Raw genomic sequence first — 281,945 nt, 5'->3', positions numbered from 1 at the left:
GTCGTTGCATTACAAAAAACTAACTGAAAAAAAAACTACATTACAAAAACTGAAAATTTTTAGTTGGATAATGTATTTTTTAGATTCGGGTTTAGTTTGGTCCTATCTGGATAAGTTCGTTGGACCGTTTAGCTCGCCCTTGAAAAAAATCCTCGCTCTGCCCCTGTTCGAGTCACCGGTATAAGTTTGATGTGGGCGCCTACATAATTTTGAACTCATAGAAATGCAATTTTGAATTTCTCCTATAAAACTTCTCTTGCGCCAGTTCTCATGTATCTCCGCCACTCGGAGCCGAGGGGGGCCCGCATGGGCTCTAGCTCCACCTCAAAAAAGTTTTTTTTTAATTTACATGTAAACTTTAGAAAAGCTTACTTGTCCTATATAAAAAAAATTTGAAAAACGATATTCCACTCATGCCAAAATTTAGAAACTTTAATTTGATCCCATCATGAAAAATTTCTAGCTCTGCCTCTGCCGCCACTGTTTGAAAGCTACACATAGAGCTTATTCGATTGGCTTAATTTGTTGAACAAACAAACGAATTCCTCCTTCCGAAAGGGAAAACTTTTTGCCTCAACAAACTAAGAAAAAGGAAACTACAAAAAAAAGAAAGTTTTGCCCTGTTTGATAGAATATGGTAAAAATGGATGAGACCCTTTTTTTTTTTTGGTAAAACTTTTACCAGGAACAAATGTTTTGTCTAGTTCTCAATAGGGCCTAAAAAGAAAATGAAACCCAAAACATCTTGTACGTAGGATTGGACATACATAGTCGCCTAGATAGATTTGTCTTATCCTCCTCAAGGAGTATTCATATATTGAGAAAACGAATATCCTGATGCGTTTGTCATCTTAATTAATTGACTGAAAGGAAAAATGCCTCACACAATGTGAAATTTTTAACGTGCTTATAAATAGTAATTCAATGTAAATCATTTTTCAGTTCAACTTACTTTTGTAAAAAAAAAAATGATTTTTCAACTATTAAAATTTTAATATTATAAAATCGGTTCATTTTATTATTATTAAAAAAGTATGGACGAAGTCGAAACTAGTTTAATACATAATCCTCATCAAGGTTAAGATCATAACCATAAGAAGACATAAAAACACTTTAATATTATTTTTGAATAGGTTTGATTTTTTTTTTTTACTTAAATGGTCTCATATTTACTAATAAATATATACAACTATATCAACTACTATAACGATTCAACCCACTCTCACGTTCAAACCCTTTAACCGGTGGATTCCGCTTGCAGTTTCAGTTATAACCCCAAAGAAGACTAAAAACTCGAACAACCAACCACTTTAACAACTTCCTTATAAGTTTTTCAAAATTCTTTGTAATTTTAAATACGGCACTAAATTTTTAGAGTGTTACAATTATAGTGAAAAGACACCTATTTTTATTTCACTTTTCTCATATCCTATGAGAGAGAGAGTGCTGAGAGAGAGAGAACACTTTTTCATTTGTTTTTTTTTAAGAGAGAAAGGCGTATTGTTTAAGAGCTACAAGCCTATAGCAAAAACAGTAGTTTTAGAGAGAGAGAGAGCGAACACTTTTTCATTTTTTTGAAAGAGAGAGGTTTATTTGCTTAGGAGCTATAAACCTATAGCAAAGCAGTAGTTTTATAACAACAACAAACAAACAAAAAAGGGAGGGGGAAACACGCGGCTGAGAGATCAAGTTGCATCATCATGGAGAGTCTTTGATTGTATCCTGCTTAAAGAAATAAACATGAGCTGTCCTAGGAAGAGTAGAAAAGAAAAGAAAAGAAGAGGGACCATCCTTAACTCGTAAACTCAACAGTATCTTTGGTCTGCAATTTCTAAAGACTTGGCGAATTTTTAAATGCCCGATCGATGTTGACGAAGAAAGTAGGAATAATAACATTAGTAGCAGCAATACTCCAAAGAACAGCTGAAGCAGACAGAAGTAGCAGCTTTAATTTTTCCATTTGACATTTTAAAAGTGACACCATAGCTCCTTTCTTCAATGAACTGATGTTATTTAGCAACTGCTCTTTCATGGCAGTTCTTTATTTTCTTTCCTGTTTTCTTTGGAGGTGCTGGGTTAAGCACACTTTTATCACATTGTGCCAAGAGACATCTTCAACTTGAAGTTTTTATTCATATTGAATCTTTCTTCTAGGTGGATAGAGCAGTTGTTGGCCATCCAAACAGTTTTCGAAGATAAACAAATACGACTATTTAATCGTAAACTGAAGTCTAAAAGTGAACTATAAACACTAGTTTTTGCTGCAAACGAAGGAGCCTAGGGATCTATCTGGGTAGGCAAAGCTATATAAAGGCTTTAATGAATATTTAATGTCTGTCATCCGCTATATTTATGTTGTTCTGCTTTTTGGAGATCATAAACTAGAGAATGAAGATGTGCCAATGTCATAAAAAGAAGTGTGAATATGGCCAAGTTGACGTCTCTAGATCAAAATCTCAGCCCTACTATTGCTATAGTCCAAGCTTTTTCTCATTTCCTGTTTATGTTCCCATAAAGAGCTGAATGGAGTTTAATTTCCTTCGTGAAGGGTTCTTCCTGGTGAAAACAAAAACCAAAGACAAACTTCACATGGAGTTTTAACTTCAAATTTTACTGTACTCTCCTTTTTATTCTCATCCTCCTCTGAACTCCGGCCCTCGAACACAGTGTCTAAACATAAGAGACAAAAGCTTTTCCTGTAATTAGGTAGCTGGTTCAGATCAGAACATTCAAAAGCAAGCAACTCAAACATGGCATGTCATTGATCCACAACAGTTTGTCTCATGGCCCGCCATGTTTGGTTCTTGGGCGTGGCCCAACTTTAGCCATGGACCTGGGTAACCCACCACCACACCCTTCCATCTCCGTGTGGACCTTCCCCTGTGGCGATCATGCACAGTGGGCCATTAACAATCAGAAACACAACAATCTTCCCCACTATTCAAAAGCAATATATATCACAGTTGACTCTTCAGGAAGAAAGAAACCTGCCCAAGTAGTCTAAAACCAAGATCATGCAGGGCCCTTTTCCTCACGTTAAAGAAAGAAACCAATACCATTTTGAGAATTGATTCAGGATGATCTGATCATCAGAGTCTTGGCAGGTGATGTGTGAATCCCTTTTCTTTCTAACCGCAGTGCTGTCTTTTTAACTGTTGTCTGCAATCGTTTGCAAGAAAAGAGCATCTGTCAAATCGCATTTCTTTGATATTGGTCAAGGGACAGCCATCTGCTCTTGAGTTAAACTAGGACAAGAAGTAATGCAGAGTTGGTGTGGTGTCAAGAGCTTAGAAAAAGTTGAAAAAAGATGCTTTACATGTGTCAGTTTATCAGCATTCTCATTGTTCATCAGCATGTAGCTCCATTATTGTATGTTTCCATGATATGAAAGGAGAATACTTTATGTGGTTGGAGCTTTCATAAAGATCTTATGTCATCATCTGCTCTAATTGGGTGCATATGTATATAGTGCATGCGTTTATAGGTGTATATTTGTTACAAACTGATTGCAGATGCAACCTGATTGGGCTCTCTTAATCCAAAGTCAATTTGACTCGACTTAACAGTGTAGATGTGCTTAGCATGATCAAAATCCTATAAACCAGCATTCTATTTTCGTTTTCTGAAAGAAAAAGAAATTGATCCACTCAAATTTGATGAACTTTTATCCATCTTGATCTTAATTACAAAAAAATTTGTTCATACACATTGAATTGTAGCAGTTCAATGGTTTCTCTCTTCCGAGATCGCTTGTAAACCACAACCATGGAATGTAAAATGTATATTCATTTACCCTTATAAAACTAAAAGTAATTGTTCTACTCGGATCCAGATCAACTAATTCGACGAATGGACGGTTGCAGCAGTTCATCTTTGTTTGCAAAGTTTCAAGGAAGTAAAGGTTTGCATCTGGAATTCATAAATATATGACACCAAGAGGGAAATATTTGACCTGTTATGAAAGTTTTTCCTTGCAACAAAAGAATAAACTTAAAGCTGTACATGAGTATAGAATTTTTCCAAACTCATACCAGAGTTTAGGCCAATTGACACATCAGTCCTGCGATTACTGAATCATTCTAAGATTTAGACACCTCAATTAACAAATGTAACATGAAAAAGTACTTTGATAAACTTAAGGCAGACATACGTTTGTTAACAGTAAATAACGTATAAGAAAGAACATGCTATATGTTTGAAATGAACAAGTTAACCTATATTTTTCAAGAGGTAAATGCTTAATTAAATATCTAAAAGTGAATAAACTAAAACATATGTAAGAAGAAAACTAAAAGGGATCATTTTGCAAAAACCTTCAACTTGCGAAGGCGTAACCAAAACATGCTTAGGCTTGAATTTCTTTCAAGAACACATAGAGCGGTAGTAGGGAAAAAAAAAAAAAAACAAAAACAAAAAAATTTAGGCATGTATTTATTATACCAGCAAAAGTTGAGCATCTTTTTATAAGAACTTTGAAAATATATTAAGATGAGTCTACGGGTTCCACGTGTTGCCCACATTGAGATGTCATCTTGGTTAATGGTGGAACCAAGTAAATCGTCCTAGTGGACCATAACTGGTACTGCTCTCTTTCTTAAGAGTTGGATCTTCGTTTGTCTCCAACGTTATTTTCTTGGCATCAACTCTCTCTATAAACTAAACCAGTATCGACTTTAGGAATCGAGATACTGGAATTATGATTTTAGAATTCTGGAATCTTTTCATCTTTTTTTGGGACATAAAGCACGAAGGCTTTAAATTCATTAATTTTGGATTTTTGTTTTTCTTGTCATCAAACAAGCCATTTTGCCTTCTACAAGCAAAACTTCATGCTATCAAATTCAAAGAAAAACGGCACCCGCAATTTTCATTCCAATTTCATGTTGAGGTGGAATTTTGATTCTAGAATCAAAACTCTTAAGACATCAGGTGGGTGGCCGAGGGGAGTAAACTATATGAACCAAGAAAACTGATTATGAAGTTGTCTTTTAATCGCCAAAAATCTCGATGATTGACCAACAGTAGAACCTAAAAACCAAGCCGAGTGTAGCACAAAGCAGGGCACTAGGGAAGAAACTTCTTGTTTCTAACAGTAAAAAAAAAAAAAAAAGATCTGGAGAACAATCAAGAAAGTCACGAAGAATCCAATGCTGATTCATTTACAATGCTCGAGTGGTTAGACAATATAAAATTTGAGGAAAAATTGGTTTTAGTCGCTTTCCGGATCCAAGGACAATAATGTTGGATGAATCTGAATGATGATTTTCATCTAAAATATTGAACCCACTTGAATTATGTTGCCACATTCACATGGTTTAGACAAAAAAAGCCAAATCATACATGTGGATAATGAAATCAATGCCATTCCTTTATTAAAAAAGTTAAAGATCGATCTGCAGTCTAGTTTATTTGCCGGTTCGTCTTTTCTAGGTTGGCCTTAATCCTACGCGTCCGCGCAAAGCTTATGAACAATCATGAAAAGAGCTTTTCTCGTAATAACCTTCAATTAATTACCATTTTTCAGCTCCTTCCTCCCCTCTTCAAGAGTTTTCTGAATTCTTCTTCTTTCTCTCTCTTCTTTTTGAAAACCTTGAGGAATTCTTTATCCCTAAAAACTAAAAATTCTGACATAAAAGTAGTCTCTTTGCTACTGTTAGTATAATTTTATCAGCCCAATATGTTTCATCAGTTGAGTGGTAAAATCAAACCATGTTTTTCAGAATTAATTCTTAGTGGAATGGCAATTGCGACATACATGCAGTCAGTCATGTGAAAAAACAATTTTCAAAAGTCATCATCTGCTCAAGGAGTAAGAATGTCTTCTTTCTTTTTCCCAAGCTTCTTCTGTTTTCTCCTGGTCATTTCGAATGTCAGTAACCTCACCTCAAGGATGAATCATGAAACCATCCACTTAATAAAAAGAGAGGATGGATTTTAAAATCTTGAAAAGGAAGCACTGGTTTGGAAAAATAGCTATTAAAATGGGGACTGAAGGAAACTCTAAGCAAAACGGCAACAGCTTTTGGTTGGAGACGTGACCAATTGCTGGCCTCTCCTCAAAGTGGGACCCGAGTAATACCTTCCTTTTTGCTAGTGAGCAATGAAAGGAAGAACTAGAAGATTTTGCTCTAAGATTATAGAATATCTAACTTATTAGCTAATCCACTAGTGGATGAAAGTGACCCATGATACTTACCTGAGCACTTAAAGCTTTTTCTAGATCCAGAAATGTCAGCATATCAACCTAAGTCTAATGGGAAGTGGGCACTATCAGAACAGCTGGCTGATAAGATAAAAATTTGTAACTTTAGCTACAGCATAAAGATTGTTGCAGGAAGTGGTGAGAAGCAGGACATAGCAACAAGAAGTTACTCAGTTCATTCGTCAGTACCTCTCTGGGGTTGATGATCTTTCCAAGTGCACTAACAAATTATGATTAAAGGTTAATTCTTCTATGTACTGAAAGAAATAAAAATATAAGATAACCTGCACGGCACAGGCATCCTTCAATCTTATATCAAAGTGTTTCTGTTTCTGTACATTCTATCCAAAAATGATGGGCATAGAAGCAGGATGCAACAGTCAAGTGTGATTATGAGTTTATTCCTTGCTATCACCTTCAGGTTGAAACTTTGAGTTACTTTTTCATTTATAAAAATTTGAGTTTAATTTTCCCTTAGCAAGCACACCCATTTACTGAAGAGCACTAGATGGAGCCATGTACAACACCTGCCTGCCTTCATTCAAAGGTCATTAACAATGCAACAGGATGAAACATTACTAGCCACAGCAAGTATGTTGCAGACAACATACTAAACTGAAAACGTTCCGATGATTCAGTAATCTATGGTTTTTCTAATATCAGCAAATTTCTGCTTATGCTTGCTTGCGTGCTTTCAGATTTTACACCATTAACAATTGCCTGCCAGAATGGGGCCTGGAATTCTGATGTAGCAAGTTAGCAACATAAGTAAAATGTGCACATGCACATATGCACACAACAAGCATGCTGATCAGCAGTGGAACCCATGTTAAGAGGACAACACCGTAGAACTACTGAACCATGTTTCTTTACAGACTACTACGGCTGGTGCAGGAAGCCCACCCCCAGTAGAGGCACTACTTTTTGCAAGCAGTATTAGTTTTAGCGCAAGTGGGATATTACTGAACTGGAGAGGAAAATTGAACTTGCTCTCTTAAATAGAGAGGAACACAGGATGGTTTCACGTTAGTAAACTACAGAAGGTTAAATGCAAAACCTGAATGTGAAAGAAGAGAGCTGGAAGCTGCTGCTAAGCTGACTGTTAGCCTTTAGTGTCCATGTCAGCCAAAACTATAACATTTCTCTGCTTCACATAGTCATTGTGCAAAGAAATCTAAACAGGGAATAGATTTGCCATGTAAACATGCTACTGCACCGAGAAGTAAGAAATACATTAGAATGAGCCACCTTCTATTGGAGATACAGAGATTTAATCAACTTGGATAAAATTGCTATCTTGAGATAAAAAGAGGGCAATGATGGGTACCCTTACTTTTATGAACAAGACAAAACTCAAAAGGGAAGAAGAAACTGTGAAAGTAGCTAGTGCAGAAAAGCACTATGTCACAACGTACAGAAAATTGAACACCTATCCAACAAAGTCCACTCATTACCTCATTTCTTGACAAACTGCAAGCCATTAGCGTTTGCATATCGTTCCATAAATCTCATAAACCTGTCCCACTCTCTTGGATTTCTCATGATATACTTGGCTTCTATTCTTGAAGGCTTCCCATTAACAAATTTGGCACTCACATCCACTGATTGCAGAATTCCTTCCTCATCAATCATGTAGAAACCTGTTATGTCACCGAGTTCGCTTGATGAATCAAACACAGATGGTTGATCAAATATGAATGTTGCCACACCGTTTGTTCCATCTCTAGACTTTGTCAGTCTAACATCTGGAACAGTCTGCTCATCAGTTCCTTGAATGAACTGAATGGCTGGCTTCACTGCCATTATGAGTGGCCTGGAATAAACGGATCCTGATTTCCTGAGGTTTGTTTTTGAGATAGAAAGCTGCAATGTTTGTCCATTGAAGGATGAACGTGCACTTCGACAAACACAAGCCGATGGGGAAGCAATTAAGCCTGAGCACAACAATAATCTCCTGTTACATCCAAAAATGGCTTACAGCACAAAATGAAGACAAATCTACAATTGGGTTCAGATGACGACATTGAGAGAACAAATATGACCTTCAGCGAAAAGACCCATTTTCATTATATAAATAATAAATGGCATACTGCAACAGACATCCAACAGTAATTTTTTTTTTAATTATTGAAAAGGTCTGTTAAATGACAATAATCTCTTCTTACATCAAAAAATGGCTTACAAAACTAAAGCAAATGTACGATTGGGTTTAGATGAGGACATTGAGAGAACAAATATCGCCTTCAGCGAAAAGACCCAGTTTCAGTATATAAATAACAAATGGCATAAACTGCATAGATATTGATATTTGCTCATCAATATCATCTCCGTAAGCCACGTAAGTACACAAAGCAGCAAGCTCATACGGTATTGTGATTTCAGAGAAGAACCTAACCTGAGGCAACGAATTTGGCATTTCACAATAAGAAGACATAAGTGGGGAATTATCTAAAATGACAAAAAAACTATGTATTCTGGTTAGTGTCATCAACAAATCTTCACTGGAACTTTCCCTCGAAGGTGTGGCAATGAACTGCAAGTGCATTCTTTCTTAAACTCCAAATTTAGACGAAGAAGAGAATTGCCAATGTTACTTCATAGCAGGTCTATCCTACCTATTCTTTAAGGCATTATAGCAGTAGCTGCTGCCAAGACTTCCATACATCACAATATGCACTATAAAGTCCCAGAAACTTGGGAGAAGAACAAATAACTCAATAACAACGGAGATATTAAGACATTTTAACAACAAACTCGTCCCTGCAGTGGCAATTGTACCACACCTCGCGAGTAAACAGATTCTACAATGACTAGGCCGATATCACTACCGGAAAAGAGAGGAAAGAGGTTGCCATTACCAGATAGTGCCCGTTGATGTTTTGAACAGTGTGAAATTGGAGAAGAGAGAGTGTACGAGTGCATTGTCGCCATTTTCCTATTCCACAGAGAGAGAGAGACAGAGAGAGAGAGAGAATTAGACTTGTTGAGAGTTCAAACCAGTAGAACCAAACAACAGTTGTGTACTTGGGGGAAAGACAGGAGGTGGGTGGTGGTGTGAGAGCAGGCCACCGCAGCTAAGCAAGCCAGCCGCTCGTTTCATTTGATTTCTATGGGGACACCGCCAGCCAAAGAGGGATGGGGCGAGCCCCTGATACCTTATCCTCTTCTCCTATTCATCCCTCCCGGATAGATTTCATGCCAGAAAGAAAATCTGACGAATGCTGCTAAAATGCTCTCACATCTCCGCCGCTGATCTCCACCATCTAAAGAATTACAGACCAAGCAGCGGCTCAACAGCAAAGGAGATGGGGACACGCTCATAATGCCGACCGCCGATCTGTATTATTAGTGATAATGATGTTGACGCTCTGCTTGGAACCTGCCTTTCCTCGAGGGGAGTTTAATCCTTTCATAATTGTAAAAAATTATGCGATTTTAACAAGCCATCTTGATCTGATTTCATATGGGATGCCATATGAATTTTGGATCTTAGATACCAAGATCTCTAATTCACATATTTCAAGTGAACCTTAGATCATGCAGTTGTGAGGGCATCCATTGCAACAGGAGTTTGTAATTTATGCATTTCTAGTTTATAGATCCAAAGTCAGACCCCTTCCTCCATCTACAAATTTGGTAAATATAATTCTAAGACTACAATTTGGGCGAACCTTGAATTTGAGGTAGACCCTAGATTAGATATGATCCTCAAATCTGATATCTAAGATCAAACTTAAAATTTCTATGCCCCTTAGAAGGAGCGTTCGATTCCTTAAATTTTAAATATGGAAGGTAATTTATGAATTTAACAAATGAAAGATTCAAAAACTAGTAATTTAAAATGTTTATCATCGTTATGATCTTGCATTTTAAGGTAGTGAGACGTGACATCTAAGTTGAAGGATGCACCACTGTCATTGTTGATGCCAATGCAACTCAAGGTCTTGAAGACAAGATAATTGAAAGAGCGGGCAGGCTTTAGGCCTCAGTGCAGGATAAACCTCTTCCTCACCCCGAAGATGCAACCAAGCCTGGACATCGGGCCGGCCTGGCTTAGCCTGATAATGAGTTGGGCTCAGGTCGGCCTAACAACCTAAACTTGGGCTTGGCCCAACAATTAAAACCCGAGCCCGAGCATGGACCGATTAAAACATATTTTTAATATAAAATAATATATAAATATAATTAATCATAATAAATTTTATAATTATATATAAAAATTAATAAAATAAACATGAAAAAAATTTATTAGGCCCACCTGGGCCGGCCGGATAAATTATCAGGCCGGCCTGGTGCCTTTTTTTTTCAGGTCCAAGCCCCAATCAAGCCGGGTATTGGGTATCTTAGATGCACCTGCTAGAAATCCATATTGCAATTTATATGCATATAAAAGGTTTATGACAAAGTTGAGTAGTGACTGTCTTGTGGGATGGACAAAAACAAATGTTTTGACTATTCAGCAGTAAACAAATCTTTCAAATTAAGATTTTGAAGTTCACTATGTTTGGAAAACCTCAGTTGAGTTTCAAGATTTTGAATTCTGGGATAAGAGAACCAGAGCAGTACATAGGAATGTGAATGGATTCAACTAGAATCAGTTGTTCCTTTTACCATATCTAATTTATCCGATGTTACATAGTTTGTCTCAAATATAAGAGAAAAGTCTACATCATGTATGAATCCAATTAAAATTGAGTTTCATGAAAAGTGAGTTTTGGGCAAAGCTGGTTTTGTAAAAGGGAGTGAAAAGCATGAACCACTCAAGCTATTCATAGAAAACTAGATTTTGAGTATGTCACTCAAATAAATAAAAACCAAGTTTTGAAAACTCCTTAAAAATTTGAGTTTTCATAAAAGCAAGTTCTCACAAAATTTGGTTAAATGAAGGTGCCATCCAAACGTCCACATAAGTTATTTATTTGAAACTGGATCTGACTTCCATTTGATAGTTACTTAAATATGAAACTGGTCTGATATTATTTCTTAAACCCAAATCCAATATGTTTCTTAATTGGATCCTAAATTGTTTTCATATCCAAATTTTTAGCATTTTGATCAGATGTACGATCTATAAATCCAATCCACTGACATCTACCAGATGATGTCATTGCTAGTGCTAATTGGTGCACTCGATAGAACCAAACAATCCCCAAATTTATATTTTTTATTTTTATTTTGCCTCTCTTTACTCTGTAAACCCTAGTTGGGATTTCTTGAAGAAATTAATTGCTTGCCACCTTATAAAATATGTGTTTGTTGTTGTTCAATCGCTACCGTTGATGAAAGCTAAGCTTTTCAGATTCCCCTGGTCTAGTCATTGATGCTGTTGGTGAGCTTAAAATTTATAATATTGAATCAAATGAGGGTGCTGATAAAATTATCTCTATCAACCAAAAGAATATGGGCAGGAGCAAAGCAAGAAAGTGAACTTTTTATAATTATTATATTAACATAAGTAATTAAAAAGTAAATGGAAAGAAGATGTTTGATTTGTTTTATGTCGTTGTCTCTGTCAGGCTTAATGGTGCAAGAAAAGGAATCTTAGAAAATAAAAGGGTTGGTAACCAGTCCCGTTTATTAATGCAAGTTATATGTTGGGGAGAAGACGAGTTCAGCGTATTTCTATCTACTTCACCATAGAATGTTAGTCTAATGAAAATTTATTTTAAATGTGAAATTAATGGATAATTGGTCTTTATGATTTAACAACTAAAGTAAGAATTTGATTTGGCGAAAACCATGCTGAAAGTTTAACTAGAAACTAGGCCGGCATATTATCTAAATGTGTGTATAAATTTTTACAAGGTGTAAAAAACCTTCAAAATGTTGATAGAACTTATTCCTTTGTCCCTGTATATGTGACAAAGATCTGACAATGTTTCAGAAAAAGGAAGAAGAAGAAAGGTTCTTATTCTTATTTCCAACGTAATCGGAGTCGCCATCCGGTTCGTTTCTCTGTAGATTGAGGAATTTGAGGTGAAACGGTTCTACTTCTACCGTAGAGAATATTCGTCAAAGAGGAAAGAATCCGCATTCTCTGCTCCTGAGATTGCAATATTTTTCCCGATCTCTGAAACATCCAAACGAGAAAAAGGCTAGGATCCTTCGCGTCATGGCCACTCTTCCCTTTCGATTGCTTCTCCGAATTCGAAAGCGAAAGCAGGAGAAAGCAAAGGAAGAGAGGCCCTCGATCATTTTCGTCGCCGTCAACCCCGACCTTTGAACAAGCGCTTTGGACGACGTCCCACCACCACCCTATGTCCTATTTGATCGAATGGAGGCAGTCTCTGGACCTTCCCCGGTTGAGGTAGCGACTGCCAACTTCCTCGGCTACCTGACGGAGCGTGGTTTTTCGGCACATTGATCTGAGGAGGAGGCCTGCAGCGGAAGATGCTCGGGTGCGACTGGTTTTGTTGGTCAAGATCCTCTGTGTCCGACGGGGCATGGGCGGAGTCGTGCTATGAACCAAAGCTCTTCTCTTTGCCGTCTCCAGTTCCGTCGTGGCCTGCCGGTAAGTGGTAGAGAATGCCGTCGTTTTCGTTCAGGCTTTTCTTGCAAATGCTCTCGTTTGGTAGGTTGAATGTTGTCGGATTTCACCTCCTGTGTTCATTATCTTGTGAGGAGAAGGATTGTTGGTTCAGGGAAAGTCCGTTCTCCGATTTCTTTTTCTTTCCCTTTGTTAGTCCTCTTTCCCTCTGCCCGTAAAAACCCGGGCAGTCGTACTTTATCGGCCTTGCTTGTCGGGATGTATAGCTTCCTGTCGAAAGTTTTGATTTGTCTTGTTTATGAATTTGATTTAATATATTCCCCCACCCCTTCCCCTCTCTCTCCACAACTAATGATTCCGATGTTCAGAAGTTATCTGTTATTTTGATATGCTGATTTTAGAATCTCTCTGTCTCTCTTCTAAGTTGTAGACTCGATGTTCAGAAAAAGCTTGTGTATTGCTCTGCTGTCAACATTTAAAAATTCTCCCTCTCCATCCCTTTCCTCCCCTACAGCCCGGCCTCCTTCTCTGTCTCATGGTGTCTGTGTCTCTGTGATATTATATTCTTTTGTCCATTTTTTTTTCTCTTTCTGGCCTTGAGTTAGTCCACATTGCGGCAGGCAGGTGATACTAGATTCTATGATGTTATACCTATGGATATGATGCATGACACATTATTCGTATTTAACATGGGGCGACGTTGCATGCGTATATTAATATGCCAAGTATTCTGGTGCTAAAAGGTTGTGAATCAATAGATTTGGCAGACGGTCAAGAATTTATTGATGTCTGTACTTGGATAAACGCCATTCAGATCATGACAGGTTATTTGAAAATCCGTTTGTGGGCAAAATTGGATGCCCTTAGAATATGGAAGGCCAAAAATTCTTGGATATTGCTAGCTAGGTCTGAAGAGTGGATTTACCTTTGAGGGCTCTAAATTTCTTTTTACTTGCATTAGTTGCCTTAGCCTTCAATTTTTTATTGGCATATTTCTCCGACTAAAATCAAAACGACAGTGGTAAATGCCCTTGCCAACTCATTGGTACTGAAGTTCGTATACTTGAAGTTTGGACAGTGATTCTTTTGGTGTGGTAGCTGGTGAAAATTCTGATAGTATTACAACTATATGCACTAACATGATTGGTGATCTCTCTCTCTCTCTCTCTCTTTCTCTCTCTCTCTGTGTGTGTGTGTGCGATGCAAAGGACAGAGTTCTGTTGGCTGTAAGCAAGCAGCTAGATTATGTCTTACTGAAAAGGAACACAAGAAGGCATGACAATTACCAAAAATACGACGCTATTGTACGTGACAAGCAGCATAGGATGAAAACAGAATTATCTAGCTGACTAGGAGTATGTCCCTTAGAATGCTGCCTTACTTGTGTTAACTTCGTAAGTAATGACAAGATTTGGAACAGAGTAATCTTTGCTTACGTGATTTTAGTTTTTTCTCTGTGCTGAACTGTTTATATCTTATTCTTCATGCTCACAATCTTTCCAGATTTATGTATTTTAACCTTAGTTCATTTCATGATTCTCATTCACGGAAACAATTGAGCATTTAAACATGATTCCTTTTTCTTTTTTTTTTTTTTTGGGGGGATTAGGGGAAGGATTTGCGACAGGAAGAATACATATAGGAGAAATAGAGATTGCTCAGGTTACTGAACTTGAGAAAGTTTGGAGCTGTACCTTGCTGCGAAGAAAGAACCATGGTGTTACAGTTTACAAGCCAATAAGAATACCTGATGGCTTCTACTGTCTTGGTTATTATTGTCAGCCAAATGATGAACCATTGCGAGCCTCTCTTTTGGTGGCTAGAAATTTGGGGTCATCAAAAGAAGAAAAGAGTTTCACCACTGTGCTAGGTATAGGTAATCATTACACAGCACCAAAATCTCCTGCACTGCAAAAACCACTTAACTACATCTTGATTTGGAGGACAGATGGAGGGAATGGTTCAAACTACTCTGCAAGTGGTTACTTTTGGTTGCCATGTCCACCAGATGGCTATAAAGCTATGGGCTGTGTGGTTACTAACAACCCTGACAAACCTTCCATTGAAGAAGTGAGATGTGTTCGTGCTGATCTTACTGAATCCTGTGAGACTTGTTCTTTGATGCTTGAATTATCCTCCTTCCAGGTCTGGAATGTAAGACCTTTTAAGCGAGGTATGTGGGAGAAATCTGTTCCAGTCGGGACATTTTTCTGCACTGCATTATGTAATTCTGAAGCTGAACTGGGGATATCGTGTTTGAAAAATGTTAATCTTTGTCTTCATGCTATGCCCAATCTAAATCAGATACATGCACTAGTAAGAAATTATGGACCCACTGTTTTCTTTCACCCAGATGAAATTTATCTGCCCTCTGCGGTGTCATGGTTCTTTGAAAATGGAGCTCTCCTGTACAGAAGAGGTTATGCAATAGGTGAAACTGTTGATTCTAATGGTTCTAACTTGCCTTGTGGTGGGTCAAATGATGGTGAATACTGGATAGATTTACCATGTGATGACCGGAGGCATTATGTCAAACTCGGAAATATAGAGAATGCAGAGTTGTATGTACATGTGAAGCCTGCACTTGGTGGAACATTCACTGACATAGCAATGTGGGTGTTTTGTCCCTTTAATGGCCCTGCTACTCTGAAGGTTGGCCTCAAAAGCATACCACTTGGAAAGATTGGACAACATGTTGGTGATTGGGAGCATTTTACTCTCAGGATTAACAACTTTACTGGTGAACTCTGGGGCATCTATTATTCTCAACACAGTAGCGGTGAATGGGTGGCGGCGTATGACTTGGAGTATATTGAAGGGAACAAAGCTGTAGTTTATTCATCAAGGAATGGACATGCTAGCTTCCCCCGTCCAGGGATATACCTTCAAGGATCAAGCACGTTGGGGATAGGTATAAGGAATGATGCTGCTCGAAGTGATCTTTATGTGGATTCCAGTGTCAAGTACAAGATTGTAGCGGCAGAGTATCTTGGCGATGGCAGCATGGAAGAGCCATGCTGGGTTAACTATATGAGAGAATGGGGTCCCAAAGTTACATATAACTCTAGAGTAGAACTCGAAAAGATCATTGGTCTTCTACCAGTTACGATTAGGTTCTCTGTCGAGAATATTTTCAATCGGCTACCAACAGAGCTATATGGTGAAGAAGGCCCAACAGGACCCAAAGAAAAGGACAATTGGGTAGGAGATGAGAGAGGTTAACATTCAACTGTCGTTTCACAAAAGATAGGTTTCATTTTCCCCCCTTGCCGGCACATAATGGATGGGGAAAAGGTTGATTGTTTAGTAGTTTTATCAACCTAACTACTTCTGTTTGAAGTGCAAGTCACTCCCTTGTGTAGTTCATATAATTGAGTGTAAATGTTAAATGTATTTGTGAAAACGATAGTCAAATACAAGATGATTATGTTTGCACGTCTTAGAATATCTCTATCTTAATGAGGGAATATGAGGTCTGAATTTCTTCTCAAAGATGAGCAGAGAACGAGTATCTTTTCCTGAATGTGTTTTCTATTTTTGTTGCCGGAGTGGTTGGATGGCGTAGATAAAGACAGTCGCAATTTGCTCTTATTCAAAAGGAAATTGCCATGAAAGTACTTTGAAATTAATGGTCTCTGGAACCTCCATAATTTAAATGCTACACGCTAGAGATTAAAGAAGCTGCATGTTGCTAATTTACTTGCATTCAGAAGGTTTTACTTGAAACTCCAAGACATCTAAACAAAAGGAGTTCGTTCGCTGACGAATTAACCGCAGATTTTTCCTTTTAAAGAAAAAAACTTTATCACAAACCATGCTTTTGACTCTTTTTTTAAAGGGCAATCATGATTTTGATTTATTTAAGTTTGGTGCGTAATGAGTGGTGATGTATATGATTTTCTTTCTTACAATTTTAAGGTTGTATTTCAAAAGTTTGTTTTATTAAATAAACTATGTAGATTTCATTCATTAAATCAACTGGTTGTTTTTTATCTTGAGAAATTAAGGCACAAAAAGTTTTGACACACACACACTCTGCTATATATAACCACCGCATAAATAGAAGCTACTTTAATTGGGTCTTCTATTCTTAATACTTTATTTTATAAACTAAGAGCGAAGATGTGATTTTCATGTCTATAAATATGAAAAAAGGAAAAAAAAAGTCCTCACATTGCATAGATCAAACTTTGGTAAGCCAAAAACGGGAAATACAAAAATCAGGATCTTGTCAAAGCCGCCAACAATTTAGATTTCAAGCTTGTTTTAAGTAGAAGAAGGAAATTTGCGAAAAGGGTATAATTAACAATGAAGTTTTATTAACTTCAACAAAAATTTACTTACCAAACATTTAATTTTTTCAATTTAAAATAGCAAGTGCCAATTGGCCGTTTCTACTTACACCAAAACCATGTAATGCCCCTGCCTGATTTCCCAGGAACTGCCAACAGAAAAGCTTACTGTTGCTTTTCCGCTACTGGACCTTAGAAATAAAACGATCGAGAAAACGCAAGTCGTCTAAAGTTCCATCGCTTTCCCCTTGTAGCATCACATCTCAATCATCCCAAAATCGCGAAATTAATCGCAAAAAAGGTCCGGAAATTTTGAGGATTTTTTAGCCCACGAGAGCCATGAATTCCTTATCGAGAGTTCTTCACTGGTTTCGGCCATCGATGGCTGCCAGATTCTCTACCTCTGGAATGCAAAACTTGAGCCCGCCGAAGGCGAAGCTCAGAGGAGTCGTCTTCGACATGGACGGAACCCTTACGGTTCCCGTCATCGACTTCTCCGCAATGTACAGGGCGGTTCTTGGCGACGACTATGCCTCGATCAAGTCGTCATCTTCGCTTGGGGTGGATATCTTGCAGCATATTGACAGTTGGAGCCCGGATAGGCAGCAGAAGGCGTATGACATCATTGCGGATTTTGAGCGCAGAGGACTCGAGCAGCTCCAGATAATGCCAGGTGAAGTCGGACTCTATTATAGCTTGCTAGAAGTGATTGTCATCGTATTTGGAGAAGAAATATGGTAGAAAAAATGACGATACGGTTTGTTGCGTTCTGGGGACTTGTATTTTTCGACCTTGTGCGATGTGGGTGGTGCTAGTTTTACTTCTAGTTGACATCTTTTTCGGAGGTCTTGACACGGTTGTGTTAATTCTTGATTTTGGGTTTCATGTTCTGAGTGGTTTTCTGAGAGTTTCTCGGAAATGGGAGCTTCTGTCATTTGACCAAGCTTCGCTTCGTGGAATGTGCGTTGATGCTTGGCATTGTAGCTGCCAAATCGTTTGTGGGTTTCACATTGTTTGTACGTAAACACCGTTATGGACGTCGATCGAACTGATTTTGCTAATGCGTAGACTAGCCAATGTTAAAAGTAGAAAACTAGAAAATCATGTTTTGCCTATATTGTTTTCCTTCGTTCCTTCTGCAGTCCGGAAACTCGTTCACATTTAGAAAATTGTAGTTACACATTACCCGGTCCTCGAAACTCTTTGGTGTCTAATCTAACAAAAGGAAAAAAAGCGCCCCACACCCCCCACCCTCTTTTTTTTCTGGTTTAACTATTCATCTGAACCAATGATAAATCACCACCGTGAGTCCGTGGCAAGTCTCTGCTTACCTTTCCAGTATGACGTATGGTTGTCAATTCCTGTTAAATTGTTAATTATCCACATGTGACTATTATCTCGTGCAGATTTTATTTTCATGTATATCTTGACCTTATAATCTTGTAATAAGAAACTGTGTCATAACGTCCCTCCTTTTGTTACTGTCCTGGTAGTCTCTTCCATTTGCATAGCTTGGGTTTCATTCTAAATGGGAATTTACCGGAGAATTGCCGATGCTTTGTCAATTCATCTTTATCTTTTTCTTTTTCCTCCTGGAGTTGGAATTTTGTTGTGATATTCCTGCCTTTTATGTGCACATCTATGTCTAAGAATCAGTTAGGCCAACCAAGGATTGTCATGCTTGCAACACAGATAGCTGGTTAAATCCAGTTACGGAAGCAGCTGTAGTTGGCAGGATGTGTAACTGAAATACGACCTCATCAGAACTTGTTTTCTGCTGTTTGGGCCCACTGCTGTTAAATAAGCATCTTAAACGTGTTGTTTGAAGCAATTTTGGTTGCTCTTTGGGAAGCAACCATCTAAAAATGGGCCTGATAGAGTGTGCTTATATAGTCCAAGTGTCGGAGATTCTCTTGAAGTTAGATGCTTCTGGATTGTCAAAGATCTAACCTCATTCTTCTATTCACCAATGCTATGAGGGTTCACTAATTTTTTAATCTTACTGAATAAATGTGATTATTTTTTCTATGCCAGATATATACTTTTCTACTTTTTCTAATTGCTCTAGCAACATTATGTACTTTTGGAAAATTTCTGTTGACTATTCCTTATCACCTTTTATTGAGTCCTCTGTCTATATGCATAGACTATATACAGGAGATTGGGCATCTCTGCGCTGATCTCTTGTTTTCACTCTCATGCTTCCTGTGACATGGCATATTCTGGTAACCAATTTTCCGTCATCTCCTTGATTGAAGTTTCATTAACACAGAGCATCTTGATTATCCTTCCAGAGAGTTTGAGAGTGCAGGCATCCTTGATTGGTTACTCTAACCCAGAATTGCATTATGTTGCAGGTGCAAAGGAGCTTTGTGAATTTCTTGATGCTAGACAGATACGGTATACCTCTCTTTCCCTGTTAGTATTCAACCCCTGTTGTTGGAAAAAAAGTTTGTTTTGTTCCACAGGATAGTTATCCATATAGCCTTATCTATTTTTTTCTTGGCAAGGGCTTAGTATCTTTGTGATGTCTATTAGTCTACTGGAAGATTGTAAGTTTGAGAATAGGATGTGAAAAATGAGGGGAAAAGATAAATTAAATTAATCAGAAGCAGTGACTAACCATTCCACCGTTATCAAGTGGTCTTCTTGAAAGGCATAAATAACTTTCCATAGTTTCATCCCGAGTTAGTGCTTTTCCTTGAGAATATGTCAGTGTGTCTAAAAAGGATATCAAAACTTGATGACTAATTGTAATTTTTCACAATAAGGGAGTTTGGCTCTTTTCAAGCTTATAGGCAACTAATGATACAGGAGCAAATAAGGTCTTAGATCTGTAAAGTGTTGTATGTATTTTCGTAAATAGCTTTGCAGAACTGCCATGTGTTGAAACACGACATTTCTTAATTGTGATGATCATGAATATCGTCTTGAACCTGCTTATTTCATCGGTAACTCATTGGATGACTTTATTGAGCTGTTGTTAGCCATCAAGCATGAAACAATTTTTTTTCTTTGTGCAGAAGAGGCTTGATTACTCGGAACGTCAAGACAGCTGTTGATTTGTTCCATTTGCGATTTGGGGTATGTTTCTGATGGTGAAAAATTTGTGATAATATACAAAATCAGCTTTTAGTAGCTATTATCGAAGAACAAAAGCGGCAAGGCTTGGTTCAACAATGTGAGCATGCTATTTGCATGCATAGAAAAGAAAAATCAATTTGCTTTTGCATATAAATTTGCTATATGTGGATGGTGAATTTACTAGTGAACTCTCTTCACGTGTGGTGACCATGTCACAAGGCACTCACAAAATGCCTGTGGGAAAATATTTAGGATTTAGTCACTTATATTGAAAATTTCATAAAGCAACATCCTTGAAAAAGGAAATGATGCATAGCATTTAATGTTCTTTGTGGATATGTTCAGAAAATGATCTGCTCTATGGAAGGCACCATGAGAGCATCCTAATATGTCATTCTTTATATCAAAGAATACTGTGAGTAGAAGGCATGTTCTTCACTCCTGGCAATATTTAGATATCAGAGTAGGCTGGGTTAATGCACTTAGGATTTCAGCTAAAGAAAAGGTAGTGGGGCTTTCTCTAGCTTAAATGCATGATGAACTTACACAGGTAGCTTCACTGAATAGTAAATATCTATAAGATGTTGAAACAAGAGAGTATGGTTAGGCCCAAAATGTCAGATGACTCAGATCTAGCTTGTCAATTTGCCCCCTTTATTTCATAAAAAATTTTATTTGCTGGCCTCAAGATAGGCAGTACCTGTACGACTGAATAAGAAGACAAAAGGCGTTAGCTCAATATCTGGTAATATGAAGTGACTATGGATCAACTCTAAGTAGCTGCATCCATATGTAGTCAGGAGCTCCACTGTACAGAAGGGCTGGTTCAAATGATATCATATCATCATGCATTCAGCTTTTATAAATAGTTAAATACTCAACAGCAAGATAGGTTTAACTAGAGAGAGAGAGAGGATGTCTTTTCTTCCTTGAACAATAGCATGAAGTATATTCTCAAGGTCCAATTATTCGATGCACACCTTGGACACTGATCATTCCCTTCAGATGCTCAACATGCAGTTTTTTTTTAGTTTGATCAGGCTATGATCTGTTCACCTTGTTTATGTTTGCTTTTCCCACAGTTGTCATTTGATCCAGCATTAAGCAGGGAATTTCATCCGTATAAACCTGATCCTGCTCCACTACTAAGTATCTGCTCTGTGTGGGGTGTCCGTCCAGATGAAGTAATAATGGTTGGTGACAGCCTTCGGGATGATGTAAGTGGTTATGCAATCATTTGACTCTTATTTCCACTGACTTCTTAGAATCTTGGCAACTGACTTGCCTTTCAGCATTTCCGCTTACCACCTATGTTGTGTTATATCCTCTGGGCCAACTTACAAATGCCAAATACGTCTCCATTCAGATGACCTGAAAGTAAATGGTGCAAATTTTTTGCTCTGATGGATTTTTATGGACAATACAAGATTATGAATATTCCATTTTTGTGATAATAATATTGCAAGTTTTATGTGGTTGAAAATAAATCAACAAAGCCTTGGGGTAGAAAACTTTGACAGGTTCACAATTTGTTTTGATGTTGATGGTACTCAATGTGAACGCATGACACCCTGTATCTTGCAGGTAACTTGTGGACGAAGAGCAGGTGCTTTTACATGCTTGCTTGATGAAAAGGGAAAATATGCCTCTCCTGATTCTTTTATTGACGTACGACCTGATTTTAGAGTTTCTTCGCTAATTGAAATATACCCATTACTAGAAGCAAATTTTGATTTATCGCTGTAATACGAAGACATATCAAAGACATGACAGGTCATCTTTTGACACAACCTCATGCACATGAAACGTATTTGGGTTAAACTGTGCTGTCCATGCATCTTCGACCATATTGTCGAAGATGGGAAAACAAAGTTCAGCATCCATAACTAAGCACAGATGGCATGTTTATTATGGCATCTCATGTGGACACGTTTACTGTTTCTCATTCTTAATGAAATTTGTAATTCCTTCCTCGAAGGGCTTTGTATAACAGTACATTTACTTGTGTATAACATGCAACCATTTACTTCTGTATAACATGCAATCTGCTCCTGGGTTTGTTTGGTTATATTTTAGTATCAGAAACATTATTCAATGAATTGTTATAATTGTCTCATCTATGAGGATTAACTCAGTCAAACTGTTTGGATTATGCCCGACATCGATTTCTAGATGTGCGAATGGCTTCAAGCAAAATTTTAAGCTGTTGCTTTCTTAATTGTCAAGAAAAGTTACTCTTACAAGGGTACCGTGGGACTTGTATCACGTTTCCTTTTGTAACTTTTGGTGCATGGATGCTGATAGAGAGGGAGAGAGTAATGCCGTCACTGTTGCTTCTACGGCTCATGTTTCTACAATCCCCAATTTACAGGCACATCTATCTAATGACTAGCAAGTACATTTATCTGATGAGCGCGAGTCTGATAATTGTTACTGTGAGTGTTATCAGTATTGGTAGTGCTGTATATGTTTCGGGCTATTTCTATATTTTCTATTTAAATCTAATTAATAAGCAATTTTACTATGTTTAATAAAACAGAGAGGAACTCAAATTTTCAACACCTGTATCAGCCAGCATCGCCGGGTTTGCAGCCCATTGGATGCATATTGGACGACATGCCGGCTGAAATAGGAAACAGTGGTTACCATGAAATAAGATTTGACCAATTTGGCACAACGGTATCAGCAGGCAGTCAGATGCCGAATCCCCTGTACAATGTCGGCTTTGCTGGCGTCAACAACGGCGCTTGTTCTTCGTGGGTGAAGTGGTGTCTGTATATTTGTCTGTAATGCATAGTATGTTTCCCAATAATTGACGCCTTGATAACACAACCTATAATTGAAGCGGAATATACAGTGGAGCTGTGCATTGAAGTACTAATTTGGCAGCTAAAGCATAAGCTTTTGTTATTTTGTCGTCTTTCTACGGTAGCAGGCATGAAGCCTTTTCTAATTGGCAGCAACCTGTTTTTTTCGCATACAAGAATGAGAAAAAGGAAAGAGATAAGACGTAAGCATTGTTGTTCTCTTTATAAGTTATCTATGGATTTAAACAAGCCGTCTGTTTGCTGTATTGACATGGTGAGTGAAGCTCCCCTTGACTCATTTGACCTTCACGCTGCAACACTCTTTCAGAATTTTTGCAAACTACTTGTTTCACGTTGCTTCTACGCACATACTTACTTTGTTGAGGGTGTGGAGGTTGCTTTGCTATTTTTCACATCTAGAGCCTTGGCCACTTATTAAGTTTAGCCCCAATATGGCCTGCGGTTCTGTTTCTCTGTTTACGTTTTTCCTTTTCTGGCGGCTTTTCCTTCTTCTGTGGCTTTACTTTTCTTATAACAGCATCGGACTACAGCAACAGAATATGAGCAAAAGTGCATAAAGACAAAACAAACAATCAAACTTGCTCTCTCTCTGAGGGTGTAGACAGAGTTTCATTCTCATAGTTTTCTCTCCTTGTACAAGTAAAAGTTAGGTGTTTCCCTCCCGTGAATTTCATGGCCTTTTCTCAGTGTTCCATTTAGGACTAGGTTTTTAAACTTTGATTGCCAAACAAAACAAGGTTTCCATGTAACAAGTTGAATACATAAAAACATCCTGCAAATCTTGGGGTTTCGAGTGAGCAAGACGATTAGGATCCACTGCCTGGAAAAGAGCTTTCATACTCCACCTTATACAGCAGAAAAGCAAAGTGATGATGGGAATTGAACTGATCATGTGTCAGTTCTGCACCACATGGATCAACTGCATTACGCCAATTAGGCACAAATTCTGAGACACGAGCATGGAAGATACTTCGAGAGAGCACGGTGAAGGGACGGGATCCACAGGATCAGTTCCAGTGGAGAGCGAGGCCTGAGAAAAATCTTAGTAGGACCTCCCAATGGACACTTGTATGGTGGGAACACAAAATAGTCCAAATCTGCGACATGTAGGCCATCACTTCCTTGTTCAACGATGAAAAGGACCCTTCTGTTTTAGCACCATTCAAATGCAGGCAGGACCAGTGGCCTCTCCTCATACATTACCAACAGAACCCTCCCTCTCTTAAATTGCCCCATTTCCAAACCCACGCCAAATGGAAAGTCTAGTTTAGTTGTTCATTTTGTCGACATAATTGGCATATTTGTTCAAAAATTTTGCTTTCTTGCTATGTGATTCACTTTTAAGCTGGACCCTAATAAACTCTTTCGTTCCGGCTCTTCCATCATTTAAAAATCATTATTTGGGAACTTTAGGATGAAGAAGCTCAAGATTTTATTCCACAAATATATTTCTCTCGACACAATCTGTCTAGCCCCAACTTGTTTATTGTAGAAAACATTTGGTAAAAGAGCTAAGTTGTTCAAACTGAGGTTTGTATCAAGGATATGGAAAATGTTAGAGCCTTCTTTGAGATCGTAACAAAACGAAGCCCTGAACATGAAAATTTTCCTTCATGAAAGGGAGGGTGCGGTGGTGCATCATGGGCAGCCATTTATTTTTTGGACTCATTACCCCAACCACCAACATGTGCCTCTTGCTTATTATAATATAACATGGTCCTAATTTGGCGAGATATTCCTTGGCATACAATTGATGCTAGAGAAACTTATTTTGAGTGGTGCCATTTAGGGGAAAAGAATAAATAACATACGAAATGTAAAAAATGATTTATTTAATCCTTATGAATGTGTCTCGTTCCAATTTTGTCGGATCCCTCATGACTAAAAACAGTATCCGCCATTGAAGCAAATGAGAAAGTAGATACCAATCAAAGGCGAGAAGATAGGATCCAAAAGCACAACCCCATGTGATTAATCACCGTAAAAAAAACGAACATACTTCATGAAGAAGGTCAGAACATCTTTCTTCGCATTAGAAACCGAATTGCGAAAATGAGATAACTGTTATGACTCACTTTCTTGTGTGATTTAGTTTCATAGTTACACATTCTAATCGTGCCCCGATCACCAAATGTGAAACTTTCTGCAACTGTTGAAGATTGTTGCGTGTCAAACTCAAAAGTAGTTGGTGGAGATTCTTGTGTTTCAACAAGGAACCGCGGAATCGAAAATAAGAGCAGGTATACGGTGAGGCTTACACCCAGTAATTTGCTAGGAAAATAAGGGAGAACGGAGATTATTTCCCATGGAAGCGCCGCCCGTCCCTCTCATGAAGTGAAGCTGTGATTTGAAGCCGTAGTCCTCCATTTGAGAAAGAGAGGGAGGGAGAGGACACGGCGCTCCCCCGGCCCACCTAGAAAGACAAGAAACCACGAAAATCTCGAATCTTCTCCTCCCTTCTCCCTCTCTCTTTCCGTCTCCCTGGCCATGCTTGATATAATACTTATTCCTTGCTGCTGATGGCTTCCTCTCCCCTGAATAACCGAATCTCCCAAAGCCTGTGAATAAGAGAGAGCATCTCTCTCTCTCTCGCTCTCCCTTTCTGAGAAGATGGAAACCGGCAGAATGAGTTTCTGTAGCAGACCGAATCTCCGGTTATGCCCATCTCAGTCGACTTTTCCTAATCAAAGAGTTACACTCATGCCATCAACGCGGTTCTCCATCTTTCTCGCAGCCTCCAATTCGCGCAAGAACCCCAAAGTCTCTCTGCCCAGCAGGAGCAACACTAAAAACTCTAGAAACCAATCTCTGAAACCCTTCTTGAGTCCCAACCGGACGCAGAAGAGACCGACAAGGAGGGAAACCGATCTACCAAATGGCGCTAAAGGCTGGCTTCTTCAAGCGGGAGAGGAGTATGGGATTGAGATGCTTGTTTTGAGTGGTGTTGGATATTGGGTACAGGGGCTCAGGTGTTTGCCATGGCTGGCGCTCAACTTCTACTTCAAGGATGCGCTTCTGATCAATCCGTCGACGTTGCAGTTGGTTCAGAACACGGCTAATCTTCCTATGGTGGCTAAGCCTCTATATGGTATAGTCTCTGATGTGCTGTATATTGGAGATGAACACAGGGTGCCGTACATTTCCATTGGAGGTTGGTATTTTCTTCCTAGATTCTCTGGCCTCTGTCTAAACTGCTGTTGCAAAAAGTTCTTCAAATTTTGAACTCTTCATTTGGTTTTGTGGAAAATTCTTCGGATTCTCTCTCTCTCTCTCTCTCTCTCTTCTTCTTCTTCTTCCTGTTTATGATTTGTTTATTTAGCACATATCAGTAAGAAGATAAAGAAGATTAATGAGGAGAGTTCTGCTAGTGGGGTTGCTTATATTTTTCTTCTTGACCTCTGTACTCGAAGATTCAATTAGATTGTTTATTTTATAATTAATGTTGTGAAAGACACAAAGATTTTATGTTTCTTCTTTGTAAAAGACTTCCTCAATTCCGATTATTAACTTATCGAACACTGCGATTGGTTTTAGTTATAGGGAGTCGATAACGTTCTTCTGGTAAACCGGCAATTAGTGTTTGCACCTGATGCTTGTCTTCAGTATGAATTTCGAGCGTCATGGATCTGTTTTCTGTTATGTGCTTGCTTTTATTGTAGGAGGACTGGCAAACTGTTTACGCGGCCTCATATATGTCTATTAGCAAGCTTTCTTCGTGATAACTTTGCATATGTGTGTAGTGTTTTTGCAGGTAATATCTTGGGGTACCATGGCCTTGGTCCCAGCCGCAGGAGAAATGTTGCCCGCTTTGATGGCCTGCATTTTACTTAGTAACTTGGGTGCATCCATAACTGAAGTCGCCGGCGATGCTTTGGTTGCTGAATGCAGTAAACGCCACAGGGTTGGTGAGCTTCAGTCTTATGCTTGGATAGCGCTAGCTGCTGGTGGAGTTGTCGGTAACTTTTCTGGTGGATTCATTCTGCAAAAGACCCAAAATCCCAAGTTCATGTTTCTGGTGTTCTGCCTTCTACTTTGCTTTCAACTTGGCGTTTCATTGAGTGTAAGCGAGAAATCATTAAATCTGGAGATGACCAAACCATATTCATCAAATTCAGATTTTCATCTTCTGGCTGAATCGGTTACCGGAAGTGTGAGGAGACAGTTATCTGAACTGATCTCAGTGATAAGACAACCACGCATTCTGTTTCCTCTATCCTGGGCTGTGTTATCTACAGCTATAGTTCCTATTCTCTCTGGATCTGTTTTTTACTTCCAAACGCAGATCTTAAACGTAGATTCATCCGTCATCGGACTATCTAAAGTGATTGGTCAAATGCTGGTTCTGTCAGCAAGTGTTTTATACAACCGCTTTCTAAAGAAACTCCCTGTGAGAAAATTAGTGTGTGCAGTGCAGATTATATATGCAATCTCCATATTATCTGACCTTCTTTTAGTGAAGCAACTTAACCTTTGGCTAGGAATTTCCAACCCTCTATATATCTCCTGCTTTGCTGCATTGGCGGAAGCAGTTGCACAGTTTAAGATATTGCCGTTCTCCATTCTACTCGCAAATCGATGCCCTAAGGGATATGAAGGCTCTGTTCTGGCTTTCTTTATGTCTATGCTGTGTCTATCATCAATTTTCAGTGGATATGCTGGTGCTGCAATCTCTTACCTGCTTGGAATGTCCAGCGGAAATTATGCAAGATTGCCAATTGGAATATGCTTGCAGTTTGTAGCAGCATTGGTGCCACTGCTATGGATATCTTACATACCGATGTCAATATCTACAGCTGCAGAAAGGAAAAGAATGGTGATTAGAGAAGGTAGAAACACAAGATGACAAGGTGGTGTTTCAGTCTTGTAACTGTTGGTTAATTATTTTTAATATTTGTGGATCAATATAGAAAATCAAAAGGTTGGATATCTGAAAAAGCTGAGAAAGCTGAAGAGATGTCAATTTGTATAAATTTTGTAGCTTGTTTGTAGTAGTTGTACATATAGACTATTACTGAGAAATCCGCTCACAAGGTTTCACTCCTGAATCTCCTGATGTTTTCTTTTTTCACATTTTGCCCCGAGGTGCCTTTTGTTTAAATTTACATTGACGTCGGATTAAAATATCTCATTTCTCATCAATCGGACAACTTGTAACTAATTGAGGGCATTGTATCTCATTATTACTGGGCTACCATGCTATAACGGGCAATGCTATTTGTACTCTTGTATTTTCGTGAACAGGAGCAATCCTTTTCACATTCTAAAGTTTGTCAGCCATATGCTATTCGATCTCCTTAGGGCGTCATGCAAGTGAACTCATGCTTGTTTGAGTAGAATCCTTGTTGGTTAACAATAGTAAGGTTTGTGGAGAGCATTGATAATAAAATTAAGTTGATGATAATAATTTTTGAGTGAGCATAAGGACGGTGAAAGCCGAAGCTCCCACATGAGCTCCCCTCTCCCCATCTTTTGATGCTATGGAGTGGCACTTCCATTATGCTTTCAACTTCTATATCGATACATTTTTTTTGCAGTTGCAGTATAAAGAATTGACATCTCCAGAGTTCAACTTCTATATCGATATATTTTTTTTTGCTGTTGCAGTATAAAGAATTGACATCTCCAGAGTTCAAAACCGAAACTACCCGCTTATCACCCCCACCTCAACCGCTGATGACAATAAGTGCTAAGTCCTTGGCAATATGCGTCAAAATTTGTTATCGGAAATTATATCGCACAGAAGCGAATATTTTATTGTTTTGTGGAAGGAACCATGTCTTGACATTTTTTATACTGCCCGCAAGGCAACCGCAGATGCGATGGCAGGATAAACTAATTAAGCCGTATCATCGAATTAAAATAAACGGACAAAGTTTGATAAAAGCAAGCTTCTACTTGAACTTTAGTAGAGGACCCAATTTGACCACCCTGAACCCCAGTTCAACGCAACGCCACCCTGACCAGGACATAGCAAGAGCCAAGTTGGGTGTCCATCAGGCTGGTCTGGCTTGCTCTGGGGCAGGTTGGCCAGACATCAGTACCTACCCTTCACCAGACATTTGCATGATAATTCGGGAAAATGAATGACAGTGATGGTTTTAACTACTTTCATGATAGCAATTTGCCTTTTCTAAACGATGTTCGCTTCCATGGGCACGGCAGCATGCGCCAAACAAGGGACTCATCTCACTCCCTGTAAACTAGATGACATTATTGTGGATTTGCCTTTTATGGGCGCAGTACTAAGAGTCTTAATCACATATAGACACAACTCTCTTTATGCGAGAGAATGGCGCCCATTCATCCAAGGAAAATTGAGAATGGTGCGCCAAATCCACCTCAGCTGCCTCCTCTGTGCAAGGCAGGTGAGTGCTCTCTGTACAGAATGCGATCTTCCATTCCATTCTTCCGTGCTAGCTTTCGCCGTCTGCTGGTAGATTCCAGTTGCAACATGAAGCACATGTGCGTATTTCAATCCGTTGCATTGGTTTCACAGGCATGTCGAACAATTCAAGCATCTGAGACACTACTTGATCGCGCAGAATACTCGGAGACTAGCTTGAAAAACATCGTTGACTTGTCTTCCAACAGCCGCAACGGGCTGTCAAATTCTGCAATTTTACCTGAAACATGGAATTTAAGGTGTGTTTAGTTGAGAAGTGCTTTTAGATGAACCAGAGCAAGCTTTACTTGTTGACATACTGTTTTCCTAAAGAAGATGGTAGTTCAATTGACAAATTTAATCGGAAAATGCTCTAGTGATGTTTAAAATATGATGCAAAAACATTTAGGGAATTTTAGATGTTCCAGAAAAGTTGAAACACAAGAAAGCAATTCAAAAATGACCGAGTAAGAAAAACATGGATGATGTATCATTATAAGCTCAATCCCCTCGAAATAAAAGGAAAAATACAACACTCATAATAGTGGGCTCACGCAATAAGTGGTAATGTAATGTTTGCACTCTTGAAAATCTAAAGGACTTCTGCAACCAACAACAAGATTCGTTTAAGCAGCAGAAAAAGTATCCAGCTTTACGGGTTACCGATGCCCTGTGGAAAGTAAGGAGCTCTAAAAGGCACAGTAGAAAGAACAAGTATTTCAAAATGAGGAAAGCAGGGTCAGATAAAAAGAGATACTCCAAAAGTGTAAACATCGTCTCCTCAGCATCTTCAAGCTGCGGAAAAATATGATGTTTTCAAACCTTATCTAGGTCAAACAGTCAGATCGATCAAAACTAAAACTGTCAGGTGGCTCTAAATTCCTCCCTGCCCTTCCCTCGAAGTTTTACCTCAAACGTTAAGAACTATGAGAAAAACATAAGATCCAGAGTCAGAATCTTTAATGGTTTCAGTGATAAAAAGATCTCACCTAATATAAACAAATAATAGCAACTAATCATTCAAATGCTTTCAGAGTGCTTGTACCAATCCAGTAAGTGCTGTTACATAATTTAGAGAGATGTGCTTACCGTCACTAAGAACCAGAACCAGATCACTGTCAATCACTGTTGGGATACGATGTGCAATAGTTAACACGGTGCATTCTCTGAATTCTGTTCGAATAATCTTCTGAATCAAATTATCAGTTGCTGTGTCAACAGATGCTGTTGCCTCATCAAGCACTAAAATTCTTGCCTGTTTCAGCAAAGCTCTGCCCAATGACACGAGTTGTCTTTGTCCAACACTCCAGTTGTCCCCATTCTCCAAAACTGTGTTCCCCAGATACACAAAGCCATTAGTCAAGCACGAAAAGAATCAAGGGCACCTTCCTACACAGATAAACAAGCATATAACATGCCCTATCAAAAAAATGCTACGGAGGTGGATGGCAATGGACAAGCACCCAGAACTACTACTGTAGGTAGAGATATTCTAAGCATTTTGTAGAACCTTTCTACACAGTAAAATTCAATCACTGGAGAACTCAGAAAAGTATACAAGCCCACTCATTAACACTAGACATATAAGGTCCGTTTATGAACAAAAAATTTGTTCTAGGAAATGAAGTTGAACTTGACACGATGGAAGAGAAAGAAAAACTTTCTATGGTTTACATGCATGCATGAACTTCCACAGATACATGTCCATAGTGGATGCACGTTCAACCCTAGATATTTCAGATCTTAACATATACAACCCAAAAAGAAATTATCAGGTTATTACTTCTGAATTTATGCTTTCTTCTAACTGTTTCCAAAGGAAAGAGCTAGCCATCGTCCACAAGAATCTTTATCTTTTTATAACAGCAAGCATACAAGCCGGAGGGAGCCATAAATGGCATCATCTACCCTCTTGTAGCAGAAAAGGCTCGACCTTTTTCTCTTGCTTGCCTGCTGCCATGCATGACTTTTCATGCCCCATCTAGTTAAATGAGAACACCTTATATGCCAGTCATTACTGGAAAAACGAAGCACACTAACTTGCACCAATACCTTGACCATTAAAAGGTTAAGTTTCAAACCTAGTCTGCTTTCTTCTTGGAAATTCAGCAAACAATTCCCGGTGCTCAGTAGAATAATAACAAGCATACATATGTGCATTTGACCAAGCATGTCACAAGTACCTGGACAGTCAAGTTTTTGTTCTTTCTGACGGATCACATCACCAAGCTGAGACTTGTCTAAAGCCTGCACTTAAAATAACAATAGCATGAGATCATCAACCTTCTCCAATGCAATTTATTAAACTGAGAACAGACCAAACTTCACCTGCCATATTTGGTAGTCAGTGTGCTCATCAAGTGGATCAAGGTTTCCCCTAATGGTTCCTTCAAACAAAGTTGGATCTTGAGGAATAATGCTAAGACGTGAACGGAGATCGTGCAGGCCTATTGTGCAAATGTCAATGCCATCTATGATAATCCGTCCTTCTACTGGTTCGATCAAACGAAATAATGCCTGTATCATGGTAGATTTGCCGCTCCCTGTACGACCAACTACTCCAATTTTTTTCCCCCCAGGAAATGTGCAACTTATCCCATGAAGGACCATTGGAAGACTTTCCTTGTACCGAACCTTTCAGAGAAAACAAAGAGGCAAGACTTCAGCAACCAAAAGAAGATTAACATACACCGGAAACACCGTATGGAAAGTTGTGATCAAGTTGAGAAACAAACACAGCAATAAAAAAAATTTGAGTTAGAAAGTTAGAAAGAACATAGATAAAGTTCAAAATTTCAGACTAGAATAGCTAAACCACTAATGCTTGTCTGACTGGCATAGCTTGAAGGCACAGGAGGCACTTAATATCATCTATTACCATTAAATCTGAGATGGCACAACTATTCAGACATTTCATCCAAAATCATGTTAGCCACTGGATTTAAAAAGACAACTGGCCATGACTAAAGGAAAAATTCGTAGGGCATATATCAAAAATGCTACTTCTAAGTAATTAGTAAGGCATAAATGACAAACTAGACCATTTTATCAGTCCAACAATATTGTCAAGTGCCTGTTATCTGTTAGCACAAACTCGTGCATGATCTATTACTGTCAAAAACAAGTACTTCCCACAAATTCTTATATTTCCACCACCTACTAATGGGTAGGTGGTCTCCAAATATACTTGTGCGCATGCACCCACTACGATCTAAAGTGCAAAAGAAGACATGAAAATGAACCAAAGCATGATTAACCTACACATGATGTGCATGCACATATGCACACATACCCCAAAGGCCCAACCAACCAAACAATCTATACAGGGTTTTAGTGTAATAGAATGATGTTCATGGCCTTAATGTTGTATTTGGTACAGTTTGTTCAGAGCTCCTGATTTTAGATGAGATCATAACAAGCAAACACCAGTAGCTTGGAAGTGGAGGTAGCGTACTTGCAAAATGCAATTACCCAGTTAATGAAACACTAGCGAGTTACAAAGTCTGCACGAGCTCCCCAGTAGATCATCATGCATTGCTCATAGATCATGATTGGACATGCACTGGAGGATATTTCTTTGCATTTTCCCCACAAAACCTGAAGAATTCTGATCGATACTACAGGGACTTTAAATTACCAATGCTTTACACTTTTACAGCATACACTAAAACTATACCCATGTCAAAGTTACAACCTTCTAGTACTCATGTACAAAGCAAAAACATGGGATCATCTAAAACAACGTGAAAGGTCAGGACTGAGAAAACAAAACAAATATTCAAAATTAATACCTTCAGATCAATGAGGTCGATTGTCCCCTTGTCAGGCCAGAACGATGGAGGCCGACAATCCTCAATAATGGGCGGTGCTTCAGCAGGAATTCGGCAATATTGGTGAATCCGTTCAATAGAAATAATCTTATTCTCCAATTTACAAAAGCTTAAAATCCATCTTGAAAGGCGTGCGTTGAGATTAAGACCATACGTCACTGCAAGTCCTGCCATGCCTGCACAGAGAAAACCAAGCACAGAAAGAAAAATGTGTCAATATGCATCTTCTCAATAGAAGGCAAAAAGCATTAATCCAAGGAACATTTCAACTCCATTGTCAACATTTCAAGAAAGTTTCATTTTGCAATTATATAAGAATTTGAAATAATCAAATAGCAGCCTAGAGGACATGGAGCAGGAAAATAGTGCAAATTTTAAACCCTTGTGTCAAATTTTTGTAGCAGTATGCCAATATAGATACGTGTTTACTGCAAGAAAGGGCGAAAGGAAAAAATATATTTTCTCTTTCAGTTGAAAAAAGGGGAAAGTAACCTTTTCATGAAGATGATAAAAATACACCCTCATTAATGCATAAAGGAAAAAGAAACCCTTACTTGGATCAATACTTCCATGTGGGAAGCTTACAAGAAGAGCCATGCAAAATGCAAAAACAAAAGTTGATAGCAACTCCATCCGCAAGCAAAGCCATTCAATGGCAGCAACACTGCAAAAAAATGGACGAGCAAAACAATCAAGGAGGTTCAAGTTCCGCTTCATGAATCTCTTTTCTTGCCCAAATCCTCTAATGGTAGCAGCTCCGGCAATTGACTCAGCAAATAGATGAATGACAGGAGACTTTTGTATGCTAACAAGACGAACTAATTCCCTCGACGAAGCCATATAGTATTTCTGCAGAAGCGCAAGAAAAAATTAGGATGTATCTTGAGAAGTTAACATTCAGAAAGTGTATCAACTGGTCACTGCGAATGTATGTATGCAAATTCACATATTCACGCCATGTCAGCACTATCATCTGGAAATATGTACCGACATAGTCTGCATACAACATCTAAAGTGTCACATGGTAGTAAGTATCACTCTCCAAAGACACCAAGGATGACACTGATATGCAAGCATATTGATTTGCTCAAATAGGCCTAAAGGAAGCATAAATGTTTTAAAATTTCAAGAGTAATTTTTAAGCTAAAAGATTGACACTTACTATAACTTGCATCATCTTAATATGATAGAATCATGCAACATACATAAACAACATAAACCACTATCCTTTTACCTTCTAAAAGTTCACCAAAATCATTTCAATAAAAGAACTCCGCTCTTTTTTCTTCTTATCTTGGGACCTTAATTTACTAAAGAAATCTCTAATAAGTTAATAACAATATTTGATACAATTAAGGAATTTTGAAAAGGTTTAAGGAATGTCATCACAAGATAAAAATTGACCAACACATTTTTTTCTAGTTTATCTTCAAATCAATAGATAAAACACAATATTTTAAATGTTCTTGCTTTTTACATGATAACCCAGCCAAAGGCTGACCCTAATGTCTGGTCTAACAACTTCCAACATCCCCTTCAGCCAGCATTTTTTTGTAGCCAAAAAGGCTGTGAACCAGGATACAAGGTGATATGAAACTCTGCACGACTATTCCCAATCCACTCCCACACTTGGGGCATTTAGCCTTGTTTTCCATTCTTAAGAATAACTTTTACAATGAATGTAAAAAGTTTTCGAATTATTGAAAAAGGAGAACATATAAGATTCTGCATAAATACTAAATAGAGAAAGAAAATAAAATGTTGCATAAATGTCAAAAAAAATGTACTCTCCACCTTATGATGTCCAACCTTTTCTCTGATAATAATATTTTAATGTTCCAGCATGCCTTTGAACTCCTGTTTATCATTTATCTGACAGAGCTTTATAACTTGAAAATTCCACATTTTAGAAGCAACATTTATAATTGTTAAGGTCAAATAGAACAATGATTAAATAAATGATTGATCTTCCCAGTGCCAGTCCTGCTTTCTACCCCAAAAAAGATGAGGATACAACGATCCTTCAGTTTGGATCAAAATGAACAGCCCCCTCATGGAGTTTCCATGTGTAGAGAAAGGGACGTCCTGCTTCCCACATGCAACAAATTTAATTCGTTGACAGTCTCATGTCCTTTTCCTGTCCATGAACAGTTAATTACTCATGAACATCTATGCTGAGGTGGAAAAATGTCAAATGTTCAGCCTAGATCTAGGTCGAAATGACAAAAAATAGCATCTTTGTGCATAGTGCAACACATGATTCAGAAATATCAAGATCAGGCATCCAGTTCCCCTTGCTATCAATCATATTCTACAAATTTTACAAGCTCCCAGATGTTCACTGACATTATGCGCATGTCAATGGCCTTATGTGTTTCAGGTTCAGGGCATGAATATTTAGGACACATACAATATGAAGAAGCATGCAGATAATTGAATACCTGCATCCATAGGCAAGCTGTTGCCATAGGGACAAACAGAAGCAGGACTTGCCAAGTCACTTTGGACATGACACCAACTATGCCGAGAAGTTGTATCGTTGTGGATGCAAAGCCACCAAGTCTGAAAGGAATATCCAGATCAACAACACTTTGGTCCACAGATACCTGTCAATTTATATATAACTTGCAAAAGTGAAAACTATGATCCAAAGAAGAACATTCAATTGTTAAATCTCATAAAATTAGACTATCAAAAATTCCTTGTGCTTAAAAATGAAAGTAGACAGCTTACCCGGTTCAAGATACGGCCAGCTGGAGTGGAATCAAAGAAAGACATCGGTGCTCGAAATATACTTATAAGCATTTTTAGAAACAACTTCTGTGCAGCAGCCAGACCAAAGGTAGCAACAAGCACTGCCCTTAAAAAAACAAACAAGGAGCTTCCAAAAGCAAGGGACATGTAAACAATGAGGAGAACTGTGCTGCTTGTCCTGGGCTTATCTCCTACAGTCTGTGGATTTGCCCATGCCATCCACCAATTGCCTGCAATTTGGAGTACTTGAAATGCTGTTTGGGCAAGGATGATCAATGGTATTAGTGCACCTTTATACGCTGCAGCCATATATGACAAGTAAACTTTTAGACTAACTCTTCCTCTCTCTCTTTCTTCTTCCTGAACAAGCTGCTTCTTCCTCAAGCGTTTCGCTTTCTTCTTTTCTTTGATGGCTTTCTTTTCAGAAGGGCCATTCTCCGAAGTTTGATTTTGCAAAGAATCAAGATTGCTTGGCATAGATTGAGAATCTTGGTCCTGTTCCTGATCTTGTGTTGTTTCATCAGGATCAGGCCCAGTAGATTCTGGAATATCAAGAGATTCAATTGCTTCATTGTGTGCAGAAACTAAGACATCAAAATCAGTTCCCGCTTGCAAAAGGTCCTCATATTTTCCTGCCTGTATAATCTGGCCCTCTTTAAGAACCTGGATTGGATGCATAAGAAGCAAAATTTTACATAACATGATTAATGATAAACAATGCAAATTCATATGCACCACATTGACATGTAAAGATGATTGAATTTTGACCACATGATCGCAGGTGAAGATCATGGTTAACGTTAGAATATGTCATATGTTAGTTGCACCATTGGCAGTTCCCTACTTCCACTGGTGAACTTGAACAGAAAAAGAAGTAACATAATTTGCAAAGAACAACAAATGCATACAATCCGGCAAGAAGTTTGGACATTTGAATGAACAGAAGCTGAAAATGTGAAGCTTAAATGATGATAACATGAAATAATCAACAAACCAAGTCCACAATTACAAGAGAGAGAGAGAGAGAGAGAAAAGACACCCTGGGCCAGTATCTAACCCCATACTACTAACGTAAACTTATTTTATTAGGCTATATGTAAATAAGGATAATGAAATAGTCATCAAACCAAGTTTACAATTACAGAAAGAAAAAGAAACAAATTACCCTTGGCTAGAACTAAAGTGTTGAGCAAGTAGCAAGTTGATGATACATACCAATATTAGATCAGCAGATGGCAGGAACTCAACTTGATGAGTAACATAGATCACAGTCTTTAATGCTAATGCTGACAATATGTACTCCTGAGGAATATACAACATAGCATTAGAAAGAAATTTCCAGTCAGAACATTTAAAGAATGCCAACTTTCCTAGCTGAATTATTAAAACAAAAATGACAAAACACATATTGTCAACATATTCATACTAGCCTTGAACAACTCCGATCCTGTATGTGCATCAACTGCACTGAAGGGATCATCCAGTAAATATATGTCTGCATCTTGATAAAGTGCTCTTGCGAGTTGCACTCTTTGCTTCTGTCCACCACTGAGGTTTATGCCTCTATCACCAATTATAGTCTGATCTCCATGTGCAAGTAGTTCCAAGTCCTTTTTCAGGGCGCAAGCATGAAGAACATTCTTGTATCTAGGCTTGTCCAGTGGAGTACCGAAAAGGATGTTCTCCTCTATGTTTCCAGATTGGATCCAGGCTGACTGAGAAACATAAGCTACTGAACCACTAACCCGGACCTGTACCATAGGAGAAACGGGAGCAAAAAATGTTTGAGAAACAATAGATTCTTGATAGAAGATGAAAACATGGAATCTTATAGCACCCTATAGGAGGAGAAAATAAGAAAGACCTTGTACATACTTCACCAGAAATTTTAGGCATCTCTCCAAGGATGCAAGAAAGGAAGCTTGATTTCCCAGAGCCAACCATGCCACAGACTGCTACCCTCATTCCCTTCTCTACTTTCACCTGTATACCTGACAATGTTGGCTTAGAAGAGGATGGGTCCCAGCAAAACTCGCCGTCTCGGATTTCTATTGATATGTCAGTGAGCGCTTTTGGAATTTTCGTTGTAGCATCTTCTTGTAGCTCCTCCTCTAGCAAGAAACCTGAAATTCGATCTAGAGACACCTTTGTTTGTGCCATCATTGAGACCAAGTCTGGAAAGTTCCTGAGAGGTTCCTGAAGGATGCGGAAAGTAGCAAGTGCAGATAGCACCCCTCCTGCTGTAAGCTGGCCACCCAACATGATCGATGTTGCAAAGGTGACAACAGCAACAAAAATAGGGGAACCCCAAAAGATGAATGTAACAAGAGCCTGTGAATAAAGAGCTTTCTGAAGCCATGTAAACTCAACCTTCCTCATTTCTTCAAGAATTGCCCGGTACCGCTCCTCCCAGGCCTGCAACTTAAGGATTCTCATATTCCTTAGGTACTCCGAAGTTTTCCTCATGCGGTCATCTTTGGCGGCCATCATATTATCCTGATAATTTTCTTGCATCTTTGCCAAGGGAACAGTGACAAGAATGGAGACTATGGTAGCAACAAGGGTGGCAACAGATGCAAGGCCGACATTCTTGTATAAAATTGCCAGTGCAAGTATAATCTGCAGAGGTAGCATCCAGATATCATGCAGATACCATGAATAGTCACCTATCCTTTGCACATCTACTGCCATGTAATTCACTATCTCTCCACTGGTATGAGTCTGTCTCGCTGTACTGGAAAGCCTAAGTCCTTTGCGGTACACCATGGCTGTGAGAGCAGACCTCACATGCATTCCCAAGATATCAACTCCAAGATACCACTGTCTTGTGGTTATGGTCTCTATAAGTTTAGCCAAGAAAAATATTGATGCAAGAATGTATCCCTCATGTGGGAATGCTATGATTCCTCCCAGGTAGTCCACGAAGTAACTGATCATGTAAGGCCCAACATAAGAAACAAAAGTATTGATACCTGCAAACACAGCATTGCAGGCAGCCTCCCTCCAAAACGACCTGAAGATCGCCAACGCCAAGGAGGGCTGCTTCAAAGAGTCCTCGGACTTCAGCCTCTCCCAGTTGGTTTTCAACGTCTTATAAGATGTTTTAGTACGATCCTTGCGAGCTAAAAGAGGAATATCCTTGAGCTCAAGAGGCCTCTTTGCACCTATTGACAGAAGTGGATTCAGCCATGACAGGGTGGCCAAGCTGAACAAACCAGCTTCCTCATAAGGCGTGACCTTCAAACAGCCGGATTCCTCACTCAACAGTGGCTCTTGCAAATCGGAGCTCATTAACCGAATGCCAGAATCTCCACGGCATGCAACGAAACAGAGGAATGCAAGCGATGGGGTGGCGCCGATGTTCGCCAAAACATGCGAATTCAACCTCAACGACCCATCAATTAAACCCCTAGCGTCCAAGTAAACAGTGCAACAGGCAATAAGGAATGACAAGACCCACCACAAGCGGACCAAAATCGGGAGTCTTTCCGAACCCCTTAACTTACAGTGGAATACAGAGAAGCTCATGACGGACCATGCAAGAGCCTGAACACAGGGCAACGACAAAGTCGACCGGTCGCCGGAATTCTTATTCGGGCTTGCCGCCTCGAAAGCAATCACCAACAATTGCAGAACAAGAAGGTATCCACAACACAAGAGAGCGATACGAAACGAATTACCTATCTCAATCTTCCGCGATCCCTCATTACCATCACCAGGGCTCAAATCTGCGGCTCGCTGCTTCCAGAAGGGGACACGGCCAACACAGGTTAGGATCTGGCGGGCAGAAATGGAGAAGAGAAGCAACACCAATAACACCAGGTGGATCGAAACGGAGATCCTTTCCATAAGGGGCAGGTTTTGGAAGAAAACAAACATAGTGTCATCGTCAGAGAACAAACCGAGATTAGGCAATGCAGCAGCAGAAGCGAGAGAGAAGAAGGAGCCGACCAGACTTAACGAACCCAACAAACCCAGATACCCCATTTCTCTCGAACAAAACTAGGACGATGGGATTCCTCTACAGACTTATACAGACTCTCCTCAAGCGAATTAAACACTAGTGTGCACATATATCACCAGATGTTGGATAGCAGAGAAAGAGACAACAGACGCAGAAAGAAGGCGTGAAATTTGGCGACCATGAAGCAAGCCTGATAAGTTAGAGGCCTTCTACATGGGGAGTCTCCATGGACACCTTGCAGAAGGTAGCGATATACACATGGACAAACCCATGACAGCGCCTCTTGTTTTTTTCTCTCTTTCCTCCAAACAGACTGAGCGGTACAGGACAATGGCAATATGACTAGACAGACAATTAAAAAAGGGGCAAAAGGGAGGCTGCACTGAGGAGAGAGAAGGGAAAATACGCAGAGCCGGCACCGACTATCGAGGTGCTGCAGATTTTTGCAAAATGCCGACTCTTCCCTTCGGCTATTCTGAGGGAGTAGACGAAAAGACAAAGATGGTTCTCCTCAGAATCCAGAAATAACAAATGCGGATGTTGTTGAATTTTTTTACCCGGAAGATGAGAAACCGGAAGTGGGTCTTTATGCAAGAGATTGCTGGTTAGCCTGGTTTATTCAAGAATAGAAAAAGGGGTTGCGCTTCAAATGAAACTGGGATACTAAGAAATGGGAATCACCTTCTTCCTTGTGCAGTTCAACAACAGAAAGTGGTACAGACTTTCACGTAGTACGTGGGCAGGCAAAATGGGAGAGAACCCCTTTCCATTGAATTTTGTACATGAATTGAACTCAGTGGGACTCAAACTGAAAGCCTTTTTTGGTGGCTCAGTGGCTCTGACCAGGAAACCACAGCATGAACTTGCTGCCTTTATTATTAATTTATAGGACGTTCATGTGCACGCTGTCCGACGGCAAATGGTATAAGAGAATATAAGAAGTTGAAGATGTTCAGTTGATGTCTCGGAATGTTTTTTTCAGAGATAATATATTCTATGGGTGCATTTACCACAGGTCCTTTAATGTTCAGCCTCTTTTGTTTATTCATTTTATTTTCACACTTTTATATAGTTTTTAACTAGTAACGACTTTATTTTTATATTTATTGGCTACCCTTTTGGGGAAGGAGTTTGGTGGAGGTTGGGTGATGTCATGGATGATTAGGAACCATGGCATCCTGCTATCTGTCCAGTGTTCGGTTCAAGTGTCATCCACTACTCCACCCTTATCTTAGGTGAAGTAGTCAAATTCTCTTTCTAGCCCCTGGTACGGTCAAACAATCTCTCTCTCTCTCTCTCATATTTGTATAGTTCACACTGGAATATTCAAAATGAAAATTATTGCAAAAGAGAAACCAAGGATTGAAAGTCGGCTCATCTTTAATGCAGATGTAACATGCAGGGAGAATCAGCATCAATAATCTGTCCAAAAGACATGGGCCATGGACGCCAGTAGGCTAAAAGCGAGGGAGCGAATTAAATTCATCTCTCCGTTGAGGATTAAGATGAATAAAGAATTATTATGAATCATGGTTTGGTAGTGCCTTTTACCAAAATGAGAAGTGGTTTATGTGTGTGAAATCAAATTTTCAGTAGAGCATTGGCAGCATTACCTGCAAAAGTTTCGGCAAAGCAAAATTGCTGCCTACCATTGAAGACACTTGCAGCACAAAGCCAAAACAGGATCCATTTCGAAGAGATGATCCGGGAATATTACTTTGGGCGATCCCAATGGTGTGGAAGATCGATCTAGACAGTTACTGTCAAGAACAAATTCCCAGCAACTAGAACTCTATTTTCTAAGGAGTCCATTTTTGTCATCTAAGGAAGCATATACTTGTGTGCTTCTTCCTGATTTTTGTTGGAAAGCTTGTTCCAACAAAAGCATCGGAATTGCAGAGAAGATATCCGATGGTACAGAAAAGAGTTTATGCTTTAAAGTGAATCCACAGTATCCACTGTCTCCTTTTAGAGTGGGGGCTTTGTCTTGGCTTACAGATTTCCTCTTATCCATTTGGGTTGTGGGTATCAGTCGAATCATGTGATGTGCCAAAATTATTTTCCTTATTTTTCTCAGGTTTTAGGAAGTCACTGCAGCCTATGTTCCATTCATGTTTATCTTTCACCCAAACAGATTTAATGTTTTTCACTCAATTATGAACATAATTATCATACATCTCTTACGTATATGTATATTATTAAATTATGTTGTTAAAATGCCATCCAGATTTTTTGCCACTTCAAAAAGTTTTCACTAATTACAATTATAAGAAACACAAAAAAATAGATCTGTACAAATTTTACGAAATGAGTTTATTTAACAGTTTCAAACGTGCAACTCATAAAATTTTATTTAGTAATCAAAATCCCACTTTCCTCCTTATCTTTTAAGATTATAGACTTTGAGTTATCTGTTTTTCTTGTTTGTTTGGTAACTTCACTCACTTGATTATTTTTCATCTGATCATGAAGTACCTTTATTTGCATTATATATATATATATATATATATATAGAGAGAGAGAGAGAGAGTGCGAGTGAATTTGATAAATGTAACTTTGGAATTGGTTTTTTTGCCTCTATTTTTTCATTTTTTCACTTACTTTTCTTTGTTCTTTTTATTTACATACATTTATTTTTTCTTTGTTAAAATAAGTGGATCATAATATGGAAGATGAACATATATATACATATACTTGAGAACTTATAGATCTCATGGATGACAGAGTGGAGGTTCTGGACTTTATCAAATTGTATGGTTTCAGTCCTCTATTTCCCTGTTTGTTTATTGAGACGGTTTGTAATTGTTTCATAAATTTTGATGAAACACTTTTTAAAGGGTGTATTTTATAATCTGTCCCAATTTATTGGTCATGCTGTTACATATCATTCTCTTTACCAAACAGACCATCAAGAGACTGAGTTGTGCAAATGATTTAAAAAAAAAAAAAAAAAACATCATACTGTTTTCTTTTTATAAAACAGGAACTTTGGAAATTATGTAAATCCTATCAAATCATCTGTCCCATTGTGCGACTCTTGGCCCTCTTTAATTGGTTTGAGAGTCCAATCCCATAACCTGGTAAACAAACCTGTTTGGCAATTGCCATGTTCTTTCCACGCGGATTTTGAAACTGAAGAACAGCCATTTCCCCAACACAATCGCAATCTAGATCTCAACACCAGACAACAAAATAAAGTAAAAAGAAAAAAGGAAAATCCTACTACTCAAGCAAGTTTGTTTCCTAAATTACTGAGAAATTTTTTTTCAAAAAAAAAAAACTTTATAATGTCTTTGTGTTTAAGATAGTGATGCAATAATTTATGCAGCTAGTGAGATAAAACCAAGTCACGTCAGTTGCTCTGATTGAAAAATACTTTAGAAGTCGCTTACTTTCATTTACTTTTTCTCTAAAAAAATGTCATGTCTTTTAACTTTAGAGAAAATAATTTGGTAAAAAGCCAGGGGCCATGGCTTTCTTCCGAAAAAACAACTATTATATATTTAAAAAATTTTAAATGTTAATTTGACCCCATAAAACTTTTGAGAAAAATTGGTTGGTCCATTTTTCAGAAATGTTATTTAGTAGATCATGGGGTTGTTGATATGCTCAAGTTCGTTTTTAATAAAGAAGAAGCGAAGAATGAATGTGGCGCATCAAATCACAGGGCTTTTTGTCGTATCACTAATATGGACCGTCAATTTCAACCGGCAGCCAAGTAAAGCCAAGAGCATCAAAAGGAACGCTTGAACTTGGCTGGCGTTGACGGTCCATATTGGCTTCGTTCACCGTCCCATCCATCGCCGGTCGGAAATCTACTTACGTTGCACCTTCTTCGGCCGGCAGCTGTCCACCTGTTAGGCGTTCAGTGATGAGTGTGACGTTCTGCCCCCCCCTCAAACATTATCCTTGCAAAAGGAATTCCCTGTGAAAATTTTATCTGTTTTCATTTCTTCTTAATTGAAAATTTATGTGGGAAGAGTTTCTTGTATAATTTCTTTTCTATGGTAAACATATGTCTTTATCATCAGCATTCTAAACCTTAAATCTTAAATAATATCTACGAACACTCTAAACCTTAAACCCTAAACAATAATATATGGTTTAGTGAAATAACACATGATTTTTATAGAAGTCAAAATGGAACAGCTTGTCCGGCGGTACGATCCGGCCCTACTATGCCAACCCCGACCCTATGAGGCTGGCCCTCTCGAACATCCTCTATCCACATTTCTCACTTCTTCTTTGGGTGAAGGTAGGGGTGGAGCTAGAATTTTTGTCTTGGATAGATTGAACGGTCGACAAACTGATTGTCGGAAGGGCTAGTGTATTTTTTGAAAAATTCTTAACCCTAAAGTCAATTTTTTTTAAAAATATAAACTTACAAATTTAAAGTTTCAAATTTTGAAGGGAGTCATGGCTCTACTGGCCCCCTTATCTTCACCCCTCACTAAAAGATCATCGATCTCTTACTGCCGGCCCATACCTGAAACCCGAGTTTGGGGCCCAGCCTAGTTAAAATAAAAAAATATAAAATACAATAAATTTTTTAATATAAAATATATTTTTAATAATAAATATATATTATTATTAAAATAAAAATAATATTAAAAACATCTCATGCCAAATCGAGTACCCCACCCGATGTCCAGGTCCTAAGAGTGTAGGGAAAGATAAGGGCATCTATGTTTGGATGACTTATGAATGAGGAGGGAAAGAAAAGAAAATTTTTTAACTATGCTTTGATGCAAGAAAAATGAAACAAAAGACAAGGGAAGAAAAGATTGTATTATTCAAAATTAGAGAGATTGGTATGGAAAGGAAAGATCATTCCTCGCTTTTGTTTCCTTTCTTTTCCTTCATAATCACTAATTCATCCTATTCCTTTATTTGCCTTTTAGTCCATTAGTATCATCTCATTTCCTTCTTTCATAGGGTCTTTCTTAGAACTATTCCGAAGAAAAGACAACTCTTTCGAGGAAATAGACTTTGGGTAAACAATGTTTTTTTTGTAATATATCAGCATCAGAACTCGAACAAAATCTACTAAGGACATATTTTTATAATAACTAAAAACTTTGAAACAAAACCAATACAAACAATGTCATTGTTTGGCAGTAGGAAAATGAGTGTTCCATAAATGTACATCAAAATTGAACTAGATTTATGGGACACTTTATGTTGTTCCTAATGTTAAATGGCCCCAAAAATGTTTGAATTTATCATTCAAAGAACTTAAATGCACATTATTCATCTACTTTCTATTAATAATCTACAGCTACCGACATGCAAGCTGAAATATACTACAAGAGTGGTACTTTAAGGCACCAAAAGCAAGTCCTATACCTTAAGGGGACGAAACGAAGGGTTAGGTGAAAGCTTCAACTCTTTTTTTTGAATAGTAGAATGAAATACTCCTTTTGCCTACCCACATTTTGAAAAACCATAGTTTTGGCAACTTAAATTTTCAACGGTGTGAAAGAGACAAAAAGGCAAGAAGACCTTGACTTCACGGCCACTTTCTCCTTTTTCCGACCCCTCATGTTCGTAGAAGAGATAAAGAACTTATCACTTTTGTTATATAAGAGAATAAGTATAATCCACGGATCAAACCAGAAGCAGAAAGTGGAGTTCCTGCATGCCAAATTGATGGAAGGAAACTAAAGTCAATTCTCATGAGGTTCATAACTTTAGTGATAAGGCAAGTTGGTCCGCCGAAAGGTTGCAAATGAGTTGTATTTGGCTTCTTATGTAATGCTATGTTGTCTTCAATGCTAGTAGAATATTTAATATCATTTGGATGGAAGGGGGGCTACTATATAATTTTCAAAATTGTTACAGGGGCTAAGTTTAAATGTTTGAAAATACTAAGTATTAGAAAATTTATTTTTCAAAAACTCGGCGAATTGGGGGAGGCCATGGCCCCTGACCGTTTAGATCTAGAATGTATCTGTCCATCAGAAATCAATATACAAGGATATCATGTCCTCAAACACTGGCACTTTACTAAATTAGGAATCGCCCTACACATTAGCCTCTTATCTTTTTGGAGAATTTTTCCTTGTTTAATCAATTTACTTCATCTTTCTCTAGTTTTCAGTTTAAAGACAAGCATTATTAGATCATGGTGATCAACCATGAGGAGATATGGGAAAGGGTAGGGGTTTCGGCTCTCAGTCCAGTAGTAAGATAAAATACTCTTCCTGCTCACCTAAAGAGGGAGTATTAAACGTGGATTCATTTATCGGACTAGAATAAGCTTAAACAGGTATAAAATACCCTTTCTGCTCACCTAAAAAGGGAGTACTAAACGTGGATTCATTTATTGGACTAGAATAAGCTTAGAAAGGTGATAAAATACTTTTCCTGCTCACCTAAAGATGGACCTAAAGAGGGAGTATTAAACGTGGATTCATTTATCGGACTAGAATAAGCTTAGAGAGGTGATTATAGATTGGCTAACTGGACCTGGACGACAGTGCCGAGCCCAAGTCCGGTCTTACACCCTTGATGAGGTTTGTCTTTGCATGTTGAGCTAGGTTGGATCATGACGGTTTAGTTCCAATACCAAACCCAAGTTACTCAATATGAGCACGCACAACCTTCCTGATATCTGCTAACAATGCAATGGGTTGCTGTGTTTGATGAACTTCGAATAAATATGACATTGGACTGTTTGTCTGTCTCTCTAACTAATGGAAAGATTCTTTTCAACCAAATTACCTGAACAAGTTGATCAACAACCTCCTACCTTCCACGCATTGTCATTTCTCCATCGACTATGATGATAGAACTGATTCCTGTTGAAGTTTGTTCATATCAATTCCTGTTGAAGTTTGTTCTATTGATATTGTGTCCTTGGTTAGCCAACTCGGAAAGCGAAGTCGCCGGAAAACAAAAAAATCCGGTAAGAATGCTTACCTAATTTCTCGGTGAAGGATCAGAAAGAAACATGCCGCGAACCGATTGGATCAGGATGGCAGATCCAACTTCATGCTCCATGAGATTCGGCTCAAGGTGCGACAAGTTCTATCACCATCTCTATATTCATAAATTATCATTAGTCATCGCCATCAGTGAGAATAATGAATGTGATGGATAACTAATTTGGCTCGCTTTTATGGGAAGGGGAAGTGTGACGCACTCATCCATATGAATGAGAAAGATGGTTTTAATTCACACAACATACGTCACTGATTGCGTGACATATTGCGTATACCCAATATGGTACCAGACACCGATTGAAGAAACGTCTAATATAATATCTGAATCCAAAAAATCTGAACCAACTCTGATTTTTAGAACCATCTCAATCCGAGTCTTATTTTTAAACCGAATCTCAAATCATATTATAGATAAGATATTTATTAGAAACTACATTCAATCAGAATCCGAATCTAATCGCATATCATTTCAATCTGATGTGAATTCTTAATCAGATGCTAATTTTTTTTTTCATAATCTGTTCATGCAATTCAATTCGGTCGAATAATCTCTCATTGGATCACATTTCTATTTTTCTATGCATGTGAACGTCACGTGCCTTTAGAAGTAGTATCAAACCATATTTATAAGTAGAATATGTGAAGCTCTTGTGCCTTTGGAAGTAAAAACCAACCTGATCAACCAACATCATCTGCTGCAAGCCCTTACAGCCTGCTGGATCCGATGTGTGATCGATCTTACATTAGAGAATTGTTCTGATCAATATCTTCATGAAGAATCTGGAATTCATAAGTTTATCAACTTCCAAATGTTGAGTCCCAAAGTCCATAAATCTCAACGTTATTTACAAATTTTGTCAGTGACTTCAAATTTCTTGGCGCTACAAAGGGTGAAGCCCTTATTAAATCAGACTTTTAGGCCTTAAACCTAAAGTAATCATAAAAGGACGGGGTAATAAATTTATAATCATCAAATCTACAGTTTGTTAGAATCTGCGGAAATATTTCATAAGCTCATAAACTTTCAAATGTTGCATCAAAGTCCATAAATCTCAACATTATCTATAAACTTTGTCAGTGACTTCAAAGTTCTTGGCGCTACAAAAGGGTGAAGCCCTTATTAAATCAGACTTTTAGGCCTTAAACCTAAGGTAATCATAAAAGGACGAGTAATAAATTTACAATCCTCAAATCTACAGTTTGTTAGAAGCTGCGGAAATATTAGTTTTAAACTTCATCGTACAGGAATAGATCATCCACAGGGAAGGCTCTTAACATGTAGATACTAAAGCAAAACATGTCTTACTAAGAAACTTCAGGTACAGGGCTCATACTTGGAAGAAGAACAGATAAAACAAGATAACCCTACGAGACTACGAGTCCGCAAATGCTATACACCACCTAAAACATGGTCCCAACATGTGCAAACAGCATCACTCCAAACTTTACATAAAAATGGAGGATGAGAGAGAGAAAGAGCACTACAAATAAAACTCAGGAACAAGTGCAGCATATTTCTTTTCTGCATGAAGCCATCTAGATTCTCCCTCCTGTGAGACCACCCCCTTTAGGCGCTGCAGGTTCAGTTGATCCAGCAGGGTAGTCAGGATCTCTGTAACCAGGACCATATTTGCTGCTCAGAAGACCAGCATGGAGGAGCATCAGATACAGCAGCTGGGTAAAGGTCAGTATGATTATGAAAGCCTCCAGAACCCTTAGCCTCCAACCCCTGTTGAGTCCTAGATGAATCTCCTTGCATGCCAATCTTGCAGAAAAAGAAGGAACACCCAAGTGAGTAAACTTAGTCTACAAGAGATTGCAGTGATGATCGGTTTAGAAGAGGCTCTGCAAAAAGGAAAAAAGAAGAAGGGCAGGTGGTGCTCTCATGTCTCACTCACCCAAAGGCAAGGGCAGTGACGGCCCAAGCAACAACGGCAGAGGCAGCGGCAGCAGCAAGGCTGTCATTCCTCCAGTACCTTATATGGTGCCCTCCTAAAACCTTCGAGGCAATGCCAACCACAGATGCCAGTATGGCAAATATCAGGAAGAATATGGTCGCACCGTTCCCAGCAACACCTGCAAACGGCCACCCAGAATACCAGACATCAGAGAGAGAATGAGAGACAGGGACAGGGACAGAAAGAGACAGAAAGGTTACCAGGGTAGTGAGTCTGGCCATTGATGTATTTGTTGAGGTTCCAACTAGCAAACCCCATTACCACCAGATACATAGCGAAGTTGAGGAAGAGCAGGGGTGCCGCCAAATTCCTACCAACTGTTCGAGCCATCTCCTTTTCTCTTGCTTCTTCTTCTTCTTCTTCGTCTACTTTATTATGTCACCAACACCAAGAGCAGAAGTTCTCAACGGACTCTGATCAAGCAGGTCTCAGCTTTTGGGACTACCACTATGGAAAAACTGGAAGAACCAGGAGAAGGTACACGACGACAGAGGGGGCTCTTGGGGGAACTGCATATAAGAGGGATGCATGGCACGGGCCATTCGACACGTTACGCCCAGTAGGGGAGTGTGTAAGGGGTTCAGCCTATGGCCGTGCTGCAACTTAACACGTACTCAAACGCGTGTCGACTTGAACCAGGCGGTTTCTTTGTGACGTGGTTCCTTCAACCGTTTCGAAATAATGGAAGCTTGGTTTGTCCCCTCTGCGATCAGAAGCGGATTCCATGATCCCCCCTGATTATAAAGAAAGTATGCTGTGAATCCTATCCCTGCACCGCTCTTTTCCGACTGAGACAGATGGCCTCCCAAAGGAAACACAGGAGAGAAAAAAATGGGAAACAGAAGGGTCAATCAAAACTTTGAAACTTAAAAGTAATGCTAATACTAGGCACGTCCTGTTTCTCTGTACGGAGTATATTAAAATTTATGGAGGATTGCAGCAGAGATTTAGGTGCATTAGACCACGAAGCAGCTAACCTGTCCTTGACCACCATTTGGTCTCTTGACTCTTGCTTGAAGATCGGGGAAAACATAAACCGTTTTTGTCATTTCATTTATACACCATGCAGCGTGTAAAGATCAACAGGTGTTTCTAGAAATGCAAAGATCAACAGCTCAAATTCCATTTGGAAGCTGACCATGAAAAATCTTCTCTTCTTTTGCAATAACTGATGACGTTTACTGGATGTTTTATCAGGATTTGCAACGCAACCGGCTGGGGGTTGGGGCCACCTAAACCCATATTATTAACAAAAAATAGATAAATGCAGTTATGTACAGAATGACACAAATCAAAATAAGAACCTCAAGACCGCCTAAGCCGACTGTGAAGGCCAGAGGTTAACAGCAATTTCGGAGTGGAACTTCAAAACAGAGGAACTATGAAAGGTTTGCAAGGCAGGGGCTACGTTTCCTAAACCAAAGTCTATGAAAAGTCGAGAAAGGAAAGGGCTGCCCGATCCCTGCTTTCTGTAAAGCCAAAAAGATTTTGCAGGCTTGCATTAGTCTTGAAGTGCAGTTTCTTCTGTTTTCGATGGACAGTCTTGGAGCTGAAAATGTATCAGAAAAAAAAAACTTCTACAGTCCACTCATTTCCAAGGTCTGCTGTTCTAATGCCCGCATGTATAATCACCCCACTTCTAACTCTGATAAAAAAGACCACCGTCTGCATGCTAATAGTTCGTATGCTTGCCTATTGGATTATGACATCTGCCTGTCCAAATGAGGGCCAAGGAATCTGGCCGTATGCCTGTCGGCAGCCAAACTAGCAACTTTTTTTAATTGTCTCCGGCCACTTTACATATGCTCCATATAAATGAGGAGTAGCTAAAACCTAGTCAAGTTGTGTAGCTTATCAACTTGAGTTCTGCATTCGAGTAAAGACAAAGAAAAAACATTTACTGAATCGACCAGAACGCTCAAGTATAAACCGACAGATCCCAATTCAATTTCATGACCGATTCCAAAAATATTGATCAAATTTTGTGAGTTGCACAAACTTGGGCTGTTTATCATTTACAGTACAACGAATATCCTGTTCCCAGACTTCACATGTTTATCGTTTACAATTCGAAAGAAAAAACAATTCCTAAACGTCAGATGTAATCATACAGGTTCCCAGAATAAGGGTTTGCACAAGCTGGAACAACCCACCTGCGTAGTTGAAAACAGTAAGCCACCAGTCATAATTCTAGAACTGATCTTCTGAAATTAAGCAACAACCGAGGGTTAGAGGTAAAACAGAATTTACCCAAAAAATACCATGCTATCGTCCGATGACCAGCGGAAATTCCACAATCGCATGGAAATCTTGAGCAGGTGTCCAACTACAGAGTGGCACTTGTAAAATCAGCCACCAAGCAATGACTACTTCTGTATCTAGATACGAAAGTCAGATCAACATTCCAAATTCCCGATCAATGATGAGGAGCAAAAAGGAAAGAAAACATTTTCAGATGATTCATTATCCCAAAATAAAGGCTTGTATTTCGTTCCAGCTAGAGACTGTGTAAAGAACACCCTTCGGCCATTCGCGTTTTGAAGAGCTTCCGCCAACAAACTCGCGTTGTCTTTTCACCACAGCTGGAAACAAAGGTACAAAAGAAACGCCAAACCTTTCCCCCAAGCTCCTAAGGCTCGGGCTATAACCGACAACAATGCCAACATCTGCCTCAAGGAGGCAAAGCAAGTCTCCTACAGAGTCTCCAATGTAAACTGACGAACGCTTATCATCATCACCGCTGTGCTTCAAAGCATCCTTAAAGACTTGGAGCTTGTCCGTAGGTGATTCCACCTTTGTGTCTATTTTACCAGTAGAGATGGATTCCTCGTATATAAATTCATTCGCATGTATGTTCAGAACTTCAAGACCACCTGCAAATCAAATCAAAGGCGTAATTCCTGATTACTGTCGTGAAGACTTGTGGATAACAGAACAAATCACGTCCAGAGCGATGAAAAGACTATCTGCTAAAAGCATGTACCACAACTTGCTCGAGTTGAGTAAATCGGAGTGTTTTGGAAAAGTTAACATGTATATGCATCATACTTTTACTATTTAATGAACATCAGCTCATACAGCAACCATAACTCATATAATTTCGGAGCAGAACCTAACAATTGCTTGACAGTGGCAACTTTGCATTTTCTCATATTCTCAACGTTTTACTTTCCTGTACATTTGATACCATTCCAGTGTTCATCATCTCAGAATACGTAATGTTAAAAAATAGAACAATTAGCAGCAAAAAATAAACACAATTGAGAACCAATGTATTTCAAAGACGTCAGTCTTGTGCCTGGATCGACTATACACAGCCTACAGCTGATTAAGCACAACTTTCGGTAAAATATGGCTTCCATTCTGAAAGAAAAAGATCAAAAAGTAAACTTTGCAATGAGAGTACTGCTCAATTTTAAATGTCATCATACGCCTATAACTTAGCCTGTTGCCACCAACGCTGTGCTGTGAATGAAACAGACCAAGATCACATGGGAAAAATTTGAACATATGATCCTACTTTCAACTCCCCAAAAGAATTTCTACCACTCCACATTCACTATATGCTTAGAAGAAGGCTCAACTTGCAACCTGAAATCATGCTCTAGAATCCTTCAATTGCTGCCGCAGCAAGCTAGTATGCCCAATGTAGGGAATGGCGAATGGCGATGAACCGTCATAGCTCTTGTGACTGAGACTCCTGGGTAGAAGGAACCAATCCTTGAATACACCATTTAAGACGTTTTTGACAGCTTTTTGACGCTTGATGTAGGAATCCCAGACTAAGGTGGAAAGACAACAGATGGGTTGGCTGTCAAATCCCATCTCCAGACAGCTAAACTCCCCATGTTCATCAATGAACCTTTTTCCCAATTTGGAGCTGAGGCAAAGGATAGACACCCCATACATCAAAATTCTCAACATTCTTCAACTTGAACACTTTCAAAGAACCCACCTACTTGTACTTCTAGGCCATATCTAGGCTATCAAAATGTGCTGGTCAATATAAGCACCTACAGAACGTTGCCTAAAATGTTTATTTTGTCATTTCTAATGACTTGACATATACACTACAAACTTAGTTGGCAACCATAAACAAGATTCAACCGGAGGCAGCATCACAAAGGAGACAAAAGCCCATGTTAGAGGAATATTCAGAACGATTGCATCATACAAAAAAATTACAAAAATGAAACAGATTTTGAAGAGCCATGTCATCCGAATAATAAGCATAATTTAACACAGCAAGAATCAAAATGCAGAGTGACAGGTTAAGGCACAAGTTCAGAATCATCTGAAGAAGCATAGATGTGCATGAAACAAATAAACCCATTGGTCTATGCTTATTGTTGTGATTTAAGTGGTATTTCAATTCAAAACTATTCAGAATTGAAGATATAGCATACACATAACAGGGTCCTCTCGCCTACCCTGCCTTCCTGAATGCACATAACATGTGACTGAGTAAGCCTCCACGAACATCTATGTAGCCATATGGACTCATGCATAAGCTGGACAAGCCAAGAGGCCAGACCTCTATTGATTTTTCTGTTGTTTTTACAACTGAAACGATATGATAAATTACCTGACTTAAAGACTGACTGGATAAGATCTCTGCACCAACAGTAAGACAATATATGAATGTCAGCATTCAGCTCATCTTTTTTCTGAACAAGCTGCTGGAAAAATTTTGCACAACCATCTTGAAGTCTTAAATTCTCTCCTGCTCGCTTGATACACTCCAAATTCAGTCCCTTCAGAACTTCTGATTCAATAACTCTCAAGTTTGCACGTTTCTCAAATGCAGACAGTCGTTCAAGTGCCTCATAAAGGCTTTCAAATGATGTAACTTCACCTGAAACAAACATACAATATGTCTATTATAGGTAAAAAAAAATCCTAATAATTACAAAAAAATCTTTCTAGGTGTTAAAAATACCTTCTTTAACTAGCATCATATCTTCTATACACTGCTCGTACTCCTCTGCATATTGTTGGGACAATGCATCCCATGATTTCTTCAGATCTGCAGCTAACTTCCTAACATTCAAATTATCAGGCTCACTAGGTTCCACTTTTGGAGCAGTTAATATAGCAAGCTCTGCTAAAACGGCAGATGAATCGACGGTAGTACACGTCAAATCGAAGTCAGAGAAGACAATAAACTGCTGCTTCGCTGAGTCATGAATCCTGGAAAAAGGGACTAAACTTCTATGAGACATGGGTGGCGAATGAAAAAATTCAATTTCAAGTTCCATAGCCTGATGATAGAGTCTTTCTATGACTTCAAGCTCTTCGCCTGTCAAAGAAACACTGAGTTTGTCCAGCAACTCCTCTGTCTGCCGAGCTGATGCCTGAGAGAGAGAGAGAGAGAGAGAGAGAGAGAAAGAGTTTCAGCTAGTAATAGCACAAAGGTCTATTCAACTATTCAATTTGTTTTACATAAAAATCTGAGAAAAATTAAAGTAAAAATATCAACCTCAAAACTTTTAGATGCATAATTTTCAACCCACTTCCGGTAGGGGTGGCTATGATCCTCAGGATCCAGAACTTGCTGTACTTCCCGACCAAGAAATGCATAAAGCCTCATGCAAGGGGTCATAGCACCTACAGTGTAGGCAGCAACCTTAGTCTTCTCAAAAGGCGTAGCAATTTTGCTTGGAACCTTTCCCCCTTCAACCTTGCCAGCAGCTGTTGCCAACAAGAAATCAGTGTATTTAGCTGTCGCAGAATTAGGAGCACTTTCTTCAAGAAGCTTAACACCCCATGCCTGCAGAAGAGATCAGCTTCAGTGACAATACCACAAAAGCAGCTTCCTATTACACAAGACCTGCTTCACTCAGATTTCACAAAATGATGCATTAATTAGTTCCACTAACATTCATGAACTTGAAGATGATAAAGGCAACGTTGCAATCATGGATTTTACTAGCACGGTGGACTTTTTCACCTGGAGTGTACTTACACCCCAAAATCTTGGATGAAGAGTCAAGGCTCTCTCCGCTCCAGACTTTTCTCCTTCAATTTTAAGGATAAAAAGTCTTTACGGCTGATAGAGAAGTTGGATAACGAGGATAACATCTTCATAGAAGCGAGGTTACCATCCCCCTCAAAAATGCCTTAATGGAGTATAAAATAACAGTAGATTTCATAAGCATCAAGATAATCGTAAAGCGAGAAAAACACTAATTAGTTAAATAATGAGTTAAAAATGTCTGCAAAAATGAATTGCTGTGGTCATACATCATGTCAAAATCAATGTGATGCGTCTATAGTCTGAGTAAACCATTCACCATCCAAGCTCAGCAAAGCATTCTCTCCTACTCTCTCAACTCCCAAGTTAATGTAATAAATGAATATTTGCTTATGACTGATCCTAGCCTCTAGATACCGCTAGTCATCATCCCTTTTTGCCTCCAGCTGAGATTGTCTCCATTTCCAAACAATATATGTTGTCATTCCTTTAGAGAAGGTTTAAAGAAAAGGAGAAAAAAAAAAACAGAAAAGGAAGAAACCACTTCTTACTGTAGTTTTTGCTAAGATAAAATAAAATGCTGCCATTTCATATCAAAATCACCTTTAAAGTTTAAAGTTTAAAGTAAACATCTTAGAAGCAGAAAAGCAATCTCAAAGATCTAAATCTCCTCAAAACTATGGACTGAAATCCTTCAAAAAAAATATAGAAAGAAGTAGAAAATGGTAATTCCTGCACCTATGTGGTAGAGCAAGTATCAGTAGAAAAATGGAACTCCTGCAACTATGTGGTGTGCAGAAGAAGCTCATAAGAGCAAGTATCATATTCTTTCATACACCAGGCAAGGTACAGATCCAGTACACCCTTGAACAGAATTTCAATTTTGAAGGGTACAGAGCACGAGCTCTGAATCTCTGAAGCACATCATCAGACATACTCTGAATTATACACGACTGGCTTAAACACCGATGAAGAAATATAAGTGCAGACAAGCATTTGCATGTAACACCTTTTGTATAGAATATTCTGATAATATTTAAAAAGCACCCACCTAATATCCCAAATCTGGTCAAACCACATCTCGTTCCCATTACTTTTTCCAGCTTATGTGTGTGTATTTAACAGAGACGATGCGTCTTTTATCTGCAACCCTTATCTTAATAATTTTCAGTGTGCTTCAAGAATTAAAAGTACATAAAATCATGGTTCTAGAGTTAAGTAGAGACCCTTAGTAATTCAGTGTGCAAAGCAAACTTCCTTACCTCTTTCCATAAATTAAAAAGGAAAAGCCAAAATGATATACCGACCGTGAAAAAACATATTCCAGCTATTAGATGCAGCTGTGCGTACACAAAGTAAAGAGTCTAATATAACTATATAAGAAAGTCAAAGGAAATGGTAAAGAAAGTCTAAGATGATTCTTGCACCTTGAAAAAAGAAATAAATCGGTAACCAATTCAAAATAGACAAACAATAAATGATCAAAGAGTAAAAAAGATTTAGGATGACCAATCAACCAACAAAGTGACCGTCACTAGCACTCCCAACCCTTCAACAAAGACAGATCATGTTTTCTTGCAGGTAAATAACCCTTCCAAAGAACAAAATGTCAAAAGAGCGAGCGGAAAGAAACCTAGACGGTCATATCTGGAATTAAATTTATTTTGATAAAATAAAGAAAACATCCATAGGGATGATTGGATCAGAAACTCTTATAAGGTAGGCTCCAACTAGATATGCGATCCATTGGATGGATACAGTCTGAGGTATTTACCTGAGTTTACAAATCCTTTCAATTCATAAGTATTGAAAAGGTATGTATCTCCGTCTGTTTCAAAATTTAGTAGCTAAATACGAAAACTAGCAAGCTGAGGACGTAACCGTTATTGATGTACACAGCGACAGCGGAAAACTGATGACAACTATTCAATATCTTCAATCCAGAAGTTCGATCGCATAACCAAGAAGTCCTCCAAAAGCGAATGTAAGATCACCGACAACACGATGAAGCAAAAAGAAAGCAGTCAACATTTCTAAAAGCCTAGTCGAAGCCCGTTCAAGCACACCGAATCAAACAACTCACCTCAGCAAATGAATTGTGCATTTTGAGCTCTTCGACAACCGCATCTCTCAACTCACAGATCGACGCTTTCGCGTCGTCATCATCCGCGCATTCTTCCGCCATCTCATACCTGAACAGAAAATCCACCCAAGATCGTGAAATCCAAACCGATCGGCCACAACTCGACGCCAGAAACTCAAGAGGGAGAAAAAAACTCACGCGCGCACAAACGTCCGAAGGAAATGCACATCCTGAGCGACGTAGTGCTGGAACGACTCCATCTCGAGCGTTCCCGACGCCAGCCCCACCAGAAACGGGCTGTACATCGCGAACAAACTCTCCCGGCAGCACTTGCCCCAGAATCTCTTCGCAGGCGACCCCTCGTCCCCTGCCACGCCCATTGCGCTGGCCACGGGAACGACGCCGCCGGCGGGCGGGAAATTCCCCCCGCCCAGGGACCTCAGTGACGCCGGAAGCCTCGCCGTCGACGGTTTCCTACAAAACCCTAGGGTTCTGGCGACAGATGAGAGGGACGACGATGACGAAACTCGGAGAAGCAACGGAGCGATGGGAGAAGAGGAGGGAGCGAGGGAATTCAAAGGACGAAGAAAATTGGGAAATTTATAGAAGAACAGCGACTGCATTTAGGGAATTCAGAAAAATATTACTCACTAAATAAAAATTTAAAAAACACAGAAAATTGAAGGAGGAAACTTCTCGATTTTGCCTTTAAGTGGCTCCCCCGGCGACTCCTCTTTCGTTTTCACGGTCGTCCCGTGACTGCGAGACCCTGCGCGCCCTAACAGTAGAGAGAGAAAGTGACTGAGAGTAGAGAGAGAGAGAGAGAGAGAGAGAACGAGAGAGAGGCAGTTGAGCCTGGTGGTTAAGTGCACCTGTTTGCATGCCTCTTTCCTTCTTTTCCTGAATGACCAAAATACCCTCACGCTGTATCTTCTTGCTAGTAATTGACGATTTTAACCACCGTGTCTCTTGTTATGCAAATGGATCGGATATCTGATGTCTCCGATCCAATTTGGATGAAGGCGTCGTCGGGATGGATCGTGGACTTGATTTGAAACCCACCCGGAAATAGCTGCTAGTGAGATCTGGCCAAATGGATCTGGATATGGTTCGAATTATCTTAATATCCTAACCCGGGGTACCATCTTAATTTACATTTCGGATATTATATTGTCCTTCCGATTGGTTTTGGAATATTCGCCTTTGCACTTTTTAAATATTTTTTTGCTAAAACAATTCGATTCGCGTTGACCCGATATTTTTGAATATTTACACGAAATAATTTATTTCTTCGTATTACACAAATTATTTTTTTTAATATAAGAGTATTTTTCCTTTTTTCAGCATTTTTAAGAAATGACTTCTCTACGGTGCTTGCCTTTTACTTGATATTGCAAAGAAGATCCGATTTGTTTAAACTATTAGAAAATTTGCATTTGAAAGGTCTGAAGTTTAGTTAAAACATAAAGGTGCCAAGGGCATCATTCCGTTTCTCTTTAATAGTTCATTATTTGTTTTTGGATTAGTTTGGGAACAAATGCAGCTTTTGGAATATCAGCTAAAAAGTGGGTCGTTATGATATGTTCCTTAATTTTTACTCAAACTGAACCCAGTTACCGTCTCCTTCGCTTGCCATGACGTTTTTAACGCTTAAATATCAGGCACGAGTGGCAATCAACGCCAGTTAAATATACACAAACGTCCTTTAACTTGCAGTTAAAATAAAAATTGGTTGCAATTTACTTTAAGATCGGAGTTGCTTTTTTTACCTCCATATAATTGCAGTTAGAAGTAGTGTTTCACCACGAGAAACAAGGTAAAAAAAAGAATTTTGTATGTTTTTTGAGTAAACTTGAATTTAAATTTAAGTTTATATTGATTCATTTAAATTATTGTAATCACAAGTATGCATTCAAATGATTGAGATTTAAGTCATTTAATTTTTATTTCATCAATAAAGTTAACTTGTAATTACACTTATATTAATCTATTTAAATTGTTTTAATATCAAAAAATATTGCAACAGATGGGATTTAAGCCATGCATTTATACGATTTTAGTCCATTTAATGAGTTTAACTTATAATTATATCGATAAAAAATCATTTAAATCACAAGTTACTAAGATATTTAAGTTCTTCATTTACACAATTATAGTTCATCCAATGAATTTAACTTGTAATTATATTTGATTCATTTATAATTAAATCCATAAATATTAATTTCAATGATTTTAATCAAAAGTATGTATTTATATAAATAAGATTTAAGTCATTCATTTACTAAATTATAATTCATCCAACCAGTTTAATTTACAGTTACAGTTACATCTATAATAATACATTTAAATTATTGTAATCAACACATATTGAAACCAATGGGATTGACATCCTTAGTATTTTCAATTACAATTCATTACTTGGAATAATTAAATGCTAGAGACAATCGGATCATGTTTTGCAAACACCGCCATGGGATGGGGCATCCGATTTTGCGTGTTGAACAAGATCCAAGGGCTTTTCCAAAGCGCCCTTTCGGTGCGACTCGTCCGGCAGTTTGTGAATCATTATTTTCAGAAAAATAAAAAAGGACACCGACTATATGTTAAAAATAAATTTATATACATCCAATCAAAATAATGCAAGATTCTCTGCGGATACGGATGTTATGACTCAGCTGTACCTCTTGCATCTTTGTATCTATTCTATGACCATCTTTTTGCATTTTTAAGAAAATACTCCCGCTTTTCTGCAATAACTTACAGTATTGGGCGGCTTTCTGTAATTTGTCGAAGAAAAAAAATTGGGGGGCTTTGAGCCGCCTCCGGTCTGGGTCAGATTTTCCCTCGTACTTACTATAATTTGATATTGGATCAAATTATGTTTGGTTTGATATTTATGCTTGAGTAAGTCTTTGGTTGATTGTTCTGCTTAGGGTTATTATCGGTGATAAACATTTACACCCGTCAACTAAAGTATCGAGCAATTCAGACCAAAAAAATAACACCCACAAAAGTCAAACTAACAACCGAACTTTCACCAGCTTGTCAATCCGACCAATTATGCATGGGCCGATTACAAGATGAGATTTTGATGGGCTTGAACCTTATTAGTTAATGTTTTTATTGGAATCGTGGAACAATTTCAGATCGGATTCGTCGGGATCTAGATCTCATGCTATTTTCTATGTATAGTTTTCATGCTATTTTCTATGTATAGTCCGTAGATTATGATTAAACATGTGGTCTGGATCTGTAAATCTTGTCGCCTAAAATTTTGGTTCTTGGCATCAATGAAAACGTGAACAAGAGAAAATTTTGTGAATTTTGTTGTGTTTAATGGGGTGCAGACGCCAATGACAGGATTCTTATGCCCCATATGAAAAGCAAGGAAGGAACAAACACGGACGAAAAAAAAGCATGGGCAGCCATGCGGCCAATAGCGTCTGCGAGTGTGAAAGCTAACCGAAGAAAAGTTTTCTTACTGTTCCAAGTCATGAGTGGTGCGTTTGACGCCGTCAACTATTTTCACTCTGGACAAATCTTCTCGGGAGCAAAGCCACATGCTGACATGTGTGGGCAATTGCCCACACTACTTAATAAAAATCTCTTATTTACATATTGGTTAACTTTAAGTTTATATATATTTACGTATAAAATGCTCTTCAAATATATGGTGAGTGCTCCTCAATCAAATATGTGTCAAAATTCACTCTCGATTAGAAAAGCTTGAAAAATAATTTTAGTTTTTATTTTAAGATATTTTATCCCCTTTGAGAAAAAAATTGTGAATTTGTATGACTATAATACGATAAAATGTCTCATATTGATTATCCCTAATAAGTTTAATGTCTACATATATATATAAAGATGGTATCTGTCAAATCGATACCCATATCGACGCAGCTCTAGACTTTGATGGCAGAAAAAGGAAGGAGGCTTCGGCTCTCGCCTGAATGCTGGGTACTCACTGGAAATTGATACTCATATTAGCCAACGTTTTTTAATCTATGTAGAATCATTAGTAGGATTTAACTTTAAATTTAAGTCATGCCACTTGCATGTACCTTCAAATTGAAGGTCCCAACTTTCCAACTCTTGGCATGGAGCTCTTCAACATGAATTTTGCAACTCTTATTCTATGGGTGCCAAGGCTCATTGGAATCGAATAAATTATTCAAAAATTATAGATTCTTGAATTATAAAAAAATCACCTTCATGTTTACGAAATTTTGAAACATGGGTGCGTTTGTACTATTTTGGTTAAATGTTATCGACCCTTTTGAAAAATAATTTATTGGCACATTTATTTTATTATGCCATGTCTCGAAATCCAAATCCATCTATAACTTCGTTCTTGGATTTGGATTTAGATTCGGATGTACTGCCCAGATCCAAACTTGAATCCAAAGCCTGTTCTTGCTGCTGCCTCGTCATTGTTCTCATCCCAAAGTTGCAGGGCTAAATTGGTAATTTCATTATTATATTCAATGTGACCATTCAAAAAGTGAGAGCTATATATAAAAAAGGGGAGGGAATCAAAGGACATTGTGGTTTCATCTAAAAGTGTGTCACCACTACCATGTCAATTTCAAAAAGTAGGCTTAAATTTTCCATTTTAGATTGACACATCCCCTTTATCAATTTCATTGACTACAACCGAAGCAGCCATGCTTTCATTTTCACGAGAAATTTACATTATAGAATCAACAAAGATTTTGCTTATTTTCACATAATAGCGTTCTCTGAGAGGCCAGGCCGACGTTTGGTAGGAAAAACACTCGGAAAGTGTCCATGAACCTACCCTAATATTTGAGGCAGAACACTCCCTGAGTTTCTTTGCCGCCAAACGACCCATTAAGATATCACTCAAACACCACCTAAATGTTTTAAAATTTTTATTGTAGCGAAACATCCAAACGAAACATATCAAAAATGTATGTTTGAATAATTCAATAGTATGGGTCCACATCTCGAAGTCTTCCACCAGAGGCGAGAGGACGCCATGTGTCGCACGTCGAACCTCCATTTTGGGTCTAAACTCTAAACCATGAAACTCTGATATAATTCAATCCATTGCCGGACCTTTTTCCTCATTGGTGCTACATGCCAAGCAGGCCACCCAAAAACCTAGACCAGGCGACTCTTTTCCAGCTTTGACCAGCCTCTTAGTCCTATTGGACAACTTAATGGTGCCAAATTGACAGGCAAGCTGGTGGGTCACTCTAGGTCCCGGCCTCGTGGGCAGTGGCGGAGGCAAATGTGGGCTGGTATGTGTAATTGCCGGCTTCTTACTTTATTTCATATTGATGGTTTCCTAAACTTTTACTAATTCGCATTGGAATGCCCCTTAAACTTTCAAGTCAAACCATTAGTGCTCCTTAACCAGAAATTTTTGGCTCCGCCACTGCTAGTGGATCTAATGAAATCCGTATAATTTTAGCCAAAGCATATCCTAACACTGTTTATAACCAACGAGCAACAACTTGGCCCGGTCAAACAACCCGGCCCGGTCAAAGCAGCTGGTAGAACGGGCCACACCTGCCCCATCATGCACTACATCTGCAACCTAGCACCACCCCTTCGTGCGCACAACCATTGCCCATTAAAAAAGTGTTAAGACACGACAATCAAGCCCCCATAAAAATTAATTTGAAAAAGGAAAACTTAAAAAATTGAATCTTGTAAAAAAAAAGTTTATAATTATATATATAAACTTATGAATATTTTGATGACAATCATACACCAAATTGGTCGTTTTTGGAGTTTAACAAGTTTTTATAGTAAAAAAGAAAAAAAAACGGCTCTTATGACATCAAATTATTAATGGTAAAAAATTCAATGTTTTTCTTAAAAACAATTTAACTAAGACACATTTTAGGTTGAATTAGTATTTATAATCATATTAGGATATTTGCATGTTGTTTAAAATATTTTTTTAAAAAATTTTAATATGTCTAGTTTTTGTCTTGACCTAACTAGTCTAAGATATATATATTAAAATAATAATTTACTTATGTTGCATTTTTTTAAGGAGCAAAGATGGAACATGTTTTGCTCCGCTACAACTAACTTCCTTAAATAATTACAACGTGACGTGAAATGGTGGTTATATTAAAAAGAAAAAAGGGAACACAGTCAAGTGTCGCATAGGACCAAGATACAATACCCATCGAGATTTTTTAAGAATTGTTAAATAGTTGAAGTGAAAATAGTGTTTTTGAGGTTTTTTATAAAAAAAAAAACAAATCAACCTGAATCGTTGAATTAAATAGGCAGGAAAATGAACATAAATAAAAGGAAACCGAAACATAAATATCGCCAAAACTTAAGCGTGTTTCTGTAAAAAGTGACAATAAAATTTGAAGTAATGTTTAATTGAAAATAAACGCTTCACGTGATCGTGACGTATTTAATAGGACAAGGTTTGTATTTTTGTGTCCATGTGTGTGTGGAGAGCGGTGATGCAATTAAACAGCTTGGATTGGGATCTGATCCAATATCTACAAAACGTAACTTCTTTGGGTTCCTAGGAGGGGTGAACATGAGCATGAGCAGAGTCGAGTCCAAGTTCAGCTAGCTCGAGCTTAGCTCGACTAATGAAACCTCGAGTTCAAGCTCGAGAATAGTTTGACAGAAGCAGATCGAGCTCGATTTGGTAGTTACATGAGCTCGAGCTTGACTCGATTAAAGCTCGACAAACTCGTTTGAACATATGGACTATTACTTTGTCATAAATCGAGGTCAACTCGATTATGGCTCCACAAACTTGAATAAACTTTTCTAAAAACTTACATAATTAATTAACGTCAACATACTGGATTTTTTTAATTAAAAAAAAAGAGTTGGATATTTAGAAAATCACTACATATCATTTTCGAGCCAAGTTGAGCTTTAACATTTCTAGTTCAGTGAACTCGAACTCAACTCGATTATTTCAACGAGTCAATTCATGAACTCGAGCTCAATTCGTTAAGCAAATGATTCGGCTCGAACTCGTTGTCGAGCTCGAGTAGCTCGACTCTTTGTTCACCCCTAGTTTCTAGTAATGAGATCTGGATCTTAGGATCAATGTAACATAAGATTTGACGTATACATGCAGTGGGGTCAGATCTTTATCAAATATCAATCGGATGCCCAAAAATTGATAGGAATATGACAATGATAAAAACTTAATTAATAAGGTCGGATACGAGATGAAAAAAAAAAACCTTCTTTTTTCTGAAAAGACAAAAAAAAATCACTTTTTTTTTTCACAGTGTTAATAATTTTCACTACCCATATCCAATTTCTTGTCAAAAAGAAAAAAGACTCTCAAAGTATTTAAGATGGCGATGGTTGAAGGATATTCCAATATCGTGGGACTACCACCGCCATTGAATAGCCGGTCAAATTCAGACTCCGGCTGTTCTTTTCAACGATTAATCTTAGTAGCCAGATTGGACTTTCTTGGGAAGAACTTAGAGGTGCCAATGGATCAATAGATATTGTATACTTTTTTATTGCCTATAGAAGAATATTATGTTTGTATACTTTTTTCATTGTCCTATTGGTATACATTTTTATTGCATAAAGAAGTGTACAAACAAAATCCAAATCTATCTGATTTTTACATTTATATCCGAATGCGAATTTTAAACCGGATTTTACTGATTTTCAAGATGTAAGAGCATTGCATATAAAATATTTGCACAAAAATAAATTCAAACCGAATCCACATCCAAATCCGATTGGATATTTACTTCTTTGCATTGAAAACATATCGAATTAAGATTGGAGGAGAGAGGGTCAGATCTTAAATCCACATTTCTCAAATTCGTAGATCTTAAATCCCATGCTATTGAACATCCCATTAAAGTCTTTATTTTCGGATGTTTTCAATCTTCCAATGAGTAATATGATTAAGCAGATTTTGTGATCTGTTTAACTTGCAATTGCTCCAAGGATTTTTTTGCTTTTTGATGATTTTTCATCTCATCCCTGCCAAAGGATCTCATTAGATCCTCCTTTTGAAGAACTTGGACTGTCAGATGAGCCCTAGACAAGCAGGAGCCTTGGTCCTTATAAACCTCAAGCTCACCTCACACTACATTTATTGAGATTAAATGTTCTCCCATGCATGCATCCATCAATCTTTGGGAAACCTAATCCACATTCACTGAAAGATCATATTTTCTGCCAAAACTCAATGCACCCTTCGAAGTTCATGATCTTTGTGGACCACCAAAATTCAACATACATGAACTAATGATCCATCACTTTCCTGACCACTGTTTGCTTTGGAAAAGTGAGAGGAAAAACCCATGAAAAGAAAAAGGTGCTTGATCAAGAAGAATATTGTGTTTTTAGAACATATATTATTGGAACACTATGTTCATGTTTCAAATTATATAGTAGAATCATGCATGTTGTTCTTATGTCCAGCAATTAAACGTTAAACACAATCACACTGTGTTCCTTGCAACAATTATATATTGTTTGTAGAATATATAGTTTTAAGAACACATATTTCAAGAATGCAATGTTCTTCTCATCAAATGTCCTTTTAAAGTATATAAATGGGATTTTCAAATTACCAAAAGTCATTAACAGTCATCGAAGACATGGTCCAATCAGCTTTGGAATATGGTCAGATTCAATTGGATCTATGATTCAAGTTCGATATGGCGGGTCATGAATTGCGCATCAAACTCTACTTTTACCTATTATTATAATAAATGAGGTCCCAATTGTAGATAAACGTTTGTCCATATAGCACATAGTTCTTGCAATTTAATAATAAGAGACATACCTACTTTATTGATTCACACTCAAATTCAAACATATGACTAATTATATTAATTTTTTATTTGATCAGGAGGAGTATCTCATTGCCCGAGAAGCCCCTACACCTGATGTGGAGCCCCAAATGTACGTCAGTTAGTATAATAGTTTCATCCTATTGGCAAAAGTGGATTGACGCTCATGGCACTCAGTGACTAGCTACCTACGAGCGGGGGCAGCCGCCTAGGCCATGGCCCCACCCCAGCTAATTGAAAAAAAAAACATTAAAAAATTGAAATTTTTTAGTAGCACAATGTATTTTTTAGATTCGAGTTTAGTTTAGCCCTACCCGGATAAGTTTGTTGGACCATTTGGCCCGCCCTTGAAAAAAATCTCGTTCTGCTCCTACCTACGAGCTACCAGCCCAAATTGTTGTGTTGAAAAGACTCTTTATCTCTGACTTTCTTAAGTTTGCCATAAAATGGTTTGTGTTATCCATTTGGATGCCACTAGACATGGATGCAAAATCCTAAAATAGATTTGGAACCAATTTGTAGTTAATTCTAGTTTACTTTTTAAAACAAATATATTTTTATGTTTCAGTCCATATTAAAAATATGAAACTATAATTCGGCTCTTGCAGTAAAAAATTTCTTCCTCTGCCCCCCTGAGTATAACTCAAGTGTATGAGCCAGGTTGCCGTCTGATCTCCAGCATCATTAGAACCAGATATACAAAAATTCATTATTGTACATATCATCTTCCATAACAAGATCAGCTTAACAGCTTCTTCTACATATACATATACCATGATCCTTATTTAGTTTGGTAAGTCAAGAGAGAACACTGCAAAGTACTCTTTATGAGGCTGCATATACCACACACCATGTGAACACGCTCTAGTAGCTGTAGTCTTTATCTTCCATGGTCTCAGTGCTTCGAACCCAGACTTTGGAAACAGAAGGGTCATGCCTGATGGTCACATTTCCTGAACCGCCTTTGACCGCCAGGGCACCCGGCGGCACGAACATGCCACTCACTGGGTGCGGAACCCAACAGTCATGCGACTCTACTGGGATGATGTGGGTCACATCCCCGCCCCCATCCTTGTCGGTCCCATGGGAATTGGTGCACCGATCCCTCTTGGCAGCCGCCACCCTGCATTTTCCACTTCTTTGATGCTTAATTTAATTTTGAGATTAGAGAGTTGTATAACTTTCAAATTTAATGAAGAAATGCCTACAAAGTAGGTCTGGTACTCTGAGGGATAGAGGGAAAGGTGAGGGCTTCGACTGTCACCTAGGTATTACCAGAACTTGATTTCTCCTAATTTAACTCAACAAGCTCAATTTAAGTTCTAAGTCGACTTGCTCAATAAACGACCAGTGCTTGACGAAGCTTAGGGGCCGAGCAACATGTGGGCTTGTGTAGGCAGTTGGCTGCACAGTCCTCAAAGATCTATTTATTTACATATTTTAGTTTACTTACTTTATATATAGGTGCATTTCAACCATTTACTTATCTATGTATGATTTGGGGTGAGCAAAAGGTTATCAACTGCCCAGATGAGGCTCGAAAGCCTCCCATTCTCCCCTGCATCCGGGGTCTTGGACTGTATTGGCTCTTGGGTAGGTAGCGACCAGGAATCAGAACGGAGACGTGTCATCTACGCGACCTCCTCCCCGACCAGCTATGCTAACCTCAATCATTTTACTATGTATTTAAGAGGTCTAAAGTTGTTCTAAACTAGTGCCTCAGCCACAATTTCGGGGCTCTGCTACCGGAAAAGTTTATACTGCTACGTTTGAGCCAAGCTACCTCGAATTACTTAGATTAAAGAGAGAGATCAGAGAGCTAATTAACAACTTATAGTTAACAGCAGCCATGGAAGGAGAGGAAGGGCTTACCATACACGTCCCAGAGTGGCGGGGGAGTTGATGGGAGGAATAAGACTGCTTGCTCCCTTGATCCTCGCCCCTATCATCTGCCTCATGCAATGCCCTATCAAATAATGTACATGCAAGGGAAGAGGGGTTTTATAAGCATCATGAAAAGATTAATGCTTTTCACTTTTGGAAAAATATGCTTATACCTTTTCTATCAGCTTTATTGTTGATGAGAAATATATATATATATATATATATTATGCACTAACGTGAAGAGTGCTGCTGCCAAAGCACTAAGGTTTACCCTAAAAACGATGTGTGAACTTAATTTCAACATCAAACTCTCTAAAAAGTTAGCCAAAAAAAGTTGAAGTGGTTAGTAGGAATACTCCACATTATTCCTGCTTGGCTATTATCTAGAAAAGTGAGATAATACTGGATATTGCACAAAAATATTGTGGACGCCCATGCGAATGTTCTCTCCCCCTGTCGCACGTTAAATGGTGTACTTCTAAATGCACTGGCCACCGCTCTTTGTTCTTGATATCTCGAAGAGATTACATATACCATTCTCAATCTTTTCTCCCTTTCTTGTAACTTTATTTTATTCCATGTTTGAAACTTTCCAACATGGTAAATCATCTTACTTCCCTGCTTTTTCTTGATATTACTAGAGATGAGATTACATATACCATGCCAATCTTCTCTTTGTAACTTTATTTTATTCCATGTTTGGGAACTTCACACATAATAAACAATTTTACTTCCCTGCTTCTTTCTTTTTCTGTCTGTGGTGGAAGAGAGGCCATTTGTCGCGGTGCTTTTAGTGACAGTTTATGGTGCAACGACGATTTATGGTGCTTTTAGCAATGTTTTATACTGTTTGGTTTATAAGTAGATTTTATTCTAGTAAATGTTGAATATTGCGGGATGGTTAAAAATTAAAAACCCGTAGTTGAAGACATCATAAACTATTGCTAAAAGCACTTTAAATCCATTGTTGCATTATAAACTACTGACTCCCACAGTGGTTATTGTTCTAGCAACATTTTTCTATTTTTAACCATCTGACATTTGGTATGCATATAAGTAGATGTTGGATTCATTAACATATAATGATCTTACCCATTGATTTAGTTCACATGAAAAGTTGAGAGAAAAAATGTCATTTATTTAGCATTTACATTTTGTTCACATTTCTTCTTTTTCAATGAATAAAATCAATGATCAAGATCATTTTAGTTGAAAACTTTTTCTTGTTGCTTTTAATTAAGATTGGAGGAACCTTGCCTCAATGGGCATAATGTAGCTGGTCGACCTAAGGGCCTATGAAAAAACAAGTCTCTAGTTTGATTTTATTGGGTGCTATATTTTTGTGTTTTAATTGGTGGGGCATCGAATCTAAGTTGAAGGGTACACCACAGTCATTGTTGACGCCGATGCAGTCCAAGGCCCCAGAGGCAAGGCTGAAGGGGGAATAGGGCGGCCTTTGCACTTCTTTTTAAAGCAATAGGTTGTTAACCTCCTTATCACCCAAAAAGTTACGCGCCCAACTCAGCGGGCTTCAATATCTTTTGTTCGATGTGTTTTCAGTGACGATTTCACCGTCTGGAACTAAATGATAGCAACAGTGACCGCATAGGATTTTGAACTTGCATGGTGCTGCTCAACCATATACAGAACAAAGCGATGTCTTTGTCAACAAAGAGCCTAAAAATTAAAAGGAAGGCATATTCCATACCGAGGAGCAAACTAAATGATATGATGCTCAAACGAATATTTATAATATGGGTCACAACCATTACTTGCATCCCCCACAATGCCTAGAAATCAGGAAACAAAGAGAACAAATTCCATGGTTATGGGCTGCTTGGCGAATATTGTCACCGGTCTCTTACTATATACTTGTATCTGCTGTTCTTTTTTTTTTTTATTCGCGGACCCAAGAATCCATGCTGATGAACAACAGTTTCACATGTTATTACTAAGCAAGTATGTGTGCCACACCTCAAAATAGAGAATAAATTCCCTCTTATTTAGATATGGGTGTTGATCCTTTGCCTTCCTCTTGTTCTCAAAGTCTGCATCAGAGCTCAGCAGTTGCACCAAATCCTATTAAACCCTTGTAATTCATCATTTTCTTGATTTTTTGTTTCTGTTTTTTAGTTTTTTTAATTATATTTGTTGCGGTTACATGCATCCGTTTTCGACATTCGAATTCAGAAACGTATCCGACGCCTCTCGAGTTGGCCCAATTTTGTGAATTTTTCTTTTTACGAGAACGATTCAGGTTCAGTAAGGTTGCTAGCAACGTTGCAACTTCTTGTCCCGAAATTCTTCTCCGTGGTTATCAAGCCGTGGACGTTTATCCAGATTCCAGACTGTTGTAGTGCACATGACACAGGTACAAATTTTTTTACTGTGGATTCATGTCTTGCCATCAAACGCCACCTAACTGATTTTCTTTTAATGGCGTTAGTGATGGCCGTTTTCCATTGGGTCCGCCATTGACAAACTTCGCACTTTTCTTGCGACATCATCAACTGGATTTCATGGATCCCCTGCTGGTTGGCACAACTTCTGTGACGCTGCTTGTGGGCAGGAAGCAGGATCGACTTTGTTAAGGAGACGCGTCAAGTATCGGTGTGTTTTGAAAAGCCTCCGCCGCCGGTGGCCGGAACCGAGGATTTGCCTTTTTCATGAGGCTTGTATGGGTGTTTCCTCGTTCAGTGCAAGAACGAGAGCGACGTCATGTGAACTGATAGAAACATGACATAGCTTCGAGTACCATGCCGACGTGTTCCAGCAGTGACCCTTCACAGGTGGGCCATCGGAATTCAGATTCCCCAGCAATGGCCCTTCACAGGCGGCGAGGAGATTGCAGAGGTGGGGCATGTTTCAGCTGTATTAGAAGCTACTAGCATTTCATCTGTCAATGCATCTAATGCCGATGTGGAAAAGAAGCGTCGCCCATTACCACTGTAAGATCATGGAGGCAATTTAGAACTTGTTAGGATTGTGAACAAATGAGTTGGAGGGGAGAAGTGGGGATTTTTCATGGACCCATCTGGTTGTAACTGTCTCCATGGTTTCTGCACTGTCAACCTTTTCACCTCATGACTGCTTTGCTCGCCATATTGCTTGGCATTCATGGATGCTTTGCAGAACATGGCCATGATGCATGTCATTTGTGGATGATTGTTCTCACCAGTTTTTCAGTTTTGCACCTTTTGCCACTTTGTGGGCACTTAATGTCTGTTCTTAAAAACTCTCACTGAGGGAAAATTCTGGTGGTAATCAGGAATTAAGCTTTTCATTGGAGGAAACTGGAGAAATGATGGGCCACTTTACATTGACAGCAAAGTGATTGGTTATTGATTGGACCTCAAACTTCTGTTGTTATCTCACCGTTTAGCAGTGTTGATTCCAGGATTCATTTTCAAGTTACGTCTTTAGTTTTATTGTGAAACGAGCCAGCATAAATTCAACCTCTGCAGTTCTCTGTTCATAAATGAAAATGAAAAATAACAAACTCAAAATTCAAAGTCTGGTCCATAATTCTCAGGAGTTCAACATGATGGCGATAAAAACTTGGTAATCCTTATTTCTTACTTCATTAATGCATAAAATTGCACTGACACACATTATTACTCATTAGTTCCTTAATAGTGCTCAGGAAATACACTGCAACTCAACTCCATCTAACCCTAATTCACGTGAGACACCAGCACACAGACAAGAAAGATCAGCCAAGCAACACAAAATGGCATCACCAACTTCACTATTTGGGAGATGGTCCTAACATATCAGAGGGCTCCCAGCCATGGAGGTCCCCTCAGTCCAGTTGCAGAAGTGTGCTCAAGTTCATGGGGTACATGTACTTGGTGGAGCCTGTCATGAACTGGCTGACAATGATCCTGCATGCTTTCTCTGTCGGATGGAAAGCGTCCCAGAAGGCGTACAGGTCCCTGTTTGGGCACAGGTTGGACATTGGAGTGCATAGCCCTACCCCATTGTAGGCCCCCTGTCCACAGCATGCCACCTTTGAGGTCACAAACCCTGCAAATAAAGTGTTATGATATATTTTTATAATTTAAGATAAAAAAGTAAATTTTAATAGCTGTACTTAAGGAAAAAGTTAAAAAGGTCTTTCTGTATTAGTGTCTGAATTAGCCTCTGGTCACCAGCATGATTTTATAGCCAGAATTGATTCCAGGTCAATTAAGAAAAGATCTGATCTCTGGCGTTAATGGAGACAATAATTAAGGTACTAACCGTAGGCTCTGGGGTTGGAGACGAAGTCCATGTGCATGTCGAAGGCATTGGCAGCGATGAAAACATCCGAGCCAAGTTGTTGGTTGAGTTGCCTGAGCAACAGCACCAGCTGGGGATTGTACATGCTTGCAGCTCGCTGCAGCTCCACATCACAGCTTCCGTCCCTGCTTCTTCTTGTTGCCAGCTCTCCAGGCACACACCCCATGGGCCCTGTGCCTGTTACCAGCACCCTCCTTGCCCCAAGCTCATACAGTCTCTGCATTCACGCATACAACCAATACTTAGCACTTTCACTATAAAGTCACGCTATTGTGTGGCTGGCCAGTACAACATCCCTGTCCAGTGTGTTTGTGTACAGGTCATGTATTCGAAGCCCACTGTGAACATGTAGCTTCTGTCCTTAGTTCAAGCTTAGTTCAATTATCATGGCCTAGACGAGCCAAGTCCAAGGCAAGGTCTAGCTGTAACCGCCCAGCCCGGTCAAGCTGTGTTCCGTTCTGTTTGTTTACCAATCCTGCCGATGAATCAAGGCAGTCTTTGTAGAACAGTTTTAGGTGATTAAAGGTGTAAATCAAGAAAAGGAAGAGAAGATGATCAAGGAGAGCTTGGTTACCACTAGGACTTTTCTGTACTCAAAAATAAGATAGCGAACATAGTCCGGAAGAGCAAATTGGCGTGACCTTGCAGAGTAGGGCACCAAATAGTAGTTGTTGACAAAATCATTCCCACCAAGTGTGATGAGTACAAGCGCTTGATTCACCAGCCTTCTTGCTTGATATGGCCCTATCAAGGCGGTTAGTCTTCGTTGGTACTGTTCAAAGTACTCCAATTGCTTGCAGATTCTTATGATATTAAGCTGCATCAAATTTCAAGCTTCACTTAGTCACAGGTTATGTCCTACTTACAAAATGAAATAGCTAAAACTGTTCAATTGCAAGTTCTGTCAAGTTAAGGAATAGCAGTAAGCTTTGATTAGTTTCAGTATATGATCACACTTCTATGATGCCAATAATTCATCGAAAATTTCCATCAATCCTTACGAATTGTATCCCAGTGTCATTGAGGATGCCGACTCCGGCCGAAGCAAAGTTGGCACCTCCAAGTAGCCTCTCGCCATGAAGAAAAGGGTGCAGGTATGGTAATGGTGATTCTACACCCATCTTCTCACCTATTAAACACCCCATGAATGTTGTCAGCATATGTTTGAATGAGATAACAGAGTGTACTAATGGAAGATGCACAGTTGAAGAAATTGATGGATACTTATAATGTCAGGAATGGTAAGGCCATTTGAGAAACGGCCTGTTGGCCTGTGGGTTGGGTAGTCGATGCCATAAGGTGGTGAATCAGCCCTGGCTGAAGTGACCAAGAAGTTGTTGTTGCCATTGTCGACCAGTGAATCGCCGAAGACGAAGAATGCACGAGCTTCCGATGGCACGAGCAGGTTAGTTAGAGCCAAACAGAGTACAGGAACAAGAAGAGATAGAATAGGAGCCATGGTAATAGCTAAGCTCTCTCTCTCTCTCTCTCTCTCTCTCTCTCTCTCTCTCTCTGTGTGTGTGTCCAACTTAGTAGCCCCAACTTAAGAATGGAGCCAACAGAGGGGTCATTTATACATGAAGAATTACACCAGACTGGAGCCAACAACGGGATCAATGCATCAAGAACTACCATCTGGGACCAAGTTTGCGAGGCACCAAATCTTGAGTGCAAACTTTAACCTTCCTTTTGAAGTGTGACCGTCAAGTTTTTGTAAACATTAACTCTTTCTCCTCATTGGAACAAGGTAGGGACCATCAGAAGAAATGGTGGCAGAGGGGCAGGTAACGCTTTTGTTGGTGCAGTAACTCTTGTTTCTAATTTTTGCTTGCTCCCTATCTCACCCATAGCAGATGATACAGAGCACTTTATGTCAACTTTTGGTTCCTGGCCTTGAGAAGTTAATCTTCCATATTGGTCCTAATCATTCATCATCATATGCTGCAGGTGCAGCAGAAGAAACTGTTACTGTAGCAGAAGCAAGTTGGTGAGAGAGTACCGGTAGTGACGGTGCGTGGCACGCTTTAACTAGCTGCAATGATGTTGGTGATGGTAGCAATTCAACTTTCTCTTGCCACAGTTTTGTTTTGTTTCTTGTTTCTTGTTTTTTTGTTTTGTTTTTTTTTTTTTTATACTTCCCTGAATATCTACTGTTCATTGACTGATCATAAGAGCAACAGAAGTAGGTACTTGTATTGACATTTATTACACATTGGGCGATGCCGTAATTGACAGTATTCGTGGAGAGCAAAATGGAATTCCTCGAGTGTGTTCTCTTGAGATTCCTTTTATTCAAGTATTCATGCAAAATGAGATTTTGAACTAAAGCAAATGAGAGGTCGGGTCTTATTTAAAAACCAACGAAGAGATGCCACTGACTTTTAAACGGTATGAAGGAAGATTGGTGCTATGATAATAAAGATGGCATCGACGTCATCTTAACGCGACTTTTAATGACAGTCAAATTCAGGCAACAGCATGACATTAATATCATTGTTTGAGCAATTGAAAGGTGACCTTCCCGGTGGAGAATAATTGTGTGAATCGGTACCATAATGACATATCAGCAACCATTCAGAAGATATTTTACTTGTATCATGTACTGTTTCATGTATGTACGAACCTGATTTCCATACAATTCTTGCTTTTCAGGTTGTCTTTCTCTTTGTTGAATGCTCATTCTTGAACATTAATTAAGAAGATATGAACACAGTTTTCTTAAGATCATATTTAAAAGAAATATATACTTTATATAGTATAAGAGAGGGAGAAAGAGAGCTTCATGATACTTTTCCCTTGAAGAGAAGGCTTTCCATAAAAATATTACATTAATTAAACATACAGATATGTTTTCGCACGGGATCTACAGGGGTTTTTTCTATGTTAACAGGTATTTCATTTCCAATTATAAGATTCACTTTTGGACGGTCGGCCAACCAAAGTTCCCCCACCTGGCTTACAAATTGGAGTTAAAAGAGTTTTAAGGTAAAGGAAGTTGAGAGTTCATAAGTCACACATCACAAGAATCAAACTGACGACTAGACTCTCGCCAACCCGTCAGCCTGATCAGCTATGCTACACTCCTTGAGGCATATCAATCGATATCTTTCACACTATGATTGCAATACTATATAGTCTATTTTGGAATTTGGTTTTCTCATTTTTTATGTTTCTTCTTAAGTTATTTTCAGGAAAGGATTAAACACGTTCGAATCAGTACTTGGTTTCTGCATGCGAGAAAACTTGGTACAAGGGGGAACTCCTTGGAAGCCTTCTTCCCCAATTCCTTCCCATTTATGAGGGAGTCAGCAGAGATAGGTGAAAGCCTTCCCCATGTGAGTAACATAAATTCTGTGGGGTAGAAATTTAAAGTGAGCAAATGAATCCAACCTTCCTCCACCCGAAGAACATAAAGCCCGTTCACTATATGAAGTATTTTGAGAATGGCTTCTATCAAGCACCATGCAACAAACCTCCCTAAACTAGCAAAATAGCACCGTCTAAATTTGAGGCCCTTTACCTCAAGCAACTGGAGCCAGCTGCCATGTCTTCCATAACAAATCACCACATACTGCAACATACTTTCCCGGCCATTACATGAAGGCAAGTAATTAAAATTTCAGCCTACCAACATTAAGTTTCAGTTCATATAAGGAAGCAAAGTTTCAAACTTTTCACCTTACCTTAAATTCCTCCCAACAAAGAAGACCAACTGCTCACCTGCCAAAATGGTTGCTCTGCAGTTTACTGTAGTGAAAATCCTTAGCTTAATCCTCTAAATTGGAATATGCTTATGAGAGTGGCGCTATTTGATTGGTTTCTTTCAAAACTTTGGAGTTGGTTTGAGAAATCATTCTTCTTTCTCTCCTGTTTTCCTTTCCTTGTTTAATGAAGGTAAGACCATTTTTCTTATGATATCAACAAAATCTTTAAGTTTGTTTCTAACTCTTGTTATATATAATAGACCTCTTTCTTTTTCTTGTTATAGACAACCTAGATAGGCAGATTTTTACCAGTTTATGCTTAGAGTATTCGATCCCTTCTGCCCTTAATTAAGTCCAACCCCCAACCATCCCACTCCTTCAAGTTTTGAAATTTTAAAATTTATCTGTTAAATTTTTCAAAAAATTTAGTTCTACCCATATAAAACTTTTGAGAAAATAGGAATTGGCCCCTATTAAAAAAAAATCAAAGTTTTTATTAAGTGGTCATAAGATTTTTCGTCCCTGCTAAAGATGAATTCCTGGCTCCGCCCCTGACGGGGACGGCGCTCATGTCGGTGCTGGTTAAAACACTCCTCTTGCCTTTTGTTCTTCAAAGTCATATGACTGTTTTCCAAGCTTATGGATGCTAAGCAATGAGGAGTACCAATTTGTGCTTGTTGCAGCTGGTTGATTCTAAACTCTTTTATGGTAAACAACAAAATTTGTTTCAAATATTGAGGAACAAACCCTACATATGTCCTAAATCTACCATTATGCACCACTAGTGCTTAAGATTATTGCCATGGCAATTTTGTGCATATAAATGCTAATGAATCAATATTCACCACCAAGAAATACACACATGCGTGCATGTAGATGTTACACACACATATAAACATGTCGAAGTTAGAAATTATGTCTTTAATATAGTTGTCTTTATAATGTCATATCCGACATAGACTTATGCCCTAAATGACTAATTAAGAACTGTCTAATAAAGCAAGACACTAACTTGCTTCCCACAATAAATCTTGAAAGTTGAAAACTTTGAGGCCAACAAACTTCAACTTTGATGAGGCATTTTTCTTGACCGCGACATGGTGAGATGCAATCAAAAGGAACACATGTATTATGTTTTTATGCATCCCCATAAAATGAAAGAAACCTACCAACTTTTCATTAATCAAACTTGGGCTTCAATTAATTAGGGGATTTTTTTTCTTAATCAGATTGATCAATAATGATACATGCGACAAGGACATTAAACCTTAAGTTGGGTTCAAGCAATTGTCTGATTCAAGTAGTTGGTGGGGATTTGTCATCAAGAGTCCTTGTGCCAAAAGAAGGATAATGAAGATGAATAATGTTAAATTGAACTTGTATCAGATCTGCGGGCACTTCTCTTTTTGTTTTGATTTATTAATAGCAGATTCTAAATGTTATCAGATATGCACATATTTTCACTCAAATACGAAAATGGAAAAATCTACGCCACTTTCGTATGGACGACCGAATCTGAATTGCATTATAATGTCGTTAGAATTGGCTTTTAAAATATATGGATTTTATTAGAAGAAAATTTAACAGGTCTTGTTGTTGATGCTTATTATTCAACAAGATATTTACTGAGAACCGAACCCGAATATGAATGAATGCCATTTCTTAAATTGCAACGGGATCCAATTACTGTCTAATCAGATAATAAATTTTTTTTTCCATATCCATGCGACTTCTTGTAACGTATTCGTCTGGACATAAACAATGCCTTGCTTTTGGCGATCCATTCAGATGCTCCAATGCAGTTCATCTAAAGCATGAAAGCTCCTAATTATTTTGGCAGTTGATTAATGTGAAAAATTAACAATGCATGCACAGTAGTGGCTTTAAGAACAGTCTATTATCAAAGATGTGAACGTCTTAATAAACAAGAGTTGATCCACAATCTAACAAAAGCAGATCATTTAGGGTTTTCAGTATTTCTGTGGCGATCTTCTGGGTGCCGTTTGATTGTATGACAGATGAAGATGAAGTTGAAGATTTTAAGTCCAATTCCCATGAATGGAGCTCTCGTTGGCACTTTTACTTTCATAATTTCTAACGAAAGTACCTTCTCAGTGCCATTCTTTGGAACGAACGCATCACTATATTAGTTTGAACAAATCTAAGAGGCCTTCATCTCTGATTTCAACTCATTTTTCCTCTAACATAGTTGCAAATTCCTCGTGCCCATGGGAACCAAAAATAATTGAAGAATGGTAATTTGTTCCGACATCACCAAAGATGAAAGTATACAAGAACTTCATCTCAAACACCAACATGTTGGTGCAAATCGGACGTTGGATTTGCAAAGATAACTCTACAAATTATGCTAGATATCTAAGACTATCAATGAAAAGCTGGAATCTAGGGAAAGTGGAAAAAGAATCAACTTGTAGGTAAATGAAGAGGAAATTTGTTCTCCAAATCTAGACAGCATAGTGGTGCAACTGTCGGCGATTAATTTGTAAATGAAAACTCAGAACGGCAAAAAATAAGCTCGAACTGATCTTTGCTTACTAAAGACAATGGTTTAGGAAGATAATGCCTAGACATGAATAACTAGCAAGCGTATTTTTCTATCCGACGCGGATCACCATCATAAACAATAAAATATACAACTGAGTGTAGAATGAAGCAGTTGTAAATGTAATATGATATTCATCCCATCAAACCCCACCCCCTCCCATTTTCTCTTCTTCTTTCTGGGGAAATGTAATACGATATACTTTAAAGCCCAAAATAAGAATATCAAGTTGGAAACTTTATCTTTCTCGGCCGCCATGAAATAAAACTTTGGCATGGAGAACCAGAACAGAGCTGTGAAGGACACTAAAGATCAAAGCATCAAATTGAATTCCAAACCTCACCATTCTAAACTGAGGTCGCAAATGGATCAGATCAAATTTGAGAGCCTTGCCAAATTTTTATTTTACAGATTGGTTTGAGCCTAATATATAATTTATTTAGCAGATCTGGATTCAACCCATTTCCAACCATAGTATAAACTAACTGAGGTAAGCATCTTGGCCCAGATTAGTGATGCATCTCGTGCAAGCCTAATTAGTGTTTTGTGTATTTTTTGCCAGGACTCCATTTGTTGAGTGAGTATGAGAAATATTTCGTTCTACCATCCAACAAAAGAGCGGAAGCGCTCATCATTCCCCTCATTTCTTAAGGTATTAAGCCTAATTTCGGTGTCTCGGGATGATTTCATGCTAATACTTTAACTTGGACAGTGGCGCCCCCTCTCCCAAGTTTCCAGCATATGAAGTTGATGTCTTGAGGTTACAAAACAAACACTGACCACCAGCCAACCTCTGTGGTATCTATTGCACCAACCTCCTTTGAGGTATAATATATAAGACTGCATTTGGTAGCCTTAAATCTCAAACCTGTGAATCTTATCTACAGATTTTGCATTCAACAGTAGATCTAAAAGCCATTATTTGTTTGCTTAAACAGATCTAAAAGCCATTGTTTGCGTAAGCTAAAATGATTTGAGTTAGGATCTTAACTTTATAACTTCGTGCTAAGTCGATAGTTGCATAATTTTGTCTTTATTGTCACAAAAGTATAGTTTTTTAAACTTGTCTTAGACTTGTTCGCCTTTGCTGAATTTTTTTTCTTAATTACCGAAGTTAAATTTATTAATGATAATTATGTTCCAACGTAATGATACAAATACTCTTGTGAAAGGGAAAATGAACGAACGCATGTCACTTTGCAACTGCTTGACTATGCTTAGATTTTAATCGTGTCGAAAGTTTGGGGAGAAATAATAATTATGGCCAAAACAATGAAGAGTCGAATTAACTAGAGCACTGTCTGAAATTGATTCATCGATAAAGAAAACCCCGAAAAGATGGGAGTCGCCGTGTGAAGGAGAGGCCGCCGAGAGGCACGGCACTCCGCGAGCATGTAACATGCGGATTGCATCACTGTCGTCTCTTATTTGCAGATTAGTTTCCCTTCCCTCGACGAGACTTGTTCATCTTCGAGCCATAGACGACGCAGTAACGTCTCATTCTACGATCCATTACGCCAATGTTGAACCCCACAGATTGAAAGTGGGCGATTCCGTCGCTACCCGACTCCATGCCCACGAGAAAACGTCGAAACTTCTCGAGAACTGGTTCAACTTAGCTTTGGAAGAATGCACCGCCAGGAATTTAGTGGAACAGGGGCAGCAGGTGCACGCCCAGATCATTGTTCACGGAGTGAACCAATCTGTGTTTCTTGGTGCGAAGCTCATTTCCATGTACAGCAAACTCAACCTTCTCATGGACACGAGAATGGTCTTCGAGTGCCTTCACGGTTGCAACTCTAATTCATTGTCGTGGAACGCTATTTTGAGAGCAAATTTGAAGCATGGGTTCTTTGAGGAAGCTTTAGAATTGTATGAAAGGATGCGTGTCTGTGGAGTTCGGCCCGATGGTTTCACTTTCCCTTTGGTGATCAGAGCTTGCACGGAGACTGGGGATGTGGGGATTTGCAGGAAGGTTCACGAGCATGTGTTGGAATTGGGCTTTGAGCTTCACCTTCATGTTGCCAACGGTTTGATCGGGATGTATGGGAAGTTAGGCAGGATGGATGTTGCTCGTCAACTGTTTGACAGAATGCCTCAAAAGAATGTGTTTTCTTGGAACACCATGATGTCTGGCTTGGCCTTGAATTTTGACTGCGAAGGTGCTGCTGAGTTGTTTCGGGAGATGGATTCAGGGAAGTTGAAGCCAAATTTGGTTACTTGGACTTCACTTATATCGTCTCATGCAAAGTGTGGTCGTCCCCAGGATGTTATGGATTTGTTCAGGGAGATGAAATCTAGAGGTGATGGAACTAACGCGGAAGTAGTTGCAGTGCTTCTCTCTGTGTGCACAGATGCGGGCTCTGTAGAAAAGGGCAAGGTGGTACATGGATTGGTTGTGAAGAGTGGACTTGAGAGTTATTGTTTTGTAAAAAGTGCACTTATTTCTGTGTACGGGAAATGTGGTGAAGTGGATAATGCGTATAGGCTTTTCCTAGACATGGATCAGAAAGACATAATTACCTGGAACTCTATGATGTCTTGCTATGCTTCTTCTGGCCGTTGTGATGAAGCATACGAGCTTTTGTGTCAACTAGGGAAGGAGCATCATGGAGAAGAATTGATGCCTAATGTGGTAAGTTGGAGTGCGGTGATTGATGGATTTTCAGCTTGTGGGCGCTCTAGTGAATCCCTGGAACTGTTTAGGAGAATGCAGATGGCAGGCGTTACACCCAATTACGTGACAATTGCAACTGCCTTATCGTCTTGTGCAAAGCTAGCTGTACTTTATCTTGGAAAGGAGATCCATGGCCATTCTCTGAGAGGCTTTCTTGATTTAGAAGTTCTTGTCATCAATGGTCTTATTCATATGTATGCTAAATGTGGAAATCTTCAATATGCGCATAGAGTTTTTGACAGAATGATCTGTAAAGATTTGATTTCTTGGAACTCGATAATTGCTGGGTATGCAATGCATGGGCTTGGTAGGACTGCCCTTTGTATGTTTGATGAGATGCTTAACAACAATCTTAAACCTGATAATTTCACCTTTATTGCCGTCTTGTCTGCTTGCAGCCATGCAGGATTAGTCAATGAAGGTCGCCTGTTATTTGATAGGATGACTCGTGAATACCTGCTTTCACCTAGTGTCGAGCATTACGCTTGTATGGTTGATCTTCTAGGCCGCGCCGGCCTAGTGAACGAGGCAAGTAAATTTGTAAGGGAGTTACCTTTAGAAGCTAATGCGTGCGTCTGGGGAGCACTACTGAACTCCTGCAGGATCCACAAAAACACAGTTGTAGCAGAAGAGACTGCTTCAAGACTGTTCGATCTTGAACCAAAGACTACAGGAAGCTACATGCTACTGTCAAATACATATGCTGCCTGCGGAAGATGGGAAGATTCAGCAAAGATAAGGTTGCTAACGAGAGTGAAGGGGTTGAGGAAAAGCCCAGGTCACAGTTGGATTGAAGTGAAGAGTAAGGTTTACATGTTCAGTGCCGGAAACAGTTGGCAGCCAGGTTTGGAGGAAATATATGGTGTTCTAGAAACACTGGTTTTGTTAATGGAAAATGATGACCATATGCTAAATGGAGATTTATGTTATGCAAGTTACGGATGATGGAAAACAAATTTCTTTCTTCTCAGCACTATTGGAGCAATGGTGCTGAAAGTCACAGTGGGTCAAGCCCCACCACCCGTACCACTTACACCCTGAGCTATTCCACAGTGCTGTCCTTGTAAGGCATGGTGGTCAGGTCTCACCCAGAGTTTTTCTTTCAAGGAGCAGCACGATATAGCAGTATGATCCTTGGAGGTTTCCTGGTCACAAGAAAAAAGGATACGCCAGACTAATTCATCCGAAGCCTGAAAGATTGCACTTTGCAGCAATTCCATAGAGAGCTCTGTTTTTCTCCAGTGACTGAGCGATGACACTTTCTGTTGTAGATGAACTGGCGACTGTGATGCATGTTTGGATCATGAATTTCAGCCACATGTTGTCCCAATCGTTGTCCTCGACCCACACCGAAGCAGACCCATTTTTCAAGATGCTAAATAAGGAGCAGAGTGAGGATGGTCCCAACTTTCTGCCTTCTCACAGGAAGTGGCTCCTGTTCTACATTGTGCAGCCTGTGTCTAAGCATTGCGTCTATATGCTCCCTGTGAAATTAGGACTACATGCTCACCCTTCACGTCTATCACATTCACAGGCTTAACTTAGGAAAAACCTGTTAATTGTTATTTTCTCTCTCCAGTTTCATGGCCAGTTGTGGACTGTGATTTGTGGAGACTACTGACTATGATATAAGAATGTTCATAACTCATAGCTGCAGATGAGCTAAGATACTTATTCTATTTTGCCTTTTTTATTTGTTGCCCCCTTAGGCCCTTACCTGATTTGAATCTGGTGCCCGGTGTATTTTTCAGACATATGTACACTCTTCACAAACCTATATTGGCCTGAGCTATACAACTCGCTCAAACCTAAGATATTCAAGTTAATGAAGGAACTCTCTCTCTCTCTCTCTCTTACTTGGCCTTCCCTTGTTAGTAGTCTTCCAAACCCGCCATCCATTCGTCTTCTGTTCCTCTTTTGTCCTTCCCCCCACCTGTCTGCTTCCTGGGGTCGTGTTTGGAGGTCGTGGCTCATTTCAGCTTGGTGGCGCATTTGGGAGGAACGCAACAACAGGGTCTTCAGGGACACCTTCTCTTCATCAGATGGTGTGGCTCGTCTTGTGCAGGGGGATGTCCAGTTTGCCATTCGGTTAAGGCGCCGTGGTCCGTCTGTGGCTGGGTGACGGTGCCGCTTCTTCCTTCCTCTCTATTCACACATTTCTTCTCACTATGCATTGTATTGTATATTTCGTCTTTTTGCTTTTGTTTTTGCGGATTGCTTTTATATCTAGGGGACGTCTTGTTCCCAAATTTTGTTATATATTTTTCATTTTATCGGCTCTCTCTCTCTCTCTCTCTATATATATATATATATATATATATATATATATATATATGGCACTGCCATAAATTTAAGATTGCAGCAAGCCTGGCAATTATGAGGCTTCTGGTTGTGTCTGTTATTATGTTCTACTCCAATCTTTGGTCTTTATCCAAGTCTGTTTACACTTCACTTCTGGCACTTCATGAATTGTAAACAGTGTCATGAAAGCCTACATTTGATGTGTTTGTTTTTTAGTTTCAAAAGGGGGCTGGCTTGGGTAGGGCCCATGCTGGTCAAATATGCTTCCAACAACTTCTGTGAAGCTTAGTGATGCTATTGCTCAAGGAGCCTGATCGAGTTATCCTTCCTTCATTGCCTTTTCAAAAATTGGAAGATACAAGACTTGCTTGATCCTACCCGCTTTCATGTGCTATTTTTTTCCCATTTAATAAAAGGGGAAGTCTTATGAAGACCAAAAAATTGGTCCAACTTTCTTTCATGTGTTTTTTTATTTGTTAACAGGAAGGTCATAGTCAAACAGAAAACTTCACTGTTCACTCTCAACAGCATAAAACCCCGAAACTAGAGCCTCCATTTTCTTCTTTCGGCTTGCACAGGGGGACTGATGTGCATACAATTCTATTCTGGTTCTTGAAACCCTTACCTTTGATCGTGAAAGTGAAATATTGATTGCTTGTTGAATCCTGTGAATCACGTGAAAGCAGGACACTCCAAGTTGGGGGGCCAAAGAGTTTCACAAAGCATTCTTGGTGGAAAAAAATGTGGATGAAAGACATTTTGCTATGACTTTTTACTATGGCCCGACCGTCACAAAAGCTTTTGCCTTTGTTCAATACATAATGACTCAACCCAACTTCGGTTGGTTAATCTAATCAGTTCATCGATGGTCAGATGGTTCTAATGATGATCCTGCACTTATTTCGTGTTTATCTCACATGTGGTTTTAAAAAACCATGTGAATTGACTTGGGTTATAGGTGTAGTTCTGGCTGTGTTGACTGTTCTTGAATAACTATAAAGCGGTGTTCGATAGAGATAATCTTCTTTCTAAAATATACTTTTTTCAAGAAAAAAACTTAATTTCCTCTAATCAAGTAGTTCGAGAAACTTGTGAACTATGAACAAAGCCATTTGTAAGGTACTGAACTTTACAGGGGCGTTTGATTACTTTGGATTTTGAAATGATGTGAATATGACATGGCATGCTTTTGCTAATGTGGCGAAAAGATCAATGGTAAAATTCATGGTTCATCAATCCTATGTGTTTAAAATCTTTACTTTAATTCTTTGCATTGAAAAAACAGGTGTATTTAAGACCAGAGAAGAGATGGTTCTATCTTAAATCCACGATTTTCAAATCCTTAGGATTTCAAATCCTAGGCTATCAAATGCCTCCTCAATTAACTCAAACTGAGTTTTCAACCTCTGAAAAAAAAAATCCGCTTAAATTTTTCTCCAAAACCATCATTTATTGGGAATTCTTCAAGAGAATACCATCGATATTTTAGTTGGAATTTGGTTTCTAGCGTTGTTGCTTGTTATCTAATGCATTGGAGAGCATACTGTTGTCAATGTACTGCATGCAACGACACGCTGATTTCTCTTCCTCCTCGTCTCTTTTATACAAACAAACATTTTGTCCATAGATTGCATACAACACCACTTTGCTGATTTCCATCCTCTCTCCAACGGTTGAGTCATTTGCAAGGCACAAAAAAAATGCACACAGTCTGGATAATAATATTTTATAATCACATTATCTTACTTATGAAAACAGTGTATTATAATAATATAACATAACAATATGTTATTTGAGAAAACATAATGTTCATCTTATCAAAATTACTCAAATATTTAATAAATTGTACCAACAACGACGGGTGGCAGTATTAAATTTATGAGGTTATTGTAATGAAATCTGAAAGAGTCCCACTTCCAAGCTGGAATGTTGACAAAGCTCTTATGGGCAACATGATTGTGACTTTTGATAATCAAATTTTTTGTTGAACTTAAAAATATATAATGATTATTTTATTAATTTTGTGATTACTGTGCATATAATATGTACAACCTGCAGCATGAATGAACAACACTTTTCTGTAACGGTATAAATTATAAGTGCATTGGAAGTCGTATCCAAATTGAACCAAATATGCTAAAAATTAAGAAAATCTTGTCCATATTAAAACAAACAAACAAAAAAAGGTTTCAGGTGCCTTATTTTAATAATTTGTAATTTTATTTTTAATTATTATCTTTAAAAAAGGGAATGCCCTGTCAAAGAAACGCTGCTGGATTTTTCACCGCTTATTCCGCTAGAGGGTTGGTTAGTTGAGCCCACCTGCCCAAGCACGTGCATACGTGCATATTTCTAAGTATTCATAAAGAAAAGTAAACATTATTTTATTATTTTCCTTTACATCTTGATTGGCAATTTTTTAATTCAGTTCCTTCTAATGCATTGTTTATTTTAACTCGACATTTGTTTGTGTTCTACATCGATTTGGTCTGATCCGGTCCGGGTTTGGCTGGGTTCATCATGGTCTGGCCCACCCGGATTTTGACTGAACGTATGGGTGGAGGTTGGTGCACGCAATTGCTCACACAAACTTATAAAATGTATTTGTTTTCAATTTGTAACTTTATGCATTTTTTCTTGTTTACATGCATATGTGTTTTTAAAAAAAATAGAATTATATGAATCGTACCACTTAGTCAAAATTTTCTAATTTTACTTATGAGCACATGGTTATATGTGCCTCGGCATAAATTTATTATATATACTTATATGTCCAAACTCCTAAACATTTAGGTAAGTAGTGCTGAAATTGGGAGTCGCATTTATGCAAACAAGGTATTGTTGGAAAGTTTTTTTTTTTACAACAATCTAGGCTTTTACAAATGCCAAGAAATACTCTTATCTCAAAGCCTCCATGTTTCGTTAATTATAAACACTTCTTTACATGAACCGGGCGTTTGAATGGTTGAGCATCAACAAACAATTCTGGTCATGTTTGTCTTCTACCAATATAATAAAGAGCGTAGAGTTGAAGCCACACTACTTGTCATGGCCTTTTGCTGAATCCTCAATTCTTGCTAGATTGGTCCGTGTTGCCTGGTGAGACTCAATTCAACTCTCACACAACACAACGGCAGAGTCAAGATTTTTCATCAGTGGGGCACTTGTGTAGGCGACACAACTTTGATGTGGACACTGCATATAAATTTAAAATGGAGACAATGTAAGGTTAACATATTATAATGAAATTTTTGATGGGCTGGCATGGGCCACTCGTGGGCAGTGGCCCACCCCAGCCAACAAGTAGCTCCGCTACTGCTCTCACATAATTTCTTCTTTCTTGAGCCAACTAATAAACTGGGCTCGTGCCTACTCGATCAATGACACCACTCTCCTACATGTCTCCATTCAACCAAGATAGAGCCACATGTGTGGGCAATTGTCCACACATCTTAATAAAAATATCTTATTTACATATTTGATAACCATGAATTTTTACCTATAGTGAGCGTGCCTCAACCAACCAAATATCAGGACAAACTGGGCTCTTAGACACACCCCAGTGCTTGATTTAGGGGTGGCCATCGGGCCGGGCCGGCCGTCGGGCCCAAAGCGTAGGCCCGGGTCTGGCCCGATATCCTGGGTCCCGGCCCGGCCCATTTGAGCCTTCATCCGACGGCCACGCTTGTCAATGGGGAACCACTATGGGGCGGCATCAGCGGCGTAAGGAATTGAGGAACCCGAGATCTGGACACGACCTAGGAAGTTCTTGTGGTGGCCGGGGGCACTGGACCTTATTATTGTAGACATCCACGACGATTGTCTGGCTTTGGAGGGCGTCAGGGTCGGTGACGTTACTCCAGTCTCTCGTTCCACACGAGGATGCGGTCCCTCTCCCTGGTTGCCGTCCTCATCGGCTGCCCGTCGAAATCCACCTCCACGAAGGGGCTAGTGGCTTTCGGAGCTTATCCCAACTTCGACGAGTTGTTCCTCCATATCCTTCGACAACCGCGCGCAAAAACCTTGACCCTGACCCACCCAATGCCATCCCCAGAGAGGAAGCCCTAAAAGCATGAAAATGAAATGGAAGTCCTAGGGCAACAATCACAAGTGAATGGCAGACCAGCAACTGGGTAAAAATGCAGGCTAGGGTTTCACGGAGGTAGGAGTTAACGGGCCAGGTCGGGCCGACCTAGGCTGCATCATTTGACCCGGCCCCGGCCTGAGATTCGGTTTTCCTAGCCCGAACCCGGGTACCCGGTACCCGATGGCGGCCCGACACGATGCCCAAGCCTAGTTTGATTTGATTGATGTTGACATTTATACAGTTCTTCCATTAATGTCAAGAAACTAGTGGACCATACATGCAACATTATTTGGCTACAATTGTATCATAGACTATAGTTGTGACCATGAACATATCTTGTAGGAAATGTTTCATCGTGGACCAGCTTTTACTTCTCTAATGTTAGAAAACGAGTTTATATTTTAAATTTTATTGTCAACGGTTTATAGAAAAGAAAGATCTTTTGCGAACATTCTAATAGCGACAAACATTTTATTAACAGTTCATGGTCAAGACTGTACATTTGTCCCAAACATTTTCCTCCACCATTTAAATGGGGCTGATTTGCATTTCATTTACCATCGAGTTATTTCTGTCTTTTACCAACAAGGGTATTTCTGTCATTTTAACTCTTAATACAATTTAGTAATAGGATAGTAACGTATGGTCTGTTCTAAATAAAATGGGAAATATAGACCTCAAAACTTGTGAGCCGTAAATTTTTAAACATTTTTTAATAAAAAAATGACTTTTTACATGGATTCTTTCAAAGTACACCTGCTTGTCTTGTCGAGCATATTCGTATTTATTTAACTGTCTTGGGGAAAGAATAAATTAACCTGGTTTGTGAAAAACGCAGCTGGCATTGAATTGAAAACCTCCCGTTACAATATTAAAAACATCTAGAGCCTGTCTTGAGAATTGATGGGAATGGTTGGACTGGGAATGATTTTATTTCTCCCACGCTGCCACACGGAAAAAGCGCACCCAATCAGTGCCCGGCGCAGTTGATACGGCGATAAAACCACGTCCACCTTCCCCTTCTTCCACAAGCAAACACACCAAATCTTCCTCACTTGCCTGCACATGGGGACGACGTTTTTGTCTCAATTTTCATGTCAATATCAAAAATTCAATTTTCATGTCAATATTAAAAATTGAGTGAGCAAGATAATTAATTTCACCACTGAAAACTAGAGGCGAAACTTTTATTTTCCTTGCTTCTAAGGTCTCATATCAATGAGTGGTGCAAGGAATTTTGCATAAAAAATAATCAGAATTATAGTTTCAAAATTTTAACAATAGTTAAAATATAGTTTTAATTTTTTTTTTATATAAGATAAACGAAATGGTTTTTCATGGAAATAGTTGAATTATAGTTTCAAAATTTTAACAGAATATAATTTTTTCAAATTTTTATATGATATAAACAAATTTTTTGAAATTCTACATGTAAATAAAAAAAAAATAAAGGGTCGAGGGGATGGGGGTGCCAAGGCCCTTACCAACCCCACTTGACTCTACCCCTTGGTAGTAGGTGATAAAATCACTATATGCTTCCATTTTACCATACAAATAACATGTCTCAAACAATTCGTTTGAGTTATTGCCAATATCAATCTCAACAATGTGCCATCTTTTGAAATCTCTCTTCTCATTCAAAATCGTGGTGCAACGTTTATCTCCATGTAATGGAATAGATGGAATAAATCACAAAATTGGTTTTTATTCAATAATGAGATCTTATTAGAACTGTCCATATCCGGTTCATCCTTCATAACCATATCACATCCCCAATCTCATGAAATATGATCAATTGAGATGGTATTTTGTAAATACATAATTATCTTGAATATGTCAACCATTTCTTTTTTTTCCGATCGCCTGGAAGGGACAAGAAAAAACATCTTATTGTTTCTTCAACAATTCATGATCTCTAGTGAACCTCTCAGTAGCATTCGAAACCAGATGAAGTTTTGACCATAAAACCAATTGATATTATAGAATTTCCAAGAAATTCTTCGATTTTTTTCGAAAACAGGTGATTATTCATCTCATTTTCACGTTTTGTGAATAGCCGAGGCATAGCCGAGACATTGTGGAATATCCATAAAAGTATTTCGGGATTCATGATATCAAAAAAATACCAATATGCTTTGAATCTTTATGTCTTCGACTATTTTATCTCATATAGTCATATGCTAATTGTTTTTAATGAAAAACTGTACTCTATAGCTTAAAGTTCAACTTTTTGATTATGTTTCTTTTTTAGGACAATGGCTGCGATGTTTATTTCAACCATGCCAAGTTGGTATATACGTGATATTTCACTCTTATTAGAGGCAAAATGCCAGATACAAGCCTACGTCAAAAAAGGATAATCAACAACTATTTATTCGATCACTAACAAAGTTTGCTCATGTTCATTTTTGTGTTGCAGCAAGCATTTCAGCCTAAATTCATATGAGCCAACCAAATCTCAACTTATTGTTACTGATTCGTCTCTTCGATATGTCCTGAGCGATGTTGAAATTTGCATAAATTATATGAAGGGATGATGCAAACTTTAAAGTGCGTATATGTAAAAAATTGAAAATTAGTGAAGTTTTTATATACAAATAAAGTAAATATTGTGAGATGGCCCGATCCGGGTCGAACCGGACCGATACGCAAGAGTAGGCACACCGAGTTTTCCGTCCAGTTTGTACTGTAATTTGAGCCAAGAGTGAGGGTAGTTTTAAAAGTGCGCGGCTCCGAATTTACCCTTTACCCGCTTCTCCGTTCCCTCCTTTTTTTTTTTTTTTTTTACACTTCTCCGTAGCTCGCTCACTGGTGATTCGGAGGGGGCGAGAGTGACGTTCTCCTGTTGCTGCCTTTTCATTTTTTTTTTTCTTTTGTTGGTTTAACCCACAGATACTTCAGATCTGCATCGTCCTCTTTCTCCCGACTCTTCAACAATTGTCATCGTCGTTGTTTTATTTCTCCTTTCCGGCTGTGAGTTTGCCGGAGGGAGGAGGGAACCCTAGCCCCGGCCGGAAAGAGGCTGCGGAGATGGAGGAGGCCCTAGAGATGGCGCTGTCGAAGGACACGAAGGAGAGGATGGCCGGCGTGGAGCGCCTCCATGACTACTTGGAGAACTGCCGGAGGAGCCTCTCGTCGGGTGAGGTCACTTCTCTAGTCGACTGCTGCCTTGATCTGCTCAAGGACAGTAACTTCAGGGTCAGCCAGGGCGCCCTGCAGTCGCTCGCCTCTGCGGCCGTTCTCTCCGGCGAGCATCTCAAGCTCCATTTCAACGCGCTCGTCCCCGCCGTCGTCGAGCGCCTCGGCGATGCCAAGCAGCCGGTGCGCGACGCCGCCCGCAGGCTTCTCCTCACTCTCATGGAGGTATTACTGATAGTGCTGCTATGGATTTGTGGCGTTTTTAGGACGATGCATCTGGTTCGCGATGTCCCAAGAAGCGCGGGACTTGGGTTTAGGGTCTTTTGACCGGTGGATAGTCTGAATTGACGCTGACTTCTTATTTTCCTTGGATTTTTTATTTGATCGTGGCTCCGATGGTCGAAATCCTTGATTCCGGGAGGAGCAAGCAGTCCAGTTTCCAACCAACGTAGCCACGATTCGGCGGCCAGTCTGCGGATTAATCTAGGGTTTACAAAATTAGGAGTGTATTTCCGTGTTCATTCCCTAAGGTTTTATCTTTTACTTCCTTTTTCCTGTAGTAGGAAGTGAAATTGGCGGCCACCTAGTCAACGTCCGCGTGTGTCGCATTATAGCGTGCTCCTTGTTTTTCTATCAATCCACATTGCCTTCACAAGATGTTTATGGTCTCAGAAGGAGAGATACTGTAATGCACATCTAGTTTTTCATCATGTCTGCTGCCATGGTAGACTAGCACGGAAATGTAACTGCTAAGAAATTGAACATAGTTGCTCTGTCATTGGGCATTCCTTTTTTATCTGAGAAAGATCTCTCAACAATCTCTTGCTATCCTCTCTCCGTTTGCACGGAATTCTCGCGAGAGCTCTGGTGTCTACCAGGTTCAGATGGAGTACGTCACCTGTCTTGTTTTGTACGGGGAGGCCAGGACTCCCATTTCACCTCAATTGGACTCTTTGCCATTTATCAAAATCACTGTAAACCATTTTCTGACGACAATGTATTATGGCTCGTGGCAATTAGGTTGTCTTGGTCCTTGATGGCTTGTGTATTTTGAGGCTATGTTTTCCTGACCCATTAGCCTTTCCCGTTTCATGCATTCGTTGTTTTTTTTTTTGCACATTTCCTTATGAAATGTCCAGGGACATTTACAAGTTGCTCATATTTTGTTTTGACAAGCATGTTGCTGTTCGGATCTAGTTATGGCCTCAGTATTGGTTGAGCAATTGCACTGACATCTATTGTTTGTTATTGCAATTTGCTTGCTTCAAATTACAACTGATAATGAAAATATTTGTGACCCTTGGGGGGGGGGGGGGTGGATGACTTTTAAGGATTGATCCTTCTGTCCAACCAATTAAGCGTCATGCCCAGTTACTCTCATTGGCTTCAATTTTAAACATGGTATCATTATTTTGGTCAAATTGTTAAATTGTTTACTTTATTGCAGCTTGTGTGCATACAAGGCTAGGTTTATAGATATGTGAATTTCAACTTCCAACTATGAAGTTCTTGCAGGATGCGTATGAACATGCTTAGAGTTGGATACACGCTAAGAAAAATGGTTTTGGAAAAACAAGATTTTTTTAAAAGTTGCTTCTTTAATCAGTTTTAGAAACTGGTTTTTGTGTTTGGATAATAGAATTAAAACACATTTTTTTGTGAATAACCTGGGGGTGCCAGGTTATTCACTCCCTTTTGAAAATGGTTTTTGCCAAAAATGAGCTTTGACAAAACTCATTTTTTTTGTCATCCAAACACTCATGAAATGGTTTTTTGGAAACAAAAACATTTTTTACCTCCAAGAATGGGTTTTGGGGTGTCATTCAAACACTCCCATAAAGTTTCATGTCTATTTGAAGATTGATACATTTCTCTAAGGCTGTATCTTCATAAAATGGCATTTTAAAATCTGTTTTTTCATGGGTCATGTTCTTTATCAAAAGTTACATATTTCAATGCATTTTTAGGTTTCTTCACCAACAATAATTGTTGAAAGAGCTGGAAGTTATGCTTGGACACACAAGAGTTGGCGAGTTCGTGAAGAGTTTGCACGTACAGTGTCTTCAGCAATTGGGCTTTTTGCCTCTACTGAACTCACCCTTCAGCGTGTCGTACTTCCTCCGGTATATTGATGTTGATCCACATCTTTTTTTCTTTCCTTTCTTTTTTCTGTCATGACTCAAGAAAGAAGAGAAAAAGAAAGGGAAGGTTGGAATTCTTGAACATTTTATTTCCTTTTGGTCCCTAACAGGTGTTGCAATTACTGAATGACTCAAATAATAGTGTAAGAGAAGCTGCTACATCATGCATAGAGGTCAGTTTTATTTTTAATCTTAACAATCATGGTCCGCTTCTCTGTGTAGTTGCTTGTGATTTGGCTATCAGCCTTTTACATCCTTTTTTCACATAATGTATGCAATGTCAAAATGTTCACGTTTAAGTAGCAAATTAGCATTTAAGCAACATAAATGATGCAAATAATAGTTAGCATTTCTCGAAATAAAAACGACAGAAAGTAGGGACTGTCGTATTTACTATTTACAAATCATCGCTGGTATAACAGGCACTATGATGTAGTTACTGCTACTATAGGCAAACTTTTCCAATCGAGGTGAACCTAAAGCTAGAGTGTGGCAGTTTATTATAAAGTAACATGTGAAGTAGATTCTTGTGCAAAAGTAGATCCGATGAGGAGCTTTCTCATTATATATGGATGATGTTAATGTTTGTTCCTGAAACTGGAAAAGCTGAAAATATTATGGCATGCAGACCTAGGTTAGGTGATTTGCTTGATTGACTCGTGTCATCGACTCATCAGGTCAAATTTTCTGGAACTGTAGCAAGATTGTTTCTTCTATCATGTATATGTATTTACTTAGGTGGTCACTGGTTCACTTCATGATCTATTTTTCATGTGCACGAATTATAGCACTTCATATGCTTAATTGGAACAAAAGAGTCTGCTACCAACTTATGGTGCTTGGACTGATGGGATTCATGTTAAATTTTGTTACCAATGGGACTAACATTTTGTGGACAAATTGAGTTTGTGTAGGTCACTTAACAGGGAGATGCTCACCTGATAAATGATTGTGGTGAGATTATGGAGGTTTCAAATGCTTTATTGATTCACCACGACAACATAATACTACAACAGAAAGGAAAAAGCAGGAGTTTTTTTTGTTCAAAGAAAATTCTTGAATCATCTGGTGCTGATCTAGGAAGGCTTTTTGTTCCCTAGTGTATATGGTCTGTTAAAATTGTGTGAAGCATTGGAAATCAATTTGGAATTCTGTTCTCATAAATGAAAAAAATTTAGTCTCCACCTATAGTTCGTACATTAATTTATCCAAACTACTATTAAAAAATCCAATGCGTTTCTGAGATTGTGTCTATTTGTTTTCTAAACCTTTTAATGCAGGAGATGTATACTCAAGTTGGACCACAATTTCGTGATGAATTGCATCGACATCAGCTTACCCCATACATGGTATCTCCTTAGCAGCTAAGCTTCCTTTAACTTTTGTAATGTTTTGTGAGATCTCACCTGTATTCAGATGTCAAGTATGTTCCCTGGCTAAGCAAATATGTACTGTTTGCTAGCTAAGTACTGTTGTTATTCCCACAAATGAACTCTGGAAGTGTTAGTTTGAGCTTGTTCGGTTTTGTTGCAATTTATGCTGCAGGTCAAGGAAATCAATGCTAGACTTGAGAAGGTTGAACCCAAGGTTCGTTCTTCAGATGCACTTGCCAGTCATTTTGGTTCTCGAGACATGAAGCCTACAAATCTACCTTCTTCATTAAGCCAAAAAAAAAGCAGTCCTAAGGTCAAGAATTCGGCACGTGAAAGTTCTCTTTTTGGTGGTTAGTATCTAGTATCTACAAGCTTATTGAAGATGTTCCTGGTGGACTTCTACTTGCAGTATATTAACTTGAGAAAAAACTTTCTTGTAGTTTTTACAGTAAATATACAGTTTCTTCTTTGATTGAAAGTGGAAGACAATCTGATGACTACAAATGGTGAGCAAGCATAACAGTGGAAAACGTCTCAAATATTAAAAAAGGAAGGTTAATATTTAAGTAACTGATAAAGTGGCAACATCTCTACCTAGTTTGCTCTAGCACACAGGAACACAAGAGGACACAAGAGGTCGTCAACAGCAAATAACAACTAGTATGTAGAGATGAGGACGTGGCTAACTGAGGTTCAATGATTCAATCTAATAAGAAGAAGCAAAACACTTTGCCATATTGCAATTGAATAGTGATTTTTGGAAAATTGGTCATGGATAAGATGTCTAATAAATTTTGTCTAATCCATGGTTTATACTTTATGGTATTTTTATGGTGAAATAGTTAATAGTTTACATTGAAATAAAAAATATAGAACTTGACAAAATGTTTATTTGTCAATCATGTAGACTCAATGACGAACCTTTGCATAAGCGTGTTTTTTTTTTTTAATAAAAAAATGAGAGTTATGAGACAAGATTTAGTTTCTTTTTTTATTGTAACAGAAGTAATAGCAGTGCAGGCTGAGGAGATGCCGACAATTAGCAATTTTTAGCTATTGTGTTATTCCATTCTTCCACTTCAACAGTGATGAGTATAGGAGGAAGAGTATTGTGGTGGAGAAATAGTACTAGAAATCTAGAATAGGGACCATCAAGCAACATTATGCATGCTGAGATATAGAGGTTATTAGGTAACGATTCTAACTGCAATTGCATATTCATAACTTTTGACAAGTATCTCTAAGCCTGTGATCAAAGACCAGCCAGTACTTGAGCTTTGTTCAAGCTGAAGCAGCTGATCTGCAATGGATCAAAGCAACCATTAGTCAGGATGATCTGTAATGGGTCAAGGCGACTGAAAGGACACATTCCCCCTCTCTATCCCAAAAATGAGCAAGAGTCAGGGAGTGCATGTGAGCCGCTCAACCCAATGCATACCATTCTGATTGGTGGGTTCTGTTGGAAAAATTAGACATTTTATCCTCAGAGCCCAGAGGACTTGGCAATTGCCAGGTTGAATATGAATCCTGTAGCTTGCACTGATCTATTATGTAGAGGGAAAGAAGGTGCTTATGCCAGCAATATCCTGATAAAAGAAGTCAGCAACATCAACATGACAATCCTTCTAGGGATGGGATGGGAGCTTGTGGAAAGCATGCATGGGCTCAAGACAAGAGGTGTGATTAACCAGATGTCAGCGACTCAGCATGCTTTCCAGAAGTTGAGATGCCTTCTGCATGGTTCAGTCAATCTGGACTGGTTTGGACTTTGGAGATGCTTTTCAAACATTTATAATATGTAAGGTGGGTTCAGATTTCGTTCTTCTTGGCAAATTAAAGGAGTCTGTCCTTGAACTCTGCTTGAGGCAGAAATGCAATTTAGTAGGATCAGAGCTTCAAAAACTGAGCTGTAGCTTGTGATGAGCCTGATATGAAGCTTTAGTGCAGTGGGTTCAGCTTCTCTCACCTCATTGTAATTCCTACGCTTTATCATGCAGCAAACAATGACATCCAAAGTATTTGGGGCTCTGTCTGTTCATGCCAGAGGGTTTTAATTTCTCTCATTTTTATTTCCGCTGCCTCCAAATATTTGTGTTGTTTAATGTCTGAATATGTGAATATGCACTTTTTTTACAAGTTCTTTCTTCCTAGCGGAAGGCCTTGCTGACACTCTATATTCTGCACTTAAAGTGAAGCTAAGTTTCAGTTTTTTTTTTTTTTGCCAGGTGAGAATGATATTACAGAAAAACCAATTGAACCGGTTAAAATTTACTCTGAGAAAGAATTGGTTAGAGAAATTGAGAAGATTGGTGCTACGCTTGTGCCAGAACAAGATTGGTCAGTTAGGATTGCGGCAATGCAAAGACTTGAAGGCCTTGTTTTTGGAGGTTTTCATCTTTTTTACTCATCTGACACATTTTGCAAGAATATTTGTGGAGGTTTTTGTTTGGCAATGACAATAACAGAAGCAACAACAAGCGTGCATGAGGGTGGTAACAGAAAGAAAAAGTCATATTTTTTCTCCAGGAAGTAAGGGACTGGATAAGTCCCATGATATTTTCTGCATGGTCTGCCCTTTTTTCTCTTCGCTTCTTTTGGGAGCTGTCATGGGGAGCAGGACCTTGTTTGAGTAGATATAGGTATATTCTGATTAGCCATTCAGGAAATTGTAGGGAGGATGAAAATGCAAGGTCAAAATGTATGCATCTGCCATTTGTATATAAATAGTGCCAACTCACACATACTGGTGAAGGGATGTGTTTCTTTTGGTGCACACGTTTGTGCACATCTTCTTTTAGAAGCAAATAAACTAGTGGATAATTGGTTTGCTATTTGCTAAGCTTAGTGTGTTACTTCTATACATCTTCATCATTTCCTCCCTTCATTGGTAAGAGGGGAATGGTTTGGAATGAGGGAAAGAATGATTGTGGTGTAAGGTGGTATAGCTTCCAGACCGTGACTTTCGTTGTTAGCTAGCTATTATTTTTTATTAAATTTTCAATTCAAATGTCTTATCTAGTTGTCTACATCAGGGGCAGTCACTTCATGATCATTGTTACGGTCTTGATTTATGTTTAAACAACTAACCTGCATCTGTTTATCTTGAGATAGTTAAGCTTAAACATTTTTCAGTAGTTTGGCTTTACTGCATCCTTTGTTAAATGATAAATTACAATTTGTTTGTGATTCATCAGCCTAGGTATATAATTGCATAACACATTTGGGCTTCAATGAGATGTACTTTTTTCATCCTTAAATTAGTAATGTGAACCTTCCACATGAATTTGCTAATCACAATATCAGCAGCTACAGACACTTTTTTTTGTCATATTTTAGAATGAGTCTGTTGTCTACAATGATATTTTATGTTATTTAGCAAATTCCTGAAAGTTAAAACTAATTCACCTTTTTCTACTTTTAGGTGCTACAGATTATGCCTCATTCCAAAGTCTGTTGAAGCAGCTTGTTGGTCCTCTAAGTATTCAGCTATCTGATCGACGTTCCAGCATTGTAAAACAGGTTTATTTTGTTCCTTCCTTGATACAACTATCTTCAGATGTTGTTGTGAACTCCATGACAATCTGGAAAATAAAGCTATTAGCATGTATCCTTTTAGACGTGACCATGTCACATCGGTTTTACTTGCCCATAAGGTCATCTAGAAAGTCATCTATTATTGTTGGAAATTTTTGCTGACTTTCTTAAGTTACTTCATCTTTATAATGTTATTTTCTCTGATAATTGATATTGCTAGGTATCTTTGAATCTGTTACCTTTTGTTATTGGGAACGGGAGAGGTTATAGATATTTGAAGCTTATGTTTCTTGATTGTAAGGATACTTTTGGGCTTACTTACATTCAGCTATTTCCTTGTAGTGATGGGTGGTGATTAGACATTGTTACCATCGTTAGTCTGTTTTCCCTGATGGAATAAAAATATGAAGAAATTTAAAAGCTAATGTTTTTTGCTTTGTTCCTTCTTACTAAACTGTATCTTTTCACGTATTTCTTCCTGTCTTACTTTTCAAGAACATAGGTGATAGGTCTGGTCATTTGCTTTATTGTTGCTTTATATATCCACTGTGTCACATGCTTGTATAGTTGTATTATATTGAAAAGTTCATTTTTTTTGTCTTGCCTTAGATGATGTATGGAGATAAGTTTTACGAATTCATGCTTTTATTTACTTGTGCCCTAAAAGCATCAGTTCTTTCTGTCTTAATGGGTTACATAGATGGTTGGTCTCTACGGGAGCATAATATGGTGCTTCTACTTGTTTTCCTTTTTCCTTTTCCTATTCATGTGTGAGTTTCTACTTTATGCATTGTCCTTTGCTGTTTAAAGACAATCCTGCTTTGGTTAACTATGGGTTCTCCCCAGGCGTGCCATTTGTTAGGCTTCTTATCAAAAGAGCTTTTGGGAGATTTTGAGACATGTGCAGAGATGTTTATTCCGGTAGCACCTTGAATCTTTTTATTTATCCAATTAATTTTGCGTTTTTGTTTGCTTGTAGAATTCCAAAGTTGGTTTTGACAACAATATTTTCACTTGATTATAGCATATTGTCCTATCTCTTCCAGGTGCTTTTCAAGTTGGTTGTGATAACAGTGCTTGTTATAGCAGAATCTGCTGATAATTGCATAAAAACGGTAAGATTAGAATGTTATTTCTGGTGATACTCATATGTCACATTATTATCCTTTGTAAGAGACTTTGTGATTCTTCAGATGTTGCGAAATTGCAAAGTTGCTCGTGTGCTTCCTCGTATTGCAGATTCTGCAAAGAATGATCGAAGTGCAGTACTTCGTGCTAGGTAAAGTTCTTTCTCTTGCTCTCTGTTAGTGTGCATTATTTTTTTTTAATTAACATTTTTCAGTCACATTTTCTTTTAGGTGCTGCGAATATGCACTATTGATCCTTGAATGCTGGGCTGATGCACCTGAAATACAGAGGTCAGCTGATCTCTATGAGGACCTTATCAAATGCTGTGTAGCAGATGCCATGAGTGAGGTACATATTATGATCTGTTTTCTTACGAAATTTTATTGCAGAAACTGGCATACTAGTTACTTACTGTAAACTGTAAAACAAAATAGCAAGGGGTAAATTATAAATGCATATGCATAATCATTGGGAAATGTGAATTACTGTAGATGACAAAAGTTCGTAGCTTTCTGAACCAATGGCCTCTTGGACAACAAAAAAGAAACAGAGATCTGTAAATGAAAAGTCAACGTAATGGATGGGACTTCTACGGTTCTACCTAAGATCAGCATAGATGGAACCGGGATTCTTAATCCTTATCTTCTTGACATAGAACTCCAACTGAAAAAAGGTTCTATCAGGAGGTCCATAGTGATCTTGAAATGCCTCAATTATAACATACAGAAATGCCCTCTATGACTAAAGGCTGTACTGCATGTAACTGTCGTTGTTTTGTCATGATCTTGGTACTTTTCATGAACCCTGGATTTTTTTGATATATGCTAGAATGGACATAGACCTCATAGTCTTTTGTTAACCTGGTTGATTTTTCTCTGGTGAGGGGTTTCATTCGTGATCGAATGTTGCTTCAGATATCACTATAATCTGATCATGTTTCTCTGACAAGACACACAAGCATTACTTTTTTCATGCACACATGCAGTCACCTGAAAGCAGAACATTTTCTGTTCATGTTTTCCATTTTGCATTAAGATAGCAATATTGCCTCACCCTTAGCATGGAAATACTTTTTGATTTCGTTGGATGTGGTATTTGTGCTTGTGTGAATATGTAGTGAAGAAAAACCCTTCGTCTGGATACTTCCTCAGTTCCTTGTGTGGCTCTACAGGTACGATCCACAGCAAGGACATGCTACCGGATGTTCACCAAGACCTGGCCTGAACGTTCACGGCGCTTGTTTTTGAGCTTTGATCCTGTGATTCAGAGAGTGAGCATGCTTTGACTTAGTTTTCAGTTGCTTTAAATGGTTCTCTTTTGATTTCTGAAATAACAATGCTGTTGCTTGGTGAATGTACTCATTTTCAGATAATCAATGAAGAAGATGGTGGCATCCACAGAAGATATGCTTCACCTTCCCTTCGTGAGCGAGGCACACAACCACCAAAAGGCGCACTGCAGTCATCTGCTCAATCAAGTTTGCCTGGTTTTGGAACTTCCTCAATTGTTGCAATGGACCGAACCACAGGTTTAAATTCGGGAGCTTCTCTCTTCTCTGGAAGTCAGCTTTTATCACAGGCAAAGACTGTAGGTAAAAGTTCAGAGAGAAGCCTTGAGAGTGTACTGCAAGCAAGCAAACAGCAAGTTACAGCTATTGAAAGTATGTTGAAGGGCTTGGATATATCGGACAAGCATACCTTAGCACGTTCAGCCACTCATGATCTAGGTATGCATCGAAAGATCAAATGATATGGTGCTCCCTGTCTCTCTCTCTCTCACACATAGACACACACACACACCCCGCAGCATATCAATCTATATTATGATTTACTTCACTACAGCTAAAGTGACTGAAAATGACCATACATGTCCATTTTATGAACGGCTAAGCTCTCCTTTTTCCTGTCCCTAGTGCAGGAGCGGACCCTCCATCTTCTCGTGATCCTCCCTTTCCATTGGCTGCACCTGCATCTAATCACACGTCAGCGCAGACCTCTATGCTGCCTAGCTCAACTACTGCAAATAAAGGTGGTACCCGAAATGGTGGGTCCATGTTACCAGAACTTGTAATGGCCCAAGGTTCAGCTTCTAGAGATACTAGTAAGTCGTTGTATGCAAGTAATATGGCTACAGATCCATTGTCAACACTCTCTCTCCTTCACACAGCCAAGAGGATTCCTCTTTCTTCTGAACGAGGACAAGTGGGTGGTGAAGATATTGCTGATGTTAAATCAACTAGGCGGCTTCCAAATATGCAATTTGATAGGCAGTATTTGGATACACCTTACAAAGATCCAGCTTACAGAGACACCCAGAGTTATATCCCCAACTTCCAGAGGCCTCTTTCACGGAAACATGCATCTGGGAGGGTTGTCTCTAGTGGTAGAAATAGCTTTGAGGAAACTCATCTTCAAATTGGAGAAATGTCTAGCTACTCAGATGGTCCTTTGTCATTGAATGAAGCTTTAACTGAGGGGCTGAGTCCTAATTCCAATTGGTCAGCAAGAATATCTGCTTTTAATTTTATCAATAGTTTACTTCAACAAGGACCTAAAGGGATGCAGGAAGTTTCCCAGAGCTTTGAGAAGATCATGAAGTTGTTTTTTCAGCATCTAGATGACCCGCATCATAAAGTAGCTCAGGCAGCTTTTACAACACTCACTGAGATGATTCCAGTTTTTAGGAAACCATTTGAAAGTTACCTGGAGAGGATCCTGCCTCATGTTTTCTCACGATTGATAGATCCAAAGGAAGTTGTTAGGCAGTCTTGTTCAGCAACGTTGGAAATAGTTGGTAGCACATATGGTATAGAATCTTTACTTCCAGCTTTTCTTCGTTCATTGGATGAGCAACGTTCACCTAAGGCAAAAATTGCTGTCATTGAGTTTGCCATTAGTTCCTTCAATGCACATGGAGTTAGTTCTGATGGTTCTAGTTTTGGTGTACTGTTAAAATTATGGCTTGGTAAGTTGGCACCTCTGGTTAATGAGAAGAATTCAAAGCTTAAAGGAACTGCCATTGCTGGTATTATATCAGTTTATTCTCATTTTGATTCTGCTGCTGTCTTAAATTTTATTCTTGGACTATCTATGGATGAACAAAATTCTATGAGGAGGGCACTCAAACAGTATACTCCTAGGATAGAGGTGGATCTCATGAACTTTCTACAAAGTAAGAAAGAACGTACACGGTCAAAATCATTCTATGACCAAGCAGATGTCATTGGAACATCTTCAGAGGAAGGCTATGCAGGAACAACAAGGAAAAGTCATTTCTTTGGAAGGTACTCTGGTGGTTCTATTGATAAGGATGGAGGGCGGAAATGGAATTCCATGCATGAATCCATGTTGAGGGGATCGTCTGTTGGTCATGCATCTTCTGAGGACCTGCAGGAAGACTACCTGGATTATGAGTCTGGTTCAAAGCCTGAATTGCAGCTTAACATCTCTGATAGAGTTCCCAAAGGTGTTTCTACTGTAGAAAACAAGGGTCACAGGGGTGATCCACTAAATTCTGATAGTGCAGGGCCTGCAGGCCATGAAACAGATTTTGGAAATTCTGTTTTAACTCCTCGTTTAGATGGACTTGCCAACTTGGAACACCAAGGAGGTCAAGGCCCAGGACTTAATGGAGAGAGGCACAAGGATGTAATAGAGGTAAATCAGGATAAAACCTTGCTACTCAGAAATGCCCCTTTGTTGGAATCTGGACCGAGTATTCCTCAACTTCTTCACCAGGTACTTTCTTGGAGTGTTTGATAATGATGTCTTCCTTTTTGTGATGCTTGATGGATGAAAGTTCATGTCTGAAACTAACTTTATGACCAAATACAGGTATGCAATGGGAATGATGAAAACTCGACTAAAAGAAAAATGGAAGCACTTGAAAAGCTAGTTCATGTTTCCATAGACAAAGATCCTTCAATATGGACAAAGGTTTGGCTCATTCCTTAGATTTCTTGTATAATTACTTTATATAGCTTCTAAGTTGTGCCTACAGGATAAATGTCAAAGTTTGCCATTCTGTTTTGATGGTGTGTGCTTGTGACTTATTTCTCTCAGCCAGCAAGACTGATTGGTCCTTCTCAAAAGAAATGGCAGTTATTATTTATGTAGTTTATTTTTGATGTTGTGGACCGTGGTAACTTGTCTCTTGGTGGAGACAAATACAATGTGAATTGCTGTTTTAAGTTTTGTTTAGAGAATAAGGGCCTGAGAGTCTGCTTTATGTTTAGATACTCTCATAATGTTAAGCTAGCTGCTCTTTCTTGCTTTTTAACAGTATACTCACTGGAGCAATTGATTAAGATGCCTAAAAGTGCAGAACCTCTTTCCATATTTCTGTGTTCTGTGATGTCCTTTTACATTTTGAAAATGTAACCATAATTTTCAAAATGGAAGCCACACCAAATTTCTTAATCCCTTGGACAATCTGGTGACTATGAGTTCTTTTTCATATGATTACCCATGATTTTGTTCAATCCAGGTCAAGTTCATTTGTGATGCAAATGGGTCATATCAATATTTGGTATAGACTCATCTACATGAAATTAAGTGCATGAAAATAATGTCACAGTGACATAACTGAGTCAATGGTTTTGTTAGCTTGAAATGGCTAGTTTTCCTCTCAATCTGACATTTCTGATGTGTTTGCAGTATTTTAACCAAATTCTAACAGCAGTCCTCGATGTGATTGATGATTTGGATCCTTCCGTCAGGGAGCTTGCTCTTTCTCTGATCGTTGAAATGCTCAACTATCAGGTTTGTGGCTAGCATCAACACTGGCTTGTTTGGTTAGGTACATCAGAGGTGCTTATCTAATTTCTCTTTGAATTGCTTTAGAAAGAGTTAATGGAGGATTCTGTTGAAATTGTTATTGAAAAATTGCTCCACGCCTCAAGGGACTTGGTTGCAAAGGTATTATTATTGTTTATTTTGAGAAGTTGCTATTTTGTGACCCTTTTCAGTATATGAATATATTATGTTTATATTCAGGTTTCAAATGAAGCAGATCGCTGTTTGTCGATTGTATTAGCCCAGTATGATCCACACAGATGTCTTTCTGTGAGTGCATTTGAGTGCAAATTGCTTCCCCGAGATTAGGAAAATGTATTTTCTTAAAATACTTGCTATCCTCTATAGTTTACCTACCAATTTTATGGTCTTACAGGTTATTGTGCCGTTGTTAGTAAGTGAAGATGAGAAGATGCTTGTGTCTTGCATTAACTGTTTGACAAAGGTATGCTTCTTATTCTCTCTGTTTCATATTTTTCTGGTTTTTCGCTATGGATCTCTGTCATTTTTCTCTGTTTTGCTGGTAGCTGCATACATGTTTTCCAGGAGAGCCGTAAATAACCATTATTGTAGATCCATTGACTATTTGAAGCACTTTTTATTATGGATATTTATTTTTTGGATAGGTCAAATTTGAAAATGATAAGTCAGGCACACCCTAAGTTTCCATCTGGTATCTAAAATACTGAATATAGGTAGGATGGAGATTCTGTTACAAAGTATCCCAAAGTTCTGGAATGACTATCCTTGCAAACTGGCATCCTTATGCTGGACGTTCCTTCAAGCAATTTGGCAATTAAAAACATTCCAACATCTAATAACCTCCATAATCTTTATTATTTACTATAACAAGTGCATTTACTGTTTGAAAGGAAATATAATCAGCAGATATTGCTAATCATGGACAATATAAAGCCAATATCCTCAAGGAATGTTTTTCATTATCATGTGCTGCCGAACGATATAGATTGTCATCCCTTTATATAGATGCGTCTTATTTTCTTAGGACTTGGTTAGTGTTTTTGAGAGTTGCAGTGCGCTCCAGACTCATTGCTATTGTATGAAATTGTTGTGGGAATTTGACCTTAACATAAAACGACTTTTTAGGATGACTTTGTCTTCTTTATTGGATTGCTTTTGTATGAACAATGTGGGTTTCCCTGTGTCCATTTTGCTTCTCAGCTTGTTGGGCGGCTATCGGAGGAGGAGTTAATGGCTCAGCTACCTTCATTTCTACCTGCTCTTTTTGATGCTTTCGGAAATCAGAGTGCAGATGTTCGCAAGGTATAGGATATTATTCACCTTGGACTTCTCTCACGTTTTCATAGTGCAAATGATGTCTCTTTAAATGAAAGTTTCCCAAACATATGCCTCATTTTCAAATTTACGAAAAGTAAGAAGTACCAGGGGTCCCAAAGATGCATACATTTCTTCATGCAACGTGTCCTGCTTGCTCATAAATTTTGGTAAAATCATAGTCAGTGAGTGTTCCGGCCAAGAAACCCAGACCTTGGTTTCTGACTTTTTGGTCCCTTTGTCCATGCATGGACCAAATCTGTTTGACCCGACAGGCTCCTATGTTCTAGTCTGAAGTAACCACTTTCTTAAATGATTGCTGTAAGACGCTTTAACCTTGGCCTTGTCTTACACTTTCGGTAAAAATTTAGTACTTTTAGTTGCCCATCTTCTTCCTATGTGGTTGGAGGGCCGGAACTGATACTACTTTTTCAACTCTTCAGCCATTGTTTCTGCATCTGCTCCATGTTCCACTAGCTACAGGCAGCCAGCACTGATGTATATTGCACGTTTGGTCTTGCAGAGTGTTGTTTTTTGTCTAGTTGACATGTACATCGTGCTCGGCAAAGCCTTCCTGCCGTACCTTGGTGGGCTTAGCAGCACTCAGCTGCGATTGGTGACGATTTATGCCAATCGCATCTCACAAGCAAGGGCAGGAACTGCAGTTGGTGGGAACCAGGGATGAACAGCATGACCCTTCCTGGGCGGTGGCGGCGCTGGATTTGCTGCTGGTACTCAGAGCCTCTGTGAATTGATGGCTGTTATTAATTGTGTATTTGTATAGTCATTGTTCATTTATGTGAGAGATCGGGTGTCAGGTTTTTTTTGTGTCGTGTGGGTGTTGGTTTCCGGTCGGGTGAGTAACCGGGGGCGTGGGTGTGGTGAGGCCCCCAATCCCCTCGCTTGGGTGGGGAGGGATTTTCTGTTGAATGCGAGAGTCTGTACCTCCAGCGAGAAGTTTCTCAAGAGTGTGAATAATTATTCCCAAGAGTTGACGATGCTTGCCAGCCACAGGTTATCTATCGCTTTTCACCTTACATTGGCAGCACTGGTGTCACGGGCTGATTCATGGAAGAGGGATGATCGGGTCATAAGGCGTATCATGGTGCCTACCGTCCACCGCTGCCTGTTGGTGCAGTCGCCGAACTAGAAATGGTGATATCGTCGCCGACGTAAATGTCAATATGCATACGTACGCGGTCCATGGTAGTACGGTTTATCACAATTTAAAAATAGGAATGGAGAAATATAAACTGGTAGTTTTGGCTCGTTGACAGTGAAAGTGGACGCATGTTGTAACCAACTATAATGAGCCTTGTAATTTTACCTGTTTCGGCTGAGCGGGAGAATGATCGAACCGTCCGAATGAAGGCCGTCGAAGTTCTACTCCCCTTTCTCTGCCGATAGGAGGTAGAGCTGCATCAGCATTTAGATTGGAGCCCACATTGCATTTCAGCTTTGATTAGAGGCTGTACTGTATGACGCTTTGGCTTCAGTTGGGTATTGATTCCTCCCATTAATGTCCCAACTGTAGAATTCTAACAACTGATTTGCTGCTTATCAACCACTGGTTCGACTCAGTTGCAGAACACCTTGGGGGTAATTTTTCCTTCCAATTTGTCTGATTTTTAACTGTAAAACAAGGACTTTTGAGGCTCTTTGGACTAAATTTTATCTGAAGTTAACGAGTGCAAATGGATTGGTTGCAAACGAGTGCAAGTTGTGGAGGGTTTTGAAGATTCAAATATTAGTTTTTCCTGTACATATATTTTAAAATAAAGAAGGGACTAAGTCACGGCAAGGTTTCATTGGAAGATTCAAATATTAGTATATGTTAAAGGTGAACGAAACATTAATTTTTTAATGGACAAAATCCAAGTTCTTGCATGAAACTTTCACAACAAATGGTATTGCCTTAGATAAATAAAGAAATGGGGTGCTAATTAATATTGCATAAATGAATACTTCTAGTCGCGGTTGCTTAAAATATGGCATTCCAAAATGTTCTTTTTTGTTAAATGCCATTATCTTTAATGGGGAAGAGTATAAATGTTCATATTAATGTCAAACCAAATCCACATTCAACAATGAGTGGATTGATTAAAATTTTACCGGAAAAACTTAAGAGCATCTTTGCATGCGGCAATCGAAAATTTGGCTTTGCAGAAAACAAAGTTTCTAAGTCATTGAGTGATTTGCTCGTTGGAAAAAAATTAAAACGTCTCAATAAATTCTGAATGTTAACTTTGGAGAATTTCCACTTTGGGTTTCCATCATAACAAAGTTACTTCACCAATCAGATTTTGCCGTTTCGATCTTTAATTCGGGTGACGATAATGAGTGAGGCAGTGGCTGGCTTCGGATCTGTGGGCACCAGTCCGACTCGTTTCCTCGACTCGGAGTTGTTTGAGAACGAGGGGAGGAAAGGAAGACAGCCCGGATCCTACGGAAGAGAGAGAGAAAGAGCGACTCCAAAAGAGAAAACCCCTACCTAAACCCTAATAGAGGCTTCTAGAGTTTTGGTCGCTCATTTGTATTTCCAGAACTCTCCACGCTCTCTCTTCTCTTTCTCTATAAAACTCACGCCTCCTAAGCTACAGCTTCGCCTTTCCCTGTAGTTGTTCCTGTCTAGTGTCTCTTTCGTCTTCTCTAGACTCATTTTCTCGCAAAATGTATAGGGCACTCTCCAGCGTAGCTTCCAAAGCAAGGTTCTCTCTCTCTCTCTCTCTCTCTCTTCGTGTGCGTGTGTGGAAACATCATTTCTTGATTCATTTGGTTTCTTTTCTTGTTCTTCTGCAGGCTCGCTAGAAATGCCAACGTTCAGGTTAGACATTCTTCCACATGCTTAACGCAGTTTACGGAGTGAGGTCGTTGGTGGTACTTGTTTGTTCTTATTTCTTTCGCATTTTTTGTGAGTCAGATCGGCAGCAGATTGAATTGGAACAGAAACTATGCGGCAAAAGACATTAAGTTTGGTGTTGAAGCCCGAGCATTGATGCTCAAGGGCGTTGAAGACCTTGCGGATGCAGTTAAGGTTACAATGGGTCCTAAGGTACCAACATTTCTTAGTACATATTTCTTGGTACCAAGTCGAGTTTTGCACTTGGTTTTCTTCTTGTGTAACCATATTGAATTGGTTGATCTATTGGCTGTTTTCCAAAGGGGCGTAATGTCGTTATAGAGCAAAGCTTTGGGTCGCCCAAGGTGACAAAGGATGGTGTTACCGTTGCCAAGAGCATTGAGTTCAGTGACAGAGTCAAGAACATGGGAGCTAGTCTTGTTAAACAAGTTGCCAACGCCACCAATGATGCTGCAGGAGACGGTGAGCTTCTATTGGATTAGATGAAATGCTTAGCTTGTTGTTTTACTTCCGCTTCTTCAAATGGCGGCCGATGAATTGGTAGCTTTTAACCTGATTGGAATTGCTGCTAGAGCCCCTTTTACTGCTTATAGAACGTTTACTGCTTAGTTTAGTCCCATGGTTGAAGATGCATTTGTTCCTTGAAGGCTTGACCGATGATTCTGTAGATCGAATCTAATTCAGTCAATTTACAGCTTTGTCTTAAGTTGCCCCTTTTTCTTTCTTCTCTTTTTTTTTTTTTCCAAATTCCTAAGTTAGCATTTGAGTGCCTTCAGTTCTAAAAATACACGAAAACATCAAGGTTTAATTGGCCTTTTACATTTCCTTTCTTTATTCATTGAATAGACTTCATTTGCTTTAACGTCTGGATGACCAGAAAAGAGAAACCTGTAAGAATGCAATGGAAGGATACGAGCGCGCTGTTTTTTGTCCTCTGACTATTAAGTGGAGGCATGTAGCTACGGGCATTTTCTCTGATTATGCTGGGGCACACTGATTCTACGGACTGGCGCCTCACACATTTGATACCTTGGTTCACCTAGATGGGCTTGATTATCCCGTAGACTCTTGGGCAGGTGTGATGTTTAGTAGGTTTATCTTATATTGAGCTGCTTTGTGACAAGATGGGAGGGCTTCCCTTTTTTTAGGGAAGCAGCGACGTGGTAGAGGTGTACGTCCTGTAAGTGTAGGGATCTATATCGAATATCTGACGGTCCACACGACATATTTGACTAAGTTTTAGCGTCTAGCTTTATACTTTATAGATTTGCAATGGACAAGTTTGTGTGCCTTCAAACTTTGAGGAAAGTTCTCTAGGAGTGATATTTGAGAATATGGAAACATTTCACTCACCTTAATTCTAGTTCAGAAAGAAGATTACCATACGTTGGTAGTTTTCAAGTATGTGACCAAGTCCTCACATGTTATTGTCACGTTTAAGATAGGCCAACCTGGTGGGCGAGACATTCTGAAAGCGATATGGTGATACACGGTTTGCTCTAAGATCCAGTGAAAAAAGTTAGCATTATATTATGAATTATGGTTAGACATTTCATGTTGACATATGTAAATCTTGAAGTACTTTTGGTACAGGTACTACTTGTGCCACAATTTTGACAAGAGCCATTTTCACGGAAGGCTGTAAATCTGTTGCTGCCGGAATGAATGCCATGGATTTGCGTAGGGGCATCTCAATGGCAGTTGATTCTGTTGTCACTAGCTTAAAAAGCCGAGCTCGGATGATCAGTACATCAGAGGAGATAGCTCAGGTTCGTAACTTAGGGCTTTACAAGCAGATCAAAGCTTCCATTTTTTTGCCCATTATCTGTTCATTTTTTCACTGAGATCACAATGCGTAACTGTTTTGTCCCTAGGCAGAACATGAACTTTATTTTATCCTTCTATACAATAAGCATCATTGGTCTTTTGTTCTTTACAACAGCATTTTAATTGAGTTCTTGCATAAACAGGTCGGTACAATATCTGCAAATGGAGAAAGAGAGATTGGGGAGCTAATAGCTAAAGCCATGGAAAAAGTTGGCAAAGAGGGTGTTATTACCATTTCAGTAAGATCGTCTCACTTTGAGGTTGATCTAGAAAGTAGTCTTCCATATGCTACAAGCTAAACCATATGTGCACACTGGTTCACAGGATGGTAAGACATTGTTCAATGAACTAGAAGTTGTTGAAGGGATGAAGCTTGATAGGGGTTACATATCACCTTACTTCATCACTGATCAGAAAACCCAGAAATGTGTAAGTATTATCAATATGTGTCTGATATTTGATCAAGTACTGTTTGCTTCTGGTATTCTCTGTCTCTCTCTCTTTGTTCTTGTTCATACTGTTTTCTTTAATCTGCAGGAACTTGAGGACCCTCTTATTTTGATCCACGAAAAGAAAATTTCCAGTATAAATGCTGTTGTTAAAGTGTTAGAGCTAGCAGTAAAGGTAAGCCATTGAGCGCTTCAAAATCTTTATGGATTTTTTGTTCATGTCACTTCAAATGTTAATCCTTGCTTTTCTATGTTTTTCAGAGACAGAGACCTCTGTTAATTGTTGCAGAAGACGTAGAAAGTGATGCACTTGCTACTCTAATTCTAAATAAGCTTCGTGCTGGCATAAAGGTGCATTTATCTTCCATGCTATTTTCCTTCACTTCACATCTACTTCCTCGCATCTTCTTTGTGTTGGCATTTAGTTTTTGCATCTGTTTTTTTTTTTTTAAAGCATGTTTATGTCCTTCCATATTTTTACAGGTTTGTGCTGTTAAAGCTCCTGGATTTGGTGAAAATCGGAAAGCAACCATGCAGGATCTAGCCACACTTACTGGAGGCCAGGTTGATGTTTTTCTTATCATTCCTTTTTTTTTGTTTAAATATTGTCATTCCCTCTTTCTTGGATCCTGCGTGTTATAGTTTTCCTCCAACTCTTATAGTCTAGTGTTCTATCCTTGTTATTTTCATGTAGCTCATAACTGAAGACCTGGGAATGAACCTTGAAAAAGTGGATCTGGAGATGCTGGGTAGTGCTAAAAAGGTAGGAAAAGGTCTTATTGGACGTTGTTCCTTTTCCAGACTCTTGGTCCAATGTCATTGTTTTTCATTTCTCTAGCATTATTAGTGAGTTTTGAGTTGTATGTGAGTGTACCTTGTTGGTTTAGTTTAAGTGAGCCTAGATGACATACGGTTGAATATCAGATAGATGTTCTGGTTTTATGTTGTGATCCGCTAAATATTATTGTCATTTGCATTCTAATGTCAGGTGACTGTATCTAAAGATGACTCTGTTATTCTTGATGGAGCTGGTGATAAGAAAGCCATTGAGGAAAGATGTGATCAGGTACACTTGGAAGAATTTTGACTTTGTTTTTTTTGCTATTAAATTATTCAGTTTGAGATTGAAGAAATTTAGGTGTCTGGTGTGCCAACTTTGTCTAAGCCTGGATTTTGCTTTTGACAGTTAAGATCTGCAATAGAAGCATCTACTTCTGATTATGATCGGGAAAAGTTGCAAGAGAGGTTGGCAAAGCTTTCTGGAGGGGTTGCTGTTCTCAAGGTCAGGCATAACTGTCATGTTCTAATTGCTTACTCTTTTCAGTTATAATTCTGTTATTCCTATAAAGCATGTTTTCATTGGTGTTGCTTTTCATGCATGAAGATTGGAGGAGCTAGTGAAGCAGAAGTAGGGGAGAAGAAAGATAGAGTCACTGATGCACTTAATGCAACAAAAGCAGCTGTTGAAGAGGGAATCGTGCCAGGTCAGTTTATGCCTACAAGTTTTGCTGTTGCTTGAATTTCTATAGAGTCATCTATTTGTATGTTGACCGACTCAGCCAAACCTGTACCTCTGGTTCACTTCACGAGTCTTGATTCTGTGATCCTGCCGTGTGCAGGGTTGAACCTAGGTTGACTGTGAGGCTGGCCAACTTTGAGTTTGATACTGAGCTGGCATATGTTTGAAATTGTCAAGTGCTTCAATGTATAATGAATCGCTTAATAGGAAACTATTTCTAGCAGATTCTCTGTTAACCCATAAGAAAAAAAACTTTATGTTGCAGGTGGTGGCGTTGCACTCCTTTATGCATCAAAGGAGCTAGAAACTCTGCAGACTGCAAATTTTGATCAGAAAGTGGGGGTTCAGATTATTCAGAATGCTTTGAAGGTAGCTAATACTTGTTTGTTTTTACTATGAGTGATAGTTTTATAATCGAATTTAATGTCTGAATTTCTGTTTTTGTATCACAGATGCCTGTTTATACCATTGCATGCAATGCTGGAGTGGAGGGCGCAGTTGTTGTGGGCAAACTTCTAGAGCAGGACGATCTTGATCTTGGATATGATGCTTCTAAAGGTATTCTATTTCTCTCTCTACAGCATCACGGAGAGTTTGCAATGCCAGTGAAACTTGGCTCACCATGTGAACCATTTTGAATCAGGTGAATATGTTGACATGGTGAAGACTGGAATTATTGATCCTGTTAAAGTAATAAGAACTGCACTGGTTGATGCTGCAAGGTACATTCCCTTGACTTAATTCGTTATATTGCTTATATGAAAACTTAGAAGTGAAAAAACCGAGCTGCTGATAGCTTTCTCCCGTTCTTATGGTATTATTCTGGTGATGTTTCGGTATGTCATGTGGTGGGCAGAATCTGTATGCCACAAAATGATCCATAGTTTGGTTTTCTGCCAGTGAGACAAAGGACGATTCCCACCATAACGGGAACTGAGAATGATGCATCTTCTATCTTTCCCTTTGATTTTTTTGAATGTAGAAACCTTATTGATGTTATGCTGTAACTTGGTTCAAGTTGGTAATTTCCATGGTTCTTTTCCTCTGTGCAATGCAGTGTGTCTTCTTTGATGACCACGACGGAGGCAGTTGTAGTGGAAATCCCAAAGGATGAGAAGGGTCCGTCGCCAATGGGCGCTGGCATGGGAGGCATGGATTATTGAGATGCTTGATTAACTCCTGAATGGAACCACAAGAGTTTGTCCTTTTAATCCTGTTTGGCTTTCCATCTTTTCCATTTTTCACCAATTTTAGCTTGGAGGGTGAACTGTGAATTGTAACGAAGAGATGCCATTAGGGAATTTTGTGCTGCTGTAATAATAATAGCTAGTTGAACAGTCAAGCTACTGTGGATCCAAGTTCTCATCACGGTCTTGTTACATAATTATTGGCACGATTTAGTTCCCCATAATTTAATTGTTACAGCCTTTCCTCTGCACACCAAATGGGATACCTTGTTGAACTCTCTCTCTCTCTCTCTCTCTCTCTCTCTCATCACGTCTATCTCAGCTCTCACGGACACACGAAGGCAAAGTTTGTATTCCCAAGAATTCTTTTTTTAAATCGTTAATGTGTTTATCATGTTTTATTAAGTGCAAGACGCCTACTAATTTAGATACTTGTTGCTTATTTGGTTTTCTTAAAGGCAATTGCTTATTGTTTATTTCTGGAAGAACTTGCTAGTACTAAAATATTGTGACCTAGAGCATATTTTAGTAGCAAATAAAATATTGAAACTGTAGCAGCAGCATTAGATGGTTCCTCGGAGGTTTAAGAATACAATAGCCGATACTCCTTTTAGGTTGAGATGAGAGTTGATAAATGTGCTGATCATGTTTCTGACATTTTCGTGAGTTTCTGAAGGTTTGAAAAATTAATAGCTCAAATTACAAAAAATTGTTAGGGAAACCAGGCTTTTCTACTTAACTAATTCGACCTAAATCATATTTCACTACAAGAATTTAGATAAAAATATTGGTACTGCATATTGTATCTTTTTTATTTGTTGTTTCCAATCTTGAAAATGAGATCAACAGCGGCTGGTAAGATAGTGCACCGTCTGTCCATGTTTCTTGGCAAAATTCGGGGGGCAAAAATATATCAGATTTATAGGCCCAAAGAAACACAAATTAGTGAAAAAATACAAAGTACCTCATCGATGTGCGTGATATAAGACCACCATACTTTCATGCTAGTAGATGCTTATACCAGAAAATCTGAAGTTAATGGCCTTTAACATGAACTAGAACGTAGGTCCATACATGTGATCATCTCTCACATATGTTCTAGCTAAATGGTGGCCGTCCCTCGTCTCCAGGAGAACCTAAATGCAGACCTTCCATATTCAAGCAAAGAAAGAACAACTGATTCTCCAGAATCGGTGGCTATTCACAATTTTGATCTAATGTGGAGCTTCTTTCACACGTTCAAAAATAATTTAGAATTTTGCACAAGCTTAGAGGAGCCATACAAGATAAGTTAGGATACCTGCTTCTTGCGCAGGTATATTTAGCTGCACCGATGCCTCCATTCTGAAGAAACTTGTAAGAGCTCGAGTTTTCTAGTTGCCAAAACTGTTAGGTCTTTTACGAGAGATTGTCAGACTCCTCTGCGTTTCCCACAGGCTCAATCTGTTGGGCAGCAAGCACGCTGTCGAGAGTCTCATCAGGAACTTTGATTCCAGCAGTTTCCAGTTCAGCCACGATAGCAACGGTTAAATCAAGTTCCCCAAGATCAAGACACAAAGTAATAACTTCATCGTACAATGGCCTGTACAAATAACACTTGTCATCTCTCTCTCTCTCTCTCTCTCTCTCTCTCTCTCTTTTAAATCAGTCAGAATCTAAAAGTTTTCGACTTTGATTTACCTCCCAAAGACGTATCCAAGACCATGAGTCGTTTGCAAGATTGTTAGGAAAGTGGATGGAAGGGGAGCTCGTATTGCAGATCTTAATATCATGGCACAATCTCCAATGGTCGGTCTTCCCCCCAATTCAATGACCTAAAATTTTTGAAAGAAGATCATCAATCACTCAAACCCCCATAATAGAAAAAAGAGATATTCTTGCATGGGTATCAAGAGAAGTATCTTTCCATGGTTATCAAGAGCTGCTGCAAAAATTGGCAAATGCTCACTAGATATTTCCCATTCCGTTCAGAAAACATATACAGATTCACAAGAAAATGTTGCTTGGTTTCTCGAATATCATGTGCATGCCATGCATAAGATCAACATGATAACAATGTTTTAGCTATTTATATATAACCACCCAATCGATTGATTAGATGGCTAATAGAAGTTGACAGATGCGATCTAAATAGTTTATTTAGCAAGCAAGAAATTGTAGATCATATCAATGAAGGTATAAGGAAGATTAGATACAAAAGATCAATGACTTACAATGCATCTATACTTGATGGATCATGAATTTACTGTTTAAAAAAAAAGGAACAAAAGAATAGCTTTGAATCTATATCTATATATATATATATGTATATATATACCGTGCCCATTCCCAAACAGTGCAAAGATGGGTGGCTATTTTAACTAGGACCACCATGCCAAACAGACAGCATTGCTAACAGCTAAATACACTCCATCAACAAGCATAAAATCCTTTTAACCGGTTTAAGGATAGGCCAATTACCCTCCAATGTAGCATGACATGTTCTAAAATCACACTTCGGCATATCGCCCATACACCTTTTTTTTTTTCTTTTTTAACTTCCTTAATACAACTTGAAGACCCAGTTTTACAACATTTTGATCCACACAATATTGTAATAGCAGGTCTCCAACTTGTATCAGGAACCCTAAAAGATAATGTGTATAGACAATATTCATCATTTCATATTGGCCCATATCAGCCTCTAAAAATGACTTAAAACTTTTAAATTGTCTTTGATGAATTTTATTAATTTATTGCCCCATTTTGGCCAAATCAGCCCGTTCTGTGAAGGCCTGAATCGGCCCCTGCCTTGTAGCAAGAAGGGGCTGACAAAATGCGTACAGGTCAATACAGGCCAATATGGACCAATATTTGCACCCCCTCCCCCTCTCAAACACACACACACACACACACACACACACACACACAGAGAAAGAGAGAGATATATGCCTTTGACATTATCTTGATAGCCAAGTCAACTTCTCGTTCTTGAGACCATTTTTCAGGAACTTTTGCTTTGAGTTCCTTCTCCCAAGTCCAGCCCCATGCATCAGCAATTGTATACATGTCTGTCACATCAAAAACCTTTCTCTCTCTCATCATCTTGAACGCATCATGTAGATCCAAGGGAAACCAGTCCTCATCATCAGAGTCCTGCATGAAGAAAGTTAGTATGACATGCAATCAGGAGTTTCACGGTAATGGATTCTAGTCAGTCAGTGCGCATGAGGATATTGCACAATCTAAAGTTCTAAACATCAAACCATAAGCATGAATGTTCATTCACCAGGAAAGTACCAACTCTCCTTCTAAACTGGAAAAGTTCATAACCCTCCAATCTCACAAGGACAGAAGATTGAGGTCAATTCACAATGTTCACATTCCAAGAGCTGTGTGTGTGTGTATATTTATTCACACTTCCCCACTATGTACCTTGCCTCTTATGCCACCTAGCACCCAAGCACTGCTAGGTGCTGCGTTTACAACTTTACATATTCAACCTTATAGAGGATTTTAAAATTCATAGGATTGAAAATGAGTCACCAAAATCAGATGTATAAATCACATTTTGTAATGTTTTAGAAATTGACAGTCTTATCTCTTCTGACACCTAAAATCCAATTTATGCATCTGATATTCATATTTCTGTATTCACATTTTTTTTGTACATTTTGTGTTCATCTATATGGTTATATTTATGAAAAAAAATAAAAGGCTCGCATAAGAGGCATAATCTAAGGATCAGGCTACTGTTTTCCTCACATCACAATAACTATTTTCATGATCACTCTATTCATATATATATATATATATATATATATATATATATATAGAGAGAGAGAGAGAGAGCAAAGGTCAGAAGGTTCAACAAACAGAATACTGATCCAAACCTGTGCAGGTACTTGGGACTTCTTTTCGACAGCTTTGTTTGTTGCTACAGGTGTTTGATCGGAATCCTTCAAAAGTTGGACTCCAATCATTTCTGGAGGCTTCTTTGCTTCCACTTCCTTGTCCTTGACCCTATCTACTAATTGGCTTTCAGGTGGTTCTTCCTCTTCTTCCTCCACTTCATCATCCTCCACCTCTTTTGTGCCGTCTTCTGCAGCATCAAGATCATCTAAAATATCTGATGAATCTGAATCCACCACGGTGCTCTGTTTACCATAAATATGGTCCAATCCTTCTCCGAGGAAACGCCTCTTCCAGAACTCCGTGTTGCCTTCTTCCAATTTGATTCGTGAAATTAGTTCATCCACCTCTTCGTCAACCTTCAGCAGAAATCGTACAATTGGACCACAAACATCAGAATAGCATGAAAATTTTCAAACATAGAAATAGCATGGAAAGCAATAATGGAATAAGGACACTACACAGGAATTGGCTGCAATTGGATGTACCAAAACTTTTAATCAGCTTCAGTATAGAAGTTTATACCAAATCATCAGATTTTCTGGGTTCAGCAACATATAATATAAAAGGGTTTAGAGACACTCAGTTGCCTGGTGAAACCTGGGTAGATTCTTCCACCACATTGAACAGCTATTTTGCAGTGTGAACTTGGCACATCGGTGGAGACACCTTTCTAAAACCTTATTCGCAACATGGGCACTTCAAAGATTATAAAATAGGCAGATAACATTTAACAAATAACTAAGAACATGACTTTGGTGAGACTGAACCCAAATATCTAGTAGATTTTTATGGGAACCAGTTCTTGCTTTACTCTGATTCTACCTGAATCAAAGTGGTTCTGGATCAATTTAAATCCAGATTCAGGAACTGGCAATATCTAACTAGAAAAATTTGGCAACTCTCACATCTGAACCAAATCCAACCAAGATACATTCTTAGTACAGGACTAACATGTCTTGTAACACAAATGTTACGAGGTAGAACCCCAAAATGACCTTTGCACTGGTGCAGCATTAGAATTGAAATGAACTGTACTATGGTGTATCTGTAAAGTTTATAGAGTGCAACTGCTAGATCATAGAACCTTTAAAAACTGACACCTCCATGTCTGCACCAGAGAGAGAGAGAGTGCATATACTTATGAAGCAAAATCTAAACTACTTACTCTGCAGCCACAGAGAAAAGGAGGATAAGGTTTTTTTATTTACAACTACCAAGCATAGAGGGCACTAATCTTGTAGATATAAGGTTTGCTTTGATTGAATCTCAATAGATATATTTATATGTGAAGCAGTAATCTCTATTGAAATTGTATGGTATAACTCCGTGGTCATTTTTCTTTAAAAGAATTGTACGACCTTACTTGAGCATGATCTGTTCTTTAAAAGAATTGGTACAGTCACTCAGGTTGGCTGACAGACATACCAAATGTTGGTAACTCATTTCATGAAAGGTTTAAGGATGAAAAACTCATAAGATGCCATCTGCTGCAAATAATCACATGGTGTACATTATATTCAATTGTGCAATTACCTCTTCCTCTTCCTCCTCAACTGGAGGTACCCACAGAGGCCGGCCACGGGATCGATTTATTCTCCTTGCTTTCTGCACTCGTTGATAGAGCACTTGTCTAGTACCATCTGTAGGCAAACCTTGTGCTTCTAGTTCTTCCCTCAACTCTGAGACAATCATCTTGCTAGCAGCCTTTGGCTTCAGAGCATTTTGATCCGGACCCTTGATGATTTTCTTTAGCCTTTCTTCCACTCTTAACACATCTGACTCAGAAACATCACTGCCAAATGCTGCACCTCCTTCAAACCTCAATTTCTTCAAAATTTTGCGGTGGTATGTCTTCCAATCCTCCAGACAACGTTGCTTAAAAGAGATTTCAATTGGACTTGAATAAATAAAACCAATAGCATCTGGATCCAAAGGTGTTTTCCCCCGGCGTGGTACCCAACGCTTGCGGTCACCTGTTAGACCCCCTTCTTCTATATACCTGGGTCATGAGTCAAACAACCAACAACTTCTAGGTCATCTGGTACCATGAGTGATTCAGATAAATCCAAAAAGCAATATCACTAAAAAAATACCATTTTAGCCATGTTGTGGAAATCACTTTTTTGTAATTGTTAGTTTTTTTTCATAGCCTAAACCTTTCAGATGATCAGCACAATCCATTCAGTGGAAGATGGGTCTTGAATCATATGCTTCAACAGACAATTAGGCTTCAAGTGCTCCAGAGTGAAATTCCGAAAGGCAAACAATGATGACTCATTAAGCCCATGTTGTTTAATTAACCATAGTTTGGTTCTCAGAAAATTGACAATATACAACACATCTACCATCTCATTAGACAACTTGAAGTATGACTTCCACCTCAGTAGTTCTGTGCCATTCATGTGTGTCTTTGTGTGTTTCAGCCTTTCAGGGAAAGGGGGAGTGTGCACTTGTTTGTGTTTACCCTTTATATGCATGCCTACATACATTCATACACACACATACATATGCATGTGCGTGAAACTCGTTAGGCCCCACCAATGGCCACAGTTAGTGTGTGGATTAGATGTCCTTCATATAGTATCTTTAATAGAGAACACATATTATATTAGCTCTTTGAATGCTAAGAAGAGGCAAAATTGCAAGATTGCACTAGATTTTGGTGTTAAAACATGAAAGTACTTGCCTAAAAGTAGTTGATCTAAGCATGTCAATTAGTAAATACACAATGAGAAATACTTAAAAGCCCTGATATTATTCCCCTGGCCCTCCAATGATTCATGCTATGTGATATTGAGATACTAGACATGTTTCCGTCACTTGGTTTGCTGGCTCAAATTATAAAGTGAATAGAGGCAAATAATCAGAAATTCACCAAGCAAACAATAATCACATATGAAAAACCAAAAATTAACTGAATAACAATGAAGAAAACATCAAAAAAACAAGTATCGAGTTGTAAGACAAAAAAAAAAGAATACACAATATTCACAAATTTTCCACATTTTATGAATCCTCTCATAACCTCTACCACTAAAGTATACCTTGCAATGTAATCAATTTCAAATCCCAGTTCAGCTTCTTCATTTAAAGGCTCAATCCAGGAACTCACTAGAGTACGATACTTTCGGTTCAAAATCATTGCTCTAGGTGGAATGGGTTGCTCATCCCTCACCATTGCTTCCAAAGCTTCAAGCAGCTCCACAATCCTTCCTGGACACGAACATGTTCAGAAAAGTACAGTGAACATCAAAGCAAGGCAGCCCATCAGGCTGAAAAGATATATCTAAATATGGCAATCTAAAAGGTGCACACAATGGCCATAAGGGCAACATGGACTAATCAGGTAGACCAGCTTAGAACCTCAAAGCTGGAGGAGGTCCAGGCATAGACACAGTATGCCCTTTGTGGTTCAGGTTAAAGCAAGTGGATGGCATTGCTCATGGAAAAGGAAGGGGAACCTAGCAGTTTTGCACAAAAGAGATGATAGGAATCAGGCACGGCAGTGATGCATCACCTGTGCCAGTAATTGAGAAAAGGTTGATCGTTTCCCTTGTCATCACAGCACATTAAAATATTTGTCACTAGAGAGAAACAGCAACCATGACATTGGAACGTACCTTCCCTACACAGAGCTCGCAGGAGAAGAGAAAGTGGATCACCAAAGTTCCCTTCATTGTACAAAACTTTTGTGCCTCCAGGAAATGTCTTCAGAGCATGAAAATGCCTAATAGCTTCTTTTATGACACAATACTTGGTAAAACACTCTACCAAGATCCTGAATAGAAAACATCAGACTATAACCACGTAACTAATAAAAAAAAAAAGAAATGGTAAAATGCTTTACATCAGACAAATTAGAAATTTTATGCAATAAAAGACATGGCACTAATGTAAAAGAATTCCAGTCCCCTACCTCCACTCACACGCACATGCACAGAGACAGATAGACAAACAGACACAGAGAGAAAACTGCAAGATGCAGAAAAGTACATTGAGAATGACAAAATGATTCTTACGCATATGTCCTCACATTTGGCTGCAAACGTTTATGGTCTTCAACCATCATTCCTAGAAGCTCGGCCACATCCTGAACCCTACAAATTCCCTGTCATTATGTAAGTTGCCACAGGGAGGAAACAATCAATAAAACTTTACTTCCATATAACCAGTCTAATAGCCTATCCTCAAGAACAAATAAACAATTCATAGTCTATCCTCAAGAATATTTTGTACCACACATATAGAGAAAGGGTATTTAGTGATGTATAGAACCTGAAACAATCAGTGGATTCATTGTTCTAAAGGAGAAAAATATGTTCTCCAGATCGCAAAATGTGCCATCACTGCTGGAAGCCTGGAACTATATCACTTAGCATCTCAAAATTCTTTAATAAAACTTGGAAAAACTCCATGAATGTAACAAAGCTCACTCAGAAAAGAAGAAAAAAAACCAACGCTTTAAAGCTCATGAACTATGATACAAGTTCATAGCTACTGACGTTTTGCAAACTTGGGACTCTTGAATCAACTCCTCATTATACAGTGATAAACATCCCAGAAAAACATCAAATGATTTTGAATTAGGTTAATGAAAAATAAACTTGAAAAGAATGAAGGCACACTTTAGGAGTTTAGCCACCAAAATGTTGGTTTTTCCTGTCTGATACAAGTGGTATAACTGTTTGTGTGACAGTTGATTTGGAAAAGTAATGCATGCAGTATCAACAATGAAGTTGCTCCAGTTTTCTAGCAATTGCCATAAAAGGGGGACTACCTCAAGCTAATTAGAGTACATTACAGCCTTATTAAATCAAAGTGAAGAAAAGAAAGGGGAAAAGAACCTGTCATAGGATTCAGCTCTTGTATATGCTTGAATCACCAAATTGTAAGTCTCTGTATCCGGCTTCATGAAGTCTGTAGATGTAAAGAACAAGTGAATACACATATTGCCACAAGAGAGAGGGAGGGAGGGAGAAATTATCTGCAAACAGTAGGAAAGCTCTTAGTAAATGAAGTTTTGCATGTCCAAATTTATATTCACGCAACTGGCTCTCAAGCAAATGGACAGGTGTACTGTAAATTTTGACATAAAGGGCTTTTACATTTGGGCTCTGCTGATAGTTTTGACTCTTGAGTCTTTTGACCAAAATTATGACCGAACAAACAACACCTTAACGACTTAACACAGTTTTTGTTGTTCAACTACCATAAGTACAATAAAAACCTAGTTTTCACCAGATAAAGGAAGAAACTGACCTTCACCATATTCCATGTTTTCAAATGTTGAAAATGCTATTTCGGGAATGCCACAGTTTGCCTGCAGAATATGATCAAATAATGATTCGAGCAAAAGAATTAAGCTAGCAGTAGAAAAGCTAATGCTTCAATATAAAAAATAAATAAATAAATAAATAAACAGAAGAATTTGTTATATCTAATTTGCTCCAAAGAATATCAAACATTTGAATTTGTATGGAGTTCAAAGAGAGTTTAAATGAAGACTATTCAAGAAAAAAGAAAAGGAAGAGGCACATAAAAAAAACTAAAAAAAGAAAAAGAAAGAGATCATAAGATCAGTCTCTATCACTTGAAAGAGATACAATATGTTTTTTATACAACTTGACTATGCAGACTTACCAAGTGAAGTTAGGTATTCATGCTTCATACAACTTAGTTCTACTCTTCTTTAGAAAATATTAGGTCATTAATGTATGAACTAAGACACCACATCCACATCACAGGATGACAGGAGCCTAACCAAGACAACAGAAGCATTGGGATGAGATATTCATATGCCCTGTTCTACCAATCAATATGCACAGAGTCTAACCTAGAACTTCATTGATAAGACCAAGCTCAAACAACCAGTTATAATGTCCATCACGCCATATCCCATCTACTTTAGGCTAATCTTAGTCTGATTTCTTCATCTCTTCCTATATGAAGCTAGATAATAAGGTTTTTTCACATCTCTAGCCCTAATCATCCACAAAGTCTTCACTGGCATCCTCTTCCACCCTTATGTCACTTTTGTTGTGATTACTTATAATATATATACCATACAAAGCAACACATTTAGCCCCTACCCAATTTTGCACCTAAACTTTGCCTTGACATAATCAACCATTACCAATCTTTCCTGCCTAACTTGAAAGAACCATTTCAAGATATCCCTGTTTGATGTTTGGCTAGCACAAAGGCATAGATTAGGTACCTATTCTATGGAATCTCTAGTTGTCCACGTTATAGTAGTCAAACCACAGTTACCAATATTTTTCTTGGCAACTTTTCAGGAAGGCTTTTTAGTTTTTTTTCTTTTTTTTTTTGGTGGAAAAATCTCAAGAGTTCAAAAGTTTAACTATGCTTGGTCAAAACACAGCCATGATTTTTTGACAATATTTTAAAATATTGTGATAATTCCCAATGTTATTGTTCAGCATTATTTTAACAATAAAAACATGATATATTTCCAAATACTGCCCACACTGGTAACTACAAATACAGACTCCCACTTGGTTCTCCCTGATTCTAAAAATGCACTATTCTCAGGCAATACAATATAATAATAAATATAAGCTCCCTTCCTTTTCAGGGAAAAGGAAAGCTATAGACATCAGAATAACATAGTTGTATTTCCATATCCCCATGACAGAGTGAGATCAAGCCTTAGGGCTTAGGGTATGAACAACAGAGCTTCACTATCATGCCAAGGATTGCAAATAGACATTTGTTGAAGGCCATCTACAAGCTTACCTATAGCAGTTTCAGAATTGACCACAAATAGTCTATTTACGAATTCTTATACAAATGCTGCTGACAGCCTCTAACCAAAAGTAGTTAGACAGATGGTTAATGATAAAACCGTAATAGGTTAAGTTTTACAATTTTTTTACAATTATCAGAGCAAATTATCCAGTCAAAATGAAATTATTTTAACATGTAAAAACAAGCTACAAGCACATTTTTGCCATAGAATGTGATAGAATAATTAAGAATTTAGTCTCATGCATGATGCATACATCAAAAGGCTGTTTTAATATGCACATAGTGAACATAGCCTCTATATACTCCTCGTTATCTAAGGACTTGGGAGAAAAACAGTAAATTATATATCCTACTTGAACGAGAAGCACTGTGTCAGGTAAAACATCAAGAAAAACATTCCAAAGTTGAATACAACTCTGTGAAACAACTTTCTTTCGGTATTTATTCACCGTCTACATTTTAAGAATAGAACATCAAAAGTGGGGCAAAAGGATCGGACTCTGATGAAATATATATATGATTACAGACCTGTACACTGAGGAGACAATTGAAATGAAATGTAGTAGCCATCCTTCCTGCAGCTTCCATTTCATAGGCGATAGTCAAAGCATTGGAATGGTCTCCAGCTTTACAATCCTCTTGAATTAAGAGGTCATATAATTCATCTGTGGCCCTTAAACCTCCTTCAGCACCCTTTAGAAAGACTTTGTTGGCATCTTCAAGAAAACCATTCCTTACTAGCTCCTCTACCCTCAGATAGCAGTATTAAATTAGGAAGCAACCATCTTCTAAATAGACAAAGTTACACAGCCAGTAAACTCAAACAGGAATAGCCTCAAAAACAGTTCATACCCACAAGAATTATCCATGGCTGACGAATGTCGAAGTTCAACTTCTCCATAGCAGCAAGGATTTCCTGACCCCTAACAGCATGACCTCTTGAAGCAAATAAGCGTATTAAGGCAACAAATGTTTGATGTAAAGGACGAATCCCAGCACTCAACTCCCTTCTCAATGACTGCATCTGTAAACAGTTCTTACTTTTCAAAACATGAATACAGCATTAAATGTCAAGCATGCAAAAGAACATGAGAAAGAAAAAAATATGTTTAGATAACTGCATTCCCCAACACAAACCCGCAACTCAATGTCAAACAAGCCAAGGGAAGTAGACCTCTAGGGAATGAGACAAAAAAACATATAGAACTGTTCCTTCTTTCATAGAGTAACATACAAAATGTGAAAAATGATACAGTTTTCAACCACCTAGAATGCCAGTCTGGGCAACATATCAGTAACCAGAGTTTCATCATAATATAATAATGTGTGATAAACCTTGAGAACTTTCCAAGAAACAATTCGGCACATCAATAACTAAATGAGTGCACGCTCATATATGTGTTTATTGCATAAACAAGTAATAAAAGGGGGATTAAGTGATGGCAGAAAAAGTAACATGAAATCCAATAAAATTGCCCACTATATGTCAGAAACAAACATACTCAACATGGAGAATAAGAAACAAAATATAAAATATTGGCAACATTGTCATGGAAAAACTGTGAAACTTAAGTAATGATAACGTGATTTTAGATGTTGCTATTTGAAAATAGCATGACACGTTCGTTTCTCTTTCTCAACTTCGGAATTATAATATTGCTGTCGTGAATATTGCCAAGATTCTATCCGACCAAAAAAAACATAGCATCAGACTAATCTTCGACACTTAGTATAGAAATGGCCAACAACTTAAAACGAATAGACACTTTTCTCACCACATTCTCGCAGAGCAAAAATAAAAACTCAAAGTACCATACTCGAACCCTATAGCTCCACATATTGGGAATTGGGAAAGGATTCCAAGTTGCATATGATTACGTGATTGATATAAATGTGGAACAGAACTGAGCAGGCGCACAATTTGCTATTGTGTCTCATAGAATGACGAAGGAAAAAATTTCTGGGTGGAGATTCCTGTTTCTCACTGCATGAGTTTCATCTTTGAATTTCAGACAAAACCAGCCAAACAATGCACCAATTTAAGAAGAAGGTTTTACCGCTCCGTATTCATCCCCAGATAGCACCTGAGCAACAACGAGCCCGTGGAATGAATGCGGCCCGGGGGACAACCCCGCCGCGATCATATCATAGATGATGGCATTCGTCCCCGCCGTGTCGCCTTCCCGAGCTCGCTGCATCAACTCTTCCATGAACACGAACCTTAGACGACGCTCATCGGCAGCGGCCGACACGCTATCCTCCTTCGCTGCAGCATCCTTCTTCTTCCGCCCTTTTCTCTTGGTGCTCGTCTCCGCAGCTGCTGTAGCTCGGACAATCGTCGTCGGAGGGAATAGGGAACGATATGAATTTGTTTTCGGGTGAGAAAAGGCTGAGAATTGGTGAGCGGGAAGTTTAAGCGCCATCACTCCCTCTGTCTGCAGAATGCAGCGTGCCAAGAGTGGATAAGGAGAGGGAAATATGGGTGACCGTTTCGTATATATACGAGTATAAGCAACTAAATGGCTCTCATAGCATCAACATTTTGACAATAAACAAATAACATTTTTCATAAAAACAACTTTATTCAAAACATGTTTTGTATCAAAATAATTTGTATAAATATGTTAAGATGTTTGTATTTTATAAAATATTTTTTTAGCAAAAAATTAAAAGGTTTGGTTTATATTTCTAACTTAAGTGTCTGGTTTTGACCAATTTCTCTACATATATATAATCCTACAAATGTTTGATGTGCCAAACAGTTAAAATTTAGAAAATTTTTGTTAACGAACAGACTATAATGGATGATGTATGGTGTGTTGATAGCTTTTTTTATGTTTTAATTATCCGACAGTTATTGGTATCTGGCAATTTTGGCTATATATATATATATATATAGTGTTTAGGTATTCAATAAGGCTACTCATGGACTAAGCTTGGTAGCATAAAACTCTAAGCTAATACACACATATATATATAGTGTTTATGTACTCAATAAGGCTACTCATGGGCTGAGCTTGGTAGCATAACAACTCTAAGCTAATATTTTTTTGTTAGTGGCCCATGCTTGCATAGGCTTACAAATACGGTTGCACAATGAGGCGAGTTCTCAACTCAGCTCAACTACATACTAAATGTTGAATAAACAGTTAAACGAGTAGCAACTACACAAGTTAGTAACGTTAAACAGGTTAACAAGTTTAAAAAATGAGACATGCTTAACATAAATGAGATAAACAAGCTGAGTTCGAGCTCGACATTGTATTGTGGAGTTGAGCTTGACTCAGTTCGAGCTCAAATATTTTGAGTTGAGTTGAGCTTGAGCTGGCCCAACTCAAGCTTAGCTCGACTCATGTGGATTACAAGAGGCCGGTGCCCTCGTAAATAAAATCAGCGACTGGTATTAGATCAATGACTTACATTATCCCAGTCACCACTTAACGAAACATGTCAAACTATTTACAGCTGCATATATTGGTCCACAAAGTTTAAATTATGATCCTAATACCAACTATAACAATATGGACTTAAAACTAACTAATCGTTCATTCTTATGGTTTTCGACACCTAAAAATAGTTATACACCAAGCAGTAACGAGATCAAATATCCATTTGGTGTCAGGACTATCCATAAGCATTCATAATCATAAAATATGTTATAAAACTACATAAAATATGTCATAAAACTATCTTGAACATGAATTTTTTAGTAAAACTGGGCAATTTGCCTGTTTAGATGCCACAAACACAGTAAGATAAAATGGGCTTTCGCCAAAAGTGGAATTAACAAAACCCAAATTTGAAAAAGCTGAAGCTGAGCAACTTCCTCATCCGCCACTTGGCAAAGTTAACATCCAAACAACCTGACTAAGTTTTTGAAGTCCATAAAATAAAGTTGCAAAACTAGGAGTTGAGAAACTGGGTTTTCTACAAAATTAGGTTTTGTCTTCCCGCATCCAAACGGACCATAACATGCTTCAAGCTTTCATTTTTCATGACGAAGGTAAACCACCAAACTTACAACAAAAGAAAGTTCAGACAACAAAATAGCAGAGTTGAAATTTAATTCATGGTTAGCAAACTCCATAGTTCCCTCTTCCCATATGTTCTAAAATTGTTGGGTGTCTCATTTACAAGCAAGCTACTTTGCCTAATCATGGCAACAGAGACGCCTGAGTACATTCAACTATTTTAAATATAGTGGCCTCAATTTCAATGGCATTGTGAGGTGTCTTGAGGCTGTACCATAGCTGGTCGGACTGGCGTGCTAGTGAAAGTTCAGTTATTAGTTCCATGATTAGGCAAAGTAGCTTGTTTGTAAACAATGGGTGCACCATATTCTAGTTGACGGGTGTACTGCTCTCCACTCAAATCCAAAAATAGCTCTAGACTGTAGGGGCAGGTGGGAATCATGAAGTGGAAGGACTTGTTATTAGGAGGAAAACAAAAATTGCTGAAGATATTTTTCATAAACCTCAAGGAGTTACCTCTCAGGTAAGTGTACAAAGTTTATCTTTTTACACCACCACTTGGACAAGACAGGTGAAGTAAACGAATCCAAGTGAAAACCAATGCTTTACAAGTACACAGAATTTACAGGGGGACAACTGAAGGAGGCATTAGCCTTTGGGTTCACAATTCTGGTGTCTAGCAGATCCGAGAATCAGAAAAGCTCCCATTTATCGTCCACTTATTTTGTCCACAGTTGCAAGAAAATCCTTAGCTTTTCCATGGATAATCATGTGCAAAACAAACCATTTTAGCATAGTTTTCGCAACTAAATGAATTTCAGGCGCACGAATATAAGATCACATGGAAACGTGTTCATAGTTACCGAACAGAGAGAGAGCGAAATGAAAAAACGAAGGACAATGCCTCCTTCGCTTCTCTTCATTTGGAGCAAAAATGATGCTTTACATTTGGGTTCACGTTTTGCCTGCATCCTGCAGGCTTCTACAGGTGCTTGTAAATGTGGGAGTGTTAGATTATGATCATGGCAGGCCATCCCAAGCAACGACTGTCTGAAAACTCGGCTAACTACAGCTGCAGATACTTATGCATAGCCAAGTCAACAGCATGGGCTGGACCGAATAAGCTCAAATTTGTCCGTTTCAATAGCTCTTCAGCATCAAGATGGTTCATGTCTGCATGCAGCTACTGATTACGGTGACTTTCCAGGTAATTTGAAGCTTCGCACGAGCCTGAGCACCTTAAAACCGTGACCAGCACCTCATGGTGCTGTTGAGCGCCAATAGGCTCCTTAACAATTCAAAGTGATCCAAGTCAAGGGCAACTGGATACAACACCAGAACCTGAATCGTCACTTAGGTATCAGATTTTGAAGATCAAAATGTATCGAGTGAATATATAGTCTCCAAAACCCGCAAGACAGCATAAATCTGGTCTGACTTCAGGTGTGTTGTATCTCCCATGTAGAAAGTATGAATACGATTCTCAAGTTCAATTGAACTGTAACCTGTTTTCTTCCTCAATCTTTCATCCCTTATCTGTGTTCTAAGCTTGCCCATCTCTTCCCACTTGCCAGTTTCTGCATAAATATTTGACATCATAACATGATATCCAGCATCATCTACATCTTCACACGAAAAAATTTGATGGGCAACAACCTTCGCAAGCTCAACATTCTGATGTACCCTGCAAGCACCAAGCAAAGCTCCCCATACGTCTTTACTTGGCTCAACAGGCATGTCATTGATAAACTGATGAGCTTCTTCTAAATGGCCGGCTCTCCCAAGCATATCTACCATACAAACATAATGTACCATACGTGGAACGATTTTATAATTATGAATCATGATATTGAAGCATTTGCAGCCTTCATTCACCATCCCTGCATGGCTACAAGCAGAGATGAGAGAAGCGAATGTAATCTGATTTGGTCTAATCTTAGAATCTTGCATTCGACTAAACAGTTCCAGAGCTTCCTTGCACTTCCCATGGGCTCCATAACCTGCAAGAATTGCATTCCATAAACCCACATCTTTCACCTCAGCTTGATCAAACAAGTAGTAAGCCAAATCTAGGTTTCCACATTTTGCATACATGTCAACTAGAGCAGAAGCAAGAAACTGATCAACCTTGAGTCCCTTTCTGAGCACAAAAGCATGTGATTCCCTGCCTAATTTCAACATTGCAGAGTGAGCACATCCAGATAAAACTAAGCACATGCTTACTTTATCAGGTATGATCCCAGCCGTTTGCATCTGCCTAAAGTGGTGAGTCGCATCCAGGATGAGTCCCCCTCTAATGAATCCACCAATCAAAATGTTCCAAGTAACAACGTTCGCATCTATGCCTTCAGCTTCCATTCCTGAGAGCAATGCCAAAGCCTCTTTATACATCCCATTAGCCAGGTACCCATCAATCATCACAGTCCACATAAACACATCTCTCAGAGGCATTTCGTCAAACAGTAAGCGGGCATCCCCAACCTGGCCACATTTGGAGTACAAGTCAACAAGTGCGGTGACCAAAAAACAATCAGATACAAATCCCCGCTGTAGGACATGGCCGTGAATGGCTTCCCCTTGTCCGATATCTTTCAAACTGACACATGCCGTTAGCACCAAACTCGAGCAATGTGCATCAAGAAGAATTCCCTCAGAGACCATCTTCTGGCACAACCTGAAACACTCTGCGTACATTTTCCTATCCATGTAGCCCTTCATCATATAATTGTAACAGTAAAGGCTCCGCCTCCACAATTGTTCAAACAGTTTGTCTGCGTCACCATTCTCGCCGAACACAAAGCAACGGTCGATAAGCCGGCAAACAAGGACGGATTTGGACATGAAATTACCGGTAACCATGCGGCCATGGATGCGCTTCACCTCCCAATAGGACCCCACATGGGTAAGCGCCAGCAGAAGACGGCTGTAGAGGTCGGATTCTCCCAAACTTCCGCCGCACAAGCGGCGGAAGGGATGTCTCCCAAAGAGCGGCTCCTTGCTCCCCGACCTGCAGAAGATGGCGGCCCCGGCCGGAAGAATCGAGCAACGCATCGCAGCAAAAAGTCCGTCGGTGCGGCTCAACGGGCGTTGGGCGTGAATTTTTTTGAACAATAATTCGCGGCAAATCAACGTCATTCAAAGAGTGGGACCAAACAAGCCAGTGGACCCCTTGCCCTATCTGCCGTCCATCTCGTCATGAACGATATCCAGAAAACCTCGTAATAACGGATCAGACATTAGTGGATTTCCACTGCTTCCGAACCAAAACCAAAATGCGATTAGTGGGTCCGAATCAGATCCCAACTCATAAAACCCGATCAACTATAATGAAATCTGAATCTCAATGCAGAAACGACTCATTATTATCAGATCCGATGAAAAAGATCCAAAACATATTTGGGGTGAGTGAGAAGATTATAAACCAATTATCAGAAAAAGAGAAAAAGAGCTGGACCCTCCCTTTACTTTTTAGTTTTTACCTCGAAGGTCCAGGCTGCGTTGATGCATGATAAGGAGACAATGTACATTCACCTTAGTGGCCTTTTCTTTCATCCTTGCATGGTGATCCGACAATGTATATTCACTTTGGTACCACATACAATTTTATATAATACAAGTAGCACCTATGAAAATCAAACTTTTATTCTATTAAAAGTAGCAAAAAAGTGCTTTATTCGATGTCAATATGATATCTTTGTTTTGTTCACCAAGAAAAAAAAAACAAGGGTGATGGGGTTCTCAAGAGTTCCATTAACATGCGAAACTGAAACCAGTCTCACACTAGATACACGTCCAAAGCTAAACTAGAGGAGGAACCAGTGTTTCAATGTAAAGTGAAATGCATGTTGATTTTTTTGAACAAGCGCAAACCAGTTTAGCTAATGTAGTGTAGAAAATGAGATCCAAATCCATGGAAAATTGGATGGTGACTAGCTATCCATAGTCACCAAACACATTTATGAGGGTCGTCTAATCCACCATGATGGATGGTTGAGATAAAAAAAGATAATGGTTATTTTTTCATGTATTATTAATTTACATATTTTTTTCTTTGTTTTTCTATCAACCATCATTGTAATAGATTGGACGATCCTTAATAAGTAAACTGGGTGAGAGTTTGAGATATCATTAGATATCAAAATATATAGATATAAGATCATAAGATATTTGATCTGAAAATCTCAAGTAGACAATTGTCTGATATCAAAAGCGTTTAAATGCCCAACTTTGGGTGCAAGGTAGCTAGTTGGGTTGACACTCAAGACTTTCTTAGGAAAAATAAAACATACATAATGCGGTACTTGGAAAACATCAAAACTTTTGCGTCCACTCTGCAATTTTAATACTTTATTGAAGACTGGATCTTTTGCACGACCCAAGGAGGGTTATCTAGACGGATCGGATATGGTGCTGAGGTGGCCGCATTCTACTGGACGGAGCCACTCTGGCCAAAATCACAGTCGGCCATTAGACGCCATGGAAAAAAAGAGAAAATTCTTCCGAAATTATAGAAATTCGGCCTGTGTTCTTGCTCTCTTCTTCCTATCATTGGTTGAAGCTCAGAGGAAGAGGAAGAAGAAGAAGAAAGGAAAGCCTCGAGAATGGCTACGTGCAACATGGCATCTGCAGCCACTGGGTTCGTCCTGGGCTCGAGTCTCGCCTCCTCATCCACCTCATCTCGGCCCTCCCTGTTCTTCTCCACCAAGAAGAACCCGGCTAGCCGTGGAAGGTTGGTGGTGGTCAGGGCTGAAGAGGGAGAGGCGGCCCCCGCAGCAGTTGCAGCTCCGGCGGAGGCGCCCGCCGCCAAGCCGCCACCGATTGGCCCCAAGCGTGGCACAAAGGTGACACCTCATGATCATCAAACGCGCACTAAAAAAATTGGATGAAATTGTTCCTACTTTTTTTTTTCTTGAAATTTTTGTTACAGCATGAATGTTTCAATCGATAAAACACTTCTTACTGTGAAACGACTTCTTTAAGGGGTCATTCCATAAAGGAGACGTGTTATCTAAGATAGATTTCCTTTTCCTTCAACGACATGTCCATGAAAAATTGCTCCATCGTGTCAAAATTGAGAGAGGTGAGGCGAAATCTTTCTTGGAGAAAAAAAAAAACAGTGTTTGGACATGTGGTTAGAAATTGAAATGAAATGTTTCAAAACAGGGATAAATTGTTCTCATCATTAGTATTTATATGTAGATTTCATGTGCGCCAAGTTTAGGAAATTTTAGAGCTCCCAATAATATCGTTTATTGGAAGTTGTAAAATTTCTTGAAGATCTTCCTTGCTTAAAATTTTTCCGACAATCTAACCAAATTCCGGGACATTTTATTCTCTGCAGGTGAAGATTCTGAGAAGAGAATCCTACTGGTACAACGGGATCGGATCTGTGGTTGCTGTAGATCAGGTCTCTCTCTCTCTCTCTTCTTTGGCTTCATAAACTTTGTCTAGAAAGATAAGTGCTGTAAAACATATCAGTTTTTTACATTCCTTAATGAATTACATAGCGAGAAAGAAGGTTTAATAAAAAGGCGTTTCCAGTCTTTGATCACAATGAAACTTCTGTTTTTTAAGACAAAAAGCTTCGAAACTATAGTCCATAGTACTACCTATTAGTAATTTGTGAAATTTGAAGACCAGATGTGGCATATAGACAAATATTTTCAACGGCCCAATTGGGTTCAAATTGCTATTGAGGAATGCCAACAACAATAGAGGTTCTTATTTTCGGGTCAAATGGGATTTGTTTTTTCAGGATCCAAATTCTCGTTACCCGGTGGTGGTTCGGTTCAACAAGGTGAACTACGCCAATGTGTCGACCAACAACTACGCTTTGGATGAGATCCAAGAGGTGAAGTGAAAGAAGCTGCTTGCAGGAATTGGTTTAAAGGAGCAAATGTGTGTCTCGTTTTGTATTATAAGCTTTTCTCCTCCAATCTAAATCTCATTCACTACTCTCAACCTTTTTAAATTTCCTGGTGTTTTCTTTTACATAAGTTTGAAGTTTGTATTGGTAAGTTATGGATATTGGAGTGCGGATATCTGCGACTACATTTTCCGGATAAATTTTGAGAAATAATTCTCTAACCAATAGCTTGCAAGAACTCTATGCACCAGGCTAGATGAGGTGGCTCAAAGCCATTTGATTTGAGGAGTCTAGAGTTCAATGCTCAGGGTTTACAAGGAGACTATGTTGTTTCCCAGCATTTTACATGCAATATTCTTAATTAGGTTGGAAATAGGTCAGATTTGATATAAGGACCTTAAACAACTCTTAAGTCCAGCCAGCTTTGACTTCGGATAGCGATAGCTGCTAGTATGAGGTCAATAGTTGGTTCAATTCCTATGAGCATCAACCCTCTATACAAGTCGAGGCAAATATAAGCCCTAAAGATGAGGGTACTAACCACGGGGTTTTAATTTGCCGGGGGAAAGAGCGAAAAGCTGCTCGACCCGAGTACGATCTAACTCTAATAAGAAAAAAAACACCCACTTGCTTGACTTACATTGGCATGTGTACCAAAGAGTTTCATTTTTGGAATCTCTCCTTTCATCCCTTCCATCTTCTGCAAAGAATGGTTACAGCGACCAGCGATTCATGTTTCCAATCACATGGCAATGGAGAATGGAGTTTACGTCGACAAAACCGGAAGCCTACCCATAAAGAATGGGTATCTTAAGTTTGCTTTCTAATGAAGAAGCCTTTCTCATTCAGGGGCGCTTGATAGAGGGTTGAGAATCTTTTTCCGGTGTACCTTACTATGGAAAAATTCAACCACCATGCTTGAATTCACCAAACACGAGAAAAGCTTTTCTTCTTTTCTAGAAGTCCAGTTCGAGCTCTACGCTCCCACCTTTTGCCGAGGAAAACTACAACAACATGAATGTGTATTCTCAAGAAATATTTCAACGCCATCAAAAGGACCAATAATGGGAACAGTAGTTTCACATACTACGCCCAAAGAACTATATTTTTGTGCTTAAATTAATGATACATTGTGAACATCCGATGTTTTTACTTGAAAAGGAATAAAAATGCCATTTTATCTTTAAACATTGTGGTTGTTCCATGCTTTAGTTTAATCTCCAAGATCTAAATAGTACGTTGAGAAAAATAAAATTCTCGCAGTGTCGAGAAGCTTAATTTGCACTATCAGAACAAGCGCATGGCTATTTTCTTCCTTCGAAAGGTTTACCTTCTTCTTCTTCTTGTTTTTTTTCAATAGGATGGCTAATCTCTTACTTGCGACCGTCCATTCTACCATTAGCAAAAAATAAATTTTGCATGAACTTACGAAGCTTCTATTAATTTTCTTCCTATGAGCTAGTGGTCTTGGTAGTTGTAGATAATAAAAGTTTATTCTTCCTCATGTTCGATTCATGATTTTGAAACGTTAACCACAAAAACAAGCAGCTCGTTACGATTGCCAAACACTCAACGCTACGACCTTCCTGTCAATAGTGGATTGGTTAGGCAATTTTTCGTACACAAAATAATCAAACCTAAAAGCTTTCTGCCGTTCTAAGCCGACCAGGCCATAAAATAAAAAATATTGTCAATCTCCAAACTCTTTGATCCTGAAGTTTTTAACCAATTTCATACAACTTAAAGAATGGATATAGACAATTAAATCATTACAACAGTACTGAAGTTAAAATGAAGTAGAGTGCACAGAAAATATGCAAACTATATCTCATTAACTATGACCTGCATGCAAGAAAACATTTACAGAAAAAAAATAAATGGAATGTCCTACATTTGGAGATTTATGTACCATGCACCAATGTTGGAACAAACAACCCCATTATCGGTTGCAAAGAGATCTGCAGGGATTATGTTGATAGAAACAAATGTGGTCGGATCCTGAAGAAGATATCTGTCAACTGCTGCACCTTGTCGAAGGGTCTCAACATAGGCTCACTTGAGGCTGTCCACCAGCAATTTGGATAAAGAGAAGTTAATTAAATCAACAAGAATGACACAGAGGCCATAAAAACACATATACAGCAGTGCGTGTGTGTCTGCATGTGCGTATGTGTGCAGACAGGTGCGCACCTGTGTCTGTGCATGCATGAGAGAGAGAGAAAGAGAGACTCCAGTTCAATAACGAAGAAAAATTTCAAACTGTGGAAGCCCTGGAGTGGACAATAAAGAAGACCATGCATAACATATCCACTTATCAGCAAGTGTCCAGGCCACAGCTAACTAATGCTATTTAGCAATGGATTGTATTGTCATATCCGCAGAAGCTAAGAAATCATTCATCAGACCAGACATTCATCACAAAAGAGCTTCAAGTGACCAAGGCACGAAAGGTATAGAATCAAAACATGGAGACATGATATGACGTACCTTAACAAGGACAAAGCAACAAGATAAGCTAGACTCTTCCATCCATTCCATCAAAAAGACCGGACCAGATTCCTTTAACTGGTGGTAGCTGAGCTACAAAAGCATTCCAAGGAGGGTAACCAACACCACTACCACGAACACGACCATCCATGCGAAGAGATAGATATCTTCAGAACAAATTTATATCAATTAATCATGAGATGGCCAGACATCTAATGGCAAAGGCAAATGAACATCCATAATACAACCTCAAGTGGATCATTATTAAATTGCATTAGCAAACAGGTCAAGCTAACACTAATGACAAATCCAACTAAAGTTTCCAACTTGCTCCTCAACAGAGATGCATTTGCACAGCTTGAGAGAGGCATGAGCATGCTAAATAGGTAAGAAAACTGGAATTTTTTTTAAGAATATGTAAGCAACATTTTCTATGTAGCGAATTCTATAGTACAAACTTATAAAGTAACGTATCACATTTGACTGCTGTCACCGGTACCAAGTCTAGGCTACAGTAGCTTAAGGAGATTTTTACCGAAAAAACCAAACCATGTTAGGAAAAACCTACACAGGGGAATCCCTTGACACATTAGCCAGGTCCTTCTGTTCATCTAACCACCTACAGATAAGTAGAGAAACGACAAATAAGAAATAAAAGGAATTAAACAAGTTGTCCTTAAGTTAATAGCCATGCAGTCTTACTTGGACCATTCAGGAGTATCAGCAGGACGTAACTGCCATAGCTTCTTCCTTTTCTGAAGAGTCAATTCATCATCCTCTTTCATTTCAGACTCAGGCATGAGCCCATCAGTGGCCAAAGGAAGGACTCGCACTCCTCGCTCTAGAAGGCTATCTGTGTATGCCTGACTAAGTCTGAAGGATTCTAAGATAAAAGAAGCGGGGCCTGCAACTATGACTAGCCGTGCAATTCCTCTCAGGGCACTTACAGGAACAACCTTCTCGTCTCCCCGCAGTTTAAGGTTTGCAAGAGTCTCTTCTCTGGTAAGCCTTGCTATTTGTAAATTTTCAGCTTTAACCTCCCTAGAGTAAAGAAATGCAAATAAAGCAACTGCTGCCAAATCAATACCAAGACCTTTCAGGGTATCCGGAAGTTCTGCTGCTCTTAATGGATTTGTTAGAGCGGAAATCAGTTGAGTGAATGCTATAAGCCCTCCAAGAGCACCACTTGCAATGAAAGCAAGATAAAAGAACATCCGAACAGAACGAAAGGGAGAAAGAACTTCACTTCTTATCTTGGCTGCGGAGCTGAAATGCTAAACTATTTACATTAGAAAAACAGAAAATGTAACTACAATAATCAAAGGAGAAAAGAAAATATCTTAAATTTTCTAGGTACAAAAAAAAACACAATAAATGCATCTAACTTCAATAAAAATAAAATAGAAAAAAATAATGTGGGTTCCAACAGTTCTAAATGAATGTGTACTTAATAATGTACAATCACATTAACTTCTACCAAAGAACCAGCAAACGTCAATATGAAGTTCAAAGCAATCCAATAGCATGTGAACTGATACATTATCATAGGAGATAACCAAACTGAATTTACAAAATCCATCTTCAATATTCATCTTAAAATGGAGACATGCGAAGTCTGAAGTAGATGGATTATGTCTGGTTGCGCTCATCCTAGTGGTCATGTTACCTTGGTGGTATTATGTCTGATTGTGCTCATCTTAGTTGACGTATTACCATGGTGGACTATGCACCCATATGAGTATTCCATAATTACTGATCGATAGAGATCCAGTGTAAATAGATGCATCGCATCTGGTTGTGCATATGTTAATTGTGTTGATGGATGATTTTTTTGCTGAACTTTTTCATATAGTATAATTTCAAATAGCATTATGGCCATCAATGTAAAATCGACAATCTGTCTCCGTATAAGTATTTCATCATTACTAACCAATTGGCACCAGGATAAAAAGATCACCGCAAAATCAATCGAAAAATCTAATGCATATCAACTAATGTAACAAATTTCCATCGTAAGAAATATCAGAAGACAAAATTTTCTGACAAACTAAAAAGCTATATATTTTTTGAAGAGAACATGATGGCATGTGTGTAGATTAAACAAATACAAAAATCCATATATATCTGCACAAGCGAACTAGTATGAAGGTATAAATGTTACCCGGAATTTGCCATATTCTAAAACTAGGTTATGTTTGGAGATCCCATATTTCTTTCAGGAAGTTTGGGAGCAGCAGTAACTGTTTCAGCTACGAAACCCTCTATTCTAGAAGTGATGGTAATACTAGAGAGTTACCACAGACGGAAGAATGACCAAAAGTTCCAACTTCAAGCAAACAGCCGAGTGCATGCCCTTCTGGAGGCGTTCCAACAATATTCGCGCATAGAATTACAGAAGCAACGTTAGACAGAGAATCTCGAAGGATGGAATTCACCTTGAATTTCATGAAACTTCACTCGAGATAAGCATAACTGAACACCGAAAACAACAAAACCAGTTCCACCTATTTGGCTGTTTAATTCAACGCCATCTCCCATCAAAAACTAAATGAAAACAGTAGCTCGTTTTCCCACCCATCTTCAAAACTGCTAACCTAAGTCAGAAGTACACGGATCGATCCAAGATAACGAAAGAGAAACGATAAATGAAACCAAACATCCCAGTCCTCATACAGAGAATTACTGACTAATGACTAAAACATTGGAGCACTCGAGCAGAGAATGGGCAATCCACTGACGAATATAAAAGAATGGACAATCTAAACAAGACGAACCCATTAATGAAGAACGCCTCTGCTTTTACCTGATGTCCGTGGAAGGAGGCCTGTTGCTAGCAGAGCAGCGGACCCTCAAGGCGCCACCCACCCGTTTGATGGGAAATCTAAAATGGGGCGTCGTCGTTTTGATAAATAAGGGATGAGGCGTTGCAGAGAGGCAGGAACAGAAAGGTTGGTAGCGGCTTATCTGGTCGGTATTGGGATGGCCGAATGTGAGAGCTCGTATTGCGGCCATGGCAACAAGCACCAAACCATGCAGCTTCTGTCACAAGTATCCCTGCGTTGTATTCCAGTTGCTCTCTCTCCCTCTCAGTATTCCATTTCTCTCTCTCCTACTGTTTCTTGTGGTGGGATTTGGAAGGCGGTAAGAGACGCGGGCGAACGAAGCCCGCTCAATTTGGGTCCCTCGTCCTCCTTGTCTACCCCCTCGAGAAAATTATTGGATGACCTTCGGTTAAATTCCCGACTCGAGATTGAAATATCTGACACCCCGCCGGTGCCTGGTACTTATTTACAGTTTCAGTCCTAAGTTGTAGGTAATTGATAATTTTCTGGCCGGTTTATTCTTCTTCACAAACTCATCCTCCGTTTTAATTTAGTCTTCCAGTAAATGTTGTCAGCCCCATTCGTTATGCTTTTATTTTGATTGAATTAATAGAACAACATAAGATTTTGCTGTGTACATGCCTATAGTAAGTTATCAACCACATTTGAAGCAATAAAATGCAATTTCAAGCGTGAACTATCACAGTAATAAGCTATATATCATTCTATCAAATACCCATGAGCCAATGGTGATATTTAGATAAACTTTGTTTCTTGACACTATTTACTACTTAGAGGGTTACCCGGGATTAGCTGTCATTACCAACAACACCAACGAAACACTGAAACCTATGGAAGATGTGGTCAAATTGGGTAAAGTGCCTTCGTCCGAACCCAGTGTGGGTGTGTTATGAACTTTTTCCTCGATCGTCCGAATCAAAATTGAGTTAACTGGACTGTGGATAATCCTTTTCTGTATCGTTTTGTTTATCCAATCCTTCAACCCGACATGTGGAAACTGGAAACCTTCCAATCCAAAATAATTTTATTTTGTAATTGTTGTACTAAGCTGGTATGTAATTTCATGTTTCATTTTAAGTGTGACAAAAAAAACTCATGATTAATTAAAAAATACATTTTTTGCATAAATAAAAATGAAAACCATGGATTTTATAATTCGATAAAGGTAAATTTGTCAGTTCATATACACATATATTGTTATGACTAATATACATTTTAAGCATTAAAAAAATGTTCCTTCTTATAGCATTATTTCAGTATCTCATAAATATTTTATTATCTCATAAACATTATATCATACTTATATTTAACGTTATTTCATACATTTGTCTATTGCCTCATAAATATTTTATTATCTCTTACATATTATATTATACTTATGTTTAACATTAGCTCATATATCCATCTCTTATCTCGTAAATTTTTTGTTATTTTGTAAACATTATCTCATACTTTATGTTTGGCATTCTCTCATACATTTGTTATCTCATTATCTCATAAAGCATTTCTTATCTCATAAACATTATCTCATACTTATATGTTATTTTGTACATATTTGTAATCTCACATTTTGTACATATTTGTAATCTCACCCATAGACATATGCTATGCAATGTTTGGGTATGAAAATAAATAAATTATACATATTGATAAAAAGGTCCATATTTGACATTCAGTTGTTACATACACGAAGTGGCGTACAAAATGCTCTCTCGTTGTAGTATAGTAAAAGAGGTCTAACCTGATATCCGTTTATGGCTAAAGCTTTCATTATAGAAATGCAAAAACCTCAAATTGGACAGCAAGTGTTTTGGATGGGTATGGGTTTAGTATTTTAGAGAATTCATGTTCTTCGTACATGCATAGGCATTCAAAACACATTGAAAACTCCCAAACAGTGACCCAATTGGATATCCAGCGTCGTCTAAGAATTAATCGGTTGGAAGCAGAATTTGACGATTACGAAAGTAGATGAGAATGGCGATATGGCGGTTTCGATGACTCAATGAATAAAACATTGTTGACAATTCATTCCCAAACAATGTCTAAACATCTAATCGTTTTCCCTACACCAATTAAAGTAATGGACCTGTCATCAAGCATTTAATAGATTGCAGTAAATCAATATCTGCACAAGATTCGGAAGCAGCATTTAAAGTCAGATTACCTAGGAGGAATCGCCATTATCAACATTGAACAAACAGTTGTTACATTAATGACAACCAAAATAGTTACTGAGGAAAGCAGCCATCATCATCAAACAAAAACTCCACACTGATTCCATTGACATTCAGAAATCCATCTGAACTTGTCACAAAGTCTTCAATGAGATGGTGAAATGGTGTAACCACACCCATGTGAATCTCTTGGAGGGCCAACCATTGACGGTTGATGCTTACAGGGGCTCAAATTGGTTAGCTTAAGTTTTCAAATTGGTGAAGGTTTCAGGTTCAAGGTCCAACATACACATCACAGCATTTGCCACAGGCCTACCATGGCAACAACGGGAAGACTTTTCGTGTGAACAAAGGAGGTAGTACCCAGGTGTTTCATATTCACAAACAACCAAACAGGGCGTTTTAGTACCATCATAAGATGCCATATATCGGCAGGTTAGGCACATTCAAGGAACTACCCTGTCTTCCATTATAATTGAAAATTAAAAGTTGGTTTGATTTTCCGTGTTTTTAAGCACCAAACAAGGATCTTCCAGTTCGGTTTTTTAGAAGCCATTATTGACTCCTTTCATAATAGGATATATTAAGCACATATTAAATGTATTAAACAATGATATAAGATTGTTTTAAACAAGAAAGTTTCCTGACAACCTGAATAGCTTTGTAGCTTTTCCATGTGGTGCGTTTCAGCAGATTTGAGAATCAAAGAAATTGTCCCCCAATGAAAGAACAGATAAAATAGCAACAAGGGCATGACAACAAACTGCACACAACGAGTGGGATGGATGAGTCGAACAATTACAATGACCATGACTGAGTGCTGGTGGGTACTTCCTGCTCTTTTTCCATCACAAGCTTTATAACTTCCACTCAAGGTTGTAAGCTTTGGGTGCTCTCAACGCCAGCTTCTGCAAGTAAAGCTGCAAGTTCTCCTTTTCTGTGCAGTTTCACAGTATCTGGTGAAGGAAGCAAAGATAGGAGATTTTACCGTTGTGAATAACAAGAATTACCAAACAGAAAAATTGAGCTTCTTTGAGAAACGGGTGATTTTTTTTTTCTGCAAACGTAAATTCCCATCAAGTTATGTTCTACAATAGCATACAGTGTGGTAATTAACTACAAGGTCAACCAGTTTGGTTATTCAAGGTTAATTGTCACATTTTATTCTCTTAAGACCACTCTCATTGTTGGCCAAGCATACACTAGATGGGTGGAATTTTCTTCAAAAGGCAAAGAGAAGATACCAGTACAGCCACCGATGTGCCTCCCTCCTGGTTACACGAGAACAGATATTAGTAAAGTTCATGAGATCCCATTCAGAAAATATTAATTGCTACATACTGAAAAATTGGTGGATACATACACATATAACTATCACTGTTTTCAAAAAAGCACCACTAGTCACATAGGATGAAACCTAAAGCTATTTCGATATCTTCAAACACAGAGAACAGCAAATACTGCTGTCCCATTTTTGGTCGAACCAACACAGGACTTTCGCATTCACATACTGAATGAGGATGAGCCATAACATCAGTGAACGTACACTATATTCAAGTCACTCCATCCAACACAACATCAGATACAGTTCTCGCAGCTTTTTATAGCTTACTTGTTGCCTAGTTGCTATGCTTACATTATTTATTGTCTATTTGTGACTGCTGTTTAACTTTACACAAAGGGGTTGGGATGAGCAACTAGGTGAGGTAAGAGGTGACTGGGACTATGCAAGAGAAAGAGAGAGAGAGAGATAAAGAGAGAGAGAGAAGTGGCTGATGTTCACCAAGATTTGGTGATGAAATATTTAATTGGTTGTGGTATCAATTTGATCGAAATAAAGCTTTTTCAGTAAAAAAAACAATGATAAGGATGTTTCCTAGCTCAAATCGAGCAAAAGAAACCTGTGCCATCCATTCCCAAAGGTGCTAAGAAGAGAATCTATAGAAATGGTCCTAATAAATGAATGACCTCAGCTAGAAACCTTAGTTTTCCATACATGCTGATCTTATAAATGCTCTTCCTTGAATATCACCAGTAAAAAAATTATAATAGATGCAAGTTGCAATACCTTTCTTGTCCAAAGATGATGTGCTATTTTGGATCGACATGTTTGGACATTTAACCATATAAAAACAATGGAAAAAGCCTCTAAATTTACCATATAAGGCAGCATTCAACAATGTGGAGAATTGTTTGGAACTTTGGGTAACAAACTCGGTGAAACATACAAACACATACAGTACCAAATCATGCCATCAATGATGACAGCAACATAGCCTGTATGCCATGTAAGGTTCATACAACAGCATAGGTGAATTCACTCTCTAGGGGTCATTCTGCAGCTGGGACAAGTGAAACTGCAATGACTTACCATACCCAGGTTTTCCCGGACACCCTAACTTAATTCAGGCAGAGAGAGATAGAGAGGGAAGAGAGAGAGAGAGAAAAAAATAGAGATAGTACTTATATAGAGAGTTTTCCTTCGATAGGACAAAGTGTTGTTCACATTATAGCGACTGCATGAGACAGATAACAGTAAAGATAAATAAAAATATAAATTAGATATCAGGGTATGGAATGAAAAAGTATCCATTGTTTGTTGAATGACTTGCTTGTCCGTTATCTATCCCTCAAGATGAAAGCACAGACCATTATTAATGCTAAAACCTCTTATTTATAGGAATAAGAAACCATATTCTTTCTCAAGTCAGAATTAACTGAATTTGGAGAGTTATACAAGCAGAGACCTAGTACTATGAGAAACGGGAGCACTTGTTGTCCAACCTACATCTCTTACTCCACCTCAGCTTCCTAGGAAATTCTTAATCACCCAGACAGAAAAAAATGGACGGGCTTTTTCCGCAGTAAACACAGATCAAAGAGTAGTCTGTGAAATTCATTCTGTGAAAGTAGATCAAATTGGGCAGGAAATATTAGAAAACATTTTCACATGGCCAACGATTTTGTTGGACTTTGGAGCTATGCAAGGGAAACCATCTTTTTGTTTAAAAATTGAAAACCTCATATTTATAATAAAACAAAGTGTCCCAGTAACATCACTTACCAATGAAAACATTCGGAACAGTATGCTGTCCAGTAAGACGCTCTAATACCTTCTGCACCTGGAGCCCTTGTGGACCTACATAGAATCCACAAACAACAGTTTTCTCTAATATTAAGTAGAAACACAAAAGTAACATTCTGGGGCACAAAATTGATTGTATGCCTTCATCAAAATTTACTCATCCTACAGTTCAGAACACGTGCACGCATGTGCAACATATACACGCGCACACACAAATCATGCCTCCTAAGTCCTACGCATGTCTCTCGATGTTCAAAGTTGTTTTCTCAGTTTAAACTGGATAAAAGGATGCAAATTGCATGCAAGTATATACATATTAAAAACAGAATGATAATCTAATGTCTAAATCAGATTTTATGAGCTTTAATTCTAAAAAATGTAAACATTTTACATTAATGTTATGGTACATGTGGTTGGATTTTAGAAAAAGCAGCACTCAAAGTGCTTGAAAATCTGGAGAAACAGGAGGTGAGATAAAAGTAAGACGCATGATCGACACGTGATGTAGCTTCAATCATAAAGCCCATGATGTAGCTTCAGACAAATCACCAAATGACAATTTATCGGTTGATTCATCAAGAGACAGTCCTCCGACAGAAAGGGAAGCCCTGATTCAGTTGGAGCAATCGTCCTTACTGAGGGCTTTAGACATTTTGTTTAAGCAGCTTCCGACGTACAGTGATTCGGTACACACTGAAATGGAGCCACTGGTAGAAAAAAACAAATTTTGGAGAAATATGAACGCTTTTTCCGTGAACCAAGACACTAAATTATAGTTCACGGCAGAAACAGATAGCTCTACTCGACGAAATTTATCTGAATTTTCGCTCGTGATGCATTCATCTGTAATCGTAGAACAAAAATGACTAAGGAAGAAAGACGCCTACCCATCTCGTCTAATTCGATTACAAATGGTTCCACCGCAAGCCGCTTAAACAACGCCTTCACTTCCATCGAATAACTGAGATCGAAGCACCAAAAATTAAGGGAACGAAGGCAGTCTTAAGTCGGAAACAACAAAATAAAGGAACAACGGCGAATGATTAGTTTCGCGCAAAGTCGATGCAACCATGATAAATTTCCGCGTAATTCTCTTTGTGGAGAGCATAGAATTATCGGAACGGGTGAAAATCAACGATTCGTGACAGAAAGGGAAAGGTGGATGTTCTTCAACACTCACGAGCACCAAGTCTTGGAGTAAACGACGACGGGATTTTCCACAATGGTCTTCTTGACAGTCTCTTCGAGTCGAGAACCAAACGACGGTGACGACGTTGACTCCGCCGAGACTCTAATCGTTTGATTTCCTCCGCGGCTCCTTCGGGCCGTCGAAGTAGACCAACTGCGAGAATAAGAAGGAGACACCATTGACGTGTCCCACATAAGCTTGTTGCAAAAAATTCTGGAAGAGACGGATTTAGATATTGAGTTTCTGAAGGTGGTTGTCATCGTCGTCAGAGGAGAACGATGGAGAAGAGACATCTCCGCCATTTTTGGAGGAGCGCTTCCCTTGAGAGCCTTCGCCTTCTCCTTCGCTTTCCTTTTTGTATAGCATTAATACGTTCCATCCAGAAGCATCCCCTCTTCCTTCATTCACCGCCGCACTTGCTCCCTATCCAACTCAATCGAACGGTCTCTCTCCGATGACGGCGATGATCTGACCCATCATGGACGGACCCGGCGAGGTTGGTCACACGGCCACCATGGCTAGGTCCATGACAAGTTCTATTCTTTGTTCAAGTACATGACGTCGAGTGAGGCACTAACCAGCCACTTCTTTATATGATTTTGGGGCCTGAATAATACTCCAAAACCAGGTTTTTTTAGGTGAAATACTTCAATATCACATTTTATAGATATAACCGGATTTTGCCTTTGGATATCATCAAAACTATGTTTAAAGAAAACTCTCATAAATTGATTTTGTAAAAGGAAATGAAAAAACTTGGCTCGCCTTAGATTATTTGTAAAACTAAATTTTGGGTGTGTTACTTAACTTTCAATACTCATTAAAAAACTTTATTTCCATTAAACTAATCTTTTAGTTAGTGGGATGTGATCCAAACGCCCCTTTAGTTTAGGTCTTATCTCTTATGTGGAGTCACAAACGTGTTTATATATATATATATCTTTTGACAATTGATTGCCAACGTTCTCCATTAATTCATGGTTGATTTGACAAATGTTTAGGTGATAGTTTCGTCGGCGTCGCCTTCTGATCCGATAAAGACAACTCTCACTATATAGACGTGTTTGCTGCCGACATATTTGAGACAAGTGACGGCTTGTAACCAAAAGTACTTTTATCAATTTTTTTTTTCAATATTAAGATTTGAATACGAATGAAGATAAGTCTAATACTGTATTAGAATTAAAATACAAAAAATTCAAATTTTAAATTTTCATACGAATCCAAATTTTAAACCAAATCAAGGTCACTTTACACTATGTTTAAAACAAACTTTAAATATGTGGACATTGAATGTATATATGATATTTATTTGAAACTGAATTTGATTCCAATATAAATATAATTGGATGTCATTTTTTAAATCCAAATGTGATCTGAATATATTAATTATGATAAATTTTTTTCTGTGTCGATTTTTCTTTAGTTTCATCATTCAAACGCGTCCATAGTCCCATTATTTATATTGGGGTTCAAGATCAGTGAACGGATCCGGATCAATCACGTAACCCATTCCCGCAGTCCGACCAGTCTCGTGTTTGGTGGGAGCGAGTGGAGCACTTACGAAATGACGAAATTACCCCTGTCCCTCCCGCCCTTCGATTCGAGGGAGGGGCCATTCACTGGTGCGCCTCTTCTTGGGAGGAAAGGACACTCCGACCCCCTTTGATTCGTCCAGCACCCCATTCGAAATCGTTCGCTCTTGCTTCTTCAACGAACGGTTCAAGCGCCATCTACCTGCCGTCGTTTTCTTCTTTTGTTACCGCCATCTTGGGTTCCTCTTCTTTCCGTTTTCGGTAATGGCGAGCTCGTCGATGTTTCAGGTAGGTGAAATCGTTTATTTCCCCTTGGTCTCTGCTTTGTTCTTGTGATTTGGTCGTTGAATGTTTTTTTTTTTTCCTTTTCACCTTTTACTTATTTATGGAGACTGACGAATGGCTTCATCTCGACTGTTTTCCGTTTTTGGCTTTTTTGGGTCTTTTACACTAGGCTTTTTTTCTGATTTTCAAGGAGATTGAGCTCGCTTTTAGCTGGAATTTCTAGTGATTCTTGTTTTGTTGTCCGCATGTTCAAATGCCTTTGGTTGGTCTTTGAATTTGAGTGTGCCGTTTTTGTTTCTGCTGCTCCTTCCAGTATTTCGTTTTCCTCATTTCCTCTTCAACTGTTTTCGATTGTTTCCTGTCTAGGTATTCCTTTCAATGCATATCTGGGTGTTGCTTATTGGAAAGTCTGTGTGTTTGTGACTTGTTTCTGATTATCATTTATCCACTCGTAGGCTGTTTACTGTGGTCAACTTAGTAATGAAGGAGCTATGAGGAGATCCGGGTTGATGGTATTCTATGATTTTTCTCTCTGAACTTATTTTGTTTGATTAATTCCTTCCTTCCTTCTAAAAATTATATGAAAATGATGATATGTCATTGTTCATGTATGTTCTGGTTATGATTTTTGCTCGTGATCTGCAAACAAGGTTGACAAAGTGAACATCTTAATTTGCTTGTCCACAAGCAGCAATGCGCACGTCCACAATCTGAATTCTTGCAATTCATGTCGGCATTGTAATGTTAGTTTGTGTAACCACTTAAAATGGGATAATCTTTTGCATGCATCATCCATTGTCACTTTTATGGTTCTGACTACAAGAATTCGACAATGCCTGTCTAGAAGCTGGATATGGTATGCAACACCATTTGCAGGTTTCTTTTAACGCATTTTGACCCACGAGCAATGGATTTTTTTTTAGCACACCGTTGGATGCGGATACTATCTTGAATGAACCTTTTCCTGCATCAGCTACTGAGTGGGGTTGATTGAAAAATAATCAGGTCGCATATATTTACCAGTAAACATGATAGTTGCAGAAGGCAATTGGAGATACCTCAAAATTGATTAAATCTTCAGAGTTCATATCAAGTCACGAGGAGACTTATAGATGTAGAATTGGTAGTTAGAGATAACTCGGAATTGGCTAAGTCTTCAGAGTTTATATCAAGTCACGAGGATATTTATCAATCTTTAGAGAGCTTTAGATTCTGTATTGTAAATCGTAGTAGGATTGTAGGAATTCTTGGAAAGTTTTCCATGCACTTGGTCAATGGGGTCTTGTTTCATGCTAAAACAGATCTTGACGCTTTGCAAATAATGCTATGCAATGAAATGTGCAAAACTATTGCTGTCGATCTGTTATATCACTTGTATGCATGTATGGTGGACAAGGACATAGGTGATTTAGCTGCTAATAATTTGAATCCCAATCATGTGGGATGGTTCTTTGTTGTTGTGCACTTCATCAGAGAGAATTTTGTTTCATAGAAACTGTATAATTGATTGATATTTGTGTTCTTTACATTTTAGAAATTTTAGTTCATTTATTCAATTTATATTTCAGAACATGTTCTGGTTAATGTTCAATTGTGAAATGCAGGTCCATGATCTCAGTTTTCGGGGCAAAGCATGTATTCCTGTTCTTGATGTTAGTTTGAAATTGAAGTCCAATAAGTCGTCGTCTCTAAATGGAAATCGAGTTTCCATGTCAGTGCAACAAGCTGGAACCAAAGTCTTGGTCTCACCATTGGAGCTTGAGAATGCCAAAGAGCCTCCTCTAAACATATATAGACACAAGGAGCCTTACATTGCCACCATAGTTTCAGTAGAGAAGCTTGTCGGTCCAAAAGCTCCTGGTGAAACATGCCATATTGTTATCGACCATGGCGGAAATATGCCTTACTGGGAAGGTCAGAGCTATGGTGTTATTCCTCCTGTAAGATCTTTATTCTTTTCAAGCAGTTTTTAATTTTATTGCATGAGTAGCCTGCAGAATAGGGACAACATTGAATATTGGATAGCTAAACTAGCGCTTTCTTTCTATACGAGCATTTGGAGGAAATCTGTATCGCTGCCTAATTATCATAGTGCATGTCCATAGGAAGTTTCACATCGACCCCAACCTCTGTCATGAGAGTTGTTCACCAAGTTAGTTCACATTGCTGTAAGCACCATAGTTCTGTACTCTGCCTCTGCACTAGATCTTGCCACAATAGATAATAGATTGCTTTTGACTCTTCCAAGTTCCCTCCAACGTCATGTTATTATATGAGCAAAGCCCAAAAGGCCCTCGCAACTTTCAATGGCGTGAGGGAACGTCACGTCAGGTCATGAGCGAAGCCCTCTCTGCTAATGCTTTGACTATAAGACATGCAAAGCCCACAAAGCAGTCGCAAAGCGAAGCGTGAAGGATTTGCTTGTTGGGGGCTTTGTTGGTGACATGACATTGGGCTATGCTTTGAATTGCATTAGGGCTTTGCTTATCAAAATGACATGATGTTGCTTCTTTTACAAATTCCTTTAAGAGTCAAAGAATGCACTTGCAAAGCTCATGGTCTGCTCTTTCTTTTTTGGGAGAGGATGACAGATGAGCAGACGTTAATAGCAGGTCTAATTCCGAGTTTGGTTAGTCATGCCTGAAGAATAGTGGATCAACTGCTCATCCGAAGATGATGCACGATTAGTGGACTCTTGTAGCTTTTCTTTTTTCTACTTCTTTGCGTGCAATTCACAGAGGGCTTCTTCCACTTCAATGTTGAATTTTCTGCATTACATACTTTGTGATGTTTTGCTCTTCAATTATGTTTATTTATAGATTTTGGAAATTAACCCTTCTACACGTTTAAAACTTTAGGCAATGCATCCAAATACCCGTTTCAAAAAAAGCAGCACCGATTGTTCGCTCTTTCTCATCTGGTTGCTGGTTCTTTCATATTTTACTATCCTAAACCTACCTGGCATGTCTTTGCAGGGTGAAAATCCTAAGAAACCTGGGTCTGCCCATGCAGTTCGGCTCTATTCCATCGCCTCGACCCGATATGGTGATGCTTTTGATGGAAAAACAGCTAGTCTATGTGTCCGCCGTGCAGTATATTATGATCCTGAGACTGGAAAGAAAGATCCTTCAAAGAATGGAGTTTGCAGCAACTTCCTCTGCAATTCCAGACCTGGGGATAAAATCCAGCTTATTGGTGGGTGCTTAGTTCTGTCCAAGCTATCATGATATATTGCTTTGCATTTTTCAATTACTGCAACCCGAGATTCATCACTTCACCTATCGTCAATATCATAAAATAAATTTGCAATTCTAACCTTCCGATTGTGAAAATTGAAGGTCAATTTGTTCCTACAAGTTTTGATTTGGTTGATTTTGCAGGCCCATCTGGTAAAGTGATGCTGCTACCAGAGGAAGACCCAAATGCCAACCATATCATGATTGCCACTGGCACTGGTGTGGCACCCTACAGAGGGTACCTCAGGCGCATGTTCATGGAGTCCGTCCCCTCCTTTAGGTTCAATGGTCTTGCATGGCTCTTCCTTGGAGTGGCGAACACTGACAGTCTCCTCTATGATGACGAGTTCAAGAAGTATCTGCGTGACTATCCTGACAACTTTAGATATGACGTAGCACTGAGCAGGCAGCAGAAGAACAAAAGTGGTGGGAAGATGTATGTACAAGATAAGATGGAGGAATACAGCGATGAGATCTTCAAGCTCCTGGATGAAGGGACTCACATCTATTTCTGTGGATTGAAGGGCATGATGCCTGGGATTCAGGAAACACTCAAGAGAGTTGCAGAGGCGAGAGGTGAGAACTGGGATCAGAAGCTTTCCCAACTTAAGAAGAAAAAGCAGTGGCACGTTGAGGTGTATTAAACAATTGGGATGGAGCTCATTGGTAGGGTGGCAAAATTGGTTTCTTGTTTCTCAGTCCTAATTGTCAAAAGGAAAGATCTGTCTCTGTATAATTTAGTGTTGCTATCGACGGCCATTCTGCTTGCTGTGAACTGCGGTTGGCTCCTGGCATCATTTATCTGAATTGTTATTTTGATATAAATGAGTCTACTTCTTTCCTTTAATAAGTATGTAATTTTGACTTGCTTCTTTGTAGCCAATGTGTGCTCTCAGAGGTAGTGGAAATTCTACAATCCATTGCGATTTATCCCATCTATTCCATGGCCATGGTCTGGTCTCGTCCAGCTGATAGTCAAGATCTCTTCACCTCGATGTTCTACGGACAGAAAACCATAAGAACGCCAAGTTAAACCCAATGGAGTTGCCTTTTACGCAACATTCTTTTTTTTCACTACACTAGTGGAGTTCTATTTTACATGGGGAATTATAGCCTGGATTGATAAGCACCATTACTTGCTCAGGTGCATAAAATAATGTGGCTTTTTTCCCCATACCTAACTTAAATACTTTATGCAGGAGTTTGGCGTCTCACTGAGTTTGTCACATTAAGTGAAAGGCTGTCAGAACTATTTGGAATAGAGTATTGGTGAGCATGCTTATTTTTTAGTCATACTAACCATTTATTTAGACCTACCGTTGATATAACACATTTCTCATAACACCTTGTTATTATATTGTGGTTGCTGTTAATAACCGTGACAAAGATCTTGATGGTACTTCCCCATGCTATATTGTGGGATGCATTGAAACGGAATGCTGCTTCAGGTTTCAAGTTAATCTTATAGTTCTCTTTTCATCTAAATAATTTGTTCTCTGGTGAGATCATTAAAGCCGAAAATGCAATTTGATACACATCAACATTGACAATAAAAGATGCTTCCCATACAAAAAAGGAACGAAAAGACGGTAAAATATGCAATAATCTAATGCAGTACCGATATTCGTTAATAAGATAGTGTTCCATGCAGCAAATAAGCAATGAAAAAGCAGACAATATAAAAGAGGTCACCAAAGAGCGACAGCGAGAGAGATTCAGGCCAATTTGTTAAATTTTCATCCCCCTAACATGGCTCCTTTCTATCTCCCCGTGCCTCAAGCTTGGCTTTGGAAGCATCAATGTCCATTTCGGGGGGCACTCTCACCTGCAGTGATTAAAATTTTTTACATATATTAGACTCTACATACAGATACATATATAATATATATATATATATATATATATATATATATATATATATATATATGAAAGAAATTGGTAAATATAGCCTTTATCTCCTCCTTTTGCATCCTAGCGTGGAAAGAGTTAATTGGTAGGAGCTTAATTTACCTGAAATGTGTTGCGAACTTTTGTTTTTGTTGGACATTGATGCTCAAAGATTATGCTGAGGTGTTCATTCTCAAGCAGACGAAAAAGGTTGGAGGAGAGAGCCACTTCTTTTTGAATCACTGTGCTGATAAGCAATGGGCCGTCCATCTTTCTCACTTTGATGGTTGGCACGAAATCTTCGAGTCTTGCCTCTTCTTCTTCTTCTTCACCGTTCTCTATAAAACTATTGTTGTCGTCGTCGTCGTCAACCTCCTCCTCGTTCCAGCTGCCGTTGCTTTCCTTAGTCTCTAACAAGCACGGCCCTCGTCTTTGGAGAAAACGCCCCCGAGGTAGCTCACCGGGAGCCGGAAGCACTTCCGAGGGCTTTAAACAGAAAAGAAGGCATGGATTGAGCACGACAATCTTAAAGTTCCAAACAAAGGAAAGAAAAACAAAGTAAACCATGTATTCGCTTCTTTGTTTGGAGCCATTGAAAGGTCAGAGAGCTCATCCGGTGTGCTCTCTTTCCTGGACATCTTAATTAATGTGCAAGTGTTGCCTTAATCCTTGTATTTAAGAAGTGCGGATATCTCTTCTATTCTTGATTCCTAGTTAGTGAAAAACTCTGTGCAGCCAGAAGGCGTAAGTTTTTGGTCTCCTAACCAAATAAGTCCTTCGGTGTTTTCTTCTTCTTCTCTTCTCTTGATATCGTGAGATAGAGAGAGAGTGAGAGGGTGCAAACACGCTTATTTTCTTCTTTCTTTCAATTAACCGCTAGTTAAATGGTAGGTCTCACGCGAGGCTGTCAAACACATCTTATATTATAAGTTTGTTCACTCAAGGATTGCTCACTCCACTCTACTTTTAACCTTGTAAATGTATTGGTGATTAGCACAGTAACCAATGAACGCCTAGCAATAAACCAAGTAAAATAACATCAACATTCAGTAAGCACCTGCACTGCTGTGTTAACGTCAACCAGCTCTCATCTGGATTTCGTTGAGTATGGCTAAATAATATATTGAAGCTAGTCATAAAGAACCACTTAGCATACATAAATTTACAAAGGCCTGCTTCATTGTCTAAATTATTTTACAAATGCACGTTTCATTAATGGGAAATATTAAAATATATTGATAGACAATTTAATCAACGACAATTGGAAGTGAAAAGGCTTGTGCAAATCCATTTTGTGATTTTTTCAAATGGAAACATTTTTTGACAGATTAGCTTTCAAGAAGTCAGAAGATAGGGTTGCGTATGTCAATAAGCCGTAATTCATTACTGAATATGAAATATTTATCACCAATTTAAAGGGCGACCAGGGGAGGCCTCATCAACTTGCTGTGAACTCCCGCCTTCTAGTCAGTCACTCTCAAGAACCCGTTCGGCGGGAAACCCACAAGGGACCGCAGAAGCCGAGAAGAAGAAGAAGAAGAACATCTTTCTCTGCGTTCTTCTTCTTCCCTTATTCTGCACGAGAATGCAACGGTTACTATCGTCGTCGCCGGCTCTTTTTTCATTGCCTCGTCTGAAGGCGGTCTGCTTTCTATTCTGCCTCTCGCGGCAGCATTCTTACGTTGTTCATTCTCCTCGGTGAGTACTCGCGTTAGTTTTTTTTTGCTAGATTTGATTGTTTCCTCCATCATTAGCATTCATTTTACGCCTCATATTCATTTTAGTTTTTCCGAGGGATTTCTTGATTCAGTAGGGGACGCCGCGGCGGAGTTTCGGGTTCTTGATAGTCGTCGCTTTATTTGATTAGAGGACCTCAATCGATAGGTTTGTCGTGTTGCTTGGCTGCCTATTGCCGGAGGCGCACATGATTGGGATTATTGGAGCTTGAACGCGATGGAGCTTGGAGTTTTGAGTAGCGAATGTGTGTGTGCGTGTGTTTTTTTTGGACGTGAAAACCCTAGGTTGTCTGTTTAAATCGTTCTTCTTTGATTTTTTTTTATCCATTTTTCCTTTTAGAGTTGAACCGTCGGTTTACGTGGGTTTCTTGTTTTCCTTGGATGCCGTTTTTTCGTCGAATAATCCTTACCTATTGACTTACGTCTTCTGCTCGTGTTTTTTACTGCCGATGACACAGGCGCTACCTGCGCCTTTTGGATTATCGGAAGTTCGAAACACAATATAACGGAGTTACGAGTTTTGATAATAGTAGAGTTTTCTGGTTAGAAAAGCCCACCCCGTCGGTTCACGTGTGATTTGGTTGTTGTTTGTTTTTTCCTGGTGTTGCTTGCGGGTGACACAGACGGCACCTGCGATCTGATTGTTCGGCTGGGGCACAAAAATTGACGAGGGAAGTATTCAAGACAACAAAGAGGAACAAAGATTCAGGGACGGTTCTGCGAGGGGAGGATCATCCGCACCTTATCTGGTGGCAAGAGGTGGGGACCGTGCTTTGATTGTTGTTGATTTGTTTGGTTTTCTTGGTGTTTGCTTTTGTGCCTTACGTTTATGGTATCAGGTCTTGAATAGTTTGAGTTTTGAGCATTAAACATCGGTCTCAGAAATCTACTTATCGTTGTCCTTTTGGGCTTTTGTTGTTTTAACAGAGGATGCAGATGTGCAAGAAACCATCTTCTTGTCAGTTAATCAAAAGGCTATCGTATACCAATCTTCTTGGATTGGATCCTTCTCTCAAGAATGGAAGGTCAGATGTCTCGACCATCATCACCCATGCGAACCATATGTGGTTATGCCGTTCCAAGCATCATTTTTGTTGTCTGTCGAGGTCTGGGGAGCTTGGACATTCTTTTCATTTACTAGGAAAATATGGGTTATCTTTTCAGAAGTTTAGGTCATTGCTCAGACATGATTTATGTCCTTATCTTGCTGCAAATCATATGCTAGGGAAGGTTGTAACTGCACATTGAAAGGATTTGATGTTTTCTCAGCTACCCAGTTTTTTCTGTTTGTTGTTATTAGTGTCTCTGTTACGTGTCACCATTCAAAAAGAGGAAAAAAGGACTGAAAGAAAGGGGTATAGCATTGATAATGTCACAGCACTGAAAGAAAAGGTAGAAGATGCGATAAGCTCTTCTAGGGATGACAAGTGGAGGTCAAATTTTGGGTACTAATTTGTAAAAAGGAAATAAATTTAAAAATAATCAAGAGCAAATATGCGCAGCTAATTCATCGCCTCAGGACCTGCAAGCGTCCCTACCATTCAGTGAAAATGATATCTGCAATTGAGCAATAACTTCCACTTCCATAAGGCTATTATGCGTGGGATACAAGATGCCTGTCAATGAATTGCATCCAATTTTAAGTATGAAATAGTATCTTTGCTTGATGCTTGTGATTATTATGCTCATAGATGCATGTACATGATCTTTTCAACTTTGAATGATTCCAATAAAGTGGTGAAATGATTTAATGGATTTTCTTATGCATTCAAGTTTATATTGGAAACATGATTCTCAATTTCTGCTCAAGAAAGAAAATAGAACAATATTTGGCTGGCCTTTGTCGTTTTCAAGCAGTAAAAATCAATAGTGTGAGGGGAAAAAGCTTACATGGATTTTCCACTGAATATATATATGTTAGGCATTGAGCCTATTGGGTTTCTATAAGTTTCTGGTTTTTTGATTTTCTCTTCTTCAACACTGTGGGTCGGGTCATTAGCTAGGTGCTGTAATAAACCCAACCCACTTACGGGGATATACACACAACTTAAAGAATTAAAACCCTAATGAGAATGACATTAAGTTTGGGAAGCTGGGCTTCTTTGTGTTGAGGTGAGAGAGAGAGAGAGACAGAGGGAGGAGAGTTGTGTGGAGGGAGCTACAAATATATGTATGTATATATGGGCTCAACCAGTCACATTTCAGAATCAGTTTTTCCAACCTCTTTTTCTCCCTTAGTCTCTCACATATTTTTTATATATCCCCCTTCTTATTTTTCGTTTTTCTGTTTCACAACCATCATCCAAGATTCTTAGGGCGGGAAAATGATTTGAAAGCCCAGTCCCCTTTTGTGATTGGTTTCACTCATTGCCGATATTTGTGTGTGTGGAGTACTCAACAATGCATGCGCACTTATTGAGTTTAGAACTGGGGTCATTCTCTTTCTATTTGCATCCCAAAGCACTAAAAGGTTTTGAATTTTTGTTATCTGCAATTTTTTGGAGATCTAATCCTCCATGTTTTCCATTTCCTTTTTTCTAAATATTGGCTGAAGTTTGAACATTATTAATCAGTCGGTCTGCTTGCATGCTGCCAGCTTGAAGGAAGGGACACTTAATTCGGAGCTATTGCAGTTCAAGTCAAAGTTTCCACGGGAAGTTTTACTTTGCAGGGTAGGCACTGACATTTGCTTTTGTATGTTGGCACACAATTTAGGCAAAGGTTATTTGAAAACAGATGTTTGATAAAGTCTGGTGCTTTTGTTTCATTGGATTAAAATTTTTTTGGAAGTAATTCTATAATTGAAAATTTGCTTACAATCAAGTGATGTAGTCTGCAAAAGGGTATGAAGGGGGCACTTATATTTAGAAAACACAATTTCTTTGATTCTCAAGTGTGTTAGGTATTAAAATCATAATTGTTGGAAAACAAATAATTCCAAACGGGGAGCTTTTGCAATGCTTTTTTTCTCCTTTTGTGCTCGAGATTTTAGCTTTGTTTTGATATTTAGTGATGCTCTTGTATCGGACATTAATCACTCTGTTTCTTATATTTAATAACTTGTAAAGTGTTCTTTCCACTGTAAAGCATAAAAAGACTTTTTCTTTGCACTGATAAATGGATCAGAGGCAAAGAAAGCAACATGGACAAGCCTTTTTTCACTTGTGTTATCTTGCAAAAAATTCAAATGTTTATATGCATAGATTTAATGTCTGCACATATGGCTTGATTTACAAAAATGTGGTGCCTGGGTAAATATCTACAGAAAGCTTAAACTTTCATCTGATATTCTTTACATAAAATAATTCTTAAAGTGCAGTCTGACGAACTATCTCTTATATGGATCACATGTAGATCTTTCGGTGTGTTCCTTTTTGATAAGTCCCTGAAATACTGAAGCCTCTTGAGTTTGATTGCTTGTTATAGAATGCACACCTGGTCGTTGAAGTGTGTTGACTATGGTAGCCAAGTTTGTGAGGGGGTGTTAAAGCTAATAGGTTTAATTCTGCTCATGTTAGTCAAAGTCTATTTATGTCCTTGTTGTAATATGTTTAAACTTAGTTTACAGTTTTACCCCTTGTAAGTGAGGTCAGTCTTTTATTAACTAAGGGTAATCTTGTATTTTACTGTCTCTAGTAGAGTATTAGTTAGGGTTTTGTTCCTTATTGCTATAACTTTCTCTTTTACACAAGAAGAGAATAACGCTAAGAGTGCTGCTGCTGGTGGAGATTGAAATAACATTGAATATTCTTGTTTTTTATGTTTGGGTTTGTTGGATTTAACATGTTGAATCATTAGGGGAAATTTGATGGGATTGAAGCCACATTAACCATCATTTCTGAACCTACTCAAATTGGAGTCGGCTACTTGGCGGTCACAGTAGGCAACGATCATGGTAACAATGTAGGAAACAAGAAAGAAGATTGTTCCGACAGGAAGCCAATGGGTCTTGGCTGCCACAGTCTGATTAAGGATTCTGACTTTATTCATTATTTTTCCCGACTTGTCATGTAATTGTTTATTCTATTTCCATGGCTGCTTCAGACTGTTATAAAAAGTTTCTCATGATGATAGAATACTTATCCTCTTTCCCTTTCAGGTTGGTGATTTTTATGAAGCAGTAGGCTTTGATGCATGTGTACTCGTGGAGCATGCTGGATTGAATCCTTGTGGGGGTTTACGAACTGATAGTGTCCCAAAAGCTGGCTGTCCTGTTGTGGTATTGCCTTGATCGTCTTTCTTTAAAGGATTTTTTTTTTCTTTTTCCTGCAAAAGATAAATAAACAAAAGACCCAACGTCTTTTGTATCCTAATTGAATGTTCGGCTTGTTGTAGAATGTGTCCAGTAAACATGGGGACTAGTCGTTTGACCTGATTTAGTAGAAGGTATCATGTGTTGGATACCCCTTGGTATTAATTGGAAGTTGAAACTCAAAAGAGCCTTAATGGTTAGAAGCTTCAAAGTTCAAACTAAGATTTTAATAACCAGGAACTGTTGGACCAAGTTCATTTCCAGGAAAAACATTGTGGCTGTGGGTGAAGTCTTTAAAGGTTTAAATTTGGGTTGAGCACAGCCTCATTGCTCATCCTTCATTAAACAATATGATGCTTCACATAATATTGAAATTGAATTTTGTTATCAAGTTTGTTTAATCACTAGAAAATGTATTTTGCGCTATAATAGTTTTGCTTGCGTTTGTTCCTGGATTCTGATAAATGTTTTATTTTTTATGTTTTATTTTGCAGAATTTACGGCAGACTCTGGACGACCTTACTCGTAGCGGGTTTTCTGTTGTGAGCAATACTTCATTCTTACATGCTAAAATTCACATGTAGACAAAGTCTTAAGCATATTGACAGTTTGTTGTGTTTGTTTGTCTCATTGCTTGCCATAAACAAGAACTGTTGAAACTTGGAAGAAAAGTTTTGCAACATTTCTTGGTGATCTTGAAAAAATACATTAAACAAGAGCTGACCTTGTACTGTAAAGTGTTTCTGGAGAGTATCCCCAATTGGAACTTACAAACAATATGTAATCTCTCTGTGGAAATCAAAATTAATCACTTGCTATCTGCCCTTTGCTGAATGAGGCTTTTACCTTTTCTGCCTTTTATTATTTTTTCATCTACAAATTAAGCATAGAGCTGCTTGCTTGAATGTGTGGGTTCTCTCTATGCTCTGGCTCCAAGCTGAGAGTTGTTGCTTCAATAGTTGAATCTCATGATATTTGAAGATTGAGATGATATGATTGGTCCATTCATGGTTGTACTACTGTATGCCCTGTTTCAAAAGTTTGTTTTATGATTATCGTAAATGTAGTTCCATTGCTTTCTGTTATGTACACTCTTTGAATCATGACTTCTTTGTTGACAGTGTATAGTTGAGGAAGTTCAAGGTCCAACTCAAGCTCGTTCTCGTAAAGGTCGTTTTGTATCAGGGTAACTAACCTTTGCAACTTAAGCTCTTGCTAGTCCTTGTTGAGGCTCATTTGTGTGATTTGTGCAATTACATTCTTTTGTGGTATTGATTGGCAATTCATCCATCATGCTGATGGATATAGCCAATTGTCTTCGTGGTCCTGTTGCATCATGTACATCTTCTGAATTCAGGCAGTAAATGTAGAATTAGTTGCAATCTGTTATTTTAGTTTATGCTTTTTCTTGTTTTCTTCCTTTCTTTTGCATGATTTGCCTTTAAAGTTTATCGTTTTGTCACTTTGGATAGACTTTACTATATTATTTGTTTGGAGAATTTGACTTATGAGTTATTATTATTTTTTTATTGTTTTATTCATGTAATGCTTTAGAAGATCTTGAATGTTGCATTTTTATAGAATTTGTTGTTGAATTCTTATTGATTGCTTGTTACTTTCGTTTCTTTTGTCTTAGGTTTTCATTTGTCTTTTTTCACATTAACCTTATATTTCATGTAATGTTTTAGATGATACTGATTGTTACATTTTTAAATAATTTGTTGTTGAATTTTTATTGATTTTAGCTACTTTAATTTTCTTCTCATAGGTCTTCATCTGTCTTTTTGCAGACTAATCTCATGATTTGATGGTTGAAGTTTTTTCAGTTGGCATTTTTGTACAATTTTACATTCTTTTTAAGAAGAGTGAATTCATTTAAGAAGAGTGATTTGATGGTTTAATCGATGATTTCACTTTGAAAATTGATGATTTAACGATGGAAATCGATGATTTCCTCCACGGCGGCACAATCTCTAGGTTAGAAATGAAGAAGAGGCGGATTTTTATAAAAAAAACTCGAAAAAGGGGGATTCGAGCACCCCCCCCTTTTTTTTGAAATCAGCCCGTATCGTATGATACAAACACGATACACCCCTATTTACGATGCAGGGGGTGTACCGTATCGTATTTTGCAACCGATACGATACGTATCGTACGATGCGTACAACACTGCCTACAAGTATTCCTGAAATGCTATAAGCCATCTACTGAGGGACAACATGATTATGGTAAGCTGCTAATGACGGTTACATTAACAAAAATGATTTTATCTTAAATGTGCAGGGGTCACGGATGGATTTATTGGTCATAATAAGATATGGATGAATTTGTGAATTTCCTATTAATCGGTGACAAATTTTGAGGAATACCCTTTTAGAAATGCCATTTGCCTGGTTTCCTTCGTGTTCAATCATTTTAATGTGTTCCTTATTCAAGTATTTTGCTCATCCATATTAATAACTCCATACCAAAAAGTTGCATTAAAAATAATTTGCACCAGGCGTCAAAACTAGTTTAGTTGGTTTCATCCAGATATTTTAGATATGCTCCCATGGAAGCCCGTTCGTTCTTTCAAATTTAACATCCGGATGTGATTTTCATGATCTTGTTTTGTTTACATATGCAGCTGTCTTTTTGCTTTATTTTTTACACAGCCGAAGTATGTTTCATTTCTTAATGTTTATACAGTTTGGTTTTCATTGTGCCCCTTGCAAGCTGGAGTAGGAAGTGATTAGGCATACATGTGTGACACATATTTGTCTATTCATATGTACTATACTTGCATATTGTGCATCAATGCATGCATTGCCCATGTTTTTTCATCTGTTGTACATGTCATTGTCGTGTTTTATCATATATATCTCCTTTGAGTATGGGCGCTTGTATGCTTTATATACCCCCCTTGAATATTGCATGCAAAAGTATGATATGATGTTAAATTGAAAATACATAGAAATAAATCCTATGGGTGGTTATCTTTTCTCTATAGTTTCTCATGAATTGCTTTTTGTTTGTTCTCGCCATAGTTTCTCATGAATTGCTTTTTGTTTTCTAGGTTTCCTTGATAGTTAAGTTAGGATGACTTTATTTTTCTTTTTCCTTTCTTAAACATGGGATTTGGATGTCATTTTCCAACCGACAATAGCCTGGAAATTATTGTTAGATTAAATTATGTGAAGTTCCCTGCAATTTTGGGTTGGAATTGAGGAATAAAAGTATTTACTAACTTGCACATGGTTGAGTTGGATATGTTGAGATTCTAGACTAGTTTTTCCTTGCCCTGATCAGGTCTCTCCTTTTTCTCTTTTTCCTGCTTGTATTGTTTCAGGCATGCACATCCTGGGAATCCCTATGTATTTGGCCTTGCTGGAGGTGATCTTGATGTTGATTTCCCTGATCCAATGCCTGTAATAGGTATTCTTTTGAAGTTTTTTATGTAGAAGGTTTTGTTTTTGAAATGACATGAAAAGTTATAAGAATTCACTGCCATAGTATCTCATTGGGGGCATCAGCAATCTAGTTTAATGTTAATCCATCTATGAATTGCCTGTGGCTATCTTTTAGCCGGGGTGCTACATAGCATGTAAACACGCCCTCCACTGATGCACTATGCCTGTGATAATGAAAACCAGATGTGAAACATGATATGCTGCACCATGAGGCAATTCAGTAGTGGAGGGATCTTCCTTTTGATATCTGCACTTTATACTAAAGTTTTATTAGTTTATATCCCTTTCTCTATCCTTTTCCCAATATTATTGTCTTAACTGTTGGCTTATCTTCTATCTACTTTGTTCACATGCCTCTTTCAAATTCCTTGTGAGCTGGGGAAGTCTTCCTGGCAGTCCTGCACTGTTGCTTTTACTGTGTGCAACAAGTGAGAACTAATCTTTCCGATGTGGATTTCTTGTTCAATGACAGATTTTTTATACTTAAAATGGAAATAAGATATTGGTGGTCCTGGAGCAGCTGTTTCCACCTGGAGTTATGATGAATGATAGTGGTGGCAGTGGCTATGGTTGTGATAGGGAAATAGAATCAGAAAGATACTTAGTAGTTCAGAAATTGAAAATATAGGACACCTTGTTCCCAGTTTTTTTGAGAAAAGGTAGCATCTAGTTAAATTTATGAAGCTGATTAAGAAATGGTTTCCACAACAATTTTGTTTAAATGAAATACAGTTTAAGGATATAGAAGATAAAGTCATCTAAGCGGATCCTATGGGGTTGTGTGTACTTGGGGAGTTGGGGGTGGGGTGGGGTTGTGGGGGAGGGTGTTAGGATTTATCTCATCTGCAGCCAGTTTGCAAGTTCATTTGAAAGTTTACATTTTCTAAGTTATGATTTATCACTTGTTACTTCTCATACTCTCAAATTTGGACAGGTATATCTCGCTCTGCTAAAGGATATTGTCTAATTACTGCACTGGAGACAATGAAAACATTTTCAGCTGAGGAAGGACTGACTGAAGAGGCCGTAGTTACCAAACTTCGTACTGTTCGTTACCATTACTTATTTCTGCATGATTCTCTGCGTCACAATCCTTCAGGTATGTCATTTTTATATCATGATTGGTCTGGCCCCTTTGGAACTGCTTCCTTGCAGTAGACTCATGCATGAAAGAGTTGAACATCATTTGGCTTTAAGTCATAGTCACTATGTTTTTATTTAGCAAGACAGCATAAGCAGTTTTTAAAATAAAATTGTTGTATGTTTTCAAAATGTTGCTGAAAAGTATTTCTGGCAATAATTTTTTTCCCTTCTTTACAAAATCCTTTTTAATGTAATTTCAGTGTGTGTGCATCCCAAAATTTTCATTGGTTTTGGAGTGCTCCAGAAAAATAAGGTTTTTGTTTTGAAAGAGGAAAGAAAGGGACTTGCCCGTCGGTACGAGGATCGACCGTTCCCGGCGCCTTTACCGGGGGTAATCAACCCAAGGACTATGTTTATCATTGATGCATTTCGTTTTAACTATTTCGTTTTAACTAAAACATCTTTTTGATTCTATATGCGGTGTAGAAAATATTGAAAGTTTGGAGTTTCAAACTTTTGAAAGGGTTCTTGAAGAATTGCTTGAAAATGTGAAATGTTTTGAGGAAAAAGTGAAACTAGTAAATATCATTTAAAAAACTTGTGAAAACATTTTGAAATCACTTTAGTGTTCTCTTAAGACTTTAAGTAGGTTTGAGATTTTGCTCTAATTCGGTTACCACCTAGCTAGAGCTCCATCCCTTCTTGCTTAAGTTCCTTTAGAGAGGTGCTCGTGATCATAAGTGAAATAAAGTGGGTGAGAATGCATGAATGCATTTACCCTATATGATTGAAAAAAAAAGTAAAACATTCCTACCACAACATTCATCTAATATCATTCCTACCACAACATACATCTAAGATTTCGTTGTTATAATTATTATATATAAGAAGGAAAAGTTTTTGAAAATGGATAGAGATTGTAGACCATCAAACATGATTCCAATATTGGATCATTACTTGATTTGTGGTCTTATTGAAGTTGGTAAATAGAAAGTTCATGAGATGAGAATGTTAAGAAGAATACAAGAGATAAAACACTTTTATGAAAGGAAAGAGAGAGATATAGAGAAAAACATGCATACTTGTGTACATATCATCACATATAAAGAGAAAAAGATGTATTGATTCGAAGAGAAAGAGAGATTTTAGAGAAAAAGAAAAATATCATATGCATATATGGGTATGAGAAATGTTATAAGAGAAGATTTTTGTCTTGAAAAGATGAATAAATATTTGAAAGAGAGGAGATGGAACACATATACATACGTATTCATGCACATATGAAAATTTATAAAATAGAAAGTGAAAGCATAGAGAGAGAAAGATGAGGGTCATCATGTTGGCATAAATGTATATAACATGTGTATACATCCATACCTTCACAAGATTAAAAAAAAAATCAAGGAACAACTTAAAATTACCAACTTCAAATTTAATGTGGGCCGGAGGGGAGCTTGGACTCATGCAAGAGTCTAAGCTAAGTCCCTAAGGCCATATTAGAAGGTTCTTTTTGAAAATGTTTTGGAAAATATGATTTATATAAGTATAGAATGTTATTATTTAGTTTGTTGTAAGGGATATATTTCTTCCATCGTTGGGTATGAAAGAAAACAAGCAACGTAACGAAGCACTCGTTAGGGTTCCTAATGTGATGATTAAGAAAGAATCTAGCGCAAAATGTCATGAAAATGCATATTAACATGTACATTTTTGTAAGGGTTTATCCCGGGTTGGACAAGTCCCAACCTCAAAAATTAATATGAAAATAAAGAGTTTCCAAACCACACTCTCATTCCCGCCATACATTCACATGTAAGTAAAGAACCAAGCAATCATGCGTGCATAATTTATAGATAACATTCAAGGAATGAAAGAAAGAAAGAGAATGATGGAAAAAGCAAAGTTCAATTAGGAGAGAAGACATGATGTAACTATGAATTGATATACCACTTCATCTTCTCATGTTCCCGGTGCACTTGAGTATAGCCTCTTGACTCTAAAATAGAGATTGAGAGCTATCTCTTTTGGCCATGGAGAAATGAAGAAGAGAGGAAAATAAGAGGAAACAAAAAAAAAACAATAAGAATGTATTCATGAAAAGAAAGAACATGATTAAAATGAAAGATCATCTCATCTTTCCATGCTCCCGGTGCACTTTGAGTATAGCCTCTTGTCTCTAAAAAGAGATTGAGAGCTACCTTTTTTAGTCGTGGGGAGATGAAGATGAAAAGAAAATATAGAAAGAGATACAATGTTATATTTAATAAAAGAGAAAACATGATTCAATAATGAAATGAAAGATCTTCTCATCTTTTCACACTCCCAATGCACTTGAGCATAGCCTCTTGTCTCTAAAAAGAGATTGAGGGCTATCTCCTTTGGTCATGGAAAGAGGAAGAAGAAAGAAAAAAAAAGAAAATAACAAGGACAAGACTATTGAAGAAATGAAATAACAATAACAACAAAAATATATTCATTAAGGAAAAGAATAACAACAACAAGAATATATTATTGAAGAGAAGAAAGAGCAATAAGATATTAATATAGAGAAAGAACAAGAACAACAAGAATACTTGAAAGAACATGATTTAATCATAAAATAAGATATCATCTCATCTTCTCATGCTCCCGGTGCATTTGAGCATAGCCTCTTGTCTCTAAAAAGAGGTTGAGTGCTATCTCCTTTGGCCATGGGGAGATGAAGATGAGAAGAAAAAATGAAAACAACAACAACATTATGTTTAAGAGAAAGAAATAACATAATAATAAGAACATTAATGAAAAGAAAGAAGAAAGAAATGAGAGAGATGAAGATTACATACCTCTAATAGGAAATGACTTAAGGAAGATGAACACCTTCACTTGAAGATCCCCTTTTGAATGAAGCTCCAAAAGTGCTTGCTCTAAGTTGGAGAAGGAAATGAAAAGAGGAAGAGGGAGAGAGAGAGAGAGCTCAAGCGAAACTCTAAGTCTTCAAGTGAGAATACACTAGAGTTTCTCCCAAGGACTAATCTTGCCCAAGAGGGGGGATATGGGGGGGTATTTATAGAGGATTTTGGAGCCAAAACCCAAAATTTGAATTTTTTTTGACCTAAAAAGACTAAAATCACCCTCCAAAAAGAGATTTTTTGGCCAAAAGGAAGGGCAAATGAGTCTTGTCCACCCAAAAAGACTAAAATCACCCTCTAAAAGAAGGTTTTTTGGTCAAAAGGAGGGGCAAATCGGTCTTGTTTAAAAAAAAGACTAAAATCACCCTCTAAAAGAAGGTTTTTTGGTCAAAAGGAGGGGCAAATCGGTCTTGTTTAAAAAAAGACTAAAATCACCCTCTAAAAGAAGGTTTTTTGGTCAAAAGGAGGGGCAAATCGGTCTTGTTTGAAAAAGACTAAAATCACCCTCTAAAAGAAGGTTTTTTGGTCAAAAGGAGGGGCAATCGGTCTTGTTTAAAAAAGACTAAAATCACCCTCTAAAGGAGGTTTTATGGTCAAAAGGAGGGGCAAATCGGTCTTAAATGATTGATTTGGATCTGAACTTGGGTTTTGGATCTAAAAGTAGTATTTTGGATTTAATTTGGATCTGAGAGTTCTATTTTGGATTTAATTTGGATCTGAGAGTAGTATTTTGGAAATCTTGTGCCTAAATTTGAATTTCGCACTTGGATAAAACATCATAGTCCTTTAGAAAAATTTGGGGTGATTACACAGTGCAATCCATTTGTTTATTTTACATGTCACACGGGTGTGTGATTTTAAGTGTCACATGGGTGCATGGTGGGATGAAGGTGCAACATTTTTCTAGAAAATATTGGCTAAATAGTCACAAATATCGGCTAGATTTTGAAATATTGTTCCTTTATTACCATGACAGCATAAGCAGCTTTTAAAACAAAATCTTGCTATGTTTTTCAAAATGTTGTCAAGGAATTATTCTGGTAATATTAATAATTATTATTTTTTTACAAAACCTTTTTAATGTAATGTGAGTGTATGTTCCCTTTCTTTGTTTATTTTAAATGTTACATGAGTGTATTATTTTAAGTGGGGATGCAGGTGCAGCATTTTTCTAGAAAATTTGGGTGTGGATGCTATGTCTTATATCAGATTTTAAGCCTAAAATGTTATTTCTCAATGTAAGACAATCTAAAACAAAATTAAAAAATAATAAGCACCCCTGCCCATTTGACAGATGGGTGAGGGGCCCATCTCCAAGGCCTGTCAGATTGAGGGGAGTGTCCCTGCCCCCCCAAACCCAATTAAACCCCTCCCCTCTGGCATTTCTTCTTCTTCTTCTGCTTCACACACGCCTCTCTTTAGACTACCATATTCGAGTGCTGCTGCCTCTCCCCAAATATCGATGAGAGAGATGGGGGAAGGTCCAAAGTAACACTGGGAACTGGGAAGGTTAATGTATTTTCCTTGTTGATTTTTTTTTTTTTACATAAAAGTATTGGACGCAGCAGGGTCTTTGATAGTATCCAATTTGTGTTCACTCGTGTCGGGTGACTTGTTGACCAATGCCTTTTGGTTGCCCTGGAGGTGCACCCAAACCCGTGCCATGTTGGTTTGGGTGTAGTGCCTTGTAGGTGCAGGTCCATGTTACTTTAAAATTTAAATGTTGTTTTGTAGTGCACAAACTCTTAATTCATAATTCTTTCTATTACAATTTATATACTAATTCTGGAAATTTTCGCTATAATTTTTCCAAGAAAAACTACTCTGCCTAAGAAACATGTGAAAAACCTTGATGATCAAAACCCGAGAACTATTATGTTAGGACATCCGGGTGCATGTGTGTAAATATAGGTGAATAACTAAATGATAGAGAAATTCAGACACGCGCACACACATGGACATGTGCACATATACCATATGTAGATGCGGGGTGTCAAAACTCTGTTTAAACCTGGTCTGGAGACTCTGGACTTATTAGGGAAGGTAATCAAGCTGGACCTGGAGTCTGAGCCTAAGCTCAATATGATGGAATGCAACAAGCATGAACAGGTAACTGAACTCAGATTGGCCGGGATTGCCCAAGGTGGTCTCACTCTTATAACTATATAAGTATTAATAATTTTTATGTAGTACCAGAACTCTCAATGGTAAGGTGATAACCCTAAAGTTATCACTGAATAACCAATAGGTAGATCAAGAGCAATGGGACAGAGATGTTCAAGAGCCTGTTTCTTATAAGTGGGACAACTTAGTCTGTGGGCAATAAAATTATTTAGGTAGATCAAGAGCAATGGGACAGAGATGTTCAAGAGCCTGTTTCTTATAAGTGGGACAACTTAGTCTGTGGGCAATAAAATTATTTTTGGACCCTAACTGTCTTGATTCTTCTTTCTGAAGATTGATTTTGCAATATTTTAATCTTTCTGTTGCTGATCACTTGGCAAATTCCTAAGTTGCTGTTTCATAAAGTAAAAGAACAATCGACACTGATTTTCTTGCTGTGCTCATACTTCATACCCTTCTGATTTGGTTACTCGAATTCTCCTTTTGTTTCATTGGTGTAAATTGTCCTTCTGTTGTTTGGTTATGTATTAGTTTCTATTTGGATGTCATTTACTAATGCTTTGGATACATTCAAAGGCATGTTGTTTGTTTGCGTAGGAACAACTCGTTGGGGAGAGTTTGGAGAAGGTGGATTGTTGTGGGGGGAGTGTAACGGTAAACAGTTTGAATGGTTTGGTGGCTCACCTGTCCCTGAGTTGTTGTGTAAGGTACATGATGGGATGCGATTCCATCATGCAACTGGGATTTTCTTTAATTTCGTATCAGTTTTTCTTATAGCATATTTATCTTCTGCTCGTTTATGTCGACCTTTTAGTTCTTCTAGATTGGGCTGTCTGTGTTAATGTTTTATAAACTATAGTCTTGACTTTCACTTATTTTGTGTGTTTGAACTTTGAAATTGTTTATTGCAAATAAAATTTATTTAAAAGTTAAAAATTTACATTAGTTTTCCATATTAGAGATCGAAATATTGGAGGTTGTTCTTTACATTCTTGTTGAGATTGTCTGGCATGAAGTATTCTGTTAATGCATTTGCTTGCCTTCGTGCTCTTCTCAAGGTAAGGGAGCTGTATGCTCTTGACCCCGAGGAAAGTTTTCGGAATGTTACACCTACTTTGGAGAATCGTCCTCGGCCTTTATACTTTGGCGCGGCTACTCAAGTTGGTTAGTTCTGAGTACTAACATCTGTGCATTTCTGTGTTGATTGTGCTGAACATTGAATACTCTCAACATAGAAATTGCTGACATTTTTTTCTTTACTTCGATGATTTGTAGGTGTCTTACCTACAGAAGGGATACCCAGCTTACTCAATGTTTTGTTTCCTTCTGGTTGTGTTGGGCTTGCTGTGGCGTAAGTATGCAGCAAGTGACCTTTTCCCTGCTTTGTTTTCATGATTTGTGTTATTTATTTTCAGAATTATTCGAGGCCACCATGTCTTAGTTTATTCTTTGCCTTTATTTTGTTAAAGACTATCATTCTAGAAGGTATGTCACAAGGGTACTCCATTTTACCTCCCGCCTTATGCTTTCATACTTAGTCAAGATGGTCATATCCAGTGTCACAAAAAACACAAAAAAAACGCGATAAATTAAATTGCCATTTAAAACTAAAAAAAACGTGTTTAAAAAAACGTTAAAAATAAAAAATGTGTTTTTAACGCGTTTTTTTTGCTTTTTTCATTTTTTCCATTTTTAATGCCAACAGTTTTCTTTTCATTTTCTATTTTTTATTTGTTGCAAATCTACTTATCTTTTGATGTTTATGTTATTGGTTTCTCACTTATTTTATTTTCCCCCATTTTTAATTTTTAAAATTTTTAAAAATTTACTGTATTTTTCCTTTTTTTTCAAGCTCGGCATATTATACCCGAGAAAAACCTTGCTGTTTAAAACTTTGAAATGTTATTTGTGACTATGGTCATATCTGCCATGCCTTCAGCTGTACCGTGACATACTCTAGAATGGACTTGGCTTAGTTACAGTTACTTGCTCATCTCCTAGAAAAGGAGATAAGATGTTCTGAATTCTAAAGCAGGACTTGAAATTGTCTTTTCGCTTTCTCCCTTTTCTTTCCTGCTCTTGGTAGTTTGAAGTATTCTACCAAATGGCTGAGTGACTATTTACTGTTGGTAGTTTCCGGTTAACTTGGATGTATGATTGCTTCTCTAGGTAGTTGTGGCATCCAATTCTTAATTTTGAAATGATGAGTATTTTCTCTAGGGACCATCTTAGTAATATGTTGCTAAACTTCCCTTGGTACCCAATGTAACAGATCCCACCCTACCTTGTAGCTTGCTTTGGCTTAACACAAAAAGGGCAGCTGTAAGGTGCAAGCATAGTCACAAATGTCAGCTCTTGTCATTTGCCAAACAATATAGCAAGAAACCTAACTTGTCATGTGCTTTGCAGATATTGCCAATTTCAGTTTAGTGCAAATATTGGGATATTTTCCTGGGATCTTAAAAATTAATTTAAATAATTTTTAATTTTTTTGTTTTTTAACATTTAATAATTATTTTAAACTTTATTGACGTTCTATAAAAGTTTAAAACAATTTGTAGAAAACTCATAATATATTCTTTTATTATTTTTTGTATTGTTCTTGCATCCCAAAGGAAAAAACTTTTCAAGTTTTTGATTGTCTTAGATTTTCTCAAGAAACACAAACTTCTCGATTAGTACTTGAGATTTGAGAAAAGATTTGCTGATAGAAACCTGAGAACTATGTTTATGACCATGGGCATAAGTACTATAGATGCCAGTAATTGTTAGAGATTTGGTATGGAACCACTTGCATGCCATTCCCATGGAGGCCCTATTAACAAATAACAAGATAAAACTATTCTTCAGTCTCTAGGATGATAAGGATTGCTTTACTTGGAAAATGTTGTAGTGTTTTGGATTCTTTTATGTATTTTTCTTTCTGATTTAGAAGAATGGGATCCACTGGTATTTTTTATTTGGAAACTTGTTCTATTTTTCATTTGGAAATGGTTCCATCTGGTATCTATATTCAATGTCATCGTCAATTGTAAACAATTACAGAATTTGATTGCATTCGAGGAATTGCTTTATCTTTAATGAAATAACTGTAAGTGAAAATGTTGATTCACTTTTTCCTTTTACATACAATTGTGGCTGTGCTTAAGAGAATCCTGCGTCGTCCAGATTTACCTTGTGAAACTTTCATACAAGAGAAATATGATGCAAAAGTTAAAATATGATATGTTTTGTCAGTTTTAGGTTGCTTAGATAGTATCAAGGTAGATATTTTTGCAAATTTGTTAAGCATATACTAATATGTTTTGGGTTCCACTGCCGCATGAAAGGTGAACCTTTCTAGTGCAACAAAGAGAGCTGTCTTGAGTTGCAAAATTTATCATGTGGGTTTTTCTATTGCTGTGGCATGGTGTCATTATATTGACTTCAGCTGCAAGGCTCAAACATATTGCTTTGTGATGAGGAAAAGCCAAAATGGGCTTCTATGCAAGATATGCAATTATGCATGGTTGTGAATCTTAGATGTATAATCTGTCTGTCTTTGACATGAGGTTGACAATGTCAGGACAGTCAAATAATGACTAGATTGGAAACAGCTAAACTAGTCAGAGAATCCTTTTCTCCATTTTTAGAATAAAGCTGGGCAGTTTTTCTGGTTATGTTTGCAATCATATATACATTTCAAGTTTCATGTCAAATCACTTAAATATGCATTGAATCTTTCATCTTCTTATGTGGACTCAAATGTTCCACATCCTTTATCCTTCCTATCCCTACCCACCCATCGGCATCCTCTCTAGGAGTGCACCTTTATCATTTGGAGTTGAATCTCTTTGTTCTGAACACCTTTTATATATATCTTTACACCAATACACAGCTTAATATGAAGGTTTCTTTTTCAATTGTGAAATTTTTACTATTTTATAACTTATAGCAATGAACCCATATTTTTATTCAAATACCTAATATGGACGTGCCTTCTATCCTTAAAATTTTCCTGAATTTGTCTCGTGTAAGAGCTGTTTCTCAATATGGCTGCTTCTTTGATGTAGTTAGATATACTTGTTCTTTTCTTTTGCTTATTTTAAAAACTATAGTGTTGTTAATCATGTTGTACCTGGAACCTGAAGTAGCAGAGCATCTTATAGGATTGATTCTTCAACCTGTACTTAATAACTTTATTTTTATCAGGTACATAAGAGGTCTTCTTCTTAATCCTCCCACCTATGATATTGCTTCAGCAATTCAAGGTCCGTAAAGACTTATATCATTATATGGAATGTTTTGATATAGGAATTTGTGAATAGCTATGTGTGTCATCAATGATTGTTATCTGATGAATTTTTTAGTTTATTATTTTTTTTAAACTTGATGTATGCTTTTCATACAACTCCAGTTCTGTGGAGCATCTTGAAGTTCATCTTGTAATGGCCATAGTTTCATTGTGAGACTCTTTTTTCTGTAAGGATAATGAAACTGAATAGTGTCATGGACTTCACTGTTTGTCCTTGTTTTGGTTATGTGAAAATCTCAGAAGATTTTCCCTGTTATTATTTGGGTTGGTCATATTTATTGATTAAGAACCTAGACAGTGATTCTCATAGTATACAGTACACACATTTAATTCCTTGATGACATGATTAACATGTGGCACATACAATTTCGTGCCTATTGGTTTATCAATGCTTTGAAACATCGCAATTTATATGTTATTTGGTGATTCTTCAAATTTGATGCAGCTTTCCATCTTGTGGCCCATGACTGGATATCCATTGTGGAGAGGAGTGCATTGCTTCAGTAGAACGATATTTTTTACTTTTCCTCCTGCTTAGGTTTTTTTTTTTCAGAATTATATTTACTTTGAATGAACTTACATATTAGTAGGTGCATTTGGAAGATCATTTTTACTTTGAATTCTTAATTTTGGCCAACTATGTTCATGTGGAACTGTGGGCCACGTTAACAAAAAAAAGTGCAATGTAAGTTGCTGGATCCACGTTATTATAAGCTTTATCCATCTTGATACTGTTGTACTTTTGGGTATGCTCTAACATCATTTATTTTGTTTTTCATGAGGCATATGGTATGTAATAAATGTAAAGTTTTTCAATGTTTGGCAGCAATATGCAAGCATATGTGCAGTGTCACTTGTTCAATCCCAGATTTCACTTGCACATCGGCTGCAAAGGTAGAGTTTCTGATGCTGTTACTGCAGTTGCTGCATGTCTTATCATTTGAATTTCTACTCAAGTGATCAGCCTGTGATCTGTCTACTGTTTGCTCTATATACTGTTCTAAATAAATATTGGACCCAAACAGTTCTGGCTGGGCATCTGGCCAGTCCTATGCAGCATTTCAGTCTCATGTTTTTTAATTTATTTTAGTGGTTGCTGGTTGGATCCATGCTTTCTGGTTTCACTAGATTAACCTAGTTTTTCATGCTTTTTATTGTTGTATAGTGTCTTAAACATGCATCTAGGTAAGGTAGATCATTACATTAAATAGTATCTATAGGGAATCTTCTAGTATCATAATGCTTAATGATGCTCTTGCATTTGTGCTTTGTCTTACACTATGTTACATTGGGTTGTGGATGTCATTAAATGCAACGAGCTTCATATGTTAAATAAATATGTCAATACTTTCATCAACACTTCATGTGATTCTCATTTTTAACTTTTATTTATGTTGTCAATTTAGTTATATTCATTCTTTGACATTCAACTGTATAGTCCATGACCCCATAAAGTATTGTGAAGTATCTTTTGATGCTTTTCAATGTGAACTGCACTCTGTGGTGTGGGGATATGGTGCTTACGTTATGAACCATCAGGTTATAGTACAGAAATGCTATTGTTTGTTTGCACCTTTTTTTGTTTTACATGTTTTTGTGGCTTTTGTAGAGCATATTGAAATTGAGAAAATGTTGTACAAGTTGGGCAGATTGCCACTTTGTTTCTTTTCATATTAAAATTCTATCGATGATCTTACTGCTCTATTCTTTTCTTGTTTTCTTTATTCCTATTTGCAGCTTGTAAAGCTTCTTGAAGCAAAGGAGGCAAATCATATTGAATTTTGCCGAATAAAAGATGTTGTGGATGATATTGTGCAGTTGTACGGAAACCCTGAGCTTTATCCAGTCCTAGAAAAATTAACTGAGCCTACCTGCTCAGTCACTGGTTTAACTATAGATCTTGAGATGCTGGTAAAAGCTTCAATTTACACTTCTTAATTGGGTGGCAATAGTATAATTTTGCAAAATTTTTGGTAGTTAGAAATTATGTAAGCTTTTGTTGTTTCAAGTCATGCATGTATGGAGATTTAAATGGTGTTGGGGGTGAACATAGCTTGGTGCAGTTTCATCTTTGTGTGGGGCTTCCAGCTGTCAGCCATATTAGACTTACTTTGATGGAATTCCAGGTTGGGTATAGTTACTATTATTATATCTGGGTATCAATGAGCATATCTAACCTGAACCTTTTTTTCTGACGAACTCTAAAACTTGGACCTAAATCTGATGGAAACTCAGTAGAGTTTAGTACCATATCGCTAAAAACTGCAGGACCATTAGGTCATCAGATCCCGTCAGCTATGCATTACCATTTAAGGAATCGTTTTTGAACATTCAGTCTGGGTTTGGAACTTGATCAGATTTGAGTTAGAAAAATCTGCTTGAAAACTTACCATTCTATCAGGACAATTTAGGTTATCAGATCCAGTCACTTATGCATTAGCACTTAAGGAATCTTTTTCAAACGTTCAGGTCTAGGCTTGAAACCTTATCAGATTTAAGTTTGAAAAATATAATTGAAAACATACCATTTTGTCAGATTGGATTTGGTAGAGACTTGTAATAGTGTTCCCTTTGTGTGTGCATGTGCCTCTATCTGGATTTGTTTTAATGGGTACTGGACAAATGAATACAAATATTCTTTATTGCTTTGCGTGAGAATATGCTTTGTCATGGTTTCCAAGTTCATGTTACTCTGTGTTTCAGGTACATGAATGCAGATCAATATCCCAAAGGATAGCTGATATTATCTTTCTGGACGGAGATAGAGATCAGTCTATAAGCTCCTTCCCTTGTATCCCAGATGAATTTTTCATTGACATGGAATCCTTATGGAAAGGCCGTGTTAAGAGGATCCATGCTGAAGATGCTTTTGTGGAAGTTGAGAGGGCTGCAGAAGCCTTGTCTTTGGCTGTATGTTTTGGTGTCATATTGTGCACACCTTCTTTCTTCTCTTCATGGGACTCAAGCATACATGCACATGCACATGCGAAAATGTTTCTCTATGCACTGTATGATTATACGTCTGTATGCATGCATTTCTGTGTTACATGCATATATGGTCTATAACATGTCTGTCTCTTTACGTGACTCTATCTGCAGTACTGAGGCCACACAGTAGACACCTATAGATCAAATTATAATTGGAACACAACATATTGAGTGTGTTGAATGCATTTGATGCACATAAGAATGAAGAGGTTGTAATTTGTCTGCTGTTAATGTCCTGGTTAGATTGCTATGGAGAAATTGGCCATTCTTTCTATTGCAAAGCTACATGAAGTCATTATGCAGTTATATATTCCCTTGCTCTCTGTAGAAATATATCATGTTTCTCTTTTGTGTTATTAATGGGGAATGTGCGAGTGTATACCTTTGTGTCTCTGGCTTATAGGAAATGAAAGTCAGTTATTGGTGATTTACATTAGCAAGTTGACCTATTTTTATAGCTATTGTGATGTATTTTTTCTGCTTTATTTGAGAGGTTTCAGCAAGATATCGGTGCATGGGTTTATGCTAAATAGTCTACGACTATGTGCAACAACTGTATCCAGGATCATCCTGAAAAATATGAATGGGTATCTTTCAAGCATGGTCACAAAAAACCAGTCTGCTTCGAAAAAGACCTGATAAAAATAAAAACAATGAAACAGAAAAAACCTGTATTCTTCTTTTTTAAAGAAAAACTCCAAAATGAAAAATTTCACGTTTTTTTCTGCATTTTTATCATTTTTTATCATTATTTTTACATCATTTTTGTTTTAAACTTTAAAATTTAAGTTAAATTATTTACTTCATTTCTATCAATACCGAAACATCATTTTATCAAGTTATGTTTTTTGTTTTCTTGTTAGCTTTTCATTTATTTTGTTCTTTCCAAATTTTTTGGATATTTTTTCTAAAAAAATTTCCAAATTTTCCCTTAAATTTTCAACTTTGCCAAAAAATACCTGAGAAACATCTCACTGTTTAAAGCCCATTAATGTCTTTTGTGACTATGCTTTCAAGTTAACATTTCTTTTCGGCCCATGGCATCTTCTTGCATTATGCATACACTGCCTATGCGTATGTGCACTGTTTGTCGCGATCTCTAGTTGCCTGTTTTATACTTTTATCTTTGTTGACTTATTAGAAAGCAGCTGCTACAATTTTGGAAGTTTCTTCAATCTACGTTGCCACGTGAATATCCATTAATTGGTTGTCTCACTTAAGGTTATCTATGGTATATAAATTTGGTGGTAGTGTCCATCTGTAATATGTTATTTTCCTGCTGAATCCTTCTTGACATGCATGCATCTATCCGTACATGTATCTGTGTGTTTGAAAAGTTAAGTAATGTCTGCTGCTATATTATGGAAGCTTCATAACTATTTTTTCCCATTTTTCATTAAAAAAGATGATGTTCCCTGTACCAATCAGATTAAATTGAAGTGGTTTATGTTTGGCTCTCTGTGTCTAGGTCACAGAAGATTTCTATCCGATTGTTCTAAGGGTGAAAGCCATCATGTCCCCACTTGGGGGCCCAAGGGGAGAAATATCATATTCTAAAGAAAATGAAGCCATATGGTTTAAAGGAAAACGCTTTGCACCAACAGTATGGGGCGATACTCCTGGTGAAGAACAGATAAGGCAGCTTGTACCTGCCTCCGATTCAAAGGGGAAAAAGGTTGGGGAAGATTGGTTTACTACTAAAAAGGTTGAAAAAGCATTAAGAAGGTATTCTTGGGTATGATGAAAGGAGACTGGCATCTGACTAGTATAATTGCTTTTAACATTCTTTAATGCTTTAATAATAATTGCTTTTAAAGTTGATTTAGTACCATACATTAATCTGTTATAATCTGCCAGTAAAATGCATTTGCAGGTATGATGAGGCCAATGATCGAGCAAAGTTGGCAGTCATGGATGTTTTAAGAGGCCTTTCTGGTGAGCTGCAGTCCAAAATTAACATTCTGGTGTACGCCTCAACTTTACTGGTGATAGCAAAGGCCTTATTTTGTCATGTAAGGTATGCTCAAATTACTGATTCATAATTTTGAGCAGTTGTGCCATCAGGTTTGGAGTCTCTTTGTCACAAGAATGGCAGGTAACCACCCTTCAGAGGTAGGGACCACATGGTCAAGAAAAGCCTGCTTGTCCCTTTTCACAGGAAATTTCTTTCCTAGCTCTCTTCAGTGGTGAGGAGATTTTCACGGCAATGCAAGGGCCTTTGATGTAAACACGTTGTCTTTGCTGCCACATATGGTTTTTTGTTTCCTGCGCCCTTATATTTCATGTAGCTTACAAGTTACAACGGAAGACCTTTCCCTTGTCCTGTGAACTAGATGGCTATTGATGCTTTCATGTTGCTGAGGTATCTTTGGGAAGCAGATAACGTCACAGTTATTTTTGTTGCTTGTCATATAATTCCTGACTTTTCCGGGGGCTTCTCTTTGCTTATATTCAATGAGAAAAGAGGTGCTTTCTGATGGTTCTGCTGCTTCTACCTAATGGAGTTTTAACGACCTCTATGGTTTGATCTTGGTACATGACTAATTTTTAGTTTGTATAGTCTGCTTCTTAATGTGATGATTTGCTTTCTCAGTGAAGGTAGAAGAAAGAAATGGGTCTTTCCAACTCTTCGGGAGTTCCGCAGCCCTAAGGTAATGATGGGCTACTATACAACCTTAATATGATAATCAATTAATTAGTTTGCATAGGCCTGACTGAGATTGATATATTAAATCCATGTATACATTGCCTAATGCTGTGAGTTATTCTATGCAATCTCATTAGCTTATGTTTGGTTAATCCACTCACTGCAGAGATGATCTGTTATGTTTCAACTTTTTTTTTTGGTGACACGTTGGTAATCATGTTTATTCTTTCTTCTATCTGTTGAAACAGGAAAAAGAACTACAAAATGATCCAGTGAAAATGGAACTTATTGGTTTGTCGCCATTTTGGTTCAACATTGCACAAGGCAATGCGATAACAAACTCTATAGAAATGCATTCATTGGTTCTTTTGACTGGACCAAATGGTGGTGGTAAATCAAGCTTACTTCGATCAATATGTGCAGCAGCTTTACTTGGTGTATGTGGTTTGATGGTGCCTGCAGAATCAGCTGTTATTCCGCATTTTGATTCTATTATGCTTCACATGAAATCTTATGACAGTCCTGCTGATGGGAAGAGCTCTTTTCAGGTACATGTCAAAGCTGATTTCTTTGAATTCTTCTCTAGTGATGATTGTTTAGTGTCGTGATCTTCAGGTTCTGGATATGTGGTAGTTTTAAATTGTTTCTTGGTAATTTACAATCTGAGTGAGATCCTGTAATGGTAAAGACCGGATTATGTGCTCAAACATAAGTTTCATGGCCTTCTTATTTTTGGATTCTTTTTAGCTGTGATTTTTGTGTGAGATAATCATTACATACATAATACTACACAAACATATTAAATGGTGATGTATCTGAATAACTAGTGAATTATGCATGCTCTAGTGAATTATGCATTCAGCAAGATTAAAAACAAAATAAACTCTTTCCTGACTTCTTTAGCCCAAAAAACATGAAATCTGGTTAGATTTTCTTATTCATTTCCATTTTCTCAAACTTTTATTATACCAACCCAATAGATGTGATCTAGAGTGAAGTTTAGCATTTTAATTGTGACAAACGTATGCTTATTAAGGTTATCTTGGTAATGCAGAATCAATGGCTGAAAATGCATCATTTTTTGGGTTCAGGAAAAGTTTTTTGGGCTAAAGAAGTCAGGAAAGAGTTTATTTTGTTTTTAATCTTGCTGAATGCATAATTCACTAGAGCATGCATAATTCACTAGTTATTCAGATACATCACCATTTAATATTTTTGACCCACTATCGGCTGAACCACTTTGGCATTGGCCCAATGTGAGTAGGCTCCTCCAGTCATGCTTCACAATTGGAAAAACAGGCTTCATGCCAAATTCAGATGATGGGTTGTTGACAAAAATAAGCAGTAAATACAGATCGGGTCGAACAATAGTTACCAGGAAACCAACTTCGTTTGATGTTTGCTTCCTGGCAACCAATTTGATTCCCATTCATAGTGCTTTCGCGAATGTAATGCTTTTCAAGGTAGTTGTTTCACTTGCTTCCTCTTCATGCATTGCTTTCAATATCTTTTTCAATGGCCAAAACAACTTGGACTTTAAAATCCAAACTGTACTGTTTACAAACAATTGAGTAAATAACAAATATGCTTATACCGCACGTGCACACAAATACCCTGGCACATAGGATGTATCTATATGTGCTTTTGTGGGTTTATGGTTTAGGATTGGTGTTTAAGTGTTCTATCTGGCAGGTGTGTATGCTTGAGATATTTGATTAGGGAATCGTGATGTGATTATTGAATTTTGTACACTTTTTATATTCATTTTGTGGGCTTTATTATGTTTCCTTTTAACTTGGGTTGTCCATGTTTTGATGGTACTGTTAACCTTTTTACTAGCTTGAGACTTGTTTTAATTATTATTGTTCACGTAAGGCATGCTGATTCAAGGACATTTTTGCTCACCTGTATTTGTAACTGATTCTCAGCATTGAAGTCCTAAACAGCTGCATATGCATCTATAAACGGAACCGGCATGCTTGATGTTATTTAATTTTTGAAATATGCGGAGTTAATTTGAACCACTTTCTGTATTTTTTAGATTTTTGAGAGCACTTTCATATTTTTCATCTTGATGTAATTGTGCAAGTATTCAGATGGAGATGTCAGAGTTGCGGTCAATACTTAATGCAGCAACCTCAAGAAGCCTTGTGCTTGTGGATGAAATCTGTAGGGGGACAGAGATGGCAAAAGGGACTTGTATTGCTGCTAGCATTGTAGAATCTCTTGATGGAGTTGGTTGCCTTGGAATCGTTTCAACTCATTTGCATGGATTGTTTGATTTGCCTTTGAGGACAAGATATACTATACACAAAGCTATGGGAACTGAGGTCATGGATGGCCAGCTGAAACCAACATGGAAACTGACCGATGGAATTTGTACAGAAAGCCTTGCATTTGAGACAGCTCGCAATGAAGGGGTTCCTGACTATGTTGTTAGCAGAGCTGAGGAAATTTATCTGAGAAATTGGAAAGAAAAGATTAAAGTTGAAGGAATGCTCCGTTCCTCTTCTATTATAAAGTCCGATCAAAGACATGTGTCTGTGAGTGCTAATTCTGTCTCCATTCCCTCAGAATATTTATCATCTAATTCGGCAGTTACACTCTCAAAAGAACAATCTGAAGCAACAGTTGGAGACAAAGATGACACAGTGACATCTTCTTTGGCGATGGCCTATGAAACTGATTCTTCTACAACATCAACATCAGAATTATCAGGCATGGTCTTTGATGCTATAGAATCATTTTCTTCAGTAACAGGCAGAACCATTACAGGTCATACATCCTTGATATTCTGAATACATCCATGCTTTCGTTTCCACCTCAGTTCATTTTTGGCCTTATTTTTTTATGCTCAGCCACCTAGTTTTGTGGAGTTTTCAAGTGGACAAAGGCAGCACTCTTAGATGCAGAAAAATTTTAGACTTTGAAGAATGTAGGAGTTTCCAAGTAACCTGTAAAGGAGTAAAAGGTAGCGGTCCAATTTAGGCATAAAAATTAATGTTGGGTCAAACGTGTGATACGAGTGCGTATTTGTCTTGAACTATGATGTTCTATGTTTTAAAAAGTGGTTGTTGTAGATTTTTAAAAGTGAAGCTTGATCAGTAGAATCTGCCTTCGGCTTGTTACTCCCATCTTTGTAGTTGGTCTGGTTCTACCTTGCCCGTCAAGCCTCTCTTAAACGGCATTGCTCTGTGTGTGTGGGTGTGTACTAGTGGCAATTTGATGGGGCTAAGATGACATGAGTTTACCTGTTTGACTATGATTCTTAACGTATCTGTTTCATTTCTTTGCATTGTTCTTGGTTCACAGCAAAATCTGAGAGATTAATACAGCATATTGTGCTTATGATAAGCATGATTTGTCAAAAGAAGTTGATTGAGCTTTACAAGCAGAAGTGCTTGTCGGTGCTTCTGGAAGTTGATTGCCAACTAATTGGTGCTAAGGAACAACCTCCACCTTCAACAGTGGGCACTTCAAGTGTGTATGCAGTAATAAGGCCTGACCAGAAGATCTACATTGGGCAGGTAAATCACAAACATCAGTTCTTTAGGGACCACATGATGTTAATAAAATTATGAGCTACTAACAACTCAGTAACTTACATGCTTCTTCAGACAGATGATCTTGCGGGTCGAGTCCGTGCTCACCGTTGCAAGGCAGATATGCAAGGTGCACTAATTGTTTACATTGTTGTCCCGGGAAAGAGTTTGGCGAGCCAACTTGAAACGCTTCTTATCAACCAACTTCCACTTAAGGGATTTCAACTTACCAACAAGGCTGATGGCAAACATCGCAACTTTGGTACTGCAGGCCTTGGTTTAGAGACACTATCAACGTGTTAGTGAGCCAATGATTAGCAAGTTCCAGTTCATTTAGAAGCTTTTTGATTTTGTTCTGTAGGCAGTTTTATAGCTTCTAGCATTATGTGATGCATAGCAAGTTATGTGTAAGCGGAAGCGCTTCCCACCGTGTATCAAGGTGTGGATCGCCAATTTTGTAAATTCCTTCGGTTGTCTGCTTATTATTCCATCGTCCCTGTAAGCTAAAATTATTCTTGTATTTTCCTAGCTCGACAGGTGGTTGTTGTCCAGAACATCTTTTTCTCTTTCTTTGAAGGCGAAGAGGTGCTTTGTAGTTCTTAATGCAATGCTGGCCGGTTGCTAATTATCAAGGGACGCAATCAGGTTTTGCTACGGCGATTGTTTTCTAGTCCATGTTGACAAAAATGTTGTAATTATGCTAGTAACATGTTAACAATTCATGCCCTGGAAAGTCCTCAGGAGTGGTGGCTCCTCTATGATTCAAGTTAAACAGGTACCGCGGACAACTAGTAACTATATTGACCAGAGTCGTTTGAGAGATTAGAGATTGTATAAATTCTGGTTAACTAAGGGCTCAACTTTATCTCCTGAATGGTTCTTCTATAATTTCTCCTTGATGTGGTCCTAGCTGGAGGTTTTCGCTATTTGTCTCCACATATACTTATGACATTAATCTCCATCTACTTTTCACTTTGGGCAATATATTTTTCCTTGCATGGCTTTTCTACTAGGAGTGACTGCTGTCCACTGTACTCTAAATTGTGGTTCATGGAGATCCCTAGTAGATCCGTAAGGTTTCCTGAATGCCATCTCTGCTGATCCGGATACTTGCTAGTGGTTGGTGGCTGCTCATCTATCTCAGATGGACGGTTCACCATGGGCATTGACGTGAGGTACCACGACCTGATAAGGTACTTCCAGTGGGCAAGGCTTGCTTGTCGGTTGTTGGGGGTTGTGAAGATCTGGCGGTCAGATGACGGGGCCTCTTTTTTTTTTTTTTTTTTTTTCTTTGCAAGGCAGCAGCGCGTGGTACATGGCCGTTTCGCAGCCGCCTGATTGTTTGCCATGACCAAACTATCATCCCGTCCACTTAAGTTAGACGCATTTTGAAGATGAGCTAGTTTCCGATCTTTGTTTCTACTTTCTGGTGGTCCTTTTAGCTTGTGGGGAATTCATGCACTGTCATTAGTCTTACCATGAGGATAAACCTGACTCTGGTTCCCTCTTGCGAAAAGTGGGAAAGGAGGTGAATTGTGATCTTAAGCAAAGGGGTCGTCTTTAGCTGACGCCTGTTCACTTCGCTAATTTCAGAGCCACAAGTATAGATTGTCCTATACGAAAACAGCAAGAATGACAAGGTTTGGGATCTTGTCCATGGAGAGGTTGATCATCTGTCATCGGATGTCGAGTTTTGGCATTCACTCTCATTTGACCTTGCAAAAGGCGGAAACGGTAGAATCGTGCTTCGCAACGATTTCCTCGTCAAATGGTTCAAATTTTGAATGCGGTAATAATTCGTAAAGAACAACCAAGAAGACTGTACTCGAGGCATGGACGTGATGGGGGCCTGGGTTGGACATTCAACAGTGGGGTGCACTAAGCATCTTGGCCCACGCCCTGTCAGATAGGTAATGGTAATACTTGGGATTTGTATTTTGGCGGTGGAATGAGTTGGAGAAAGAAGGCTGTCTTGGTCTTGAGAAAATTGTATCCAATTCCATCTAGAAAGAGAGCGTGGATATACTAAAAGCTGACCTATGTATCAAGAACCTATATAAATATTCTAGATCTCGATATTTAGGTTCTTGATATATTTGACTACGCAATACATATATACACAAATACGAATTACAATAACATGCGATTATCTTCCCTACGTGCTAGAATATTCGGTTCTAATCCAATCAAATCTCCATTGAATTATTACCATTCCTGCTCTGTTTCCAATGGGAACCAGGACAAGGCCATTAGAACCCTCCCTTATAAAGATGAGCACCGCGTGGTGAGCCTTTTCATGCTGATCTGTTTCCAGCATTGAGTCCTTTCAGTTCATCAGGATACCTTCTTACAGAGGTGAGCACCGTATATAACGAACCAACATATGTTGACATCATCATTTGCGTGTATAATAACCACCGTACCAAGTACCAACATCACATGGAGTAGGAGCTGTCACTTGCCTACTGCAACAGTTGCCACCATGATGGCTTCCTCGGTTCCTCCCGCTTATGCTTTACCCATGAGCACGACGGTGCTGATCATCATTAACTACATTATCCATCTTCATCTTAGCATGGTATCTTCATGATTTTGCCGATTCCTTTTTTAACATTTCGAGGCATGCTCCGCTTCAGACATCTTCATCTGCTAGAAAATTTGTTATTTCGTAACTCGCTTTTATGCATCTTGAATTCAGAAACTAAACGCACGGCGGCTTCAATTTGCTAGCCAATTCGCCATGTATCGTTCACGCACTGAAGGAAAATATGATCGCAGCGAGTTTCCTGCGGTTCATATCCATAGATTGCTGTTGATCAGGGCAAAAAGGAAGCTTTGGAACTTGTGTCATCCGAACAGTAGCCATATGGGTATCCCTTATCTTTATGGTGACACCATCTCCCCGTTGTATGGCTGCCCATTAGGTTGGTACTTATTTGGAATTCACCAGTCAAATTATGCATCTGACATGGATGGTTGGACTCTCTCTTCCTCTTGCAGCAAGAGTGAATGGGTATTGACCTTTGGTGGGTAAGAAGAACCTCCACCACACGCACACACAAATACAGATGCACATCCACATGCAACGGGCTTTTGCGACCTTCCTTCTCCAAAATGGAGCACCTAATTGGATGTCATATCATGCATGATCACTGTGGTTACTGAAAACTCTGAGAACAAGTCCCATAATGCCGGCGAGCTATATTCTATTCCCGGCGAAGGTGAGGTATAATCGATTTAAGTTCTGCTCTCTACAGAGGAATCACTCTGGTTTAAAACCTGTTAGTTCAGTAACTAAGTTTCTAGACCCATGTGCAGTTTCCGTGATCTATAAATCTGAGTTCAAAAAACTTGATAGCAGAGGTGCGTGTTTTGGTATAATCTATTAAGCGTTGCAGCACCCGTGCTTCAAAAAAGAAAAGAAAAATATTCGACCTGTAAATATCAGCAGCAACTGGTAGCAACCACGTGCAGCATGCCATTTTCAACACCATTTCCAATGGTTGTCGGCTGGGATTCTGCAGACCTTGCATCCTTTCTTTCCAGTATGCAGCATCGAACTATTCTGCATAGATGGCACTAATGTACGTTGCTTCAAACTTCAAACCTGGAAATTCACTTCCTACTTGTAGATAATGACAGGGAACCGGAATTGTTCCAAGCACATAGATCAAGATGTACCAAGTCTTTCAATTGATTCGCAAGTTGTGATTCCAGGGAAGCAAGAATAAATTATCAAGCTGGTCTGGGCTAATTTGCCTCATGATATCGGCTTTGACCTATGTCACTTGGCACAATCTGGTAGTAGATCTTCTTTTTTTTTTTTTGGTTGTCAATAAAAGGAAAGAGAAGAAAATGATACCCATTTAACCCCAAGGTCAGTCAATGATTGCCAGTTTTCATAATCTATCGCCATTCATTGACTTCAATCTGGCAAAGATATTGTCTCTCAAATAATGGAAATTTATCAGCCTGCTGTGCCTGAAGGTTAAAACCTCTAGTGGCAAGTAGTGGAAGAAGTTGTTGGGGAATTTGGTGCATTAAAGGCAGCAAATTCCATCCCACCAGCCTTGTGATGAATTGAGGCCATTGTTGCTCCGCAACAAAGCTCATTCCGCCATCTACGACAAGCGCCTTTATGGTGCCATGAAGCTGGTCCCTTCTGGTTGTACCAGTGGTCAGTAATTGATGCATACTTCTTTATAACCCTTAATATTTCAATTTGCACTTAATGTAACCCATCATTCTCAAAGACTGCAGAATTGTTTCAGTACCAACTGGGGAAATAAATGAAGTTTTATTCTCTATCTTTTCTTTTTTGTTCTTTCGTTTCTCTTTCAAAGGAAATCATCATTTATTTTTTCCGGGTTTGTCGGATAGCTGATCTAAGAGGTCCACATTTACAGCACCCTGCCTCCGGTACAGTCCATGGGTGTAAAACCCTTGAGGATCCCTGATTTGAACTGGTTGAAGACCTACGCTCCCAGGGGAGCACTGTTAAAGTGCTGTTTTCTCGTTATTTTCTCTTGCAGCAGAACCTCAAGGGGCAAAACTCATTTGGGCTGCAAGGCGGCTCACACTGTAGGACATACAACGCCCAAGTTAAAAATGTATTGTAGGTCCACTCAAACCCTGAAGCAAACCAGAACCTAAAAAGTATAGTCTTTGAGGATTTATACCGAAGACAGTTTCTGCTAAGTAAATATTAAGAAAAAGGAATGGACAGGTACCATGGGTGTTGAAGTTACAAGCGTAGTTCAACTTGTAAGCTTGAAGTCAACCAACTCATGAGGCGTGTGTAATCCTTGTTGGCGGAGCTCAAGGAATTCTTCTGCTACATTTAACCTTGTCCACATGCTTTTTCCAATGGCACTAAACATTTAGTCCTTCAACCCAGTGATTGGCCCTGAAGGGGGTTTGTACTCGCTTGGGCCAGTGACTGGTAGGCAGCTGGTCACTAGCTTGGGCAGCAGGGCATTAATCTTGTGCCAATGCATGGGACAAGTCTACTAGCTGAGCTTTAGACCATAGAATAGAAGATAAGGGGAAAGGAGAAGCTCTGAATCTTATTCAGATGGTGAGGTATTTCTCCATCACCTAAAACAAGGATTTATGACTGTATGCGTCTCTTGACGACAACCTGACCCGACTTTTAGCATGAAAACTTTGGGCTTGGCACAAAAGATCCTGGCCAAATGTTATTAGGATTGAATTAAAAGAATACATGAGTGGGTGTGGGATGCAACTTTGCTTTACCCACGAGCCAATGGTTTTATATATTTTTTCAAGCGTATGTGGTTGGAATACTTTTCCAATTGCACAGTTTGTGCTTGGGATACGTTTTCCTTGACCTGACATGATATAGCCTATAGGATGAATTACCCAAATATGGCAAATTCTCCGTGGCCCAATGCGAGGGCAACCTGGTCCCATGAACAGCGCTGGTAAAGGTGCATATCTTTCCTCTACTACTGTATTTCTTTTTTGTTGTCTTCATGAGCAGCCTTTTCAAAGACCACATAATGAAAACTCTCAGAGAGCAGAATGGCAGAGTTACGACATGATCAGGGCTCCAGCTTGACCCGATACATAATTTTCTTTTACTACCATATGGGCATGTCATAAAGAACAGGAGATGCATACTAATTTCCATTTAAAGTGGTACAGAAAGAGAAAACAAATTGAAGTGTCCCTGTGGCATAAGGATTTCTGCCCCCTTGTTCTGGCTTCTATTTAACCATTATGAGACTGTATGACTCTTCGTGGGAAAGGATTGACGTAAGTTTTAGTTTGATTCTCATTTCACCTTTGTTAAGATATTCCATCTTCAGATACAATCAGTATTCTGCTGGTTATCTGTTAACTGCAGTTACTCTATATGAAAGAATGAAACTCAAAATATCTTTGAGAAATAATATTCTGACGTTAACTTCATTTTGTCTTCTTGGGAAAAAAAAAAAACCTGCCATGCTTGCCTGGAGAAAGTTCTCTAGGGGCGGTTTCGGAGCAAATTTTAAAGTCTCCAATGAATCTAACTCATTTTAAAGTTATATGGGACAATAGCATAATGTTACTGTTCCCAAACAGCTTCTTCATGTTCAACGGGCCTTTAATTCAAAGTTTTATATTATTATGGAAACAATGATAACTATGGCATACCCAATTATATGACTTAGGTCTTTCACCCCAAGAGTGGTTTTCCTAATATTTAAAAATAGATTTTACTTGTTAAAAAAATAAATGTCTAAACGTTCATGATAGCCGTTGATAACCCCTCAAAATCCCAAATTTTGTTTCATTCATTCTTCTCCATGGCAATGTCTCAACTCTCAACCACCTTCTTCTGGTGGGCATAGTCTGCAACTCCCTTGTGCATCAATGCAAGCCACCACTAGACAATAAATTATGTTCATCAACTAGACCTGGTTATTACTATTATTCATATAATTGTTATTGCTATTTTATTGTCTGCCACCAAGACAAGATTGCATATATGATGTGAAGATATAAATATTTGCAAATTGGTTGTCATTTTCTTTCTGCAAGAAATAAATAAAAAGGTTCTGACTCTTTCATGTTCATCCCCGCTTTATGGTTCTTGACATATGGGTTCCTATCTTGCCGGTTCCTTATTGATCAATTAATATATTGTTTTTTCGTCTAATGAAATAAATATGACTGCCCTTAAAAAGGAAAAAAGAGAAACGAATTAGTAGATTGGTATATAAATATTTTTCAAATGATGAACCCCATCTGGTCTGGCTATAACTATTGTAAGTTGCAAAGTCTGTCGGAGATTATTTGCTAATCACGTCAAGGTTTTGATAAATTTTGTCAAATTGCTTAGGAGTCAACTATTCACTTGCCAATTGCCTAGAAGTTGGAGATGAATGTGAAAAAAAAAAGCCAATGGAAGAGTTCCAATTTTGCTTCTGCTTAATTTATTGATAATGTTATCTAAGCATGTTTGTCTCGGTTGACCAATTTTAGAGAGAGAGAGAGAGAGAGATCCCACAAGGATATATTTATATATATATAAAAACCAACAAATCTAGAATACGGGATTTGCTTGAGGTTAATTAATGCCTTGTCATTATCACCCACTTGATGCCAATAAACTAATTGAACTTGTCACAAGTTATTGCATTTTTTATATGTATTGTTAGCTTTCATTCATACTGGCTTCCACCAGATTCTCAAATAATAAATATCTCTTCTCTGAGCCAATTCCAAAGGAAATGTCTCTGTACAGATCCCTCACCCACCTCTTGCACATACAATGGTCCTATGTTTTGAGATGAGTTCCTTTCATATAATATATTAAGAATACAAAGTAGTCAGAATGTCATTTTCAATGTGGCAGCACTACAGGCCACATGAACATCTTCAATGGCTTTTCTTTAGTGCAAATGACAATAATCCAGATACTGGAAAATCTTGTACACTAGTTTGCTCCATTATTTCCTGCAACATGTAGTATCTTTAAGCCATCCAGCTCTTCAGGACAATAGTGAACCAACCTGCAGCATCCAGACAAAGTGTGTCAATGAGTTTGAGCCTAGACTGGACCCAGTGGGTCCGCGCTCGGGCATACGTGTTGTTGGGGGATGTACTTTGGCTATTTTGGTGGTCCAAACCTAATTTCACACTTCTCAAAAGAAAAAAAAAATACAGTTCATAAAGTATTGCATTATATACACACATTAAAAATTTACCATCTTTTAAATATGTTTAAGTTTTAAATTGCAACATTCAAAAAGTTTATTTTTACTTAATCATATATCATCGGTCATATCAGCACACATAGATAGTAGATTAATTTCAAATTTAGGAAAAAACTCATGCGGTCGGCTTGACCAATGGGTAACCGCCAAACTTCGGCTCGTTGATATTTAGAATCTAACGGCTCTGAAAATCGGCTTGACCTCAAAGTCTTTTCCTCTGTCGTAGAGAGCCGCGATCGACGGAATGCAACCGCCTGGTGACGCTTATTATCCAATTACCGTCAAGTTTTGACGCCTCTGCGTCACACGATGTGAAGCGACGTGGGGGAGATGGAGATCGTACGGTGACGATGTTCTGCGGGTCCCACGGTCACCATCATGATGATTGTGATGATGATGACGGATCCATGTGTTCTCTCTCTCCGTCATTCCATGGAAGTCGAAGGGGTCCCACCGCTTAACTCGAGGCTCCAAACCATGGTTAACGCTATAATACAGCTGACCGTACGATCGGCGATACATTCGCGAGGATCCAAATCCAGAATCCAGTTTAATAAAATGGATGATCGATGGAGTCAGAGAGCATCGCGGCCTCACGTGAGCTCTGGGAGCAGCTCACGGGGCCTTGGGCGGGCTCGGTTCCCAACTATCGGAGTTTTCTTTTTCCGGGCAACCTTTTGGTCGTAATTTAGAAAACCGGACCTCGCGTTTCCGAATTTCTTTTCGCGGTCAACGTACGCCGGATTCCGATGAGCAAAGCTGTATTGTCAATATCAATGGAGCGTAGGAACTTAATCGTTTTATAAAGGAATGTAGACAATCGCACATAAGATTTTGTTTCTCAAAAGTGGAGAGGAAGTTAGGTTGGTGTATGTTCAAAAGGACTAACATCCGCAGGAATTAAACATGCTATTGCAAAACCCCTCAAACCGAACAAGAGAATTTTATTAAAAGGAATTTTGAATTTTCAGATTCTTTTTTAAGAATTAAACTTAAAAACTTTTCTTTGGGTGGGTTGAGATTTAGACCGACATTTAATCATCTTTCTCTATCAGGATGAGGGTCTCATGCTGTTAAGGACCTTGGTGGAATGCACCAAACTAAAGGCTGATAGTGTCGTGGATGGATTGATCACACCACAAAACCTCCGGCCAGTTCCATTTTAATGATTTGAGAATCCAGATCTTTTGAGGTACCATATCAAATTTCGGGTCTGTCAACGAGGGGGTCATGGCTTCTCCTCACATTTTGGAAAAACCAAATTTATAGTTATATTTTAGCATACTTTTACTTTGTCCAATGTAAAAATTCTAAAAAAGACAGTGCTTCAGGGTGCTGCTCTTGCTGTGTTTCGACTTGTGCATCAACAGTCCCTCTTTTATAGCACGTATTAGGTTCAAATCTGATGCTGTATCTAAGTAATTAGTTGGTGGATCTGAGATCTACCATCGTCAAACACTTGAAAGCAAATCCCAACCCGAATCCAGATCCAATCACAATTCATATTCAAGTTCCATCGAGGTGACGTAACTTTTGTTAGCTGCCCATCGACCAACATAAAAAACAAAAGTGTCACACGAAAAGATGAATATTCAACTTAACAATATGGTGTGATCGTTGAGCGTCCTTTTTACCCCAATGGATCCTTAGCAGTTTGGTATTAGCTATAAATGAATCGGGTCAAGAGTGCCGTACCCAAAATTTGGATCTATTGGATCTGACTGAAAGGAGATGCCTTGTAGTTTAGTTTAGGGTCAACCAAGGTTGGCTCCATTTGCCAATCTAGTAGCAGGAGTTGGCCTTCTTTCTCAATTCAAGGCTCTCTCCTCTTCCTTGTTGGGCTGCTGGGGAGGGTAAAAGCATATATAAAGTATTTTTCGCGAGCCCGGTCGGCCGGCCACGTGTACGTCCTTGGTTGGTACAAGAAGACAAGCCATGGCTGTCAAGTGGGTTCGCTTCCATAAATGCTGCCCGATGCGTGAAATGAAAACTGTTTGCCTATTAACTTAAGGTCATGAAGGTCCGAGATACATGTGGGCTTGTGTGGGCAATGAAAATTTCTTATTTACATATTAATGCCTCAAAAAGACTGTTGTCTAAAAACTGGTCGCCTTAAAACTTGGTTTTCACAAAACATCATCTTTTGAGGTAAACACCACCTAACCTAAGAGGAAAATGTAAGGCTTGCTTGAGATATAAGAAAAGAGTAACTAATGCAGTGGGAAAAACATTGGGGGGAGAAGGGAAACTTCAAGTGGTGGGTCAGTCACAGCTTGGATATGCTCATGTGATAAAAAAAAATGTTCATGCTCTTTGTGGGATGTCAGGTAAATAGTGGGGCTCTTTACTGCTTTATGTGTCAGAGTGGACTCAGACATTGTGGGCTTGATGCTACAAGTTTAACTCTAGATGGATGGGCCACAGCTCGGTCCTTCTTGGCCAGTTATGCTCAGATCTATTGCCCCTACAATATATATATATATATATATATCCTGATATATTTATATAAAATATTTTGATATAAAACCTGCTTTGATTCAAGTTGTTTTAATGAAAAATATTTATTTTTTTATTTTTTTCTTATTATAAAAGCACAATTAAAGTTTAACAAATGATCAATTTAGTATATGTTTTGCATCAACCCGTTCTTAAAATCATATCAATATCAAAGAGTTTGGTTTTTATCCCTAACCTAAGTGTCTCGTTTTTACTAACTTTTCTCTCTCTCTCTCTCTCTCTAAAGTAAATGACATGCAAAATCTAGTATTTTTAATGGGCAGAAAGAAATTGAGATTCTCTCTTTTCTATCAACAAGAATGTCGGTGGGAAGATTTAAAGTGCTGATTCAAAAGAATCGGAAAATTGGTAAGAAGGAACAAATAAAGAAAAACTATAAATAAAACAAGTAATAATAATGTGCAGCGCACAGTGTAAAATAGTCATATGAAGAAATAATAAGAAGCAAATTGATAACAAATGCTCTTCCCAAAATGAGGTGGGTTGGATGGGGAAAGTGAAGTTCTTAGCCTGATTTGGTGCCTAATCCAACTTATAGAGCTTAGCCTAATATTAGCAAACATGACCAAAGTTTTGCTATGACATTCTTCTTTTCTTTCTTCTCATTAAAAATTTAATTATTGGGACGATATAGACAAAAACATGTTTTCTTTCTTTCTTTCTTTCTTTTTCCACTTGAATGCTCAACGAATTTTATCTCTTTCATATACAAGCTTGCTGGAAGGGAGGGCCCCCTACCCTTTTTATTGCCAAATAATAAATAATAATGAATCTCTCTCTTTCTTTCCCTCGTTACTCCTTTATGTAGTCCTACCAATAAGTTTGCCCTCTATTTTTTCATATATGCGTGAAAAAAATTATGAACATTAATGTGCATTGTTAGTGATTATCCAATTACTTAAATAGTGATCTACAAAAAAGATATATATAGGAGTTTAAGTAAGGCTAAAAATAAATGCCCATCACAAGAGTCGCCACAAGAGCATTAGTGACAGTTTATTGTGTAACAGTAGTTTACAATGCTTGTAGTAATAATATATATATATATATATATATATATATATATATATATATATATATATATATATATATATATATAAAATTGAAATCTATTAATTATTAGATGACAAAAAAAATAAAACCTATAAACTATTGCCAAAACCACATAAAACTGTTGCTATATTGTAAATCACTATTAGTATCATGGTGGTAATTGTTTTTTGGGCATCGGTTTTAAATTTTTAATCATTCAACAATATCTAACAGCTGATAAATTTCAATATATATAATTTATGCTTTTTGTTTTGAAACCTACAGCCAGGCTTCTTTAAATGGGAAGATATTACACAATAAACGCCCTTCCAGAAGAACATTTAATTTAAATAGATTATTCCTAATTCCTGTCCGGACGATAAATTAAATTCGCGAGCGGTCCCTCCACGGAACGGCGTGGATCCCAAGGATGGACGGCGTCCGACTGCACCGTACCAAACACGGAAGCGCATAACGCTGACAAAGCCTACTACTTTGTCGTCGCGCCAACGCCATGGTACTTCCGTAACCTTTTCGGTATTCAAGGGCCTTTTCGTTTTCTCGATCGTCGGCATTTCTTTGTATCCCCGTCGAATCAACTAAAACTTAAAATCCAACGGCAAAGCATAGCTCTCTGCCACGCGGCGACATCTCCTGGCTCTCCAGGACCACGTCGGCAGATAGGCTTTGCTGACGTGGAATCCCGAGAAAATAGTCTCGGGAAGCGAGCGCTTGGGGATGCGAGACAATTTCCGGCCTGTTTGACTTGATATCTGCGGAAATTCAGGGCAACGGCGTGCGTTTGAATTCCTGGAACTGCCGATTCACTCTTAACGGCTTAAAATTTTTGAAATTTTTCTCTCAAACAATGTGTGGCCCCATTTTCCTAAGAAAAAGCTCCTAGTTGGACATGTATTGTAGCTGCAAGGAAGATGCCTTTGTGGTTTTTATATGCCAGTGCTTCTGAAGTTGGTTTCGATTTTATTTCTTATGTATTTGGCTTATCTGAATTTGAATCATTGGGTAGACACCTAATGCACTAATCAATTCTATTAAATTAATCAACTGTTAGATTTGAATAATTTTGATTTTTTAAATCAAAATATAGATAATAGAGCAGGATAAATCTTGGATGAGAATTTTTTGTTCCAAAACATCGATAACTGCCACTTGAATTTTGATTTAACAAGTACACACAACTTTTTTTGGTTTCATTTGTGAGTAGAGAAGACTCACTGCTCCGTTAAAGCCCAAAACCCGCCATACAGTCGACTACTGTCATTTTAGGGTATAGGGTTGTTTTTTGGTGCCTCGGGATGCCGTCGTCTTCAACTTATGCATAAGTGGCCCTCTTTTTACAACATTTAAAAATTCAAAAGTCAAAACTAACTGCCTTTTATAATACCCTGAAGTTTACTCTTGTATCGAAGGGATCTTCAAGGGCTTATAATGGAAGGCCATTGATAAGATGATTGTCTTGGTTTCTAGTCTTTTTAAGATTGAAACAAAAAACTGCTAGGGGCCCCAGCCCGAGAATGGGTCAGGTTGTTAACCTCTCATGATCCTATTATATTTAGATATAAGGAAGTAAAGAAAAAAAAGCCTTGCAAAATTGTTTACAAGAGAAAAGTTGATAAAATATCATTTAGCGTCTAACTTTGGTGAAACACCATCAAAGCCACAGGTTTTCTTAATTATATCTTACTATATATATTAAATATATTTAAGAGTCCGTATAATGCATGTGATGTGCGTAACCTACCGGGCTATTTTAAATATGTTGGTAAGATGGTGCATGTGTATCATGTGCTGGCCTAATTATTTCTCCATCCAAAATTCAATTGTTTGTTTACCTTGGATTTGAGAACATGTTTAGTTGATAAATTTGACAATAACCAATAACATAAATAACTTTCTTCTAAAGTTTTTTACATATAATTCTTTTATGTCTTGTCATCAAATCACACAAACCATATTCCAAAAACTGGTTAAAAAATAGGTTTTTACAAAATGCCATTGTGTCATTCAAAGATGACCTTCCAAATACCAGATGAGGCTTCTTAACATGAATATGATATTTTTTCTCATTACGTATAAGTGTACATTTCAGGCCAGCCTTGTATTTGAGATTTGAAGTTATCAAAATTCAAACATACTTTTTTTTTTAATAAGAAAATACACCATCTAAACCCATTTTCTTTTTCTTTGAACTTAAGTTGGAGCTACTATTTCTCAGTTACCAGATCCGTTATTATATTGACCGATAATATGTAAACACAATAATAGAAAACATTTATTTTAAAAGTTCTAATATAAATATTGTTTTAAATAAAAAAAAACGTGATGAGACGAGGTGAATGAAATCCTCCAACCATGCCATCCGTATATGTGATTAAATACAGCGTCCCATGTAATGCATGGGATAATATGCAGTAGGATTTCTTTGGTCAAAACCCTAATGGAGAAATCCAAATATCTTATCTATATAGTCATATAACATGCTTTTTTAAAAAAAAAAAGAAAAAGAAAAAAGTGATAAATTAAATGGATGTTTTAACGCGTTTTTTTTTATGTTTTTTTCACTTTTTATTTTTTTAATGCTAAACAGTTTTTTTTTTATTTTATAGTTTTTATTTGTTGCAAATCTTTTAATGTTTGTGTTATTAATTTGTCACTTATTTTATTTTTTATTTTTTAAAATTGTAAAATTTACCATATTTTTTTATTTTTTTCAAGATTATCATATTATATTAAAAAAATCCTATTATTTAAAATGCCGAGACATTATTTGTAACTGTACAAACCAATTACAACTACTTGAGTAGGCGTGATGAAATACACTGCTCCAATGGAGTTTGATGGAATTTTTTTTATCAACACCCGGATGAAGAAAATATATATATATATATATATACGATATTTAAAGCGTAAAAACAGAGGCCGAATTATTGAGAGAGAGAGAGAGAGAGAGAGTAAGAATGCATGTGTGAAATTGACTGCCATTTACGGCCAGCGTTTACGTCCGAACGAGATATCGGCGCCAGAATCGTGATCCGGACACGAATTCCTTTCACATTTCACGTGAGTCGAATGAAAAAAGAAATATATTTTTGAAGTTCGGGAACTTCTAGTACATGCCTCCGCAGCACTTTCATCATTTTCCCTACTCGGATAGGAAATGCTTTCCTGGGAAAAGGTTTACCATCACTGGCTCGTCTTGTTTCTTCAAAACAAGCCAATTTTCCTTTGGATGGCAATCCAAACTGAGTTTGAGTTTGTGGAAATGCAGTTTCCTATTCGATTTCTATAAAACAACATTCATGTCCTTCATAGTTTTTTTTTTTTTTTTTTTAGAAAATGTCATCTTTTTGTCTTGTCACTATATCATAAGCTTCAAAAATTGGTTAAAAAACTGGGTTTTTCTGAAACCCAACTTTCACAAAAATGTTTTTTTTTTTTTTTTTGAAGATGTCATCCAACCATAAGCTAACACTTTTTTTTCAAGATCAAATACAACAAACAACATAATCATAAAAAGAAGAATCCATACTTCAATGCATAATAGCATTTTGTTCATTTAGTCTTACACACTTTTGTTTGAAAATGACAAAATGTACCAACAATTTGAATCAATGACTTAGGTTTTATAGTTTTTTGATAAAAGTAGCAAGAAACTTTTATGTTTTGTTTTGCAAAAAAACTGCTTTTATTATTATTCCGATTGGTGTTCTGCATCTGCAGAACAGAACTTAGAGATTGATTAAATAATACAAAGATAATCACATTTTAAGGGGAGAGATAACTCGAAGAGGTTGAAGAAAACCACTTGAACAAAAGGGTACGTGCTTTTTTTTTTTTTTTAAAAAAAGTATATTCGTAGTAACTTTGGTTTTCAGTAAAGAAAAAAGAGTATTTTTTGAACTCAAAATTTGATTGACTTTTTATCAAAAGACAGCTTACTTTTTACGTTTAGCATTTAAAATTTCAAGAATCGTAGCCTGGAGAAGCCTGCGAGATGCTGCATCTTTTGAAACATAAAATGTAAAAAGGAAGGCAAAAAGAATTTTGGAAAAGATGATCGGCTTTTCGAAAAATCCCGCGAACTTACGGTCCTTCCCGAAAATGATGAGAAATATCAAAAGAGAAAAAGGGACGGAGGGATTGTGTGGGTTCCTATTGGGAAATTACATTTTTACCCACTCCAGTCGTACCTTATTCTCCGTATAAATGAAATCCAAGAGAAGGGCTACGATTCCGCTCCGACGTCGGTGGCCGTTGGATTCAACTCCTCAGAAACTCTCGTTCTCTCTCTAAAATTGCGACAGAGCGTCGCAGAGCACACAGACACCGGGCGCGGTTAGGCGGAGACTCAGAGGTGTCTCACCCGTTCCCGCGCATCGGACTAATGGCCCTTCCTCCGTTTCCCCGCCGGAACCGGCAGCGCCGCGCGACCATGGCAGTTTCCGGTGACTAGACCGCCAGGCCACTAGGAGGTGAGTGAATCAGCGGGCCTCCTCTTTCTCCTCCTCCTTCTCCTTCTTTGTCACGGCCTTCTCGTTCTCGCGGTTGGTTGCTTCCGTTGACGCCTTCTGCTGACGAATGACGCTTTTACGCCTCTCCCTAGAGTTCCTAGTCTTCCGGCCCCTCGTCTCGCTATGCTTCGGGGGTGCAGATCTGAGAGAGTAAAGAGCATGACAGGCTTTTTTGCTGTGATCCGGGAAAAGGAGCGGGCACTATCTTTCCTTCGTCGTGCTTCGTTTCGCTTCTTTCGTGCTTTCTTTTCTTAATCGGGATCGCGTGATTTTGCTTGCTTGTTTTCTGTAAGTGGAGCGAAGTTTTCAAGAGTTTTGCGAGTATGCTTCTGTAGTCTGTCAAGGGACGGATGCGTTCTTTCTGGCATTTTTATCACTTTATTCTCTTTGTTTTTGAAATATGTAGTGTCATTTTCCTTTTCGGGGTAGCGTGCCCGGTAAATTGGGTTGGAAACGAATTCTTCCGGCTTTTTCGTGAAATTGGAGAAGAAACCGCAGCATTCCTGTGATTTTCGCCTAGGAAAGGGTGAATTGAATTTTTATCCTTTTTGGCTATATGTGGCCGACTTCTTCCTATTGTTCATGGGAGTTAATCGTTAGAAACACAAGAGTCGTATATTGTCTAAATAAATCGTTATTTCGCGATAACTATTGAGAGAAATCGATCAGATTTGCCCCGCATTTCTTTATTCTTGTCCTTCCCTCTTCTTTCCTCTCTTTCTCTGTATATTAAAAAAAAGCATCTCTTAAGTTCTTAAATGATATATAGCGTGACAAATTTGTGCTTGTTTTTGCCGAAAAAGGCGGGATACATACGCTTAATCAATCCCTCATACACAATTTTTTTTGGGTATTTGTTCTTCCTTTCATTCTTTTCATGTCTTCAATTCCCTAGATTTGGCAAATATTCTTGCTTTCTGTAAAAAGAGAGACAGGTTGGGGCTCGACGTTGTTACTTTGTTTCTTTATACTGAAATTAGGGGCAAAGTTGATCCTCCATTTTGTGAATTGTTTTTATCTTGATGCTTGATTTCCTAAAAGTTCATTTCTTCCTCTGAGAGAGAGAGAGAGAGAGAGCTGTTTCTCTTTTCCGGAAAAGTTAGTTATTCTTATAGTAAACTTTCTTATGTAAAATAAGCAGGAAAGACGCACTTTGTTTTTCTTTTTCTCAAAAGGGTACATTTTCTATGGTAAAATTTTTCCCTACTTATTTGGCATTGATTTGTCCCTATTTATGAAGTTTTTGATTACAACTTTCGATATCTGAACCTGGTTTCGGTTATTTCTCATTTGCATTTTGAGATCTAAAGGGATCTGCCTTTTTGCTTCAAAACTTGGTTGTGTACGTATTTGCGTTTACGAGTTTCTCTTTGTTTTGCCAATATCCGCGTAGCTATATTCGATAGAGATTTTCTTGTATCTGCTTCGCTATTGTGTTGACTGGCTCTCAGAGTCACAGTGGTCTCTTCATCTCGTGTTTCTGTTCATGTGTCTTCACAAAAGCAAACTATTTTTGCATTATGGATTTCACTTACGAAGCAGGGTCTGCGTCTTTGAAACTGGCCTTCAGCACTGAGGCGATCTGTGCTAGCAAGTTCACTTTAACCCATACCGTCTCCCTAGGTTGCGTTTATTCCGCTCTTTTACGTAGCTAGCTAACCTAATTGCGTTATTGATGAAGCACGCAGGGCTACTCTATTCCATTTGTCATCCTGCATTAATCTTCTGTGGCGGCTGGATTGTGGTTCTACTTTCTATTCTAGTTGTGATTATGACATCAGTCGGTATTTCTTGAATAAAGTACATTGCACTTTTCTAAAGAAGGCAACATTATCCTTCATTTATGATTAGGTATCTGTATCTTTTGGTGGTCAGGGTAGCTCAGCTTTTTAGTTGTTCCTGTCTACGGTGGCACGAATCCTTTTTCTTCTCCGTTCTAGCTCTTTATTGTTTGAATAGATAAATATTTAGCTGGGAATCAGTTGCTTGCTTTCTCGTGATTTTCTACTGCAAAAGTTCCAGCCTGTTACATTTGCCTGTTTGTTGATTCTTCTTCCTGCTTTTCTTGTAACTTGTAAGAACTACTATTTCTGCCGTTGTTTCTATCTATCATCTGGTATCATAACTTTCACGCTTTAAAATGGGTATTCTCCTTTAAAGAAATATTATTTTTTTCTTTTTCAGGTTCTTTTGTTTCTTCCTTCTGAAAATGAGGCTCCCCTGACTTAGTTTCTCTTTTCTCGTCTTGTAGTTATCCACCTGTATAAATTGGAACAGCTATTTTCCTTTCTGGATTCTTTCCTTTTTAGCCTTAGCGTGGAGATCCTGAATTTCTGTTTCTCTTTATCAAAAAGTTATGTTTTTATAGACTTCGCTTGTACCATCTAAACATTTCAATCTTGGAATTTTGGGGACTTGCCACATCATAAGTGAATCTGTCATCTATTTGCTACAAATATTCTCCCTCACGTCATGTCCTTGTCCACTGCTCTGTCTCATAAACGCTTTTCCTCAAGTTGTTCGCAGTGATGAATTCTTTTTGTCGGATTTCTTTAGATGCCAGGTTTTGCCACTTTACTGGCATGTTAAGCTTTTCTCTTTTCCTATTGGTATCTACAGGTGAAGGTTTATATTGGTTCGTGGATGCTATGCTATCGTCCTTAGAGATTTTATAAGAGGGTGAGTGAAACTCTCCATCTCTCTCTCCTTCTCTCTCTCTGTCTCTTCCCTCTCTCTCTTCCGTGTATTACTGTGATTTTCTCAAGTTTAATAACTTCAATTGATGATTGTCTTGCTCGTCAGTTCCTAGATGGCGCAGTTTCAGCGGAAGAAAACGAATAGTTCCCAAAAATCATATCCAGGATGTATGGGAATCATGGTCAACTTGTTTGATTTGAATTTTGGGGTTTCAGGAAACAAACTGCTAACCGAGAAACCTCATCGCGATGGTGAGTTAAGCTACATGTTTTCCATCAAACTTTTTTCTTCTCTCAACTTCCTTTTTGTGGAATGGTTTGGATAGATCTGAACTCAGGGATCAACAGTTACACATGCTACATCTGATGTTCATATCCTAGTTTCTAAAGGAATGTGTCTGTGTGTAGGCAAGGATGTTCCTACCTTTCGACCACCTCCCTGTTCCACATCAACACTTTCATTGTTTCCAGAGTGTCATCTTAATAATTAAATTGGCATTACTTGATAGAAGTGCTGGAATTAGTCGATCCACTCTGTAGTCAATTCACCTGCCGATTCTTTTCCAAAATACTTAGGATGATAAGAGTTTCACCTTATGATTTCTAATGGCAGGTTCGGATCTTCCGAGAAGCCAAGCGCAGATGCCAAAGAAGGCAGTCTACCCTGACGAGGAATATGCAGAAGAGAGGCCCGTAAGTGTCTACCGCCTTTATGTTGTATAAAACTTCAAAGTTTTTAATGCTCAATTATTTATTTAGTCCATGCATATGAAAGTAAAAATATTTTTATTTCAAAGTCTCCAATTGCAAGAACGTGTATGGAAAAAGTTCTTGGCGTCACTCTCTCACTCCAGTAGCTTATTTCAATCTTAGGTACATTTCTTGCAAAAATAACCATATAAAAGGGATCCACATGTTTGAAAAGTTAGAAATAAAAATTACTCAAGTTTTTTATATATTGTTCTTATTTCATAAGCAATTGAAAATGAATGGTTTGAGATTTTTTTTTGACTTATACTATAAATATGTGGGTTGAGCACGATTTTGTTTTTAAAAATTCTGCTGCTTCTCGGCATGGGGAATTCATATCCGTACAAATAGTAACTGTACAAATTAGGTGCTAGGATCCCCGATTATGGGTATCTTAGTCGCTTGCCATCTTCTAGGCATATATTCAGTTTATTTTGAATGTGTGGTTGACAGGTAACATATGAAGCAAGAACAGGCCCGGACAACACTTCAAACGGAACACCTATGAAGATGCTTTTAGCTCAAGAAATGTCAAAGGAAATTGATCCAAAGGGAAGACCGCCTGGTGTTGTTGCACGGCTAATGGGTCTGGATGCTATTCCTGCCCATGAACCATTTTCTTCCACCAGGCAAAGCAACAAATGTGAGAGCCATTCACGGAGCACTATGTTGAGGAACCATGAACGTCGCTACTATTTGCCAATCCATCTGGGTACCACTCATCCTGGAACTGTGATTGGTCATCAGCACGGAGAGATTAAACTAAAGGAGAACTACTTGCTGCATAAAACACAGAACCACACCTCTGCTCATGAACAAGAAGAATGTAAAGATGTTTATGAAGTTTGGCAGTCATGTAAGATGGAAAAAGTCAATACCCAGTCATTGCAGAAAGTGAGACACAATAACCATCTGGATGAGAAAAAAATGGATCTGGTACGTCAAAAATTTTTGGAAGCAAAACGACTTGCTACTGATGAAAAACTTCGTCAGTCCAAAGAATTTCAAGATGCATTGGAGGTGTTAAGTTCAAACAGGGAATTGTTCCTGAAATTTCTTCAAGAGCCCAATTCCTTGTTCTCTCAACATCTTACCAACTTGCAATCAATTCCACCGCCATCTCAGACAAAGCGCATCACAGTGCTGAAACCCTCAAAGGCAGTGATGGAACGTGGCTCACCAAAACAACCTCACGGTGGAGGAAGATGGATTACCTCAGAATTAAGAAGCGAGAGACTTAGCAGGATACAGGATCTGGTGAATCACTCCCCAAAGAGACACAACCTGGTTGATGCAAAGGAGCTGAAGGAGCCGGACGAGAACAGGCCACCTTGGTCTGCTGCTTCTAATTATCAGACTGCCTTCCATGTTAGAGCAACAGGAATACCTGATGGTTCTCATCATCCCACGAGAATAGTGGTCCTAAAACCTAGTCCCAAAAAGGCCCAAGATATAAGAATGGTGGTCTCTTCTCCACCACTATCGCCTAGGCCCTACAGCAGAACTCTATATGCAAGCAGTCCAGAGAAATTTTTGAATGCTTCTACTGATGAAAATCAGGATTTGCAGGTGAGACAGATAACAAGGCAGATACGTGAAAGCATAAGCAGCAAGTCTATGCGTGCATTCAGTAGCAGAGATGAGACATTTCTCTCATCTACATTATCAAATGGGTATGTTGGGGATGAGAGCTCGCACAGTAGGTCAGAGAATGAATATGCAGAAGCTGGCAATCTTAGTGATTCGGAGATCATGACCCCAACTTCACGGTATTCATGGGACTTCATCAATAGGTGTAGCCCTTATTCATCATCCTCTATTAGTAGGGTGTCTTACTCCTCAGAATCTTCAGTAACCAAGGAAGCCAAGAAGCGACTTTCGGAGCGGTGGGCGTTGATGGCAAATGGCAACCAAGAACGACATCTAAGAAGAAGCTCCAGTACATTAGGTGAAATGCTTGCTATACCTGAAGCAAAGAAGACAACAGATTCAGTTGGGGAGATCATTGAGGAAGCCTGCAGTATTTCAAACAATAGGCCCCATGCTGTAAATGATGACCACGAATCAGGTTGTGTTTCTGGTAGCAAAAGTATGGGTGATGGTACTGGGGAGGGCTCCCCAAGAAATCTATTGAGATCAAGATCAGTTCCAGTTTCTTCAAAAGCGTTTGACAGTGTGCGACTGGAAGATGAGGCGGCTAAGCCTGAACCACCATCAAAGCCCTTCAGAATAACAGATAAACCAAAGAGTGCGAAGTCACTGAAAGGGAAGGTCTCAAGTTTGTTCTTCTCCAAGAACAAGAAAGCAAGCAAGGAGAAATGTGATCCATCTGCCAAAGAGGAGACATCAAGAGATGCGTCTGAATCGCATGAATTATGCAAAGCTTCTGCTTCAACTTCAGGAGGCTGTTCTGTCGAGGTACCTGATCTTAAAGGTCTCTCTTAGCTTGCACACAAACACATGCATAGAGAAGCGCTCATCCATAGATGGGAAGACAATGAACGTACAAACGAAACCTGAAAAACTATTTCTAGAATGAGTTACGACAGTTGCACGGCAGGCACCAATTTTATCTTTTGTTACTGAACCTAGTTGTTGTTTAGTACTGAGTTTGTACGTCCCTGTGCAGGCAATCCTGAGTCGAGCAGAACCTAGAGAAGTCTTGAGTGACAACCAAGAGCAACCTAGTCCTGTTTCAGTGTTGGAACTTCCGTTTGAAGATGAAGCTCCTAGCCCTCCTGGCATGGATAGAGGCACCATTTCGCAAGGTGAGTTCGGCATCGAGTTGTCCCACTTTTAAATTAGTATTATAATCCTATAATGCTGCTTCTAATCTGTTCCCTTTCGCGACAGAAGGAAATGCATCTCATTCCCTTAAAGTGGGTGCAAGTCGGGTGTCCTCTCTTGAATCAATCGCCACTACGTTGTCATGGGAGGACCCCAATTTGGATGATCAGAGAACCGGCAGTGCATCAATAAATGCAGCTGCTGTTGGGACCGCGACAGTGAATGAGCAAGATCAGTTCTCGTTCGTGCAGAAAGTACTCTCATCTTCTGGCTTGGACAGAGATAGACCCGATAACGGAAATGTTTTTGATTTATGGCATTCATCAAAATGCCCCTTAGACCCTTCTTTGCTGGAGAAGCTCAATGATCAGGACACGAGTTTTAGCAGCTGTGTCGCAAAGGATCCAATGAGTGGTGCAAAGCTGCGGCGAGCTGTGTTGGAAAGAAGGCTTCTCTTTGATTGCACGAATGCCATCCTCTTGGATATGGCAGGATTATCTTTGGACGTGAATCCATGGTCGATCGTCAGAAGTAGGACTAGGAAGAGTGTGGTACTTGGAGGAAGCCGGCTAGCAGAAGAGGTATGGAGGCGGCTGAGGAACAAATTCGCTGAGGTGGTGGCTACCACGGCCACAGTAGCGGAAGGCAGGGAATGCGTCGATGAGATGTTGAAGAGAGAGGTGGAAGGCAGAGAGTGGGATTGGTTGGATATGGAATTGGTGGAGGTCGACGCAATCGGGAAAGAGATCGAGAACGATGTCCTTAACGACTTGATAGAGGATACTGTTTCTGACACCATCCTCATATGCTGCCGCTGATACGTTTGCATGTGTAGAAATTCTTCTCTGCCGTCCGCAGGACGAGAGAAAAGGGCATTAAGTGAGGAACACGTTTCATCCTTTGTTATTGGGAAGAGCTATTCTTGTCTTCTTTCTTTTTCCTTTATTTTTGGGGTTAATGTATGTATGTAAGGCAATCTTGTATAACATTCACTTTTTAAGATTTGAATTTTGTTTCGAGAGGTATGAGCAGTTGTATGTGTAATGTCTATCCATTAACATTGGAGGAGGAGAAAAATGCACGAGATTTTCTTTCATCCAGGTCTCTCTCTATCTCTCAGAACCATAGTTACTAGGAAAGCTCACTCTCGTTTTCAACCATTCTCTTCGCTGCTGCTTTAATTCCTGCCCTAAGACTTAAGAGAGGCAGCCTAACGGCCTAGGCTGGTGAGTTGGTGAAAGTGTGGTTATCTGTTTGATTCCTGTGGGTATGACTGATGACTCTTCCAAACGGTGATGTGTACACTTCTCTTAAGGTTGAGGGGAAAGGGCTTTGGCCTCTTCGGGTTGTCCCTCCTGCTGCTTTGGTTCCCCTATCATCTAAAATGTTTGGTTCCCGGTTTGGCTTTCAGTTACCTTCCCCTTCCCGCTTCATTTTCATTGTACTGTTAATTATCTGATCTGTCCAAACAAAACTGAAATTGCAGAGATGCGGAATTGACCGGAAAGAGAAAGCAACGTCCTGCAGGCATGCCACAGGCCGAGCTTCATCCTGCTCGTGAGCTGAGCTGTTGGTGATGTTAACGCAGAAGCAAAGCAATGGGATGTCCCAGGCCCAGCGCCAGAATGGCAGATTCCTGACTATAGGAATCTGTTCAGGCTTTGCTCCCCGTCAGGTACAGGATACTGCTAAACTCTGATGAAAATTTAAAGCATTTTGAAAGTGATGAAACCGTTAGAAGAAGGGGCGGCCCCAGGCAAAACGATGCTTTGGTTCAAGGAGGAACTGCGACTCTGCCATGGACCAACTAAGCCCCTGCATTTCCTGCCTCATGAAAATGACTACTGCTAAAAGAAGAGACATGAATTTATGGTTACAAGAAGAACCATTTTTGCTAGATCAAGTAGGCTACGTTCTTTTTTCACATATATGAACAGGAATCTAAGAATAAAGAATTTCTGCACGTTGGTCGGACCCACCAAGTCTGGTTTTACAGGATGGAACACCTTCCCTGATCCTCCATACCGGTTCTCATTGGTTGAGCTACGTTTGGATCTCCTCCGCCATAGGCAAACTCATTTGGGTTCAGTCCATACTGCATAACATTAACTAGGCAGTTTAATTCCACAAAGAGCGAGAGAGAGAGAGAGAGAGAGAGAGACAGAGAGAGAGAGAGATGGCAGCAGTACCTTTTCCCTCATCCTTGTGCTCCAGGCATCAGAGCGGTTGCTTTTACTGTCCATTGAGGTTGAAGCAGTGACTTGGGTGCCTAGCAATGGCTGCCTATAGTCAGCCCTCACAAGATAATCGTCATCATCACTTTCATAGTGTCCCCTTCTTCGTGTAACCATGGCCCGTAGAATCAACGCCAGCAGCAGCGAGAGAGCCTGTTTGGGCAATTGAGACAATTATCCTCTCTGTTGATAAAACCTTACTTTTTCCCAGGCAGATATGAAAATGGTCAACTTCTAAGTTCTAAATCACTTTAATAGTGCCAAACAATTTTGGTGTCACTGTTAACTGAAAATGCCGGAAAATAAGAATCCGAGCGATGAGAATTCAAGAACTAAAGGAAGAGATTCACCTGAATAGCGACCACAAACAGGCCGACACCCTTACACATGTCAATATTATCTTCGATGAAAGATCTGAGTTGTTGAAACTCTCCAGTAGGGTCATATGGAAGATCCTGCAAAGCATGAAATGAAGAGATACAATATATAAAAGAGATTGAAAAAGCCATACCGATGTAAAGACATGAGCATGAAATGGTGGATACAAGTACCTCTTCCCAATGCTTGTCAAGAAGCATAAAACCCACCAAAGCTGCCTCCAGCAGAATAACAACTGTCATAAGAGATGTATACTAAGCTAGCGGTCAAGGATGAATCTCAAATTGGAACCACGAAAGTCATAAGCCACATGCCCGGAGTCTGTTCAATCTGTTGGTTCATATACCGTGGCGCACAGTGTACTTGTACAACAGGTACACATCAAAAGTAAAAGCATGCATGATATATGAAAAACAGTAGTTGCTTTCATAGGCGTAGCCTCCAAAACTTGATAGTAAGATGAACAAAGCAACGTCTAGAGAAAAAGAAAAAGGATACAGCACTACTGAAAAAAAAAGTGGTTTCTTTCATCGATGAGTCACAACAACTTAACAGTAAAAGAGCAAGGGGTTTATTCAATCATCAATATCAGGTACTTCTATGTAAGTGGCGTCATAACAAACCGACAGAATTGACTGTTGGAAGGAAACCTTGGGAAGACATTAGGATGCATAACATTTAGTAAAGTAACATTATTTTCAAATAAATTCTTAATACATTAAAAAGGATGGAATTTCACAAATATTGTCATGAATCCAATCGTATAATTTATCATTTCTTATCATGGCATTGTAATCAACATCAATATTTTGAGAAAACACAAATGAGTTTCTTGGTAAATTTTCCGATTATTTCGAAAGATGGCATTTACTAATATTTTTTAATTCAATTATTTATTATTTTTTATCATAATACTGTCAGATGGCTATCAATATCTGTGACTGTGCTTGAAATATTTTGAGGTGGTATTTCTGTAAATTGCAATATGTCAGGCTGAAATGTATGTCAAAAGATCAGTTTCATCTTGTATAAAATTGTAATCTAGTAATTTATAAGGACGACCTAAATCTAGGCAATGTAATATCAGCTGGATAACACCATGCTACTGCACTGAATCATGTCGACAAAGGTCCAAAATATTCTCAAGCCCAATCATTTGAGGATAAAATGAAGGAAGAAAATAAAATATCATCTGGATACAAAGCACAAACAGCAACCATTGATAGTTTCTCCAGCAATGTGGCCAACACAAGTAATCAAGCATAACAAGACGCCAATACTCATAACTGAGTAGATAAACCTATCACAAACAGCAAAAGGAGTTATTCACGTGGCCATTATGTCACATCACAATGGAAACAATCAACTCAAGGAGAGAGAGAGAGAGAGATAAGAGATCTCGTTGTAAGTGATTTTTTCTTAACCTTTTGAAAAGGTTTGATCACCAAATAACATTATAAGAATATTAACGGAAAATAAAAGGCACCTGCCGTAGAAATTGTGATTATTGAAATGTGAAACCAACTAAAGGTTTCTTTCATGCAATAAAGTTAGCTGTACATACTACATACTAAGTACAAATAGCTATTCTGAGATTAATGAATGCATAATTCACCCCTGAATTTCATTTTTGAAATCAGTCCTTCAGGACATAAAAGATACACCAATACCTAGAAGGCTCGAACTAGATTCAGATAGATGGGGAAACAACATATGCAAGCAGGAGAAGTTACCAGGGAGCTGGAAGCCCCTTAAAACTGAATTGCAGTTCATTGTCGTCAAGGCCAGAAGACATATGCTCACCAAGCTTGCGAGAAAATATGTACTGAGAATTTCCAACCCACTCACCGTCCTTTTGAACCTCTGAACTATACAATGCCAACATCCCAGCCGGATCATTTTCAGGTGAAGGCGCAGATGGAGGAGGAACATTATGATTGTGATTCCAATGATTGAGCATCCAAACAGAATACAGAATAATTGCTATTCCCACAAAAGTTTGCACAAAATTCAGAAACTTTAGAATAAACGCCAGGAAGCTTCTGCAGGCTCTGCAAGCCATTCTTTTAGCAAACACCAATTTCCTATGGAAAAAAACATTTTCAAATGACAGTTTTAGTTACTCATAAGAGAATCAGCAAAACCTTCTCGTATAATAATTTGAGGCCACCGATTTCAACAAGAGATACACAAGCTACGTTTAGCTGCAGTATTTTATGTCACAATTGGCATGTTGAGTTACCCCACCATATTATCATAATTTAATAAACATAGCACAAACGAAAATAGCAACAACTAAAAAGGTGCAACTTCTTTTGAAATGGTACCTTTTCATGCTAGAAGACTACACCTGATTGAAATCCTGTTTATTTGAAAGCAATTAAGTGAACTCGTGCTGAGCAAAGGCTCTCCAAACACCAAAGCCATACATAACAATTTGGTGGAAAGCTTCACCAATAAAATAAATCGTCACCAACAGGTAACTTTTCGTACAGAGTTCCTAAATTTTGAAGTTTGCAGGAAAAAAACCATTTCCGAACTAGAAATTTTCTAATAATAAACAAGCAAAACCACAAAGATTCATAGAACTAAACAAGAAGCAGATAGCCATTAACAAAGACTATCTAATGAAGGATGACACTGTCCAAGAAAAGAAAATAACTTTACCAAAATCAATCAGACAAGAACCATTAGGAAAATGTAGATGTTGGCTTAAAAATAAAGCATGTGGATGCCATATAAGACGGTCCAACGCGATCCACAAGGAATTTCGGTACCTCAAAAACACTTTGGTAATAAACTATGCCAGTTAACAAGACCAATGCCATTTACTAAGATCACCCAAATAGACTCTTCAAGAAAGGACAAATAAACGCCTGGTCTGCAGATATCAGGAGCACATGCATTGCCATTCATCTCCAGATTCCTACAGACTTAAACTTCATGCCCATTAAAGAGTTGTGAAACTTCAATCCTCGACAAAGGATGATTTTGAAAGAGAAAATCGAATTCTCATTTAAAAAGAAAAACACTCAAATATAGTTCATTCTTGAATCGAAAAACAACCAGAAAGAGGATCATCAACTTTCTAAACCATTTAACCAATTCCATTTTGCTACCCCCATTGAAAAAGTGCTCATCAAACTAAACAAGAGAGGTCCACAGGGTGGACCAACAGTAACAGATTAACAAGCTTCAATAAAAAAAATTCCTATGACAGGAATGCCCAACTGAAGAAACAAAAAGAGGAACAGCAACCTGCTTATCGAAGCAACAACGAAAGGCAAAGGAAATGAAAAGGAAAAGAGAAGATCGGTAATTCAGAAGACAAAAAAGAAATTAGTCAAACAGGGATACCTCGATTACAGACGATTTTTAATAGCCCGGATACATCTTCCCACGGAATTCTGGTTGCCAGAGGAGAATCGGAAGACAAAACCTAGAAAAAGAAAGGAAAAAATCATACGATTGGCGAGTTGGGTGCCGTTGAAATGCCCCCAACTCTAAAAACATAACAGAAAAAAATAGCATTTCCTCGCTGTCGTGTCCCACGTGCATTTAGAAAATTTTCATTTGGAGACGAACCTTCGACCCTATTTCGGAAAACTGACTTCACATTTTGAACCTTTTGTTGGCTACCATGAATGGCTCACCATCGAACGGAAGAAGCCTTCAAGGAATCAAGTGGTAATGGCGTTCCTTCTGACCTGCTTGGCCAGCATTTAGTCCTGCTTGGAAACTTGATTTCATAATCAAAATTAACTTTCAGAAGACTAAGTCGATGCTAAAACCAGAACACACTGGGTGGGCCGGGAGCCGGCATACGATAAAGGAGGGCTCCAAAATCACCTACTTCAAAACAGTGCAAATCTTAATTTTTCCTTCTAAATTGCTCCAGATACATAAAAGTATAAGCTAAAGTTTCCAGCTAATATTGTCTTCAATTTTGGAGTCAGCATTGAGTGTTCGATGAGGAAACAAGCATTGGAATGATTAACCAATGTCAGGTGCTGCTAGATTGTCATCATTGAGGGACAACTTGTACGCTTTTAATTTCAAAACTAGTGCACATGTATGTGTTGTTTGTTGATCCAAAGCATAATGTAATTTAAGTTATTTATTCTCTCATTTGCTTATCGGTTTTTTTCCTGCGACGGTTTCAATATGCATTTCATATGACAATGAAACGATAAGACACCAAAACTTATTTTCAATCCTCATAGAATACACTTTTCATGTTATGCCAATAACATGGAAAGGCTTGTTCTCACATTTTACCATAGGGGTATTTTGGTAATTTAATAGGATGAAAAATTGCCCAGATTCCAATTTTACCCTTATAAAATACTTAACAAGCAGAGTTATTTTGGTTATTTTCAAACCCGTTATGGGTGGCCTTTTTTGTTTTTTTGTTTTTTTTTAAATCAAGGGCCATGTTTAGAAATTGCCACAAAATAGGGAGGTCCTGTCAAGAAATTTGTGGAAATATGAAAAAAAAAATGGCGTTCAAGGGATCCAAGAAGTTAATGGCCGGACCTGATTTCCGGCCCGTCTCTTTCTCATTGATAAATTTGTCCTGGATCAATTATGAGTCCAAATCACTTGGATATGGCACAAGGGTTCTTCTGTTTTTGCTTAATCTAATTCATTTCTAAATGGACTTTCCTATGTATTATCTGTCTCATGATACAAGCACCATATCTCATGATACACCCTTATCTACAAATGTATAAAGTATAAATCAAGCTTTCAAATTGTGTATATATGGTTGTTAGTGTATACTTGAAACTCATTTTGTTTATCTGAAACGTCCCGGAATGATATTTATCAGATGCGCATCCAGACAGTAACTAAGTAAGCAATATTCTCAATGAAACACAAGTTCTTCTTCAAATTGGACCATTCCAACGGATCTGATCAAGACCATCTTATCCAAATTCACCTCATTCGGTTCCAGCAGTTAAAGTAGGGATGCAAGTGGTCCGGATCTAATTCGAAGATTTTTGTCTAAACCGGAGCCGATTTTTATTTGAACTTTAAGAGTCATTTTGCAACAAGGACACTCTCAAAGTGTCCTAAGTATCTACCCTAAGTTTTGACACATATTCATGAAACAGTAGTTCTAGTGTCTCATGAATCTACCTTATTCTTGAGGTAAATTCATTGGATTCGTGATGCCAAACGGCCTGTACTGTCTCGGATTCCATCTGTTTTGCAAATCTAATCCAAATAATCTAAACCCGGATCTGGATCAAAACACAGTCCGCCAATAACCCAGACCCGAATCGATTTTATCTTCCTCGGCCCGCAAGCAGGGCCATCGTCCAAGCCTTAGATTTCAGAAAACGGATCCAAAACCCTATAGAAGCCGACCTACAAAATCGAAAGAATCGCCGTGCATAGGACGACCCTCTCTCTCTCTCTCCCTCTCTCCCTTTCAGTTGCTTTGGTACAAGGTGCTGGGTGGTGCGGTGAACGTGTTTGATGAAATGCGTCAAGCAGGTGTTACTGCTGTTGGTACAAGGGGTTTTGGGGAATGTAATGCACCCGGTGTTAATGGCTGTTTTTGATTTGGCCGGAGCCACGAGTGAAGGGGGGAGACATTCCCAGTTCCCTCTTCTCATGGAGCTCCAACATTAGCAATGCCATGGAAATGGAGAAAACGGGTGATCCCCGTCCCCATTTTCTCTTCCTTCAAGTGGCATACATCGTTTCTGCACAACAAGGTGCTCCAATCTAACCAGCGTTTCCATGACGGAGTAATCCCATCGTGAAAGTTGACAATGTTTTTTATACATAAAGTTGTTTATGCTCATCTTTCTTTGTTTTTAAGATTTTGACCCAAAGGACGTTGCCAGGCAGATGTTGGTATATAATCTAACTACTTCTCCCTGTTATCTATACTAATTTCATTCATTTTTGATACTCAAACTAATGGAAACTCATGAAAAATCTTCTTTTTGGTGGCGTTCCTGGCTTGCCTCTAGACCCTTTTCTCCGCCATAAGAGTGACCGCCGGCATGGTTGGCAATCCATACCAACAGATTGGTCCGCGCGTCAATTAGGTCACTCACCGTTTTTCTGTTTAGAAACAAGTACTAAATGTATATGTTCTTAAACTTAAAAACTAACATCGATACTTTATTTTATACGTATATAAACATAACAAAAAATGATGTATAAAATTATAAACACAGACTATATGAACCAGACTAGTTGACGGGCCTCAGAATAAACTCTCTGGTGAACCAGGACAATTACTATAAGAAGGCTCCCGAGTCCTGGGTGCAAAAAAATGATTTTGGGACTTGATTCAAGGTCTTTACCTCCACAATCTCCGAGCTGTTAGTTGTTGTGTTGAGTTTAGTAAAGTAATATTTTACTTGTTTAATAAGAGACACACACAGAGGAGAAGAGAGAGAGCCCACTACCAAAAGAGTCCAAGACTAGGAATAACAAAACAGATTCCATTAGTATAACGAAAAGAACATGTTAATGTACAATTCATTGGAAGAGAAGCTAATACCATGCTCTTCTTCTTCTTCTTCTTCTCTTTCTACAAGAATTTTTGGAGAACAAAGAAGGGAAAACAAGATGTTAAAGGTGAATCTACATATAATACCTTCATGAGCTAAACATCCTGAGAATGTGTCTCGGATTCCCCCGAAGAAACGTAACACTCCTCCTTCTGTCTATTAGACTCTATCAGCATCAACACAACTTCCCGCATTGATGGCCGATCAAGGGGTGACGTAGTTATACACATTAATGCAATCTTCAGCACGATTGTCATGTGATCAATAGTACTTTGGTCGTCAAGGTCTAGTCTGTCATCAAAAACTCCAGAAGACAGAGAAACATTACGAACTGATGTCTTTACCCACGTCACCAGATCACCTCCTTGATCAACTGGTTGCACTGAAGTTCTCCCAGTCAGCAGTTCCAACAGGACAACTCCATAGCTGTAGATGTCGCACTTTTCTGTAACCTTCATGGTGTATGCATATTCTGTTGATCGATACAAAAGGATCAGTGCTGCAAATTTCACAACTATCTTAGTGATTCCAATGCAATCACACATAGAAGCTCTTATTCTGGTAGTAGTGGAGGAGAAAACATGATCAATTTTCAAGAAAGTCTAGGTCGATCCCAGTTCAGCTCGCATGAACTACACACTGAGGTGGGTATGTATGGTCTCGCTATAAATGAGCCAAACCTGAAAAAGGGGTGTTCAGATTTTCTGCTTTAGGTAAAGAACCAATTTCAAGGTGGATGATGCAATCCTGATTTCTACTAGTTTGTCAGTAAGAAAAAAAAAAGGTATATATAGCAGAACAGGAAACTTTGCAAGCTTTAGGGTGATGGGCAGGGACAAGGAGAAGACAGATACAGGACAAAGAAACTACAGTCTGTGCAAGCTCAGTGGTCGTCGAGAATGACTTACCTGGAGCGATGTACCCATAAGATCCTGCAACTGCGCTGACTGACTTTGAATATGGCATGTCAATCACTTTTGCTAATCCAAAATCTCCTACATGTGCTTCAAAATTCTCATCAAGAAGGATGTTGTTAGATTTGATGTCTCTATGAATAATTCGTGGCTTGCAATCATGATGCAAATATGAGAGTCCTTCTGCAGCACCGAGAGCAATCTTGTACCGAGTCGGCCAGTCCAAAACCAAGGAAGTCCCATGAAGCAATTCACCTAAACTTCCCCTAGACATGTACTCATAGAGAAGAAGGTTGGACTCCTTGTAGTAGGAGAAACCATAGAGCTTCACTATGTTTTTATGCCTAATCTTTCCCAAAGTCGAAATTTCAGCGCTGAAGCTGCGGTCGATGTTGTTCCCTTCTCTGTAAGATGCAAGTCTTTTGACAGCAATTACTGGTCCAGAGGGCATGACAGCTTTGTATACTATTCCACTAGCACCCCTTCCTATTATGAAACTGCTGTCAAAGCCATTGGTGGCGCCAACCAAATCATGGAAGGTGAAACCGTCCTTTGGGGGAAGATAAACATCTGAATCTGAATAATACTCCTTATCCCGAAAAGATTTGGTCGGATCAACTGTTTGCCTGATGAAATAGATGACAATTGCAATGAGCACCAGGGAGATAGCCCCCACAACTACAGCAATTATTGCGACAATTTTTCCCAACTGGGATCTAATCCCGTCCCAGGGCGGTGGAATGGCAGCATCTGATGAAGAGTTACAGCCCCCAAGAGGACCACCACAAAGCCCAGTATTTCCAATAAAACTGTCAATGTCCATGTTCTGGAACAACGGCATTGCAGGAATAGGTCCAGTTAGATTATTGAATGATACATTAAATCCCAGTATGCTAGAAAGATTGGCAAATGTATATGGAATCTCTCCTGAGAGGTCATTGTTGTTGAGAAAAAGATATTCTAGCAGCATAAGGTTGCCTAGCTCAGGAGGTATGTGCCCGGAAAGCCTATTCCAACTAAGGTTCATGGCAATCTGCAAGCTTGATAATCCACCCAATTCCGATGGAATGCTTCCGGAAAATTGATTACCACCCATCTGCAGCTCGATCAAACGTGAAAGATTCCCCAAGGCAGTAGGTATTACCCCTGAAATCCTGTTTTCTGAGAGCCTGAGCAACTCAAGCTGGAGAAGAGTGCCAATTTCAGCTGGAAGGTTACCTGTGAACAAGTTGTTGCTGAGATCAAGCCGCTGAAGCATCTTGCAATTAATCAACTCTGGAGGAATGGGCCCAGTGAGCTTATTTGAGGAAATATTGAAGCTTGCCAGTCGAGTTACATTTCCAATCTGTGGAGGCAAAGTTGATGTAAAATAATTTTCTGAAAGATGCAACCGTTGCAGAGCTTTGCAATTACCAATCTCAGGCGGAATGGGGCCACTGAACTTGTTCTGGTACAGTTCGATGGTGGTCAAATTTTCCAGCTCACAAAGATGTGCGGGAAAGCTTCCAGTAAGCTGGTTATTCCCAACGCGGAACTGCAACAAAGGTTTGCAGTTCTTCACCTCGTTAGGAATGCTGCCTGTAAGTCTGTTCGACCACAGATTGAGCAGAATCAAATTCGAGTTATTACATAGATAGCGAGGAATGGGGCCACTGAGGTTGTTCTCCGACAGATCAAGCACCCATAATGGACTCCAAAGCCCAAGCCCCTGAGGAATGCTACCATTGAGCTCGTTCTGAAAGAGCTGCAAAGTGAGCAGGTTGGACAAGTACTGCAGTTCCGCAGGAATGGGACCAGTGAGACTGTTTATGGAGAGATCAAGCTTGCTCAAATTCTTCAAGCTCCCCAGTTCAGTGGGAATGGCGCCTGTCAGATGGTTTTGGAAAAGCTGAAGGAGACTCAGGCCCTTGATATTGCTAAATTCTTTGGGTATTTCTCCAGTTAACTTATTCTCTGAGAAATCAATCTCAACTGCCTGGCTGAGCTTGCCAATCTCCTGCGGTATGCTCCCATTCAATCCATTCCTGTACAGGTATAACCTTTTCAAAGATGCAAGCTTTCCTAACTCGGATGGGATTTCGCCATTGAGGTTGTTATGATACAAAGCAAGAACCTCTAAACTTTCACAATCACCAATCTCCTTCGGAATAGTTCCAGACAAAGAATTCCCCCAGAGTACCAGTTCCTTCAAATTCTTCAAAGTGCCCAGTTCTTTGGGGATTTGACCCTGCAACGAGCTTTGCGCAAGACCCAATATTGTCAAGTTCTTGCAACCGCTTATCTCGGCGGGTATGCTGCCAGAAAATGAATTCTGACCTGCTCGAAATGTCGTCAGCTTCTTCAGATTACCAAGAGATGGTGGCAACGGCCCCGTGATGTTGTTAGTCAACACGATCAACTCCTTGAGAGATGAAAGCTGGCCTAGCTCACTGGGAAGAGGTCCAGAGAGCCTGTTATTGCACAGGTTCAATGTGACCAATGAAAGCAGATTACCCAGCTCTGGTGGTATCTCCCCACCAAAATTGTTGTTGTTCAAATTCAGAACCTCCAAGTTCTTCAAATTCCCAAGCTCTACCGGAATTCTTCCGGAGAGATAATTATGAGAAACATCAAGATAAGTGAGACCAACCAAGCCACCGATGCTCGGCGAAAGGAAGCCTGACAAATTCATGGAGCTCAGATTGAGGTCAGAAACAACAGGATAAGAACTTTCAGTACAGGTTATCCCTGTCCAACTGCAAGGCGTCGGATCAGAAGCATTCCAATTACTCAAATGATTCGACTGGTCGTTCAGCTTTCTCTTCACATTCAAAAGAAGCTTAACTTCCTTCCCTGATCCTTCGCCTTGAATCCAGCAGAAAGAAGCCCAAAACGCCACAAGAATTGCAAATCGCGCCATTTTCGGAATGGCGAACATGTTTATCAGATGGTGTTCTACGATAGAAAACGCAGAACTCAGAACTCTTATATATGTAGTCAGCAATCTCGTTTTCGGCACCCACAAGTCCAGGAGAAATAACCGAATTTTACGAGCATCGACGTCGCATTTCTTCAGGAACAATCTGTGTGGCCATTTTCTCCTTCAAATCTAAAGAGAAAAAGAGATTGTAAGTTGATCAAACAATTGAACTCCACACCCCAGATAAAAAGAAGCTGATGTAAACTGTTAAGTTCTACAAATGTTATTCTAAGAAAAGAGAAACACGGCCAGAAAACAATTTATGAGCCCAACAAACGCCAATCAGATGCCCAAATTCTTCCCACAAAGGAAAATAAAGGAAACGGACACTACAATGCAGAAAATTCGACGTACCTCCCACCTCCATCTCACTCCATGGACAAAACAAGCAGACGAAAGCCGCCGACTTAAACCACCAGCTTCCCTCATTAGTCATTCCTTCATCAACTCTGTTGTCAATCATGATTCAGACCAACATGTAAAAAACTCAAGGAGAGAATGATTTCTCCTGCGAATTCGACAGAGCAGAGCTTGTAAAAGCAGAAAAAGAAAATCCAATACGTCTTCTGGGTAATCAAAGAAACTTCACCGGCGACAACTCCGGCCGTCAAGGGCGACAATTAGGCCTCCTTCTCAGAGAAAAATTGTGGGTGCGTGAATGCTGGTCGAGTAACGGCCGGTAAGAAGCAGACCTATGAGCTTCACTGAAATACTCACATGGAGGAGGCGTTTTATGCGTTACTTCTCGCGAGGATCGATCTTACCATTCTCTTATTTTATTCATTTTATGCCAAAAATCTTCTGGTAACCTGATAGTCAGTATTCAAATTTAGTTTCATCATCTACTAAGTAGTCAATTCCCAAAATTAAGTCTATTCTAGATCCCATTGGTCTCATCAAATTATGATAATACTTGTCTAGTACTCTAATAAAAAAATAAGTTCCTTCCAGGGTTGAGATCGTGACTGCTATGACGAGAATTGCCTTTCCTCTGACACGCGCAATTTGTCGACGATTTATGAAAAGCTGCCTGACATTCTTCGTGCTACAGTCCTCTTATATTTCAATAGGCATTACTATAAGATAAAACGAGGAGTTTCTTAATAAATTTTCCATTGACAAATCGTTTATATATACACATATATATATTAGCTAAAGATTGTATTGTTGCAAGATGGCTTTATGTATACTGTTTGATAAAAACAAAATTTTAGGTCACGTCTAAACATAAAAACATAAATTTTCAAGTCTTATAATTAGATATTAAGTTATTAAAAATTGCATTATTTAGTTATTTTTAACTGTTATAGAAAGATCATATCTACAAAGTTAGATGAACAAAAAAAACAGCATATCATTACTAAAAACTGTAAGTGGGTACAGGCGCTGAAGCATATATATTCTTTAAAAAACCTTCTGAAAACGAATTAACGGAAGAACAAACCAACGGCTTACCGGATTTTTGCTTTTTAATTATGTAATCTTGCGTTTGTTTCGCCTTCTCTCCTTAAAATAAAATCGAGCTCATTAAACGAGGGTTGCTTTTCTCGAAATGGCGGTGATGTGGTTTGTATGTAATCATCGAAATATGGGAAGGCGTCATAAACAGAGTGCAAGTTAATGTAGAATTTGCTATTTCTTTCTCCCATAACAGCAAGCATTTTTTTTTCTTCTTCTCCACATCAGAAAGATGGACACGCCTGACATAATTGGTGACCTTTCCGCTCCACTCACATTGTTTCCATACAAGGACTGTCGTATGGTCCATTTACTTTTCAATTTCTGGTCTAATTCATGGACATTTGTATAGAAAGTTGGTAAATACATGACCACAAAAACCAGACCTATTAAAATTAATTATTAAAGTTTTTTTTTCTAAAAATCTGACCTTATATATTATCTTAAGTGATTTGGTAAGAAACATATTTTTTTTAATTTTAATAATGTTTTGTTAGTAATTAAAAAATAAACGACTAATTTTGATAGTAAATAGATCAATCTCTCTCTCTCTCTCTCTCTTTTTTTTTTTTTTACAAAAAATAGCTTAAACTAAAATATGATTAACTTAAATTAATGTTTATAAGCACGTTAAGAGGTTCACATTTTGTTTATAATATTTTTAACACAAATTTAAAATTCCTTACTCAGGTGGTAGTGAGAGAATGGTGACTTTGGCTATATAGAGTCAGGTAGCTCACTCGTGAGAGCCGTTTGATCTATTATGGTGGAGAGTTAAAGAGAAAAATAAAGATAAAAAAATTTAACCAATGTTACATAGCAAAAATACCCATCATCTTTTCTTTTCTTCTCTTTTTTTCTCAACCATCAATCACAATAAATCAGACGGCCTTCATGAATGAAAGATAGCAAAAGTAAGTATATATATATAAATATATCAAAGATCAATTTTGATAGGGGTTATAGATTTCCTGTATCACTTTGGGATATTGGCATTTAAGGGAAACAAACAAGAACATGAAGAACTGGACTTAGTTGTCATCCACTTCGTGTTTGTGAGTAGCAGCCTCGAATGCATTCATGACAGGCCATGGCAGCACTTTATTCTGGCTCAAACCCGTCTTGTGTCAGGACCCTCGGCCCCCCAGACCAGCAATTTGATTCACCCTTTAAAATAATGAGAAAATTTAAAAATTTAACAAAAACTTTCTTTTATCTTTTATTTTTTGATCAATCGAATCACTCTGTTTTGATCAATCAAATCACAGGATAAGCTGAGAAGATTGCAACTCTTTTTTCTTTAAATTCTTCAAACCGATGCTTCATGTGATTTTTAAAAGAATGAACTGCTAATCAATTTGTGGTATATTCGAAGGGTTAGATTTACAAAAAGTGGTTCAGCCATTCCTTATCCAGAAGCTGTTCAAATATTTTTCTCGTCCACAAAAAGGCAAACGGTCTAAAGATCACTCTCATTGCGCATTACTACGGCTCATAACTAACGATAACATTGCAGTGAAGGAGTTCAAGTTTTCTGGTTGCATGCTAAGTGGGCACACGCACATTGACTAAGATCACATAAGCAATCATTTTATGTGAGAGAAAGCCAACTTAGTTTTTTGTTTTTTAAGAAAAAAAATAAATTTAATAATATTTTCAAGATTTTAAAATATTTCTTTTAGAATTGAAGGCGGAGTTAGGCGGACCCCTCTTTTTTGTTCTCTTTAATTATTTTTTTCTTGGAACATATAAGTACATATAGCACTAGGGTATAATATACTATTTTAAAATGATTCAGTTGCTTGGCCAAAGTGACGGCCACATTGAGAGCACTACAGCACACATGAAGGGCCGCGTGTACTTTTGTGTTGGGTGTTGATTAAAGCCTTGACCTTTCTTCTCCCTCATCACACCCCTCTTTCTCTCTCTAGGTGTAGAACAACTGAGAGGGGGTACTTTGTGGGTGAGTCTCTTGTTCGATTCCTAGGGGTACTATGTTTCGATGACACGAGGAGACGACGCCATGTCGAGTTGAGAGGTGCTGCTAGAGGCTAAGTGGAGCGGTCTTGTCCCCCTTTCTCCTGTCTCTCCCCTTCTCTTTCTTAAACTCCGCATACGTACCTATCAATTGTAAAGCTTCAAAGAGGCATAATGTAACTAGTCGGGCTGATGGTACAAAAAAAAAAAAAGAAGGGTTATTCTTTTAAGCCCTATTAGTAGCCTACCACCACCCTAACACAACTCCGGACCTTAGAGAAAAGGAGAAAGAGGAGGGCTTTAGCTAGGGGTCAACAACGAGTCGAGCTCGACTCGTTAAAGCTCGACTCGTGAACGAGTTCGAGCCGAGTCATTTACTTAATGAGTCGAACTCGAGTTCATGAGTCAACTAGTTTAAATAATTGCGTTGAGTTCGAGCTCAACACGTAACTACCTAGTTAAGTTCGAGCTCAACATGTAACTACCTAGTTGAGTTTGAGCTCCACCCATAACAGTGAATATCAATTCTATTCAAACGATTTTGTCGAGCCTTAATCGAGTTGAGCTCGAGCTCAACACATAACAATGAATATCAATTCTATTCGAACGAGTTTGTCGAGCCTTAATCGAGTCTAGCTCGAACTGAACACATAACTATGAATATCAATTCTATTCGAATGAATTTGTCGAGCCTTAATCGAGTCGAGCTCAAGCTCAACATGTAATGATGAATATCAATTCTATTCGAACGAGTTTGTCGAGCCTTAATCAAGTCGAGTTCAAGCTCAACACTTACCTGCCGAGTTGAGATCGAGCCGCTTCCGTCGAGCTATTCTCAAAAACTCTAGGTTTCATCAATCGAGCCAAACTCGAGCAGACTGAACTCGAGCTCGACTCGGCTCCTGTTCACCCATAGCTTTAGCTCACTCTTGCTCACCCAAAATCTACCAAAACCCATGCATGTATGTCAGCAGTCCGCCGATAAGAGCGGATATTGACGACAGTACGCCTTTTTTTTTTTTTCTCATTTTTCTCTTTCTCTTCTGGCCTTAGAAAAGTAGCCACTGAAGATTGCGTTGCGTGCAGCGATTTGCCTACACTTCGTTCACATTTTCTTGGTGAAGAATCATTATAATATGTGCCCGTGGGTTTCGCTAGCTTTTTCTTGGAGAAAAGGTTGCCTTTCTTCCATCAGTTTATTATTTGCCATAAGCAGTTCACTGTCACTAAAAAATTTACTTGTGAATAAAGTAAAGTTGCTTTCCGTTATTGCGGATATGCAGTTCTTCTGTGCTCTCAATTTGGCTTGAGAAGTTGTCGCTTTATGAAAAAAAAAGAAGAAGAGAAATCTGAGGTCCATACCGAAATATTAAAAAATTCTGGGCCATGCCTGAAATTAGGCCAAAAATAGACTAATATTGACAAGAGAAACTTGTTCCATGGTGCCCAAATTTAAGTCTTACATGGTTTGTTCTTCCTCTAGAAGATGGGAACCATTCAAATGGAACGCCGTGATTTGATGTCCTTGAATGTATATTAAAACCAGAGTCAAGACACACACATATATATATATATATATATATATATATATATATATATATATATATATATATATATATATATATATATATATATATATATATATCCGAATTATGTCTCCTTGAAAATGTCGTTATTCATTCTTGGGGTAATGGACGGTTCTAAAAGGAAGAAGCTCATCCGGATCACGTGAAGTGGAATGATCCAATGATCATATACTTTTGCAATTCATGTCGGCAACATACAACAACAAAATAGAAAAGTTGAGAGCAAAATCTAGAATATGATTCTCTTCTTTCTTTTACGAAAACCGAGTAAGCTATAAAATATTGATACAAGACAAAAGAAGTAGCCATCCACCATGCTAGTAACGTAAAGCAACACAAATAAAATTTCATTCAATATCTTCCTACATAAGCATTTCACTAATATTTAGGGCATGTTTGAGTGACACCCTTGAATCGCTAACAGAGCCAGAAATTTTTAGCTGAAGGGCACCGATCCATCTTGTTATTGCAATGAGTTGTGTATATGTTGAGATACATGAAACCGGCTTAAGTCTGGCATGAGTATCACATATGGCTAAGCCTGAATCCAACATCATCATAATAGAACTTTTATAAGGGTTTACACACATCATCATAATAGAACTTTTATAAAGGTTTAGGCAGGTTAGGGTGGGCAATTGCCTACACCAGCCAAGTGAGTAACCTAGTCTTTCTAAGTTACTCAAACTGAAGGTATGTAGCTGGTAGAATAATGTCAACATGGTTGTAAAATATTGGTATTTAACCAGAATTAGATCCGAAACATGTTAAATATGTACGTCTGAACAATGGGCCTACGGCCAATGACGTTGCAGGATATTTTGGCTAAGGGGCACTGTAATAACCAGCACTTGTCGGCTGTATGGACAGCCCACGTAAATTTTTAAGTCATCACAATGTCATTTTTCATTTTTTCAATAAAACTTTTCACACCAGCTGCCATGTATCCCCGCCACTGGCTACGACCTTGTTTCGAGGCGGTGGAAAAATAAAAAAGAATAGTACTTCTTCTGTCTGCTCATCTTGTGTAGGTTGATACCGGTGTTGTCAGTATCAGTATGGGCACTGTATCAGTTTGCTGTCAAACACACCCTCATGGGCTCATTTCTTACGTTTTTTATTAGTTTAGAAGACGACGCGAATCCGGTGAAAACTTGGAAAAATATTCTTCTTCCTGAAAAATATTTCAACGAACAGACCGATCATGCACGATACAATAGTGACAAAATTAGATAATACAATTACTTAATTAATTTCCTTTCCAAACGAACTGCTGACGAGCACCAAGTCTATCAACTTACATTGATAATTCAAAACTTTAGCAAAGTCAAATGAATCAAACAACTTACGTTTTGCATGTGATGATATTAAAAATATTTTTAAAACAATAGTTCAACTTTTAGTTTTGTTGTCTTTCTCTTACTCTTCGCATGTGATTCTAGCAAAAATGTTTTCAAATAGTAATTCAACTTTAATTTAAACCTTTTCTCTTGCACCTAGCAGCGAGCTGGCTGGGTCCGCATCCATGTCAGTTGTAGCTGGTGGAAACTAGCTAGCTAGGTTGATCTTATCAACTAGGCTGGGTTAGGTTTCGCAGCTCGGTCAAACATAATGACCTAGCCCTTGTCGGCGACCATGTCGTAGGCCATCAAGACCAAACCAAGCAAACCCAGTCGACGCTACGCGTCGTTGACAAGGAGCAGCCAGCATAAGTTGACTTGTCCTTTGGTTTCTTCCTTCATTTCCTTCCAAATCCCAGTTGGATAGATGTGGAAGCATGCAGTGCACAATAGGGTCAGGGTTTTGTTCTTTTGCTTGAGGGAATAAGTGAATAAGATGAGTCCAAACAGACACCATAGAGCTTGTTCCCTCTAGAATGTCTTTACTTGGACTAGTGGATCAAGCTCACTATATATGTTCTTCTTTTCAAGTTTCTCTCTCTTACACATACATATACATACGTACATACATACGAACACACAAACTTTAATTGTGACTCAAGAATGATAGAGACAGAGGTGGAGTCAAAATTTTTTCACGAGGGGGACTGAATTAAAGTTTCTAAATTTGGACTTGGGCTGAACTCTCATTTTTCAAAATTTTATATAGAACAAGTGAAAATTTTTACAATTTTACATGTAAATTTTTTATTTTTGAGATGGGACCATGGCTCTTGCGAGCCCTACCCTGGCTCCGCCCCTGAATAGAGATCTGTTCGGCCCAGGCCGAGTTGCCTGTCGTTGTAAGTGTTGTGAACAATGTTACCAGCACTACGTACACTGTAAACCAAATGAATGGCTTAGCAACATGTTTGGCAACTTCATCTCTATTTTTGGATGAGTAAGAGGATTACGACTCACAACCCGGAAAAGAGTGGATCCCTCCCTTTTATCTTGCCTATATGGTCCAAAGTTGCATTATACACGTAGGAGCATGATACTCCGAGGAATTGAATGGGCGACACATTCATTCCTAGATCGGGGACCAGGCGATTCACCTCACTGCATGCATCGACTCCGGTTCAGTTGTCTCCCGCACCCCAAAAGGATGGGGAAATTGCTTGTCCTCGGCAAGGGATTGGCGTCGGTGCTTCAAAATGGGCTCCACTGGGACAAGCGGGCCCCGGGACCTCCAATCTTGCCAGCTATGCTATGCCTCTTGAGATTACTATCGTTTTATTTTATTTAGGTGATGATTATAAACTGTAAGCAATATCCAATGTTTTTCTTTTCAAAATATTTGCTAATTTAAGGAAATCTTAATCACACACATATACACACATGTACCTGCGCGTACATATACACACATACACACATTTTTAGAGTCGCAAACGAGTCGCAAACGAGTGAAATATAAGAGCTATATTTATCAGATGTTAGATCAGAATAGAACCCAATACAATACGGTTCTCCAACTAAATCCGACGTTAACTTGCAAAGTTAAAAGACGAACGGAAGTACCTGCGATGTTCAATCTTCTTGGCCTTTTGCCATGACCTGAGAGCTCACTTTCTTTGCCATAATTTCAGATATTGGCACGGTTTTGATTTTGTCTATATGGACCTCAATTACACAGAAAGATCTGCGAAACAAGAGTAAGGATACTCTGTCTCTGAAATACAAGAAATTTTCTGCTCTTTTACATTACTGTTCTCTAAAGTTGAACAGTGCCTTTCTTGTTCACTAAGAACCTTGGTCAACTTGATCTGTCAGTTGTTAGCAAAATAGTCACCGAGGAAGAAGAAAAAAAACGAGGCCAGTCTATGAGATCATCAGCAAAAAGTGATAAAAATTTTTACCAGCATAACAAAACGCTACACTTTTTTAATCACCATCCATTTTTGCATGGAATTTCGAGTCCCATGCAGGAGTTTTATTTGGGTCAAGAGTCTAGAATATTCTAGTGCACTGCCCACTTGGAACTGTGTTACGGCGACGCCATCAATCAAGGGTTTCAGTCTACATTCTCTGCTTTCCAAGTTGACGGCCAACAGTGAGTTGACAAACAAGTCTGCAGAATGATTCCATAGAAGCTCATGAAGCAAAATGACAAGAAATGGAAACTTGATTCAGAGTTCGGAGTCTCTTAAACTCCTCACCATTTCCGCTATTGGTTTTTTACCTACCTTACATTGGCAGGCTTTTGACCCTTGATTAGTTAAATGATCAATTCTTTCAGGTGTTTGTTTCTGATTAAGACTTGAAGGATATTATTCCGGTGGTAGAGCCGGAAAATTTTGACTGAGGGGCACCGATCGGACTTGTTGACCTTAGACTTGAGGACCATATTCCGGCGGTAGAGCCAAAAGATTTTGACCAAGGGGCACTGATCGGGTTCACTGGCCTTAGACTTGAGGACTATACTCCGGTGGAAGAGCCAGAAAATTTTGACTTTAAGGCGCTGATCAGACTCACTAGCTTCATGGATTGGGTGCCTATGAAGCTCTAACCTAGGTTTGGTGTACGCACCACATGTGGCTGGACTTGGGTCCAGCGCTGTCAAAATACACAGTAACTCCGCTACTGCCTGATTCTCGAAAGGTCCCATCTTAAATTCATGGTTCTAAGACATTGTGGACTTGAAAAGTGGTGCATTTGACGTCATCTTATGCTTTAAATATGCGGATCTCTAGTCTAGGGGAGGGGGTTTTGACTTGAGATTAATAGATTTGAAAGTGCAAAGTTTACAAATCTATGGCGTAATCCATGTGCCAGTGGCAGAGCATTTCTTTTTTTTTTTTTCACATTGAGGCTTGTAAATATCTTCCCATCTTTATAAACTGATGCCATTACTTATGAAAGTTTATCAATTATTACCACCCTAGTGCTTTTTTTTTTTTGGCTCCGCCACCGCCTTCTATTTTGAACCATAAGATTTTAGATCTTCTATAAAGAAAAAAAAATCAAATCGAATATATGTAGGATTCTTTGGATGCAAGAGATAATGCACACTTTCACAGAGTGGTCCTCGATCTTGTTATCCATGCCCGGAAATGGCGCACTTAATATGTCATTCAATACAAAAGATCACATTGCAATAGCTTCAGTTCGAAATCTGAAATTTATCAAATTGAGGGTTTCAATGTAGGCTTTCGCTTATGATTCATACTTTAGGATCTCATGAATTTGATCTTTAATTTTGTCATGCATCACATACGCATTTATACATGTTCCTTGGTCAAATTTTTGGACCTAAACTTACCAATCTAAGAATTCAAGTTTGTCCATAATAATTCCTCATATATATCTGAATATGTATTTAGCTGATCGAAATCCGAACCGTTTTGGATCTGAGACAGCAACATCTTAAAAGTTAATTTGTTGCTTTTTTGCCAAACTTTTTGTGTGGCACCTAATTGCACTTTTCTTGGGCGTAAAGGAGTTGAAAGTCACGTTTGCTTTAGAGAAAAAGGACCTCATTTGGGGCCACTCCATACCAACATGTTTCAAAAAGCAAACCCAAGGTTTGGATAAACTCGTCACACTGAAGCCATGTCACAACCAACTTTAATAAATGTGTGAATGTTTGAGAATAAATTAGCGAAAATATTTGGATTTAGATTCTCACCTTTAACGTGATAATTTAGACTGTGATCCAATTAATCTGAATTTAAGTAGTCAGATTCGATTAAAAAAAATTCACATTCATTTGACAATTATATTTGCATACAGTGCCGGATCCTTTGACAGACATACGGATCCGAATACGCGTAAATTCTGATGCGGTGGGGTACCTTAATATTCAAACCTGGCTACAACCATAGGCCAGGTTAAGCAATAAGGTAGGATATGACATATGTTGATATGATCCAATCTATTGACATCGCGAATTTTGGGCTCCATAGCTAGCTAGCTGCAGCTAACCTGCCGGCTGAACCATGAGTACCAAAGACAGTTCCATCCAAAGTACAAGATTTTGGGACAGACTATATATAAATATGTATATTATTTAAAAAAAGTCCCTAAAAACACTATGCAACGGAAGCACTGACTGACAATTTATGGTGTTTTTGCAATTATTTATGGTGCATTCAGCTATACTTTTTAAATATTTAGCCATTTGGCACACACACATATAAATATATATATATATATGTATATATATAAGTCAATGCTGTATGACATATAGTTGAAGTACTTTGCTAAAAAAAATACTATAAGTCGTTGCTTTATAAATTGTGATTAATGTGAATTTCATAATTATTTTTTGGCAACAAATTTTTAAATTTTAGCTATCAGACACACGACAACATTGAACTGTACTCTCTTTCTCTTATATATATATATTATATATATATATATATATATATATATATATATATATATATATATATATATATGAGAGAGAGAGAGAGAGAGACTTTTTCTTGCCATGCAATTGAATGTTATTTTGAGAACCATGCTTTTTCTCTTTTTGACTGATTAATAAAGGTGGTTATGACCTTTCATCAAGCCATGAAGGCCAAGGATGGTGATGACAAGAAATTGCAGCCCAATTGCATGCTAAAACTGTTTTTTTTTTATGCTTTTATTACACATCAACTGAATGAATATAGCCATCACGTAAAAATACCTTATTCTTAGTTAGTTCAGTTCTTTTCGTTGATGCAATAAAGAAATTTGTAGTTCGTCGAGTGTTTGATCACCATAGACACTTATTTACACGTCCAAACAAACTGATCTAAGAGTGAATTTCCAAGATTTAGGTGCCCAAACTCAGAGAAACGCTTAATGTGAAGCATAAACTGAATCGTGGGTCACGTGAAATATATAGCAAAGTTTTCTGTTTTATCATGAAGAAAGCAAGTTTTTTCTTCTTCTTTTTTCATGTTTTGAAGTTGAAATAAAAAAAAAAAATCTGCCAACTAGAACTATATCGCAGTTGTCACTCAACGCATCTAAAAGATCTATGAATGAGTTCAATAAAGTCTCGCAATACAGATTGATCTGCCAATTGGTACTTTGCTGTCTGCTGATATACTTCACGAAACTGATTCAGATTCAACTGTTACTGAGTTACAGTAATAATAATTTTTTCACATTTTCTCCGATGGGCTTTTTCATGTCCCGAGAAATTAAAAATTTCCAAAAAGCGAACTTCTGTCTGAGAAGTTTCTCACGCGTAATTTTGTTTTGGTTTTTCGGGTGGGAATTTTCTCATTTCCAGGCACAGCAACAGAGCTTTATGGAGAAACGTATCATGTATATACCTTCATTCCGAAAGACAGGAAGAAGAAGAAAATTAACGAAGTAATACAGGCGATCAGTATATTCTGCTGGTGGTGCAAACTGGGCGCTTGTGTACGATACCGAGTCAAACCGCGTCTTGCACATCGACGGCAGAGCCATTGCAATGCTTCTTTGCCAGCGGAGAGACAAGCGTCCACACTGCTTAATATAAAGGTCAATACATTAATCTGAAAATCAAGATTCATTTAGATGCCCATTTACTGAATCAATATCCCGTTAGTTCAAGAACTTGATCATGAATATTCAAATGCTGAGAGGAAAAATAGCGGGTGATTAGCAGGTGGGTTGTCAACTTCTAAAAGTAAATAGCTTAATTGTTATCTTACAGTATATGGTAGCAGCAAACCACTCATTGACAATTTTCACCCAGGTGCTTGCCCAACCAACATCAATGCTCCATCTGATAAGTCCACCAAGAAAAAGCTCTGCAATGTTATTTTGTAGAAACAAAATTCCAAGCAGATAACATGGAAACCAAACAAGATTTCTTGTTTCTGCCTCAACCAGTATTGAGAAACAGGAGGATGTTACGTCCAAGAGTTTCTTACTTCTTTATTGAATGTTTAAGATCCCAACTGACGAACAACATTGCAAAGTACATAGCACCCAGAGAAAATATGGCATGAAAAAACCCATATTTGTAAGGTACATCATCTTCCTTCTGAACTTCATCCTTGAGAAACTGCAAAAAAGAACAATCCATTAGCGAGCCTCATCTATCAATTGCTGTCTCTACCAAAGTGACGCCTGGCAGAGACTCACAGAGAACTCTTTTCCTAATCATTGAAGAAATTCACCTGAAAGGAATTTGAATCAATCCCTGTGGAGAATGTTGCCAGGACAATTGCACAAACAGCAAATAAAAAGCTCTGGGAAAAAAGCACCAAGAAGACAAACATGTAAACAACCTACAGGAGCTTCTGTTGAAGCACGGAAACGGTCAAGATAAAAGAAATTATCAGACAACGAGTTCAAATTTAAAGATACGTTTAACAGAAACCTGAAATGACTTTACAAAAATGTACTATAAGATCATTTCTGAAGTAGACAATTTCGGCTCAAAACAGTCAGAACAAAAGTACGTTTAGTTTTCCTCTTTACTTCTATTTCATACAAAATTCTAATCGCTCTTGATAGAAACACTGGGTGAAGTTTTACAATACTTGAGGTGACCATAGGTGGACAAATGTATGCGTGCTTAGATGCATATGGACATAATTAAAGAGCACATGTCTTACAACAATGGTAGTCCAATCACCACTCCAATAATCTTGCTTTCTGCTGTTGGATCTCTCATCGATAGGTTCACTGCAAAACCATTCATAGCGCAGAAAGTGAGGGTAAAAAATGTATCGACTTCTCTTTAAACACCTCGCATTAACATAAAGTAGCTAGCATGTCAACAAGCTTATCAACGAAAAATCAAAAAGAAAATCCATGTGCTTAGGCAAGCTTGAAGCAGATTTAGTAACATAAGCCCTCAGGAACACTATACTGCCAACGAATATAGACAGCCGTTTCTGAAGGAAAGAACAAATGAAAGAAAATGTGTTTTTTCTAGTCCATTGATTGAAGAGCACTGTCATCCAATGTCAAGTTTGCAGACAGCGTGAAGAATGTGACATACATGAAGGGCAAGTAGCACTAGATGACAAGGTGGTATCCGTATTCACACATACACACATATATAATGTTGGGGAAAGCACACACCTTCTAATAGCAGACCAACAGAGAAAGACAATGTAAAAACCCATGATCCCGGAAGATAAAAGACCTGTATTAACCTGTCATTTGAATACACACATCAAAGTTAGCAACTGAAGCATGCAAAATAATAAAACTGATGGAGAATGTTTTAGGAAATTCAAACGTGGGAATATGATGAATCAAGTTCTACATTCACATACCTTGGAATGTAAGGACACGATCATCATTGCTTTAAGAAAGACAAGGGTCCATGTAATGAAAAATATGTTGAGAAGAAACGAAGATCCTCCAGCAAACCACAGGTACATCAGAAAAATTCCACATAGAGCAGCAATATATGAAACGGTTGCTATGAATAACCCCATGAAGCAGCTGCAATTATATATGGTTAAATTGCTGTACAAGATTTGCAACAGAGCCAGAAGAGAAAAGAGACAACTTCAATCGTTAAACAGAAGGATTCACATAACGAACTTGTAATTGTTAATACAAGTTCAACTGTTCAAAATAAAGATAGCAAAGACATTAGGCTGTCCACCTACAGTTCGAAACATCAAGCTGAAAGTTCAACTATAAATGATGAAGAACGACAGGAATGGTCAAAGAGGCTAAGAGAAAGTCACATAAAACCAAATAATCAAGAGGATAATGCTGATCATACCTGTATTTTAACTCATCTTCTGGCATGCAACATCTGTTCCACCAGAGGATGAAGTGAATCACACTTATCAATTGGACGAGAAGAAATATCCTGTAAAAATCACACTTGAAGAATGTCACCTGCTACTAAATCATCTCTTAAGAAGTCGTCTAGTGCTGACTATGAAATGTATATAGAAGCACAGATGATTCTCGCTCTTCACTTTCATGCTATTGATATTTAAGATGCACGACACCAACAATTAATAAATAATAACAGCCTCAAGTTTGGCGAGATTGAAAAATAACATGTCATAAATTGTAATGAAAAAAATTGTAACAAAAGATGGTCATAGCGTATAGACCAGGCAACTAAACTTCTAACGAACGTGAAATTTCCAGCGTACATAAAAACAAATCAGAACATAAGTCGGGAAAAAATAGGAAGAACTTTCTTGGAGCCATGAACATTTATGAGTTCAATGGGTTTGCTCAGAAGACCCAAACTGAGTCCAGGATTTGAAACCGGGTGACGTCAACTTATAAAGGTTAATTTCACCTAGAAGGAGTTCCACGATTTTTTACTGGACTTTTACAGACTTCGATTTAACCAGATCAAAATTTCAACCCTAAAGCTTGCTTGGTTCAGAGCAGTATTAGTTCCGAACAGTGGCTAGTTCAGCAAATGATTTAAACTGCTTCAAATCTCAAATGTGTTTGCTAGTTTGTAATAAATGGCTCAACTCTTTACTGTGCCTAAATGTTGGTTGGTCAGTGGAAAAGCAAATAGCAGCTAGATAATAGAAGCAAGCGACTGCATATCAATTTTCATGTAGAGGACAAAAATCATAATTACAAATTGAAGATCGTATTCCTGTGACTAAATCAGATTATGTCTAACTAACTTAATTACATACACATGTGACATGTAGATGTAATCAGAAAGAGAAGGACATAACAAAGCTATCATACTGCCCGCAAACTGAATGAAGGACTGCAATTGCGTACCCTGCACCAAGACGTGCTACTTCTCCTGCAACAGGATCATAAATGAACAGGAGAAAATGACAATAAACATTTAGTTTGGGAATATTCAGTAACACTGAACCGGATGATATCAGTAGAAAATAAATATCGGAAGATGCTTTTTGTCTCTACGCACCGTATATCTGAATAAAACCTGAAGGAATGAAGAAAGGGATCAGCATCAATGAAATCCATATGACAAACTTCAGGAACCACCACCCAGAATGCCATAAATGAGAGACGTAATGCAACTTTCTTGCTGTAAATGTCGTTAAGAACATGCAGAAAAAGAAAATCTGAACGTTTGTCAAGGTTGGACGCTCTAAGAACAAGTTTCTGTATGATTAAACTGTATCAATATTATTTGTGATTGCAACTTGTATAAGTTGTGAACGAAGTAACTCAACTGGATCTGTACATATACATAGCCCTAAGTTGATGCAAGACCAGTAAATTCATTGTGTCGCATCAACCCAACTTGTAGAAATGAGATACAGTGATTCGTCCTCATATTTGTCAAAGATACAAAGCATCCAAGGCTTACACGAAGAACTGCTTCCGTATGAAGACACTCTTTTCCAGTGTGACATTCTTTTAGATCTGCAGAGGAAATGAAGAACTGTTTACTCTTTTGCCATTAAATTACTACATCAGCTATAGCTTAGACCATTAAGATGGTAAAAGAAATAGTGGAAAAGAAGTTCGTGTCTGAGACGGGTGGAGACCATTAGTTAAAAGCAAAACCTGGAAATGGGATCAACCTCAATCTTTTCTTATACGATATTGCCACATTTAGCTTAATTTAAAGGGGCGGACTACTGGTTTCAACTTGGATTTTATGACCTTGTGATGGTGAAAGGCCACAGCCACGCCTTTCGCCGTTGCTGAGGAAATCATAATAAACAGCATGCTCTCATCCCAGGGGGCAGCAGGAACCATCTTCTCACATCCTCTCTTTTAAAAAAATTAATTTAACCGATTTTGAAAAAAATATATTTTGGTTCATGTTAAAATTTTCAAACTATAGTTTGAACCCAACAATAATTTTTTTTTAACTCACCACGAAGTATTTCGATCAGCCTAACTATGGCCTGCGTATTATTTGAAAAGTAATAATAATAATAATAATTAATAATAATAATAATGTCTTCCTAGGATATAGGCAATATCAAAAATTAAAAAATAGAAGGTCCTTCCTTGAAAATTGTAGGTAAAATGTTGGAACTCCGTTGAAAATTTCCGGAAAAAGCTTGCAAGTGTCTTCATCAATCACAACACTACATTCGATGGGGAGGAAAAGAGAAGACCGGAAGAAATAGAAACAGAGAGACCTACAATGGAGCTTCGCGGTAACAGGGTGCCCATAATCCCGGACAACCCAAGCCAGTAAGTTCGTCAAAAAGAAAATAAATCCGTAGGCAAATCTCGCCTTCAATGCTCTCTTCGTCTCCACTGCGTAGTGCAACAACCTTCCGCCATCACCCCCGTTGCCATCCGAACGAACTGCCTCCGAACTCAGGACATTTTCTCCCTTGTCTCGGACATTTACGATGGTATCCTCCATTTTGACAGATCTGATGATCGAAATAAGAGATACCAACAAATTAAAATCCGGGGAACACGATCAAACAACGAACCGAGATGAATCAGAATCGACATAAAACAGCAGAAAACAGCAGGCCGAAGTTATGCTCAATGACAGAGATGGCTATACTTTAGGAATATACGTAAACTACGCTAAAGAAAGCACAGACACAAGTTCGCAGACACACACACAGTACAAGAACAAACTCACTTCTTTGAAATTGATTGTAAGAATGTGGGATGACGTGATGGTGCTCTTGGTTTCAAAGAATGAAGGCGTATTAAGAATAACTCGGAGGTAGCTCCTCTCTTTCTGAAGGCGTGCTCTCAATTACTCGAGGGTAGCTCCTCTCTCTCCCTCTCTCTCGCACACGCGCACACCCACTCTGCTTTTAATACGTTCCCTTCTCTGGCTCTCTCTTCTGGGATGGCTGCTCAAGATTCTCAATTGTGTTTTCTCATGGACTAATCTGAAATTACGACAAATGAAATCGGACTTTCGGAGTAAGAAAAATGTGTGTATGATTTCTCGATAATCAATTACTTGTAAGTGAATCTTTCTATCAAATTTGCATCACTAACATGCAAGATTCAATAACTGTTCCGTGCTTCTGCCTGTCGAGAAATTCAAAAAGGATTCAAAAGATGCTCCTGGCTGGCTTATATTTCACAAAACTACATATTTTCTGGATAATTTCGTGCCTGTCAACTTAAAAGCGCTTCAAATAGAAAACAAAGAAAAAATCCCATACTTGAAGTGCATCCTTTACCACACTCTCATAGAGCTCAGCCTACCCCTAACTCCTCATTCATTTCTCGACATAGATTTGACCTCATAATTCTTAGCTTTTCTTTGAAAAATCCCCATGAAACTCATCGACTTAGCTTAACTTACTACTGCATGTTGACAAACAGGGAATCATGACTGCACAAGCCAATCCGATTAATGGAGGACCGCATTTGTGGTTCAGTGGCATGACATGCGCAGGGCTTTGCAAGTAAATGATTGCCTATTCATATACATACTTAGGTAAGTACTGCTGAGCTCAAATTCATAGTATGTGTCTATGTGTGTGTCCCCATACATACATATATATATATATATATATATATATATATATATATATATATAGAGAGAGAGAGAGAGAGAGGGAGAGAGATAAAAGGGGTCACCAAAAGGTTCAAATTGTATATAAAAGGAGGTGGTAGCCGCGTTTCTTGAGTAACCGGAGTGAGATGGGTTTGGTTTTATTTATGCGCTGGGACTGGGAGTTCGGACAAATTGGAAGAATAGAAGACCTACCAACTACGTTGGCCTCTTTGGTTTCATGCGGTTCATTGTAAGATCTGAGGTGTGGGAGTAGGGATCCGTATTGGATTAATCAACACAAATTGGTGGGATTAGTTAGGAAAATCCGGAACTTACTAACAAAGTTCAAAGTTGGTATCCCTCTTATTACCAAACCAGGGGGTATCACAAAACTGATTATACATAAAAGTTCAAATAAGTTTTGCACTTTGTCCTTCAAATATATATGATGATCATTTCATTAGTTGGGCAAGTTTCTAGTTGGTCGTGTAATCAAATGCAAATTTAAATATTTCTGGCTGGTACTGATCATAAAATTTACACGCGTTTAATGATGCAGTAAGTAAATGAAATATTAAGAGAAAAGTCAGCTCGATACAAGCCCTACGTGTATCAGCGAATATGCCTTGTTAACCAGCAAACAGAAATGATATCAAAACCGATGCCAGCAACAATGTCCACACCTTAGTTCCTTAAGGGATGTTTGACAACAGCAACACATTGTTATCGTCCTTATAAATCTGCCCCAAAAATAGAGCAAATTCATGGGATAATTATTACAACGTCTTATAAATTTATCTCAGTTTTTGGGCAAGTTCATGGGACAGTAACAGAGCGTTACTATTCCTGATTCCTTACACGGACTGTTGAGAAATGGCACGATAGGTTTGCTTGTGAGTGATTGTATCTATAGTGACCTCCTTGCCTTGTTGTAAGTTGAGATACACGATATCCTCGCTTTTTATTTTCTGTATCCCTTGTTGGTTGCCTTTATCTCCCCCGTGTTTTGTGGAAGGCAGTTGTCGTTGTGCTTATATAGCACTGCTGTAACGTCGATCATGGTGTATGAATGATAAGGTTTGCTCGTGGGCTTAGGCCCAACCATGTAATTGGTGTTTACAAAGTTCGATTGTTTCTCTTCGTCTCTCTCATTTCTACAAAATTCAATTTCAAGTGTGGGCTTACACCCAAAAGAGATTATCACTTCCAAAAAATGTTTCACCATTAAGTGATCACAAGAACATGTAGATTGTGAAAGGGTTAGTAAAAAGAGCATACCACTGCAATAGGTGGAGTGAACATGAAGGAAAAATTAAGTTGTTAAACTAACCTCAATTGCTTAACCACTCTGTTGAAAGGTTTGCTATGGCATGGACCTTTTCTCAACTACTATAGGGAAGTAGCAGGAGAGACTTTTCTTAGTTCAGAAGAGAAGGAGAATTTTTACCATTCATTTGCCAGCTTTACAAGTTTAATATGTGTGTGTGTGAGAGAGAGAGAGAGAGAGAGAGAGAGAGAGTATAAATAAAATTGATAAACCCTCCTTCCAAATCAACCACATTTGGTCTTGAACGAAAACTTGACTGTGGCAGATGTACTGCGTCTGCTTTGATTTTCTTATTGTCAGCTGATTGCCCAATTCATGCTGGATAGATCACAAAATGTGCTAATATGTTGTACTTTGGACAGGGAGAACTGAGAGAACCACTAATTGATTAGAATGCACTAGCAACACATGGACACACTTTAGCACCAAACCCTTGTTATTATTAGACCAGCATTCACTATTGCAAAAAAACTAACCTACTATAAATTTATATCTGTATATATAATATAAACAAAGGGGAAAAAATAAAGCAAAAAGGACAAAAAAGGGTACATCTAAGTTACTTCAATAATATAAATAAATTACACAACCCAGATGACCTAGCATGCTACCAACTTTGGTATGAACAAAATTTCTTGTGGTGCCTCTTCAAAAGCAACCCTCTTCCTTCCCTTTAACCTAAAACCATTTCACCAAATTAACAATAATTAACACCACTGTCATAGTTTCATCAAATTTATATGATGAACAGCACTGCAGAAGATCTCTCTTTCTCTAGATCTTAATGTTACCTCATTGACTGCTAGGAGGAGGCTCTTCATTTCTGACAGCATTTGTATTTGGTGGTAATGACACCTGCCACAAGAATATATTAGATTAGGCTTCCTAAATGCAACTTTGGGAGAAAAATGAATGAATGAGAATGGAGACACTAACATGATGACCTCATATCATATAATTCTAGTGATGTATCATTATCAAGTAAGAATCTAGTGGGTTCATTTGGGACATATAGATGGGCACCATCAATCCTGATAAGAATTGTAGCCATGAAGGGATAACTGAATAAATGAGGTGGATGGACTTGGGCTCTGTAGGACCTACATCATGTGCCCATTTGCTTTTGAAACATAACATCATAGTGCATAATGCCTCATATGGACCACCTTGGTGACCCACCAACTTCACAATGTCAGCAGATATGTTTATATTCCATGATAGCATATTCTGCCAATCACAAACATGTCATGTTCTCATTGACCCTCGGCATGGAACCTGCTCTGATTCGATTTCTATGGACGTCGGCTCCCCGTGCCACTAATAAGCCCATTAAAGCAGCCATAGGCCCTAGGATGACCTGGGTGGGTTTGGACCCACCTAGAATGGTCTGACATATCTGGTATTGCCTTATGATCTATTAGTTGTGCCAAAGCAGGCACACAAGTAGCATGATTCTCAAAGTGATAAAGTTATTCAAGCTTAAGTGCATACTCTTGGTGGTGCTGCCATGTGGAACTGGCTCAAGTATTGTTGGTATTCTGCCAGAGTTGTAGGCTGAGCTGGGTTCAGCAGTGGGTCTAAAGGAGTGCTCATCTGCTCGGTCTTGGCGCATAGTGGAACTTGCATGTGGACTCCTGGCATTGGGAGACTTGGGTACAGAGGGCTGGTGCCGGGGCTCGGAACCGCCAACCCAGGCATGACGGGTGGAAAGGGCAGCATTGGGCGCGACGAACCTGCAACCATCCCCATCCCCATGCCCATGCCCATGCCCATGGCCATGGGAGGCAAGCATTGTCCAGGGTACATCATCGGAGGCAAGCCGCATCCCATTGACATCATCTGCTTCACAATAATGTAACTAGAGTTATTCAGATGCAAGTTCTTGGCACACCCTTCCAAACTAATCCTAATGATCTTCACTAATCCATGACAATGGAGCACGAACTCTTCTTATTCTAACTCTTTTAGTTGAAAGAAATAAATCATGAAAGCGATTCTTGGCTATTTATTCATGTTGTTTCTAGCCAAGAGGTAAATCATGTCATGTCCCAAGTAGTGACATGTTACTCATATGAATTTAGTAAATTTCAAGTGTGCACTTCAAGGTAATCTGAAATAGTTATCCAATCAAGTTTGGATTCCTTTCATGATTTATGAGTCTAACTTTGCTTCTATATTGTCTCATGAGTTCGGCTTTCAAAGGGTGGGAACGAACCTGCACTTGCATTTGTAGAGACTTTAGATACTCAATCGCCTCATCCAGCATTGAGGCTTTGTCAGACTGCAAAAAATCAAGCAAAATGAAGACACGTAAGAATCTACAGATAAATATCATACATGGGCAGACCCACATTGTAGAGGACCAAGCAACCAAGTGGGTCAGCGCTTGGTGTAATAATAGGTCTCTGTGCCATCAACTTTGCAGGATAGGTATAAATAATGGACTACCAAGTGTGGAGCCACAAGTCTTCAATGACTTGCCAAAATACTTAGGACATAAATCTCAGAGATGGTCGTTTTGCTCCCTCTACACTATAAATTTACAGTTGCACTTGCCAGGGGTGGAGGCAGGTGTCGACACCGTGGGGGCAATTGTCTACACAGACCCACAGAAAATTCATATTTTCATGTTGATATTTCATGAACATTTTCTTCATTTGCATATTGGTGCCCCTTAGCCAGAACATTTGGGCTCCTCAATAGCTATACGGGCAGACCATGGATTGTCTCCCACTGCATGTATGTATCCAATGGATTAAGATTCTTCATGAAGATGACAATGACTAGAAAACTCATGTCCCAACAAGTAAACATTTGATTGATACGTGCAAGTATATGAAGTAGAGATCAAATGAGATAGCTGGATAGTTAGGTCGCACTGCCATAACCAAGGCGCCAGGATAAGATCAAACCCCGAATATCGTGAATTTTGTGAGAATAAATCCTTACCTTGTTGCACCTAGGTATCAATTCCTGCAATGCTCTCATCTTCTCATTGATTCTGTCTCTTCGCCTCTGCAACAATGAAAAAGTTTGGTGACATAATGAAAAAGTTTGCGTATACGCCAATTAGAATGTCATTATCAATGATAATGATGCCATGGTGATCATATATAAGTGCTCAATTATGCGCTCTTTAAGAACTTTGAAATGGGGAGGATATGATACCATGGAACATGGTGAAGAATATCCTCCTCATCAAATATGCCCTCATAAAAACAGTCATGTGCATGTCCCAGCATCATAGGGTCCATTCCAGATGGGGTTCCATTAGGATGGCCCATGAAGGTGATGAGCTCGAACATTAAGACTTAATTAGCAGTTGGTAACATCTATTCAAAGATAGTAAGTTGAACTTATAAATGTCATGTCAATTAAGAACATGACCATGAACTCTAATACTCCCAATAGAGACATGCACATCTACTAAGAATAGGAACTTCATAGTTCCTGAACTTTGTTCATAACAGTGTTATGACAAATCCAATGCTTGCAGCCTCAGTATTACTGTACTTGGAGAAAGCTAGGGCTTGCCAAACTGCAAAATTTGGATAGCAAGAAACAAAAGAATGCACCTGCGTTTGATTATCTAAAGATTAGTAATAACAATCAAGATCATGCATACCCTCTCAGAGAGATTGTGGATCTCAGCTGCTCGATTTCTTCGTTTAGTCGCCAGTCTCTTGGCCTCTTTCTCGTTCACAGATTCGCCAGCGTCCTGCCAATTTGATCATGAACTCAATGAAATTTTCATGTACTTATATTAACAAATATGAACGTTCATCGTAACTTGTATTTTAAAAAAAAAAGAATTTTATATCGAATACCTTATGAACTATGAAATCAAGCATATATATAGTTTTTATTTATTTTAACTAACAAAGAAATTGCCATTTTCACCAACCTGTCTGACTGTTAACGGTGCCTCGAAAGTTACAAACACAAATTTTTCCAGATATGCCCTTGATGGATAGTACAAAAGCATATATATAATTATATGTAACATATTTAATTACATAACGGTTTATTCTTAGGCAGGTGTCCTTCGTTAGCTCATCCTCATCTCTAGCACACAACATCCGTTTCTCTGTCTTGAAAATCGGTTTTATCACTTTTGTTTTTTTCTGTTCTGAGGTGTTTCTTAAATACCGCGATCTATTGCTTTCATATGTTTAAATTTAATTTCTTAATTCCTCCAACCATAAATTGATTTTGATATTTTTGGCACCAAGCTTTTAAGTTCTTCATTCACGTCCCAATTCCCAACCAGCTGGATTGTCATCAACACTATTCTTCTGTCCTATATAGTTAACTATATACTAAAGAACACTGTATTAATGGGCATATATAAGAACACTGTATTAATGGGCATATATTATATACATCAGGCACAGACACAACTCTAGCTCCAAATTTTGATGGCATCGTTTATAGTTAGAAACGTTGTATTGATCGACATATGCTATATACACCAAACACCAATGCAACTCTAGATGTTGAGGATGAGAAAAAATAAGGAAAGATAATTTTTAGGGGAATTGGTTGTAATATCCTTGCTCACTCAAAATTTAATAGCAACAACAATTAGGGTTTTATTTCATTTAATAGTAAATTAAATTTATGTCCAGGAACTTTAGTAGCTATCAAATGAACCCAACACATTAAATATATCCCCAAGTAACTTAAATTTCCTGGGGACTGCATTAGAAGGTTTTTTTTTTCTTTCCTTTCTTTTTATAGAATGTTTAAAATACCAGGGGCGAAGGTAGGTGGGGTTTTCGTATAGGGCGCATGTTCGGGGAAGCTCACTCTTTGAAACGTTAATTTAGTGTTGAAACTTGAGTAAACTTAAATCACTCTTTGAAACGTTAATTTAGTGTTGAAAGAAACTTGAGTAAACTTAAATCCAATTATATGGAATAATTGTTTGAGATCCGAATTACTATTTTATGATCAATTAAAAATTGATTAACCATTTGATATATCTAATGCTCTAAAAAATAATTTTTTTGTTCTTGCAAAATATCGTTGTTGTTGCTAAATAGCGAACGGGCCCCTAATTAAGAAGCATGTTTTTTTACCCGTTCGGCATCGATGCCCAAACCGTCGGTTGTCAGCTTCCTCCCTGCTTGGCGGTTTCCTCAACGTGGTGCGAGCTCCCATTTCCTGACGCATGTAGGGGCCTTTTCGTCATTGTCCATGGACATGACGCGCATCTGCAAGGGACACGGGTCCTCCGCCCTCGTCGCGACTTCACCATCTAAATGAAAAGGAACTCAATCTAGGCAGGATTGGTCGTCTCTGCCCTTGTAAATTCGAAAAATGACCAACCCCCCTTAATTTGATGTATTTAAAAGAAAAAAAAAAGTTCGAAAATAATTTTTTGTTGTATTATTCAAAAGTTTGTTCGACTGTGTTTCCTGTGAGTAGGCACTTGAAATTCTGATGGGAATTATGATATGGGTCGGATCCGACAATGAATACTTTACCGATACAATCATACGAGTCTGGAGCTGTCAGATTCACGTGCTGGCCGGTCAGACTCAAGACCGCATGGACTTGGCGAGTTTAAGGCCAAAATGGAAGAAGGTGTTGAAAGGGTCCGAGCCTGAGATCTGACCCGGGATTTGATTTTAGTGGGTGTGTTTGAGGTTTCGGAGATTGTGAAGGGCAAATGAGATGTTTACCTCGCTGTGGCTTTCCGATTCGTCCGTTTCCCGACCCTTGCGCTTCCGATCCCTCGACGCGGGCGGTGACGATAATTGAGTCGACTCGCGCAGCTCGGAGGCACTGCCCGCCGGCGCCTTGCTGCCTTCCATCGTCTCGCTGGTGAAGACTGAGGCCTTCGATGACCCCCCGCGGTTCGCCGGGAGGCTCAGCGACCGGAAAGCGGAGGGCGTCTCGCACGAGTCCACCACCGTCGACTCGACCCGGGTGGACCGGTCTGTGAAGTCCGACCTGAGTGTACTCCGTTTCGAATCCGTCCCGTTTAGCAGCCCGGCGCTCTTGGCGAAGAGCGAGAAGTTGACCACCTTCGGCGCGGGCGACTCGGACGCGGGCCTCGGCGGGAGGGTCACCGGCCGGGGAGCCGGAGACGCCATGGCACCGGACGAATGAACGACCTCCGGCAACCTGGGCACGGCGGGAGGCTGGGAATTCCGACCGGGTACGGCCGGCGCGGAGAAGAGATCCCTGTAGAGGTCGCGCTCGAAGGCGTCGTCAAGTGGGTAGTGCAACCACGAGGCCATCTCGTCCTCTTGTATGAAGGGGGGCGGCGGTGCGCCGGTCGATCCCAGGGTGGCGTCGACGACGCCGGACTCAGGCAGGTCGGCCTTCTCGCGGGCACCGCATAATGCCTCGGAACCGCCGAGGAACCCGCCGTTGCTCTGCCGCGGCGACTTCTGGTTGTAGTTTTGGGTAGTCGGTCTCCCGTTTCGCCATACCAATTCTTGCACTTCCTTCTCGATCCTGAGCCAAAACAACGGCTACCAACATCACAAAAAATGAAAAGAAGAAGAGGAAGAGGAAGAAAAGAAGGACAGAAACAAGCAACAGTTGATGAAGAAGGAAGAAGAAAGAGATCAAGGAGAAATGGGGTTTGACAGAGAGGAAGAGAGAGACTCACGGCTGGAGTTTATCGGCTTCCGAGATCAATTCCGGAGAGAAAGGAACCGTGCTGCCGTCCATATGCCAAATCGGTACGCAGTCGTTCATCCTTGACCATAACGTTTGCACACAGAGATTGAGAGGGAGGGGGAGCAAGAGAGAAGTGAGTAAGCGAACGAGCAAGCGAGAGAGAGGGATGGCGGTGGTAGTGAGCTGGTTAGGAAACGAAGTGTCTGACGACCTGGTGCTTTGGCTTTTGGATGTATGGAAAGAATTCAATGTCTACTGTGTGTATATATATATGCATCTAATTTAACTGAACCAGAAATTTTTCTTTTTGCTGCACAAACAAATCCAATAGTTTTTATTTTCTTTTCCCTTTGACTGAACCTCCTCATTAAATATTTGGGGTTTTGGTTTGTTTTGATCTGAGAAGGGCTGGATGCAATTTAATGAGAGAGAGAGGGAGGAGTCATTAGCCTGACTGCCATCCATCACATGAGGCTTCCGCTCTTGGGCAGCTGCTAGGAAAGATCCCTTCATCTAAGAGCTGTTTGGGGCATTTTATGGGACCCCTGTTGTTTTTTTCCTAGGGAGCCATGGCCCGCTGCAGAAGACGGCAAACTTTGGCCGTTGGATTTTCGTTTGAACGTGTCGACGGGTGAAAATGAGTTCACACAGCTTCCTAGATTTAGCTAGTCATGAGTTCATTACCTGCTAACTGCGATATGAAATGAAATTAAAACGAAGGAATCTGTGGCATTGTGAAAAACGTCTCAATCGTATCCACAGATGCTGAAAAGTGGCCTTCAAATAGATTTATGTTGTAAAGCTAAGAGCAAAAGCTGACCAATTTTATGGCCTAGCTTGAATACAACCTACTTTAGCTTCAACAATTTTGGGCCAATTATTTAGCAGCAACTCAATGAGTGCCTCAGAGCCTTTTCCCACAAAAGGAAAAGATTGATTAAGTACGAACTATATATTTTAAAAAAAAAAACATTTGCAAAAAGAAACTGTTAATCTCAGTATACTTCAAAAATATATGAAGTTATGTTTGTCAAATATATGCACCGAGATGTGCATCATGATTCCGTAACATACACGTATTTCATGATTGGCACTAGTAAGAAAATTTTGACATACTTCATGGACAAACTTGAATACGTTTTTAATTTTTCGGCAGAAACCATGTTTACCATACAGTCATACAAATGTGCATGGTAGTAAAACATTTATGGAAAATCAACCTGTTTCCCTTCTCAAATTAATTTTGCATGAAAACACTTTTTCAAAATATTTGCTTGACTGGTAACTGTAAGCTTTAACATGAAATTATAGTAAACAATCTTAAATAGATGTATATGTGGAAAAGACAATCCAATAAGTTCACCTTAAAATAGAGTGCGTGAAGTCGCATAGAGGACAGAGTCACAGAGCTACATATCAATGAATAGACTAATAAAATAATTGTACTCTTCTATGTCCCAACATTGTCAGTCAGCTGAAACCGCACCAGTACCCATAAATTTTCCCACTAGGGTAGGCTTCTTTTCTCCTACTTTTGGCAGCGGCATCTTACCTATCAAGTTTCAGTAAACAACAGAACATGGATATATAGTCCCCACCTTCATCCACAAGCCAACTAATAAATAAGTATGGCGGATCTATAGCTACGGGCAGAACATAGATTCTGTCCTGGTGCAAGTTGATAGAATGTATGTAATTGAAGATCCCGGTTTTTAGGCGACTGGGGCGAACCAGACGCTCGTCTCCTTCGCCATAACCACTGTAAAGAGATCACAAACTCCATGAAATGCCAACTCCCAGCTTGCACCGCTCCCTGTCAAAACGTCATGTGCAGATAAAGCGCACCAATTTCCGACGGTGCAATCGGAATCTGCGAAAAACTGTGATATCTCCCCATCAACATCCCACCACAAATAAGAAGATATCAGAATCTATTCATAGGCAGAAATGGGTACGAACAAAACCACTGAATTTGAGAGACTGATATGCTCTCGGATCAATGGCCCCAGTTGGGAGTGGCTCGGGCATCCACAGCCACTAACCGAGAAGCGAAGGGAAGAAGGAGCTTCAATGGCAGCCACAAGGGTGGGGCCATGGAGGCCTGGAAATGAACAGCAACCCTTCTGATTGGCACCACGTGCAGAGCGAGCCCCACAAAAAAGGGCAGCTGCCATCTTCGTCCATCACCGGCCAGAGGCGAGGATGCTCAAGAAATATGCAGCTTTTTTCTCCTTTTCTCATCATCTAGCATCATTATCAAATGATTAGCAGTTGATTGCAGTTAATGGCAGCAGGCAAGCAGGCATGGGGGATCGTGTCTGCTCGCCGGCCCGTTTCCAGCGAGCTGTTTAATTAAAGATATGGTTGGTCCAGTTTAATTTATTGAATCAAGTTGACGAGATCCAAGCCTTTGCGGCTTTGGTTGGAAAAAAGATCGACTTCTCTTGCTTTCAAACTCATTGAAAAGAAAGTCATTTCATTGGCTTGTGCTCCTGATTATTTCAAGCCAAATATTCTTGCTTGTTCTCGTTCGCCACTCATCATTTTGTATGTGGTGAGAGAAAGAGGCAGAGTGCGTGTGTGTTTGTCCTCATCCATCGCTTATCCTATTGTCTGTCTGAGCTCTTATTGAATATTTAACTTCGAAGTAAATACAAGGTCAGAAAAGAGAGAGAGAGAGAGAGAGAGAGAGAGAGAGAGAGAGAGAGAGAGAGAGAGAAATCTAGCATTCAGATGTGATATGTATATATGTGTTCTTTGTTTAATAAAGAAAGAGATAAACATAAGGTTGGATGTTTTATAGAGAACAATATCTACCTTATTATATGTAGCTTAACTTTTACCAGTACTATGACAAGTACCATTTCTGTATCTGTTACTGAATATTTAACTCGCTCGCTACTGAATCCTATTTTGTTCCAAATATGGCATTACGAGTACAAACATCTTTACTTCTCTATCTGTTGGACACCTAGCTCTATAACTACTCAAATCTTAGAGCTTTCAGGATGAATCATATATATATATATATATATATATATATATATATATATATATATATATATATATATATATATATATATATATATATATATATATATATAGTGTGTGTGTATATATATATAATGGGTAGTTGGACTTTAGTTGCTTTTGTGGTTTGTCTATATTAGAGTCGCCCTAAGGAACTGCTTATAAGGTTGAGTTGCTTGTTCAAACTCAAGTCTATAAGGAAATGCTACAATTCAGCGCAAAACATATCAACAACATGAAACGAAGATTAAGTTTTTAATTTTAATTAGAACTTACATATAAATATGAGCAGCATGCGCTTGCATCAAATAACACTGTAGTTAGCAAAAAACGACGCAGTTGATTGGAGTAATAAATAACCTTGGAAATGTAAGTTAACCTTTGAAACTAAATGAGCTTATCTATTTACTTCCTTCACTTATTAAAGTTGTAGAAAACTTAGTTTATGAAATCATCTTAAACCACCATCATTTTAGTCGACTAATTAAATTTTCACTATTTCAATTTTCTTACCCTATAATTCATTGGAAGCGGCTAAACCGAGTAAATTAGCATATCAGCGAATCATTCTGGCATACATCTTTGTGTTATACATATCCATTCATGTGAGACTCCCAATTATACATATCTACATATATACTACAAAACATTTCTAAGCGGTCTATAAGCATGCACTAAGTAATTCATTGGGTTAATTGAACTTGATGATTCACAACATATTGCTACATGCAAAAAAGCAACTATTTAGAGTTAGCAGCTAGCTAAGTGACATCCGCATCTGCGAAAAGTTGCATTCAAAGTTAACACCTTATAACCCATCCAATTTTATTAATTGGATAGTTTATGGGCAATCCTTAAAACCAGTAGCGGAGCTAGAAAAATTTGCTGGAGGGGTATTTGTATAAAGATACTTAAATATGGTGGAGCACTTGTATATATATATATAAAGGATAAATATTTAAGATTCTCATTTAAAAATAAAGAACTTTCAAGAGACTAGTGTGGGCAACTGCCCACACCAATCACAATGTGGCTACGCTGCTGCTTAAAACTGCTATGTATTTTAATACCAGGGGCAAAGACAGGTGTAGGCATTCTGAGGGTAACTGCCTGCACAAACAAATCCTTCAAGATGATTTTTCTCATTTACATATTGATGTCTCATAAAAATTTCAAACTTTATAACCAGTGTCCGAGAACCAAAATTTTCTGACAGCGCCCTGTTAATACATGTGCTTCTATTCAACATTATAAGATTGAAAAGGATGCCCAAATAGTATTTTTATAATATTTAAATGTTTTCCTCGTTTTTTTAACCATAAAATCCAATTTCTACAAATTAAATCAATGACGCAGTTGGATTGGAATTAAGGAGAGAACCCAGAAGCAGTGCCACGGGATTGTGAAGGGGCCCTCCTTCCCCTCCAGCAGCTGCCAGCAGTAAGTAAGAAGCCCACGGTATTCCAGCAGGAGGATCAAGCAGTGAACGGCACTGTAGATGGGGACAACGTCCTTGGTGATGGGTGCATGATGGTGGGCATGCCATCATTTATCCCTTCCCCTTCCACATGCAAACACGTTATACTTATTGGAAACAAACAAATTGTTTAAAACAAAAAAGAATCGTAAATCTTTTCTCTTGGCCTCGTTTCACACTCGGAAAACAACACCGGAGGTGACGAGTGAGACGGGGGGCTTTATCCGGCGTTTCCTATCAGTCAATATTTATCTTCAAAGGGTGGAAGCTCCTTCATTTTTTTTCTTTCAAATTCTTTCAAATAAGATTAATTTGAAGCATATATGGAGAGCGAAATACCTGTCAGCATTCGACACTTACAACACTTACAGTTTGTAATTCAAAAAAGTAATATTCATAAAAATCAAATTTGATGAGAGAGCATTGAGTGATCCACCAATTCCATCTATGCTTAATTATTATAAAAAAAAAGAACTAAAACATTCCGATACGATAAACTGATACAACTGGTCTCTCCTCAACCGTTCGAACAGGAACAGCGGGGTTTGGAAAGAACCGGTGGGCCCCACCAGCGCGCACACGGCGGCTGCTGGGCCGAGGGGTTGAGGCGGTCGAGGGGATGGGGACGGTGTGGGGCCCACTGGTTCAGTACACGCGGGACTCGGGAGCTCATGTGGGCCCCCACGTTTTGGGGGGAGGAGCCCCTTTGTCCTTTCCTGAAACGGAACGAACTTCGAGCCTTGGACTGCTCTGCTCTTGGCGGGGGGGGGGGGGCAAGAAGAGGAGGGACGGCCCGTTCTGAACCTTGACCCGCTTCTCCCTTTAATTCTAAAACGGTTCCGATTCGGATACTTCAAATGTTGAAGCTAATAAGGAGAAAATCTTGTCCTGGTCCAGATGGTTGTTTTGGGAATCGCATGAACGGATTAGAAAGCTACAAAAAATGTTGTTTTATAAGCTGATATTATATATATGTGTGTGTTAGTGCGATGCATGATGCTAGTTAATTGTTAAAATTAATGAAAAAAAAAAAAACAATACACAACTGATTTCAGGTTTTTGAATTGGAGGCTCACTTTACGTTACGTCCCACCTGAATCGTGAACATCGACCATTTTCTATCGACAGTAAATCAGGTTTACGCAGATCGCTGCTGAAATCATGGAAGAACATGTTAGTCATTCATGATGTCCTTGGACTTGAAAGCCCTAAGCCCCAAGGATTTTGGCATGCATGGCCCATTCATGTTGGTTGGTTCGATTCCTGTGGGTGCTAACTCTCTAAGTAAGTTGATGCAGGAATAAACTTTAGGACGAAAGTATTCGTCTCCAAGTTTTGTGCCAGCCTTCCAGCCAATAAGGGGAGGGACATCAAGTCGAACCATGACTACCCATTGACAACTAGGGCTCGCTCGCGCTACTTTGCCAATCCTTTTGGTTCTATCTTGGTTTCACCATCTACCCATTTTTTATTTGGCTTTCCTCTTGTTGGTTGTGTTTGGTCTCTCTCGATCATTCATGTAATAGGGGGACCCTGCTAGCTTCTCTTCAATTCCTCAAAGATTTTTGAGCTAACTACTGCCACAACATGCCTTCACCCTTTTCTTCTCCTTTTGGGGTTTCATTTCAGTTTTATATAATAAATTAAAAAGTAAACAAGAAATCCTTGGTTGTCCAGCCAATCACATGGCACCATTCTCTTGCCTAATCCACGTGCCGCGGCTTCATTGGCCTCGGCCGCAGACCACAAGATAAGTGGGACCCAGTTGTCTGCATAACTAAGACATCCCTTGTGTTGCTGCCCTGGTCAACTGTACCTTCAATCTGCACATAGCATGACAGCATTCATGTGATGACAAGTGAAATTATTTGTTTCTTTCCGAAAGCAAAGAGAAAAGTGATTTCCTGATCATGGGGTTGGATCGATTTTGTAGATCTTCAACCGTACTAAACTATGTGAAACATTAAGCTGATTTGGTTTTTAAAGAAAGTTTTGGTATTGCTTTGGTTGTTTCATGAAATAATATGTTCATGAGCTTAATAAAGAATAGATAAAATTATGAAAGAAGATATCACATGCTATATTGGTGTATAGTGCAACGGCGCAGGGTGCAATTAGGAGCCTAATATGTCAAATTGCGGACGTAAGTTTTTAACAGTTGAGCTTTGTAAGCGCTCATGATGAGCGAACAATTATTTAATTGGAACCAGTTCTCCGGCTTTTCTATGACATGATTTGCTTATCAAGTCACCAAGATTTCGACAAAGGCTGAAAACTTTTCATCTTAAAAAGCAACAATAACTGTTTGCCAGCTGAAAATGATAATCGGTGCATTTTATAATATGCATTTCCTTTTAAAGAAGAAATAATTTGTTTGAATGACGATGGTGGAATTTCCTCCACTTTTAGTGAAGCAAGTGCTCTTTACCTGGACTTGACACTCTAAAGAAGAAACATTTCCCAGTGTGATGCCATCTTCAATACGATAAACTGACAAAGCAGTGACTCTCAGTTCTAATGGTATGTCCTATGAGATTCGTCATACCTGGTCAAACCAAGGACTGGTAGGCAGCTAATCACTGGTTTAATTCTTGTGGGTGTCAACGTCTTGGACTGGTAGGCAGCTAGTCACTGGTTTAATTCTAGGAGGTGTCAACTTCTTGTATAAGCCAACCCATTCCCACGCCTTTGGGACAGTGGGAAGCCTCTAATATGAAACTGCCTTCTCATGAAACAAGTCACATCCATGAAAGCTCTTCGAAAATGTTCAGTTCAACTCAACTCTCTCTCTCTCTCTCTCTCTCTAAACATGATTTGGGTAGTGTTTGAGAAGGACCAAAGTGTCGTCTGATGATAGAGAGAGTTGCTAAGGCATGTATGGAACAGCAGAAATACCGTCTGAGACATGTCTAGGTAAGGTTTGTTGTAGGGTTCCATTGGCTTGTTGGGAAATTTCCCATCGTTAAAAACTCATTAAGTTCTTTTGACACGATTAGACTTCCACCCAAATGGTTAGTAAGCCTATTAAACGTGCCATATTGAGTTCCTGTTTCCGGTTCTACATATTTTACAGAATAAAAGTATTTATTTAAATTAAAGCAAAAGAATTGAAAAACACACACATACACACACACACAAGCCATTCCATGTAAGAAAACGTCGATTCTTTTAGCTGTCGTGAACACCAAATTTGATTCCCAACGCATTTAAATTATCCGGGTCTGAACTGTTTATGTTCCTACACAATGAACAAGCACAGAGAGGGAAAGAGAGAACAATGTTTCACATAGTAATGAGCATCTGTAGACACACATTCAATGGAAACTGTTCTAGTCCAGCACTATCACAGCTCGGAATCACGTTCAAGCTTGCTGCTGCTGCTGTTGTGTTGGCTGCTGCTCCTCTTGAGAGGGAGGCTGTGGCCACATCTGTTGTGGCACGTAAGGACAATGCTGCTGGGTGAAAGCTACTGGATCCATGATAGGCTTCCCCATTATCATCCCTGGTGCTCCTACTGGACCAACAGGCTGAGGAGGCATGTAATAGTACGGAATCACGTCAGGTGGTGCACCAATAGGCAGTGATCCACCCCTGGGGATTCCGGCGACTACCTCATCCTTCAACTCGTCCCTTGGTACTATGTCGACCAGAAAATCAAATATGTCTGTCCTCGTGATCGCAGCAGCTATGTCATTCTTCTGCAGTGTCCGCCTCTTATTCTCTTCAGTGTGTATCCATGACCTAAGCGTCAGCTCAAGAATGAACATCTCACAAGCCTTTGCAAAAACTATGGGAGCCTCAGCTGATATCATCCTCACATCCTCATCAGCCTTCATAATCTTCTTGATTCTTGCCAAGGGCAAACTATGATTCTTGAAATCCACAGTCTGTTCTATTTCTCGCATCTGATTAGCCCAAAACAACTGGAGCTGTTGAAGTTGATGAGCTTGCTGTTGCTGATGCAAGTGCTGATACATGAGCTGGTTCTGAGCAGCCACTTGAGCAGGAGAGGTGGCAAATGCAACAGACTGACCTGCAGATTGAACATTAACTGCAGCAGATGCAGCAGTCCCAGGGCCCAACATCTGAGCAGCTTGATGTGGCTGTGTGCTATAAGGCATCGCTCCTGCTCCACTAACTACACCCATTACTGGGGTCTGCCCTTGCCCTTGCTTATCCATATTTTTAAGTATCAGACCAAGTCCCAACCGAACCACTCCTGAATCTCACCACACGTATAAACTTAAATTAATTATTAATCAAGCATAATCTAAAAATTACACATGCCTCAAAGACCCTGAATTTCTCAAATAGCCGATTTTATTCAATTGAGATGATAGAACTGCTGCAGAAGGATGATCACACCATGAATGTAGCTTGAAAACAAATTGGGGAGCAATCCATGTTTTTAAAAACATGGGATAACAGAAGTGAGAGATTTGTACAATCAAAATCTTTGTAAAAAGGCAACATGATGAGAAGGTCAAGACAACGCCTCAAGAGGTGCAGTATAGTTGATTAAGCTGGTGGCACGTTAACAGCACGTTGCCAATTTAATTATCATGAGCATTACTATCCTGCAGGTTATGGAGGTAGAGGATGACACCGAGCTGAAGGTGTACTCGTGCATCGAAGCAGCATTGGACCTAGGAGGCATGGAGGGAAGGGCTTTGGCCCTCTTTTCCATGAGATGGCTTGTAATCGCAGCATCCCATCTTAACATAATTCATTAGCTCAGTTGATGAATGGAATTCAGACAGAATATTTGCTCCAAAAAGAATAGCCAAGTGTCTAACTATGACCATAGACATCCCAGCTTAACATGATTGAAATTTTCATGCACCAGTATGGTTATGAGGAAAATACCCTCTGCACACAAAAAGAAAACTTTTTGGGAAAACAAAAATGGAAATCGAAAAAAATAAAAAGACTATAAAGGACATACCTTTCTCAAAAATTACTAAAATGTCCCCTCCCTTACTGCGTAGGTTGCGTGCACTTAACGGTGCACAGAACTCAATCTATGATTTAGTAGCCCAGTTGGTGACTGAAGTTCAGATAGAACATTTGCACTTTCCAATAAATTGGTGAGCATAAGCTAGAGCACCCTCAAACCTAGGCTGTTCAAAGTTCAAACTAGGTCAACTAACTTGCTTCAAAAATATGATCGAAAAAAACATGTGATGAACATCAAAAAGGCTACATAGCAGTTCCAGTCCCTCCACAACTTGACTAAGTCAAATCAGCTTATATACAGAATGACAGAAAAAGATCTTCTATATATATAACCTTTACCACACCCCAATTAGCACTCATAGTTAGGCCTTGCCATCGGGCCAGCTTAGCCTGATAAGAAGTCGGCCTCAGCTCAGCCACAGCCCTTGACTGCAGCCCGGGCCCGACCCGACTGCTCGCAATCTGGGCACGAGGCCTGGCTCAGCCCAATTAGAATAAAAATTATATTTTTAATATGGTTTAATATTTATAATTAATTACAACAAAATAGATATGCATTTTAAATAAAATAATATTAAAAATAACTTATCAGGCCGGCTTGGTGCCCATTTCTAAGGCCACGGCCCGAGTTGGGCCAGGTACTGGATATCCATCAGCCCACCCTACTCAAAATACAGCTTTCAAGTTCATCTGATGGCACCAGAACAACAGTTAAGTTCATGTCCTATGCTAGTTCTGGAATCTGGCCTTAATGACTGGATTTAAGCACACTGAGGACATAAGAAAAAATGTTCCAGTACAAAACAACAATTTATTATAGTGTTAACTGTACCTATTTTCAACAGCACCTAATGGCTTAAAAAGAGCATACGCTGAACAAGAACATGAGACCACATACATGTATGTGTCATGTTGAGAGGCAGGAGGAAGGTAAGGAAACAGAGGAAACTTAGAAAATGTAAAACGTGCATATATATGTACCATTTAGTGTACAAAACGCAATATTATATTACCTAGAAATACCTGCACCACCACCTAGATACCAGCAACAACATGCATAGGCAGCATATTTAAATCAGGTGGACTATATAGAAGTCAAATTGACTATTCTATAGTTCAACAGGTCCTGAAACCCGCAAGCAGCCGAGGACAGTCATGATTAGCATACACTAAACAAGTGATTGTAACAAAAAGATACCACAAAGGCAAAGGATTCAAAGTTAGACGATCCAACTAATTCATTTTACCATGAAGTTTATTAGACACATACTTTAGAATAGACTAGAACTCTTCATATGTCCTGGCACTTAGATGCAAAGCATCATAGTCTTTGTAACCTAGATTGCTATTTTTCACAATTTGCACTTAAGAGAGCTACAATGATTTCTTTACAGTTTCATTGAAAAAATTCCTTTTTTATCTTAATCATCCCCAGAGCAATACTTGGCAGGCATACGAACACGACATGCGCAGCAGCGTCATCAGATGTTATTGACCAGGTGAAACATATAAATGAATTTTGAGGCAAACTAGCAAGAAAACATGGTACACATATAAACAACAGCACAAGTTCACGCGCGCGAGAGAGAGAGAGAGAGAGTAAAACTATATTTCCTCAGTGGCATTCAGAAGAGAGCATCAGACTGCAGACAAGCAAGATTAATAGTTTCTTCTTTTCTACTTAGCAATATGATGACCAAAGTTTAGCAACAAAAGTGGCTAGTGTTCCTCATCTGTGATCAATAACTCTCTTCCACATTTCAATGACAGACTTATGTAACAAAGACTTCACCTCGCATCCATATCTTATGTTAAATTAAAATTACATGCCATTCAGATACACTAACACTTACCATGCAAAGTTACACAAATGCCAAACGACCAATATTTTTCCTTTAGATCCACTGAGTTCTCTTTAATCTGATTTGTTGTTACTTTCTTCCACGTACTACATTTCAATTTTTGACTTAGCATTGTATTTCACCTTGTAAAACAGACATATTGCTTCATACTTTTATTCATGTTAATGATTTAGAATTGTTGTTTAAAAATTTTACCAAGATGATAATCCTCCTTCTTTGATTCAGATAAAGAAATTTGAATGGCACGTAGCATGAATATTTAGCATGTAAAGAATTGACTTTTCAGAAAACTCTCATGTCATGCCTAGTTCATTCTTACTTTCAGAGGATGTCCCGAAGCCATGACTATAGAATACTGCCCCTGGCCCAACCTCTATATGCTGCTTTTCTCCAGTTAGTGATCTTAAAAGAATTGGTTTTTAAATCATCTGTTTGTCAAAAATAAGATTTGCAATGGCAAATGACCAGCTTTTGTGGAGCTGCTAGATCCTTATGGTTGGTGATATTCGAGTACTTGACAAACACAGTTGTTGAAATTGCCGTTCTTTCTCATGGAGAACTTCCCAGTTCTCTGTGACCCATTACTGGGAGTATGTGCAGTCTCTAAACAGATACTTCATTTTGTTTCTTCTAAAGAAATTATTGGTCATGCGGGTTTTATTTGATAATTGTTTCCAAGAACTAGCATATGTTGCCATAGTACTCTCGTGAGAGGTCACCCAAGTCTTCCCTTGTATGACGCATGTCTTGTGTCTCAGATGACCAAAACATCTTTTCTGAACATGCATCCTTAGCTCTTATCTATATTCTATACTCATGAAGTTAATTTTTTCATATCTTTTTGCATCTTGATTCGACATACAAAACCAGAGGATCTACACCTGCCATACAAAGGAAACGCGCACCTACATATATATATTTTAGCTCTTGTTTCACACCCGCAACAACCAGAAGCAGAAAACTGCTCAAACACAAACAGGAAAATTAAATAAAAAAAGAAAAACATTGAAATACAAAGCAAAAAGGAAGTTTCAAGTTTTCAACACGCAGGAAGATAGTTCAGGCACCGAGACGAAGAACGCCTCCAAAGTCACAACGATAACAAATACTAAAAAGGAGAAGATATAGAAGTTGTGAATGCAAAAGAACACGAAATCATGAACCGAATCCATGCATTATTTGCTAAAAACTCTAGAATTTCCGCCCTCGGTTCACCAAGAGACCATTACAATAACATTAAGTTTACAAATGTAATCTTTCCCAAGGAATTCCAGAAGTCCCTCCAACATCAATCAAGATCCCACTATAAGAAGAGTAACCGAACTACAATCCTTCTAAAAAAAAAAACTTAGATATTCATTCCAAAACGCCCGTCCCGACACCATCACAGGAATGACCACAACTAACCAAAAAATGCATAATTGCACGAAACCCTAGAGATTCCGATTTCGCTATCTCAAATAGAGCCTCAAAAATCGTTGCGATTAACCAAAAAACGCAAATAATTCTAAAAACCCCTAGAAATTCCTCGTCCGCCCATCCAGGGTATCGAGACAGCTACCACCATCAACTAAACCAAAAATAATTTTCAATTCCGAACAAGGGATCCAAGGTAATTGCTTAAGCAAGACCAAACTAATGTTTTAGCATGTGGGTAGGAGAGAGAGAGAGAGAGCGTGCGCGCGCCAGAGAGAGAGAGAGAGAGAGAGAGAGAGAAAGAGAGAGAGATGCCCACCTTGTAGAAAGAGGGAGGAAGAGGATATATACGCAGAAAACGTGAGGAAGCGAAATTTTGCTATTGGATAATATCCAGAAAGAGAGGATGAGGGTTTGACGCGTGAAACCACCAGGATCGTCGTTGATGATGATGATGATGAAGCCTTTTGTTGTTTGGTATTCTCCAGTCAAGAGGGAGAAATCCAACAGCAGCGGATGGATGGATGGACGCCCAACAAGAGAGGAGTGAAGGATCTTCGAACAGATGGAAGCTCCAAGACTTCCATCCCCATCACTGGTTTCCTTTAAACCGGCAAGCAATTTAACAATAATAATAAATAATAATAACTGCTTGTAAAACACCTGTCACTTCTTAACTGATTATCCAGAGTTTTCTTAACAATCTGAAAATTTTAATTAACAAATATAAATGTCTTATTTGGGTGGTTTACCCGCAATATTTGCATAGCATATCTGGTAAGGGAGTGTTTGATGGCGTCAGATTGTTGAGATTTAAAACACTTAGATTTAAGATTAGACTTTCCTGATTCCTCTTTCATCTTAAATCCAAAAGAAAATACCTTTTGTGTTTTTGATTTAAGATTAGACAGTTAGATTGTTGAGATTGAAAAAAATACCTTTTTGCTTTTCTCAAGAGAAAACTTATGTGTTTTTGACGTGGTGTAGCAGATTGAAAGTTAAAAATATCCTTTTGTTTTTCTGAAGAGAAAACTTATCTATAGTGACACACGAAAATTATTTTTTTAATAGTTGATTGTGATTGGGGGTGGGTAGGGGTGAACAACGAGTCGAGCTCGTGAACCAATTTGAGTCGAGTAATTTGCTTCACAAGTCGAGCTCATGAGTCGACTTGTTCAAATAATCGAGTTGAGTTTGAGCTCAACACATAACTGCCTAGTCGAGCTCAAGCCTTAATCGAGTTTGTTGAGCTTTAATCAAGTCGATCTCAAGCCTTAATCGAGTTTGTTGAGCTTTAATCAAGTTGAGCTTGAGCTCAACACGTAACAATGAATATCAATTCTATTCAAACGAGTTTGTCGACCCTTAATCGAGTCGAGCTCAAGCGCAACACGTAACTGCCGAGTCCAGCTCGAGCTACTTCAGTCGAGCTATTATCGAGCTCGAGGTTTCATTAATCGAACTGAGCTCGAGTTGAGTGAACTTGGGCTCGACTCGGTTCGTATTCACCCCTAGTGGTGGGCATTGTGCAGTCAACTCACCTTTAAAAGCTCGACCAGCCTAACTGGGCTCTGGCTAGGCCCGGACCCTAGCCCATTCATTATCGGCCCGAACCAAACCCAGGCTTCAACGGGTGATGGGCCAGGCCCTCTGTCTGCTCCCCGCTTGGAGTTTCTGCTTTAGTTTATAATATTTCAATCTAAAAGTCTTAACAATATTAAAGGAAGGAATAAGTTAAAAATTCTAAGTTACTATGATGTTGTAATTGTCTCTTCATTTTCCTTGTTGAAATCTCTCACAGGCCCAGCAAATCACCAAATTCCATAACCAGGAAAATGAAGGGAGCAACTTGCAAAGTACTGAGTGGAATGGGTTAGGTGGACACAACAAAGTTAAAAAGTCATTTAGCCACCAGCAGTGGGATCTTGTCTCAGTATTGCAGACAATTATTGAAGGAAAAAAGTGAAGAAGAAAACAAAACAGATCTATACAGTGGCGGAAATACATGGGAGTTTGGGAAAAATTCAAACTTACATGTGGTGCCCACATCAGTCTCGTGCATGTGACTTGAGTGCCGTTCAGCTAAAAAATCCTAGCTCCGCCACTAGTTCCTACCGACCAAAGTCGCTAGTGTTTATGTGCTCATTGGCTTTTTTGTTCTTTTTTGTGAATATTGCATGGAACAACATTGAAGTAGAAGATAAGGATGGTCTCAATTGAAAGATTTGGGCATTTATCACCGGAGCCGGAGGCCTGACTTAACTACAGCTTGGCCCCATATGGACTTTTATTTGGATCCAGATGGCACCAGGAGCATCTATTTAAGCTCAAAAGTACCAAATTAAATACTTATAAGTAGGAATGTCAATACATTCAATTTGAATATGATATCTGACCGAACCAATTTGAAAAAATCATATATGGAAGAAAATTTTAATATCAGATTAAGAAATCGTATCGAATTCAGATTTAAGAAATGACATCCGATCAAATTTGAATAAAGATAAATATCTGATCGCCTTCGGATACACATTTGGATCAGATTTATTTTAGACATATATATATATATATATATCATTCTCTTACATTTTAAAAATTGGCAAAAAACAGATATAAATATAAAAATTAGATTCTGATTGTGAAATCGGATTTCGGAATTGCATATAACTTTTCTTTATTTATATTTGAATCTGAATATGTGACTATCCGATTGTTTCGCATTCTAAGTTCCTCATTGCTAATATTTTGTTTATCTTTTGGGGATTGTTTGTTCCCTGAACTGATCATTTTCTTAGAAAGTTGGTGGATGATGGCTGGGACGTCATAATAGAGATGAGTATGGAAGTGCCAAAATCTTGGGGGTTTTTGGTGCTCATAAAGGCGAGATTGAGCCCATACATGATAGTTAACATGCACATTCTTTTTGTTGCATCATGGGGCCATTGTTAACATTGCCATTGATATCCAACTTTTAATTTTGTTCTTTCTATTGGGGTTCCGGAGCAAAGTTGTTTGTTGAACTATGCTCATTTAACATCAATTATTCCGGTGGTCTCATGTCATGTCACTTGGACCAAGTGGATTCTACCAATACAATTGGACATATATAACAGGATGCCATATTAAGTTTGCGCATCGGGCTGGCCCAACCCGAACCCGACTTGGCTCAACAAGGAGTCGGGTTCGGGTTGACCCGGCACTCGAAATCAGGGCCTCGGCGCGGTCCGACATCTAAAACCCGAGTTCGAGTTCGGTTGGATTAAACTAAAAGATATACAATTTTTAATATAAAATAATAGGTAAACATAATTAATTATAATATATATATATATAAATCAATAAAATATGTTTTTTAAAAAAAATCTTACCAAGCCGACACCATACCTTTTTTCAAGCCTGAGTCAGGACTCGAACCAGGTACCCGTCGCCGTTGGGTACCTGAGTCGACGCCCGTTATGCCATATAAAAACAAAAACATGGGGAGGTGCCTTTATGTGGTAAGGCCAGGTCCGAAATAGAAATTTTTGGTTGAGAGGCACTAGTAAAATTTTAAATTTTAAAGGGCATCCACACATAAATGAAAAAAAATATATTAAAATATCAATTTAAAAATAAGTAGTTTAAGTTGAAGGTTAATTATGTCAAAATCTGATCCGGCTGAACGGAGGAATAAAAAAGCTATCCGGCGATTTTAATTGGAGTATTTTAGTTCCGGATCCTTCCTAATAATACCCCCATGTGTTTTATTCCGCGTTTGATGTGGGTGTGAAACCTTTATTAAAAAAAAAAAAATATTTTATACCCGACATTCAAACGGCCCCCCATGGGGTTTCTTTTTCTAACTAATGTATCCTATTGTTTATTTAAAACATTCCTTCTTTTTTTATTTGTTAACTCATATTTTAAACAAATTTATATATGGTCAGGCTGTGTGTCATATAAGTGCAGATGACGATGTGGTAGGAGTATGACAGCCATGACACATTATTATTTTTTTTTTTTTAAATTATGAGTATCGGAGTTCAGCAGCTTATATATACAAAAGGTGAGGGAGAGAGAAGAGAAAAACATTGGATGTTTTTTTTTTAATCTAACTTTACTGTAAGAATAAGTCCATGCAAAATGTATATTAAGTTGATCATTTGTTTAGACTTTATTAATATTTTTATAACAAAAAAAAAAACTAATGGTCGTTATATCATCAACATTTGATAATAAAAATACATATTTTTGGTAAAAACAACTTAAAGCAAAGCATGTTTTATATAAAAAAGTTTTTATAAATATATCAAGATGTTTATACGTGCTGTTGATAATATGAAATGCTATTAAAGTTTTTTTGTGTAATTATATATTTTCAATATTCATCAGAGAGTTAGGGGAAAAGGGGACTGAAGGACAAAAAAACTACCTCTTCATAAAAGAAAAAACAAAACTAATCTTGTTCCTTTCAAATGTAAACAAAAAATCTTTTCACTCATGCCTTTTCTATATTTCAGAATTCAAGAACTCCTAAAATAAAAGTTAAAAAAACAGCAATTACAAAATATCTGCCTAAGTTTTGAACCAACCACACATTACATTATGCATGCATAGTAGAGTAGATGGTCTTTTAAATAAAACGCCTCAACCACCAAAAGAAAAAGGCTCCAACCACGCAATAACCATGTGTGTGTTGTAGGTGAAAAGACATAACACCTAACTTGTGCGAAATTCTATCATAATTGTTACCTCTCATATTTGTGGTAAATGGTTACTTGATAATCAAGTTCAAGTAATCGATGATCATTAGACAAAAGTATTAATGTGATCAATTGGTAGAAAAAATCTTATTGTTTTAACGAACTTCTGGTTATCATTATTAAATGTATTACGATCGATGGTAGTATATGTAGGTTATATATATATATATATATATATATATGTGTGTGGTTATACTGAGATAGGAATTGAAACCTTTTATTTTATTTTATTTTTCCTTCAACCTTTTATTTTATTTTATTTTTTCTTTTTATCTTATTTATTTGCAGGAATTGATTTTTTTTGCTTCCATAATAGCGTTTTGGGAGCGAGCGTTTGGCAATACATGAAACTGGGTTTCTTAGAAACCCTGTTTTACAAAATCCTGCTTTTCAACAAGTACTTGCAAAAGCCAAGAGGGGGGATTTTTTTTTTTTTTTTTACACAAAAAAAGAGAGTGTTTTGGGATGCATCTCAGCTGGTAGAGTCGTGTTTTGAACCATCTAACAGTAAATACTCTTTTTTTTATAATCATGCTAAATTGCACCGTTTCATGCGTTTGATGTTCATAGAATTTCTGAATAATGGAATGCACGGGGTTTGGTTGAATGCTAACAGAGTATCTTTTATGTTTGAAAATAATTGATTCATTTCACAAGCATTTTACTTTCATATCGTAAACTGTAATTTACATTTTATTTTTTATTTGTGCTTTAGATATAGTTTGCACCCCAATACATGTATAGTTTTAAGTTTTAACTAACTAATTGTAGAGTGCTAAACTTAGTGTTGTAAAGGCAACGCCAAAAAAAAAAAAAAATTATTTTGTCATCCAAACACTGAAACCATGTTTTCAAGTATTAAAAAAATTGTTTTTCTCAAAACCAACCAAGTTTTTTAACAAAACCCACTTTTTCAAGAAGTGCATTCAAATATGCTGGTAGCTGCAATGCTTAAGCTTTCTTCTTTTCTAAAGAAGGTGATGACAAGGCCAAAGCATCCCCTCTTCTATTTCATGGGATTCAAGGCTGCTTTATAATATCTAAAAAAAAAGTGTTTCATTATGCATGTCTTTTTTGCAGCATATAAAAAGAATTTTAAATGAAAACTAGTCACCTGCCAACCTTTATCAGAATCTTTAATCTTTAGTAGATAATTTGATATCATAAAATAGCATTGAAGTCACCAATGAGATTAGGTTTAGTGTGATTTAGAAGATCATATGTTTGTGTACTAACAAATATATGCTAAAAAAGGTTGGAATATTTTAATTTTTGTATGAAAAATATATATTTTTAAATTTTTGTAAAAAAAACTTTTTTTATTTTCAAGAATACTTTGATCATTATACATATACATACATAAACAAAAATTATATACATGGGTATCAATATGCACGAAGCCCAACAACAAAAAGTAAACTAAAAAGGAGATCGAGTTGCGTGCACAAAATAGGGATAGGCAACAAATATACATGTGAATCAGAATACTTTAGAAAATTATGATGCTCAACTATACTTTTTTTAGTCTTTTTTTTTTTTATAATTTTATTTGTGTCCTCTTCAAAACCTTTCCTTAGGTATTTTTGTCATTACAAACTCTTGAGCATATACAAACAAGAAAGAAAAGTTCTTATTCTCCTTTTTCCAAAAATTAGCGTTTTCACCGCTTTCAAAGTGATTCTATGTGAATTTATTGAATTGTTCCACCGTTACAATTTAGATGTTGAATGCCCTAATATTTGAAATTGTTTTTTGAGTTTTTTTTTATTTATACATTATGTATTTCATTGTCCCAAGTGAAATGTCATACAATTTTAACTTTTTTAATAATATTTTGTTGTTGACTCAAAAGTTAAGCAGCTTTTGGTAAATTTTTCAAAGATTATTTTTAAAAATAATAAAAAATATTTTTTTAAATGTCAAATGTACCCTTCATTTAATAGAACGGAAGCCGCGCTTAACACGAGGCATCTCTCGAGTATGGCTCCTCTTATAAACTATATATTTTTGGTTCCGTACGGCTCACCAGCTAATGCGAAATTGATATCTCATAGTCATAGGCCGATGAACGGTAAGGAAGACAAGAAAAAAAAATTTTTTTTGTTCGAGCAAATCTTGAGCGTTCATTGCCTCAACTCAAAGGCCCTTTGCTCGGTTTGCGTAAAAGAAGATCCAAAATGCCTTTCACATCCAAATCCAATTTCAACTGCAAAGATCCAAAATCTGGCCTCATCTTTGTCCCCTTAGGACAAGGAAGTTGAAATTTTCTAAATGATTTCATTTTAAACATTTAATTTTTATAAAATTAGTTTTTGAAATTTGTGAATCAAATTATTCGATTTTAAAATCAGATTTTATAACATTTTTTTGGGAATTATTATTGACTTTAAATGACTCTGAAATAATTAAAAATTAGAATCGGCAACGTGGTAAGGCAAGTCGTCGGAGCAGAAGGCACCTGACACTGACCGCCGGCGACGGCCCTTGGAGACAACAGAGGAACGAGACCACCCTGTGAATTGAATGAAATTCCTAAACTGCCATCGTTGAAGACATACGGTATTTCTTTTCGTGGCAGTGTCGTAATTAATACCATTAAGGACTCCTACATAGGGCGTTATTGCTGTCTCCCACCCTCAGTTGCAGAGTTGGTGCTGCCGCCGGAGGGACGGGAACAGGAGAAGGATAAGGGAGATCGGGGAACAAAATGCAGGAGAGTCTGCTTTGCCGTCCGCCATGAAAGAAGCTCCAGGAAGAAGAACATGGACGGCGATACGTTTTCCGGGACGCCTCCGACGGTGCTTCCGTTTGCACTCTCGATCAGCTCTCTCCTCTTCCGTCCGTCAGTGCCCGACCTGAATGTTGAACTCCAGCCGCCGGATTCGCTCTTTCCGCTGCCGAAGCCTAAGGAAGAGCCCCGAGAGTTGGGAGAACTGCAGATTCCCTTCCCTCTTCTGACGCCTAAGGAGGAGCCTCCCGATGGCCATGAGAACTTCAACGCGGATCATCTTCAGATTGTTTCCGTTGCCCCGGCCGAGGGCGATCACCTCGACTCGGCGTATGCTGAGAGTATCGATCGCGACTCTGACACGACCGTCCTCCATTCCGACCTCCGATCGGCCGTCGTCCCCGCGGAGGACGCGCCTTGCGACGAAGGCGTTGTTCCTTTCTCTGCGGAGGTTTGTAATGAGTTACTTATCTGCCGGGACGCTATTCGGAAGTCTAGGATTCTTTACGAGTCGCTCCGCCTCTTTCTCGTCCGACAAGAGCGAGGTCGAAACTCGGAAGATGAGTACTTTGGGCCACGGTCTCGCCCCGACCTTAAGGCGGGTTCCGTCATGTGCAGCGTCGGGCTGAGCCTCAACCGGGACCGCCGGTTCGTCGGCTCGGTGCCGGGGATCGAGATCGGCGATCTTTTCTTTTTCCGGATGGAGATGGTCGTCATAGGGTTACATTGCCAGCTCCAGGCGGGAATTGACTATATTCCGGCGAGCCGGAGCCTCACGGGTGAACCGATTGCCACGAGCGTGGTGGCCTCTGGTGGGTACGAGGACGACGAGGATGGAGGGGACGTGCTCATCTACACCGGCCACGGTGGGCGCATTCACTTTTCGACGAAGCACATCGTCCATCAGAAGCTCGAAAGGGGCAATCTGGCGCTCGAGCGGAGCATGAGGTACGGGATTGAAGTCAGAGTTATTCGCGGATTCAAGTGCGGCGGCAGCCCTTCAGGTAAGCAACTCCGCCGATCTCTGCTCTATTCGTTTACTAAGAAATCATTTGGTTCGGTTGCCTTCTCCTCTTCTTTGCATCCGTCTGAGTTCTGTTTCGTGTATAAGGCTCATCAGAGCTCCGGCCCACCCGGCTTGGGTTTCTTGGCAGCCATTTCTAGCTAGCCTTCCTGAATCTCGTCATTCTGGCCGGGAGTCGGGCATATACCCTAAGCAGTCTTCCTCCTCGTTGAGTCACGAACTTAACAACTGGGGATTGGGAACCAAGCTCAATCGGGCGAACCAGGATTACCATGAACGAGATGATGTTATGTTTAGCGACTCTATCTGTAGCTTCACTCACAAGCTCACCCCTCGGGAGCACTTTTTTCATCTTCCTCCCGTCCATTTTTCTTGTTACGTACTGAGCATTTTCTTACCAGGTAAGGTGTATATCTATGATGGACTCTATCGAATCTGTGACACATGGTTGGACATCGGAAAGTCGGGTTTTAGTGTGTACAAGTATAGACTTGTCAGGAGCCCGCAACAGCCTGAAATGGGTAGTTCATTGTTCAAATTAGCAGGGAACATGAAGTTGAATCCAAACTGTCGAAGTGGACTAGTGCATTTTGATCTCTCTAATGGGAAAGAGAAAATTCCCGTGTATCTTTTCAATGACTTGGATTCTGATCGAGGGCCCATGTCGTACAGTTACACGGCCAGTCCTATTTATCCTGCGTATGGCTTGTGGATGGGGAATTCAGGTGGTTGTGATTGTGTATCTGGGTGTTCACTCGGGTGCTTTTGTATGAGACGAAATGGGGGAGACTTTCCCTATGACCGAGAAGGGGTTCTTGTGAGAGGTAGACCATTGATATATGAATGTGGAAGTTTGTGTCGTTGTCCACCAACCTGCCGCAACAGAGTGACTCAGACTGGGGTGAAGCACCAGTTGGAGGTCTTCAGAACAAGGGAATCTGGTTGGGGGGTTCGGTCTCTAGACTTGATTAAGGCTGGAAAATTTATATGTGAATTTGCAGGGGTTGTACTAACTAGGCAGCAGGCTGTTCTGGTATCCATGAATGGGGATAATCTGATTTATGCAGCGCAGTTTCCCCACCGATGGATGGAGTGGGGTAATGTTTCTAATATCATTCCGCATTCTGGGCAGTTGGATGCTCCATGTCTGTCACCACTGGAATATGGCATTGATGTTTCGAGGGTTAGAAGTGTGGGGTGCTATCTCAACCATAGTTTTGTTCCAAATGTGCTGGTTCAATTTGTTTTGTATGACCATGAAAATATTTCTTATCCTCACCTCATGCTTTTTGCCATGGAGAACATTCCACCCATGAGAGAACTTACTATTGATTATGGTTTGGCTAACGGGTGGATCAGGAATTTTATTACATAGTGCAGGAACATGGTCTATTCACGGTGGCGTACTTTTTGATAGCAGTTAATTGTTGGTTCTTCCATGGAAATGGTGGTTCAACCCGTTCTTGGTTTTGCGTCCTATTGCGTGTGAAGTCTGGTTGCTGCTTTTTCTGGGTAATCCAACTGGAACTCTTTTGCATAATGTGCAATAAGTATTCATTACCAATATTGATTTCTTGTTCTTAAACGCATTGCCTTTTGAATGTTGTTGATTTCCTAGTTATTTGAATTGCATTCATTTTTAAGAAAAGCATGATACCAGTTTGAAGCTTTATATCCTCCGATATGTAATTTAGAATGCCAGGCTTCTATCCCTTGTATTAAGTACGAGTAAAAATCTATGGGTGGATTTCTTTGCAATGGGTGAACACATAATATTCTGTAGAAGTAGAACATGTGAGCTCGAGGTGGCGGATTTGGAAAAGAACATCTAATATAACATGTCTGCATATGCTAAAACGACGTCTAGGTGTAGATATATTCGGCCTTGGTGTTTGACCCGCTTATTTCTGAGGCCAGGAAGCATTTATTCTGTGCATTTGTTGGCTTTAAATGTTTTGATAGTCTTGGAAAGTAGATCTTCATTCCTTTCAATCTTACCTAAATGTCTCCTGGGAATTTGCTGCACACGTATGACATCTGAAATGTAGAACTGTGACTCGGAAATCAACAATCCAATTAGTATACGGTAATAAATTCTTGTCTACCTTTCCATTTTAACATTGTGGATTTATCTGAACCTTGTGAAATCATTCAACAGTACCCAACTGGGGTTCTTGATGATTCTTTAGTCTCTTCTAGCAGTGAGTTGGTTATGCCTGTGATTTTCAATGGCCTAGCCTTGTTTCTAGTTGAATCTTATTAGCTTAAAGTATTAAAGATTTGAAGTTACGATTTTTTGCATCTAAAGTCAAGCACGCTATTCGGATTTGTGATCGTTTTTTATAGAGTTTTACAAATAACTGCCTAACTGTAACATACTTCTAAATAACTGCTTAACATGTCATAAATTACAAATAACCGCCTAATTTTAAAAATCGATTCATTTTATGAATGAAAATATTAGAGTATATTTAAGAAGGCCATTTTGCCCTTAGTATAATAGAAACTTAGAAAATATTCTTATTAAAGAGTTCCTTACTTTTTACATTTTTTTGGGCTAATGTTTATGATTCTCTTTGTTTTTTCTGTGTAATAATATTTTGATTCATGAAGCAAGTTTGCTGAACTATTTTATAAGATTAAGCAGTTATTTGTTGTTCATTTATCATATGTTAGTAGGCACTTTTTAAGTACACAAAATATTGAGCAGTTATTTGTAAATTTTCCTTTTTTACATGGAGATGATTTTTAGTATCCATACTCCGTACCACTTGCTAAGATAAAGAAAGATTCGTTCAATTATTTCCTCTATTTCTTCTTCAGTTTGGTGCGTCTGTTGTGTCAACAACATGATAGGACTGCGTTTGTGACGTTAGAACTATTTATTTGAACTTTGGGTAAATTTTACTTATTCTTGTTAAATGTTCTTTTTTTTTTTAAGCATGTCCGGATGCTACTGAAAGTAACAATATCATGAATTGTACTCGGTTGTTAAATTTCCTATTTACTTTTAAAATGGCCTGTGCAGTTCCTACTGAAAGCGGCAAGACCATGGATTCATGGATTCTACTCAGTTGAAGGCTCCGGTCAAACCTAGTGCCTGATATTCAAGGATCACGAGAATCCTCTCCTGGTGCTTGTCGAGGGGGAAGGCTGAATGGGGTTTCTGGTATCTGTATGTGAAAATGGAAATTCTGTATTGTTGTCTGTACCACGGACTAGTCCATGTTGTACTTGCTCTAAGTTCCACTGCTGACAGGTAATCAATAGTTCCCTGCAAGGAACACGTAGCCTATCAGTTCTCTGACAATTGCTGTGAAATGACGCCAATGTGATACAGGAATTCGGGATACTTGTCAATAAGATGTAAATATATTTTGTCTGAAGCATTTGCTAGCAATTCCAGAAATTTATGTAAGATTATTGGAAACTTAAACCCTACTTTGCAGCAGATTGAAAGCGGCCAGTTTGACTGCGGCCTCTCTCTCTCCCTTGAAGCCTTCAGGTTGGTATGATGTGGCGCTCAATACAGTTTTGAGCACCAGAATACAGTTCATAATCAAATCGTCAGGATGCTTTGGAAAATTTGCCGACCCTTCCTAGGCGTGTGCTCTATAGAACGAGATCTCAAAAAGGCTCTCCCGTCGAATCCATTCCCGTCGTCAACGTGATTTTACCGCGTCCACATGCGTCTGTCACACTGCGAGCCGCATTGCTGGGAATACATGTAATAGGCGCCTGAAAGGTCATCTACAACGATTTGTCGGTTCAGTCCTACCTATTTGCTGCTCATACATGTGTCCCCTCAAGCATTCTAAATTAACCGTCGGTAACAAAGTAAAACCGTTTCCCTTCCAATCCTATAATCCCTTCCAATCCTATAAAGGAAAGAGAGACAAATAAGTTAGTTGACAAAATAGCCATTCCATCACAGACCATAAATGAAATACATGGGTGATAAGCTGCTAAGCATGGTTAAAGTAACCAGAGAATGAAATTGTCTTAAAAGTGCAAGGCAGGGATGGATGTGGCTATGGACCATAAATTACGGCTTAATTTGGAAAATTCCAATAAATGCAAAATACCTGGTGGATTATAGCGCCTAACGGCCCTAACCGTGATCATTGTTGGCTTGGGAGGTGAAAGAGAATGAAGGCCCCCTTCCGAGAGCGTTCGCTGAAGCAACTAGAGCTACAGGAAACTTCAATCATAGATCAGTCGCAGCGGTGATGCATAAGCTAATCGTGCATGAGCCTCATTATCAGGGGTACGAGAGGGAGAGAGAGAGAGAGCTGAATTTTTTTGACAACGGGAAATTTCAGTAGAATCGATGCCGCCGCTCTCAAAACAATGCGCATCTAATATGAATTGATTAAAGACAAGCACGTATACAGAATTTTAATTAAATTGGACATGCAACAATATACATTTTTTAATTATCAATTTAGCAGGCTATAGAAACAACTCGCGCAGCAGGCGTGCCATTACCCTTGAAGATAGACGATTGATCACCTCAGGAAGTACACGAGCTGAGATGCTTGGCAAGACTGGAAGCAACTCCTGCGCAACGTGTAGGACGTTTACTTCCTGCAAAATTCAGAAAAGCAAATGGCATTCATCAAGGGTGTATTTCAACGGGTCCACTAAAAAGATACAAGCATGCATCTGGAAAATGGCACGACGTGGAGACCATGCACAAGGCTGAACTTTTACATGAAGATAGGTGAACCAGATAACTCACTGACAATTAAGTAATGCCTACACAGCGATATTATCCATGTCATGTCCGTGTGACATGTACATACAAATTTTGCTAACATTTTTGGAAGGAAATGTGATGGAGTTCTTGAAGACAGATCAACGATCCTAACGCTTTCAACTTCAGGCAAGCCACCAAATAGATGCATGTGGCCTAAGGTTTTTATTTCAAAGGAGGGAAGAGTAACCAATCTCAGAAAAAGTGCAAGCAAATATCAGTTGATACAAACATGGTCTTCGATTTACCTGGCCCATTGTTCTTGTCGCTGAAGTCCCGCTTGTTAGAAACTTGACAATCATTTGGACGTTGTTTAACGAGACCTTGTCCTCCTCTGTTATTCTAGGCAGCAAGACTCTGGGCTTTAAAGGCCCAAACGTCGGAAACATGCCGAAAATGGGAGCAGAGCCTTGAATTCCAAAAGCAGCAGCTATTTGAACCAGCTGGTCTCTAGAAACAGCGTCAATCCCCTTTACAATCTGTTTTAAATGTCAAACACAATAATCAATGGGCAGCTTAACTAGTGGGTATACAGCCATTGTACACATGAACATGCACATCATATTTTTAGGCCCAAGAGGTAGGTGTTATCAGTAAGGCTTCAGCTGTCACGAAAGCAGAAAAAGTTCGAATCACATGAGAGCTGCCCCCTTGCATAAGCCAAAGTATACATAAGCCCTATCGTTGAGGTTCTACACCACCAGAAGTATGCTAACTTACTGCAAATAAGAATAAAAAGTATCACTCAGTCAAGTATTCTCTTATTCTAGATTTTAACAATCTACCGACTTCAGTTGCCACTAGTGGATCTAAAACTCCACAACATTGGTGAATACGTAACACTTGAAATGATGCCTCACAGCCGGTATCACACTGGAGCTAAAACAGATTAGCTCCTAGACCTAAAGGATTGGTACAGTGGGCAGCTCGTGGCTGATGGATGGGAGAGTAATGGTTCAACATCAGCATCGGTTGCTGCAAGAGTAACAAATACCTGCTAGGGTCTGCAAGGACCTGCAGGATTTTACTGCTTTCCCTATGATGGTTACGAAATGAATTTTACCCTCTAAGTATTAACAAATAAGCGCCAAACGAAAATGACTTGTTTACATCTAGAAATAATTGTGTAAACTAAAAAGCACACATATACACACAAACACATGCATGCAAATGCGCACACACACGCCAGTGTAGAGTACAGTTTGACAGGGACAAAAGAATTTAATAAACTTGTTAACTTCTACTAACGGCAATACATAAGAACATGGAAGGAGACATGGTTGGTAAGATTACCTTTGTACAAGTGTATCAAATAGACAGGCTGGGATCCTCATCCAGAGGAAGAATCAGAGAAGTTATACAGGAGGACTCTATTCTTACTTTGTCAAAACTTTAAGGAGGTCGACAAAGGTTCTTTACAAAAGTTCAATATCAATTCGTTATTTTCAAAATTTCATGGCCGTGGCTTCACCCCTTCCTGTTCCAACTAAAACAATGTTGGACGAAAGTGATGGCAGGGTTCATAAAGGAAAATAATGTTGTCGCTCAAATTTCTGCTGGATAAAGGTGAGACATTGATCCCTTATGGAAGAGGTGGATGCTGGACCATTGGTAAATGTAAGTTTCCCTTTTAGGTGGCATCAACCCTATTACCAGTTTCAAGCTTTCTAAAAAGTGCTTGTTAATCAGTGTAGATAGACGGAACTAGAAAGTGCAAAGGACAACCATAAATCAGCACACGATAATTCATAGGTCTCAACCAAGATATCAATGGCAGGGAGGAATTAATTGGACCGTTCAATTTCCGTACTTCATCTAAAATGAACTCTCTGAAAAAATTCCCCTTCTCCGATAGAAGGAAAGCTAATGCAGCTCTTGTCCGAACTTGGTCAGGCTGAGATGCATTAGATGACACCATCGACAAAAATCCATTCTGGCTTTCTAAAATTCCAAGACCAGCCATATCTCCATTGAGGCTCTCCCCACCTCCACTTTTAGCTGCTGTTATGAAATTCTCAAATGCTTGCATGACATCAATAAATCTTTCTGCATCAAAAACGCCTGTTTTTCCATATATTATATAGCGCAACGCACTCCTCAGCCTAGGGGACTCGTCAGTCAACAGCCTCTGAAAACAGGAAAAAGGGAAAAGTAAATTCTGGATCAACCACCTGCAAACTGAAATACAAAGTACGTAAATAATATATACACCCTGAAACAAAGACTCTTCAAGACTGATAAGCCAAAAAATCAAATTGCTTCAAAGATTTTCCTACAAACAGTTATTTGTGCTCTGCCTTCAGTTAGTAACCTGAACATGTCTTTCCTGACTCATGGATTATGAAGTGGTCTCATTACTTTTTTTCATTGACAGTAAGTTTAGCCTCCATTTTGTAGCATTTCAACTGTGGCTTCAGAGTGTTGCAGCATACATTCACACAACAGTAGGAAGGTATCCTCTCTGCCAACACAGCTGAAGGAAAGGACACCTACGTTTTATGCAGCATAATCAGACGGAAAAAGAACATGAAGCAGCAGCACCATAAGAATTAAAATTTGATGCACGATCGAATTCTTACCTTCGCATGCAACCTACAAAAAACATCAAGAAATAGGAAAAAAAAATTGGTTGTGCTTACAATTTGTTTAACGCATTATAAGTAGAAATAGGTTACGACCTCTATAATGCCAGACTGCATGATCAGTGGGTACGATCAGAATCCACGTCAAAGTGGCAAAACCTGCTGAACTCCTACGTCCTTTAGTGCACTTTTGTCCACACAGCTGTCACTTACTAGTGGAAGATCATAAACGTGCCCTTCGGTTTAAAAATGCCATATGGCAGGAATAGCTTTTCCATCCTTGCCCAACAACTTGATGATTTCTTACAAAAACTGCCCTAACATCAGGCGTTTCTACAACAATTCCAATAACTCAACCAATTTGCACAATTTTTCTTTATGCACGAACTAAATTTAGACAGTAACACAACCATTTAGAGAGCGATAGAACAGGGAGCGTGACCACTTCAAGTAACAAGCAGATGCTCATGAAAACCCACACAAAAAAAGGTTCCAGATAGATCCCAACCATCCACATCAAATAAAAACCTGAAGTCTTCGAAGGGACTGCAATCATACAATTACTTCCAAGATTACACCTTTCTCAGCAAAAGCTAACATATGTCAGTAAAGGAAATTTCAGAAAGGCTACTAGAGTCCTCAGAATGAAAAACTTTTATTTGCAAAGTGTAAAAGAGTACCTGGGCAAGGTATGGATAAGCTTCATCAACAATAGCAAACTCAGGGTTCCCCACTAAAGCTATGCCTTCAAGCACACCAATAGCTCTGATTATCAGTGCAAAATAAGGAGGTATTTGAAATGGGTAGTCAAATGTAATTTGGGCTAGATCTGATGCCAACTCCTGAAAATTGATGTTCCTCGCCCCTCCTCCTTCAAGTGCTTGATCAAAGACTTTAGCCAAAACAGGCAGGATTGGTTCTAAGTTGACACCATCTGGAATGAAACCAAGCTTAACGAAGTCCTTAATAATGGCAGCATAATCACGATGAATGAGGTGAGCTATTGCTTCAATAATCCCATATTTTTGATCATCTGTCAACTTAGTCACGAGTCCTGCAGCAATAATTAGGCAAATTAGAGTAATATCAACATTTAGGAACCAGTCATAGAGAAACCTCTGGAATAGTCACATCAGCAACATTAGATTGCAATCACCATTACATACTAGAACTGTTGCCGTACGAAGCTAGTAAGGGCAAACAATGTGAATGCTAAAACGGTTTCCATATCATGGTGTTGCAACCAATTCTCAGGACACATAATTCCTTTGGGTTTGACATCTAACATGTTTAATAAATTTCCAAAAGAAAATTCAGAGAACATAACCATAGATTCTTATGACCGTAGATTCTTATGAATTCTGCCACCATCTCTCCGTAATATCTGATATATCAAACATTCATCTTAATGACGTGCAATGGCAAAAATATTTGAAGAAAGATTAATATGCAGTTAAAAACTGTCAGCATATTTACTTGCATATATGCTTGCTCACAAGATGATCTAGTAGAAAGTAGACGAGTCTATGGAGCAATGTTCAAATTATAATAACCCCACCCACTCCCGGGCTCGGGCCTTGGTTCGGCGGATCCCAACCCGCCCCCCTAACAGTTTCGGTTCCAACCTCAAAAGGCTAGGAACCAGGACAATCTTCTCATCAATGACCCCCTTTATAAACCCTTGAAGATTCCTCACAATCTTCGATAAGGACTAAACATTTGTGGCATTACACAAATACTCCCAAGGGATGAATACATTAAATTTTAAAAGGAACATCGGATTTTCTCGTATTTAAAACGTTCTTTGTGCAGAGTCTACAGACTGCCTTTTTCACTTCTTAAAAGTTAAAACCTTGTTTCTTCAGCGACAGTGATATTCTTAAGATGAATTCATTATCAACCTCAAATTTTCCACACATTCCTTCAGAGTGCTGGGTTGTTTTTGACAAGACACAGGTTCATCAATGAAATAAAAAATTACAATGCTTCCATGCAAAAAATATTGATGATTCATTATGCTTCTTCCAGAAGTGTTGGTAGGAAACAAAGTGTTGTATCATCACGTTAGAAGGCTATGGATCTGACAAGAGTGAACCAGCATATTAGAAATTAATCATTGCTAAACTGAGGGCCTTTCCTTTTGAAACTTAATAATGGTTACTTTCCTCTAACTAGGTTTTTGATGGACAGGATAGTTAGATTGCATCATATAGGTTAATCAGATTTCAAGTCCTACTTAAAGTGATGGATTGCCAGTAAATCTATTTGTTAGGATGGGAACAGAACCCTTCTCCTGAGAAGAAATTTATGAAGCCGTAGCATCCTTAAAGAAGTACTTCCTATCCCTTTTTCTTCGTTGCAACATTTATAAAATGAAATTCTTAAATACAATGTTCTAAGTTTGATGTGGCTCTAGCACAAGCATACACACCTACTTAAAAAGCTTAGCAGTTGTGTTTCAGATGAAAGTTCAGTAACTTCTGTCAACAACATCGATTTTAAAAAGCCAAGGTAAAAATGACTGCAAAATCAACACTGCTTACAACTTCCTAGTGAGAAACAAAATTTTCCAATATTTAAAACTTGTCAACTTGATTTACATTTTTGTGAAGAAACCTTTAAAGCTATCTCAGATAAGACCTACGTGTGATATATGAAATTTTGTCATGGAAGAAAAAGGGAAATTCTAAATTCATTTTAACTTGCAAGGGATATTTTTGAAAGTCAAAAGCCCCAGAATTTCAATTCTTGTGAGAAATTGCCCTAAGTACCTTAACCTTTTGGACTGTGCTCCTTTGACACCTCTTGCATATCAGAAACAAATAAACCTGCTAGTTGACCTAGTGACAAGCTTTATAATAGAAATCTAATTTATCCATAATAAAATTTTGATTCATCATAAAAAAAGGAATGGTTATCAAAGAATCAAAGATCTTGGGGCCAAACACGTTGACATACACATGTTCTCTACTATGATCCTAAGACGTTATCAACATAATAGTTACAATTTTATCCAATTTAACTAAATATTAGAAGCACAGAAATCATAAACTTGGCCATTCTCTTATAATGTTTCCACAAATCTTATATTGTTGTTTGTTTTCCACATGATACCCAAATTAATAAAGATCAATACCATGTGCATATTCACTATCCAATATTCTGTTACACAAGCTACAGAGAAGGTGTGATCTAGCATATTGCACATGAACAAGCACAGTCATGGAAAAAATTGCAAGCTGGAGTTGAAATTGAACATAATCAGCATACAATGTTTGGAGATCTACCATGTGAGTGCTGTTGTCTGCACACATGATGTTTCCCCAATTAATAAATTCAATACCATGTCCATATTCACCTTCTAATATTCTGCTACACAAGCTACAGAGAATGTGTGATGTAGCATATTGCACATGAACAAGCACTATCATGGAAAAAATTGCAAGAAGCTGGAGTTGTAATTGAACATAATCGCCACACAATGCTTGGAGCTCTACCATGCGAGTGTTGTTCTTATGGGAAGCATACACAGGTGTCAACTAGAAAAAAAAAGGATTAATAGGTCTTTTACGCTGTATCTGTAAATTTTAGTGTTCGTATGGAAAAATAGTTTAGAACTCAGCACGTGTCATGTTGTACGTATGTATGTATACTAGATAGAAAGAGAGAGTTTTCACATTCTGGAAATCCATTTTCTAACTGAAGTTGTTTTCCGATATCACATACTAGTGAGCATAAGATGAACTGTTAATACAGCCAAAGGGAGAGACAAGCAATACCAAAGTCAAGTATGGCCAGCTTTCCTTCTGGAGTTCGGATCAGATTTCCTGGATGTGGATCAGCATGGAAAAATCCAGTATCAAGCAGCTGTAATGCAGCAGGATACAAAGTTAGATATGCCAAGACATAAGTAGGTTGCATCTTTGAAAATGGTTTGCAAATATATACCATATTTGTAAATATATGATTAAATGTGATAGATAGAAAGACAAAAAAATGGAAAGAATAAAAGGAAAACTACTGTCACAATAATGGAATAACATTTGGTAATGATACAGAGTGCAAGTGCCATTTGAAAGATAATGCAGGGGAACAATGGGCTGAGACAACTCATTGGCCTTGGCCAGCTTCAAATCAGCTCACTAATGCTACTTTGAGCAATTCAGCTGGCCCAGCTCTCAAACAGATCCAAATCTAAGCGGCAGCTTGCAGGCAACTAAGTGTGATAACTACATCGCATTTGTCCAAACTGAACCAAAAAAGTCTGAAAAAATGAAGTTTTCTGCCCTCAAGAGAACAGCAGACCTGGCTATCATCCTGCAACTGCAGATTAAAGCTCTGTTAACTGGCTTTCACCTTTGTATCAAGAAATCTGAACCAAGTTGGTTCTGGCTGGTCTGGTCATTTAGGCAGCCGAATCCATGTGCCCCTTTCTTGGCACACTAAAGCGTAAGTGAGGACAGCAAATGCTGCGCATAGTTAAGATGAAAAAATTGCTGTGCATTTCTAAAGTAACTCTTGACAATCAACTTAAAAGATGACCTAGAAACAATCAATAGAAATAATAAAATCAGCAAAATGTATAGGATAGTCAATTGACAAAATATTATTCTTGAAGAAAATTTAGGAAGCTTAATCATATTAAGAAAAAGCTACTGCAAAATTACAGAAACATGAAACCTGTTTTAGGTAGCATATAACTCCAACATTGACCAGCTCTCCAACATCACTTTCAGTACTTTGTGATAGTTTTTCACCCTCTATCCATTCTGTGGTAAGGACCCTTCTCGAGGTGAATTTACTATATGTCCTGGGAATGACAACCTGAAATCTAAGAAAGTTCTTGTTTAGCACGAAATAGTCATAAAATTAATACATAGTTGGACACTGAAAGAAGAATGAATTACAAATTCAGAGAAAATCACACAGCTAACACCTGGAAAAAAGAAAAAGAAAAAGGGGAGATATATAAACATAATATCATTATCCAACTTTTCTTTCTTTAACATGCATGCCAAAGAACAACATTTATTGATGTGATATGCAAGGGATCAACAATGGCATAGCTACCAGACTGATGTCTTATACATTGTTGCCACATAGTATATATATATATATATATATACATATATATATATATATATATATATATATATATATATATATATATATATATATAGAGAGAGAGAGAGAGAGAGGGAGGAAAATTGAATGGTGACTCTGGCTTCTTAGAGTCACCCAGCCATCTAACTAGGACTGTCCAATCCATATGATGGGTGGTTAATAGAAAAATAAAGATAAAAAGGTGATGGACATTTTCGTTATCTAGTGTCAGTTCCCAGTTCCCACCTTTTTCTCAATGTTTTTCTCTCAACCATCTATCCTCATCAGATGAACAGCCCTGGGTAGATGGTTGGGTAACTCTATGTAGATAGAGAATATATATATATATATATATATATAGCAACTTTTTCAAACCAATAGATTTAGGCTTTTGAGTTCATCAGTGAAGTCAGATTTTAAAAAGAAACCGCAGGAATCCAGCCCGACCAGCAAGACAGCCATGAACAGTTGAGTGCCAAATCCAGTCTATTGGCTGGCTTCCAGCTGACAAAGCCAAATTTGTCTAAGCAAATTTGACGTCAACATACACAAGACAAATGACAAAAAATAAAATCTTTATCACTGAAGGAGATTTCAATAAAATGTTTGACAAGTCTAATCGACAAGGAAATGAGTAGCATACCCAGTGAGCTCATTGTTTTCTTGGGAACTTTCCAGTAAAGAAAGTTGGAAATGTTATGTCTGAGGATTGTTTGTGAAAGACAAGATGAGGAAAAAATTAAGATTCTTTTTCTAAACTGGCAGATTTCGAAAGGTATGGAATCCAATTGATATAATATTTTAGATTATCTACAATCATATACCGAATGACTAATAACAAGAGAAAGTTATGGCATTAATATGAATCATCTGTCAACAGATATTTCACAACTTAGACAGCTACGAGATATGACTAAAATAAACAAGAACACTGCACCATTTGCGGCAAGTGAGTGATTTCCTGAACAAATTCGAAATTTTGTTAAAATTATTATCAAAACCAATTATTTCTTTACATTCATCTATACTTAGTTTTATCCACCAAGAGGATGCAGTGAATATTCTATGAAACCTGAGGAAGATCATTAATCATTGTTTCAGCAAAATGTGTCCCATTCTCCCCCTCCTTCACATAGTCAAGTTCTTCAAAAAAACGGGCAGCCCACTCGTCCACCAGCCCAACAACATCAATTGAGACCTGAAACGTGAAAGCCAGTTGAGGAGTCCATATAATAGTATCTGCAAAATCTCGGAATAGAAGAACAGACAGGAAGCAGCTGCTTAGAAATCAAAAAACAAGATGCAGGTAAAGCAATCCACGGTAGTGACCTGGGGAAATCTCCGAAGTACCAATCCAAACTTCCGAATAATAAATAGATCAATGGTTACAGTCTCAAGTACAAAAGGACGCTGTACTTTAACTGCTACAACATCCCCATTTTCTTTAAGCCGACCCTTGTATACTTGTCCCAAAGATGCTGCACACAGAAGCATAATAACTCATGCACTGTAGAATCTAAAACAAAGAGATAATTGTAACATACAGAGATTCCAATTTCAAGAATTTGTAGAGAAGTTCGCATAATGCTTAATTAGAATGAACATTTGCATACTCAAACACAGGGAGAAATTTTCAAGTTATTCAAAATGTTCTACAGTAAAATTACCAGCAGCAATGGGTGAGGAAGAGAGTTCAGAATATATCTCATTCCAGGGACAACCGAGCTCTTCTTCAATGAGAGACATTGCAACATTATCTTGGAAAGAAGGAACCTTCATATTTATGAAGCAAAGTCATAAGTTCAATCGTAAAAAGAAAATTTAAATTTCATATAAAAGTCCTTGAACACAATCAAAACCAACTAAATTCTCCATGAGAACCTGATGTCCACACTCATGCACATCATACAGATAAGCCATGTGACATCACTGCATAAAAAAAATATTTCTTTTGGATGAGATTAACCAAAAAATAGCATACACATAGAGTGGCCAACGAGAGCTCCATCCACCTGGCTAGGGTGTTGGACTTAAGATCTTTAAGGTGAAGGAAGTCAAGACCTTAATACCCCTCTCTGTTGGCATAATCTGGTAAAGGTCCGACTAACCCAGCTTGGCTAACTGAAAAGGATAAACACAAGACGTGATGCCTTTAATGCTTCATAAGAAGTTTAACCTCTCAAGTCTCACCACCTACTAACGTACATTCTGGAAAGAGTACTCAATTTCGCAGACCAAAGTACCTTATCACAAAGCTTTTGCAGCTCCGTCATAGCAGCAGGGGAAAATATATCTGGTCGGATGCTCAAGGCTTGACCAAGCTTGATATATGCTGGACCTAAAGATGTCACAATCTCCCGTAACTCAATAGCCCTTGCAACTTCATTCTGAAATTCATACGATTGACATATAGGGAATAAAATTTGAGGAATATGTAAAATAAAATGACAAACTAATTAACATAAAACAAACTCAAACAGAAGAAAGGATAACAAAACTTGGTTTCGCTTACAATGCGAACAAAAAACAAAATGGATATTAGTCTCTCGAGTCTAGACGCTCTGCTGGTTTTATGCGGATAGACCAACCATTATCAGTAAAAGCACACAACTAAAATTCAGAAGCGTGCTGCCAATGGATGATGAAGAAGTAACCTAACGAATTATAAGAATTCATCTATGCACCAAGATTCAATAAGACGACCGCATTATAGACGTACAAGCACGGTAGTTCACCTCTTTGATCTTCTTGTTAAGGACATCCAAGAGAACGCGTGAAAGAAAACCGCCCGAAACCATCAACAACTGAACAATTCGCGTAGCCACTGCTCTGGGGCGCTTCCCCCAGTACGCGGAAATAATGGCAGGATCGTATACCAGAGGCAGGGTTTCCCCATCCTGACCATCAGCGATCTTAAACAAAGACAAAAACCAACACAATAGCGCCAATAAATCCAATTAGACACTTTCCACGTGCCAAAATTCAATTACAGAAGACGAGTTCACAAGAAAAACAAGGAATGAAAACCGAAGCATGAACCTCCACGAAACGCATCTGAACGTCATCGGCGGCGAACTGGGAAACGGAGAGATTCTGGCCACGGAGGCCCCTCATCAACGTCGCCAACTGCTCGTTCTCCTCCATTTGCGCCCGAACCCGCTTAATTTCATCGGAGACCTCCCCCATTTTCTACTCTCCCGTCCAATAAGCAAATTACAACTCAATCAAACCCAGAAGACAGTAAAAACAACCCAGAATTTCCAAGAAATCGTGTCCCCTCACCTTTGACACGCCCGTTCTGGCCGTCGCCACCGTCCCCCTAGTCTCCGCCTCCGTCGCAACGGCCGCGACGGTCCATATCTTGGATCCTCCATGGAGGCGGGAAGCACGCCTTCCCGCTTCCCTCCTCTTCGCTTCTTCAGTGGAAGAACGAAATGAAGCACAACCGAACGGGTGGCTTCTGAGGCAGAGGAGCTGAGACGCGTCCATGGAAGTCCAGCCGGAAACGTTACCCTCCTCCGGACGAGAAGATCTCTAATATCGCAATCCAGAAGCTAAATCGTCGAACCTCCCCTGTCTGGCTCTTCAAGACGCAGAGAGCGTTTGGTACAGCGGAAAGCAAAGTGGCGGAGCAAGGAGCTACCCAGTTCAGTAGCGGCGGGGGAGCGAATCTAGAATACGAAATGGCGAAACAGCACCATAGAAAACCTGAAATGACGGTCAAAAACCATCTTTCCTCTTCTGGGTCCCCCTTTTAATCGACCTCGCCCTGTGTGTCCGGTAGCCCACTCCTTTTGCAGCCCCCATGGTTATCAACGAACTAAACAATGAGACTAATAATACATGAATTGAATTGATTATGAATAATTTTATTTTTTCAAATTAACATCATATATATATATATATGCATTGTTTACAATAATTCTATTGTGTTATGGTTTTCCTTGTCCTTTAGCCGTTTGATTAAGTGAATGATTGTTTGAAGTTTTCAGTTAGAAAGCTGCATTTTAGTCCTTGAGTTCATGATGTCATAATATTTTTTAATAAATAAAATCAAACTCATCGCGTTTCGATGGACTACATACAAACTTTTTTCTACGCATTAGACTGATGCAATTAAGCTACTTATTGTTAATTAAATAAATCACGTAAATCATATCCTGTGATATTACATATTTTAAAATGGGCAACATGACCTAGCACAACATGATCATGGCTCGAACCAAGGCTCGAGCGAAGCCCGGGGAAAAGCAGGCCGACCAGAACGCGGGATACATCGGCCATTTTAGGAAGATAGTGTCGGGTTTGAGGTCAAGAGAAAGTTGACTCGGAAGCCCACGTGGCACTTTTTCATTAGTACACGTGGGCCAATGAGAAACAGCCTCCACTCGGTCACGTCATCTCGTCGAAAAGTTATGGGCGGCCCTTTTTGGTCTGCCACGTCATAATGTAGAGTCGCAAGGAGACGAGTGTCGAACCTACATATATTTGTTGCGTCGCCATCTCCACCTTCAAAGCGAGCACGGTCCGGACACTGGTGAAAATCGACGGCCACGATGGCTGCGTACTCTAGTATGTCTGGTTTAGTGCGGGACCCACTCATTTGTCGGTGCCCCCTTCCGCAGCCTTCCATGGTTATCACGTTTACCTTGAGAAATTCATTCCACACTTTCGAGGCTCGGCATTCGATCATGATCCAGTAGAGCATCCCATCTGCAAGAGCTAGGTTGAAGAAAACGGCTCTCCATGCTATTTGGCAGTAAGATGGTCTACATCAAAGGGATTTCATATATAAAACATATTGTTGTTGTCAGAGTTACATAATATATACACCAGCTTATAAAATTTCTTTCATTTTTACATTAAGATCTTATAATCTTAATTTTTTTTATTTTATATTAAGATCGTTTAATATTTTCTTTGTTATACGTGTAAGTGTAAGTGCCCATGATGTATGAAAACCTGTGAATCAGTGATCCTTTCAAAATTTTTTTTAGCTCTGCCACGGGTTGTGATCACTACTCAATGTATTATTTCTCTAAACCATACAAAGTTATGTACTCTGTGAAACCTAAGGACAAGGGGCACAAGAGAACTATAGTTTTTTTTTTTTTTTTTTTGTGAAGCAGTTGGAAACAACCATTCACCTTGAAAATATTTTGAAAAGAGTTGGGTTGAAGAAAATGACCGTTAAATGTGAGGCTGGTTTGTGCTCACTTTTTAACATTCTAAGAATGCCCATCTGAACGAAAGTTTCCCTTTCTTAAGAAGCAGGAAAAAGTTGGAAAATCTCCTCTTAATCATTGGCCTTTCTCCCTTCACAATATTTGATCAGAATCCCTCCACCATTCACCAAGTTAATACTTGCTAGGGTAGAGCCACATATTTGACTTCTAATTTTTTAAGATAAGTTTCCTTAATTTTGTTTATTATCAAGAGAAATTGCACTCGGGCAGAGAGACTTGACTCCTCGCTCTGCGGCTTAAAGCCCAAGACCAACGCTTTCACCATAGAAGTTGTGTATTCTTCCCCATAAGTTATGAGATCCAAAATAGTTTCTAGCCTCCTCCATGCAGCTAGGACCCGAAAAAAAAGGCAAGCACTCCAATTTTGCTAATATTCTACTATCTTGTGTGCTGGCTCTTTTCTAGTTATAATTCACTGTAGTCCCTAGCTAAGGTCTCTGTTCCTGCAGCAAAGGCAAAATTCATGAAATCTTTTAATCATTCAAACATACAAGTCTTTCTAAGCAAATTAAAGATGAATTATGTAACTTGAACCTGGACATCTGATAGTAGCTTCAAGAGTGATCATGACCTCCCAAATTCCAGCATATTTCACCTCCCATTTAAGTTTTACAAAAAATGATAGCTTGAGAAGCAAAACATGATTCCCATTTTTGAGCAGTGATGCTCCACTTAGAAGAAGAAGAAGAGGAGGAAGACGGAGAAAAGACAGAGGTCGCCGACAGGGAATTCTGCAGTCAAAGAAATTGATCTAACTACTGCAGCTAATCTCAAATCAAGCAGTTTGCGACAGTATGTGCTGAGGATTTCTGACCATTATGATGCCTTGAGACAACACCTTCCATACACGTTAAATCAAGTAGCAGTTCGTCTATTCTCTTCATTCCAAGGCACCATACCATAAAGAAAGACTATCCTGCATGTTTGATACACAAATTCATTTGCCTGGTCCAGCCTAGACTGGTTACCAGAATAGACCACACCTTCAAACAGATCATCAACCTTATGGTATTTCACATTTTGCCTGATCTCAATCTTCTGCCTCTAATACCTGCACGACGTCTACATGTTTTGGCTACATTTTGCTTCTTGTTGATGCAGCTACCCGTGCCTGACGAAGGGACTGCATCCAAATGATTCAGAGCAGCGACCCAGAACAACACAATAGAAATGCTTCAGCACGACACAATAGAAATGCTTCAGCACGATAAATTACTTGAAACAAATGTTTGCATAATGATCAACATCAAAAGCAAACAAATTGAAACATATCACAGAAACAATGATTTTTAGAGATTTACAGTGACAGAGACCAAACTACACTTTTTGTGTGCTCCCCAATTTGGGTTGTAAATTTTACCCCATAAGTCTACTGCAGGAAAATTTTTGCCCATGACAGTCGTTCATGTGGCGACATCACTAGAAGGACAAATCCCATTTCGTACTCCTTGCCTCTTTCCCAGATGGAAATGGAAAGAGTGACAAACGGAGCATGGAATCGTCACTGAAAGACAGCCGCTTAAATGTCCTTTCTAATGATTTTGACTTCTCTTCTTCTTCATCTTGTTTTTCTCTTGCATCTTCTTCTTCTTTTCTTCTAAACCAATCCATCTATAATCCGAAGGTATGGCAAATGGGTC

General features: G+C 38.6%; 29 protein-coding genes across 50 annotated transcripts in view; 11 read left to right on the top strand and 18 right to left on the bottom strand.

Annotated features, from left to right (window-relative positions):
* Positions 1-7,407: 7,407 nt before the first annotated feature.
* On the bottom strand, positions 7,408-9,482 carry LOC116265206 (photosystem II reaction center PSB28 protein, chloroplastic). Of its 3 annotated transcripts, none has more exons than XM_031645760.2 (3): positions 9,358-9,482; positions 9,061-9,137; positions 7,408-8,136 (listed from the first exon to the last, which is right to left on the bottom strand). In XM_031645760.2, exons 2-3 carry the CDS (start codon positions 9,131-9,133, stop codon positions 7,658-7,660), a joined length of 552 nt encoding a protein of 183 aa, XP_031501620.1. In that variant the 5' UTR covers positions 9,134-9,137; positions 9,358-9,482; the 3' UTR covers positions 7,408-7,657. The 3 variants fall into 3 exon arrangements, with proteins under 3 accessions (XP_031501620.1, XP_031501619.1, XP_031501618.1); XM_031645759.2 differs by having other exon boundaries at positions 9,227-9,366; XM_031645758.2 differs by lacking the exon at positions 9,358-9,482 and having other exon boundaries at positions 9,061-9,351.
* Positions 9,483-12,085: 2,603 nt separating this feature from the next.
* On the top strand, positions 12,086-16,183 carry LOC126409186 (hypothetical protein At1g04090-like). Its single transcript, XM_031646322.2, has 2 exons — positions 12,086-12,713; positions 14,299-16,183. Exons 1-2 carry the CDS (start codon positions 12,593-12,595, stop codon positions 15,909-15,911), a joined length of 1,734 nt encoding a protein of 577 aa, XP_031502182.1. The 5' UTR covers positions 12,086-12,592; the 3' UTR covers positions 15,912-16,183.
* Positions 16,184-17,075: 892 nt separating this feature from the next.
* Positions 17,076-22,102, top strand: LOC116265600 (haloacid dehalogenase-like hydrolase domain-containing protein At2g33255). Its single transcript, XM_031646323.2, has 5 exons — positions 17,076-17,654; positions 19,339-19,381; positions 20,005-20,065; positions 21,148-21,282; positions 21,650-22,102. The coding sequence occupies exons 1-5, from the start codon at positions 17,321-17,323 to the stop codon at positions 21,809-21,811; spliced, it is 735 nt and encodes a 244-aa protein (XP_031502183.1). The 5' UTR covers positions 17,076-17,320; the 3' UTR covers positions 21,812-22,102.
* A 2,905-nt stretch (positions 22,103-25,007) lies between these two features.
* LOC116266409 (probable folate-biopterin transporter 9, chloroplastic) lies at positions 25,008-27,944 on the top strand. The gene is made up of 2 exons (XM_031647616.2): positions 25,008-26,044; positions 26,634-27,944. Exons 1-2 carry the CDS (start codon positions 25,504-25,506, stop codon positions 27,734-27,736), a joined length of 1,644 nt encoding a protein of 547 aa, XP_031503476.1. The 5' UTR covers positions 25,008-25,503; the 3' UTR covers positions 27,737-27,944.
* Positions 27,945-28,986: 1,042 nt separating this feature from the next.
* Positions 28,987-40,707, bottom strand: LOC116265183 (ABC transporter C family member 5). The gene is made up of 11 exons (XM_031645730.2): positions 37,735-40,707; positions 37,290-37,610; positions 37,075-37,161; positions 35,839-36,522; positions 35,547-35,711; positions 33,660-33,954; positions 33,067-33,281; positions 31,604-31,909; positions 31,459-31,522; positions 30,365-30,604; positions 28,987-29,516 (listed from the first exon to the last, which is right to left on the bottom strand). Exons 1-11 carry the CDS (start codon positions 39,844-39,846, stop codon positions 29,404-29,406), a joined length of 4,602 nt encoding a protein of 1,533 aa, XP_031501590.1. The 5' UTR covers positions 39,847-40,707; the 3' UTR covers positions 28,987-29,403.
* A 7,333-nt stretch (positions 40,708-48,040) lies between these two features.
* On the bottom strand, positions 48,041-50,528 carry LOC116265673 (membrane protein PM19L). The gene is made up of 3 exons (XM_031646459.1): positions 48,926-50,528; positions 48,666-48,843; positions 48,041-48,532 (listed from the first exon to the last, which is right to left on the bottom strand). The coding sequence occupies exons 1-3, from the start codon at positions 49,053-49,055 to the stop codon at positions 48,304-48,306; spliced, it is 537 nt and encodes a 178-aa protein (XP_031502319.1). The 5' UTR covers positions 49,056-50,528; the 3' UTR covers positions 48,041-48,303.
* A 140-nt stretch (positions 50,529-50,668) lies between these two features.
* LOC116265672 (bifunctional TH2 protein, mitochondrial-like) lies at positions 50,669-57,629 on the bottom strand. The gene is made up of 7 exons (XM_031646458.2): positions 56,981-57,629; positions 56,783-56,891; positions 54,205-54,495; positions 53,665-54,079; positions 53,311-53,580; positions 50,976-51,598; positions 50,669-50,878 (listed from the first exon to the last, which is right to left on the bottom strand). The coding sequence occupies exons 1-6, from the start codon at positions 57,403-57,405 to the stop codon at positions 51,189-51,191; spliced, it is 1,920 nt and encodes a 639-aa protein (XP_031502318.1). The 5' UTR covers positions 57,406-57,629; the 3' UTR covers positions 50,669-50,878; positions 50,976-51,188.
* Positions 57,630-66,274: 8,645 nt separating this feature from the next.
* On the bottom strand, positions 66,275-67,543 carry LOC116266218 (uncharacterized). Its single transcript, XM_031647338.2, has 2 exons — positions 67,450-67,543; positions 66,275-66,700 (listed from the first exon to the last, which is right to left on the bottom strand). Exons 1-2 carry the CDS (start codon positions 67,533-67,535, stop codon positions 66,442-66,444), a joined length of 345 nt encoding a protein of 114 aa, XP_031503198.1. The 5' UTR covers positions 67,536-67,543; the 3' UTR covers positions 66,275-66,441.
* A 3,550-nt stretch (positions 67,544-71,093) lies between these two features.
* LOC116266060 (GDSL esterase/lipase At5g33370-like) lies at positions 71,094-73,269 on the bottom strand. The gene is made up of 5 exons (XM_031647136.1): positions 72,967-73,269; positions 72,744-72,871; positions 72,317-72,559; positions 71,704-71,959; positions 71,094-71,487 (listed from the first exon to the last, which is right to left on the bottom strand). Exons 1-5 carry the CDS (start codon positions 73,199-73,201, stop codon positions 71,264-71,266), a joined length of 1,086 nt encoding a protein of 361 aa, XP_031502996.1. The 5' UTR covers positions 73,202-73,269; the 3' UTR covers positions 71,094-71,263.
* A 5,942-nt stretch (positions 73,270-79,211) lies between these two features.
* Positions 79,212-82,959, top strand: LOC116265228 (putative pentatricopeptide repeat-containing protein At1g17630). Its single transcript, XM_031645790.2, has one exon. It carries the CDS (start codon positions 79,409-79,411, stop codon positions 81,629-81,631), a length of 2,223 nt encoding a protein of 740 aa, XP_031501650.1. The 5' UTR covers positions 79,212-79,408; the 3' UTR covers positions 81,632-82,959.
* A 6,941-nt stretch (positions 82,960-89,900) lies between these two features.
* On the top strand, positions 89,901-112,594 carry LOC116265454 (CLIP-associated protein-like). Its single transcript, XM_050081009.1, is given in 35 exon segments — positions 89,901-90,437; positions 92,180-92,335; positions 92,464-92,526; positions 93,634-93,702; positions 93,899-94,076; positions 95,952-96,113; positions 97,148-97,245; positions 98,107-98,181; positions 98,307-98,375; positions 98,454-98,539; positions 98,619-98,736; positions 99,560-99,658; positions 99,757-100,114; positions 100,306-102,125; positions 102,222-102,323; positions 103,044-103,148; positions 103,230-103,451; positions 103,558-103,626; positions 104,364-104,465; positions 107,398-107,529; positions 107,640-107,799; positions 108,931-109,106; positions 109,308-109,403; positions 109,489-109,593; positions 109,702-109,788; positions 109,875-109,964; positions 110,097-110,177; positions 110,308-110,376; positions 110,602-110,679; positions 110,800-110,895; positions 110,998-111,097; positions 111,398-111,501; positions 111,585-111,690; positions 111,776-111,854; positions 112,190-112,594. Coding segments are annotated over 35 exon segments (5,949 nt in total). The 5' UTR covers positions 89,901-90,104; the 3' UTR covers positions 112,296-112,594.
* Positions 112,595-113,213: 619 nt separating this feature from the next.
* Positions 113,214-125,439, bottom strand: LOC116266113 (uncharacterized). Its single transcript, XM_031647207.2, has 13 exons — positions 125,039-125,439; positions 123,834-124,005; positions 123,510-123,727; positions 121,473-121,533; positions 121,058-121,130; positions 120,233-120,310; positions 119,834-119,991; positions 119,258-119,426; positions 117,747-118,212; positions 116,192-116,569; positions 115,251-115,454; positions 114,000-114,133; positions 113,214-113,901 (listed from the first exon to the last, which is right to left on the bottom strand). The coding sequence occupies exons 1-13, from the start codon at positions 125,402-125,404 to the stop codon at positions 113,718-113,720; spliced, it is 2,661 nt and encodes an 886-aa protein (XP_031503067.1). The 5' UTR covers positions 125,405-125,439; the 3' UTR covers positions 113,214-113,717.
* Positions 125,440-127,565: 2,126 nt separating this feature from the next.
* Positions 127,566-130,351, bottom strand: LOC116265464 (pentatricopeptide repeat-containing protein At2g20540-like). The gene has a single exon (XM_031646062.2). It carries the CDS (start codon positions 130,085-130,087, stop codon positions 128,327-128,329), a length of 1,761 nt encoding a protein of 586 aa, XP_031501922.1. The 5' UTR covers positions 130,088-130,351; the 3' UTR covers positions 127,566-128,326.
* Positions 130,352-131,447: 1,096 nt separating this feature from the next.
* LOC116265420 (photosystem I reaction center subunit IV A, chloroplastic-like) lies at positions 131,448-133,043 on the top strand. Its single transcript, XM_031646007.2, has 3 exons — positions 131,448-131,793; positions 132,294-132,359; positions 132,708-133,043. The coding sequence occupies exons 1-3, from the start codon at positions 131,554-131,556 to the stop codon at positions 132,810-132,812; spliced, it is 411 nt and encodes a 136-aa protein (XP_031501867.1). The 5' UTR covers positions 131,448-131,553; the 3' UTR covers positions 132,813-133,043.
* A 1,453-nt stretch (positions 133,044-134,496) lies between these two features.
* On the bottom strand, positions 134,497-138,523 carry LOC116266438 (protein LOW PSII ACCUMULATION 1, chloroplastic). 5 transcript variants are annotated; one of them, XM_031647658.2, is made up of 5 exons: positions 138,109-138,519; positions 136,008-136,571; positions 135,874-135,924; positions 135,306-135,472; positions 134,497-134,880 (listed from the first exon to the last, which is right to left on the bottom strand). In XM_031647658.2, the coding sequence occupies exons 1-4, from the start codon at positions 138,315-138,317 to the stop codon at positions 135,334-135,336; spliced, it is 963 nt and encodes a 320-aa protein (XP_031503518.1). In that variant the 5' UTR covers positions 138,318-138,519; the 3' UTR covers positions 134,497-134,880; positions 135,306-135,333. The 5 variants fall into 5 exon arrangements, with proteins under 5 accessions (XP_031503518.1, XP_049936992.1, XP_031503522.1 ...); XM_050081035.1 differs by having other exon boundaries at positions 136,008-136,584; positions 138,109-138,247; XM_031647662.2 differs by having other exon boundaries at positions 136,008-136,579; positions 138,109-138,247.
* Positions 138,524-140,904: 2,381 nt separating this feature from the next.
* LOC116266116 (monothiol glutaredoxin-S10-like) lies at positions 140,905-144,983 on the bottom strand. The gene is made up of 5 exons (XM_031647214.2): positions 144,591-144,983; positions 144,298-144,371; positions 143,390-143,464; positions 141,570-141,596; positions 140,905-141,281 (listed from the first exon to the last, which is right to left on the bottom strand). Exons 1-5 carry the CDS (start codon positions 144,899-144,901, stop codon positions 141,196-141,198), a joined length of 573 nt encoding a protein of 190 aa, XP_031503074.1. The 5' UTR covers positions 144,902-144,983; the 3' UTR covers positions 140,905-141,195.
* Positions 144,984-146,200: 1,217 nt separating this feature from the next.
* On the top strand, positions 146,201-150,594 carry LOC116266403 (ferredoxin--NADP reductase, root isozyme, chloroplastic-like). The gene is made up of 5 exons (XM_031647610.2): positions 146,201-146,422; positions 146,875-146,931; positions 148,024-148,359; positions 149,395-149,614; positions 149,800-150,594. The coding sequence occupies exons 1-5, from the start codon at positions 146,399-146,401 to the stop codon at positions 150,297-150,299; spliced, it is 1,137 nt and encodes a 378-aa protein (XP_031503470.1). The 5' UTR covers positions 146,201-146,398; the 3' UTR covers positions 150,300-150,594.
* Positions 150,595-151,272: 678 nt separating this feature from the next.
* On the bottom strand, positions 151,273-152,109 carry LOC116265294 (uncharacterized). The gene is made up of 2 exons (XM_031645847.2): positions 151,666-152,109; positions 151,273-151,480 (listed from the first exon to the last, which is right to left on the bottom strand). Exons 1-2 carry the CDS (start codon positions 152,107-152,109, stop codon positions 151,400-151,402), a joined length of 525 nt encoding a protein of 174 aa, XP_031501707.1. The 3' UTR covers positions 151,273-151,399.
* An 892-nt stretch (positions 152,110-153,001) lies between these two features.
* On the top strand, positions 153,002-181,173 carry LOC116265653 (DNA mismatch repair protein MSH1, mitochondrial). Of its 7 annotated transcripts, none has more exons than XR_007574950.1 (24): positions 153,002-153,240; positions 153,902-154,037; positions 154,206-154,303; positions 155,875-155,950; positions 157,378-157,497; positions 158,025-158,072; positions 158,652-158,716; positions 160,859-160,944; positions 161,914-162,078; positions 167,672-167,781; positions 168,133-168,238; positions 168,350-168,425; positions 171,266-171,324; positions 172,195-172,262; positions 173,106-173,279; positions 174,072-174,278; positions 175,825-176,081; positions 176,230-176,373; positions 176,950-177,007; positions 177,252-177,551; positions 179,100-179,778; positions 180,316-180,530; positions 180,621-180,984; positions 181,075-181,173. XR_007574950.1 is itself a non-coding variant. In XM_050080791.1 (24 exons), the coding sequence occupies exons 1-24, from the start codon at positions 153,128-153,130 to the stop codon at positions 180,846-180,848; spliced, it is 3,486 nt and encodes a 1,161-aa protein (XP_049936748.1). In that variant the 5' UTR covers positions 153,002-153,127; the 3' UTR covers positions 180,849-181,173. The 7 variants fall into 7 exon arrangements, 6 of the variants coding, with proteins under 6 accessions (XP_049936748.1, XP_031502274.1, XP_031502273.1 ...); XM_050080791.1 differs by having other exon boundaries at positions 177,252-177,327; positions 177,430-177,551; positions 180,621-181,173; XM_031646414.2 differs by having other exon boundaries at positions 179,100-179,721; positions 180,621-181,173.
* A 1,831-nt stretch (positions 181,174-183,004) lies between these two features.
* On the top strand, positions 183,005-183,801 carry LOC126410644 (uncharacterized). Its single transcript, XM_050081017.1, has 2 exons — positions 183,005-183,123; positions 183,244-183,801. Exons 1-2 carry the CDS (start codon positions 183,028-183,030, stop codon positions 183,577-183,579), a joined length of 432 nt encoding a protein of 143 aa, XP_049936974.1. The 5' UTR covers positions 183,005-183,027; the 3' UTR covers positions 183,580-183,801.
* Positions 183,802-196,076: 12,275 nt separating this feature from the next.
* On the top strand, positions 196,077-203,608 carry LOC116265675 (uncharacterized). 2 transcript variants are annotated; one of them, XM_031646465.2, is made up of 7 exons: positions 196,077-196,311; positions 198,970-199,029; positions 199,153-199,298; positions 199,660-199,739; positions 200,250-202,214; positions 202,426-202,564; positions 202,653-203,608. In XM_031646465.2, exons 3-7 carry the CDS (start codon positions 199,160-199,162, stop codon positions 203,399-203,401), a joined length of 3,072 nt encoding a protein of 1,023 aa, XP_031502325.1. In that variant the 5' UTR covers positions 196,077-196,311; positions 198,970-199,029; positions 199,153-199,159; the 3' UTR covers positions 203,402-203,608. The 2 variants fall into 2 exon arrangements, with proteins under 2 accessions (XP_031502325.1, XP_031502324.1); XM_031646464.2 differs by having other exon boundaries at positions 202,650-203,608.
* Positions 203,609-204,384: 776 nt separating this feature from the next.
* Positions 204,385-208,909, bottom strand: LOC116266341 (tetraspanin-20). 2 transcript variants are annotated; one of them, XM_031647507.2, is made up of 8 exons: positions 208,781-208,909; positions 208,553-208,634; positions 206,929-207,279; positions 206,396-206,495; positions 205,369-205,449; positions 205,168-205,272; positions 204,773-204,970; positions 204,385-204,678 (listed from the first exon to the last, which is right to left on the bottom strand). In XM_031647507.2, the coding sequence occupies exons 3-8, from the start codon at positions 207,255-207,257 to the stop codon at positions 204,574-204,576; spliced, it is 918 nt and encodes a 305-aa protein (XP_031503367.1). In that variant the 5' UTR covers positions 207,258-207,279; positions 208,553-208,634; positions 208,781-208,909; the 3' UTR covers positions 204,385-204,573. The 2 variants fall into 2 exon arrangements, with proteins under 2 accessions (XP_031503367.1, XP_031503369.1); XM_031647509.2 differs by lacking the exons at positions 206,396-206,495; positions 208,781-208,909 and having other exon boundaries at positions 205,369-205,430; positions 207,044-207,279; positions 208,553-208,754.
* A 2,733-nt stretch (positions 208,910-211,642) lies between these two features.
* LOC116265862 (probable leucine-rich repeat receptor-like protein kinase At5g63930) lies at positions 211,643-216,433 on the bottom strand. Of its 2 annotated transcripts, none has more exons than XM_050080971.1 (4): positions 216,166-216,433; positions 215,959-216,053; positions 212,640-215,733; positions 211,643-212,203 (listed from the first exon to the last, which is right to left on the bottom strand). In XM_050080971.1, the coding sequence occupies exons 3-4, from the start codon at positions 215,560-215,562 to the stop codon at positions 211,827-211,829; spliced, it is 3,300 nt and encodes a 1,099-aa protein (XP_049936928.1). In that variant the 5' UTR covers positions 215,563-215,733; positions 215,959-216,053; positions 216,166-216,433; the 3' UTR covers positions 211,643-211,826. The 2 variants fall into 2 exon arrangements, with proteins under 2 accessions (XP_049936928.1, XP_031502676.1); XM_031646816.2 differs by having other exon boundaries at positions 216,194-216,433.
* A 10,819-nt stretch (positions 216,434-227,252) lies between these two features.
* On the bottom strand, positions 227,253-232,657 carry LOC116265293 (uncharacterized). 2 transcript variants are annotated; one of them, XM_050080954.1, is made up of 13 exons: positions 232,542-232,657; positions 232,082-232,320; positions 231,273-231,346; positions 230,883-231,042; positions 230,693-230,753; positions 229,743-229,832; positions 229,282-229,453; positions 229,085-229,158; positions 228,613-228,682; positions 228,172-228,243; positions 227,923-228,056; positions 227,701-227,774; positions 227,253-227,512 (listed from the first exon to the last, which is right to left on the bottom strand). In XM_050080954.1, the coding sequence occupies exons 2-13, from the start codon at positions 232,308-232,310 to the stop codon at positions 227,439-227,441; spliced, it is 1,284 nt and encodes a 427-aa protein (XP_049936911.1). In that variant the 5' UTR covers positions 232,311-232,320; positions 232,542-232,657; the 3' UTR covers positions 227,253-227,438. The 2 variants fall into 2 exon arrangements, with proteins under 2 accessions (XP_049936911.1, XP_031501706.1); XM_031645846.2 differs by having other exon boundaries at positions 230,729-230,753.
* Positions 232,658-235,116: 2,459 nt separating this feature from the next.
* Positions 235,117-241,793, bottom strand: LOC116265187 (transcription factor PIF1-like). The gene is made up of 8 exons (XM_031645734.2): positions 241,373-241,793; positions 240,435-241,215; positions 238,373-238,465; positions 237,697-237,762; positions 236,963-237,028; positions 236,239-236,586; positions 235,539-235,602; positions 235,117-235,425 (listed from the first exon to the last, which is right to left on the bottom strand). Exons 1-7 carry the CDS (start codon positions 241,459-241,461, stop codon positions 235,540-235,542), a joined length of 1,506 nt encoding a protein of 501 aa, XP_031501594.1. The 5' UTR covers positions 241,462-241,793; the 3' UTR covers positions 235,117-235,425; position 235,539.
* Positions 241,794-249,039: 7,246 nt separating this feature from the next.
* On the bottom strand, positions 249,040-254,716 carry LOC116265689 (nuclear transcription factor Y subunit C-3-like). 4 transcript variants are annotated; one of them, XM_031646490.2, is made up of 3 exons: positions 254,444-254,716; positions 250,836-251,010; positions 249,040-250,115 (listed from the first exon to the last, which is right to left on the bottom strand). In XM_031646490.2, exon 3 carries the CDS (start codon positions 250,069-250,071, stop codon positions 249,253-249,255), a length of 819 nt encoding a protein of 272 aa, XP_031502350.1. In that variant the 5' UTR covers positions 250,072-250,115; positions 250,836-251,010; positions 254,444-254,716; the 3' UTR covers positions 249,040-249,252. The 4 variants fall into 4 exon arrangements, with proteins under 4 accessions (XP_031502350.1, XP_031502347.1, XP_031502351.1 ...); XM_031646487.2 differs by having other exon boundaries at positions 249,040-250,109; XM_031646491.2 differs by lacking the exon at positions 250,836-251,010.
* Positions 254,717-260,846: 6,130 nt separating this feature from the next.
* Positions 260,847-266,007, top strand: LOC116265419 (histone-lysine N-methyltransferase family member SUVH9). Its single transcript, XM_031646006.2, has 4 exons — positions 260,847-261,020; positions 261,419-262,598; positions 263,020-264,130; positions 265,647-266,007. Exons 1-3 carry the CDS (start codon positions 260,847-260,849, stop codon positions 263,991-263,993), a joined length of 2,328 nt encoding a protein of 775 aa, XP_031501866.2. The 3' UTR covers positions 263,994-264,130; positions 265,647-266,007.
* A 953-nt stretch (positions 266,008-266,960) lies between these two features.
* LOC116265418 (uncharacterized) lies at positions 266,961-278,689 on the bottom strand. The gene is made up of 13 exons (XM_031646004.2): positions 278,342-278,689; positions 278,099-278,248; positions 277,795-277,971; positions 277,303-277,446; positions 276,727-276,832; positions 276,389-276,537; positions 276,132-276,257; positions 274,637-274,780; positions 273,736-273,823; positions 270,637-271,010; positions 269,185-269,502; positions 267,623-267,853; positions 266,961-267,205 (listed from the first exon to the last, which is right to left on the bottom strand). Exons 1-13 carry the CDS (start codon positions 278,546-278,548, stop codon positions 267,071-267,073), a joined length of 2,349 nt encoding a protein of 782 aa, XP_031501864.1. The 5' UTR covers positions 278,549-278,689; the 3' UTR covers positions 266,961-267,070.
* A 2,885-nt stretch (positions 278,690-281,574) lies between these two features.
* The window catches only part of LOC116266076 (uncharacterized), a 4,239-nt gene continuing 3,868 nt past the window's right edge, over positions 281,575-281,945 (bottom strand). For all 3 annotated transcript variants that reach the window (XM_031647159.2, XM_031647156.2, XM_031647157.2), the window contains exon 3: positions 281,575-281,945. This exon is cut by the window's right edge. In XM_031647159.2, coding sequence (XP_031503019.1) covers positions 281,838-281,945 — 108 coding nt within the window. In that variant the 3' untranslated portion in view covers positions 281,575-281,837.

The sequence above is a fragment of the Nymphaea colorata genome, chromosome 12, assembly GCF_008831285.2.
Source record: "Nymphaea colorata isolate Beijing-Zhang1983 chromosome 12, ASM883128v2, whole genome shotgun sequence".
Lineage (NCBI taxonomy): Eukaryota > Viridiplantae > Streptophyta > Magnoliopsida > Nymphaeales > Nymphaeaceae > Nymphaea > Nymphaea colorata.
Note: the sequence above shows the minus strand (reverse complement) of the source record. Positions and strands in the feature narration are given on the sequence as shown.

Bases quoted from the DNA above. Each gene is read 5' to 3' on its own strand.
- LOC116265206 (XM_031645760.2), bottom strand. From the start codon at position 9,133: ATGGCGACAATGCACTCGTACACTCTCTCTTCTCCAATTTCACACTGT. The intron at 8,137-9,060 runs GTAATGGCAACC...TGTTGTGCTCAG, and splicing joins ACATCAACGGGCACTATCTG to GCTTAATTGCTTCCCCATCG.
- LOC126409186 (XM_031646322.2), top strand. From the start codon at position 12,593: ATGCTCGGGTGCGACTGGTTTTGTTGGTCAAGATCCTCTGTGTCCGAC. The intron at 12,714-14,298 runs GTAAGTGGTAGA...TGGGGGGATTAG, and splicing joins AGTTCCGTCGTGGCCTGCCG to GGGAAGGATTTGCGACAGGA.
- LOC116265600 (XM_031646323.2), top strand. From the start codon at position 17,321: ATGAATTCCTTATCGAGAGTTCTTCACTGGTTTCGGCCATCGATGGCT. The intron at 20,066-21,147 runs GTATGTTTCTGA...CTTTTCCCACAG, and splicing joins TGTTCCATTTGCGATTTGGG to TTGTCATTTGATCCAGCATT. The intron at 21,283-21,649 runs GTAAGTGGTTAT...TGTATCTTGCAG, and splicing joins GTGACAGCCTTCGGGATGAT to GTAACTTGTGGACGAAGAGC.
- LOC116266409 (XM_031647616.2), top strand. From the start codon at position 25,504: ATGGAAACCGGCAGAATGAGTTTCTGTAGCAGACCGAATCTCCGGTTA. The intron at 26,045-26,633 runs GTTGGTATTTTC...ATATGTGTGTAG, and splicing joins GCCGTACATTTCCATTGGAG to TGTTTTTGCAGGTAATATCT.
- LOC116265183 (XM_031645730.2), bottom strand. From the start codon at position 39,846: ATGGGGTATCTGGGTTTGTTGGGTTCGTTAAGTCTGGTCGGCTCCTTC. The intron at 37,162-37,289 runs GCTAGTATGAAT...TATATTCCTCAG, and splicing joins CAGGATCGGAGTTGTTCAAG to GAGTACATATTGTCAGCATT. The intron at 36,523-37,074 runs GTATGTATCATC...CATCCAATCCAG, and splicing joins CATCTGCTGATCTAATATTG to GTTCTTAAAGAGGGCCAGAT.
- LOC116265673 (XM_031646459.1), bottom strand. From the start codon at position 49,055: ATGGCTCGAACAGTTGGTAGGAATTTGGCGGCACCCCTGCTCTTCCTC. The intron at 48,844-48,925 runs GTAACCTTTCTG...GGCCGTTTGCAG, and splicing joins TGGCCAGACTCACTACCCTG to GTGTTGCTGGGAACGGTGCG. The intron at 48,533-48,665 runs GTGAGTGAGACA...TTTTTCTGCAAG, and splicing joins GTCACTGCCCTTGCCTTTGG to ATTGGCATGCAAGGAGATTC.
- LOC116265672 (XM_031646458.2), bottom strand. From the start codon at position 57,405: ATGCAGTCGCTGTTCTTCTATAAATTTCCCAATTTTCTTCGTCCTTTG. The intron at 54,496-56,782 runs GTGAGTTGTTTG...TCTCTTCTGCAG, and splicing joins TGCACAATTCATTTGCTGAG to GCATGGGGTGTTAAGCTTCT. The intron at 53,581-53,664 runs GTATTTTTAACA...TGTTTGTTTCAG, and splicing joins TATGATGCTAGTTAAAGAAG to GTGAAGTTACATCATTTGAA.
- LOC116266218 (XM_031647338.2), bottom strand. From the start codon at position 67,535: ATGAGGCAGATGATAGGGGCGAGGATCAAGGGAGCAAGCAGTCTTATT. The intron at 66,701-67,449 runs GTAAGCCCTTCC...TGGAAAATGCAG, and splicing joins GCCACTCTGGGACGTGTATG to GGTGGCGGCTGCCAAGAGGG.
- LOC116266060 (XM_031647136.1), bottom strand. From the start codon at position 73,201: ATGGCTCCTATTCTATCTCTTCTTGTTCCTGTACTCTGTTTGGCTCTA. The intron at 72,560-72,743 runs GTAAGGATTGAT...AATTTGATGCAG, and splicing joins ATGACACTGGGATACAATTC to CTTAATATCATAAGAATCTG. The intron at 71,488-71,703 runs GTTAGTACCTTA...CTTTATTTGCAG, and splicing joins CTCCAACCCCAGAGCCTACG to GGTTTGTGACCTCAAAGGTG.
- LOC116265228 (XM_031645790.2), top strand. From the start codon at position 79,409: ATGCGGATTGCATCACTGTCGTCTCTTATTTGCAGATTAGTTTCCCTT.
- LOC116266113 (XM_031647207.2), bottom strand. From the start codon at position 125,404: ATGGCGCTTAAACTTCCCGCTCACCAATTCTCAGCCTTTTCTCACCCG. The intron at 123,728-123,833 runs GTATGAACTGTT...ATCTGAGGGTAG, and splicing joins GCCATGGATAATTCTTGTGG to AGGAGCTAGTAAGGAATGGT. The intron at 116,570-117,746 runs GTAATTGCACAA...TTTCTGCTGAAG, and splicing joins TTGAGGAGGAAGAGGAAGAG to GTTGACGAAGAGGTGGATGA.
- LOC116265464 (XM_031646062.2), bottom strand. From the start codon at position 130,087: ATGACGTTGATTTGCCGCGAATTATTGTTCAAAAAAATTCACGCCCAA.
- LOC116265420 (XM_031646007.2), top strand. From the start codon at position 131,554: ATGGCTACGTGCAACATGGCATCTGCAGCCACTGGGTTCGTCCTGGGC. The intron at 131,794-132,293 runs GTGACACCTCAT...TATTCTCTGCAG, and splicing joins GCCCCAAGCGTGGCACAAAG to GTGAAGATTCTGAGAAGAGA. The intron at 132,360-132,707 runs GTCTCTCTCTCT...TTGTTTTTTCAG, and splicing joins CTGTGGTTGCTGTAGATCAG to GATCCAAATTCTCGTTACCC.
- LOC116266438 (XM_031647658.2), bottom strand. From the start codon at position 138,317: ATGGCCGCAATACGAGCTCTCACATTCGGCCATCCCAATACCGACCAG. The intron at 135,925-136,007 runs GTAAGACTGCAT...ACTTATCTGTAG, and splicing joins GATACTCCTGAATGGTCCAA to GTGGTTAGATGAACAGAAGG. The intron at 135,473-135,873 runs GTAGGTTTTTCC...TTTGTTCTGAAG, and splicing joins GTGTCAAGGGATTCCCCTGT to ATATCTATCTCTTCGCATGG.
- LOC116266116 (XM_031647214.2), bottom strand. From the start codon at position 144,901: ATGGCGGAGATGTCTCTTCTCCATCGTTCTCCTCTGACGACGATGACA. The intron at 143,465-144,297 runs GTAGGCGTCTTT...GATTCTATGTAG, and splicing joins AATCGAATTAGACGAGATGG to GTCCACAAGGGCTCCAGGTG. The intron at 141,597-143,389 runs GTAAGTGATGTT...TCGTGTAACCAG, and splicing joins TGTTCCGAATGTTTTCATTG to GAGGGAGGCACATCGGTGGC.
- LOC116266403 (XM_031647610.2), top strand. From the start codon at position 146,399: ATGGCGAGCTCGTCGATGTTTCAG. The intron at 146,423-146,874 runs GTAGGTGAAATC...ATCCACTCGTAG, and splicing joins CGAGCTCGTCGATGTTTCAG to GCTGTTTACTGTGGTCAACT. The intron at 146,932-148,023 runs GTATTCTATGAT...TGTGAAATGCAG, and splicing joins TGAGGAGATCCGGGTTGATG to GTCCATGATCTCAGTTTTCG.
- LOC116265294 (XM_031645847.2), bottom strand. From the start codon at position 152,109: ATGGTTTACTTTGTTTTTCTTTCCTTTGTTTGGAACTTTAAGATTGTC. The intron at 151,481-151,665 runs GTAAATTAAGCT...TAATCACTGCAG, and splicing joins AAGTTCGCAACACATTTCAG to GTGAGAGTGCCCCCCGAAAT.
- LOC116265653 (XM_031646413.2), top strand. From the start codon at position 153,128: ATGCAACGGTTACTATCGTCGTCGCCGGCTCTTTTTTCATTGCCTCGT. The intron at 168,426-171,265 runs GTAAGTATGCAG...TATTTTTATCAG, and splicing joins TGTGTTGGGCTTGCTGTGGC to GTACATAAGAGGTCTTCTTC. The intron at 171,325-172,194 runs GTCCGTAAAGAC...AATGTTTGGCAG, and splicing joins TATTGCTTCAGCAATTCAAG to CAATATGCAAGCATATGTGC.
- LOC126410644 (XM_050081017.1), top strand. From the start codon at position 183,028: ATGATGGCTTCCTCGGTTCCTCCCGCTTATGCTTTACCCATGAGCACG. The intron at 183,124-183,243 runs GTATCTTCATGA...TCTTGAATTCAG, and splicing joins TCCATCTTCATCTTAGCATG to AAACTAAACGCACGGCGGCT.
- LOC116265675 (XM_031646464.2), top strand. From the start codon at position 199,160: ATGGCGCAGTTTCAGCGGAAGAAAACGAATAGTTCCCAAAAATCATAT. The intron at 202,215-202,425 runs GTACCTGATCTT...GTCCCTGTGCAG, and splicing joins CAGGAGGCTGTTCTGTCGAG to GCAATCCTGAGTCGAGCAGA. The intron at 202,565-202,649 runs GTGAGTTCGGCA...CTTTCGCGACAG, and splicing joins TAGAGGCACCATTTCGCAAG to AAGGAAATGCATCTCATTCC.
- LOC116266341 (XM_031647507.2), bottom strand. From the start codon at position 207,257: ATGGCTTGCAGAGCCTGCAGAAGCTTCCTGGCGTTTATTCTAAAGTTT. The intron at 206,496-206,928 runs GTAACTTCTCCT...TGTTTGTGATAG, and splicing joins AAGGGGCTTCCAGCTCCCTG to GTTTATCTACTCAGTTATGA. The intron at 205,273-205,368 runs GTACTTGTATCC...CATGCTTTGCAG, and splicing joins TTGACAAGCATTGGGAAGAG to GATCTTCCATATGACCCTAC.
- LOC116265862 (XM_050080971.1), bottom strand. From the start codon at position 215,562: ATGTTCGCCATTCCGAAAATGGCGCGATTTGCAATTCTTGTGGCGTTT. The intron at 212,204-212,639 runs GTAAGTCATTCT...ATCGATCAACAG, and splicing joins TTATGGGTACATCGCTCCAG to AATATGCATACACCATGAAG.
- LOC116265293 (XM_050080954.1), bottom strand. From the start codon at position 232,310: ATGGAGGATACCATCGTAAATGTCCGAGACAAGGGAGAAAATGTCCTG. The intron at 229,454-229,742 runs GTATGATCAGCA...ATATAATTGCAG, and splicing joins GAAGATGAGTTAAAATACAG to CTGCTTCATGGGGTTATTCA. The intron at 227,513-227,700 runs GTAAGATAACAA...TATATTAAGCAG, and splicing joins GTTTGCTGCTACCATATACT to TGTGGACGCTTGTCTCTCCG.
- LOC116265187 (XM_031645734.2), bottom strand. From the start codon at position 241,461: ATGAACGACTGCGTACCGATTTGGCATATGGACGGCAGCACGGTTCCT. The intron at 241,216-241,372 runs GTGAGTCTCTCT...GTTTTGGCTCAG, and splicing joins GAAGCCGATAAACTCCAGCC to GATCGAGAAGGAAGTGCAAG. The intron at 235,603-236,238 runs GTATGCACTTAA...TTCTTGTGGCAG, and splicing joins ACATGGCAGCACCACCAAGA to GTGTCATTACCACCAAATAC.
- LOC116265689 (XM_031646490.2), bottom strand. From the start codon at position 250,071: ATGGATAAGCAAGGGCAAGGGCAGACCCCAGTAATGGGTGTAGTTAGT.
- LOC116265419 (XM_031646006.2), top strand. From the start codon at position 260,847: ATGGCTCCTCTTATAAACTATATATTTTTGGTTCCGTACGGCTCACCA. The intron at 261,021-261,418 runs GTTTGCGTAAAA...CCATCGTTGAAG, and splicing joins ACTCAAAGGCCCTTTGCTCG to ACATACGGTATTTCTTTTCG. The intron at 262,599-263,019 runs GTAAGCAACTCC...TTTTCTTACCAG, and splicing joins GTGCGGCGGCAGCCCTTCAG to GTAAGGTGTATATCTATGAT.
- LOC116265418 (XM_031646004.2), bottom strand. From the start codon at position 278,548: ATGGACGCGTCTCAGCTCCTCTGCCTCAGAAGCCACCCGTTCGGTTGT. The intron at 276,258-276,388 runs GTCACTACCGTG...TTCACGTTTCAG, and splicing joins TACTTCGGAGATTTCCCCAG to GTCTCAATTGATGTTGTTGG. The intron at 267,206-267,622 runs GTAAATCGAAGA...TGAATTTTGCAG, and splicing joins CGACAAGAACAATGGGCCAG to GAAGTAAACGTCCTACACGT.